Raw genomic sequence first — 275,595 nt, forward strand, 5'->3', positions numbered from 1 at the left:
AATTATCAGTAAGAAAAAAATAACAAACAATAATTTAAAACTTTTAGGGAGTTAAAGCAGCCATAGACTAAAAACAGATGAACAGCCGCATCAGTGGTCTAAGGACCTTGAGTTCCCAGATGCCACATTCTGGCACAATTTGTTTGTTTGTTTGTTTTGTATAACACCCTGATTAGGTAGAAATCCCCATAATCCACAAATGAAGTATTGAAATAAATGTTTGTCAATACAGGGAAGAGAGCCGGGGGTCTTAAGTGCATAGCAAATTTGTGCCAGGGGACAGCTAAGAGGTTGTTGCTAGAAAAGCTGTCTTGTTTTGCAGGAGAAGCGTCTTACTGTGGCAACTGCTCCAAAGTGGGAGGGGCACAGAAGACCAGCCCCCAGCAGGACATCTGTGCAGCCGTTGTGGGACTCCTGAGAGTCTCTGTGCCGGCGAGACATGTCAGCCCCTCAGATCCTGGTCACTGTCTGCGATGACGGGGCATCGGTAGGTTTCCTGGGCCCCTGGGGCTTCTGGTCCTCAGGAACTGAAAGCGGGTAGCTGGGGAAGGAGCTGCGGTGGGCTTGCCTCATAACTGTGGGGTGAGGACGGCCGCTTGCTCTGCCAAGACACTAAATCAGAGGTTGCCTGTTGCCAAAGGCCCCAAACTATAGAATGGTTGAGTTGGAAGGGACACCAAGGGTCATCTAGTCCAACCCCCTGCAATGCAGACGTCTCAGCTAAAGCATCCATGTGAGATGGCCCTCCACCTTCTGCTGAAAAACCTTGTTATGGAAATTATGGGGGAGGGGCACATCTTTAAAGTTGTTAAATGTTACAAATATTATGCCTGAATATATCCTTTCGACTTGACAGCTCAGGGAAGATACCTAGCTTTAACAATCATATGAAGTCAACTCCTTTGCCAGTTTCCTCCATTTCAACACTATTCTGCCCTTGGAAAAAGGCTCTTTTCCCTGCTGCCACCTCCCCAAGCGTGAAGACGTGTACACACCTCCTACCCCAGGAAGTGCCCAGAGGTGACAATCGCTGAGCTGATTGTTGGCCAAGGAAAGCCTAACCCCATCAGCGGACTTGCCGAGGGGTCCAGACATGCAAAGGAAGTTCTATTGGACTTTGGGTGGTGGGACTTCAGAGGTCTTTGCCTACGTTAATCTTATACCTGAGTCTTGTCCTGCCATGTCTGCTAATACTAATCTTGTACCAAAGACTTGTCTGGACATGTTTGCCAAGGTTAACCCCTCCCCTTTTGTGACATGTCAGTGATGTAGCAATGATGCGGCACGAACTGTATTCTGGGATATGGTGGGAAAGTTTTAAAAGTCCTTGTCACTCCATCCTCAGGGTTCAAATTTGCTTTTGAACCTATTGCGCAATAAACTTTGGTCTACAGCTATTTGCTCCGGTTGGTGGCTGGACTCCTTCCTTCATTCCGCAGGGACCCGCGGGCTTTGCCCGACCATCTGGGGGACTGAGCAGCCTCACACCTAGATTTTTCTGTAACAGCCTCCAAGGAAGGAGAGTCCGCCACCTTCCAAAGGAGTCCATTCCGCTGTCAAACAGCTCTTGCCATCTTCCTAATGTTTAACCTGAATCTCCTTTCATGCCATTGGAATTGGTCGGTTCGAGTCCTGCCCTCGGGAGCAGGAGAAAACAAGCCGGCTCCATCTTCCGTGGGACAAATTCTCATGGAAACTCCAGGAGGGGAGAGGGCTGCTCTTTGGCAGGTGACCCTTTGGGGTGGCCACTGTAGGAGAATGGAAGGGCCAAGGTCCTGCTGAGAGGGTGCTGGGCTGCCCCTCTGCCTGGGGTCCCAGCCTGGAGACAGGGAAAGCACCTGGCAGACAGGCAGGATGGTGCTCAGGACCACGACTGAGCACCCCCTGGCCTTCAGCCTGCCTCTTTCCAGCTCAGCCCCTCTCATAAGCTCCTTAGCCACTGGCGGCAATCACTTTCTCGTGTTAATAGGATCATGGCGGATCAGGGAGTCTGCCTCCACGCAGGGAGCGGGCGCAGGGCACCCACGTCTGGGGCAGCACCTCTGGGCAGGGGAGCTCTCTTTGGGGTGGGGAGGTGGCAACTCAGCATCTGTGCCCCATTCCCTCCTCTCTTTCCCCATTGCAGCCCCAGCCGGACCGAGACGCGGCAGACAACGGGGGTGGCAGTGGCCCGGGGGTCTCCAGCCCAGTGGCGGTGAGTGACGGGGGCTGGTGACTGATGGGGCCAGAAAGGGGTCAGGTGCTTCTGGGGAGAAGACAGGGGACTCTGCGTGGGGCTGGTGGAGATCCTGCAAGAGGGGGGACTACTGGATTAAGACAGCGGCTCACAACACAAATCCATAAAGGCAACACAGTCAAAACATACAGAAAACTTAAGAAATGAGCCTCAGTGGGGAGACTGAGAGAGGGTCTTCCTCCTTCCAGCTGGAGCCCCTGGAGAAGGAGTGGCTGCAGGCAGCGGCCGGGGGCCACGTGGCCACCCTCAGCCACCTGCTCCAGCAGGACCCCACCCTCACCTCCAAGAAGGTAAGATCGCCCAGCGGCTGGGCCCCTCGCAGTCAGTGCCCAACTTGGCCAGCCCAGGCTGGTTCCAAGGGAGGGAGAGGCGAGAGAGCAAGACTTGAAGCCAGCTGGTTCTCCCTGCCTGGGAGAGTCCAGAGGCCTGCAAGGAAGGGGCGGTCTGGCCCGGGCACCCAGCGTCCCCTCCCTCTGCCAAGGAGGGCCTGCTGCTAGATTGGGGGGGGGGGAGGGGGTGCCAGAGGCGGATTTAGGGCAGTGCAACTGGTTCCCCTGCTCAGTGGTGGAGCTTCATGCTCTGGCACTGGGGGGCAGAGAGCAGGCAGGGGCGGGGCTGGTGCGCATCCTGGGGGCATGGCGCGCCACCTGTAAGGGCATGGCACGCATCCTGGGGGCGTGGTGTGCCACCCATAGGGGTCAGGCACCCAGCACGGGTGGGGGGGCAGCAGCGATGGCTCCCCGCTGGGATGGTGCTGCCGGGGGCGGTGCGCTCCCCCCGCACGCCTCTTCCTCCGCCAGTGCCCCTGCTCTGGGTGCTGAGCCCGGGGGGCACTGCAGGGCGTTGCAACTCTGCCGTAATGAATTGAGCAGAACGGAAGAGACAGGGGTCGGGGTCCATGGGTTTTGGCCTTGCACAGGGCACTGCTGAAACTGGAGAGAGACCCCAGTCCGCCTCTAGGATCACCCTGCATCTGAAGGGGCTCCCTCGTGCTTGCCGCCCTCCCGGCGCTGACTTGAGCCCCTCTTTTCTCTCCCTCCCGTGACGCTCCGGCTGCTGCTTCCAGGATTTCACCTCGGTGAGTGTGAATGCTGTCCTTGATCTTGTACTCTGGGGCTGAGACCCACACGGGGTGTCTGGTTGTCTGTCTTGCCCAATACCAGGCGGTTCTTTTAAAATGAGATTCAGACAAACACAAGTGAGTGAGAAGATTAAAGATTTTCTTCTAAACAGCAGGCATTACATACATTGCCAAGCAAGCACCTCAATCTGCCACTGGGAAGACCTCAAGAAGTGGCGAAGGGACTCCCCCAGGTAGACTCAGTTTGCAGGGCCCTGCGATCAATCAGTCCATGCAGGAGCTTCTAATAACTATACCCAAACCATCCGATTTATAGATAGCTAGCCTGTTAGCTTGTGTGGCTTGCCTGACTGCCTACATGCTACTAGCTATGTACAGATTATTCATTAGCCACCTCTCTCAATGCCTTACTTTCTTCAAACAATGTCTAACATCAGAAGCAGGTACCCAGCAATATCACTTCCTTCCCTTCTTACAGATTAGGGTGCTGAAAGGCTGTTCTTCAGCCATCCAAGAGCTGAACAAGAGAGAGAGAAGGGAAGCAAACAGAGGCAGGAAGGGAACCACGTTAGAGCGCTATCTCCTCCAAATACAATTATCTTCCGGGTAGATTGCCCTGTGAGAAGAGGATGCTGGACCAGGTGGGCCACTGGTCTGATCCTGCAGCCTCTTCTCATGTTCTTCTTTGGGAGCCCAAGACTTCTTGGGGGGCTGAGCCCACACAAACAGAGCTTTGGAAAGAAGCAGCCGCGGTCCTGGATCAAACAAACCCCTGTGTTGCAAAGAGAAGGTCAGCAATGTTATGGTTTGAAGGAATTCTATAAAATATAGTTTATTGCATATGTACATGGTCATCGTGTGGCCTAGACATTGCTGCCGGTCCTGGATCCGCCAGCCAGCCTTCCCTCACCTGGAGAGTGCAGAATTGGCCCCCCAGTTGCCCCCCAGCCACCATGTCTCACCTGGTCAGGAAGGCGGCTGAGGCCGTGGGCCTTCTGCTCTGCAAAGGGTTCAGCACCAGATTGGCTGCTAGAAAGACCCATGGGGGGGTGAGCCTGGCAGACGGGGCCCCATTCAGGCAGGTGCTCCCACCTGGAATGGGGTCTCCATTGCAGACTGGGGGGGGGGGGTGCTTTGTGCTTTAATTCTAAGCCGTGTGGCTCCCAGCAGGGTCATGTTGGGCCTCCACATCTTCCTCCTCTTGGGGTCCTTTGTGGGAGGGGGGGACCCAAGTCCCCTTGCAATGTTTCTGCCCCCCACCCTCCCAGCCATCCGGGGGGGGGATCCCTACTGCAGCCCCGGGTGCGTGAGTGCCGGCTGTGGGTGTGACACTCTGCACATGTTCAGAGGGCTTCAGGATGCACCACGTGGCTCTAACGCTCCCTTCTCTCTCTTTCCCTCCCCCATTGCCAAATCTGCCGCCTGGCCCTTCTCCTCCCGCTCTGCTCAGGGGGTAAGTCTAGACCCAAGTGGGTCAGGTCGCCTTGGCGTAGCTCTGGGGGGTCCCTCCTGCCTCAGGCTGTCTGTCCTCCTGATGGGCACTGTCTCTGAGACCCAGTGCCCTGCCTGGCACACTGCCGCTCTTTCTGTTTGGGGTGCTCTCTGCTTGTGACCCCCCCACCCCACAGCCTCCCACCGTCTGTGTTTGGGGGGGGAGATTCTCCCTGGGAACTGGGGTCTCTCCTGGGTGGGGATTTTAATGACTCTGCTTCTCTTCTACGGTTGCTGCTGCTGCTGCTGCTGCCTGACCTGACACAGTTCGTAAGTATTTGGTCCCAACTACTAATTTCCTCCCCTTACCCCTAAATGCCCCCTTCTCCTCCCCAGAATCCTTCATCTCACTTTGCGGAGTTAAACTATGGAACTCCCTCCCACAGGATTAAGTGTAGGCCGCCCACCGATATGGCACAAAGTGACATGCATTCATCATTTTATTTGCATGCCACCTTTCCATAGTTAGAACCGTGCTCAAGACGGCTTACGGGGGGGGGGGGGACGGGGGACAGAAATACAAACATGGCAGAAGTAGTCATGAACAAAAAATAAAAAGTGCACAACCAAATTAAACAATCTTCACATAAATCGTAACATCTAAAATAAAGATACAAAACAGCAACTGTCCCCCAGGAGAAAAACCCCAAGCCCAGCCCAGCCCAGCTTTTGCAGTTGGAGTCAGTCCAGACCCCTGAAAAGGCCTGCAAGGCAGGGAGCTGCTCTTCCGGGTCTCCCAGCCAAAATTCACAGAGGACCAGAGGGTTTTCAATGGCTCCTAGTGAGGAGGGCTCTGCAGGAGAGGGCACTGCTTGTGGGGTCCCCTGACGGGCCCCTGTGTTGCGTTCCGAAGGCAAAGGAAGAATTGGACCCTGTTTAATAAAATACACACGAGGCTTGGCCAGCAAGACTCTGGGAGGAAGTGCCAATAGCCACTCCTTCGTCCAAACCATTTTATTAACTCTTAAAAGAACTCTTACACAGCGTTTGCAAGAACCAATCAGATTTCCTCTGAGCATTTCAAAAAATTACCACATGGGACAAAGTCAGATCAGAGAAATCCTTTTAACTACAAAGAACTAAATTGAGCGTGCATACATAAAACAGGAATCAAGGAGGAATGCGTTTAGCAAACCCCGGAGGTCATAAACAGGCAGTAAACAGGAAAGGAAGGACGGCAAGGATCTCCTTGTGAACTCTCTTCCTGGCCCTTAAGATCTACCTAAAGATTAACAAAATCTACATCAAAATTACCTCCTATCTTTATGACCCAAGATGCCTGGGGAAGCAACCGGTCTGTGTTTTAGAATGCTTATACGTGCCTGTCAGGCGTAGAGAAAATGGGCAGCAGAGAAAATGGGCAGAGATGGTGAGGCTTGTGGGATTTGATCAGAAATTATTGTCAATGACTCAAGTCCAGTCAAGCAATGCTTTCATCGCGGACACAGTGGCTTGCTTCATTTTTCATAATTCCTCATAGCAATCCCACCTGATCCCCACACCCCTGGTTGACTCCTGTGAGAAGAGGGTCCCTGGGCCTGATCCGGAGGCTTTTCTGATGCGTGTGAAGCAAGCCTCCGCCTTTCCTGCTCCTGGGAGGTTCAGGGGTGGGCAGAAGGGGGCTCCCTCTTTCTTGCTGGGTGGGGGGAGGAAGAGAGGAAGGCTCCCCCCCCCGGTGACCCCCCTGCGCTCTCCCCCCAGACAGCCCTCCACTGGGCAGCAAAGCACGGCAAGGAGGAGCTGGTGACCCTCCTCCTGGGGGCCGGGGCCGACGTCAACATGCGAGCGGTGAGTCCCTTGCAGGACTGGGAGAAGGGGGCTTGCCCCCCCCCCGAATCCTGGGGAGAGAGGAGGTGTTGGGGGTGACCCTAAATGACCCCTTTTTTCTCCTCCCATGCTGACCCCTCTGCATGAAGCATGTGAGTAGACCCTGTGAGTAGATAAGGGCACCACCGCAGGTGTGTTTTTTTTGTGGGGGGGGGGACGTCCTGCACCATCCAGGGCAGGAATTGCAGCTTCAGAGTGGAGCTGCTTCCCTTAACATGGGGGCCCAAGTGGGAGCAGGGTGGGGGGCACCACAGTTGCACAACCCCAGCCAAATGGGCAGGGTATAATATTATTATTATTATTTATTTTATTTATCTATCTATCTATCCATCCTTCCTTCTCCTCCACCCCCAATCCCCCCCTCCTGCCCCTTTTCTCCTGGAACACGCACAGGGGGTGAGTATTCAAATGCGCTGGACCTGTGGGTGCATCGCTTTGGGGGTGGGCAAGGCCCCCGAGAGCAGAGCCTGCTGGAGGGTTGCTGGGGACCCCAGGGGTGGGAGGGTTTGGGTGGCGGGTGGGGCGCCCCCCACTCCCCATAAAGTAGCAGATCTCCATGCTGTGTGCAGGCATCTTGGTGCCAGAGGGCGAGGGGGCACTGGGCAAAGCGCGTTTTGGTGGGGGGGTGGGGGGGTCTGGTAGTTTCAGAGTCAGATGCTTCAGGGCCTGTTCTTCCTCCTTCCGCCCCCCAACCAGGGCTACACCCCCCTGCACATTGCCGCCCTACATGGCCACCGGCGGCTGATGGAGTTGCTCATCTGGACCCACGGTGAGGAAGACATGCCCCCCCCCATCATCCATGCCCCTCGCTCCCTGCCAAAGGGGTCAGCCCTCCTTAGGGGCGGCTTCTTCCTCCCCGATGGCACCTCAGCTCCCTGTCGCCCCACAGGTGCCAACCAGGACGTCCGGGATTACAGCGGCCGCCTGGCCAAGCACTACCTCTGCGTGGAGACCCCGGAGGGAGCCCCCACCCCACCCCGTAAGAACAGCACCCCCCTCTTGCCTTTGCATGCGCCTCCACAGGGAGGGCGGCCTGGGAGGGCAGGTTCAGGACGGGGCCAAAGGAAGTCCTTCGCCGTGGAGCGCCAGGTTAGACTGTGGAACTCCCTGCCACAGGAAGCAGGGATGGCTTTGAAAGAGGATGGGGCAAATTCACAGAGGAGGAGAAGGCAGTGATGCTCCTGCTTCCCAGCTGCTGGAAACTACAGGAGGGGAGAGTGTGGCTCTTCGAATCCTGATTGTTGCCTTCCCGTTGGGAGCATCTGACAGCCAGACTCTGTGAATATTCTTAATAATAATAATAATAATAATAATTTTTTATTTATACCCCACCCTTCCTGGTTCAAAAACCAGGCTCAGGGCGGCTAACAACAAATTTAAAACACTTAATTATAAAAGCAGCATAAAATACAGTATAAAAAAATGAATAACAATAAAATTCAAAAATCAATTAGATAATCCACAGGGCTAGCTGGCTGAATTGGTCCTATTTGGGCCAGCGAGGAGACCAGGGGCGAATTAGCTGTGGGGTCTCAAAAAAGGGGAGGGGGAGGGAAGAGAAGGGAAATAAAAGATCAGGCTGAATTCAAATTAAAGGCCAGGCGGAATAGCTCTGTCTTACAGGCCCTGCGGAAGGAGGTTAAATCTTGCAGGGCCCTGGTCTCATGGGACAGAGCATTCCACCAGGTCGGAGCCATCACTGAGAAGGCCCTGGCCCTGGGGGAGGATAATCTGACTTCCTTAGGGCCCGGGACCTCTAAACTAGGATTATTCATGGACCTTAAGGTCCTCCGTGGGGCAGACCAGGAGAGGCAGTCCCATAGATATGTGGGGAGGGGTCGCTTTCTGCTCCCTGTTTGCATGTGGAAAAGGGGAGAGGGGAAGGGACCCTAAAGGGGACTGGCTTGCAGCCCCCTTCCCAGAGCTTCTAAGTTGTCTGGCAGAAGGGCCTATGGGGAGAGGGGAGGGACGTGGGGTTGGACTAGATGACCCTTGGTGGTCCCTTCCAACCCTGCCATCTGTGTGAGCGTGCCCCCCCTGGGGGTCTGCTGGTGTCTCCCCAGAGCTGAGCCCGATCCGGGGGGAGCGCAGCAGGAACCGGAAGCTGGCCTGCCTCCTCCTGCCCAGGACCATCCACCCAGCACAGCGGAGATGGGGCTCAGCCAACGACCTGGCGGAAGAGGAGGAGGAAGAGGAGCCCCAGGAGACCCCCCAGCAGCTGGCGCCCCCAGGCAGCTACCGGGCCGTGCGCAAGTTCTCTCGCTAGGCAGACAGAGGCCCCTGGACTCCACCAGCCTCTCTCTCAGGGAGAGGCAGTGGTGGCGCAGTGGTTAGAGCATCGGACCCGGACCTGGGAGAGACCAGGGTTCCAGTCATTCCACAAGTGACATTGGGGGCCAGTCGCTGCCTCTCGGCCCAGCCTACCTCACAGGGCTGTTGTGAGGGGGAAATGGGGGGGGATGATGCCAGGCCCCTTGAGCTCCGTGCAGAAAATGTTGGGCTATAAATGGAGCAAATGTTTTGAATAACTTTTTATATACATTGCAGCCAACAGGTGAAGAATCAGAAGCACTTATTCTCTCTTTCTTTCTTTCTTTCTTTCTTTCTTTCTTCTTCTTTTTCTTCTTCTTCTTCTTCCTTTGTATTTGTTTTTATTTAATCGGTTTTTTTACCTTTTGTATTCCAAAAAGATATTTTATAGTTGGTATTCATCTTTGTATATCTCCTTTCAAGCTTTAATAAAATATATTGGGGGGAAAGAGAAAAGGGTGGAGTATGAATGCAACAGATAAATAAATGAAACCAGCCCCCGCCCCCCTCCTGAGCCGGGGAAGCCTTAGACTTTGCCCCCCCCCCCCAGCTCTCTTCCTGTGTCTTCTTCCAGGCCTCTCCAGTCCATGAGGGACTCCAGGCCTTGATGCAACATATCCAGGATTTGGTTTCCTCAAATGAACATCAGCGGAGACTAGTGTCTTTAGGATATACTTACAGATGGTTTTACTTACACATATATACAGCCTGAGCTTAGGACAGAGGGGTCACAGCATCAACATCCTTCTAGGAGATCTTGCTTCATAATAATAATAATAATAATAATAATAATAATAATAATAATAATAATAGTTAATAGTAATAGTAATAATTTACTATTTGTACCCCGCCCCTCTGGCTGGGTCTCCCCAGCCACTCTGGGCGGCTTCCAACAAAGATTAAAAATACATTAAAATGTCACATTAAAAACTTCAATAAATCTGAAGGGCAGCCTTCAGGTGTCTTCTAAATTTCAGATAGTTGTTTATCTCTTTGACATCTGATGGGAGGGCCTTCCACAGGGCGGGCGCCACCACCAAGAAGGCCCTCTGCCTGGTTCCCTGTAGCTTTGCTTCTCGCAGTGAGGGAACCGCCAGAAGGCCCTCGGCGCTGGACCTCAGCGTCCGGGCAGAACGATGGGGGTGGAGACGCTCCTTCAGGTATACTGGACTGAGGCCGTTTAGGGCTTTCAAGGTCAGCACCAGCACTTTGAATTGTTCTTGGAAACGTACTGGGAGCCAATGTAGGTCTTTCAGGACCAGTGTTATATGGTCTTGGTGGCCACTCCCAGTCACCAGTCTGGCTGCTGCATTCTGGATTAGTTGCAGTTTCTGGGTCACCTTCAAAGGTAGCCCCACGTAGAGCGCATTGCGGTAGTCCAAGCAGGAGATAACCAGAGCATGCACCACTCTGGCCAGACAGTCTGTGGACAGGGAGGGTCTCATCCTGCATAGTGTCAGCTTTGGATCCAGCACAGAGCAAGCAGGTCTCTAGGTCTCCAGCTCAGCTCTTGCACAACTCTCAGGGTCTTGTTCTCCTACCTGGCAGCTAGGTGAGGGGGGTGGAGGAAAGGCCCACCTATTATCCTGGAGGCTCCCATCCCTTAGTTGTGGCTCATAGAATCATAGAATAGAATCATAGAGTTGGAAGAGACCACAAGGGCCATCGAGTCCAACCCCCTGCCAAGCAGGAAACGCCATCAGAGCACTCCTGACATATGGTTGTCAAGCCTCTGCTTAAAGACCTCCAAAGAAGGAGACTCCACCACACTCCTTGGCAGCAAATTCCACTGTCGAACAGCTCTTACTGTCAGGAAGTTCTTCCTAATGTTTAGGTGGAATCTTCTTTCTTGTTGTTTGGATCCATTGCTCCGTGTCCGCTTCTCTGGAGCAGCAGAAAACAACCTTTCTCCCTCCTCTATGTGACATCCTTTTCTATATTTGAACATGGCTATCATATCACCCCTTAACCTCCTCTTCTCCAGGCTAAACATGCCCAGCTCTCTTAGCCGTTCCTCATAAGGCATCGTTTCCAGGCCTTTGACCATTTTGGTTGCCCTCCTCTGGACACGTTCCAGTTTGTCAGTGTCCTTCTTGAACTGTGGTGCCTAGAACTGGACACAGTACTCCAGGTGAGGTCTGACCAGAGCAGAATACAGTGGCACTATTACTTCCCTTGATCTAGATGCTATACTCCTATTGATGCAGCCCAGAATTGCATTGGCTTTTTTAGCTGCCGCGTCACACTGTTGGCTCATGTCAAGTTTGTGGTCAACCAAGACTCCTAGATCCTTTTCACATGTACTGCTCACAGTTGGCTCCTGCAACCTGGCTCATTCTTTTGGGATGCGGATGTCTTATCAAAATAACAATAGAATCCCCCATTAGATTCTAACCCTCCCTGCGTCCAGGACCCCAAGGGCTGGAAGGAACTCGGGGCATCATGCAGACCGACCTGCCCAAACCTCCTTCGAAGCTACCTCTCATTGGCCTGGAAGTGAATCGCCCCCATGACCACCATGTGACGCAGTTGGGGCCCCACTGCAGCTGTTCCACCAACGAGGGAGTAGCACTCTGCGCATGCTCTTTAGCCAAGACTTAGAAGGGGAACCGCAGTCCAAACAAGGTTCTCTGTCCACCTCTCCAGGCCTGGAGCACCCAGAGGTTTCCTAGCACCTAAATTTTTGTACATCTTAGATAGTCTTGAGGGGCTGAGGTACCATCCATGCTGCATCTTTGACATATTTTCCTTGATGTTATAAGACGCCATACATTTCATATTTGTTCTCCAAAGATTTTCCCATTTGGTCATCATTATTGGGCAGCCAATATCTTGTGCCTGTCTAATCATTTCCTAGCGCTTCGTTGTGGGGAAGGAGAGCAGCCCCCACCCCAGTCCTGCTCTGCTGTAACCAGGCATGAGCTCAGGGAGGGGGCTGCGATGGGGGTCCCCAAACCCCTCCAGGACTTGTGCCAAAGGCAGCCGCTCCGGCGAGTGAGAATCCGGCTTCTGGCACAAGGCTCTGCTCCTCCAACTGCGGCAGCCTGGCGCTGCCCCTTTAAAGTAAGCTGTGCCCGCTGTCTGCTAATGCCGCTAGTCAGCTGCCCTTCACCCCTCTGCCCCTATAAATCCCCCAAGCGCAGCCTCTCCCGCCCCAGAGCCACTCTTGCCACAGCATGGCCTCAGCACCCTCCCAAGAGACGCCTGGGGGCAATGGGGATGCAGAGGGCTTTTGGTGTCCCCTAGGGGCCCCGCCTGCCCCCCTGCCCCCCCTGCTGCCCCCCCTGCCCTGCGCCTACCCTGCTCTCCCTTGCTACAGCCTGCTGCAGCCACCGCCCCTGGGGCTCTTCACCCAGCCGGTAAGTGACTCCAGGCACTCGGAGTGGCGTGGGGGGGGCGTTCTGTGTTGCATTGGGGTGAGCGAGGGGCTGGGCCCAGGTGAGCCCCTGGGGGCTTGAAGGATGGGTGGGACTGGCTGGGCCAAACAGACTCTTCTCTCCCTCTCTCAGTCGCATGGGAGAAGGTGTAACTTTGGGTGCTGAAAAGCTTCCAGGACCCACTCAGATCCTCTGCGCTTTGCTGCTTCCAGCAGCCCTCAAGCTAGTGACACCCTTGATGGAATCCTAAAAGAACTCACTTGCCTTTCTCCTCCTTCTTTAACAGCGCCAGCAACCAAACAGCAGGGAGTCCCACAGATTAACTGCCCACCAGACTTCTTTTGTTCTTTCCGAATGTGTCACTCTGGCGTTTTTTGCTTCCATGCGCCCATTCTGTTAAATCTCATGGCTGTTTCCCTGTGTCCATTCTGGGCTCCTTTCTTTTTTTATATATACATTTTTATTGATTTTTTAACATATCAGTTCCAACAGCCATACAACATATCTTCTCATCTTAAACAATGTTTTAGACTTCCATCAACACCTCTGATGATTTTCCGTTCTTTATCACTTATTCTGCATTTCTGAATTTCTATATTACATTTAATTGCCCTTAGCTAATAATTATTTTCATAGTCCTGGAGTCCTTCCTTTTGGCCCTTCTAAAATAGATGCAAGGCTCATGAAGGTTTTCAGGCATCGATGGCCTCAGAATAGAACGCCTAAGTTTGGGGAAGGGCTGCAGCTCAGCTGGTGGAGCATCTGCCTTGCAGGCAAAGGGTCCAGAGTTCAAATCCCAACGGCATCTCCTAGCAGGGCTGGGAGGCACCTCTGCCTGAAAAACTAAACAGCTGCTGCCAGCCAGTGCCAAGAATACTGGGAAAGCTGGACCAATGTATCAGTGTAAAGCAGCATGGGCGTTGCCGGGGGGGCAGGGAGGGACAGCTGACCCCCCCCCCAAATCAATAAAAACTCATAGCTAACTGAGGTTCTGCAACCACTAACAAACATCCTGGCTACACCCATGTAAGCCAGCATCCTATGTCTCTGTGTTCCTACCTGGCAAATCTCTGTGTTCAGTTTCTCCATCAGTTCTGAGGTGGGAGCTCATTGGAGCTGCTTACCTGTGGCTGGGGGATGCCAAGCATGTGAGGAGAAGGAACTTCTGGGGAGAATATTGGGCAGGGGAGAAAGTAGCAGGCAGGCAGAGCAGGCAGGGGGGGTGAGCAATAGGGCCAGCCGTTGGGGGGCAGGTTGTCAAACAAAGGCCAGGCAGCCAGTGGCACCAGATCCCAGGTGAGTTGGGGGCAAGGGTGAGCAGTGGCGTAGCGTGGGTTGTCAGCACCCGGGGCAAGGCAAGTAATTTGCACCCCCTAACCCGTGGATTTGTGCCCCCTAACCCGTGGATTTGTGCCCCCTAACCCGTGGATTTGTGCCCCCTAACCCCCAGATGTTGCGCCCAGTGCGGCCGGGCCCCCCTGCACCCCCCACGCTACGCCACTGAGGGTGAGGTCAGACTGGCTTGCAGGAGATGTCCTCACGAGTTCCCTTCATAGAATCATAGAATGGTAGAGTGGGAAGGGACCCCCGAGGGTCATCTAATTCCAACCCCCTGAAATGCAGGAATCACAACTGAAGCATCCATGACAGATGGCCATCTGATCTCTGCTTAGAAACCGCCAAAGAAAGAGTCCACCACATGGGAAGGCAAACTAAGGCCCGTGGGCTGGATCCGGCCCAATCACCTTCTCAATCCGGCCTGCAGACGGTCCGGGAATCAGCATGTTTTTACATGAGTAGAACGTGTGATTTTATTTAAAATGCATCTCTGGGTTATTTGTGGGGCATAGGAATTCGTTCATTTCCCCCAAAAAAATATGGTCCGGCCCCCTGACCCCTGGTCTACCACCTTCCAAGGGAGACCGCTCTTCTGTCAAATGGCTCTTTCATGTCATTTGAATCTGTTGTTCAGATATTTGGAGATGTCTCTGTGTCTCCAGCTTCCAGCCGCCTTCTTCCTAGCAGCCAGGCGACGGGGGGGGGGGGGGGGGAGGCCCAATGGCCATTTGCCTGAAGGCACAGCGCAGCTTCTTTGCTTGTACTAATTGCAATACTTAACTGGTCAGCCAGATCCACTACCTAGGCAAAGGCATCACTTGGGGAAGCTTGCTCTCATACCCTTTAATACACACACACACACACACACACACACACACACACACACAGGGTCCAGAGAGCTGGACGAGAGTCAGGGCATCATCCAGACTGACCCTCCCAAACTTGTGCCATCACCCCTTCCAGAGACCAAGAAGTCTGTCCCAAACCTCCTTCCCATCCCAGTCTCCTCCAGAGATCTTCCTCATGAGTTCTTAGGGATGGGGAGGGAGGCCTTCTGCAGGCAGCACAGGTGTCCCATTCCTGAGTCCTGCCTCTGCCTGGGATTCATGTTCTCTGTCCTAATTCTCTTTGCGCCAAGTTCCCCCCATTTGAGGGGCTATAGGAGGAGGGAAGCCACCCTCGTGGCAACAAGAAACAAAGGCAGCCAAGCGTTCACAGCCTGGCGCAGTGGGCAGGCTGGCATCGAAGCAGCTCAAACCCGCTCCTCGCAGCCCTGGGCTGCATGACAGACGCTCCTCTCTGGTCTGGAGATGTTTAAAAATATCTGCAGAGAGGGAGTCTTTGTGGTGACTTCTCAACCAGGCAGGGAAGGGGCCTTCTCTGGGAGGCAGGAGAAACGTTGGGATGGAACTAAAAATAGCAGCAGAAAACAAGAGCAGGCAGCAGAGCCGAAGAAGCAAAGCCCCTCGGGGGCACGGTGCCCGCCTCTCGACCTCAGCAAAGGTGGCAGCGCCATCCGCAACGCTCTGCCCGCCCCACTCAAGCAGGAGGGGGCCCAGAGTGTGATTAACTGGAACTAACTCTGTCCTGGCAGAGCCAGGGTTGGTGCAGTGGTCAAAGCTGATGAAAGGACCCTGAGGTCCTTGAGGGCAGCTGCAGCCCCAGTGGCAAGGCGGGACCCAAGAGCACCCCACATCCTTTAGGGGGAGAGGGATGCCCTCCAGGACAGATGGACCCCCACTCAGGAGGGCAGAGAAAGCCTCCATTCATTTCCATCATGCCTTTTCTCTAAAACGTCCCAAATGCCACAACCTTTCTCTGCCTGGCTTTGCTTTCAGGGTGGAGCAGGTTTCCATTGCATGGGCCACATTTCAAGCACACTTCAATTTCTGCTCTCTGACCCTTCTGTCGTTGACTCAGCCGGCATCCAGGCATGCTTCTTTCCTCCAGCAGGGCAAGTGTCCCGTTTTCAGTGGGGCATCCCGGATCACAGAAGCCAATCCTGGCATCGCCTTGGATCCCGGGATGTCCTGTTTAAGACAGGCACCTGGCGCGAGTCAGCAGGGTTGTGCTGGAAAGCGCCAGAGAGCCTTCCGGGATCGCTTGGGGAATCATCAAAGGGTGGGACCAAAGCGCCTCCGGGAGGCTGCAGTGGCGGCGGCAGGAGGCAGCGGCGACGGGGGCAGAGGAGGCAGCAGGTGAAGGGGGCAGGGAGCAGGCAGGCAAGGGAGGGGCTGGGTGGGCAGTGGTCTTGGGCGTGAGCAGGCGAGTGGCAGGGGTGGCAGGATGGTGCAGGGTAGGGGTGCGGGTGTGCCCCAATTTGCCCTCCCGAAATGTGGGGGAGTATGCAGGGAGCCGGAGCAGATCAGAGGAGCCAACATTTCCCTGTTAATGGAGAAATCGGAGGGCTCCCTTGGACAAAAAACAAGGACACCAGCCAGGAATACCAGAGCAAAACAGCAGCCAGGAGGCTTGGCCTTTATTGAAGACCCTCGAGACAGGACTCCCACCTGCCACAAGGTGGAATAAGATGGAAGCCCCGAACAAAAGAGAACCCAAACTTTTATTAGCTGCTAATCCCCATGTTGTGGGACACGGGTGGTGCTGTGGGTTAAACCACAGAGCCCAGGACTTGCCGATCAGAAGGTCGGCGGTTCGAATCCCCACGATGGGGTGAGCTCCCGTTGCTCGGTCCCTGCTCCTGGCAACCTAGCAGTTCGAAAGCACCTCAAAGTGCAAGTAGATAAATAGGTGCCACTCTGGCGGGAAGGTAAACAGCATTTCCGTGCACTGCTCTGGTTCTCCAGAAGCCACTTAGTCATGCTGGCCAAATGACCCGGAAGCTGCACGCCTGCTCCCTCGGCCAGTAAAGCGAGATGAGCGCCGCAACCCCAGAGTCTTTTGCGACTGGACCTAATGGTCAGGGGTCCCTTAACCTTTTTAATCCCCTTGTTACCCCCCCCCAGACTACATCACGGTTACATCATAAAAGGGGAGGTCTGGTGGCAGTAATCTGAGCATCCTGGACCCTGCCCCATGGTTCCCCTTGCCCTCCACCAAACACCCATCAAGTGGAACAAAAGAGATATTTACATTTCCCTGTTTCCCAGCCAAGTTAATCCCACCCTTTTGTCTCCATCTGGGTTTGTTATTTCTGGAATGGCTACCTGTCTGGCCCTCAGGTATCAGGATGCCAGGGATTATCACTCAGGCAGAGGGGCTGCTGAGGAGCTGAGCTCACATGTGTATATGAATTTCTGAAGTTTTCCCTGTGAGTCAGTACATAGATACATTGATCAGCGAATTCTTACATTTGGTATCGTGCAGCAGAGGCCCTTTGAATAGATAGGAAGAAACTGTGATGGGGTGTTTTGTGGGGACAAATTACAAAAGTCACAAAAGCGATGGTGCTGGTTTTGGTAGTGGGCTGCATGTGCATGATATCTGCTGGAGGGGCAACCCCCCCCCCAACCTATACATAAATTCCTGCAACACCCGGAGTTGTTTGGGGGTCCTGCTGCTGACAGCTGCTCTTGCCTTTGTGTGCTCCAGGTCTCTGCCGCCCCCTGTGAGCTCCCTGGCGGACCCCCCCTGCTGTGGCCGGCGCCCTTGCTCTACTCGCCCCTCCTGCGGCCAGGCACCCCCGAGGACCCGTCGCGGGGCAAGGCAGCCGCCTCCCGGGAGAGCACGGCGGCCCTCAAGGCCTGGCTGGGCCAGCACCCCAAGAACCCCTACCCCAGCAAGGGAGAGAAGGTGCTGCTGGCCATCGTCAGCCGGATGAGCCTGACGCAGGTCTCCACCTGGTTCGCCAATGCCCGCCGGCGGCTCAAGAAGGAGAACCGGGCTTGCTGGGTGCCCCGGGCCCCGAAGGCCGAGGGAGAGGCGGAGGAGGAAGAGGAGGACAGCGAGGGAGAGGCCGGTGCAGAAAGAGCAGCCCCCAGCACCCCTCCGCCGAGGACAAAGCTCACCCAGAGTGGCTCTCTGGCAGAAACAGCGGCCCCTTGGCTGAAGGCCGGGCGGTGGCAAGGCTTGCCTGCGTCTCCTCTGCCAGCCACTGCTGAGGTGCAGGAGCTGCCCGCCAAGCCCAAGATCTGGCGTGTGGCTGAACTGGCCACCAGCGCCCAGCCCGGCAGGGGGGCTCTTTGAGGAGCTGCAGAGCATCGAAATGGGGTGAGAGGAGACCCCTTTGTCCATCCGTGGAAAGGCTTGTCTGGCTGGTGGGGAAGCAGAAGAGAAGAGCTGCTGTTGTTAGTTCTTGTTCTTCACCTGTCCTTCAGCCTCAGGTCCCAGAGTGGCTTACAATATTTAAAACATCATGCAAATACAGTTGAAAGTAGCTGGGATAGTCGACTCTCCTTTATTTTTCAGGCAGAGTTTGCGTGGTCACATGCCAGGGATTTTTAGCTGTGAGTCCTGCATTGCACGGGATTGGACTGGATGACCCCTGGGATGCCTTCCAAGTTGAAAGAAAAAAAATTAAGGTCTTATATATATATAATAAATGTTCATAAATGTACCAAGCAAGCACGTACATAGATATGGGGACCACATTTCTGGAGCAGCCCAGGAAGACCGCCCTGAAACCATTTTGACTCCCAAACTGACCCAATGTTTTCTCTGCAAGGAGGGAGGGGGTCAGGGAGCCTTCCCATTGTCTCAGGAATTGGGTAATCACCATCTCAAAGGAATGGGCAGACTGCCAGGAAAGGCAATCAGATAAGGCATTATCAAATAACCTGGCAGACAGGAAAAACAACAACACTCAAATTTCTGTTGTAGACCACCTTTTCTGTGATGTAGGTATGATGTATGGAGGGGTGGTCTTGAGCTCTAGGGAAGGCAATTTAAAATGTCTATATAAGGATGGGCACACCTTGGTTCTGGGTCCTCCTCCTTCTGCGTGTGAGGGGAGCACCCTGTTGCAACAGCTTTAATAAAGATCAGGTTTACTAGCTGCTTTGCTTCTCAATATTCTCTGGTTGGCCTCTGTTATTTTCTCCTACCGATGGAGAACCTACAAAGGACTCTACATGGGCTCTTGTGTCCCCCATAAGGGAATAAGGGCAGATTTTGTTTACAACGAAGTCTACAATCCTAGAATTATAGAAATAGAGGGGATCCCAAGGGTCAACTAGTCCAACCCCTGCAATGCAGGAATGAAACCTTGACAGATGACTGGCCAAACTCTACTTATAAACCTGCAACGAAGGAGAACCCACCACCTTCCAAGAGAGTCCATTTCACTGCTGAACAACTTGTACCGTCAGAAAGTTATTCCTCATGTTCAGTTGCAATCTCTTTTGTTGCAATTTGGATTCCATTAGTTTGGGACCAAGGCTGCTCCATCTTCCATGGGACAGACCTTGAGATATTTGAAGGTGCCTCTCAGATCTCCTCTCAGTCTCCTCTTCTACAGGCTAAACGCACCCAGCTCCCTCAACCTTTCCTCATCAGGCTCGGTTTCCGGCAAGGGGGTGGGGTTAGATTCTGGAAGGGGTGCAGATTTAGAGGAACGAGTTGCACACTTTTTCGTCCTGAGGTGTGACGATGGAGGGGATCTGTTTTGACAGTTTGTGTCGGTGCTAAAAAGTGCCCTACAGAGAGCAGCTTGTGGGGATAAACCAAGAGGGACAAGTGAAAATTTGCAAACATCCGTGGGGGAAAAGAAAACCAGCTCTGCATGACCTCTGCTGGATGAAAAGGTCGTGGCAGCTCCAGGTTCCTCTAAGCCACGGGTAGGCAAACTAAGGCCCGGGGGCTGGATCCGGCCCAATCGTCTTCTAAATCCGGCCCACGGACAGTCCAGGAATCAGCGTGCTTTTACATGAGTAGAATGTGCCCTTTTATTTAAAATGCATCTCTGGGTTATTTGTGGGGCATAGGAATTCGTTCATTTTTTTTCTTCTCCAAAATATAGTCTGGCCCCCCACATGGTCTGAGGGACAGTGGACCGGCCCCCTGCTGAAAAAGTTTGCTGGCCCCTGAAAACCTGCTCTCCAACAGGATATCAGCTCCCTAAATCACCCTCCATTACCCTGGCAATCCCCATTTAACTCTGGGAAGAAGCGCTTCCTTTTTTATGTCCCAAAACTTTTCTCCATGCAAGGCACCACTGTAGAAACGTGTATCTCTCACTTGCCTTTTAAAGCCCCAAACACCGTCCCTCATAGGAGAGTCTCTCCACCCCCTTGATAATTTTGGCAGACTTTCCCCAAACTTTTCCCAGCCCTTTCGAGATGAGCAAACGGAACTGCACACTTTTATTCCCCATGCAGTTGCGCCATAGATTTGCAGAATGGCATTACAATACTGGCAAGTTTCGTTTTATTTCATTTATTTCTGAACCAATGGAGGACACAGACAACAGGAGGTGCTGTTCTGCCAGTTTTCACCAGGCACCAGGACTTGCAAACCAAAATAAGCAGCTTTTCCTTTAACCCTTTGGTGAGTGTAACGAAAGGAGCAGACCAGGACTTGGCACTGAGCACTCAGGGGGAGGAGGATGTGATGAAGGCCAGGGGTCTGACTCCCCTGGGTGGGACACCCTTTCCCCTTTTGCCCCTTGAGCCCGCAGGCTGCTAAACATGCTCTGCAGAACTTGCAGGGAAAGTCTCTGGCTTTTGAAATGACCTCCTGCCCTGTTTGTAAGAGGTCACCAGTCTCCCTGGACCCACTGGGTGGGCGGGATGCTCTCCCCGTGGGAAAATTGCCCGTGTGCAAGGGTTGGACTAGTGGACCTTTTAGGTGCCTTCCAACCATACAAGTCTAGGATTCTTCGTCAAGGGGCTGGCAGGTTGCCACAGTAGGACATGCGATGAGCCGACGTGGTGCAGTGGTTCGAGTACCGGACGAGAATCCGGTAGAGATCAGAGTTCAAATCCCCACTCCAGCCCTGAAGCCCACAGGGTGACCTTGGGGGCCAGTCGCACTTCCTCTCAGCCTGGCCTGCCTCGCAGGGTGGTTGTGGGGATTAAGTGACAATGGGGGGGGGGAACCATATATGCCCCCTTGGAGGAAAAACGTGGCCCCTAAAGGCAAGAAATAAAATAAAAGAAATATATAAGATTCAGGGTCCAGCAGAAGACAGTTGGCTCAGTGGGGTGGGGGCCGCATCCTGTCCCCCTGCCATTCCCAGTTCCACCAGAGACACGTGGCAAAGGGGGTCCCCCCCCCCCCCACGGTCCCCACCAATGAGGCAGCCTCTAAACAGGGCAGAATCTGTTTTCCAAAAGAGCAGCAGAGACAAAGGCACCGCCCCCCTCCCCCCACAGCTCAGCATCCTCAAAGCGTGCTCAGGAAGCTGAAAGGGCGAGGCAGGGAGGCAATGGGCTTCTTGCGCCTGCTGTTGACAGGAACGCTGCCCTGGCACATGGAGGTTCTGCTTAGCCGTGTGGCCAACAGCGACTGAAAGGCCCCTCCCTCCTCTTCCTCCTCCACAGAACTGCCTGCTCCTTCCTGAAGGGGGCCGGCAATAAATTTGAACAACCTGCCAGCTATAAATCATCGGGCTGCCTCAATGTGGTTGTACTTGAGAACTCCTAATTTTGTCAGAATGAATCAGATTTGAAGATCTTATGATTTGTGGACCGAGATCTCTGACAAACAAACATCTATGTGTGAAATTACGGCATTCTTGCCTTTGCAAATATCTTTGGAGACAAATAAATTTCTCGGACAGCCAGGTTGCTACATAGTTCTCATGAACGCTTGGCCAATCCTTCGCCATCCTAAGAGTCCATCGTCCATGTCTGAAGAAGCACATCATCGCCTTTCCAGCTCTGAAACACGGGGGGGCTCTCTTCCGAGGCTGGCACTGCCCTTGGTTCGGTTGGCGACCGGACCGCAACCAGGCCGTTGCAGGGAGAGGAGGGCGATGCTGCTGAAATCTGCTTCCAGGAAGGGCGGTTGGAATGGCACACGATTCGGGGAGGGCAGGGAGGGCGAATTGTCTCTTGGGTGCTGGCGGGAGGCTCCGGGAGGCCTGGCGTTGGCCCCTGCCCTCCGGATCTCCCCCTCTCCCCCACTGCCCGACTCAAGAAGGCAAGTCGAAGATCTCGTGGCAGAAGCACTGGCAGAGGCTGTAGAAGACGCAGAGGATGAGGGTGGAGGGCACGAGGCTCACCAGGACGATGCCCAGGTTGAGACGCTCCACCAGCAGGAGGTAGATGCCAAAGGGCAGAGAGCTGAAGTAGACCAGGCAGAGGACGCCCACCAGGAAGCGCGGGAAGGCCCGCCACGTGGCGCAGGGCTGGCACTTGCCCAGGGGGCCGTAGCAGGGCAGCGAGGCCAGGCTGGGCGGGCGGTAGAGGCGCATGACGTCCAGGACCCCCACCCCCTCGGGGGCCGCCATGTCCTCGGGCACCTCCAGGAGGGTGATGACCAGGCAGTCCGAGGAGGAGCTGTGCCCGCCCTCTGCAAACGGCTCCAGGATGCTGGGACACAGCAGCACCTCCGGGGAGGGGGCCGACCCCCCGGCCCTGGCGCCCCCTCCTTGCTTCCGGGCCCTCTCGCGGCAGCTGAGCAAAGCCAGGACCTGCCCGTCATCCTGCAGGCGCCCCACGTCCCTGTCCGGAGGCAGGGGCATTTCCTGGCGGCAGAAGGGGCAGCTGAGGGTCCCAGGCGGCTCGCCCACCTCCACCATCTTGCGCAGGCAGCGGGCGCAGACGCGGTGGCGGCAGCTCAGCAGTTTGGGGCGGCGGCTGCGGCCGTCAAATCGCTCGTAGCAGATCTTGCACTCCATCTCGTGGGCTGCGAAGACCAGCGGCTGGGGGGCCCCCGCTTTGGCCTTGCCAGGGGACATGGCGGCCTTGGAGGAGGGGAGCCTGGCTGTGGGGGGGGGGGCAGAGAGAGCACAACACAAGAAGGTTAGCAGAGCCCCGGTGGGCCAAGCCAATGCCCTGCCTCGTCCAGCAACCTGCTCTCACCCTAAGAATCCGGATGAGATTCCCTGCCTTTTCCCCTGGTGAGACGCAGGTAGACTGTCTCTGGGCTTGGAGGTTCCATAAAAGCATAAGATGAGCCTGTTGGTTGCTGTGCATGCAGGTGGTCCTGGCACCCCCAGGCCAGTGTGGGGGTGCCCTCTGCCTAAAACGCTGGAACGCTGCTGCCAGCCTGTGTCTACAATACTACACTAGACTGCACAGTATAAAGCAGCAGCTGCCTGCATCCCGGTAAGACTTGGCAGGTCTCAGATGGTTACCATTAACCCTTAGGTCTAGGAATTTTGCAGCATTATTATATCAAAACATTGCTTTTTTAAAAAATGGAGGAAATGGCAGCATAAGATATTCTTTAAAAAAACAAAAATAATAATTACAGTGTCAGACTAAGATCAGGGTTCAAATCTCCCATTCGGAAATGAAGCTCACTGGGTGACCTTGGGGGCCAGTCGCTGCCTCAGCCTAACCTACCCCAGAGGGTTGTTGGGGGGATTAGACTAGGAGGCGGTGGGGGGGAAGCTGTGCGTCACTTTGACCTCCTTGGAGTAAAAGGTGGGGTGTCAATACACTACAATAAATAAATAAGAAGGAAAATGTCCCTTTTCTCCCCTTGAAGAAACTCTGGGAAGGTATGCATATTCTGAAGTGGAAATATATTATTCATTTCCCCGGTTTGTCTCTACTGCTGGGCCTTCCCATCGCTAGTTTGGCTGGGTCACATCCAGGCTCTGGCCTGGGCACCAGGGCGCTGTCTCAGGAGGCCATAAGAAGAGCCTGCAGGATCAGGCCAAAGCGGGGGCCCATCTAGTCCCCAACCCTCTTCTCACTGGGGCCAACTAGATGGATTCCAATGCAAGAGCCACATTCTCCCCTCCTGTGGCTTCCAGCAACTGGTATTCTGGCCTCCACTGGGGAGACAAGGCAGAGCCATCCTGGCGAGGCGCCATCGAGAGCCCTCTCGTCTTCCTCCTCCTTCTCCCTGAATCCGCCTAACCCCCTTGGAAAGGTTGCTGAGCCCCACGGCCTCCTCCGGCTGGGCGTCCAGCAATGGCCTGAGCGCCCCCCGTCCCCCGTCTTGGCTGGGCTGCTGAGCGGGACGCATCTGGCCTCTGGGCACACGCGCGCAATTGCGCGCAGGCTGGCTGAGAAGCAGAGCGCCTCACCTGCTGCCAAGAGGAGCGGGGGGGGCACCTGTGGCCCTCCAGACGTGCCTGGGCTCCAGCTCCCATCCTCAGCCCCAGCCAGCGCGCTCAGGGCGGGTCACAGAGGACAGAGAACCCACACACACACACACAAACCACCATCCATGCAACCCTGTGAGAAGCTTGCGGCCCTTCCTGCCGGGGTTGGGGAGGGGGGATTCTCTCCTGCCTTGCCCAGCTGCTGGCTTCGGGAACCCCCCTCGCCCAGATCTCGCCCCCCCGCCCCGGTACCGCTGCTGGGAGAGCCTGGCCGGGCCCCAGGCAGCACCGGGTGGAGTCCTTCCTCGCCCCCCTCCTCCCCCGGAGCTCAAGGGAACCCATCCCTCTTCCTACCTGGTGCGCGGAGGGGCGAGCGGGGGTCGTCCCGCCCGGGGGTGTTCCGCCGGCCTCCCAGAGAGGCGCTGCCTGCTCCGGCTCCGGCTCCTGCTGCAGCCCCGGGCAGACGCTCGCGCGGGCCGCCGGCAGCCACCGCCTGGCCGTTGCCATGGCAACAGAGCCGGGATGCAGGAGGAGGAGGAGGAGATGGAGAGGATGTTGATGGCTGGTCAGGCTCAGGCGCCCTCCCCGCTTCCCCCACCCCGGATGTACGGCCTGATTCCACCCCCAGCTCCGCGGATATGCGGGGATCAAGGCACCCCCCTCAGCAGCACAGCTGGGGGCCCCCCGACCCAGCGCACCCCATCCTTTCCCCCAGAGGCCCCCAAGTTGCTTGGGGAGGGGAGACGCGATGCAGAAGATGCGGCCGCGGCCTTGCGCATCCTTCGCAGCGCGCTGCCCCGCTTCGCCGTGGTGATAATGATCAGGGCGCCATGGTGGCGATGCCCGCAGTTGCGCTCCTTCGGGCACAGAGCTCCTGGGTGGCCTGCCTGCCTGCCCTACCTGGTTGGTTGGTGCAGGAAATATGGCAGGTCGGGGGAGTGAGCCACGGGCGCCCTCCTGTGCGCCTCAGAGGAAAGGTGGGAGGCCCACTGAAAGGGGTTGGTTGGTTGGTAGGAGAGGACGCCTGAAGACGCCAGAGAAAATATCCCCCCCCCCAAAAAAAAAACTCCAGCACCTTCTCATTATTATCCAAGGTAGCACCCGCACTAATCTCTTGGCTTTGCCTATTAAAGGGAGCATCTAAGGTTGTCAGGGACACGGGTGGTGCTGTGGGTTAAACCACAGAGCCTAGAACTTGCCGATCAGAAGGTTGGCAGTTCGAATCCCTGCGACGGGGTGAGCTCCCATTGCTCAGTCCCTGCTCCTGCCAACCTAGCAGTTTGAAAGCACGTCAAAATGCAAGTAGATAAATAGGTACCGCTCCGCCGGGAAGGTAAACGGCATTTCCGTGCGCTGCTCTGGTTCGCCAGAAGCGGCTTAGTCACGCTGGCCACATGACCCGGAAGCTGTACGCCGGCTTCCTCGGCCAGTAAAGCGAGATGAGCGCCGCAACCCCAGAGTCGGCCACAACTGGACCTAATGGTCAGGGGTCCCTTTACCTTTACCTTAAGGTTGCAAGCCACATGCTACTTACCTGGGATTAGGCTCCATTGAATTCAACAGGACTTGCTTCCTATCAGACCTCTTTCTGAGTGCACCATCAAGCTATTGAAGCCATTGGTTCAATAAACACATCCATTGGTTTCTAGGTACAATAAGGTGCCACAATCTATTTGTCTGTACCTACACGGACACACAGAGTAAAGCAAAATAGAGATATGTGCATGATTTGGTCTTGAGAGTCAGTGGGAAGTAGCAGTCAGGATGTTGGGTCAGGAAAACCAGAGTTGAAGTCCTCACTTGCGCCCTGAAGCTCCCTGGGTGACCTTGGCCGTTTCAGCACCACCCCTCTAGGCCCCACCAGTCTCACGGTAGAGCCGGCCCACTGATTAGGCAGGGCAAAGCACCGGTCTCAGGCGGCAGAAGAGCAAGAGGCAGCACCCCAGCTCTTGCTGAATGCAGGGGGGCATTCCACCAGTGGCGGAAGGGGGTGCAAGGGGCAGCACATTTGTTTCACCTCCAGTAGCCAACAGGACGGGGGCCCCCTCCTCGCAGGGTTGTCGTGAGGAAAGGAAACTGAAGTGAGGAAGCATGCAAGGAGCCCTGGGTTCCTTGGAAGGGAAGCAGAATATAAATGGAGGAGAATAAAAGAACCAAACCAGCAAACCAAGAACTTCTCCGCTACAGACTTGTGGGAGCAAATCTGTCCAGAAGTGCCCAAGAGATATAAAATTAAGGAAGGAAGGGTTCAGGGGGTTTTGCTCAAATGAAATTGGGAAGATGGCAGACTCAGGCTAGACAAGAGGGAATCATAGAATCCTAGAGTTGGAAGAGACCACAAGGGCCATCGAGTCCAACCCCCTGCCAAGCAGGAAACACCATCAGAGCACTCCTGACATATGGTTGTCAAGCCTCTGCTTAAAGACCTCCAAAGAAGGAGACTCCACCACACTCCTTGGCAGCAAATTCCACTGTCAAACAGCTCTTACTGTCAGGAAGTTCTTCCTAATGTTCAGGTGGAATCTTCTTTCTTGTAGTTTGGATCCATTGCTCCGTGTCTGCTTCTCTGGAGCAGCAGAAAACAACCTTTCTCCCTCCTCTATGTGACATCCTTTTCTATATTTGAACATGGCTATCATATCACCCCTTAACCTCCTCTTCTCCAGGCTAAACATGCCCAGCTCCCTTAGCCGTTCCTCATAAGGCATCGTTTCCAGGCCTTTGACCATTTTGGTTGCCCTCCTCTGGACACGTTCCAGTTTGTCAGTGTCCTTCTTGAACTGTGGTGCCCAGAACTGGACACAGTACTCCAGGTGAGGTCTGACCAGAGCAGAATACAGTGGCACTATTACTTCCCTTGATCTAGATGCTATACTCCTATTGATGCAGCCCAGAATTGCATTGGCTTTTTTAGCTGCCGCGTCACACTGTTGGCTCATGTCAAGTTTGTGGTCAACCAAGACTCCTAGATCCTTTTCACATGTACTGCTCTCAAGCCAGGTGTCCCCCATCTTGTATTTGTGCCTCTCATTTTTTTTGCCCAAGTGCAATACTTTATATTTCTCCCTGTTAAAATTCATCTTGTTTGTTTTGGCCCAGTTCTCTAATCTGTCCTTCACATACTCAAGGAATTCGCCAGAGAGACTTAGCAAAGATGACGAGGTGCTTCTGGGTCTCCAGAGGAGGATGGCACAATGGTCAGCCGACGATCATTAGCTTTCTCAGTGAAAATGGGCCAGAGGCAGGTCTTGAGGTCACCTACTTGCCCACTGACCAGGGAGCAAGGGAGCAACCCTGTGAAGGCAGACACTGGCTACCTCTCCATCCTCCATCTGCAGCAAACCCATTGATGTTTCATGGAGGGCTGCGAGGACCCTTCACAAAACAATTCTGCACTTGCGTCATTTCCCGCTTGCGTCATTTCTTATTTTCCATAATTTATTCCAGTTTCTGGCATTTGGTATACTTTGGTTAGTCACGGAGGAAGGATGCTGCACTGCTCACTCCACCCCCCCCCCCCCAGTATTATTCACACACGTCTCTGGCTTCTGAAGCTCCCGCAGGTTTCACCACCCATCTGACATGTTTCTGCAGGCATACTAAGGACTAGAAACCTGCTTTAAAAATAAAATGGAAGCAGAGATGCACATGAACTTACATTTCTGCAGCCGGTGGAATTAGGCCACACATATGCACAATCATGGTTGCACTCGGTTTACACCTTAAAATTATTTCTGAAATATAGGTGATATAAGAAAACAACTTTTCCCCCCCTATGTGGCCTGCAACCTCCACACCAAACAAGACTGGATGGCAGCCCTTGCTTTTTATTTGCTCAATTTATACTGAATTACACTTCAGGCACACTCTGTGCTCCTCCCCATAGTGAAACCGACTCCCTCAGAAGCCGGTGGATTCTCCTTCCTTGGAGGTTTCTCAGCAGAGATTGTGGGGGGCCACCTGATGGCGATTCTTCAGCTGTGATGCCTGCATTGCAAGGGGTTGGGCTAGATGACCCTTGGGTGGCCTCAATCAATCCTAGGGGGAGGGGCAAGGGTGGCCCAGGGAATGCGGAAGCTGGGCTCAGGCGCATCAGACACGGCCTTTGGCCAGTCTCTCCCCCTCTAGGTTCTCATGAAGTCAGAATAAGCTCAGACCATTGTGATGTCTTTGGAGAAAGGATGCGATAAGCAATTCAGTGAGACTCCACACAAAGGCACAGCTGGGCAGACCAAGGTTGCGCTAGAAGTGGTCTGGAATGCTCTGTTTGAAATCAGACCAGCGCAAGTAAATAGGTACCGCTGCGGCGGGAAGCTAAACGGCGTTTCTGGTTTCCGTCACGGTGTCCCGTTGCGCCAGAAGCTGTTTAGTCCTGCTGGCCACATGACCCGGAAAGCTGTCTGTGGACAAACACCGGCTCCCTCGGCCTGAAAGTGAGACGAGCGCCGCAACCCCGTAGTCGCCTTGGACTGGACTTAACCGTTCTGCCTTGGTCAGGCCCCCGTCCTCAGAATTTTGTGCCCACTTAGGCTCATAGAATGGTTAAGAGCTGGAAGGGACCCACTTCAGGAAGGATATTGACAAGCTGGAATGTGCGCAGAGGAGGGCAAGCAAGATGGTAAAGGGGTCTGGAAAGTATGCTTGATAAGGAACAGATGAGGGAGGTGGGCATGTTTAGCCTGGAAGACACTGAGAGGCATGAGGTTCACCTTCAAGTATGTTAGGGCTGCCACACAGAGGAAGCACCACTGCCATAAACTCAACAGGAAATTACTTCCCGCATCTTCAGAAGAACTCGTGGCTCCTTTTCACAACCTCTCCAGCATCCCACATATGGAGCAAGCTTCTTCTCTTCTGCCCCGGAGGGGAGGACATGAACCCATGGCTTCAACTTACAAGAAAGGAGATGTTTAGTCGGAAACATCGGGAAGAACTTTCCAACAGTAAGAGCTGCTGGAGAGTGGAACGGACTCCTTCGGAAGGTGGACTCTCCTTCCTTGGAGGTTTCAAAGCTGAAATTGGATGGCATGCGTATTTGTGGTATGACAAAGCGGAAGTACATAAAGGATTTTATAACCATATAGTTAGATCACTTTTAAAAGTTTGGGAAAGATATAAAGATCTATCGGAACAGAAGACCCCGGGGTGGTGGTGACCAATGGAAGCAACATCAATAAGGAAAGTAAGCAGGAAAGAAAAATGGCCTACATATAGAGATATTTTAATAGAAACAGAAGGGAAATTAAAATTGGAAGAGCTTGAGGATATTCAAGAATATTTAAATGATTGTCTGCAGTATTATCTATTAAATTAGATATTTAAAGAAGATAGTAAGAAAGGGTTTAGCTATACTTTATCCAGAATTCATAGAGAAATTATAGATAACACAAAAACACCGAAGAAGATGCATAGTCTACTGCTACGAGTGGGAAACCAAAGATGAAGAGGTTAACTGTGTAATGATTAAATGGGCTCAAGATTTAGAACATAACTTACAAATGGAAGATTGGGGGAAATTGAAGTTAAAATTCACTGATTGTATAGCTCTTAAAGAGAATTACATGAAAATGATGTATAGATGGTATATTACTCCTCTAAAAATGGCAAACATGTATAGAACAAGCTCCAATAAGTGTTGGAAGTGTAAAGAGAAAGAAGGCGCGTTTTATCACATGTGGTGGACTTGTAATCAAAAGCTATTGGGAAATGATTTACAATGAAATGAAAAAAAGTTTAAGATAACTTTTGTTAAAAGACCAGAAGCTTTCTTGATAGGCATTACAGGTCAAGACTTACCAAAAGAGTGGAAGAAACCATTCACTTACGCTACAACAGTGGCTAGGATATTACTAGCCCAAAAATGGAAAGACGACAAGATATGAAAGAAGAATGGCAAGTAAAACTGATGGATTATGCTGAAATGGCGAAGCTTACTAGAAAACAATAGACAAAGACAATAGAGATTTTAAAAAAGACTGGGAACCATTTATGATGTACCTACCGAAACACTGTAAAGAAGTAGACTCACTAGCAGGGTTTGACTAAGCACTCACAATTAAGAAAACAAGCATAAAAGTTAAGAGGCAATAATTGGGAAAATAATAAAGCATAAGATGTAATTTGGGAAATACAGTATAAAAATGATGTGAATGCAACGATATTTAGCTAAAAGATTACAAATTAAGGTAGAACAAAATAAGCTGAAGAAACAAATATTTAGAGAACCAGAAGAGGAAGTTGAGGGAAGACAGTGGTTGGGGGGAAACTGGGATTTGCATATGGTTTTTTGTAAGGATGATGATTGTGTTGAATATAAAAATGTAAAGTTTAATAAAAACTATTAAGAAAAATAAAAATAAAGCAGAAGTTGGATGGCCATCTGTCTTGATGCTTGAGTTGAGATTCCTGCCTTGCAGGGGGTTGGGCTAGATGACCCTCAGAGACCCAACTCCACGATTCTATGATACTAGGACTACACCAAAGTGACAGGGGTGGGAGGGGAGGCTTTAAAACCCCCCTGCCCTGAAGGACTTCTGGGGCAGCCAGGATGCTATTTCCAGCCCATTTGGGGGGGGGGGGGAGAGGCAGGGTTCTTTCATATCCAGGGAGCAGCTGGCTGAAAAGAAGAGTTTGCCGCCTTGCAAAAGCACGCCAGGAGCCAGGGCGTGCCTCAGAGGGAAGCACCCGACTGCTTAAGACTGTCACAAAGCCCAGAGCTTGACATTTGCTCTCAAAATCATTGCAGGCCTGGATTGTGTTTGCAGTCAACAAGTCTTCCGTCTAGCCATGGCCAAGCAGGGCTCGAGTGGCTGCCCACTAACAGGTTTCAATGGTTCAAGCAAAAAACAAAACAAAACCTTCCCAAAGGTATTGCTGTGGTGCAGAAGCTGAGCAGAGGAGGAGACATGAACAACCTTTGCATGTGAAAGAGATCCTGGTCTCTGGACCGAAAGAGATGTTGTGTATTCAGCCACTTGGGATGCTAGTGTCAGTTACACCAACATCCACACACCCTTGTCTTTTCTGGAGCATCAAGGCAACTCCTGCACGTCAGCTGAGCAGGAAGAGCAGGAAGAACAAGAGGTACACCCCCCCTCTTTTACGCACACAAACACACAACTTGTCCTCTCATCTAGCAGGCACAAGAGACACCTTTACCGCTTCCAAGCTTCCCGTGGTTTCAACTCTACAGGATCAGCACCTTGTGAGCTACCTTTCCCGAACTCAACCTAACATAGGAAAAGCAGCCAAGGCCTGGGGGGGCACCGTAATGCTGGTTTTAATGTTCCTAAGAACTGGGAAACAAAATCAAAAATAGACTTTTCCTTTGCTCTTTTGATAAAAGTAATAAAACGGTTAGCACTGTTAAATTAAAATCCTTTAAAAAACACAAAACCCCTCTGCTGGTCTCCAAGGAAGCCCGGAGCCTCGGATAAAAACTGCGACGACTACAAAAATGGCAGCCAAGACCTCTGTACACACACAAAGCGGGGCGGCCTTGCCCCACAGGTTACAGTAAACAGCTTCGGTGAAAACACGCAACTGGTACAGCTGGGGAAGGAGAGAGGGGAGGAGGAGGCGGCATGGCCTTTCGGCGCGCGGAGTCGCCACACGGACATGTATTTACAGTATAGACACACGGCTGGAGCAGCGCAAAGGACACCGCAGGGCACGGCGCCGCCAGCTTCCCTCTGTTCGTGCTCCTTTCCCCTCGCGGAAGACTGCCCACGTCCGGCTGCAGCACTGGGCCACCCCTTGGCCTCCAACAGCCAGACCCTCACCCCGCTGTCCGTCCCACCTGCCCCGTGGGATCCGTGGGGGAGCTACGACGTGGGCGGCAGGCACCTCCTCGCCCAGGACACCTCAAGGAGGCCAGGAGCCGGTCCTGCCGCTGCGTGGAGCATACGGGGGCGGGGGAACGCCCCCCAGGGAGGGAGGAGGAAGGGCCTGCGGGGCTGGAGAGGAAGGCAGACGTTGCGGAGGAGCTGATCCCCGCCTCCAGCACTGTGGGGCCAGCCCCCTCGCCCTCCCTTGGGAGCAGAGTCCTCTCCCACCGCCGCTGCCCGTCAGCCCAGCCATGAGTGCGCTAGTTCGGGGTGGTCTCCCGGCTGGTGCTCTGGTCCTGAACTGTCTCTCGCTCCTTCTCTGAAGCTGAAGAGGAAGACGAGGAGGAGGAGGAGGAGGCAGACGAAGCCAGGGTCCGCCCCGAGTGCTTATAGGCCGTGACGAGCTCCTGCAGTCGCTCTGCGTTGGGCTCCCACTTGGCGAAGCCGGAGTTGTTTTGCAGGAAGAGGACAGCGGTGTTGTGCACAGCTTTGTAGTACATCTCCTCCCTGGAAGAGAAGACAGGCGGTCAGAGCTGCCCCTTGGGGGAGACGAGGGCCGGGTCATAATGCAGCAACTGAACAGGGACACAGAGCTGGACTCCAGTTCCCATCAGCCCCGGCCAACAGCCAAGGATGGTGGGAGATGCAGCTTGGCCTCACAGATTCGCTCCTCCGCGTTCTGCATGGAGAACATCCAGTTCAGTCCCTGAAACCTGCTGTCAAAGGGATCTCAGGTGACAAGGCTGGAAGAGAGATGGCCAGACCAGACAGGGGGCGCCTCCTTCTGTCGGTGGCCAACTGGCGGGGGCAGCCACCACCTTCACCTCAGGGAAGAGAAGAGCTGCGGGGTGAAGCACCCCTGAACAGAGCCCACATTTGCTATAATAGCCTGCAGCTTGGAAGGGCGCTCAAAATCCCCCGCTCTCCGCTTTCTGTGGGTTAACAAGTTCCTGATCCACAAGCTGACTTTGCCTGGTATTCTATGACTTCTAAGCCCTGTTTAGGGAAGTTTCTAATGTAGGGTGTTTTATTGTGCTTTTAATTCTGTTGAGAGCCGCCCAGAGTGGCTGGGGAAACCCAGCGAGATAGGCAGGATATAAGTAAAATAACAACATCAACTATTAGCAAAGAGGCACTTTGTCAAAAGCTTCCTCAAAGTGCAAGTACACTGTGCCAACTGGATCGCCTCTGTTTACAGACCTGTTGACAGTTTTGAACGATTCCAATAGGTTAGTGAGAGCAGACTTGCCCATGGAGAAGCCATGCTCATTCTTCTTCAGCAAGGCTTGTTCTTCTGTATGCTTGGCAATTCTACCTTTAACGTTTTCCACCAGATTCTCCAGAACAGATGTAAAGCTAACCTAATTTACCAGATTCCCCCTCTTTGCAACCCCTTTAAAAAAGGTGTGGCATTGGTAACTCATTAGTCCTCGGCCACAGAGGCCAATCTTAGGGGACAAGTTACATAGTTGTTAGAAGAGCAGCGATTTCACACTTGAGTTAAGAACTCTCTGCCACCATCCATATCCTGACTCACGACTCCCTTGCTGTGAAGGTTAGGCTCAGGCGCAGGAGTCGGGCCTGCAGATTCGGCAGGGAAGACAGGTGTAAAGAACGCTTCTCTGCAATCTACTTCTGCCCCCTTCAGTGGCCTTTCTTCCAAAGGTCTAAACTGCCTCCTTGACGAGCCTCCTGCTACTAAGGTATTTAAAGGTTTGTTTTGTTGCTGGTCTTCTACGTTTTTAGCAATGCGCTCCTGGAATTCTTTTCAGATCCTCTACTGCCGGCTTGCATTTCTTCTGCTAAAGAGATTGCATTCCTTTTTGTTCTCTGATCGCTCACCGCATCCGGGTGACGGGGGCAGGGGAGAAAGAAGGGGCAGGCTTGGGATTCTCAGCTTACTTTTTGCAGACATGCTGGGAGCCGCTGCGATACTCGTGGTCAAAGGCGGGCAGGATGAGCTGGTGGCGCTTGAACCGGCTCTGCTCCATGCGCGTGAGGGCTGGCGTGGGAGGATCCCGCCACTCTGGGATGAAGACGATGAAGGACAGGGGCTCATTGGAGGCCTCCAGCAGCTTCTAAGGCAGCGGAGAAGAACAAGCACCCTCAGCCTCGTGGGCAAGGGGCGAGTGGCGCTCCAGATGTGTGGGGCAGGGCAGGGGGAGAAAGGAAGACCCCACCCGACAGTGAAGCAAGAAGGATGGACCAGGGAGGCGATGTGACCTTGTAGCAAAGCAACACCCCCAAGGGGGGAGCATACCTCAAAGTGGGACACCATGGCATCCATCAGCTCCTCACAGAACGGAGGGTTTGCCTCAAACGAGCCACTGATGGGGAAGAAATCCAGGCAGGGACTGAAGGAGAAAGATGCAGCAGAGCCCGTGAGGGAAGGGGAGGCAGAAAGAACTTGGGGGAAGGTATACCCAACCCCCGAACCCACAACCAAAGCCACGGGCGACCTCAGTCTAACACAGCAGGCAGGGGCCCGTCTGTCCTTCCTCCTCCTCCTCCTCCTCTCCCCCTTAGGGCACCCCAAGCCTCTTTGGGCTCCCGCCAGCAGCCTTCTGGCACTCACCCCCTCGAGCCAAAGTAGCCGTCTGTGTCCAGAAAGGCCGAGCAATACTGCTTGAAGTAGCAGTTCAAGGGGGAGGCAAAGCACTCAAAGCTCACGCCAAAGAGCTTGTGCAGGGCTTCGAAGATGTGCACCGGGAGCGCCCCCTGCAGGCCGGTCCCCTCGTAGAGCCCGGTGCCAAACATCATCTGGGGGGAGAGCAAAGGAGTGTTCATTACTGGATACCCTTAAAGTGAAACCCCGAGCCACCTGCTCCGAGCCCCTAAGCCCCGCAAGAGCCCAGGGCCCAGTGGTCTCGCCAGGGTCACAGGCATCTGCCCAGGGAAGCTCCTCAGCCGACTGAGGGGACACCTGGCCCACCAGCCTGGAGAGACAGCCCCCCACCTGCCCCCATCAGCCCAAGCTCAGCAGGGCAGGGCATACCTGGTATCTGCGGAGGAGGCACCACACTCTCGGCAGGAAGCGCTCAAAGGCCGAGTCGTCAATGCAGCTGTACCGATAAAGCAGCCACTGAGGAAGAGCAGAGGGGGAGAAGGTGATGCCGGGATGCAAGGGGTGTGGGTGAGTGGCCTGACCCTGGCCCTGCCCCCCCCCCCATCTCACTCTCCTCTCCCTGCTGCCACCTACCAGCTTGCTGAAGTAGCTGCGGCTGACTTTCACCATCTCTCCCTTGTAGCGGACGCACACCACGTTGTTCTCCACGTGGATCTCCACGTTTGGCAGCGGGGGGGAAGGGGCGGCCAGCCTCACCGGGTAGCAGTAGACGAGCCGGTCCTGCACCTCTGGAGTCTCTGCCTCGGCTGTAGGTTGAGGGGAGGAGTTAGTGCCACCCAGGCCACGCCCACGCCGGCTGGCGGAAGCAGGGCAAGGGGCAGCTCCCATCCCAGTCCAAGAGCCCCTGACCCAGTTCCCCCCAACACAAAAAGCGGCCGGGAGTCTGCAGCCTCAGCCAGGGTAAGCGGCTGATTGATCTAGGACCGATTTGCTGTTATTGTTTATACCACCAAGGAGCGCAAGGGGGCACACATGGCTCTCCCGGTGAGTTTCAGGGCCAAATACAGAATTTGAATCCAACGCTCTTGACGACAACAGCACCCGGGCTCACGTTTCCTCTTGCTTGCGCCTACCAGAGATGTTGTGCTCCTTGAGGATGGCCAGGTGCTTCTCACGAATGCGCTTGACGTACTCCAGAGAGATGTGGTAGATCTTACTGCAAATACCCTCCACCGAGTCCTTGGCTGCTGCCGACACGTGGGGCCCGCACTGCTTGCGCAGGTGCTCCAGGCGGTCCTGGGGGGGGGGAGGCCTGTTACACATGCTGGAGTGCCCCCAGGTGCAGACAGGGGGACACACATACCCAGAGGGGGCTCTGCCCCTGCAAAAGGCAACTGACCATGTAGTCTTCCTTTGAGGCGGAGTGGTCCCGTCGCAGCCAGCTGAAGGTGTCCTCCACGTTCCACTTCACCACCTTCCTGCTGTCTGGGGAGGCGCTCCTGCGGCACACAGAGAGCAACATGGCTGAACCCCGTGGCCAACAGAGCACCTAACTCTTCTCTCTGCCTTTAAAACTGAACAAGGACTCAGCAACAGCTTTAAACTCTCTCTCAGTGCTCCGCCTTTTGGCTACTTCCCTTTTCCTTGCGACCTTCCTCCACCGCACAGTTGCTGGTGAGTGGCCTGACTCTCCTTCCTTTTAATCACGCTACTTGCTTTCCTTCACACACACACACAGCCTCGCCCATTTTGCACTGATTTTTGCAAGCCCGCCAGACCCCTGCCCCCCCGCCCCCTCTTGCCCTCTTGAGCTTCATACTCCCCGAGCGACAACAAGGACAGAAATGCCAAAGTTCCCACCTGGACTCAATGAGCCTCTTTGCAGCCTCAGCGTATTTGAAGAGCAGCCGCTTGGCTTCCTCCCGGAACTTGATGCGGGACAATCTGCAGGACAGGTAAGAAGGTGGAATCACAGAATTGGAGAGCTGGAAGGGACCCCAAGGGTCATCTAGCCCAACCCCTGCAACGCAGGAACAACAGCTAAAGAATCCCAGGCACGGGGCCACCCAGCCTCTCCATGAAGACCTCCGAGGAAGGAGAGTCCATCGGAGTCCAACCCCAGAGAGCCACTGCTGCGAAGACAGGGGCAGGGAACCCCTGAGCACAAATGCCCCAAGTAGAGCCAACTGGATCAGGCCAACGGCCCACCGGGCCTAGATGCAGGAGCTGAGCAAAACAGCAACTCTCCCCTCCTTCGATTTTCAGCAACTGGCCTTTGCGTAACAAAGAATTTGGAGGAGACTCCCAGGGACCCTCCTCCTCCCGCCCACCTTAGGAGCACCACCTGCCAGCAGTACCTGATGGGAATGTCATTCATGATTTCTCTGAACATGGAAGGAGACACGACCGGTTCACAGTTGCTCGGCAGCAAAGGATCCGTCCCTCTGTCCACCACCTTCCGCTCCAGCATCCAGCGGTTGAAGGATTCCCGCGGAGGTTCGATCCCTGGGGAGGGGAGGGAGGCAGGCAGGCTGTGGGCTCTGGGAAGAAGCGCCCAGCACGAGGCAGGCGTCCAGGGGAAAGGGGGCGGGAAGCTTGCAGGCAGAACTCACCCTCTCGCTGCTGGCAGAGCTCCCGGTAATGCTGGCGCAGCTTCAGCATCAGCTGGGACCGGAGGAGCTCCACTTCCGGGTGGGGACTCAGCACCTCCGAGGGCGCCCTCTGCTTGATCACGGCGTTGGTCTGGATGTCCAAGTCCCAGTACACTCTGCGGGGGGAGAACAGCAGGCTGTGAACTGCCCGCTCGCTGTGGGGGGGCTCAGAAGCACCCACGTCCCTTGCCCAGAGCCCACCTACACGCCAGTCCCCTCCGGGGGCAGAGCAGGCGGACGCGACTCACTCGGTGGGTCGCAAAAGGGCCGCCTGCTTGTCTTCAGGAGAGACACCAAACATCTTCAGCAGAGCCGCCCCAGGGGCGTTGGAGGAGTTGGGTGTTGGCTGAGTAGGGGCGTTTGCCGGGACATCCACCTGAAAGTGAGAAACACCAGGTCACCTTGGGAGAGGGCGCAGCGCCAAGGCCAGGCTGGCCAGGGCAACACCCATCTCTCCTCTTATTGCGAGGGACGGAACTGAATCAAAATTGCTACCAGAGCTCTCTTGGCTCCTCCCACAAGGAATAAGATAAGGGCAGGACAAGAAGGGAGCAGAAAGGCACCCGGTCAATTTGGATACCAATAAATATTAAGAAGAGGAGGTGCTCACGCCAGGGATGCCCAGTTGCCCCTGACGACTTCAACCCACAGGGAGACGTGTCTGCAGACAGCTGCTTCCTGCCAAGAAGTTGAACAGCCAGCCAGCCAGCCCCAGTTTCCGGGGAACATGCCACACCCATTTGGCCTGGTTCCCTCTGCTCTGAAAGGCTCTGCAAGTTTCTGCAAGGAAGTTTCTCCAGAAGTTTCTGCAAGAAACAGAAGCAGCCCTGCGGCCTGGCACAAAACTGGCAGGAACCGGTTTAGGAGGAGCCATGAAAAGCAGCTCCAGATAAGATGCAGGGAGGGCTCTGCGTGTACAGCAAAAAGCCTTGGGTTGAGTAAGTGTTTCCATGGACTTGGAAGCTTGCATTGGGGGGGGGAGGTCCTGGGGTGTCAGGAGGGGGCTGCCGGGAGTATCAACAGCCAGGATGATGCCCTTTTCCTTTACGGGCTGTGTGTTAATGGAGGCCCTTGTGGACTCTGCCCGGTGATGCATTTCTGAAGAGAAGTCTGGCCAAGTGGGAATCTGCTTTAAGCCTCTGCACTGACTCCCCAAAGGCAAACTCCTCCCACACCTGGGGAGCCTTCAGTGCCCACCAGGCCTACCTTGGGCTTCTTCACGCTGTTGCCGCTGGGCTGAACCTCCTCAGAGAGTCTCCGCTTTCGCATCTTGTTTTCAGAAGTGGCTGCGGCGGCAGCAGCAGCAGTGGCAGCAGTAGCTGCAGCCGCCGCATCGCCAACTGCCCCTTCTGCAGGCATCGGGGTGGCGTTCAGGCCCAGAGGGTCAGACTAGAAAGCCCAGAAAGAGAATAGTTAGGCCACCAGGAGCCCTCCACACCCCCCCCCATGCAGGCAGCTCTCCTTTCTCGAAAGCCTCCAGGCGGCCAGGCCTCCCGCTGGCTGCGGACTCCCCTCTCCGCCCGCTTGCTCGCTCAACAGCCAACTCACAATGACATCGTGCTGCCCCAAAAGCGGCATCTCCCAGAGCGACTGGTTGGTGAAGCGGTTGAAGTAGTAGGGGCGGCTCTCCCGCTTGCTCCAGCACTTCTCCCAGCCGGCCTGCACCAGCTCATCTGAGGGACAGCAGAAGAGCTGTTATCACTATTTGTTAGATATTCATTTATACCCCGAGACTCAAGGCTGCTTACAGATAAAAAAACAAGAATCGCTAAAAACCAAAAAAGCAATAAATGAAAAACAATTAAACATTAACAGAACTATATACGCGCATGAAATCTGTTTAAAACGTACAAATAATTGCGATAAAAACAGCATGGCACCAGGCCTTTCATTAAAAAGCAGGCAGTCCCCCAAAGCCTTTTGGAACAAGGAGGTCTTCACCTCCCTGCAGAGAAGGACAGCAAAGAGTCTAGCTTCTCCAGGGAGGGAGTCCCAGAATCTTGGATCAGTCGCCACGGAGAAGGCCCCCTTCCGTGTCCCCACCCAGGGGGAACTGAGAGAAGTGGCCTCTCCTGAAGATCCTGGGTCCCAGGCAGGTTCATATGGGAGAATAAAGTCTTTCAGCTGGCCTGGACCAAAGCCATGCAGGGCTTGATAGGTCATAATGAGCACTTTGAATTGTGCCTGGAAACAGGCCCGTGGTTCTGTCTAGCAAGGGAGTCGTCTGCTCCCTATAACCAGCCCTGGCCAGCAATCTGGTTGCAGCTCTTTGAGCCAGTTGGACATTTCTGAGCCCTTTTCAAAGGCAGCCCCACATGGAGCGCGTTATAGCAATCCAAAAGGGACGCCACAAAGGCGTGTCTCGCGGTGGCCGAATCAGGCACCTCAAGGAACAAGGGCAGCCGGCAGCCTGGCTTCAACTGTGCACATGCGCTCCTGGCTGCAGCACAGACCCGAGGGCTCAATCCTGGAGCACACCCAAGCGGCAAACTTGTGTCCTCGCAATGGGGAGTGCTACCCCATCCAGCACAGGCTGCATCCCTAGAGCCATGGGTCAGAAAGGCTTGGCTGGGGGAGCGGGGGGTGGGCGTCCACATGCAGCTTCCTTCCTGCTTTCTGCCCCCCTCCCCAACCCTGTGCCACGCAGGGCTCTCCTAACAGCCAACAAGAACCTGGCAAATCAGAGGCCACTGTAAACAGATGGAAACATGGGCAGGATTTTGATTTCACTTGTAGTGTAACAATCATCATGGAAAATACAGATTGATATAAGAAAGTTTGGAGAAGATGAAGCGTTATATGATCAGAATGGGACTCCAGGGAAGGGGTGGGTGGAAGTCCCAAGATTTGAAGGAATCTCTTTATATGGATATGCAATTAGTATTTTTTATAATGTTTTATTGTAAAAAGTGAATGAAAATTAATTCAAAAACACAACAAGTACCTGGCAAATCCTGGACCTGCCGGGCAGGTTTGGGGGAGCTGGGCTGGTTCTGGTGGGAGGTGCTGGGAGAGTGGCTCATCAGAGCAGCTTCTTCCCCAGAGCTGCCGTGGTTCTCATGGGCCATTTCTCACCATTTGCACTGGAGGAGACAGAAGGAAACGCTGTCACAAAATGCCCTGTTCGCACAGCCGCTAGTTCAGACCAGAAGAGCTCTTGCATGCACAGCCCTCTTGGGCCTGCCTGGCAAAACAGGCAGACACACCTGAGTTTTGGGGGTCCAAAGGCAAACCTCACATGCACCCCAAAGAGAGGGAACACCAAAAAACCCACAAGAGCATTTATTTGCCCAGACCCTGCAGACTAAGCTAGCTAAACTCTGGTCCTTTGGATGACACTGGACTCCAGCTCCCATCAGCCCCAGCCAAGATGGCTGTTAGCGCATCTGGAGGGCAGCAGGGTCATTCATGACCAATAGGACAACTAGTACAAAGGGGAGGGGACACCCTAGTTATAGCTTCTGGGCCGCAAACCCCCCTGCCTGTAGGCTGGCTATTTGTGCACAAGCCAGGATGAGCAACCAAGAGGGTGCCTGTTGGGCACAGAGCCCCACGCAATGATGTGGTGGAGATCAAGAGAGGTGCCAGCCAGCCCTCCCCAGGCCATCTCCCTTGGGGATGCGCTTCCTGCCCATTCACTCTGCTGCCGAATTCTGCTGGAGCAGGAGCTGCAGAGCCCTGCGTGCCACGCCAACCCTGACTCCTTTCCCTATTGTTAAGGCATCGCCAAGATAGCATCTTCTCCACAGAATCCTTTCTATGGAGTCCTGGGCTGGGGCCAACCCAATGTGGAGGCACAGGGGAAAAGTTCTCTTGGAAGCCTTGAGAGCTTTTGATCGTTTTATGCCACGCTCCAGGAACACCAGCCAGACTGTGCGCACACTGCAAGGCGTGAGTGTGCACTGCAGCGCACGAGGGCAGGCGGGTGGGCTGTCTGCATCTGCCTTGCCTGTATGACACTAGGCTCAGTCTGAGAGGGAGCAGGAGTCCTTCAGGGGTGCATCCCAGGGAGCCCGCTTTTGCTGTCCAAACAGCAAAAGAAAATGACTCAGCATGGCTACCAGCTGGGCTCCCCTTTGAACTTGCCTGCTCTTGAAGCCTGGTTGTAGCAGAACAGAGTAGGAAGAAGAGAAGAAGAGTTTGGATTTGATATCCCGCCTTTCACTCCCTTTAAGGAGTCTCAAAGCGGCTAACATTCTCCTTTCCCTTCCTCCCCCACAACAAACACTCTGTGAGGTGAGTGGGGCTGAGAGACTTCAGAGAAGTGTGACCAGCGCAAGGTCACCCAGCAGCTGCAGGTGGAGGAGCGGAGACGCGAACCCGGTTCCCCAGATTATGAGACTACCGCTCTTAACCACTACACCACACTGGCTCTCAGGAGTTCCACTACAGATCTCCAGGCGACCTCAATAGCTCTGCTTGGTTGCGCAAGACACCTGCTCAGGCAGTTAGGTGATGATTCAACTTAAGACACAGGCAAGCCCGCGTTGGGCGGGGAGAGGGGGTGGGCAGCTTCATCAGGCTATCTGCACCATTGGTGACCTTATGCTCTCTTGTTTGCCCCCTCCCATCAACTCACTCCAAGTTTAACAGTCAGAACAGAGCATTGTGCATGAGGGGCTGAATCAGGGTGGCGAACCTGCTGTAGACTCCAACCCCCAGCAGCCTCAGGCAGCAAGGCCAACGGTCAGGAGTGACAGGAGCTGTGGCCAGAGGACACCCTTGGGCTGCCTAAGCACATAATAAGGTTTCGTCTGATCACATATCTAACGCCAACCATATTCCGCCAGCCAGGACTCTTTGTGCCCAAGTCTGTTATACCCCTGGGCCCCAGGATACAGAGGGAATTATGCCAATGAACACCCAGAACCCCCTGCTCCTTTAGCCCCCAAAGGGATTAGCATAACTGTATTTAAGAACTTGCCCGGAAGACATAGGTGAAAAGAAACTGTATGTGGGCAAAGGAGTGTGGCAATTGAAGAGGGGCAAGGCCGGCACTCAGCCCTCCTTTGTGCCCAGCAAAGGAACCACGGGGGCTGCTAATGGATGAAAGCCTCCCTCTGCCGCCTGCACAGAAACACAGCAGGGAAATGCAGGTCTCAGTCCCTCCTCTGCTACGTCCCAGCAAGCCAGAATGTCTTTATTTAGAAAGCTCGTAACTTTTGAAGGCTTATTCACAAGGCTGAACTGCCACTAGGGCACAGCTACCTGGTATTGTACATGGCCCATAGTATGGTAAGAGTCTGAAATGTTTTGAAAATCCAGGCCGTGCCCCCAAGGAGCTTACAGCTTAGAAGCGGCAACGGCAGAGAAACATTCCTGCTTTCTGCTCTGTTGAGAAGCCATTTGGAGTGTGGAAATGGGGACTGGGAGCAGCAGCTTGGAGCCCGACCAGTCCACGGAATTATTTGGGATACGGAAGGATTCCTCCCAGAATCTGAGAAAACTGCTGTTTGGAAGGGGTACTGGGGCCTTGAACACAGAACTCCCGGCACCTTTCCCAAACCGGAGCACCCAGGATTCCTTGGGAGAAGCAGCAAAGGCACCTTGACTTGTGTGTCGGACGACTCTGTGCACCGGGGGAAATCTGTAAGAGGCTTTAGTTGGGGGCAGCAAATGCCTTTGAACTCTACGGGGAGATCCCCAAAGTGGGGAGAGTGCCGCTTGCGGTGCTCAGCCGCCCCTTGTGGGGCATCCAAGCCTCCATTCCTTGCGACACCAGCGGAGGGCACGGATCTGCCGGCAAGAAGGAAAAACAGAACACCGGAGGAGCTTCTGGAGGGTGCAGCGCACAGCAGCGCCCCGCTTTAATGGGAGGGCGGCCGCCTGGGAGACGCAGGAAGGTCCGTGGGCTGCGGAGGAGCAGCAGCAGGAGGAGGAGGAGGAGGAGGAGGAGATACCCACAGGGGGCGGCTCCGCCAGGAACCCGAAGCTGCGTCGGCGACGAGGGCGAGGGCGAGGGCGACGATCCTGGGCTGCTGCTGCTGCCGGAGGAGGAGGCGGCTAGTCGCGGCCGGTGCGGGGCGCCGGGGCCAGGTCTCCTTGGGGCCGAGGGCCGGCGGCGGGGCTCTGCGGGGCTGCAAGGCAACGAGGCGGCGGTGAGCGAGGGAGGGAGGGAGGGAGGGGCGGGCGGGGAGAAGCCATTGGCTGGGCGGCCCCGGAGGGTGGATCGGGGGCTGGGCCGCCCCGCGCAGCCCGGCCAGCGGCGCAGCAGCCAGAGAGAGGCAGGCGGGCAGGACGGAGAGGAGGCCGAGCCGGCGGGAGGAAGGCGGCGGCGGCTCCGTCGAGGCGGCTCCCGGGCGCTCCCTTCCCGGCCCGGGCGGGCGAGAGGAGCCTCCGCCAGGGGGCGCTGCCGCTCCTCGCCCCGGAGAAGAAGGGAGGGAGGGGGCCGCACACCGACACAGGCGCGCTCCCGCCCCTCTCGGCCGCGCGCGCGTCTCCTTCCAAGATGGCGGCGGCGTCGCCCTGGGCGGCCCCTCCTCCCTCGCCCCCCGCGCGCGCGCGCGCCCCGCCCCCCGCCTTCCCGCGCGCCCCCGCCTCCCGGGGCCGCGCCGCGCCGCCCTCACCTGGGGCCGGGGCGCCGGGCTGCCGGGGGCCTCTCCGCTCTCCGCCGCCCTCCCGCCGCCGCCTCGCCCGGGCAGCCGCCGCCGCCATCTTGTCTTCGGGACCCGCGGCCAGCGGCGCGCAGGCGCCGGACACACCCCGACGGGAGCACTGCGCAGGCGCCGCTCGGGGGGCGCGGCGCGGCGGCGCAGGCGCACTGCCAGGCCGGCGGGGGGGGGGAGAGAGAGAGACGCGCCACCCTAGACGCGCTCCGGGTCGCCGGGGGCAGCGAGTTCGAATCCCGGCCGGGGTGGCGCAGCTCAGAAAATAATTTGATTCTAGAATGAGGTTGGAAATCCCTCTCCCCCGCGAAGAGTGCGCCCGTGGAGCTGCGGTGCTGACAGGGCCGCAGCACTGCCGGTTGCATCAGCTGCTGATGCAAGTCTGGGTCAAGTTCAAGGTGTTGCAACTAGAAGCTGAAGCTCGGAGCGGGTTACCTGCGAGGGGCCCTTGAGCACCTCCTTCTGCAGAAGGGGCTCCTTAATTCCCCTTACGCCTGGGCAAGAACTCGACCTATCAGTGATGATGATGATGATATATTTATACCCCGCCCATCTGGCTGGGTTTTCCCAGCTACTCTGGGTGGCTGCCAACAGAATATTAAAAACAGAATAAAACTTCAAACATAAAAAACCTCCTGATACAGGGTTGCCTTCAGATGCCTTCTAAAAGTCAGATAGTTGTTTATTTCCTTGACATCTGGTGGGAGAAGGTGCCACCACCAAGAAGGCCCTCTGCCTGGTTCCCTGTAGCTTTGCTTCTCGTAGGGAGGGAACCGCCAGAAGGCCCTCAGTGCTGGACCTCAGTGTCCGGGCAGAACAATGGGGGTGGAGACGCTCCTTCAGGTATACTGGACCAAGGCCGTTTAGGGCTTTCAAGGTCAGCACCAACACTTTGAATTGTGCTCGGAAACGTCCTGGGAGCCAATGTAGGTCTTTCAGGACCAGTGTTATATGGTCTCTGCGGCCGCCCCCAGTCACCAGTCTAGCTGCCACATTCTGGATTAGTTGTAGTTTCTGGATCACCTTCAAAGGTAGCCCCACATAGAGCGCATTGCAGTAGTCCAAGCGGGAGATAACCAGAGCATGCACCACTCTGGCAAGACAGTGCGCAGGCAGGGAGGGTCTCATCCTGCGTACCAGATGGAGCTGGGAGACAGCTGCCCTGGACACAGATGTCTCTTGGGGTTCCCTTCCAACTGCATGATTGGATCTGGCAGATAGGCATTTTAATTACCCACTTGGACTCGGTTCCCCAGGTGTAAAATGGGAATAATGGTGACCTACAAGAGCCCTCAAAGGAGGCTCTATTCTTTCTTATTTTGTTCCTGGCTGCAAAAAAAGAAAAAAAAAGAAAAGAGGGATAAGATAAGCCCTGGTTTCCCACCCCATTGCCTCCTCCGCAGTGAATCATAGGAAAGGTGTCTCGCTCCTGCAAGGACCTGCGCTGCCATTTGGGTGCCAAGTAGAAAGGCGGGCATCGGATGCTGAGCCCGGGAGCATTTGAGAGCGCATTGCAGTAGTCCAAGCGGGAGATAACCAGAGCATGCACCACTCTGGCAAGACAGTGCGCAGGCAGGGAGGGTCTCATCCTGCATACCAGATGGAGCTGATAAACAGCTGCCCTGGACACAGAATTGACCTGCGCCTCCATGGACAGCTGTGAGTCCAAAATGACTCCCAGGCTGCGCACCTGGTCCAGTAGCTGAAGCTCAGAGCAGTTTACCCCTGAGGGGGCCTGACCCACCGACGGTCCCTTGAGTGCCTCCTTCTGCAGAAGGGGCTCCTTAATTCCCCTTACGCCTGGACAAGAACTCAACCTTTCATTAATAATAGTAATAGTAATTTATTGTAATTTACCCCTAAACAGCAGAAGCAACTCCACTTTGGAACTCCCTGCCTCATGACACCAGACACTCAACCGCACTCCCTTTGAGGTCTGCGAAAAGCATTTTTGTTTAGACATGCCTGCCCAAATATTTACAAAGCTAATGCTAGTTTTAATCTGTTTTAGTCCAGTGTTATTTTAACTTTTAGTAAGCCTTACATTAATGTTGTTAGTTTTTCAGGGATCATTTTATGGGTTTTTTTAATTATAAACTGCATTGAGGGGGGCTTTTTACAATCAAAGAGGTGTATACATTTTATGAAATAATAAATAGATGAAGATGACTGTGCTTTTTCCTGCATCCAAATGGCAGTTTCATTTCATTGGGGACCCCTGTTGATTTTAAAGAAGGACACCTTATTTTTATATGCTGCATGCCCTTCAGTGTTCAGATGGGGCCATAAACATTTGTTGTGCAAAAGGAAATGGAGGGCAATAGGGCATTTTTACGGAACCCTTTAAAGAAGCTGGTTCTGATACCCAGGAGTGTGAACTGTTTTTCCTCCTCTTCCCTCAGAGGCAGGGCAGTCCCTTAGAAAAAACGGATTTGGAACTTGCTAACTGGAGCAAAAGTCTGGGTGGTTTTTACATGTTGCAACCCTGGTCGTCCTCGAGGAAAGAACAGCTGCAGGCGGACTGCAAGTTGGCAGAAAAAGCGGAGCTTCCACAGTCTGTTTATATTCGGGCCGGTAAACAGTCCAGGAGTCACTGAGCTCTTGGTTTCCGTTCATTGACGAAAAGAAATCAAGATACGAGATGTGGGTGTGGGTATCACGCAAAGCCTTCCCAATACCCCGTCCGTTGGCACGATAGCTTAAGGCAGGGGTCAGCAAACTACTTCCACAGGGGGCCGGTCCACAGTCCCCCAGACCTTGTGGGGGGCCGGACTATATTTTTTTGGGGGGGGGGAATGAATTCCTATGCCCCACAAATAACCCAGAGGTGCATTTTAAATAAAAGGACGCATTCTACTAATGTAAAAACAGACTGATTCCCGGACCATCCGTGGGCCGTATTGAGAACGCAATTGAGCCGCATCCGGCCCCCGGGCCTTAGGTTGCCAACCCATGGCTTAAGGTTACCAGATTTTTTTCAATGAATGCAGGGACACTTTTCAACTTCCTACTAAATAGATTTTGCCAGGGGGCTGATTTGTAAATCCAGGGACTGTCCCCGGGAAACAGGGACATCTGGTAACCTTATGATTGTTTGAAGAAGAAGAAGAAGAAGAAGAAGAAGAGTTTGGATTTGATATCCCGCCTTTCACTCCCTTTAAGGAGTCTCAAAGCGGCTAACATTCTCCTTTCCCTTCCTCCCCCACAACAAACACTCTGTGAGGTGAGTGGGGCTGAGAGACTTCAGAGAAGTGTGACCAGCGCAAGGTCACCCAGCAGCTGCAGGTGGAGGAGCGGAGACGCGAACCCGGTTCCCCAGATTATGAGACTACCGCTCTTAACCACTACACCACATTGGCTCTCAGTGGCTCGCCAGTACTAATAAAGTTACTTTAGGAAGAGGGAGAAAATATTGACCCTTCTCAGCCTGCTGCTGCTTCTCTTCAGGGACGCTGGAAGCTGCTTTCGCCTGAGTCAAACCCATTGGCCCATCCAGCTCAGGATTGTCTACATGGAGTGGCAGTGGCTCTCCAGGAATTCTTGCCCAGCCCTGTCTGGAGATGCCACGGACCGGGACCTTCAGCTGGCAGTGGATGCTTTGCCCCTGAGCTGCGAGGGACCTTCTTTTAAGGGGGCATTTTGAAAGCATCCAACTTTGGGGCTGCATTCCCCCTGTGTGCGCTGCTCTGCAATCTGCTAAAGCTGTTTCCAAAAGAGCTGCAACATTGGATGTGACTTAAAAATCTCTCCCTGTTACTATTATTTTTATTCCTTGTGGGTTTTGAAATTTGCTTGGGGCAGCCATGAAGCAGAGAATCTGCTTAGCCCTCTGCCTAAAATCTATATCCCCAAATTGTTATGGTAATAATACAATCATGCCTCGGGTTACAGACACTTCAGGTTGCGTTTTTTCAGGTTACGGATGCTCCCAAACCCAGAAGTACCGGAACGGGTTACTTCCGGGTTTTGGAGGTCACGCATGCGCAGAAGCGCCAAATTGCAACCTGCACGTGCGCAGACGTGCCACTGCAGGTTGTGGATGTGCATCCCGCACGGATCATGTTCGCAACCCAAGCATCAATAAGAATAATGGGAGTCCAGTATCTCTTCCACTACCCTCATGGGGTGGAAATAAGCTGGTGGGGATTTTGATGGGGAAAATGGCTTCTATTAATTCCCCGCTCTTTTGCTCTTGGCTCAGCCTCATCCGCAGCGGTTCCTCCCTCCCTGTTGCTACATCCAAATGAAGAAATTGAAGCCCACGGGGACCCACCTGCATCAAATCTGGCTCTTGTGGTCAGAGCAAGGCTCTGCCTCTTACAGCCTGGTGAAAATGGGCTGTTCCCCACTGGCCCTCCCAGAGTGAGTCATTTTGTCCACAGCTATTTTGGTTTGCAAAGCCTTTCATCTCTCTGCCCTGCTGTGGTCCCTGCACCCTCAGCCGGTTTGCCTTGGGCTCTCCTTTGCCTCCTGCATCTTTTCCAGCTGGAGGCCGTCTTGCAGAAAAAGGGCAGCCCTCAAGAAAACGCTCCAGGCTTGGCCAGTACTTTCCAGGGTGGGGGCCTCTGGCACGCTCAGCCTTGTCCAAACCGTAGACCTGGGCTAAATCTGCCACTGGCTGAGCAAAAGCCCTGAGGCGGAAAGGCCACTGGAAAGTTGGAGGGGACAAAAAGGAGTTTTGCTTCGGTGAAAACACAGCGCTGGGGATTTTTACTGTCTGCAATAAGCCGTTGGCGGTGATGGTGTATTTTTGCTTGTAATGAATTAGTAGCAGTGCTTTCCAAGGTGCGCAGTTGTGGCGCTAGTTGGTGGAGGGATTACCGGGGGGGGGGGGGGGACGCTAAGTGGCAAGAAAAACTCAAGCTCATCAGTTTTCTTGAATTAATTAAAATGCTTTCACTGCATTTTGAATTAAGGTGCAATTACTTGTTACTGTTTTGAATGTTATTGTCTTCCCTGGTGGGTCGTGCAAACCACTATTCTGACTAATGGTTTTAATAGGGTAGGGGGCACTAGGGATGAGTTTAACCAAGGGGGTGAGGCCAGATAAAGTTTGGGAATCCTTGAATGAGTTGAGCAGACAGTTCGGATGCACAGAAGCAAGCACACAGGCCTTGCTCAAAGCAAAGAACACCTGAGCAGCACCTGCAAGCTCTGCTGGCTGAGGCTGGTCGGAGCCCGAAACTGCTGGGGGAGGCCACTTTTCACTTTGACATTTTTTAATGTCCCATTTCAGCTTTGTACTAAAAGGAAGCAAACATTTGTCAGCCCCGACATCTCGTTTATCTGCACTATTCTTAGCACGTTGGCTGACCCATATAATTGCTGGAGAATCATCTGGCTACCATTTCAAAAAGCTTCTCACCTGTGATAGTGCTGTCGTCAAATGTTTTGGAGGTGTGTCCACCCCACCCACCCACCCCCGATATTTACTCTGATCTCACAAGCCCCATCCAAGGCAGGGCCTCCCCCAGACATTTTGGCACTTGAGGTTAACCACAAAATGGCACATTCCCACTCCCACCAGGGAAGATGATCCGAGTTGGGAACAAGGTGTGGAATCAAATCAATCCTGTGGGTCTTCCCTAGAGGTAGGAGGAGACCAGCAGTGCAGCAATAGGGGGGGGGGAGACTGCCAAGGATGCAGCCTAGAATAGCATTAGCCTTTTTTTGCTAATGCTTAGTGAGTTATTTCAGAAGAGCCTGTTGGATGAGACCAGTCTGTTACCTATTATTCTTTTATAAAAGTATATACCCTCAATCACAAAACATATCAAAGTGGTTTACAACATTAAAGATGTAAAAACCATACAATAAAAGTATTAAAAACAATTTTAAGAAGAAAAGCGGTTAAAAGCATCAATAAACCAATTGTGGGAGATGTGCTCTTAGTCACCTACACGGGCCTGGAGAAATAGGAGTTTTCGTTTCTTTTTTTGAAGATAATCTTTATTGATTTTATGATTACATACTATACATATACACATTACTTTATATTTACTCCTAAGAGTTGACTTCCCTCCTTCTTTCTTCTGGCTTTTTTATGTCGTCTTGCATAGTTTTTCGCATTGTCTTTATCGATTTTGTATATTGTTGTTCTTCTTTCAACTTTATCCGTACAGTGTCTATATACAAATAAATCTTTCTGTATATACACGTCTTGTTTGTCTATATTCATTTACAGATACAATTAGTTACATTGATTGTATTTTACATTTTAATTCATATTGTCCTTAATAGGAGTTTTCAGAAAGCATTTAAAAGTTGGCACAGAAGGTGACGGCTGAATCTCACAGGGGCCAGCAGAAGCCCACATGGGAAGCGCACAAGCAGTGGGATTCAGAAACATCGCTGCCTCTGACTGTGGAGATGGGCATCCTCTCCTACTCCATTGTTTTGTCCAACCCTCTTTTAAAGTCATCCAAGTTAGCAGGCATCCCTGCCTCCCATTTCTCTTCAAAACTTAGTGAAAGGAGCTGGAGAAGAAGAGTTTGCGTTTGATATCCCGCCTTTCACTCCCTTTAAGGAGTCTCAAAGCGGCTCACATTCTCCTTTCCCTTCCTCCCCCACAACAGACACCCTGTGAGGTGAGTGGAGCTGAGAGACTTCAGAGAAGTGTGACTGGCCCAAGGTCACCCAGCAGCTGCAGGTGGAGGAGCAGAGACGCGAACCCGGTTCCCCAGATTACGAGACTGCCGCTCTTAACCACTACACCACACTGGCTCTCCACACTGGAGAAGTAAAGTGGCAGAGAGGGGAACCTTATAAACCGCCAAACCCATTTCTCTCCCTTCAGAACAAGACACTGTTCAAGAGCAGAGGAGGCCCAGGAAGCTGCCTTGCGCTGCGTTGGAGCAGTGGTCCAGCCATTTCAGCATTGCCTGCTCCTCTCCCAGGTTTCAGGCAAAGGAGCCCCTTCTAGCCCCCACTGGAAATGCCATTGGGGACTGAACCGGGGACCACCTGCCTGCAAACCCCACACACTCTGCGGCTGAAGCCTTGCATAACAGCCCTTGCAAGAACAAATTCCAGGGTTGCTTAAAGTACTAGCAGAGATTAGCTGATTAGTTGCGGATGGAGCCGTTGCCGTTCAGAGGCACAGAAAGGAAGAAGGGGCAATTGCCCGGCCAGGCCCGGCTGCTTTTCTGCTGCAACGGAGCCACAGTCCCAAAAATGCTAAGAAAGGGATTCCCAGCATTAAACCTTCTTCACGTTCTCTCCCCCCCCCCCCCGGCTCATTGGAAGGGTCACTGAGGGATGGGGCAGGGGACAAAGGCAGAGCCATAGTGCCATGAGGGCAGGATGAAACTGGGACCAGGAATGGTGATTCCTGCATTGCAGGGGTTGGGCCAGATAATAATTATTAATATGTATTATTATTTGTACCCCGTCCATCTAGCTGGGTTTCCCCAGCCACTCTGGGCGGCTTCCAACAAAGATTTAAAATACATCAAAATGTCACACATTAAAAACTTCCCTGAACAGGGCTGCCCTCAGATGTTTTCTAAATGTCAGGTTGTTGTTTATCTCTTTGACATCTGGTGGGAGGGAGTTCCACAGGGCAGGTGCTACTGCCAAGAAGGCCCTCTGCCTGGTTCCCTGTAGCTTTGCTTCTCGCAGGAATGGAACTGCCAGAAGGCCCTCGGCGCTGGACCTTTGTGTTCCGGCTGAACAATGGGGGTGGAGACGCTCCTTCAGGTCTACTGGGCCGAGGCCATTTAGGGCTTTCAAGGTCAGCACCAACAATCTGAATTGTGCCCAGAAACATACTGGGAGCCAATGTAGGTCTTTCAAGACCGGTGTTATGTGGTCTCGGCGGCCGCCCCTAGTCACCAGTCTAGCTGCCGCATTCTGGATTAGTTGTAGTTTCTGGGTCACCTTCAAAGGTAGCCCCACATAGAGCTCATTGCAGTAGTCCAAGTGGGAGATAACCAGAGCATGCACCACTCTGGCAAGACAGTCTGCAGGCAGGGAGGGTCTCAGCCTGCGTACCAGATGGAGCTGGGAGACAGCTGCCCTGGACACAGATGTCTCTTGGGGTTCCCTTCCAACTGCATGATTGGATCTGGCAGATAGGCATTTTAATTACCCACTTGGACTCGGTTCCCCAGGTGTAAAATGGGAATAATGGTGACCTACAAGAGCCCTCAAAGGAGGCTCTATTCTTTCTTATTTTGTTCCTGGCTGCAAAAAAAAAAAAAAAGAAAAGAGGGATAAGATAAGCCCTGGTTTCCCAGCCCATTGCCTCCTCCGCAGTGAATCATAGGAAAGGTGTCTCGCTCCTGCAAGGACCTGCGCTGCCATTTGGGTGCCAAGTAGAAAGGCGGGCATCGGATGCTGAGCCCGGGAGCATTTCAGAGGCACCGGATTTCAGCACAGAAAACTCCGAAGTGGTATCTCTGGAATGCAGAGCCGCACAGTGACGCCTTTCGCCCCAACCTCCAGTCTGGGAGGGATGATGGGGTTGTCTCTTAAGCTTAGCAGCAAAATGAGGAAGAAGCAGAACAGGGAGAGATGCTCTTTCCAGTGCCTGGGGAGCTGGCCTGCTTTCTTGCTCTCCTTCGTTTCCCGCTTGGTGCCCTTCATGTTTCCCAGCTCAGTTTGCCCCCATGACATCCCCCCCCCCTTTCAGGTGGACTATCATGCAGTGGCATGCAGGGAACTTTTTCGTACGGGATCAGTTAGGGCCAGAGGCGCCAGCTTGCGAGGGCAATGGGGGCGGCGATGTCATGCCTGTGATGTTGCACGCGTGAGCATCACTCCTCCCTCCCTAAGCCAGCCAGAAACTTCCCGGGCATTGGGAAGGAGGAGCCAGGCTTTAATACTTTAATACAGTGGTACCTCAGGTTAAGTACTTAATTCGTTCCAGAGGTCCGTACTTAACCTGAAACTGTTCTTAACCTGAAGCACCACTTTAGCTAATGGGGCCTCCTGCTGCCGCTGCGCCGCCAGAGCACGATTTCTGTTCTCATCCTGAAGCAAAGTTCTTAACCTGAAGCACTATTTCTGGGTTAGCGGAGTCTGTAACCTGAAGCGTATGTAACCTGAAGCGTATGTAACCCGAGGTACCACTGCACTCTAATTTACTGGGAACATTTAGGGGGCTGGCCTAGTCCCCCAGTCCACTGACCACACGCCACTGCCATAATGGAACCAGCAAAGTCTCTGTTCAAACTCTCCTGCTCCCTTTGCTTCGGCTAACTTCACAAGACCAATACCAGCCCAAACATATCATGGGCACTGGCAGCACGGAAGAGAAACTTATTTTTAAAAGCGAAACATACCAGTTTTGCACCTAGGAAAAGAGAGAGCCTTGGCCTCCATGAATTTGTCTGTCAATGGCAACTCCTTGGTTGTTTGCACCTTTATCTCCATGGAACTTAATACGGTGTACGTGGTTCCTCCTCTCCGCATTTAATCCCCACAACAACCTTGTGAGGTAGGCGAGGCTGAGGGGCAATGACAGGCCCCAGTGAGCTTCGTGGCCAAGTGGGAATTTGAACTCTAGTCTCTGCTGACCTGAGCCCTAGCCTAACACTCTAACCACGACGCCAAGTTGGTTTCTAGAAGTAGATGGGCCACTGGCCTGATCCCGCCTTATGTGCTGACTTGCCGCTGGAAGGCAGAGAACCCTTTGCGGCTTCTTCCATGCCGGGAGACGTGCTTGCAGTCGCATCAGAAGCCTGGGAGGCGACAGGAAGGAAGGCAGGCTCCTTGAGGAAGCTGCTTTGATAAGTGGTTTCAATGGCAGGAGGGAAGCAACCTGCTGTGGGCTCCCCTCCCCTTCAATGTGGCCTTTATCAAAGCGCAGGAGGGCCAAGCCCAGCTAGCGGCAGGGTGGGGGGGGCACTGCTGAGGTCCCACTCCTCCCCCAGGAGCAAAACCTGTGGGACCCAGCTTGGAAGCAGGAAAAGGGGTGGATGGGCAGGAAGCACAGGGACTCAACCCATGAGGACCCCGGCCCTCCACTGTCCTCTCTCATGCCCATCCCATGCTGTAGTCCGGCTACTCCTAAGTAACACCCTCCCCCACCTCGTGTCTGGAACTCCCCACGGCTCCAGGGACCCTTCAAGGCCTTCCTCTGTGGGTCGGCCAGGTCACCTGGGGAGCTGAGCGCCCTGGGAAGACGGGGCCAGGAGAGGAGTCTGCTGCTTTCTCTGAACCCAGAGAAGGCTATGGACCCCGTCAGGATGGCTGAGTCACACTGATGTCCCGATGTCCGAGCAGTTAGGCCACTCCAGCCCACAAAAGGAAAAACAGCCAGGCCAGCCTTGCAACCCGATTAAGAAGGTGCCATTGAGCAGGAGGGAGGGAGGGAAAAAATGAAGGCAGGAATTTAGTGTCCAAATGGTGCAAGCTGAACTGGAGAAGCTCAATGGTTGACCCCACAGGAGGCTCTGGATTAAACCTCAAGCACCTCCAGATTGGGAGGGCAAGGGAAAGACCCCTGCCTCAATTCCTCTGTGGGTGGGGGCCTGATTCTCTGCCATGTGACTTCCTGAACTCTAAATGGGTGCCTCTTTGGGCTCTGCTTCTCCGGGCATCAAAAGTGAGACCCGGATTAGGTCCTGGAAGAAACCTGGGTTCAAATCCACCCTCGGCCATGAAGCTCACTGGCCAGCCACTGCCTCTCAGCCTAACCTACCTCACAGGGCTGTTGTGAGGACTGAATGAGGAGGGGAAGAAGAATCATGTAGACTGCCTTGAAGAAAAAGTTGGGATAGGAATGCAAAAAGTTACTCATTTTTCACACAGCAAATCTGGTTTATTTATTTCCTGATGGAGCCTCGGGGTGGGGCAGAGCAAGGGCCGGTTCCCTGCTCCGGGGGCGACGTTGGCTCAGGCTGACCCAGCCTACAGGGTTGTTGTGAAGATAACCCAGTCAGAGAAACCCCCAAGGCGCTTTGGGCAGGGAAGGGGCAAGAAGGTGATTGCTCAGCTCCAGCTCAAGCTGGCAGGAGGGCCAGGGGGTGGAAAGGAGACCCTTCTGGGACTGAGAGCTGCTGCCGGCCAGAGCTGACAACGCTGGCCTCCCAGCTCATTCGGGGCGCCATGGGAGCTACCTGGAAGCAGGCGCCGTCCGGAGAGCCTCCAGGCCAGCTCCTCGGGGCGCGGCGAGGATGCGCGCAGCGAGGCTCCTGTTCTGCACACCCCGGGGCGCCAACCCCGGAGCAACTGCGCCCCGTTCCCTCGCCTGCCTGCCTGCCTGCCTCCCTGCCCCGAGTGGCCTCGCCTCTCCCGCCCGGGCTGTCCCCTCCTCCGCTGGGGCGGGCGAGGAAGCGCCAGGAGGGAGTATAAAGGCGCCGGGCGGGCGCGCAGGCGGGCAAGACGGGACGCGGGGCGAGGAGAGGCCGGAGCAGACGCCGCCGAGGGACCAGCGCAGCCGGCAAGTGCGCGGCGCCGCGCGGGGAGGAGGTGCCGCTCTCCCGGTTTGCAGAGAAGGGCTGGAGAGGGGGATCGCTTCCCCCGCTTGCAGGACCCTCCTTCGCCAGCCTCCCGGGGAACCCCTCGTTGGGTGGGGGGCAGGCGAGGACCCCCAGCCCCACCTGGCCCTGCAAGCAAGCTCCCCTCTCCGTTTTCCGCCGGGATTCCGGTTGCGGGGGGTGGAAGCATCGGCTGGGAAGCGACCATCTCCCCTCTCTCCGTTGCGCGCGCGCGCGCGCGGTGATGCGCCGGGAGGCTGCTGGCTTGGCCAGGGCTTCGGGGGGACGGAGGGGAGTTAGCGGGCTTCGTCCGCAAGTCACGAGATATCTGCAGCGGGAGGGGGCGGGGGAGAAAGGAGCGTTGGGTCCCCGCCGCCGCCTTCACACGGTCGCGGGCAACACGCGTGTGAGGGGGAGAGCCTTCCCTTCCCCGCGAGGAAGAGACAAAGCGCGGCGTCTCCCGCCAAGCTGCTGAAAAGGGGAAGCGCGGAGCCGGGGCTCGTGATGCGCGTCTGGCGAGGAGCCTCCGGGCGTCTGCAGCGGGCACGACCGGCCCAGACCTGCCCGCGATGGGGGGAAGGAGGCGGCGGCGGCGCGTTTGCAGAGGCCCCTTCCCACCAGGGGGCATGGAGAGGGGGGGGCGTCGAGGGGTGCGGGAGCATGGCATCCCACCCACAGCGCCCCGGGGACGGGGGCAGTTGCGAGGGGCTGGGTAGGGGGCAAGGGCCAGGCTCGTCTGCGCCCCCGGGTCCGGGTCTGGCTTGGAGAAGGGGGGTGCTCCGGCTCAGGGACCAGGCAGCCCGAGGTGGGGTGGGGGAAGCTCAGGGGGCTGCTGGAGAGAGCTGCCCCTCATCCCCGGGACTGCCCGGTGGAGCTCCTCTTTCTTGGGGGGCTGTATCACCCCCTAACCCCCAGTCCCGCTCCCGCGCAGTGGGCAGCGAGCGGCCGGCGGGGCTGCGCCCAAGTGGAGGAGAAGCGAGCCCGAAGGGAGCCGCTGGAAAACTCTGGCCCCAGCCTGACCTCAAACTCCTGATCTTCCAGCAGCTCGCCAGACCCCCCCCCCCCCCGCCACACACACAAAGGACAAGCATAAGAAAGAGTCCGCAGGCTGGACTCCCCCCTCCCTCGCAGAGCCCTCTGGGCCAGCGGCCAGATCTCCACAGTCCCGTTGTCCAGACGTTCGCGTCCCTGGTGCGTATTGCCCGTCCTGTGGAACTTAGTGGATAACTGCCTCTGAACATGGAGGCTCTGCTGAGCGCTCAGGGATAGCAGCTGCTGGAGGAGGAGCCTCCCTTTTCCTTAGAAGAGAAAGCTGCGCTTGGTGGGGTCCCGCCTAGAAGCTCCCGCTGAGGTCAAGAGAGGATCCTTCTTCCTTCCCAGCAAGGACCCCTCTGATCCTCCCCCCATGAACTGGGTCCGGCCTCCTGTCAGTCTTTAAAAAGCTTAGAATTTTAGAACTGTGACATTGGAGGGGACCCCAAAGGTCGTGTAGTCCAACCCTCTGCAATGCAGGAGTGTGACCATCTGAAACCACGCAAGCCGTGCTCTGAAGAAAATGCCCACCAGCTCTGACCCAAAGGCCTGTCTTCTCCAGCCCTCTCAGCGTGGCCCATCGGACGGGCACTTTGGGCAAAAGGAGCTTTGGGTCTTTCTTCACTTCTGGAGTGACTGGTGTCCCTCCAGCACTTCCCGAAAAATTGTTGCAAAAACAAGGCTTCTCCTAGAGGAAGAGTGGGAGACAAAACCCCTAGAATGGTAGAGTCAGAAGGGACCCCCCAGGGTCATCCAGTCCAACCCCCTGCAATGCAGGAATCTCAGCTGAAGCCGCCAGGACAGACGGCTATCTGACCTCTTCAAGGAAGGAGATACATTCAATAAATACTGTCCTTTTCTGTGTATAAGACTAGGTTTTTTTTACTCTAAAATAATGTTAAAAAATGGGGGTCGTCTTATACGTAGGGGTCATCTTCCCCCATTTTCATAAATTTGGGTCCCCCAAAATAGGGGTCGTGTTATACATGGAAAAATACGGTAAACGATTTCAAAAAATAAATCCTGTAAAAGTGTAATGTGCAATAATAATAATAAATTTTATTTATACCCTGCCCTCCCCGGCCAGAGCCGGGCTCAGGGCAGCTAACAGCAGTAAAAATTACAGTTAAAAACATAATGGGGGGGGGGGAGACCCAATTTAAAATACAGGTTAAAATGCAATTTAAAGTGCAGCCTCATTTTAAAAGTAGCCCATAGATCACATAAAGACATAGAAACATTCAAATTACCATGCCCCATGAAGAACATCATCCACACACTAGCCTTTAAGAACATGAGAAAAAAAGTTATTTTTTAAATCAGGCACCTAAAAGAAGATAAGGTTGGGAGGAGAAACACTTCAGTGGGGAGGTCATTTGACTGGCACAGAGCCCCCGCCAAAAAGGCTCTTTCCCACAGGCCCCACCCGCAGTTTAGCATGGAGACCCCCCCCCCCAAGAGTCCCAGCTGAGGATCACAGTGCCTGGGCAGGTGGGTGCGGGAGGCGGCGTTCTCTGGGGAATTGGGGCCCCAGGTCATTCAGGGACTTTCACTTCCAGCTGAGCACCTTGAATTGGGCCCAGGAAGTTCTCAGTCTTAGCCCAGTCTTAGCCTGGCACAGAGCCAGTTGCATCAAGATCCCCCCTGCCCCCCCCCCCCCCAGCGCTGAGGAGCTGAGGTTTCTGTTGCTCTGCCTGTAATGTGGAGGAGGGTTTCCTCAGAGGACTGTGCGCAGTGATGGCCAAGTGCCCATCAAATCACTGGCCCTCAGCACTGTGGGAGGGACTGGTGCCACTTCTGTGTCCCGCGCAGCCCCTGGCACACATCGCTTGCCAGGGAGGGGGGCGGGGAAGGAGAGGGAGCTGCTGCCCACGGACCTGCAGCTGGATCAGGCCAAAGAGGGCCCATCTAGTCCAGCCCCCTGTCCTCACAGTACCCAATGCGAAACCCACAAGTGGGATTTGAGCACAAGGGAATGGATACTGATGTTTTAGACCTTGAAGGTCACAACAGTAGTTTTGCTTGGCAGGCATCAAAGACAAAATGTAGCCCCAGAATCTACAATTTATTTGTTGTATGAAATGGTTAAAGCACATAGAGCTTTCTTGAATCGTGTTGTAAGAAAATCGGTTTTATCCAGTCCTGTGGGAGGGAGTTCCACAGTTTAACGATATGCTCCTGCATGAGCTATGTTCTAGGGCCAACGACTTGCTCTCCTCCGCCACCTCTTGCAGGGCAAGTGCCACCATGGTCCTGTGCAACTCTCTTCTCCTCTTCCTCCTCCTGCTGCCCTTCTTGGGCACAGCGGCTGCCGCTGCCACTCCAGGCTTCAAGATCAGGATGACAGCCAAGGGCTTGGACCTGGGTAAGGAGGCGGGGGGCAAGGGGAGGGGATCCTGCAAAGCGGTTCTCTTTGGGGTACCTGCCTGGTCCTCAGCACTGCTCCTGCCAAGGACCCCTCTGGCCTTTGGGTCCTGCCCTGTTCTGCCTGCCAAAGGGGACTTGGTGGGTCTCTTTGCCGGCACCTCCTGCTCCCAAGGGATGTGGGTGGCTGCTTGACCCCCCTCCTGGGTTTGTGAGGGGAGCAGCTGGCGGTGACACCCCTCTGGGGGCTTTTGCAGTGAAGCAGGAGGGGCTCCGCTTTGTGGAACAGGAGCTGGAGAACATCACCATCGCTGATTTCCACGGCAAGGAGGGCCAGTTCCACTACAACATCAGCAAGTGAGTTTATTTGGGGGGGGGCTGCCCCACAGGGGCTTTGCTTCCTAGCTTAGAAGATGCTGTGCTTGGCCAGGGACCAATCACCCACCCTGAGTTGATGGCCGCCTCCTGTGGAAGGGAGTTCCATAGTTTAGTTGCAGGCTGTAACTCTGCAATTCAGTACTAGGCTGCATCTCTTGCTCTCCCCACAGGGTGAGAGTGACCCATCTCCACCTGTCCGCCTCCGACCTGCGCTTTGAGCCCAAGCAACACCTGGCCTTCAACATCAACAACGGGTCCATCAGCCTGCGCTTCCGCCGCCAGCTGCTCTACTGGTTCTTGTGAGTCACTCGCATTCTACTCTCACACCAGCCCAGGCTCTGGCACCAGCCCAAACAGGGAGCCTTGGAGGAGGCCGGCTTGGGGAGGGGGGTAACTAAGCCTCGGTCAAGGATACCTGAAGTTCTGCCCGGACACTGAGGTCCAGCGCCGAGGGCCTTCTGGCGGTTCCCTCCCTGCGAGAAGCGAGGTTACAAGGAACCAGGCAGAGGGCCTTCTCGGTGGTGGCACCCGCCCTGTGGAACGCCCTCCCACCAAATGTCAAAGAGAAGAACAACTACCAGACTTTTAGAAGACATCTAAAGGCAGCCCTCTTTAAGGAAGCTTTTAATGTTTAACAGACTACTGTATTTTAATACTTTGTTGGAGGCCGCCCAGAGTGCGCGGGGTATAAATAATAAATTATTACTTAAGCCCCCAGGGAGCCAGCTCCTTCCCACCACAGGCAGAGGGTCCTTGCAAGGGAGCTGTGAGCCCTGAAGTGGCAAGACCTCTTGTTAACTGGGATTCATGCATTGAAAGCGTTGGACTAGCTGGCCTTGCAGCTCTACAGTTTGATGAGTCTGCCTGGATAGCATGTATCATGCATGGGAATGGGGCAAATATGAATCCCTGTGACCCACATGTGTGGGGTAAATCACAAAAGAATTGAGTGGGGGCCTGGAATCAAAGTGTGGGGCTAAGATCAGTTGCAGAGTTTAAACTCACAAAGTCAAGCACCTCAGTGAAGCGAGAGGAATATAAGCTGCTTGCATATCTCGTTTAGTCTGTTTGCAAAGCACCCCTCTCTTTCTACCCCTTTGCAATGAACAGACCACACACTGTTAAGTAACTTTAAAATGCTTTACTTACAAAATGTTCCAAAAGTCGGATTAATGCATTTATCCAAGCAGCGGCAAAGAGAGCACAGGCAGAATACTGTTGGGTAGAAAATGCAGAAAGATCGCTTCAAACGCATGGGCTCTAAGCTTGGAGTTTGCTTAGGCACATCTTCCTTGATCAGTTATATGGCACAGAGAGAGAGGGAACAGGAAGAGAAGGCTTAACTTCCTCCCTCTTCAGAGAAGAGGAGGCGTGACCTAGCTGAGTCTAGGAAAAGGACTCTGTAGTCTTAACCCCTTCATGCACTAACTAGTATTTATGCTAGTATTTATATAGAAGGATTTATGCTAGTATTTATATAGAAGGATCTGGTAACTTCTGTTTCAGTGTATCTGAAGAAGTGTGCATGCACACGAAAGCTTATACCAAGAACTAACTTAGTTGGTCTTTAAGGTGCTACAGGAAGGAATTTTTTTAGTATTTATGCATTATTATATTTGACTGCAATCTCCCACCGAAACCTCTGTCTAATGCAGGCATCCTCAACCTTCGGCCCTCCAGATGTTTTGGACTACAGTTCCCATCATCCCTGACGACTGGTCCTCTTAGCTAGGGATCATGGGAGTTGGAGGCCAAAACATCAGAAGGGCCGCAGGTTGGGGGTGCCTGGTCTAATGGGCCAATTGTGCCCTCCCAGCCTGGTCCTCAGCACTCTCTCTGCTGAGACCCTGGCCTGATCCTGGCATTGAAAGCTGGGCCTGGGCTTCCAAGTGCCCTGTGGTGGGTTCCCTTTGTGGCTGAATTGTGGGGCTGCTGGCCTCATCATATCATCATTCAGTTCTTTATGCCCCAGCCACTCTGGGCGGCTTCCAGCAAAATACTACAACTTGGGGGTTGGCCTCCTGTGGGACGCCTGGAGAGTCAGCCTTCCCACCCCCATGCCTACTTTTAACCCTTTCCACCCCAGCTATGACATCGGCTCCATTAACACTTCGGCAGAGGGGGTCCACATCCACACTTTGCTGGAGCTCTCCAAGGACAACAGCGGCCGCCTCAAGATCTCCAACTTCAGCTGCAACGCCTCCATCGGCCGCATGCATGCCGGATTCAGTGGCACGCTCAGGTACGCCTGCCTCCAGTTGGCCCCTGGCGCTTTGGGGGAGCGAGTCCCCAGGGGCGCCTCTGAGCAGGGCTGAGAGAGGTGGCAAGCTGCTTCAGGGACCAGGCTGGCAACTAAGTTGGCATCACAGCGGCATGGTTGGAAGGGGCGGGGGCGGCGGGGAGCCCGTAGCAGCAATAGAGGAGCCCATGGTGGCTGAGGATGCTTTGGGGGCAGGGCAGTGGCTGGAAGGTCCAGCAAGGAGTTAGGGTGGCTCATTCCCACTGGGCAGAATAGATAAGAAGAGCCGGCTGGATCAGGCCCATGGCTCGTCTAATCCAGCATCCTGTTCTCACAGTGGCCAAGCAGATGCCTCAATGGGAAACCAGTAAGCAGGATCTGACCACAAGAGCAACTCTCCCCCTTCCTGTGGTTTCCAGGGGGAGGCAGAGCACAGCCGTCCTGGCTAGCAGCCGTCGATAGCTCTTCATTATCTTCTTTTAAGGCTTCTAGGGTGGTGGCCACCTACTGTGGGAGGGAGTTCCACAGTTTAACTATGTGCTGCGTGAAGAAGGACTTTCTCTCATCTGTCCTGAGTCTTCCGACATTCAGCATTCTTGAAGGTCCAGAAAGCCTTGTGTTAGGAGATCCTGTGACAGGGAGGGGCATTCTGGGACTTCCCCTTAGAAAGGATCAAGGGGCTCCACCAAGGTGGATTTGATTTAAATCAAATCAATTTAAATCACTAGTCAGTAAGACTCAATTTATTATAATAATTATAATTATAATTAATCTTATTTATTTATTTACAGAAAGACTCATTCTTGTTTGTATAATCTTAATATTTACAACCAGATGAAGGTTTCATTTTTGGAATAATACATTTTCAGAGTAGTTTTTACAGTTATATCAAAAATTACTGATTTGGTTATACTATTAGAAATACAAAGACAGGTAATTATGAAATTATTGTTTATATTTGGACAACTTTTCTGCTGTACTTTATCGGAAGGAGAAAAACAATCATTTCCTTAATAACAATTTAAACTATTTAACACAAAAACATTATAGCGTACGTATCCATGTTTGTTAACTGATGTGGTTAAACAATTAAAAACAAACAAACAACTTAGACTGAGTTTTAGCACACATGAAAAACTTAAATCCTTATTTCCTGATGAATAGCCTTTGGACTATAATGTAACTTCAATAGAAAACTATCTTTAGAAAGATTTTTCCTCCAAAAGCATTTTATTATAAATATTTCCGATTTAAATAGAATTTTTTTTAAAAAAGAAAACCATTGATTTTTATCCCTTCTGGGCTCCACTCTCATGCTTTTGCGTTCTCTCCAGAAAGGTGTATGAATTCCTTGGCACTTTCCTCACCACGGGGATGCGCTACCTTCTCAACCAGCAGGTAAGAACCACCAAGCCAGAGGTAGGTGGGGCAGGGGACCTTTGGCAGCCCCTCTGGCCGACAGGGGGCAGGAAGAGGTCCCAAAGAGGAGAGTGGGAGAGACCCTCCCTTCCCTCTGCGTTGCACTGGGGGCTGTTGCTTCCTGCGCCCCGCAGACTCCCCCATTCCCTTTCTCGCTTTCAGATCTGCCCGGTGCTGAACCACGCGGGGCTCGTGCTGATCAACTCTCTGCTGGACACGGTCCCAGGTGAGGAAGGCAAGGCAAGGCGACCCACACTCTGCCCCCGCTCCCTGCCTGAGCTCGAGGGTCAATAGTGGGGGGACGTAGGAGAAGGCCAATGCTGGCTGTCTTGGCTTCCTCTTTAGCCACGCGCAACCTCTCCAGCCGGGAGAAGCTGCGCACGCCTTTGTTTATAGCCGCAGGGCTGGGACAGGGGAAGCCCGAGCTTGCCCCGACACCAGCCACCAGAACAGGCTGCTATCTGCAGGCTTGCGGATAGCTGCTTGAAGCCCGGGGAGCGCAGCGGGGTTCAGGCTGCAGGCTGCTATCCAGAAGCCTTCGGAGCGCTCTGAAGGCTTGCGGATAGCTGCCTGAAGCCTGGAGAGCGAGAGGGGTCGGTGCACACCAACCCCTCTCGCTCTCCAGGCTTCAGCGAAAGCCTGCATTCACTCCATAGGACGCACATTTTTGGAGGGGAAAAAGTGCGTCCTATAGAGCGAAAAATACGGTATATGTCAGTTTCGCGAATTCCACATAGTCCATCAGTTTCTCTTGCCACAGTTCTTTAGTCGGGATTTCTTCATTCTTCCATCCCTGTGCTATTAAGACTCTTGACGCCATTGTCGCATACATGAAAATGTTTTTCAGTTTCCTTGGCAGGTCTTTTCCTACAATCCCTAACAGAAAGGCTTCAGGTTTTTTTTACAAATGTTAATTGGAACATTTTCGAGTCCAGCAGCCTGTTCTTACAGGGGCCGACCAGAGGCCTGTGGGAGACCTGCAAGCAGGATTCAAACACAATTCCCAGCAACTGGGGTTCAGAGGCATCTTCACTCTGACCATGGAGGTGGAACATGGCCATGTGGCTCAGGCAGGCAGGCAAGGGACGCTGTGGCCATCAGCTGCGCTCTCTCACTCTCTCTCCCCCTGCCCTGCAGTGCGGAACCCGGTGGACGACCACATTGGGATAGACTACTCCCTGCTGAAGAATCCCGTTGTCACGTCTGACACCATGGACCTGGATTTTGAGGTGCCTCCTGCAGCAGAGCCCAGGGCTGGGGAACACCGGGACTTGGGTGGGGGTCCCGGGCAGGGAAGAGGACTGAAAACGTGGGGTGGAGCAGCTGAACAGGTTGTGCCCAACCTCTGCCCGAGGGGGACAGGAGGAGCCTTTGTTCTCCACCCCCATTGTTCCAGTGCTGAGGGCCTTCTGGCAGTTCCCTCCCAGCAAGAAGTGAGGTTACAGGGAACCAGGCAGAGGGCCTTCTCGGTAGTGGCACCCGCCCTGTGGAACACCCTTCCACCAGATGTCAAGGAAATAAGCAGCTATCTTATCTTTAAAAGACATCTGAAGGCAGCCCTGTTTAGGGAAGTTTTTTATATTTAATGCTGTATTGTTTTTAACACTCGATTGGCTGGAGAAACTTGGCCAGATGGCATAAATATATTATTATTATTATTATTATTATTATTATTATTATTATTATTGATGGTAGGCAGAGCCCAAGGAACTGGGGACTGACATGCGCTCTGGCTGCACTCCCGGAAGAAGCCTTTGCCAATATTTAAATCCTAGAGGTTTGGTACGGGGAGGTCTCCAGTTTGCGTCAGAAGGAGCAGCAAGATGCGGGCAAGGGGTTGAATATCTGGGGAGTCAAAACCCACCCTGTGGTCCCAGGCAGGCGTGCTTGGGGCATGGGCGAGCTGCAAGCAGGTGGCTCCTGGCAGTTGGGTCTGACCAGGGTTGTCCCTCCCCCCCCCCAGGGCAAATTCTTCTACTTGGGGGACGAGAACAAGACCCTCCCCAATCTGGCCGTGGAGCCTGTCGTGCTGGAGACGGAGCGCATGGTGTACCTGGCTGTCTCTGAGTACTTCTTCGATTCCGCCCTCTTCTCCTACTTCCAGGCTGGCGTTCTGAGCATGGAGATTGCTGACGAAAAGGTTGGTTGGGCAGAGAAGCCATGGGGCCGGGGTGGTGATGGTGGAGAGATGGTCAAAAGCTGCGCCAAGCGGGCAGAGGCCGGGGAGCCCACAGCTGCTGCTCTGACCTGCTGGTACGCGTCACTCTTGTTCCAGGTGCCAAAGGATTTGGAGGTTCTGCTGAGAGCCACGTTTTTCGGGAGCATCGTCATGATGGTGAGTGGTGGCGGCAGGGAAGGAGCTTCCCCTGGGCCAGCTCCTTCCTTCCTTCATCCAGACTCCATGCTTCTCGCCCACCAGAGTGGCAGCAGAGCTCTGGGAGAGAAGCTGAGTTGTGGGCAAAGGGGCACAGCAGAGGTTTCCATCTCTTTCTGTGTGTGATCTGATAGTCTCCCTCAGCTCCGCCCCAGGAAATTGTTGCTGTTGTTTAGTCATTTACTCGTGTCCGACTCTTCGTGACCCCCTGGACCAAAGCACGCCAGGCACTCCTGTCTTCCACTGCCTCTCGCAGTTTGGTCAAACTCATGCTGGTAGCTTCAAGAACACTATCCCACCATCTCGTCCTCTGTTGTCCCCTTCTCCTTGTGCCCTCCATCTTTCCCAACATCAGGGTCTTTTCCAGGGAGTCTTCTCTTCTCAGGAGGCGGCCAAAGTCTTGGAGCCTCAGCTTCAGGATCTGTCCTTCCAATGAGCACTCAGGGCTGATTTCCTTCAGAAGGGAGAAGTTTGATCTTCTTGCAGTCCATGGGACTCTCAAGAGTCTCCTCCAGCACCAGAATTCAAAAGCATCCATTTTTTGGCGATCAGCCTTCTTGATGGTCCAGCTCTCACTTCCATACATCACTGCTGGGAAAACCATAGCTTTAACTATACAGACACTTCTTCATGCAGTGCACAGCTAAACTGTGGAACTCCCTCCCACTGGAAGCAGTGATGGCCACGGACCTAGATGGCTCCTGAATCCCAGGAGGGGCAGAGGGCTCTTGCGTTCGAATCCTGCTTTCAGATTTCCCATAGGCAACAGTCCAGCTCTGGTGAGAGGAAGATGCTGCGCTAGATTTGGCCTGATCCTGCAGGCTCTCCTCATCGGAGTCCCTCCTTCTTTCCTCCAGAACCCCTCCGTGGTGGATGCTCCTCTGATGCTGAGGCTGCGGGTCTCCTTGCCGCCCAGCTGCGCCATCAAGGCCTCGGGGATGTCCATTTCCGTCACAGCCACCCTCAACATCTTCTTGGCGCCCGTGGATCAGCCCCTGGTCCAGCTTTCCAGCATGACCATGGTGAGTGGTGCAGGCGAGGCCAGAGGTTGGGGAAACCGGCCCCCGCCAGGGACACAGCTCCTGGGGGGGGGGCACAAAAACCAGACTGTGGGGTGTAGGGCAGAGATGTTTGGGGCAACGGGCCACCACCGTCGCAGCAAGATAAAACCCAGGAGACGTTTCCTCTCCTTCTTGCACCACAGAACAAGGGGGTGCAATTCTTCTGGGGAAACCCAGTCAGATGGGTGGGGTATAAATAAATAAATTATAATTATAATTATTATGCCCTTCCTCCTTGCCTCACTCTTTGAGGACTTGGGTGGCATAAAATGCTGTAATTTCTAATGCAGCTATTACAGTAAATTGATTTTTCCAGGGGTGGTTGTCTGCTGATACAGCCCTTTGCCAAGGGCACAAGGGAGCCTCAGGGCATCTCTGAGTGAGGCCAGATCTTCTTCTCCCCAGATTCCCTCCTGCTCACGTGGGTGTTTCCCCCCAGCTCAAAGGAGCTGCTGACTCTCCTGTGACCCCTTGTCCTCCTGCAGCGGCAATTCTTGCATTTCTGTGTGTTAGACTAGATGGCCCCTGGGGTTCCTTCCCACTTGGCAATTCTACGATTCCTCCTCCTCCTCCATCTCCTTGTGGCGTGGTTCACCTGAGTCACCTGCAGCTGTTTCTACAGCTAGCTTCTTGCCTGCAGAAGAGCGTAACTCTGGAGCCCCAAAGGCTGGGAGGAAGGACTGGGAGCAGTGCTGTTGGGGAGGGTCTGTTGTCATAGGATTAGGGCCCTGAAGCTCCCAGTTCATGGTCAAAGAGCTCTTCTAGGAGGCCGCGACAGTTCTTGGCCTCCAACTGCTGCTTCCTGTCTCTGTTGGAAAGCCAAAGGGTGGCAGTCGCCCCCTTCCCAGGCAGGATGTCGGGCTCCTTTGAAACTGACCTGCCCCTCGTCTCCTTTCCAGGAAGCTCGGCTGAGCGCAAAGGTGATTCTGCGCAAGAAAGCTTTGCAGGTGCTGATGGACCTGAGAAGGTACTGGAAGAGTCGCAGGATGGGGAGAAGGGCCAGCCATGGCCCAGTACGGACGGCTGTCACTCACTTCTTCCTCTCTCTTTGCCTTGTTCAGGTTCCGGATCTACTCCAACCAGTCAGCGCTGGAATCCCTGGCCGTAAGTGCTGGGGAGGGACCTGGGAGAGGCAAGGCAGGGCTGCAGCTCAGAATGGGGGTCGCCTCCCATGCCTTGCTGAGTGCCCAGGAGTGCAGGGGCTCCGTTTCCTGTGTCTCCCCCCAAAAGCACCTGGAAAGAGCTCCCTGCTCCTGCCATCCTGAAGAGCCAGAGGGGAAACTGAGGCTGCTGGCTCTCCTCCACTGGGGCTGTTTAAGCAGAGGCTGGGTGACCACCTGTCAGGAACCTGGCGATTTCTGCATTGTAGGGGTTGGGCTAGAGGACCTTTGGGGTCCCTTCTGACCCCACGATTCTTCTATGGCTCACTCTTTCCCTCCCTCCCCAGCTGATCCCTCTGCAAGGGCCTCTGAAGACTCTGCTGCAGCTGACCATCATGCCCATCATCAACGGTAAGAGGCCTGGAGGCGTCGCACGCCTCTGCGCCTGGCAAAAGGAGAGACGTCCTTGTGTAGAGGCCCTGGACCTACTTCTGACTCAGCCTGGCCACCGCAGCCAAGAACGAGAGCTTCCCTCTCTGGGGCAGCGGGGGGGGGGAGCGGGGGGGGCACACAATGCTCAGCATCAGTGTGGTCACTCTGTGCCCCCCCCACCAATTGCAGCTGGGTGGCAAGTCCCCCTGTCACTTTTGGCCACAGGGGCCTCTGGGAGCCCAGAGACATCTCAAAGGCCAGTCCTTCAGCGCAAAGCCAGTAACGGTTCCTTGGCTGCCTGGGTTCAACTGGTATTTCAGAAGCATTGCTGCCCCCAGAGAAGAGCCATTGCACACTGGAGAAATCTGAGGGCTCCCTTAGACAAAAAACAAGGACACCAGCCAGGAATACCAGAACAAAACAGCAGCCAGTCAGCTTGGTCTTGATTGAAGACTGTCGCGACAGGACTCCCACCTGCCACAAGGTGGAACGAGATGGAAGCCCCCAACAAAAGAGCCCCCAAACTTTTATTAGCTGCTAATCTCCATGTTGTGGGACGCAGGTGGTGCTGTGGGTTAAACCACAGAGCCTAGGACTTGCTGATCAGAAGGTCTGCGGTTGGAATCCCCGCAACGGGGTGAGCTCTTGTTGCTCAGTCCCTGCTCCTGCCAACCTAGCAGTTCAAAAGCACATCAAAGTGCAAGTAGATAAATAGGTACCGCTCCAGCGGGAAGGTAAACGGCGTTTTCGTGTGCTGCTCTGGTTCGCCAGAAGCGGCTTCGTCATGCTGGCCACATGACCCGGAAGCTGTACACCGGCTCCCTCGGCCAATAAAGCGAGATGAGCGCCGCAACCCCAGAGTCGGCCACGACTGGACCTAATGGTCAGGGGTCCCTTTACCTTTTTAATCCCCATGTTACACCCCCCAAACTACATCATTCATACATCATGGTTACATCATAAAAGGGGAGGTCTGGTGGCAGTAATCTGAGCATCCTGGACCCTGCCCCATGGTTCTCCTTGTCCTCCACCAAACACCCATCAAGTGTAACAAAAGAGATCTTTACATTTCCCTGTTTCCCAGACAAGTCAATCCCACCCTTTGGTCTTGATCTGGGTTTGTTATTTCTGGCATGGCTACCTGTCTGGCACTCAGGTATCAGGATGCCAGGGATTATCACTCAGGCAGAGGGGCTGCTGAGTAGCTGAGCTCACATGTCTAGATGAATTTCTGAAGTTTTGCCGGTGAGTCAGTACACAGATACAAGCAGAGGCCCTTTGAGTAGATAGGAAGAAACTGTGTTTTGTGGGGACAAATCACAAAAGCGATGGTGCTGGTTTTGGTAGTGGGCTGCATGTGCATATCTGCTGGAGGGGCAATGCCCCCCCCAACCTATACATAAATTCCTGCAGCAGCGGCTAGTGGCCCCCAAGAGCCCTCTCCTCCATAACTCTTGCCTCAACTCTTCCTTTTCTTTTCCTTTCCTTTCCTTGCAGAGAGAACCAAGAAGGGGGTGCAGATCCCACTCCCCGAAGGCATGGATTTCATGAAGGAAGTGGTCACCTACCACAAGGTAGGCAGAAGGATCTGAGCCCTCCCCTCTTGGGGCTTCCGGAAGCATTCACTGTTTCCAACCACAGAGGCCGAGCCAGCTGCCTCACAGTCCTCGACAGCCTTTATCCGCCATGCACTTTAGAGCCCCCTTTTGCAAAAAGAGCAAGAGTCCAGCTTCTCTGGCAGGATGCGGCCGTGCTGCTGCTGTCACCGCCTCCGCCTCCCCTTTCCAGGAGCTCCAGCGTCTTCCCTCCCCTGGGAAGTGGCAGCAGCCGAAGCTCCAATCCTGCCCCAACTTTGCCCACCTCTCTCTCCTTCCTTTGCAGGGCTACCTGACCATTGGCGCAGACCTCCACTTCTCCAAAGGCCTGAGAGAGGTGGTAGAGAAGTACAGGACCCCGCAGGGCCCACCGCCGACCTCCGTGGCTGCCTGAGGGGCTCCACCAGCAGCCCCTCCTCTGGCCTCCCCCCCTCTGAAGGGCAGAGCGCCTGCCTGCCCTGGTTTGCCCTCCGCCAGCTCACGGCAGGACCAAGCAGGCAGCATCACCAGCAAGGCAGGACAAGGCGGCGGCAGCAGCTGCTGCCGCTTTGGGAACCTGAACCAATAAAACAGGTCAAAACCACTCATCTTTGGACACCTGCCTGCTGTCTTCTGTGGGGACGGGGCTGCTCCATTCCCGGTGTGCCAGTCTGAGGAGGTGCTTTGCCCGCTCTGTGGCTCAGCCCAGGACTGCTGAGGACCTTGTGCCAAGGGGCAGCGTCTGGCAGGAAGGCGCCAGGCCTCGAGGGGGGCTTTGCCACAGAGCAGGCACTCTGGCCCAAACAGCGTGGCAACATCCTGGGGGGCTGAATTTCCCTCTTTGGAAAGGCAAAGCCACGGAGATGGATAGCCCTTATTATTTCCATATGTGGGTTGATATGCAGGGGAGAAAAATCAGTCCAGAGTGGAAGGGCAAGCAGTGCCCCACTCCATGCCCACAGGCCTGTAACAACTGCTACCCACTTGGCACCTGCGCAGCCCAGCGCATCACCTGCATCCACACCTTCGTGGTACAAGTTACGACGACCCTGGAAGGTAGGCCAGGATCATTATCTCCATACTACAGATGGGGGCAGTGAGCCTGAGCGAATGTGGCTCCCCAAGGCCAGCCGAGGAGGAGTTTGGAATGAGTTTCAGAGCAGCAGCAGATCCAGCCCTCTCTCTTTGCAGCTGCACTTAGATTAAAACATTTAGTAACAGACCCCAATCATTTACGGCATTTTCTCCAAAGGCTCCCACCTTTCCAATCTGAAAAGCCACTTTCACCTTCCTAGGGGTGTTCGAGGTGCGTATCAATTGTAGATCTAAGGCAAGGTAATCTTGTGTGTTTGCAGGAGGAGCGTGTCCCAGCCCCTTCATCAGTCACGTGACACCCCCCCCAATAATAAAAAGCCTCTATGGAAGTGGAAGGACTTCTCCTGGGATGGGAAGCGGGAAGAGAGATTTTCTTCCATAAACTTCCTTACACGAACAGGTCTTAGAATCCAAATCCTTCTCTACTTAGGCAGATGGGTTCCTTTCTCAGAGCTGCAGAGTCCCTCTGTGCCCAGACCTTATATACCAGCCTGGCACCCCCCCCCCCAATATTCTGGGCTGCCATCTCCATCAGACCCAGCCAGGGGGGTCTGGGACACCGGGGGTTGTAGCCCAGAAGATTGGCCAGGGGAAGGCTGCTGCTTCTAAGGGCAGAATCCTGGCTTGGTTACTTGGGGCTGCGGCAGTCCAGTCTCCGTGGGCTTTATTGCTGTCAAGGGAGCCACAGGAACCTGCTTCGTGCCAAGTCAGTCAATGGGCCATCGAGCTCAGTCACTGACCCAGGCCGGCAGCAGGAGCCGCCCCCAAGGCCTCCCTAGCAAACCCAGGGCAGACACTTTAGATCTCTTCTGCCACAGGGCCTCTCCCGGCCCCACCCAGGGCAGACTCTCCTCGCTCCACAGGAGGAAGTGGGCCTGGACTGAGCCGTGATTTAATGGGGAATAAATAAGCATTTCTGAGGCGCTTGGGAATTCTGCATTGTTATGGCTTGCTTGCAGAAACAGGTGATTTCTGCAAACGTAATGTCACTCGCTTACCAATGGATTCGTTACAAGAAAGGAGATTCTGCCTAAACATCAGGAGGAACTTTCTGGCGGCAGGAGCTGTTCAACAGTGGACCAGACTCTCTGGGAAGGAGGTGGTCTCTCCTTCACTGGGGGACTAACTGTCGGGGCTTCTTTAGCAGAGTTCCCCATGTTGCAGGGGGGCTGGATCAGATGACCCTTAGGAGTCCCCTCCTAACTCTACAGTTCAATGATTCTATGGCACAACTAGTAGGTTAAATATAGCAGTGGCCGCCCCAACAATTTAGAGATTCACTTCCTTCTTTATGCTGTTACTATGGCCTTAGACATCTAGCGGAAGACTTTTGATGTGTGACTAAAAAATGAAGCTGTTTCGTTTCTGAGCTTCAACGTTTGGTGAACGACCCAAAAGTGTGTTGAGAGGACAAAGCCAGAAGGCAGGCAGATTCACCACATTGGATTCAGGATGCCAGGCATTTTCCAGGGCTTGTGGACAGGTGAGATTGGGAGACACAGGTAGCTGGTGCGAATGCTCCGCCCCCCCACCAGGTAAAAGACACACCTGCAGCCACCTCTGCCGAGATGCATGCTTGAGCATGTCAGCCCCACCCAAGGCAGCTCTTGGAAGGCAAAGTTCGGGAGCCAGAGCTCAGGGAAAATGGGCCCAACCTGCCCCCGCTACAAAAGCCATCCCATAATGAGCCTCGGCTGAGTCATCACCTAAGGCCATTTAACAACAGCATCGCCACAGAGGCCTGTAGGAAACCCACAAGCAGGATCCGGCCGCAAGAGAAATCTCCCTTCCTTTGGTTTCGAGCAAGCGCTATTCGGAAGCATTGCTGGCTGAAGCTGTGGGGAAGGGGCTTGGCTGTCATTGCTGGCAGCCATCAATCACTCCCCCCCCCCTCCCAGGATCTGCCATTTGGGGCAGGGAAGAAAAGGGCGGGCAGAGTCATCTAGCCCCCATCCTTCCTCCCAAAACGCAGAGGATAGCAAGAGGGGGAGGAAAGAGGGAGAGAAACCGCAGAGCCAGGTGAGCACCCCCCCCCCAGGTGCCTCCAGAGACAGACACAGAACTCCAGTCCCCTTAGAAAAATAAGTTTTAATCGTGGGCCCTGGCCCAGAGACGTGGGTACAGCCCAGGAGTGGCTTTTCTTTCACCAGTGATTCAGATCCCTTCGTCAAGACTGACCGAGAACTAAGGCTGAGAGAGGTGGTCCCGTTAGGGGTGCAAGGGGGGAGAGGGAGGCAGGTCTCACCCTGCTCCCCAAAGGCAGTGCAAAAACCCCACAGGCAGTGCTGGGGAGGGAGGGGAGGGCTGCCCCAGGAGGAGAGGAGGAAGAGGGGGCCCGGCGGACCCCAGCCCAACCCCCAGGGCAGCCTGGAAGCCCAGGAAAGCGGCCGGCAGGGCGGAGAGTCGGGAGAGTCCTTGTGCCTCCCCAGCGCCTGGCAACGGGGGGCAAGCGGCCCTGCGGGAGGTCCCAGCTGCCACCTTGGCACAGGGGGTGCGGGCGCACGGAGGACGCAGTTCCCCTCGGAGGCGGAAGAGGGCGCCACGAGGCGAGGGCTAGAAGGGCTGCCCCGTGATGAAGCGCTGGAACATGTTGAAGGCAGGTCTTGGGCGGTCCGAAGGCACCATGTGACCTGCTCCCTGTGGGTCAGAGATGGGAGAACATGGCAGGGTTATAATAATAAATAATAATAATAAAGAAGGAAGTGAATCTCTAAAATCTCTAAATTTTTATTTATACCCCACCTCCCCAGCCAAGACCTGGCTCAGGGCAGCTAACACCCAATATAAAAACAACTGATTGAAATTCAGCTTTAAAAAACAAGATTAACATTAAAATATTAAAATGCAGCCTCGTTTCAGTGGAAACTCAATCAAAAACTTTTGGGGATGAAAACGTCAAGTCTTCACCAAGGCTAACTATCCAGACTGGTCCTACATGAGCCAGAAAAAAGCCAGGGAAGTCCCCAAATAAGGAGTTCCATCACAAAAGGAGAAAGGAAAAAGGAAAGAGGGGGTTGGGGTGGCCGAAGGGTTTCCAGGGGGCAGAAAGGATGCCCTGGCCAGGAGTCCAGCCACAGACACACCTGGACCACTTACCTTGATGGTGAGGAAGGAGATGTTGGTGTACTCCTTCACGAAGCCGCCAATCTGGTCCTGCCCGTTCTCATCCGTGTAGATCCACGGCCGCCGGGCCACTTGCACCTGCCAAGCAGAGACCCTGTTCTTAGAACCAGAAGGGACCCCCAGAGACCATCTAGTCCAACCCCCTGCAAGGCAGGAATCACACCTCAGGAATCCCTGGCGGATGGCCACCCAACCTCTGCTTTAATAATAAAAAATAATTTTTTATTTATACCCTGCCCTTCCCGGTTCAGAAAACCGGGCTCAGGGTGGCTAACAACAAAGTTAAAACACTTAATTGATGCCACAAAAAAACAGCATAAAATGCCATATAAAACGTGAACAACAATAAATTCATAATTAAAAATCAATTTATGGGGAAAATCCATCCAATAAACATTAGATGATCACTAGGGCTAGCTGGCTAAATTAGTCCTATTTGGGCCAGCGAGGAGACCAGGGGAGAATTAGCTGTGGGATCCCAGAGCAGGCAATCTTCACAAAAAGGGGAGGGGGAGGGAAGGAAGGGGAATAAAAGATCAGGCTAAGTTCAAATGGAAAGCCAGGCGGAATAGCTCTGTCTTACAGGCCCTGCGGAAGGAAGTGAAATCCTGCAGGGCCCTGGTCTCCTGGGACAGAGCATTCCACCAGGTCGGAGCCATCACTGAGAAGGCCCTGGCCCTGGTGGAGGATAATCTGACTTCCTTAGGGCCCGGGACCTCTAAACTATGGTTATTCATGGACCTTAAAATCCTCCAAGGAAGGAGAGTCCTCAGACCACCATCAGATGGAGTCCGCTCTTACTGTCTTAGGCGAAAAGCTGGCTGGGGGTTCAGAGTGGTTCTTGCCAGCTTCTTCGTGGTGCTGAGGTTAAATTAAAACCAGCTGGCTTCCTCAAAACATGCAAGGAGGAGCTCAGCATTTCGCGGCTCACTTCTCCCATGTGGGAAAGCAGAACCGAAAGAGAAAACGTGGAACAGAAAGCAAGTGCAAAGCCTCTCGCCCCTCCATTCCTGGAAACAGACTGGGCTAGAGCAACATTTGAATGTTTGGGTTAACAGGAGGAAAGAGGAACGAAGTATTCCCCCAAAAATATGGGAGCCGGCAGCCCCCAGCTTTCCAAGTTCTTCCATTCCTGGTTTCCCAATTAGGGTCTGTAAGAACTTGAGGAGAGCCTGCCGGATCAGACCGCTGGGGCCCCACCCAGTCCAGCACCCTGTCCTCGCTGTGGGACATGGGTGCCAACTATAGGGGGCCCTGGCACCCACAGCGCAAGGTGGGAGTCACGTTGGAGGTCTTGCGAGGCTCGGAGACAACGTCCCAGGCCCTGTCAGGCACCGTGAAGCCGTGGCGTCACATTAAGGCGCAAGTGCCATTGGGTACCCAAACCTGGGGCCCAAGTTGGTGCCCCTGCTGTGGGAAACCAGCAAAAGCAGGATCTGAGCACAAGGGCCCCTCTTCCCTCCTGTGGTTTCCAGCGTCTGCCTGGAGGCGGTCGGAGGATGGATGGCAGCTAATGGATTGAGGCTGAATCCTGACAAGACAGAAGTACTGTTTTTGGAGGACAGGGGACAGGCAGCTGTGGGGGACTCCCTGGTCCTGAATGGGGCAACTGTGCCCCTGAAGGACCAGGTGAACAGCCTGGGAGTCATTTTGGACTCACAGCTGTCCATGGAGGTGCAGGTCAATTCTGTGTCCAGGGCAGCTTACCAGCTCCATCTGGGACACAGAATGAGACCCTACCTGCCCGCAGACTGTCTCGCCAGAGTGGTGCATGCTCTGGTTATCTCCCACTTGGACTATTGCAATGCGCTCTACGTGGGGCTACCTTTGAGGGTGACCCAGAAATTGCAATTAATCCAGAACGCAGCAGCTAGATGGGTGACTGGGAGCAGCCGTCGAGACCACAACACGGGTCCTGAGAGATCTGCATTGGCTCCCAGGATGTTTCTGAGCAGAATTCAAAGTGTTGGTGCTGACCTTGAAAGTCCTAAACGGCCTCGGTCCTGTATACCTGAAGGAGCGTCTCCACCCCCATCGTTCTGCCTGGACGCTGAGGTCCAGCTCCAAGGGCCTTCTGGTGGTTCCCTCCCTGCGAGAAGCCAAGTTACAGGGAACCAGGCAGAGGGCCTTCTCGGTGGTGGCGCCTGCCCTGTGGAATGCCCTCCCTTCAGACGTCAAGGAAATAAGCAGCTATCTTATCTTTAAAAGACATCTGAAGGCAGCCCTGTTTAGGGAAGTTTTTAATATTTAAAGCTGTATTGATTTTAACACTCGATTGGGAGCCGCCCAGAGTGGCTGGGAAAACTCAGCCAGATGGGCGGAGTATAAATAATATTCTTCTTCTTATTATTATTAAGATATCTAATCCTTGTTTAAAGCCGTCCAAGTTGGTGTCCTGTGGCGGTGAGTTCCACAGTGTGACAAGGCACTGTGGGAAGGACATCGTGGCACACACCTGACTCAGCCTCAGTCCGACCCAGTCTCCAGGGACCAGTGGCCAGACGTCACCCCCCCACACCCTCCAGAAAGATGGGGAGTTCACACCAAGGGAACTCCAGCCCTACAAACTGGCTCCCCTCCTGTCCAAAGGCTCTGGATGCCTAGTTTTCAGCAGAACCTGCAGGTGGAGGGGAGAAGGCGCCCCAGGACCTCCTGATCTTCTTCTGTCCTTCAGCAGCCCTGGAGGGAAGGGGTCCCGCTGAAAGGCCCAGGGGCCCGTGGGTGGCACCCTTCTCCAAGCAGCCCCCCACGGCTCCTGGCTCAACCCACCTTCTGGCGCAAGGAGTCCACGAACCACTCATCCCCCAGGAAGTTGCAGGCCATGTCCACGTCGCCGTTGTAGATCAGGATGCGGTATTTCTGCGGGCAGGAGGGCCAGTCTGGAGTTAGTGGAGCCCCCTGGTGCTCTCTGGGGCAGCCCACCCATGTCTCCCCCGCCCCCCAGGTCCTGAGGAGGGGTCCCAAGGGCCTAGTAGTCCAACCCCCTGCAATGGAGAAACCCCACAGGGGGCTCCCTCCCTCCACCTCCACCGACTCACCATGGTGCCAAGCAGTTTCAGGTACTGGTCGTTCATCGTCATGTAGATGCGCTTGTAACCCCGGCTGACGGGGAAGCTGGAAGGGGGGGGCAAGGAGCGTTAGGAGGGGTGGGGTGAAGCTGCGCAGTCCCAGGCCAGGTCAAGGCCTCCTCCCCTCCAGAGGCCACCTTTGTGCCGTCCCCCACACCTGTCCTCTCTCACCTGCACATCTGCCATTCCGGGGCATTGTCCTTAACGTGCAAGGCCTTGCGCACCTGGGGGTCGTTCATGTAGGTGGTGGGGGATGAGGTGTTGATGCAGGGGGGGTCCAGGCGAGCCTTGTTACTTGCGACCGGCAAGGTGAGCAGGAACTGGGGGGGGGGGGGGGGAGTGAACACATTTCATTGTAAGTATGCTGAAGGTGCCAGCAGCTGCTCTGGTTGCTAGAAGCAGCCCTTTGTTCAGGGGTCAGCAAACTTTTTCAGCAGGGGGCCAGTCCACTGTCCCTCAGACCTTGTGGGGGGCCGGACTATATTTTTTTGGGGGGGGGGATGAACGAATTTCTATGCCCCACAAATAACCCAGAGACGCATTTTAAATAAAAGGACGTGTTCCACTCATGTAAAAACACACTGATTCCCGGACCGTCTGTGGGCCGAATTGAGAAGGCGATTGGGCGGATCCGGGCCCCGGGCCTTAGTTCGCCTACCCATGCCTTTGGCCCTCCCCACCAAGACGACATAAGTATTTCCATGCTCAGGTCTGCTAGGCCACTAGAGGAAGCGACGGCTGAGGGAGGGGGGCGATTTCATGGTGGTAACGGATATAGGTGTCCTCTCACAAGCCCCCCCCCCCAATTCTCTCTCTTCCGGGTCTGCCCAACTGGAAAGCATTGGGCTGGGCCTGTTGCCCCCTCTGCCTCTAAACTCCAGGGGGATAGCCTGACGCCAAGCGGAACTGGAGACAAAATCGTGCCCCCCCCCCCAACCTCTAGAGAGTTGCTCTCACCTCCCTCCAAGAGGAACGAAGCGGCTGCCGAATGAAGTTGTTGCCCAGGTCGTAGCTGACCAGCATCCCATCATTGTACCTGGAAGCCAAAGAAGGGTCCCGCTTAGTCTCACCTCACTGGAGAGCCAGAAGGGTTCCCCAAGGGTCATCTAGCCCAACCCCCTCCCACGCAGGGACCACAGCTGAAGAATCCTGGAGCTTCAGCTCTTGCCTGATGTTCTGGCACCCCCTGCCACTCTCACCCACCCAGGGCAGGCAGCGGGCGCTGGAGTTGGGCGTGGCTTATAAGGCAGTCTCTGCATCTCACTGGGGACCGAACCTGCCAGCAGCCAAGCCTACCTGTAGCTTCCCGGCACTCCGCCAGCACACGGGGCATACAGGTTGTAGATGTTGAGGCCAGACTCGTCCACTATACGGATCACCTCCGCCATCTGCAACGAGACACAGGGAAATGCAGGGATCCAGCCAGGAGGAAATGGAGAGAGAGAAAGAGAGGGCCCAGCCCCACTCCTCTGCCCAGGCAGTGCCCCACAAGTGGGTTCGGGGGCAGGGGGAGACGCCCTGGCCAGCTGCCCTCCACTCACCCCAAGAGTGCAGTTCAGGTTCTTGTTGTCATGGAAGTTGCACTTCCCCCCAGAGCAGCATGAGGCCTGCAAGTCCGACCAGAGCCTGCAGGAAGAGGGAGGACCAGAACCATTGTCACACCAAAGCCCTGGGCTTTGCCACGCCCCCCCCCAGCCAAAGCAGACCCCCGTTTCTCCCCTTCCACTCCCTCCCCACTGCCCATCTTCTCCATCAAAGAACTTAATTCTATCAATTTTTCACAATGCAGAAACATAAACTGTTGTCCTTCTGGCCTGACATATTTGCACCGTGCATTCATAGAATCATGGAGTTGGAAGAGACCACAAGGGCCATCGAGTCCAACCCCCTGCCAAGCAGGAAACACCATCAGAGCACTCCTGACATATGGTTGTCAAGCCTCTGCTTAAAGACCTCCAAAGGAGGAGACTCCACCACACTCCTTGGCAGCAAATTCCACTGTCGAACAGCTCTTACTGTCAGGAAGTTCTTCCTAATGTTGAGGTGGAATCTTCTTTCTTGTAGTTTGGATCCATTGCTCCGTGTCCGCTTCTCTGGAGCAGCAGAAAACAACCTTTCTCCCTCCTCTATGTGACATCCTTTTATATATTTATTCGCCACGACTAAAATGTTCCAAGTGTGCTCTTATCTCTGCATTTAGGAACTTAATTGCTGAGCTAGCCTCTCTGAAGATCTGTTTGTGCAGCAGGCAATGGGAAATCGCTTCCACGTTCCCCGATGTAAGAAACACGAGGGAAGTTCCTTTTGCAACCTTTGCGTGGCAAACAAGTCTTTCTGATAAGGCCCAATTGAACAGTAATTCAGACTGCCATCTTCTGCACCTAAGGACGCAGCCCCCCCCCCCCCAAGCCAGCAGATTCTCACCTGCTCCCCAAGAGGCCGTGGTAGTAGGCGAAGTAAACCAGTGAGTTGTCATTGGTCTCGTAGGAGGAGAGCCCGTTGCCCACTGCGATTCCCTGGAAAACACAGGCACAGCCCCATCAGCGAGGAAGACCCCTTGGCACCCGAGCGAGAAGGGGCTGCCCTCACAAAATGGGGCATGTTTCTCTTACATTTGGAAAGCTGAGCTCTCCTTTGGTCTGCTGCCGTGGAAAACATGTTGATGTATATTCAACAACAGAGAGCTTATAGTGTTAAAACCACAGAATCATAGCGCTGGAAGGGAGCCGAGGGTCATCTAGTCCAACCCCCTGGAAAATGCCCCCCCCCAACTCTGTTTATGACCCTCCAGAGCAGGAGAGTCCACTGTCTTCCCAGGGAGTCCGTTCCACTGCCCAACAACTCTTCCCATCATTGAGTTCTTCAGAAAGCAGGAGAAAACAAGCTTGCTCCCTGGGCTGTTGTGAAAGGAGCCACAAGGTCTTAGGAAGACGCGAGTGAAGTAATTTCCCGCTGAGTTTCTGGCCCTGACGCTTCTTCCTCTGAGCCTGGGATCTCCCTTCTTGCTTGCCCAACCAGGCTGTTGCTTAGTTACCTGATGGCAACTCTGCCTTCTTTGTGACTTAATTTCCACAGGCGTGTCAAGGTGAGAAAATGCCTCTGCAATTTACAGGCCTGCCGCCTCCACTTTTTGTGGCTTCCCCAGCGGCTGCTGAGGCTCTGACCCAGCAAAAGCTGCCTTAAACATCACAACCGTTGCCATGAACTGAACCGCCCAGAGATTCCACTGGGTACCCTCAAATCCCAGCGGTCTGAGAGTCAAACCTTTGTGCGCTTCTCTCCGTCCTCGTCCCCAAAGCTAAAGCAGCTACTAGAATCAAAATCACGTGACTGTAGGGTTGGAAGGGACCCCCCAAGGTCATCCAGCCCAACCCCGCTGCAATGCAGGGATCTCAACTCAAGCATCCCTGACAGATGGCCCTCCAAGCTCTGCTTAAAAACCTCCGAGGAAGGCGAGGCGCCACATTCTGAGGGAGTCTGTTCTTGTTCCTCTGGAAGGAGTTGCCGGCTGAGACTGGTTCCTCTGGAGCTTCTGGGACAGATGAAGCAGGCGGCCTTTGAGGAGCCTCTGCACGCGGCTGCCACCCACGACTCTTTTGAGCGCGGGCTCAGCGCCAGGATCTTGAAATCCTCCAGAGCAGGTGAGTGGCAGCCGCCTCCTTTGTCAAGCAGAGGTTGCAGAGGCCCCGATCCCCAGCCCAGCCCTTGGTCCTCCTCCTCCTCCTCCTCCCTCTAGGACCCCGCAGACACACACCTTCAAGTTGAGGCTGGGGTCCTGCATGACCCACTGCGCCAGCGTGGGGATGTAGATCCCGCCGTAGCTCTCCCCGGTGAGGAAGAGGTCCTTGCTGCTGTATTCCGGGTAGAGGCGCAAAAACTCCTTCAAGGCCAGGTAGTTCACGCGAGCCACCTGCCGGGGGGAGGGGCAAAGTGAGCGCATGGCAGGTAAGGGAACAGAAGCCCCCAGGGCCCCCCTCCCAGTCCACCATACACACCTCGGTGTCGTTGGTCCGGTAGTCTTGGCTATCGGAGTAGGAGTAGCCCACCCCAACGGGGGACTCCAAGTACAGGATGTGGGCCAGCTGAAAGAGACGGTGACAGCAAGTCACTTTTCACCCACCAGGGGGTGACATACACCTGGTGCCCTCAAGCGCTTGGTTTCATTCATTTCTCTGCACCTTTTTCCTCCAGGGAGCTCAAGGCAGTGTCCAGGATTCTCCCCCTCCTCATTTTTTTCCCACAACCACCCTGTGAGGCAGCACTGACTGGTCACAGCCAATGGAACCCTGGTCTGCCGGATCCTGTCCCGGCACTCCAGCCACCACGCCAGACTGGCTCTCTAGCTGTCCAGAGACAGGCAACGGGATCCTTTGCTGCCACTGCCCTTTCAGAAAGAGCCAGGAATTCTATTTTGATTCCCAGCAAGCATTTCTTAGGGACCCCCTTGACGGACGGGGGAGGAAGGAGGCCTCACCTTGTTCCAGGCATAGTTGTTGTATCCTAGAGTGGCTCCATCAGGCTGAATCTGCCAAGGGAGGGAGAAGGGGCTGTTATTGCGACACAAGGCAAGGGGATTCCCTCTCCGGTGACCCAAATCGCAGCAGATCCTTATTGCAAGGCTCTGTGTGGAGCAGGCCTGGGCAAATCAGGAGGCAGCCGGCCTCACAGTGAGAAAGTTCACACATTCAGGTTTTGAATCTGAGTCACCTCGTGGTGCATCATCCCAATTAACTTCCAATTCAGATTATTTATTTTGCAAAGGGAGCTGACAGGCCATTATTTGCGATGAGTGAGACTGGAAAACAATTGCACTTCCGGGCTCTCAAGAGATTATCCTCCTCGTCACAAGCCGAGCGCAGGCGGGTGGCTGATCTCATAAATGCTGATTGAGTTCTCATCACCCACGACTGGCGTGCACCTTCCCACCCTGAAAGCGCCACAGCTTGTGGAACAAGGAACCGCTAGGCCACTTGTGGCATCAACCTCAAAGTTGCAGCCATGGCCACAAACCTGGACAGCTTTACAAGAAGGTTAGACAAATTCTTAAGAGGTGAATAAGCCTAGCAATAGCTACTAGTCAGGATAGCTATACGGAATCTCCCCTGTGCGTTTCAAAGGAGCTTGCCTGAAACCCTCCAGGGATCCTTGGATCGGGACCGTTTAAACACATTATTACCCCACTCTGTGGAATTCGATCCGCTATGTTAACCTTTACAATCACTAAAACATTCAGGAACCAAACTGCTTTTTCGGTGCGGCCCAAGCAAGAACAGTCACCATTCAGAGAAAGAGGTCGGAATAGGCCAATATTTGGGTGGACTGTCTCTGGATCAAGCGACTTTTCTGTTTTCGGTTCTCAAAGTTCTTAACCCGGCTCAAGACTGTCCTCTGAACTAGCCGGATGTTTAACTGAGAATCACAAGTCAGTCTGCCATTTGAAAAACGAGACTTTAGAGTCCCAACTAGACATTCCATTGGGACGATGGCAACCTTGGTTTAAGGAGCCATTTGGGGCCAGCTTATATATATATATCTGAATTTCTAACTCCGGTCAGGAGCAACAGGCCTCTGCAAACCAGGCGCTGGAGGCTGTGTTGCACTGTGGCCCTGCTTGCGGACTTCTCGGGGGGCCCGGTTGGCCCCTGGGAAAACAGGATGCTGGGCTCTGGGGTCCCTTTGCCCTGATCCCGCTGAACTCTTCTAAATTATTGCTATTGAGAAAGATGTTAATCGACCAAGTAAATTTTATGTGAAAATAGTTTTGGAAAACTGCTACAATGATTTATACGGAAACTCAGCCAGGGGGACTCGAGGAAGGCACCCAACAATGTTAACAAAAGTGGAATTATTACAGTTAGGATGTTTTCTTTCTATTTGCTTGTTATAAATATGGATAGCTAATAAATTTTTTTTGAAATAAATTATTGCCATCAACTGTATCAAATCCATATGCTGCTGCTCTCCCCCCCCCCCCCCAGGAACTCAAGGCAGCAATCACACCTCCCAAACCAATTGCAACAGAAATGCAGAGTTCCATGCCTGGCTCTCTCCCACCTTGGCATAGCAAATGCCCAGAGCTTCCCCATTTGCTCCAGGGGAAAGGGATCTCCTGGCCCACCAGATCCCGCCCCCCCCCATCAGTCCCAGATACTGACCGTGAAGGGCCCATGCTCTGTCAGGAGGCCGGCGATGGAGCTGCAGCCGGGCCCGCCGTTCAGCCAGAGCACAAGGGGCTTGTCTGCGGCGCCCTTGCCCTGCGCCTCCACGAACCTGCAAGGGAGGCGGAAGGAGGTGAGCAGCCCCAGGCACAGCTGCCAACCTCCCCTTTTTTTGCGGGAAATCCCCTTAGTCCAGCGCCGTTTCCCGCTGCTATCCTGGATTGTTAGATACAGTGGGACCTCGGGTTCAGTACTTAATTCGTTCCCGAGGTCCGTTCTTAACCTGAAACTGTTCTTAACCTGAAGCACCACTTTAGCTAATGGGGCCTCCTGCTGCTGCTGTGCCCCCGGAGCACAATTTCTGTTCTCATCCTGAGGCAAAGTTCTTAACCTGAAGCACTAATTTCTGGGCTAGCAGAGTCTGTAACCTGAAACGTCTGTAACCTGAGGTACCACTGTATCCTGTAGACTGTCCCCGGGACAGGTGAGGCTGCTGATCCCTTATTTTGGAGGCTGCTGATCCCTTATTTTGGAAGCTGCGGATCCCTTATTTTGGAGGCTGCGGATCCCTTATTTTGGAGGCTGCAGATCCCTTATTTTTGAGGCTGCGGATCCCCTATTTTTGCGGCTGCAGATCCCTTATTTTGGAGGCTGCGGATCCCCTATTTTTGCGGCTGCAGATCCCTTATTTTTGCGGCTGCGGATCCCTTATTTTTGCGGCTGCGGATCCCTTATTTTGGAGGCTGCGGATCCCCTATTTTTGCGGCTGCAGATCCCTTCCTTTCGAAGCTGCGGATCCCTTCTTTTCCAGTCTGAAAGTTGTGTGCTCTGGGCGAGCGCCCTCCCTCCCCCCCCCCACCTACCAGTAGTGCAGGTGCTTGTCGCTCTCGGCGTCCAGGTAGCCCGAGTAGTGCTTGAAGGCGGGCTGCTTGGCCAGCCCCGGCAGGTAGGTGACCTCGTGCCCGGCGGGCGCCGCTTGGGCAGCGCCGCAGAACAGCAGCAGCAGCAGCAGCAGCAGCGGCGGCGGAGAGGCAGCGGCGCGGAGAGGCGGCATCTGCAAGGAGAGAGAGAGATCAGAGCGCGCCCGGGACCCCTCGAGGGCATCCAGCCGGACCCGCCCGCCCGCTTCCCTCCCTGGCTTGCCTTGGCTCGACTGGGGCCGCGCGCGCGTGACCGGCGCTCATATGGCCCGGGCGGGTCAGCTGACGGCACGGAAGAGAGGGGCGGGGCCCCAGGGACGGGCGGCCAATCGGAGCCGCGCAGCGCCCCCGCCCCCCCCCCGTCGAGGGGCCGTATTTACCGTACGCGACGCGCCCTCGCTACCGTAATCTCCTGCGCGGAGCGGCGCGCGACAGAAACAGGAAGAAGAAGAAGAAGAAGGTTTATTATTTACAAAATTATTATTATTATTAGCTACATCGCCGACCCCCTGACAGAGCAAGGGCCCTTCACGGTCAGCATTATTATTATTAGTTTAATTATTATTCGTTACATTATAATTTTTTTAAAAAGTATTATTAAAATAATTCAGCATTAATACACACATATTGGCAATATACAAACATACATTTCATACAATCCTTAAAAATGTTCAAACATACCTGCACTCAATCCCACAGATAATTATAATTATATTATAATTTTTTTAATTACTTATTTTTTATTATTATTATCAGTGCTTTTTTCTGGGGGGACACAGGGGGACACATACCCCTAAACATTTTATAAATCTTTGTACTTTTGTCCATTTACTGTACTTACCGGTACTTTTTTATTTACAACATAGTCCACAACAACTCATACAGACAAACAAACAAACAAACAAACAAACAAGCCCACCCACCCACCACCATTGACAATTTCATTCTCAAAATTAAACTCCTATCCCCTTACTCAAAGAAAGCATAACCTAAAAATACAAGACTTCCTTTATCCTCTCAATGGCCTCCTTGTTTACTTCTTGTGTACTGTTTCTTTTATTTCTGATTACTAGAATTTTTCCTAATTATGACTTTAAAAACCTCAGTCTCCTGTATTCCCTTTCCCCCGATTTGAACTATAAAATGATGATTTTCTAGACTCAAACTGAGAGCATCCCTAAACATTTATATATATATTTTTAGAAAAAAGCACTATTATTATTATTATTATTTATTCAACTTATACGCCACCCTATACCTGGAGGTCTCAGGGTGATCACAACATATAAAATCAAACCGAAAGCAGTAACCCCGTGTTGGCCAAACTTGGGTGCACATGCCCATCATCTGAATGGCAATGCCCATCAACTTGGGGTGGGGCTCAAATATTTTATTGGGGGCCCTGAAGGGACCTCAGCCCCTCGGAGTTGGCTGCTATGGTCGATGGAATCCGACTCGGCCGAAGGCAGCTTCCTGCATGTTCCTAATATGCTGGGATGGCAGGGTGAGCAACACAGGGGGGGCTGTTGCCCTCCTTGGGGGGCATCTGGGTGGCTCCTGTGAGATGCAGGTTAAGGGACCTGCTATTGGGCCACTTGTCAGATGCAGCAGACCCCTTATGGGTAGCTTGCTTCCTTTTTAGTAATATATATGGAACAACTGATTGGTTCAAACTTGGGAGAGGAGGACGACAAGGCTGTATATTGTCTCCCTGCTTATTTAACTCATATGCAGAATTCATCATGCGAAAGGCTGGGCGGGATGAATCCCAAGCTGGAATTAAGTTTGCCGGAAGAAATATCAACAACCTCAGATATGCAGATGACACAACCTTGATGGCAGAAAGTGAGGAGGAATTAATGAACCTTTTAATGAGGGTGAAAGAGGAGAGCGCAAAATATGGTCTGAAGCTCAACATCAAAAAAACGAAGATCATGGCCACTGGTCCCATCACCTCCTGGCAAATAGAAGGGGAAGAAATGGAGGCAGTGAGAGATTTTACTTTCTTGGGCTCCATGATCACTGCAGATGGTGACAGCAGTCACAAAGTTAAAAGACGCCTGCTCCTTGGGAGAAAAGCAATGACAAACCTAGAACAGCATCTTAAAAAGCAGAGACATCACCTTGCCAACAAAGGTCCGTATAGTTAAAGCTATGGTTTTCCCAGTACTGATGTATGGAAGTGAGAGCTGGACCATCAAGAAGGCTGATCGCCGAAGAATTGATGCTTTTGAATTATGGTGCTGGAGGAGCATGGACCAGAGCACGCCAGGCCCTCCTGTCTTCCACTGCCTCCTGCAGTTTGGTCAAACTCATGCTGGTAGCTTCAAGAACACTGTCCAACCATCTCGTCCTCTGTCGTCCCCTTCTCCTTCTGCCCTCCATCTTTCCCAACATCAGGGTCTTTTCCAGGGAGTCTTCTCTTCTCATGAGGTAGCCAGAGTCTTGGAGCCTCAGCTTCAGGATCTGTCCTTCCAGTGAGCACTCAGGGCTGATTTCCTTCAGAATGGATAGGTTTGATCTTCTTGCAGTCCATGGGACTCTCCAGAGTCTCCTCCAGCACCAGAATTCAAAAGCATCAATTATTCAGTGATCAGCCTTCTTTATGGTCCAGCTCTCACTTCCATACATCACTACTGGGAAAACCATAGCTTTAACTATACGGGCCTTTGTTGGCAAGGTGATGTCTCTGCCAGGGATCTACAGGTATTTTAATATTTTGTTGGAAGCCGCCCAGCGTGGCTGGGGAAGCCCAGCCAGATGGGCGGGGTATAAATCAATTATTATTATTATTATTATTATTATTATTATTATTATTATTATCTACTGGTGGGACAAGCCTGAACAGAATGGCTGAGGATTCAAGAAAATGGCCAGACCTTCCTTGGGGAGCAGGCCAGCCATCTCAACTGACCTCAGCTGTCTGAGAGCAGGTGGAAAGAAGGTAGGTTTTTAGGGAAGGAAGTTTGTGGCTTAAACCCCAAGTGTGACGTCAGTTTCCCCGTTGGGTCACAAGCAGCTGATCCCTGTTGTGCAAGCGTCACCCTCCAGATGCAAATGTCGCCACTTCAGGGAGCATCTTCTCCACCCACACAAGAAGCACCTGCTGTTCTTTGAAGAGTCACTTCCTCCTCTGGGCACAGAACTCAAGTCACAAGGTCCCCCCGGGAGGGGACACGGGATTGTGATGGGGAGACTGGCCAGGCCAGTTGTGGTGGCCAAAGGCTTGCTGGGCAAATGGCCCGTTGCCTCAGGCCATCTGCCGGAAGGATACTCATCCTTGCAGAAGCTCATCACCATCGTGACAACGCCTGTCAGTTTATCAGGTTCCACAGCTCTTTGCCCCCCAACTCTGAATCATCCATGGCTGATTCTGGGGAGAGTGGCTCATGGACTGCTCACCAGGCGCCTGGTGTGCCAGAGGACTGACGTAAGAACTGGAGGGCATCAGAAGAGACTGCTGGATCAGGCCAGGGGCCCAGCCAGTCCAGCACCCTCTTCTCACAGGCGCCGGCCAGAGGTCTATTATCGGAAGGCCGCAAGCAGGATCCGAGCACCAGAGCAAAAGGAAAAGAAGTCTTTCAGCTATTGTAAAGGAAGTACGCCAGAATCTGGCCAGACACTGTTTCTGGTGGCTGAATCCCAGAAATGTAGGGGGAAGTCCTTTCGTGGGGCAACTCTTCCTCAAGGGTCATCTAGTCCAACCCCCTGCAATGCCAGAACCACAGGGAAAGCATCCCTGGCAGATGGCCACCCAACCCCTGCTTAAAAATCGGGGACCACACCTCTTGTTAAACTTGTGGTCTCCAAAGAACCCCCCCCCCAAAAAAATTCTTTCCTACTACTTGAAACAGGTGCCCCCCCAGCCTGTATTTATGCGTCAGAGGATTCCTGAGCGCAGAAGCTGAGCTTTGATTGTCCCTCTCGAAATTCACTTTCTTCATTTTAGTCTTCCTTCCCTCCCTCCTCTGAGCTCTTCAGGCAGCACGATAAGCTGGGCTTGGCGAGGGACTCCGAGGGAGGAGGATCCCTTGCAAGCCAGACTCTTGTGAAACCACTCAAACTCAGGACACAAGGGGGAAACATGCCAGGAGGAAGGCACCCTTGGCAAATCCACAGCGTGATCAGCTCCTGTCCGGAAACCTATGTCCCCACTGTGGAAGGACGTGTGGATCCAGAATTGGCCTCCACAATCACTTACAGACTCATTGTTAAGACCGTGTTCATGGAAGACAATCTTACTTGGCTACGAGGGATCGCCAAAGAATAATGTGTGTTCCTGCTATGCCTCTCCTCTCTCCTGCAACAGCTGCTGCTGTTATACGATACAATAATCTTTATTGTCATTGTCCCATACAGAACAACGAAATTGAAAAATCTACACTAGACATTCAAAAACCAACAAGCCTGCTATCCCAGCTATCCCAACCTGGTTAGCCCCCTAAAAACTCTGATACCCCATTTTTAAATACAATATACTCCCATAGAGACTACCTTACACTGTGTTTAAAACCAAAATCGCATTTGAATAGAAACTGTTTCTCAGGCGGCTACTCCTTGTCTTTATAACCCTGGACCTTCTTCCAGAAGGCAGAAGCTGAAAGAGATCATTTCCGGGGTGCGCACTGTCCTGCGCTATCTCTGCAGATTTCTTACGGCACCTGGAAGCATAGATTTGATCCAAGGTGGGAAGAGGGCACCCAGTTATTCTCTCTGCAGTCTTTACAACCCTGGACAGCATTGTTTTTCCCCTGACCGTGCAGCTCCCAAACCACACACACAGACCATAAGTTAATACACTCTCAACAGTACAATGGTAAAATGCCATCAACAGGTCCTTTGTTTAGTTCATTTATGAGCAACTTCCTGGGATGCACCTCTGGGCGATGTGGCAATTGCTGCGTCACCGGCTGGCTGCCCGGCCTGCCCCAAGGCAACCTCATCGCGCCTGGCAAGTTCATGGGCAGTGCAAAGTACTTCATGGAGAGCTGGAAGGGAGCCAAAGGCTCATCAAGTCCAACCTTGGGCAGCGCAGGAATCACAGCTCACCGCGCTGGCAGCTTTCTTCACACACAATAATTTTTCTCAGCCTCTCTTGCTTGTGTGTCCTCACAACCAAATGGTGCATTAGGAAGAAGCCCCCGGTTGGATCAGTCCAAAAGTCCTGCCTGTGCTTCCATGAAGCCCACAAACGGCCATAAAGGCAACAAGCTCTCCCCGTAGTAGCTTCCAAGCAAGTGGATCCGCTGATAGACTGCCCCTGAACATGGAAGTTCTGTATAGCTGCCAGGGCTAGCTGCTGTTACATCCGCAGAGTCTACTGGATCAGGCCAATGAGGGCCCATCTAGACCAACATCCTGTTCTCACAGGGACCAAGCAGATGGCCAAAGGGAAACCCACAAGCAGGATCTGAGCAAAAGAGCCTTCTCTCCTTCTGCTGTTTCCTGCAGTTGGTATTCAAAAGCCTTGCTGCCTCTGGCCAGGAGCCATGGAGAGTCTCTCCTTCAGGAATTTGGCCAATCCTCTTTTAAGGTTGGTGGCCGTCACTGGCACCTCCAAGAGGGAGTTCTGTATTTATAGGAGAAGCTGCTCCTGAAACTTCAGCTGGTGTAGAATTTGGCAGCCAGTCTGAGCATAAAGCACCAATCTTGGTCCGACTTCACTGGCCACCAGTTAGTTTCCGGGCCCAATTCAAAGTGCTGCTCTTGACCTATAAAGCCTTAAACAGCTCAGGATATGATCCTTCCCAGACCCTGAGATCATCCTCCGAGGCCCTTCTTTGTGTGTCTCCTTCATGAGAAGTCCAGGGGGCGGAAACATGAGAAAGGGCCTTTTCTGCTGTGGCTCCCTGCTTGTGCAATGCTCTCCCCAGGGAGTCCCGCCTGGCGCCTTCGTTACATCTCTTTAGGTGCCAGGCAGAAACATTCCTCTTTTCTCAGGCCTTAGGCTGGTTAAACCACCCATGGCTTTTAAAGGAGGGAGTAGGCGGTTGTTTCTGTTTGTTGTTATATTACACATTCTGTGTTTTTATACTGTCAGCTGCCCTGTGATCCTCGGATGAAGGGCGGTATACAAATCTAACAAATTTATTAAATAAATAAAATCTGCTCCATGTTGATCCTCCTCTACCATCATTAATTTGTCTGTCCCCCCCACCACCCCATCTAAGCTAGTGTCCATTACCTCCTTTAATTTATTAATTTGATTTAACCTTCCTTCGGGCTTGTAAGACAGAGCTATTCTACCTGGCCTTTAATTTGAATTCAGCCTGATCTTTTATTTCCCTTCTCTTCCCTCCCCCTCCCCTTTTTTGAGACCCCACAGCTAATTCTCCCCTGGCCTCCTAGCTGGCCCAAGTAGGACTAATTCAGCCAGCTAGCCCTGGGGATTATCTAACGCTTATTAGATGGATTTCCACTAAATTGATTTCTGAACTTTGAATTTTATTGTTATTCATGCTTTTATACTGTATTTTATGCTGCTTTTACAATTAGGTGTTTTAAATCTGTTGTTAGCTGCCCTGAGCCCGGTTTTTGAACCGGGAAGGGCAGGGTATAAATAATTTTATTATTATTATTATTACCACACCTCATGGCATTGTCGTCCATCAAATAATTATACGCTGGCTGAAGCAAGCTGGCATTGCCCACACCCAAAAGCAGCACCTGGTGCCCTCTGTTGTGCCACCCTGGTGCCCAGGGCTTCCATTCTGTAGCAGGCCAGGCTGCCCTTTCCCTGCAACTCACAGGGCATTAGGACCCGGCCGGCTCCTACCAGCCCACACGTTCCCTATTTGGAGACCTCAAGTGTGCTGGCGACAGCAGCTGCCCTGACTCGGAGCCCCCTTAAAATAGCCTCAGTCCTGCCCGCGAGAAGCCCAGGGATGAGTGCTGCCGGCCACCCGCCCACCCGCTTCCACCGAATCCACGGGGCCAATGTTTGCGTTGACCCTTCGGGCACCCAGGCCACCCGCGTGGAGAGCTTTGCCAACGGCGTCTGCTTCAGCCGGGAGCCCCTGGCGCCCGGGCAGATCTTCCTGGTGGAGATTGAGGAGAAGGAGCTGGGCTGGTGTGGCCACCTGCGGGTGGGGCTGACCGCCCATGACCCTCGCAGCCTGGAGACGGTGCCCGAGTACTCCCTGCCAGACCTGGTCAACCTGGGCGACAGCTGGGTCTTCGCCATCACCCGCAACCACAACCGGGTCGCCCCGGACGCTGCCGGGGAAGAGGCCTCCGCCCGGGTGAGGGGCTTCCTCTCTGACCCCTACTTGCTCATCGAGAAGGTCAGGATCCCTCGGGACAAGCTGGTGGGTCGCAGCAGGCCAGGCCGCTACAGCCACCTCCTGGACGACCTGTACAGGACCAATGTGCTCCCTGCCACCGCCCGGAGGAGCAGGATCGGGGTGCTGTTCGCCCCGCAGCCGGACGGGACAGCCGACATGCACATTGTCATCAACGGCGAGGACATGGGTCCCAGCGCCAGGGGTCTCCCGGGCTCCCGGCCCCTTTACGCCGTGGTCGACATCTTTGCTTCCACCAAGAGCGTCCGCCTCATCCAGGTGGAATACGGATGTAGGTATCCCCAGCTCCCAAACTGGCATTGCCCCGGACCATGGGGCAAAGGGCCGTAGCTCAAAGGTGGAGCAGCCTCATGGCAGCTGTGGGGCTGGGAGAGACGACTCCTGCCTGGAACCCTGGAGGGGCATTGCTGCCAGTCAGTGTAGGCCGTACTAAGCTAGATAGACCAATGGGCAGACTGCACGAGGCAGCTTCCTAGGCAGATCAGAGCCGGTGGAGGCCATTGTCACAAGAAGGGAGACTTTCTGGAGGTTCGGTTCCTGATGGCCTCAAGGCAACAGCTGGGTGGGCTACTTGGGTGAAGGGGAGAGGGAGAGAGAAGGAGGCCAAGCCCAGAAGCAGGCAGCCGGCTGCTGGGTCGTCTTAGGAAGGGCAGGAGGCAGTGGACAGGGAAAATGAGCCTTGCCCCAAAGGGGTCTGCAGCTGATATGAGGTAAGAAGGCAGGAGGAGAGGGAGGTTTAGCACTGTCTATACAAATAAGGCACTTTGAAGAGCCTAGAATTGTGGACTTGGGAGGGGTCCCAAGGGGTCTCAAGGGGTCATCTGGTCCCACCCCCTGCCATGCAGGAATCACAGCAGGTTGGTCCAGCATAGTGGCAGGAATGAGATGGAGCAATAACTCTGGATGTTCCGGGTGCGATTCTTGTCACTGGGAGACCGAAGCCCCTGCTCCCTCAGTCTGCACTAGGGGAATGATACTGATTCAATTACCAAAGCTAGTCTAAGTACAGTGGTACCTCGGGTTACAGACGCTTCAGGTTACAGACTCCGCTAACCCAGAAATAGTTCCTCGGGTTAAGAACTTTGCTTCAGGATGAGAACAAAAATCGTGCGGAGGCAGCGGGCAGCCCCATTAGCTAAAGTGGTACCTCAGGTTAAGAACAGTGTCAGGTTAAGAACGGACCTCTAGAACGATTTAAGTTCTTAACCAGAGGTACCACTGTATTCTGAGAAGACAACAAAGCGCCTTGAACACTCTGAAACACGCAGTCTGAATGTCAAGCCCAATCGCCTGGGAGCAGAGAGACCAGGAGGCAGCGGAGCCAGAGAGGCAGGGATCCAGGAGGGAGCCTGACAAAGAGGATCACAGAATCCTAGGGATGCGAGGGACCCCAAATTGTCTTCTAGCCCCAGGAAGCACAGATCAAGAGTGCCAACAACTCTTGCTGCCAGAAAGATCTTCATAGGGATTAGTCAGGCTCTCCTTTCTCGTAATCTGAATCCGGGGCTAAGGGAGATCCAGGAGGTGTTTCTGGCTGCATTATCTGTTGGCAAACAGAGCAGGGGTATAATTAGCAAGCATCCCTCGCTGGCCGCTCTCTTCAGTCCCATGTGCGCAAGGGATCTATTTTTAGGGAGGGTTTGTTTTCTCTGCCGCACTGGCAAAGCCCTTGCCCCTTTGCCAGCCTGCCTTCGTGGCCAGTGGTTCTCCCGCCCGGGCAAGGAGGAAGGTGGTGGGCCGGGTGCGAGGTTCTGGGAGGCCATGGAATGCAGCCACCCCACGGGGCTTGCTGTGGCTTAGCTGCAGGTGGCAGTCAGTAGTTAACCTACGGAACTCCCTTCCACAGGAGGCAGCCATGGCCATCAACTTAATAATAATAATAATAATAATAATAATAATAATAATAATTTATTTATATCCCGCCCTCCCCAGCCAAAGCCAGGCTCAGAGCAGCTAACAGCAATAAAAGTAACACAGCATTCTAAAATCCATTCATTCTAAAATAAATTCAAAATCAAATTAATGGCAACCATTGGGCTAGAGTTCTGTGAGGATTACCAAAGGACTGTGCCCTGGCCAAAGGCCTGGTGGAACAGCTTCGTCTTGCAGGCCTTGCGGAAAGATGTCAAATCCCGCAGGGCCCTAGTCTCTTGTGACAGAGCGTTCCACCAGATCGGGGCCACAGCCGGAAAAGCCCTGGCTCTAGTTGAGGCCAGCCTAACCTCCCTGTGGCCCGGGACCTCCAAGATGTTTTGGTTTTCAAGGAGGATTGGCCCAATTCACAGAAGAAAATAAAGCTACTGAGGGCTACCAGCCACTCTGGCTCTGCTCTGCCTCCACAATGTTCATGTGCCTGAATCCTGTTTTAGTGTTTCTCTGCTCAGCAACTGTGAGAACTGGATGCTGGGCCAGGCGGGCCATGGGTCTGATCCAGCACCCTCTTCCTATGAAGGCTTGCTATAACAGAACCTCCAGGCCCAGGGACAGTCTATCTCTGAACACTAGACTATGGGGAACAACCATTGGAGAACGCTTTGGCACTCGGGTCCTGCTTGTGGGCTTGGATCCTGCTGGCCTCTGTGAGGCTGGGATGCTGGACTAGATGGGTCCCTGGCCTGATCCGGGAGCTCTTCTGGTGCTAACAGACCATAATAACATCTTAAAAAGAGAGCGAGCCCTGCAGAGAGAGAGGCTGCGGAGGGCCAGGCACGAGGGCTCATTGTGCTGCAGAGAAAGCCTAGCTCCACTTCCTCCAGGTTTTGGCCATTCCATGCCCAATGCCAAATCGCGGAGGTCCTTGCCTGGCTTTGCCAGCTGTGCCCCATGAAGCTGCAAAGAAAGATGAGCCGGGATGTGTGGAAATCCTCTTGCCATGCAAGACCTTCCTTGGCCAGAAAGGACCTTTTCCTTCTCTAGCTGACATTCGCACAGAAAGGATGCAAAAGGCGCTTTCTGCGTCGTGTGTGGGAACAGTGGGAGGCTCCACAGATTTGCTGGAACCAAGGAATAAAGAATCACAGAATCAGAATCAGAAGGGATCCCTCAGGGTCATCCAGACCAACCTCCAGCCATGCAGGAACCACACCTAACAAGCCCCACCCAACCTCTGCTTAAAAACCTCCAGTGAAGGACACCAACTTCCGAGTAACTTGGAGCGTTTCCTTTCTGCCTTTTAGGGTAGTCTTTAAAAGATATCTGGAGGTTACATTTCTTCTTGAAATGGGGAGGGGCATCCGTTTTGCAGTCAAAAAACTGAGTATGCCTTTCCGAACATCTCTTTCTCAAGTTAAATATCTGATGCCTCATACCAACAATGTTCTGCTGCAGCGCAGCTCCCTTTTTTTATTATTATTAAATTTTATTAAATGTTACCAAAAAAATGAAAAGAAAAAAAGAAATAGAAACAATACATAACCATACATTAAAACATTCATCTACACAATTTTCCAGAATGCAGACTAGAAAAGAAGAAAGACAAAAGATAGAAGAAAGAAACAAGAAAAAGAATGAAGGGGGGGGAGAAATACTTTTCATAATCAATTATTCCAAATTCATACTTCAAACATTACAATATATAAATCCTAGTTAAAATATTATAAAGGACTTCCACCGCATTCTTTGGCAAGGAGTTTCACCAAAACACGCTGAGAGCTGGGTCTAGTTCCGCAAAGGCCTCTTTTTTTGTCTCTGGGATGTCGTGCTGTGAAAGAACCTCCTTCGAGAGGTGTGCCAATTTCCTCTTTGGCCTGCATGCAAATTCCTCCCCCCTCTGCTTCCTGGTAAACCTGGGAAAGGCATGCAAGAAGCATTAAGCCCAAGGCAGGGTTGATGCCCCACCTCAGTTCAGCCCCCCCCCCCCACTTCTGGATGAGACCCGTCCAAACAAGAAGGCTTCTGTGGCTGCAGAGACCGATATGGGAGAGACATGTTTTGTTGCAGCTGGGGCAAAGGAAGGCGTCCGGTTGTGCTGCTACTGATGCGCCAGGGCGTATTTTCCTTTCTGCGCTTCTCCCAGCGGTCATTCCTCCTCTGCTTCCTGCTATGAATGTCTGCCTCCAGGCACTGCGGTCATCTGCAAAGGATTCCCACACACTGGGGTTGATGTTGCCAGCCTTCGTGTCACAATTGATACAGCAGACTCTTCTCGTGTCCTTATGGTAATCAAACCACAGAGTCTTGCATTGCTAGAGGACTCCCCTCGCACTTTGAAAGCAGTCCAAGTGTATTAGCAGAGTGACAGGCCGCTTGGTGGTTTTTAGTCTTCAGGATCCTTTAGGGCGTTGAAAGGGAGGCAGCGGCGTTGGCAAAACAAGCCCGGTTGTTGTGTTAGGAACATGGAAGTTATGTCTGGAAGCACCAGGAGGTGAAGAGAGATGGTGCCTCTGACAGGGAGCCAAAGGGAGGTTTTCACCCAAGGTGTGAGCGCAGCTTGTCTTTGGCATGTACATACTGGCAAAGTGGGTGAGGAATGAAGGGGGAAGTTGGTTCCCCATGCCAAAGTGGCGTGGTGCCACCCCAAGGGCTGGCCCTCCATGGGCTTATGAGTATCAAGCCTTCATCTTAACAAAAACATTCACAAGCCCAGGGCCGTCTTAACCATAAGCGCAAGGGGTGCGGGGCACCCGGGCACCAGGCTTTCAGGGGTGCCAGGCCAAGAGCCCAAGGCCCGAGAATTGGAGGCCGGGAAAGAGCCTGCCTGTTGGTCGGAGCGCCGCGGCAGGCTCTTCTGCTATGGGCAGCTCTGTGCTGCGAGTTTGGGGGCAAGCGAGTCAGCGAGGTGCTGAGGCAGTCAGTTGGCTCCCCCCTCCTGCATGCCTGGCATTGGCGTGGGGCCGTGGAGAGGCCTGCCCAGCACATGCTGATTACACCACAAGGCGCCGGGCGCCATAAGATGAATGGGTCCCAATCCTCATGCTGAGGTTGTCTCACAGCCAAGTCCCCTTCTTTCTCTTCTTTTCCTCCCAGTCCCCTCCCTGCAGACCCTCTGCCGGCTGGCCATCCAGAAGCACATTGCCCACCGACTAGACATCGATGGGCTCGACCTCCCTCCATCGCTGAAGAACTTCTGCAAATATGAGTGAAGTGACCAAGGCATCTTCTTCGCCTGCACGAGTCGCCCACCCAAGAGACTTGATGGAGGGTCTGCAAGAACGAGCCGAGAGCAGTGAAGCCACGCTTCGTCCTTGCTCTGTCCCCAGAATGCCTGCCTTATGGGCCTCACTTCCCACGTAGCCACTGGGGAGCCACGTATATGGCGAGAGACTCACTGAAGGGGCAAGACCACCAGCAGCAGCCCTCTAAACAACAGCAGGACCCTGAAATAGCAGGAACAGTCCAAGGGAGGATTTGATTTTCAGACTGCAAGATGTAGTGGTGAGTTGGAAGTACCGGCCAACTGCCCTGTTTCTAGGTGTACTGGGAACTACAGAATATGCTCTGAGAGACAGCCTACATGCGAAGAGATTTTTTTTAAAAAGATCACTAGGGGAATCTGCTTACTCGGAACATGCCAAGAATGTTTCTGCAGGAAAAATTCAGCCTTGAGCGAGTGTGGTAAGCGAGGAAGTGCCCTATTTTTCTCGCTGATCCAGCTCTGAGAACAAAGGCACGCTTTCCCTCTGAGAAGGTGACTTGACTTCTACACACGTGTAAAGCTGAGGCGAGGGAGCAGCTCTACGCAAGCGTGTGAAGTTTATAGGGCCACGGGCTCCACTTTTGTGGGTTCCCCACCGGCCCGCTGTTGTTCTGACCCAACATCACAGTGGTGCGTTTATGGAAGAAATGAACTATGTAGACCTTCCTGTGACGTGAACTCCGAAGCCCAGAGGGTGTTGCTGCTATGGGGAAAGGGGGGCACACGAGGCTTCATGGAAGTCATGCCAGTTCAATAAAAGCTGCATTAGAACAGCAACAACCCTGGGAGTGTCCCTTTCCTGCAGCCTCAGCTCCCTTTCCTTCCTGGTTACGCAGCAGAGGGCTCCCAAGCGAGGGAGGCTCGGTTTTATTGCCGATACTGCAGTACATAAACGGCATTGGAACGATCAAGGGGGTGGAGAACGGCTGCAGGGTTTGGGACTTTTGCAGTGGTTCTCAACCTGTGGGTCCCCAGATGTTGTTGGACTACAACTCCCATCATCCCTGAGCTCTGGCCTTGCTAGCTAGGGGTGATGGGAGTTGTAGTTCAACAACATCTGGGGACCCACAGGTTGAGAAAGGGTGGCTTAGAGAAAACGCAGGAAGAGGCATCGTGCATGAAGAAAAGGAGAAAAAGGTTTCTCCCCATCTCTGCTAACACTAGAATCTGTGGGCATCCCATGAAGGCTCAGGGAAGGAAAAATAAGCAATTTCTTCACACAGCACATAACCTATGGAACTCGCTCCCACAGGAGGCAGCGTTGCTTCTGACTGCCAGCTGCTGGAAACCGCAAGAGGGGAGAGTCGCTCTTGTGCTCGGATCCTGCTTCTGGGATTCCCATAATGGGCATCTGGTTGGCTGGACTCGATGGGCCCTTGGCCTGATCCAGCAGCTCTCCTTATGGGGGGGGGCAAATGTTGGGGGCCGGAAGAGGCTTAGCAACCTGCCGGCTTCACCAGGCTTCCCTCCTCCTCCTCTGCCATTGAGCCAAGTGGCCCCAACTCCTTGGAGCAGCAGCCGAGGGGCAAGGCTGCCCAGGGGCTCTGTGTGAGGTAAGGGCCAAGCCCTGTGACGCTGGTTCTAGAATGGGGAGAGTCCAGGACAGGCACAGCACTGAGGCAGCCACAGGCCAGCTCTCAGCGGACACCATGTCCTATTATGGGATGGGGAAACCTTCCGCAGGCTTCTTTCCACCTCCAAGTCCAGGTAACGACTCCCCTTTCATCCCCCGAGGAGTTTTGTGCAGGCAATGCCCTCCTCTGTGCGGCCCCACACATTTTCCTCCCCCCCCCCAGCCGAATTGGTGTGTGGAGGGAGCTCTTCATGTCACCCCAGAGATGGGTGGCTGTCTTCTTAGACTCACAGAAGTGGAGTTGGGACCCCCAACGGTCATCTGGACCCCCCCCCCAGCAATGCAGGAATCACAGCCCAATAATCTCTGGCAGATGGCCAGGGATGAAAACCTCCAATGGACAAGAGTCCACCACCTTCCGAGGTGGTCCACTCTGCTGCCAAACACCTCTTTGACAAGGCCAGAGAAGAGGCCCCAGCGCTACAGGGATGAGGCCCGAGGGAGAGGCAGGCCTGGGGGGGGGGGGGCAGCTGATATGGGACACATAGAACCATCTCCTAAGCTCTCTGGTTTCTTCTGGGGCGGAGTGGGAAGCAGGGAACCCATGGAATGAAAATTACAGCTGCAGCTCAACTCTCGCTCCAGTTTATCTTCCTCTTGGGAAATAAGATTACTCAGCACCAGGAGGCAAGTGAGTGTGTGGGCAATGGAAACTGGTATCGAGGGCATGGAAGGAATTTAGCACCCTCAATTCACCCCGCCTTCAATCTAGCCTGAGAACCAGAGCCCCCAAGTTGTCCTCCTCACACACCCTCCCCGCCAATCCACCTCTGCCCCAGACACTCCAGTTGGTGCCCCCCCAACACACACGCCTTTATTTTGGACAGGAGAATTGGGCAGCAGAGAGGTCGAAATGGCACCGAGTGGCCCGTCGAGCCTCTACCCTGGGATGCCAAGGGAGACACCGGCTTCAGGGGGCCTCTCCTCTGCCATCGGGCTCCTGAGGAGGAAGCTGCAAGCCAAGCAGGGGGCTCCACATCAGCTCAGCGGCCCCCAGCTGCTCCAGGATCCGGACACCAAGCCGCCTTGCGGAGGAGCCTGCTGGTCACCGGGCACACCTGGGCAAGGGACGCCAGAAAGGTGGGAGCCACACCGAGGCCTCTGCTGCAGGAAGCTGTGCCCTCAGGGACCGGACCGAGAATATGCCGCTGAGCAGACGGGCGACCGGTGGCTCTTCCTCTCCTCTGTGCCGCCGCCCCTTCCTCTCAGCCAGCCCCCCAAGGACTTTGCCAGCTCCGGCGGAGACTTTGCGCTGGCCAGGTGGGGATTCTTGCCCAGCGGGGTCTTCCTGATGTCAGCCAAGTTTGGCAAGGACAGAGAGGCCCAGCCCCCGCTGCACCTGCCCCCCAACATCTGCATCCTGACCCTGGCCATGATGATCGCTGGCATTCCCACGGTCCCCGTGCCGGGCGTGCGGGAGGAAGACATGGTCCACGCTGCCCAGTGCTTTGTGGCGGAGAACCTGGAGCCTGGCAACACGCAAGGGGAGGCAGCACAGAGGAGGAGGAGGAGGTGGGCTGCCATGCAGCGCCTGGGGCCTTCCTGCAAGAGGGGGGACAAGCAGAGGAAGAGGGCCACCCACAGGAGCCTCCTGCCCCTGTTCCTGGCGCAGCTGGAGAAGTGAGAGCAGGGGGGAGGAAACGCTCAATTCTGCTTTGAAAAGCCAACATAAAGGATTTGTGAAAAACAAGGCTCTTTGCTTATGTCCATGCTTCTGCTTCTGTAAGCAGGTTGTTGGCCAGATCCTCTGATCCAAACAGCTGTCTGGATTGGACCCCAGGCAGCCCTTCATTCCCATTCCCACACCAGCACAGGGGTTACCCAGCCAGGCTCCTTGGGACCAAGTGGAAGGGATAACCCAGCTCTCCACATAACAGCCCAAATGGAAGCTGCTTCCTGGAGCTCTTGCCCCTCTCCCCTCGTGTCTTTCATGTCACCAGTGTTTCCAGTCTGACACAACGCCCACAGAGCGCTTCCACTGAGCCCGGTACCAGCCGCCTGGCAGAGCCACAGCAGAGAAGCCCTGCCCTGTTTCTTAATGAGATTTTGAATGGTATTTAAAGGCTGATGTTGAGAAACGACAAACAGGAAAGACTTGTTTATTGACGACATTTACGAAAGAGAAGTCCTGCTCTCGCTGGGTGCAGGGGGCCCTGTTTCAATAATCAGGGGAGGGAGGGAGGAAAAAAGGACTTGGGGGACACACCTGGTCCCCTTTGACATGGAGAACCAGACATGCTGGTGGGGTTAAAACCAACTGACTTAGGGGAATAGTAATGCAGAGAGACGAGGGGGTGGACTTCACGGGACTGTAGGTCATGTCAGGCGCCTCTGAGTTGCCGGCAAAATCTCAGACAAGAGCAAAGGTTTGCAGTTGTGTGCACAGTCTTGGGCTGCTCATCAAAGCTCCCCCCACAAAGGAGGAGCCCCACAGGCACTCGGAGCCCAAGGGTCTGCTCCCAGTAGCGCCCCTGAGCTCAATTACAACTTCACCTGCACGTAAGGCCCAATCCAGCTGTCGGCCAGCTCGCGGAGGGTGCTGTACCTGCGATCAAACTCCTCGTGACTGCACTGGCTCAGAAGCCGGCTGATCTCCGCAGTGAGAAACGACACAGCCAGGTACTTGTCCAACAACTTGTCCCACGAGCAACTCAGGACCTCCAGCAGCCCGTCGGTGCTGCTCTGTCCCTCTTGGGATGTGCTGTTTCCCTTGCGCCACCGCGCTGGGATCCTGCCAGGCTCGAAATCCTTCCCTTCGGAGTTCAGCACAGCCAGGACGTGCCGGCAGGGCAGCTGGAAGGTCTGGCTGAAGTGGCAGGTGCAGCTGTTGAGGCCCTTGTGGCGCACGGCCTGGGCGTCTTCCAGGATCTGTATGCTGGCAACCTCTCCGTTGTTTCCCATCAACTGCGCAGAGCTCTGGACAACCGCAAACTCGTTCAAGCACAGCCTGGCCGCCGGCTCTGTGCAGATGTCGCTCAAGGACTGCTTGATCCGCTCCTCAGCCTCTCTGGAAGTCACCTCTGCCTCCTCCTCGCGAGCCGACTCTTCAGCTGCAACCCCTGCCGCTGGCTTCAGGGGAGTCGGCACGGCGGTCGGCGCAGAATCTCTTGGAAGCAGAAACCTCTGAGAGTTTGCAGCAGAGGAGCGAAGAACCAGCAGGTTCTGGATGGAGGAGCCGTTCTCCCCGAGCAAAGGGCCTGGGCCTGGCACAGACTCCACGGAGCTCTTCTGGACAACCTTCTGGTAAGTCTTTGCTATTTTGGTGATGCAGGTCTCCAGGGATGGACCTATGCAGAAGATCTGGCTTAAGGTGTGTGTGAGCATCTCCAGATCTTTGAAATACTGGCTGCACTGGCCCCAGGTCCGCCAGCGGTGAAAGGCCCAGATCTTCTCGTTGAGCAGCCACTCTTTGTGGAGCTGGGGCAAGCGGTTTGGTTTCACAAAGCCACACAGGATGGTGTACAGCTTCCTCAAGTTGCTCTCGCTGGGGGCACACATGGCGTTCCTCAAGGCGCTCAGAACCAGCCTTTCCGTGTGGGCTTCCAGGGAGACCTGCTGGATCTTGTGCTGCAAGTGTTTGCATATGTGGAAGACAGACAGCTGGATGTCCACAGAGGGGAACGCTTCCGACAGCGCCGGCAGCCACCGGAAGCGCGGGTCAACCAGGAAGGTCTTGATCTGCTTCCATTCGGGGTTGAAGGCCTTGAAGGTGCGGTACATTTGAGCCAGGCCTTCCGCCGACTCCCTGGTGGGGACTGCGAAGTGGATCACCTTGGTCACCTCCCCTTCCAGCTGCATGAAAGGCTGGTCCACCATGAAGGTGTAGAGGGCCTTGCCCCACGGGTTGTGGGTTCGATGAATGAGCACAACCTCAGGGTGCTGTAAGAAGACGTCCCTCATTTGGCTGGTCTGAAAGCTGATGGACTCCAGCTGGGAGCTTTTGTACACCTGGTAAGCCACCAGCAAGCCGCAGTCGAAGCTCAAGAGCTCCTTCACAGTTTCCAGGGCCATCGTGCACTCTCTTCCTGAACGTCTGCCTTGGAGAGCTTTTCCCAGGGATTCCTGCCAGGGAAAGAGTTCAAGTTTCTGCTGCTCTTACACCGGGGTCAAGAGTGGCCAAGTTTGTCTCAGACTGAAGGGCCTAGAGTGAAAGAAAAGGGTGAAGCCAAGTCAGTTCTCCCGATTGGTGGTTCTGTTTCGGTGTGTAAAGGGATCTTCTTATGAGATCTAGAAGGTGACAAATTCAACATTTTTAACCCACCGAAGAGAGTGAAGGTGCTGTACCAGTAGCAATGGAAAAGGCACATTGTGTGGGATTTTTTTAAATGGAGTCCATTGTGTTTCCCATTTTTTTTTTAAAAAATGTATTTTTAGAGTCAAGCTTCACATCTGTATTTTTCAGTGTGTTCTACAAACTTGGCTTACAAAGAGTTTTGGTTTACACAAAGCAGCTGCATCTGGTTAACAAAGAACCACACAGAGCCAGGAGAAGGCCCAGTTAGGTCAACTTGTTCTCCCAATGACATCAGAGGCACTGAGGTGCAACGGGAAGGTGGAGAAAATGTCACCAGGGCCTCATCTATTTCTTCTGCTGAAATACAAAGCTGCTTAGGCAGTCCCTTCAGTTAGGCTATTTATCTGTTTATTTGCAAGGCTAAGTGTTTTTTTATTTTACATATATGAAAGTTTGGGAGCTATACAGAAGAGAGCGTACCCTCCTGCACAGAAACTGAACAAAACAGTGGCATCACACGACTGTATTCTATGAAGCAGCACCAAACAGGATTTGACTGCCTGGGCGCATCTCTACCAAGAGCCGCCACACATCCTCCTGCGCCACAAACGGCAGCCAAGTGCCTTCTGCCACGACACGAGGGCAATGTGCACAAGGGGCTTCGCTGCAGCCCAGTGGGAAGAGCGGGTGCGCAGGAGGCCCCGGCTTTGACCCCAGGGAGGGCTGGGTGGGGATAAAGGCCCCCAGAAGGCCAGCTTCCTAGGCTCCGACTTAGAACCTTATCTTTACTACTCTCTGAATTGATCTGTGGCTTCATCTTGCCCAGGACAAGCCAAAGCAACTTCGGATGTACGGCCCACCAACCAGGCCAGTGCTGCTGCCACAGAGGCATTAAAAGCAAGGGGGGGACCGGGGGGGGGGTGTTTTTAAGCTGCTGCCCTTTCCTCTTGGAGTTGATTTCTCAAGGTGGGCATCCACAGCAGCGAGCAGAGGAGGAATGGCATCAGGGAGGAGCGCCGAGAGGAGGAGGAGAAGCAGAGGAAGAAGAAGAAGAAGAAAAAGAAGCAGAAGAAGAAGGAAGAAGCAGAAGAAGAAGGAAGAAGCAGAAGAAGAAAGAAGAAGCAGAGAAGAAGCAGGAGGAGGAGGAGGAGGAGGAGGAGGAGGAAGAGAAGGAGAAGCAGAATACAGTGGTACCTCGGGTTAAGAACTTAATTCATTCTGGAGGTCCGTTCTTGACCTGAAACTGTTCTTAACCTGAAGCACCACTTTAGCTAATGAGGCCTCCTGCTGCCGCCGCGCGATTTCTGTTCTCATCCTGAAGCAAAGTTCTTAACCCGAGGTAATATTTCTGGGCTAGCGGAGTCTGTAACCTGAAGTGTCTGTAACTCGAGGTACCACTGTAAGAAGAAGGAAAATGCAGAAGAAGCAACAGAAGGAGGAGAAGAAGAAGAAGAAGAAGAAGAAGAAGAAAGCAGAGGAAGCAGAAAAGAAGCAGAAAAGAAGCAAAATGCAGAAGAAGAGGAAGATGCAGAAGCAGCAGCAGAGGAGAAGAAGGAGAAACAGAAGCAGCCTCTCCCGGGCGCCTCTGCCCCTCTCCTTCCCCGGCTGCAACGGAGCCTGTCTCTCCCCGGCCGGCCTCCCCCCCCCCCCGAGGACTAGCGCCTTGGCTTGAGACCCCCCTCCCTCCCTCCCTCCCTCCCCCCCTCCCGCGCCCCCTCACCGTCCCCGGGCGCCGCCATCTTGCCTCCTCCGCCTCCTCCTCCTCCGTCGCCAGGCCCCGCCCCTCGCCCCCCCCCGGGCAGGACGGAAGCGCGCCATTGCGCCGTCGCCAAGGAAACGCGTGACGTTCAGGGGCTCCCTCGGCGCTCACGTGACCCGCCCGCCATTCCCGCGGCGGCCCGGCAGAGGGCGCTGTGGCGGCGCTCATTGAGTTCTTGGTCATAGGCCAACTCGGCCCTCCGGCTGTTTGGGGACTACAACTCCCATCATCCCTAGCTAAGAGGACAAGTGCTCAGGGATGATGGGAGTTGTAGTCCCAAAACAGCTGGAGGGCCAAGTTGGCCTGATTCATGGTTTTCTTTATGCAATGGGCCTCGTGCCCTCCGGCTGGAGATCTCAGGGCGGGCGAGGCACGAAATGCAGGGGGGAAGCAAGGGTGAGAGCAAGCCCCCCAACACGTGTCAAAGGGATCAGGTGGGATCTTGATCCCCATCCCAGTGGAATGGCCTCTGGGCAAGGAAGGCTCCAGGCTAGGCTGCCCCGGGAGCTGAGACACCTGCATTGCACAGGGTTGGACTAGATGACCCTGGGACCCGCCCGACTCCACCGGGCAAGGATTCTGCAAGTCCTCCTTCAAGCAGTGCGTAGTTAACCAGTGGAACTCTCTGCTGCAGGAGGCCAAGTTGTCCCTCACCTTGGGACGCCTTAAAAAGAGGGTCTGGCAGGAGGAGGAGACAGCTGGATGCCTCTGAATACCAGTTGCTGGAACCCCCGGGAGGGGAGAGTCGCTTGTGGGCATCCGTCTCTGCCTTCAATCAGCTTGACACCAAGACGCAAGGAGTTACACAGGGAGTAGATGATATATCCTAAGGAACTCAAAAAGCCATAAATCCGTGAGATCTTTTCAGGCAAAATAATGTTAATGCTTTTTGGATCTCTACATCCAGCCTGGTTTTATCAGTTCTTTCATGACCATTCACAGTCTATCACTTCTGTGCGTTATTCAATCGACAAATAGGGCATCCTCTTGGTTTCCTATTCAGTCTTAATTAAAATAATTCTAGGAATGAGTAGCTGACTCTAAGTCTACAACAGTTTGGAGCTGATTTCTGTCCCCAATCTGAGCATCCTTGGGTCTTTCTGGTGGGCTTAGTCTCCCCCCAATTGCTCTAGAAGACAGACACTTCTTCAGAACTTTTGTGGTTTGCTCTTCAACCCTTTCTTGTGGAAAGAAAGGGAAACTAGCCACCAGATTGTAGTCTGGATGCTTTTACATCACTGCTTCACCGCCTTAGAGGACAGAGGTCAGCCAACCACCACTCTCCGGAAACACCTCCAAGTGAGATATTGAGAAATCTCTTCCCGCATTCCAAGCACCAATATGGTTTCTCCCCTTTCTGAAATCTTTCATGGGAAGTGAGACTTTCCTTTGTTACAGAAATTACGGGGGGGGGGGGGCACATCTTTAAAGTTGTTAAATGTTACAAATATTATGCATAAATGTATCCTTTCGACTTGATAGCTCAGGGAAGTTACCTAGCTTTAACAATCATATAAAGTCAACTCCTTTGCCAGTTTCCTCCATTTCAACACTATTTTGGCTTTGGAAAAACAACTTTTCCCTGCCACCTCCCCAAGCGTGAAGACATGTAGACATACCTCCTACCCCAGGAAGTGCCCAGAGATGACAATCGCTGAGCTGATTGTTGGCCAAGGAAAGCCTAATCCCATCACCGGACTTGCCGAGGGGTCCAGACGTGCAAAGAAGTTCTATTGGACTTTGGGTGGTGGAACTTCAGAGGTGTTTGCCTATGTTAATCTTATAAAAGGTAAAGGTAAAGGGACCCCTGATCATTAGGTCCAGTCGTGGCCGACTCTGGGGTTGCGGCGCTCATCTCGCTTTACTGGCCGAGGGAGCCGGCGTACAGCTTCTGGGTCATGTGGCCAGCATGACTAAGCCGCTTCTGGCGAACCAGAGCAGCGCACAGAAACGCCGTTTACCTTCCCGCTGGAGCGGTACCTATTTATCCACTTGCACTTTGACGTGCTTTCGAACTGCTAGGTTGGCAGGAGCAGGGACTGAGCAACAGGAGCTCACCCCATCGCAGGGATTCGAACCGCCGACCTTCTGATCGGCAAGTCCTAGGCTCTGTGGTTTAACCCACAGTGCCACCCGCATCCCTCTGCTAATCTTATACCCTAATGCTAATCTTGTACCAAGGACTTGTCTGGACATGTTTGCCAAGGTTAAACTAGTGTAACCCTTGTCTATCCCACCCCTTTTGTGACATGTCAGTGATGTAAGGAGGATTTACAGATAGATAAATTGAGGATCATTACAATTTCATAACATGCAGATAAAAACATATGTTGAGAAACCAGAGATAGGATCTGAGGGAAGTCGCAGGGAGGGATTGGGAGGGTGGTTATATGTTCAGGGGGGGGAGGGAGGGAAATGGGGGGGAAAATGTGGATGGTGTATTTTTGTTAAAATTATTGTGTTGAAATTCTTAATAAAAATATTTATTTTTTAAAAGAAGTCCTTGTCACCCCCTCCTCGGGGCTCAAAATTCCTCTTTGAACCTGTTGCGCAATAAACTTTGGTCTAGAGCTATTTGCTCCAGTTGGTGGCTGGAATCCTTCCTTTATTCTGCAGGGACCCGACCAGCTGGGGGACGGAGCAGCCTCACACCTAGATTTTTCTGTAACACCTTCTGCGAGACGTCTGCCCTGACTACATGTCTTCAAGGATGATGCCATCTGGATGGAAGAGAATGGAAAGGAGAGTCAGTCCGGGCGCTGCCCTCCCCGGCCAGGTGGGAGCAGGTCCTGCGGGACTCCCAGCAAGAAAACCTGGGAGGCACGGATCTTCAAGCAAGAGTTCTCTGTCTCCAAGGTGTGGGGCTTACCTTTTTTGGGTCTCCACCGGAAGCAGGCCAGGTCTGGCTGAATTACTGTCATCTGCAAAGAAAAATCCAGGTCAGATGATACTACGGAATCCACCCTGAATGGGTGCAAGAGAGCACAGAAGCAGCCCCAAGGCAGGAAGGACGGGCCTCCCTCTGCCTTGGGCCCAATCCCTTGTCCCAGAGGACCTCCCCAGGCAGCAGCAGCAGCAGCAGGAAAGGGGGCAGGAAAAGCCTCTGGCCTCATCCTGGCCCCCAGGGACACACAGCGCATCATCTGCGATAAAGGTCGCTGGGGGATGCGCTCTTGCGGGGATGGAAGCAACCAGAGAAATGAAGGCGAGGTACTTACTCTGAGTTGGGGGAATCTCCGCGCCACGGCCAGAAGCAGAGAAATGCTGCTGGCCACTAGTGTTTGAGCCTCCCTGGTTTCGTCAAGGGCGTATCCTTGGAGGTCCTGCGGGAGGAAAGAGTTGGGGCCAGTTGGGGCCAAAGCAGTAGGGCAGGCTCAAGGGCCCGAGCCCCGAGCAAGTTGGGGGGACACTTACACTGAGCAGCTGGAGGGGGGTGCCAGGACTGGGGGCTTCCATCAGGAGACTCCCCAGCAGGAGCTGGAAGTGCTGCTTCAGTTCCTGCGGGAAAAGAGAGAAAAGAAGTTGAGTGCTGGGTTAGATTCTGCATGTGTGTGAAGAAGAAGAAGAAGAAGAAGAAGAAGAAGAAGAAGAAGAAGAAGAAGAAGAAGAAGAAGAAGGGAAGTCCAGACCAAGGACATACCTCTCTGTCCTCCTCCTTTTGTGGGCCCCCAAAAACAGCCTCCAGGGTCCTGTGAAGGATGGCGCTGAGCATGTCTCCACTAAACTTTGGCCTCATGAAGGGAAGGGGTTAGACACTGCCCCCTCCCAGTCTCCCTTGCCCCCTTCTCCCTCCTGCTCTTCCCCACCTGGAGCTCCCCCTGGAGTTCTGCCCCCCACCCACCCCCTACAAACCCCACCCATCCCAAGGACCCCACTCACCTCAGCTGGATGTGGGCCTCCAAGTCCAGAGCCAGGCTCAGGGGGGCGATCCCTGAAGCGCTCCAGGTGGCCAAAGATGTCCTGGAAGAGAACAGAGGAGGAAAGTCAGCTCTTTCTGGGTGTCGCAGGAACCCCCACCCCCAATCATTCAGTTTCTACGAACTCCACACACACACACACGCACGACATACGTGACGCTTCTGTTATAAATTCATAGAAAATCAACCATACATCGGATTTGCACTGTTCCACTTTTATTTTACTCCATGAAGGAAGGACTACAAAATGGGGAAGGTTTGATACAGGGCAACCATAATCCCTTCACCATCCCAGCACATCCACAGGAGCCCTGCCCAGTTGCTATGCCAACCCTGATGGTCCTAGACAGAAGACCATCAAGGTCACAAAGAACTTGCATATAGGAGTGGATTCAGCACAGACTGGAACAAAGGACAATGATCAGCTCTTCCCTCTGGGGGCAGGAAACTGCAAACTCCCCTCTGTCACCTGGAAAGTACTCATGGGGAGGGGGAAAGGGGGAACCAGCCAGGTGACAGGACACTCAGGTTACCACCACAACTCCTCCCTCAACCCCTCCTTTTTGTGATGTGTCAATGATGTAGTCATGATGTAGTTCTAGGGGTGTAGTTTGGGGGATTAGCAGCTAATAAAAGTTTGGGTTCTCTTTTGTTTGGGGCTTCCATCTTGTTCCACCTGGTGGCAGGTGGGAGTCCTGTCGTGACAGTCTTCAATAAAGACCAAGCCTCCTGGCTGCTGTTTTGCTCTGGTATTCCTGGCTGGTGTCCTTGTTTTTTGTCCAAGGGAGCCCTCCGATTTCTCCGTTAGCACCCTATCCCTAAGCCGACAGAGTCCTCCTCTCCGGGGATGCACAACCCCTTCCCCAAAGCCCCCCTCCCCTTGGGGGTCCCTCACACCACTTCCCACTCACCAGAATGGCTTGGGCCGTCTCCTGCTTGGAGCACTTCAGGGTTCGGAAACCGCTGAGCTCAGCTGCCTGGCACTCTTGCATCACCCCCAGGAGGTACCGCTGTCCGTCCTCCAGCAGCTTAAATACAAAAATCAGGCTGTCAGTCCTTGATGGGTGGGGTGAGGTGGGGGCTTCTCTGCATCTGAGAGGGGAGAGTTTGGGGCAAAATAGCCCAGGCAATGAGAAGGGGGGGCAGGTCTGAGGGGTCCACTCCCTGCTCTTGTTTTCTCCAGTACAGTACTCACCCCTGGGGCAGGGATGTGGAACCTCAGCAGAACTGCAAAGAGAAGGGCATAGGAAGAAGTGAGTTCGTCCCTGAGACCCTGGCAAGGCTATTCCAAGAGTTTTCTCCTGGTTCCAGGTCCTACTAAATGGGACTTGGGGGCCAATCCCAGCCTCCTTCCCCCAGAACGTGGCTCCCCAGGGAAGGTGCCCCTCCAGCTGACAACTGCCCCCCAGCCCAGCCCCCCAGCCCCTTGCTTCCTCCATCAGACTCTACAAAATGGGTTGGCCGCTGGGGGGGGGGGGAGGTTTCCAGCCGCTGGCCCAGATGGACCTTGGGTCGGATCCAGCCGTCTGGCTCTTTGCATATTGATGTTGACATTTCCATTCCACCTCCAGGAACAGACATGGGAGTGCTATGTGTCACATATCTGTTTACATTCCAGCACAGCTTGCTGGAAACTTCCGTTGTGTATTGCTTTTGCTGTTCTCTCTGAGATGACATGTTTCTGTCCTGATTTATGATTAATAAATCTGTAGTTGTAGTATACTTCCACAAGCCTCACGCCTATTCTGTGTGCGCAGTTTGATCTGCTGATAGTGTGCCCTGGCTGAGTAAGCCCGGGTCACTGATTTAGGTCAGAGCAGAGGTGATGGTCTTTGCCACGGGCTGCTGGAAGGAGATGGCCCTCTGCATGCCAGCACTTTTGTCTAGCTGCCCCCCATGCCCATTCCTGCCCTCCTCTGTCTCCCAAAGGAGGGCCACTTGCTCACCTGGCACCATGGGCTGCTCTGGGCCTTGTTGGGGGGCAGCCCTGTTGCAGCGTCTGAAGAGGTGCCTTAAGCACCTGAACCTAGAAGAGATGAGCAGAGAGAGCGACTCAGAAGCCGGCAGCCCCAATTGCCTGATTTTAATCTTCCAAAGCAACTACTTTATTCCGAACTTGAAAATGGGAAGCATAATGGTCAACAAAAGAGGCCAATCTAAAAAGATGTAGTGTAAACACCAACGGCTGGGAAACACTGGCCTGTGAGAGCTCCAGTTGGAGCCTTTTCCAAAGGTGCCGTGGGCTTTGAAGACACTCGAACTCAGGACGCAAGGGAGAAATGTGCTAAGAGGAAGGTACGCTTGGCAAACCCTCACTGGGATCAACTCTCGCCCGGAAACCTATGTCCCCAGTGTGGAAGACAATCCTCCTCGGCTGCGAGGGATCACAAAAGAAGAAGAGGAAGAAGAAGAAGAAGAAGAAGAAGAAGAAGAAGAAGAAGAAGAAGAAATAGTCGTTTGTGTCTTGTTCAAGTTTGCCTAGTATCTGGTTGTAGCACTTGCCTACTCTTGCAGCGGGGAAACCTTCAAAGATTCCTATAAAAGCAATCCAACCTCGGATCGACACCATTCCAACGCTGTTCTGCTCCGAAGGAAGAGGGCTCCCAGAGGAGGCACTTGGGATCATAGCTGTCAACGTTTTCCATTTTTTAAGGGAAATTCCCTTATTCCGAATAGGATTCCTCGCAAGAAAAGGGGAAAGTTGACAGCTATGCTTGGGATATGGCATGGGGCAGCCCTGATCCCTGAAGCAGGAGACCACGTCCACAGCAAGGCTTCCACCTGGGTGAGAATCCCTGCCATCCTGGTCTCTGAGGGCCAGACAGGTCGCCATCTCAAGGACAAGAGTGGACCCAACCTCCATGGACTGGGGACTTGGCCAGGACAAGAGCAGGGACTCAGCTGGGCTGGGAAACAGGAACATGTCTCTATTTCCCTTTGATTTAGTCAATGGGTGTAAGGTGGAGGTCAAGGCAGGGACAGGGGCACACCTGAGACTCAGGTTTCTGCCGGAAAAACCCTCCTAGTTTGTGACACAGATGTGATGCACGTAGGACGTTGTGGGTAAAAGGGGCTTCTTTCTGCTTCTTCCTTGTTGCAGTTGGAAGTCCTGTTGCAACAGTTCATTGAATAAAGACCAGAGAGCCAAGACTCTGCGGGGGACCCCAGGACTCACCCCCCCAGGAGTCGAAGAGAAAGGAAGGAATGCTACTTACAGCCTGCCCATTTCCTTTTCACCTATGATCTTTTTCTTTTACTATTTATTCTTTCTTTGCTCTTTTTTCTTTTTTCTGATATCTTTCATTTCACTGCTTTATTGTGAATAGCATTTTATAGAAGTATAAATAACTGTAAATATGAAAAGAGACAAAATATTCTCTAATTTTTTCCCCTTGGTTAGGTGTCTTTTCTTTTTCTTTTGTATTTTCTTTTGTTGTGAATATGTATGTTTTCTAATTTGCAATTAATAAAAATATTATTGTAAAATAATAATAATAAATCAAATAAAAATAAAATAAATCAAATGAATCAAATAAAAGTCATAAATCAAATCAAAATCAAAATAACAAACCGGAAAAATAACAAACCAAACTCCTCTCCTAATTGCCACCAACTGCCGCCAACTCCTGTCTCTCTCCTCGCCTCACTGCTGACCCACAATGCCACCTGCAAGCGGTGGGCTTTTAGGGAAGCAAGAAAGGTCACAAAGGAGGGCGGGTCCTGGTCACCATGGCAACCCACCTGGCCCCTCCCAAGAGGGGGGGCTCCTCTCTCAGATCTCAGCTGGGCTGCATCTTCCTTTCGCCTCCTTCTTCCCCAAGGGAGACCACCCCCACATCCTTCCAGGCAGGCTAGGGGTCTCCATAGCGCAGGACTGGACCATCGGCTTGCCACGCAGGTCTCCAAGATGGCGGTGCGTGCAGATGCTGCAGCTGAGAGCTCCCTGGAGGGGAGTCAGGGTTTGTTAGGACAAATTATTTATTTTAAAATGGGGTATCAGAGTTTTTAGGGGGCTAACCAGGTTGGGATAGATGGGATGGCAGGCTTGTTGGTTTTTGAATGTCTGATGTAGATTTTTCAATTTCGTTGTTCTGTATGGGACAATGACAATAAAGATTATCGTATCGTAAGTGTGTGTGTGTCTCAGCAAACTCCAAAGAGTCTTCTGGTGCTCATGATCCTGAGCCAAACAGCCCTTCCTTTCAAGCAGCTCAGAGAAGGAGCTTCCTCACAGCCGTAGAGCAACAAAGCCGCTTCTGTGCGTGTCATTCTTCAGAGTCACGCCATGGACCCCCAGCACGAAGCTGCGATTTGCGGAGCACAATTTGGGCACCTCTGGCACGCACCAACTGGCAGTGGCTGTCCAGGATTTCAGACGGGTGTGGGGTGTGTGTGTTTGTCTCCCAGCTCTCTGTCTAGATACTGTGGGTTCCTTTGGGAGGGGTATAAATTAGAGAAGTAACACTGAACCAGCCTGGGCTCTGCCAACCATTTATAGCCCTTCGCCATTAAGGCGGAAATGTCCTGGAAGGTGTGCAGGGGAGGGCGACCAAGGTGGTCAAGGGTCTGGAAACCAAGCCTGATGAGGAACGGTTGAGGCAGTTGGGTGTGCTTAGGCTAGAGATGACTGAGGGGAGATGTGGTAGCCACCTTCAAAGGTCTCGAGGGCTGTCACGTGGAAGAGGGAGCACAATCGATTGGTATGAGGGGCAATCTCTAAAAGTCCAGGCGATGTTCAGAACTGAACTCCGAAGAAGGGCTGAACTGCTGCTGAGCAGAGAGGAAGGCTCTCAGCACAAGGTGTGAGGACAGTCTCCTCTATCACTTGCCTATTCTTCAGGCGTTCCTTTACGCCACTTGAGAAGAAGGGGTTATGTATTTCCCCACACCTCTGCTCGACATTGGGTGCCCCAACCACCTTCCCCTAGCAAACACAAGTGGAAACCCAAGGTGGGTGGGAGAAATATAGCTCTTAAAGGTGCAATTCAGAGCAGAGAAGCTGCGAGTGGGGAAAAGTATTGTGTACAACTACGCATTCTCATCCCCATCCCCCAAAACCTTTTCTATCATTCTGGCAAATCAAATGCCGCTGGGTTTGCACACAGTGAAGGGACCCCTGACCATTAGGTCCAGTCATGGCTAACTCTGGGGTTGCGACGCTCATCTTGGTTTATTGGCCAAGGGAGCCGGCGTACAGTTTCCAGGTCATGTGGCCAGCATGACTAAGCTGCTTCTGGCGAATCAGAGCAGCGCACGGAAACGCCGTTTACCTTCCCGCCGGAGCGGTACCTATTTATCTACTTGCACTTTGACATGCTTTCGAACTGCTAGGTTGGCAGGAGCAGGGACCAAGCAACGGGAGCTCACCCCATTGCAGGGATTTGCACCGCCGACCTTCTGATTGGCAAGTCCTAGGTTCTGTGGTTTAACCCACAGCGCAGTAGTTTAGGCCTTTAACTGGACTGTGAGTCTTAAATGAAAAGCCTTTGCTCTGTTGCACCAGCTTTCTGAACTAATTAGCTTCCCAAAAGGCATAGAGAGAAACAGTGCGCTTCACAAACCCACTTTGGGAGTTCTGCTCGGAGTATTGGCTTCAAAGATATCCTGGCCACGGTCTTTTGTTTTGCTTTTTAACAGCAAACAGAGAGGAGAGAATTGAAACACAAGGCAAACTGAAAAGTACGTTCAGGTACCAAAGGAGGACGGTCAGACTTTTATTTCCAACAATAAATTTGGTCTAAGTACATAGCAGCAAAACTAGTCCCTGCTGGGAGAGGCTTCAGGACACCAAAGAAAGCAACAACTCAGCATCACTTTTCCCTGCCGCTGAAGCCAGGCGGGGGGGCCCAGCCTCCACCCCAGAAGCATTACAGTAAAAATACAGCTAGAACCAAGACAGCAATTCTTTGCATGCATCAGGCCCAGAGAGTCACGTCACGTTGAAGCAGCCAAACACGACTATCCCTGGAAGGTGGGCTCTCCTTCCTCGGAGGTCTTCAGCAGAGGTTGGACGGCCATCTGCCCTGGAGCTGAGATTCCTGCATAGCAGGAGGTAGGAGGTGATGGCCCTCGGGATTCCTTCCAACTCTTAAAATGGCCTGCGTTAAAGAAGAAGAAAAAACAAGGGAGACGGCAACGAGGAAACAAGACGCAACAGTCAAGAGCAACTGACAAAGGTTTGGCAAGGAAGATGCCCTGGAGAAGGCCATCCGTGTAAAGGAGACCTTCTCTGATTGTCAAGCCTGCAGCCGTGGGCTGCAAAACCTGGAGAATGCGTGTGTGCGTCAGTCAGTCAACGGGGACCTTTGCAGCATACAGGTCAGGAGGAATGGTTGTGCCCACCACCTGCATGCCAAGTCCTCATAAAGAGCAGCCACCAAAGGAGGACCAGAGTAGAGTCTGCTTTCTTGTTGCAAAACTGAACAGCAATCCTGAGTTTCTTTAGCTGGGGAAAACCACAGTGGGCCTGGAACACAGTCAAGGTCGCCTCCAGTTGCTCACGACTCCACGCTGGCGTGGATTTCAAGCCAGGGAAGTCTGGACGTCTTCAACGGCTGGGCCGGGCATTCCTGAAGTCACCTCAACTTCTTCCATCTCTTCCTTTTTCACCCAGAGAAAGGGGAGGTCTCCTACGTTCAGGACATTGAGGGGCTTCTTCTCCGGCCCCTCCCCGCCCTGCAGCTCGCAACACTTAGTCCAGATGTTGACAATCATCTTGAGGGTGGAGGTGCGCTCCTCCAGCTCCTCCCCCTCGCTCTGCAGCAAGAGGTTCCCAAGTTCCTTGCTGAGAGACTGGATCTTGTCCCCCCGCTCCCCTGAGGCCGCCCCCACTGGCCCCAGCGGGCCTGCGGAGGGCTCTGTAAACTCGAGAAGGCTCTCCCCCAAGACGGAAAGGTGCTGGTATTCCTTCTGCCAGCGCTTGCCCACCATGGCTTCCCCCACCACCTCCCCGTTGGCCAGCAGCATGGACAAGATGTGGCGGCAGGGCAGCTGGTAGCGGCAGTGGAAGTAGCAGCTGCAGCTCTTGCCGTCCCTGCTGACCTGGTGCGTGTCCTCCAGCAGCTGCACTGTGGTCTTGTACCTGGCGCAGCTCAGGAGCTGGACGGACTTCTGCACCACGTCCCACTCGTTCAGACACAGCTGGTAGGCAACGTCCGTGCAGCTGTCCCGCAGGGCCGACAGCATGGTGGCAACAGGCTTGGCTGGGCTGTATTTGGTGAACTGCTTCGGAGGCTCCTCTGCTGCGTTCCCGGGCAATGGCTGCTGCTGCTGCTGCAAGGCGGTACTGGAGCTGCGTCTCACGGCGGGCCGGGCCAGGACTTTCAGCTCCTGCATGAGGCCGCTGCGGCTGTCCTCCGCCAGGCCCTGGGTCAGGTTCTCCAGGCCTTTGGTGTTGAAGCTGTCGGCGTACTCCACGAAGCGAAGGATGCTGGTCTCCAGCGACGGCTGGGTGCCGAAAAGCTGGGACAGCTTTTGAGCGACGAGGTCCAAGCTGTCGATGTAGGTGCTGCAGGAATGGAGGCCCTTTTTGGCGTGCATGTACCAGAGCATCTCGCAGGAGAACCAGTTAGTCCGCAGGTACTTGTACAAGTCCTGGTCCACCACGTGCCTCACCTGCTGGGACAACGCGTCCAGGTTCGAGGTGGAGGTGGAGAAGACAGCGTCCTTCAGGGCCAGCTTGAAGTTGTACTTGAAGGAGAAAGACGCGTGGGACTCCTTCAGCTTCTTCTCCAGGAGCCGCACGGTGTGGTAGACAGAGAGGAGGACCTGTGCCGAAGGGAAGAGCTCCTGCAAACTGGCCCGGTGGAGGAAGGACATGTCCATGAAGACCACCTTGACCTTCTGCCACTCAGGGTTGAACTCCTTGAACACGGAGAACATCTTCCGCGTGTTCTCCTGCGTGTCCTCCTTCAAGATGGCAAGGTGGACCAACTTCCCCACCCTCTCCTTGCTCTCCACGAGGAACGCATACAGGACGTGGCCCCTCTTGCTCTGGACCCGGTGTAGCAGAAGGCTCTCGGGGAACTTGACAAAGAGGCTCCTCATCTTGCTGGTCTGGAAGTTCAGCCTCTCCAGGTCCTGGTCGCTGCCAACGCTGATGGAGGCCAAGGAGCCCATGTCCACCCGCAGAAAGTTTTTCATCACTTCGGCGACTTGGAGGAAAGCAGAGTTGGAGGAGCCATCTTCCCCTGCCTGAGGAGGAACCTCGGCTTCCTTGCGAGGGGAAGGTGGGAGCAGCGGAGGCTCGTCAGAGTCCACTTCGACCTCCACGCTCACGTCGCTGTCCCTTTCACAGGCTTCTACCTCCGCTGGCTCCTCCCTGCGCAGCTTAGCTGGGGGGCTGCCGGGAGCTTTGCGGGGGCCAGGCAGCTTCGTCGCCATCCTGGTCCCAGGTGGGGCATTGGAGCTGACCAAGGAAGCCTTGGACTCTGTGTGGACGTGGTTGCCATTCAGCTCGCTGATCACCAGTCGGTCTATTTCCTCGTTGTATTGCAGGACGAAATACGCTGGGCACAAGCTGGCCTGCTGCTTCCTCTTCTTGCTGGAGTCTCTCGACCGGGAGCAGCCAAACTTCACCTGCATAAACCTGGCGAATGGAAGAGGAAAGGGGACATCAAGGGGGCGAAGCATTGCCCTGGCAGCCTAACTAATGGGATTAATCAGGAGAATCAGTGATATAATGCCACAGTTCCCTGAGACTATCATTCTAGGATTATTGTAGGTGATTAGCGGTAGAATAAACCTACTGGACCATCAGCCCAACCCCTCATAACCGCAGCAGAAGTCCCTCCAAAAGGTATCTTAGATGCGGCAATTCTAAAAACGGCACCCCCCCCTTTCCCGCCTGAAGCGCAGGCCTCCTTACGTGACGTCCTCGCGGATGTTGGTCCCGTTCTTGCGGTTGTGGAAGCGGATGGAGACGCAGCTCCTCAAGCCGTACTGGAGCCGGTTCTCCTCCTTGTAGGTGCTGAAGCACTCCCGGAAGTCCGCATAGTTCTTGAAGCAGGAGCCCAGCTCCATGGCTGCCCCGGGCAAAGGGTCAGGATGCTACCCAGAGGCCCGGAGGAGCATCCCTGCTCTCAGGATAACTGGGGTGTGGGGGGGTGGGGAGAAGGGAGCCCCCCCCCTCCCGAGGCCCCCTTCCCAACCCACCCAAAGGGAAGAATGGTTTCCGATGAGGAGGGGTTAACCCCTTCCTGCCTGGAAGCTCCCAAAGCCCGCCCAGTCCCACCCAAAGGGAATAAGGATTTCTCTCTTTTTCGTGTGGGGAGAGGGGAAATAATGGGGTTTTTTTGGGGGGGGGCTTAACCCCTTCCTGCCTGGCCTCCCTCTGCCGTGAGCGTGCGGCCCATTAACCCTTCCCGCGCCAGAGCCCCTCTCCCCTCCTCCCCTCTCCCGCCCGGGCGGCCCCCCGCTCCGCCCCGCTCTCTCTCCCCCTCCGGCTCCTTCCCTCCAGGCCGCCCTGCCGAAGGAGACCCGCTCGGCCCGCCGGCATCCCACAGGGGACGGAGCCCGCCCCTCGCCTGAGACCCACCAATCAGGGGCCGCGCCGCAGGATGGGCAGCCGCTCGGCCAACGGGGAGGCCACGAGACCAGGGAGGCGAGCGGATTGGCCAATCGCGAGGCAGGACCCGCCTCCGCCTCCGGAGAGGGAGCTTCCGCTTTCCGGACGCCGCGTCAGGAAGCGAGTGGGCGGGGCGACCGCCTGCCCCCCCCCCGCAGCCAATGGGAGAGAGCGAGGGCGAGAGCGCTTCCGGGTTCGGCCGCGCGGACTTCCGGCGGCCTCCTGTCAGGTGACGGTTCAAGATGGCGTCGCCTGCGGACCCCGGCCGGCCTGAGGCTCCCGAGCGGAAGGCGAAGGGCGAGGCGGGCGGGGAGGAGGCCTGGCAGGAGGGCGACCTGCGCAGCGTCCTGGTCACCAGCGTCCTCAGCCTGGAGCAGCTGGACTTGGACCTCTTTCGGTCAGCGGGGGCGGAGGAGGGCGGCCGGGGAGGGAGCCACACAGGCCGGGCCCTTCGTCTTGGGGGCTGTGGACCTAGAATCTCGGAATTGTAGGGGTGGAAGGGACCCGCAAAGGTCATCTAGCCCAACCCCCTGTTATGCAGGAATCTCAGCTGAAGCATCTCTGGCGGGGGGCCACCCAACGTCTGTTTCAAAACCAATAATAATAATAATAATAATCAAATCAAATCAAATCAAATTTTATTAAACGGTCACAGACCAGATTAACTCGTACAGCTAGTCAGCGAAGCATAACACCGGAAAAAACAAAGGACAATTTCGATACATAACTGCAATTTAAAATTAGACAGCATAAATAAAATTAAGTATTTGCCTTCGCCTGCATATTGACATTGGAAAGCTCTTGTTTCCTGCGCCTAATAGCGGCTACACAAAATTTGGCCACATTGATCGTAATTTCAGGAACCTTATCTTCTACCAAGGCTCTCATACGTTGGAGTTCTGGTTCATTTTTAAACTTTTGTAGAACTGGGGCAATAAAGGTCAAACGTAGATCCTCGTAGTAACTACAGTGCAGCAATACATGCAGACTTGTTTCCACTTCCGATGAGCCACACGGGCAAACACGTGACTCATATGGTTTGCCCTCATATCTGCCTAGCAGCAGGGCAGAGGGCAGAACGTTAAATCTGGCCAGGGTAAAGGAGTGTCTGTACTTAGGTATTTGTAAATCAGCCAAATAATTTGCGGGTGAGAACCCTCTCCCAAAGTCTCTAATTATGGCATGTTTATCCATTTTGCCCATATGACATTGCAGCTCTATGTCCCTAATGCGTTGGAGCACTTGACTTCTGGCTCTCTCATATCCTGCCGCTATCAAGATCTGCGGGGAGAATCCCAAGCTTCTTATCTTTTCAAACAGGGAAGCTTTCCAGGTGGAATGAAAGGTGTCTAAGAGTGTTAAAGGAGCCAAACCGGCCGGGGAAAAAATAAGTTTTAACCAGTAGTGTATCTTTAGAATCCACAGCCGCGCATTAACGGGTGGTTGTCCAACTTCTAAGCGGACAGCTATATTAGATACACAGGGGGGGATCCCCAATAAACACCGATAGAATTTTGTTTGAAATGCCTCCATAGGCGCAAAATTTTTAAAACTGCAAACCTGGGATCCATAAGTGAGTTGTGGGAGTATTTTTGCAGCAAAAACCTGGGAGGCCGCCGGAACGTATTTACCCCCTTTCCCGTGAAAAAATCTTGTAAGGGCTTTATTAGCCCTTCCTGCGTTGGCAATGGCGTTTTTCATCTGTTGGTGCCACGAGACCCTTTCCTGAAAAGTTATTCCCAGGTATTTGAAAGTTACTACCTGGTCAATAGGTTGACCATTAATTCTCCATTTGTGTTTCCTTCTTTTTTTTGAAAACACCATAATTTTAGATTTGCTGTAATTTACTGATAGTTGTTCCGCTTGACAATAGTCAGCAAGTGATCTCAAAAGCTTCCTCAGGCCAACGCAGGAAAAGGAGAGTAGGACTGCGTCGTCCGCATACAGAAGCACCGGGATGGGAATACCTGCCAGTTTGGGAGGGTGGGCATTTTCTTTCGCCATATTTACTGCTAGAGAGTTGATATAGAAATTAAATAGCGTTGGCGCGAGGACACATCCTTGTTTAACCCCATAGTGCGTTTGAATTTCTTTAGTTAGATGGCCTGACCGATCGCATCTTACCCTCACCCTGGTGTTTTCGTATAGACCACGGATAAGGCGTAATAAGCGTTTATCTATGTTTGTAGCGCCAAGCTTTTCCCAGAGTCTATCCCTTGGTATTAGATCAAACGCCGATTTAAAATCCACGAATGCTGCATATAAAGACCCCCCTTTTCTAGAGTATTTGTCTGCCAGGTGTTGAAGGGTAAGGGCCTGGTCTATAGTTGAACGCTTTGCTCTAAAACCAGCTTGAGCTTCTGATAGAATATGCTCTCTTTCCATCCACTCCACTAATTTATCACATAAATGAGCAGCATACAGTTTGCTAATAATACTTAATAGACTGATTGGTCTATAGTTAGCTGGCTCAGTTCTGTTTCCTTTCTTAAATATTGGAATGATGATGGCTAAACCCCAGTCCTCGGGGATAATAGCCGCTTGATTTATACTAGTGAACAAGGCGGCTAGCACAGGGGCCCACCATTCGACATTTGCCTTAAGAATTTCTGGTGGGATATTGTCAGCACCCGGGGCTTTCCCTGATTTAAGAGCTTGAATAAGGCCAGTAATTTCTTCTGTGGTTACAGGGGGCCATTCCTTACCAAATTCACTTGAAGCAGGAAGCAGAGCTGGGGCCAGTTGATTTGATGAATATAATGAGAGGAAATAGGCCTCCCATGCTCCAGCGGGTATAGAGTATTCGATTTCAATCGGGGAGTCTCTCCAGCTTTTTGCAATTATTTTCCAAAACATGGCAGAATCTTTCCTTTGGGAGGCCTCCACTAGGCACTGCCATTCCTCCCTTTGTGCCTGGAGCTTTTTCTTGCTAATCAAAGCTTTATAACTGCGTTTTGACTCAAACCAGTCTAATGGAAGCGAAGGTAAGTTCGCTGTTCTATAGTTCCTGTACTTATCCAGCAGGAGGCGTTTCATAGCCATGCATTCTTGGTCAAACCAAGGTTTGGATTTATTAAAGTGTAGAGATTGCCGTGGCGTTTTTTTGTTGGTCAGATAAGGTTGTAGCGACGAAATCAGTTCCCGGAACATGTCTAATCTAGCCTCAGGAGTTGGGGAATTAACGAGGTTCTCCTTTCTAGCAAGAAAAATATCTGAGTGAAGTCTTTCCGATATTTCATCACTCAATTTGCTGGACCATTTAATACGTGAGTATCTTAGCTCCATGTTTTCGAAGCATGGGGCTACAAGTTTATCAGAGCAAAATAAATCTTTTCTTACATCCAGTATTAAACAGAGCGGTAGATGGTCGCTGTCAACGTCTGTTTCAAAACCAATAATAATAATAATAATAATAATAATACATTATTTATACCCCGCCCATCTGGCTGGGTTTCCCCAGCCACTCTGGGCGGCTTCCAACAGGAGATTAAAAAGACATTAAAACATCACTCATTAAAAGCTTCCCTAAACAGGGCTGCCTTCAGATGTCTTCTGAAAGTCTGGTAGTTGTTGTTCTCTTTGACATATGGTGGGAGGGTGTTCCACAGGGCAGGAGCCACCACCAAGAAGGCCCTCTGCCTGGTTCCCTGTAACTTGGCTTCTCGCAGTGAGGGAACCGCCAGAAGGCCCTCGGAGCTGGACCTCAGTGTCCGGGCAGAACGATGGAGGTGGAGACGCTCCTTCAGGTATACCGGACCAAGGCCCAACCCCCTGCAATGCAGGAATCTCAGCTGAAACATCCCTGACAGGGGGCCGTCCAACGTCTGTTTCAAAACCTATAATAATAATAATTATTATTTATACCCTGCCCATCAGGCTGGTTTTCCCCAGCCACGCTGGGCGGCTCCCAACCGAATATTAAAAACACAATACAGCATTAAACATAAACAACTTCCCTAAACAGAGCTCTCCAAGGAAGGAGAGTACACAACCTTCCCAAGGGAGATCCTGCCACTGCCAAGCTGTTCTTACTGTCGGAAAGTTTTTCCTGAGGTTTATTCAGAATCTTCTTTCATGCAATTTGAATCAATCGGTTCCTCCCCTGCAGAAAACAAGTTTGCTCCATCTTTCATGGGACAGCCCTTCAGATAGTTGAAGATGGCTATCATATTGAGATCTCAAGGTTTCTTCCCATCTTCCAGCATCAAATGGCACTGAAGCTCTTATGTTTTTGGTTGTTTGATTTTAAAAAAGGCCTCACTTTCAATTTTTGTCTGCAATGAGGATCATAAGACAGCTGCTTATCAGTGCTTCTGTCTGGGGGGGTCTCTGTGAGAACGGGACAGTGAGCTAGATGGGCCTTCTTTTACTTGATCCAGCAGCCAGGCTGTACTTTTATTTCCACAGCATAGGCAACAAAGGCAACAGTGTAATCAAAGTCTTGCTGATGGATTCATATCTGTTTTGCAAACAAATGAAACAAAAATGGCCACCTCACACAAAGCAGCAAAGCCCAAGTATGTCTCTTTGACGGGTGGCAACTTAAGTGGATGGCTTTGCCCTTTGAAAGACAGGCCCTTGGTCTGGAATAACACAAGAAACAAAATGGGCTCTCTTGCTTCCCCGTCTTTTCTGAAAACAAGCCAAGCTTCGTGCTGGGAATTGCTTTTGGGAGAAATTCAAATGTCCTGGACCCTGACCCCAGATAGTTGTGAGAGTGGGCTGCAAGGTTCTGATTTGCAATGCAGAGAACAAGAACTATGCGGGCCTGACTTGACTCCACACTATCCACCCTGGCCCCACAGGCCACCCTATAGTATGCTAAAAGAAACAAAAAACAGGAATCAGGGAAGACAGAAAGGTGCCATCTTTTGGGGAATAACCTCACTTTGTTGTCTTTCTCCTAGTGGGAGGCACTACTGGGTGCCAGTCACACAGCGACTCTTCGGTGGGCAGATAGTGGGCCAGGCCTTGGTGGCAGCTGCAAAGGCTGTGAGTGAGGATGTACAAGTCCATTCGTTGCATTGCTACTTCGTGAGAGCAGGTAATAACAGGTTCTGGGAAAGGAGGGGGTGGGAAGGGTGGAGTTCTTGAGCAGCGCCTTATAAGCAGACCCTGGTAAGCTGCAGAACTGGCAGTAGAAGGTGATGACTCACACAACCACACCCAAAGTGTTGCCAGTGGCCAGGTAAAGATCCAAAGGAAGCTCACAGGCAAGGTGTGATGGACGGAGATGGCCATTTGTGGCTACTGGACCTCCACATCTAATCACCCAAGGGAGGCTGTTTCCGGTCACACAGATTCCACTGCTGGAGTAGATGGACCACTGGCATGATCCAGCAGGCTCGTCTTACGTTCTTACTCTCTCTCTCCTTTCAGTATCCCCCCAAAACCAGTAAATACAATTACTCATTGTAGCTGTGATTCCCATAAATTCCTCAGTGCGGCATCTAAGTACTACCTACTTTTTTTTGCCTTCAGCCTGCTGCTTTTAGTGGATGATGGTTTGTGTGTTGTTGGCCACTGGGGGACGCTCCTGCCTCTCCTTCCAGGCCCAGACAGGCCACATCTTAGCAGCCAGAGTGTCCCAGGAAGCTGCAACAGCAGCTGTAAGGGTGGTGGCATCAGACCCAGTTCATCACCACTTTTGGTCTGACTGGGACTGAAAACAACAGAGGGAGGAAATTCTGCACCTTGTCCCTGCCCACTTCAGAAGCTGCTGCTGCTCCCACCAGCCCAGCCGTGCCCACCCCCGTTTGACTGTCATGCTCCTACTGTTATTCCGGGGCACAGCCCAGAAGCTGCCTGAGCACTGCTCTTGATCTCTGGCATGGGGGGGAAAGGAGATAGAGAAGAAACCAAGAGAGCGAGTGCTTGCTTGCACAGCAGCCATAATGCTCCCATCGCTCTCCCTTTCTGGGGCGGCAAGTGAGCTGACCAAAGGCCCTTCCTGCTTCCAGGGGACCCCACGGTGCCGGTTCTGTACCAGGTGGAGCGCACTCGCACAGGGAAGAGCTTCTCGGTGCGGTCGGTCAAGGCCATCCAGCATGGGAAGCCCATCCTCATTTGCCAGGCCTCCTTCCAGCAGGACCAGCCCAGCCCCGTCAAGCACCAGTTCCACATGCCGGACGTGCCCCTTCCAGAGGAACTGCTGACCCAGGAAGAGCTCATCCAGAAGTACCTGCAGTGAGTGGCGCGGGGTCCCCACCTCTCTTCCAGAAGGCCATCCGCTTGGCCATATACATAAAGAAGCTTCCTGAGGCAGAAGTTACCAGCCTTGCCCTTGGCTCCTGCCTGGCCCAGGGAGCCTCCATGGCTGAAACTGACCCACCCAGCTGTGATGTGGGGAAAGTGTGTCCTCCAGGAGGGCAATGGGTTTTCCTGGAGCAGCTGCACTGAGCTCAACTCTGCGTTTGCTCGCAGTTCGGAACTCTCCTCTGGCTCTGTGCAGCTCCAGCAAACTTGGGTTGGCCAGGCTAGTCTGTGGAACCCCTTCCCACAAGAGGGAATGGTGGCCACCAACTTGGGTGGCCTTGAAAGAGGATCAGGAAGTGAGGGCTCTCAATGGCGACTAGCCAGGATGGAAACTGCAGGAGGGGAGAGGGCTCTGCCTTTAGCCCACGACAGCTTCTACCCAGTGCCATTTTTCTGGTGCCAGAGTTCACCGTGAACACCTCCCTTGTTGTCTTGTAAGAAGGCTCCAGTGAGTTCTGGTGGAAAAAAGCCCTGCTTCTACCAGTGTTTGTTGGTATGCCTGGCTGAGCAAGTGAGAATGAGGCCCAACATTTCAGGAGCCAGACCCTCCCCGTCCCCATTTTCCTCCAGACCCTCCCAGTGGTGTTGGGGCTGCAGCTCCATCCCTGGACATTTCCCAGGCTGCCTGGGACCCGTGGGCAAAGGCTTCCTGCTCGCCTGCAATGGTGCCCCCCTTCTGCCCCCAGCCAGCTCACTGCTCGTGTCTGCTCTTTTTTCAAAGGGACCCAAACCTTCTGGACAGATACAGGCAAGGACTCAACAAGATGCTGGCCCAAGAAGTTCCCATTGAGATTAAGCCAGTGAACCCCCCAGACTTCTTCCACCGGAGACCGCAGGAGCCCAAGCAGCTCTTGTGGGTGAGAGCCAGGGGCCACATAGGTAAGCTCTTAAGCGCCTGCCCACCCCCAATAGCATCCCAGGGATTGGTCTGAGGCCCAGAAAAGTCCTCTAAATCAGGTATCCGTGTGAATCCGCATCCTTTCACTTGAATCAGTATTCAATTTATTTCTTTTATAGAACCTTAAAAAGGAAAAAAAAAACACCCAAACACACATTTTGGGGTAAGGGAGGAGAATTATGGGGTGGGGAGGGATGTGTGGAACACGCAGGCTCCTGCCCTGGAACTCTAGAGCTTTGTCTCTGAAGAGATCGCTGCACAACGCTGAGGCCTAGGAACTTGCTTTGGGAGATCGTTTGGGTCTTTCATGTTTACCTAGTGCTGCGCCACTCGTACAGGGGCACCCAGCACCCCTATGACCCCCTCAGCAGGCTCTCTGCCACCCACCCCCTGCGCCTTGCTCTCTCCTCCAGCCAGCGATGTCTGTTTTGCAGGCGAATGTGACATGAAACTGCATTGCTGTGTGGCCGCCTACATCTCGGACTACGCCTTCCTGCGGACGGCCCTCTTCCCCCACCAGCACCACAGGGTCAGCTTCATGGTCTCCCTGGACCACTCCATGTGGTTCCACGCCCCCTTCAGGGCCGACCACTGGATGCTGTATGAGTGCGAGAGCCCCTGGGCAGGTAGGTGCCAGGCAGGGAGCGTTGGGGGGGGGGGGCTGTGCGGGGAAGAGACGCCCGAGGGCTGTTCTGCATCACAGCAGACAGTCCTCAGCCACCCCCCTCCTCCTCCTCTCTCTGACACGCAGGGGGGTCCCGGGGCCTGGTGCACGGGCGCCTGTGGCGCAGGGACGGCGTCTTGGCTGCCAGCTGCGCCCAGGAAGGCGTCATCCGCGTGAAGGAGCAGCCCTCCGGCAGCAAGCTGTAGCGAGGAAGAGAGCGGTCCTGCTCGGAGGCACGGCCCCCGTGGACTTGGGCAGGCCCTGCAGGCCTCATGCTGGAACGGCAGCAGATGGAAGCCAGCTGGTCTGGGCGGCTTTTGCACAGAGACCCACAAACAGAAGCACTGACAAGCATCCTTTTTATTGGGTGAAGGGAGTTACAAGACTGGCCCTTGGCTTTCCCTGTCGCTAATAAAGGGGCAGCAGCCCCTCCCTCCAAGGCTCTGGTCTTCTGAGGCTGCAAGGGGAGGGAGGGAGGGACCTGGTTTCCACCCAATTTCCCTTTGACGCCCTGCCCCATTGCAAGAGGCAGAAGCAGGCAGCCCCTCTTTCCTGGAAACCACTCTAAAAACTTCCCTTTTTCAGCCTGGGGGCTGGAACCTCAGCTCCCCTCTCCCCAGTAGGCTGGAACCCCAACTAGCAGCAACAGCACCACCCACCTCTGGAGACCCCCAGGCTTCCACTTGGGGGGAGGAGCTGTGCCCCTCTGCCTACCGTAACAGCTATTAGTGTCAGACAAACCCGGCAGGCGGATGCTGCTATCCCTTTCCTCCTAGAGGCATTCAAGCATTACAAAGAAGTCCCTTTCAGAAGCCAGGGAGGCATCTAATTCCTCTACGGAGCCCCAAATAAACAGCCCCAGCGGCTGTTCCTCGCAGGGGCACAGTGGTCCTCGGGAGGGACGAGTTCACTGTGCCCTAAAACAACGGTCTGGTTTCTGCCTGGGCTGCTCCCCTCCCAGGATCCAAAGTGAAGCCAGCCGGCCTCCTCAGGGCAGGGGCTGTTTGATGAGCAGTTCCTTCAGGGTGGGCGGGTGCATCTCTGCTCCGCCGGCCTCCTGCAGTCGCTGTAGCCGGGCCTCTGCCTGGCGCTTGTCCCTGCTCAGCACCCAGGAGAGGCGGATGTGGGCCTGCAGGAAGGGGGCCAGCAGCGGGTGACTGTCCTGCGCCTCCAGGAGACACAGGGCCCGTTCGCAGGCCGCGTGTGCCTCACTGGCCTGGCCCAGCTCCTGGTGGCAGACGGCCAGCCCGGCCAGTGTCAGCAGGAAGTGGCCCGAGCGGCAGGCGCCCAGCCTCTCCTGCAGCTGGTGGGCGTTGGCCCAGGTGGCCAGGGCCTCCGGGTACCTCCCAGAGCACGTCAGGCTCTGCGCCGCCTGCAGGTCGCGCAGGAAGAAGAACTCCAGGTAGTCGGCCGAGCGCCGGATCTCCGGCAGCGAGTGCAGGTGGGACAGGAACTGCTCGAAGGCGCGGCTGCGCTTGGCGATGGTCTCGGCCGTGAAGTTGCGCCGCAGCCGCTTCCGGGGGAAGGAGACGCCCGCCATGTCGCCGCAGAAGCGCCGGCGCAGGTGTCGGTTCAGCCGCTCGAAGTCAGAGTAGCGGCGGGAGATGCAGGCGGGCGCTTTGTCGAACTGCCCTGCGCGGATCAGGTAGACGGTGTAGAGCTGTGGGGTGGGACAGGGAGGGGGCAGCGGTGAGAGGGGCTGCCCAGAAAGGGACAGAATCCAGTAACCCCCACCCCGCCCCGCAGCAAGACAAACAGGGAGGCATGCCCCTCTCCCTGGCTTCCCGCTGCGTGAGCCTACCTCCCCCCTTCCGCGGACAGATCCCCAAGCAGCAAGGAAAGGGCTGGGAAAGCCAGGCAGGTGAAACAGTAGCAGCCATGGGGAAGTTACCTGAGGCTCTTCTGCCCAAACCGTGGCAGCACAAGGAAAAAGAGAAAATAATCAGGGTCAGGCACCCTACAAGACACCCCCCACCCTCCCAATAAGGCATGGCGGGTACGAGAAGAGGCAACTCCAGTCTTCCTTTGAATAATAATAATAATAATAATAATAATAATAATATTTATACCCTGCCTACCTGGCTGAGTTTTCCCAGACACTCTGGGTGGCTCCCAACAGAATATTAAAAACACAATAAAACATCAAACATTAAAAACCTCCCTAAACAAGGCTGCCTTCAGATGTCTTCTAAAAGTCAGATACAGTCATAACTCAGGATTAATACGCTTCAGCTTAAATATTTTTGGTGTGCGCTCCGCGGCGACCTGGAAGTTACAGAGCGCGTTACTTCTGGGTTTCGCTGCTCGCCCACGCACAGATGCTCAAAATGACGTCATGCACGGAAGTGGCGAAACGTGACCCATGCATCTTACGCTCACTTCAGGATGCGAACGGGGCTCCGGAATGGATCCCATTCGCATCCAGAGGTACCACTGTAGTTGTTTATTTCCTTGACATCTGGTGGGAGGGCGTCCCACAGGGCGGGTACCATCACCGAGAAGGCAGAGGAGGGTGGGGCAGGCAAAGTCTGACCGCCCCCTTTTTTCTCCAGGTCGTAGAGTTGGAACTTCCTCAGGGACAGGGGGGACCCCAAGGAACACCTGTCCATGGGCGTTTGGCTGACTTAAGGCCAGGAGAGGCAGCTTCTCTCTACAATATCCCTCCCTCTAGATGCTGGGTCCTTCTTCTGTCTTGTTTTTGCTGCCCCTCCAATCCCAGGTACTTTACAGGCTGGGGGGGGGGGTTCCTTCCTTTGCCCCCACCCCATCTCACTCACCACGTACTTGGAGTTCCGCTCGCTGACCACGTTGGCGCTGGTGACCTCGAACAGGAGGCGCTGGGGCACGAAGCTGCCCCGCGATTTCCTCCAGAGCTCCTGCAGCTGCCGGGTGAGCAGGTTGCTGCCCCTGCGCTCTGTCGGGGGGCTGTGCTCTGCAGCAAGGGTGGGGGGCAGAAAAGGAAGAAAGCAGATGTCAAGCTTGGGGGGGGGGTCCCTGCTTCCTGGTCGGCAAGAGCTCAAGCTGAAGATTTGGTGACTCCTGTTTCTGGCATGGAGAAGAGCTGGGACCAAACACAGAAGAAGAACCTGCAGGATCAGGCCGTCGTCTTCTCCCAGTGGCCAACCAGATGCCCATTATAGGAAACCCACAGGCAGGATCTGAGCACAAGAGCCACACTCTCCACTCATGGGATTCAGAAGCAATTCTTTCTCCTCCCTGAATTTGTCTAATCCACTTTTAAAGCCACCCGAGTTCTAGTGTTCTGAGAGAGGAAGGCAAAGACTTCTCTATCCGATTTCCCTGTGGAAGCATCACTTCCACAAACTTCCGTCATGTGACCTCTTGCTCGCCTTCTCTCTAAAAAGCCCCTTCATAGGGGAGTCCCTCCATCCCCTGGATCCTCTTGGCTGCCCTTCTCTGAACCTTTTCCAACTCTACAACATCCTTTTGGGGGCAAGGCGACCAGACCCTGCCAGTGGGCTAGTTGCTTCTAAAGGTGCTGAGCCACGGCTGGCATCACGGGACGGGCGCTGCCCCCTTCCCCCTCAACACACTTGTGAGGAATGATAATAATGGAGAGGGCCCCTTGGCTCCTTCCCGTTTTGGGTGCAGGCAGTTCCCTTAACTGCAAGCCCCTGCCCAATGTGTTCTCCTATGCACCTACCCACTGACTATGTGCCCGCAAACCACCCTCCCTGCCGCCGGCTCCAGGGCCCTACCAGCGTCCTCCGTGTCTTCGCCCAGCAGGTCTGGCTCTGGGGGCTGCCCTTGCCCAGCCACGCCAATGTCCTCGTCGTCCTCTTCCTCTCCTTCCTCCTCCTCATCATTGCTGGTGAAGCTCAGCGTCCCGCTGAGCCGCGTGGAGAGGCCCTCCGTGTCGTCCTCCAGCTCGGAGCTTTCCGGGAACTCTTCGGCTTCCGAGCTGCAGCCTGCCAGGCCATCCCGCTCGCCCTCGCCGGTCAGGGCATGCCGCAGGCGGTGCAGGATGCGGGAGGCCATGGAGATGTCGGGGGGGGGGAGCCCTGCAGGGAAGAAGAGGCAGTTAGGTCACTCTCAGCAGGCCTCCCACCTACACCATGGGGCAGGGGTTTCCCAGGTGGAGCCTAGTTTCTCTGCTTCCCTCTTTAGCACTTCCTTATATATACTATTGGCTTCTCAACACACACAGAAAAGTGAAAATGTAACAAAAAGAAAACAGAGATTTAAACCCATAAAGCGTCACACCCCAGAAGGACAAAGTACAAAGACCCAGCACAGCTTCAAAGGGGGGGTAGTAAAAGTATTGACTCGTACAAAGATTCCCTTCGCAAATAATAAAGATTCATGAAAATAAAAGTATTCTCTGCCTGCGACTTCCATCATTATTGGGTATGAAGGTTCTACATAGTCCTAAATGAGCCAGACATATGTATGTACTGATGGCACTGGGCTGCCACATGCTGCAATATCTCTGTAAGAAGTAAGACCATGCCATACATTTTACAAATGGTGATCCAAACTCTGCCTTTTAGATACTCAAGAAGGGCAGTTTGCCAAACTCTTGAATACCAGCAAGTCAAACTATTAAGATTAAAGGTCTTCCCAGCCTGCTGTTAAGAGATGCGAAGTAAGTCCTTTTTGAATCCTGTTCTGTTTCCACATGCAGGCTCCAAAGCGCCAGGTGGAAAGATGGGAGTAATAGTTTGTTTAGTTATCCAAGAAAACTTGGCAAACACCTCTTTCCAAAATTCAGCCACGTTTGAGCAGCCCCACCACATGTGCTTCTAGGTACCAACTACACGGCTGCCCCTCCAACACGGTGAAGATGTACCTAGATGCACAAAGAGTGAAATTGTGGAGTAAGGCAGCAGCCGTGGACGAACTTCAGAGACAGGGCTCCAGGTTGGACTGACAAAGACCTGTATGGAGTCTTGGCCCACAGGCCATTCTGTGGCACTTCTTTTGTGACCCACCTCCGTCCTCTTGCTCTCTGGGCCTGGAGGCTGCTGTGGTGGCCAGCAGCTAAGGAAGGAACCCTAACAGATTCCTCAAGCTGCCCCCACAAAGCGTAAGAGGCACCCCTTATGCAGAAAAAGACAGCGCAAAATCTCATAATAAACATATTGAGTATAAACACTTGCTAAGGGAAGACTGAAGCTGCTTTTGTCTTGGGACAAAATTTAGTTCAATTGATTCAACAAAACTAATGAACTTGATCCAGGGAGATCAGCTTTTCAAAGTCTGACAGAGATTAAGAATCTTAGATTCCACACTGAGTAACGACTTCACTGTTCAGTAAATTCTTAATGTGGTGGGTGGCCTTGATGACGGGATCGCAGGTTCCCAGTGTTTGGTTTCAAGTCTCTTAGCAGGCAGGCATCTTAAATCGCCACCTCCAGTGCCTGCTGTCTCGCCTCTTGGCACCCTTAGGTAACCCCCCAGCCCCCCAGCGGGCAGTATTGTCCACTTTGGGAGCCGGAGACCTATAGGAAACGGCTGAGTGAGTCATCTGGAGGTTTGCTGGGCTGCGGTGTCACTTGTCAGCCTGTGACAAGCAGGGTCCACTTGTTTCTGCTGTTAAGCCAGGGAGGTGATAGAAGTTCAGAACAAGAAGTTTCTGGAGCTGTTTGGGGATGGATTTGGGTGGGGAAACCCACTGATGTGGGTGCACTGATCTGGATGGAGTTGTGCAACCTGTCTTACATGGGAGTTGCATATGGGGGGGGGGTTAAATGGTTTGGGGATGGTCCTGGATTTGGTACTCTCAAGGCAGGAATCAGTGGCCAGGGATGCTTTTTAGAAGCTTCTGGAGAAAACAGGACTCTCTGTGATACCTGCTCTGTCTGCCTCCAGGCTGGGTGACTCTAAGACAGGGCTAGACAGACTTCCGGCATGTGGGATCTGCTCCGTGGTTTTGCTGGAACTCCACAATCCACCAAGCAGAGCCAGCTGCAAAAAGGTCTCTCGGGGAATGGATCCCGTTAGCTACTGTTCTCCATAAACCATGCACTGGAATTATCTGTGCAGAGAATTGCTTATCTTGTACCTGATCAGGGATTTGCAAAATTCTCAAGACAAGGCAGCCAATTGGCACCCATATTATATGGGAAAGAAACATGGGGTGAAAAGTGAATAGCCCTCATATAGTTTTTACTTGCTATGCTTATATTATTAGAAGTCAGTTAATCCCTCAAAGGTCCACAAGCAGATCCTGATTTACCTTGTGCCCACTCCGGACACTACAATGCCCCCTCTGCCTTGGAAGACAGTTTGGAAACACCAACATCACAGATTCATCAGATCTCAGAATTGCAGAGCTGGAAGGGACCCCCAAGGGTCATCTAGTCCAGTGTGGGAATATGGCAGCGAGAGTGCTTGTTGGGGCCTCGCGCCACATCAATTCTCTACAGTTACATGGGCTGCCTCCTTCGTTTTGGGACCCAATTTAAAGCTCAAATTTTGGCTTCTAAAGCCCTAAACTCTCTTAGGACGAGGCTCCTGTGGCCCTGCAGATGTTCTTTGGGCTCCCGCTCCCATCAAGCCCAGCCAACATCTGGAGGGCTGCAGCTTGCCCTGTCCCACCCTGTGCCCCCTACAAGACTGCCTGGGCTTTTGCATTCGGCCAAGGAGGCCTGCCTGTAGGATAAAGAAAGCTGCCAGGTGTGAGGGTCAGGGTCTGGGGTGTGTGTGTGTGTGGCAGCAGCTGCCCCGCACTTAATGGTGCTCTTGCGCAACCCTCCCCGCCGGCCTTGTTTTGGAAGTTTTTGACAAGACTATGCAAACCATTTTCATTTCAGTCTGCTCTGCATTAACTGCTGCTTTATTAATAATGGCTGTTCATTGTGCTCCATTTTAAGGGGGTGTGACATGGTCTTAACTGGACAATAGCTTAATTTTTAATATTTTGTGACCCTTGTGTTTCTCATGGTGCCTTGTGCACTATTTTGGAGGGGCAACTGTGCCCTAAAAAGTGGTTTCGAAAGCCCATAATAATTAGAGCCAATGCAGTGTGCCAGTTAGAGTGTTAGACTAGGACTTGGAAGAGCCCTGGGCTCAAAGCCCAATACAGCCATGAAGCTCACCTTGGGGGCCAGTCGCTGCCTCCCAGCCGGACCTGCCTCACCGGGTTGTTGCAGGGATTCAACAGGGAAGAGGGGAGGACCGTGCACCCCCCCCCCCGAGCTCCTTGGAGATATAACTGCAACGCAACAAAATGAAACAAGATGATGAATCTTTGGTTTGTGGGGCTTTTCTTTATATATATATATATATATATATATATATATATATATATATATATATATCTACACACACACACATATATATATATGTATAATCTCATTATAGTTTCTGTTTGACAATTTAAAATACTCATTTTTAGGATATCCATGACTTCTTCTCTTTCCATGTACAGGTAGGTAGCCGTGTTGGTCTGCCGTAGTCGAAACAAAATAAAAAAAATTCTTCCAGTAGCACCTTAGAGACCAACTAAGTTTGTTATTGGTGTGAGCTTTCGTGTGCATGCAAAGTGTATCTGAAGAAGTGTGCATGCACACGAAAGCTCATACCAATAACAAACTTAGTTGGTCTCTAAGGAGCTACTGGAAGGAATTTTTTTATTTTGTTTCTCTTTCCATGGTTCATTTTACATATCATAAATCCCTGCGTTTTTACAAAAACTAAAGCATTCAGTATGATTGCATCCATCAAAACTTATTTACACTGTTTAATTTCTCTTAAGGCTGCTAACACAGTTGCGGGTTTTTTCTGCCCTTTGTTTTGAAAGCCAGAGAGGGGTCTCTCTGCAGAGGGTACTGGATATAGAAGGAAGGGAGAGAAGAGGCAGCAGCTGGATGCCAGAGCTAGCCTGAGGCATCCTACCTGGCACAGGAGAATGCCCGCCCCATGCACACCCAGCGAGGAAGAGCAAAACAAGGCTGGCACTCAGCACCCTCCCATCCCCAGAGGTTTCGTGGTTCTTGTCCCAAGGGAGCAGCGGGAAGCTGAGCACCCACAGGGGCAACCTGGGGCCTCGACGTGATGCCAAGGTGCCTCAGCCCCAGGGCACCCACAGGTGAGGCAGGGCACGCCCGGCTCTTCCAGCTCATCATCATCATTTTATCTGCATGCTGCCTTTCCATGGTTAAAACAACGCTCAAGGCGGCTGACAAGATTTACATAATTGCCAACGTAACAAATGTCATAAACAGTAAATAAAACACATGAAAGCCCAGCCCATCTTGCTCTGGGGCGGCAGGTGCCAGGGCGGGCCTTGCCCTCCCCCCCCCCCCAGGTACAAGGGAGCAGGAGGGTGGGTGGGGGGCGCAAGCTACCCCCCGCCCCACTTTCTTTGGCAGGTATTGCCAAAGGCGCAGGGGCGCAGCCCTGCCCTGGAAACCCTCCACCCCAGAAAGCGCGTAGGATCAGTCGGCAGGGGGCACTCTGCACATGCTCCGGGGCCCCTTTCGCGCAGCCCCACCCATCGCAGGCCCGGGCCGCGGCCCCGTCCGGGAAAAAGGTCCGGGGGCTCGGCGGGCGAGGACCCCGGAGGGCGCGCGCGGCGAAGAAGATTGCGCGCAAAGGGATGCGCGCTCTGCACATGCCCGGAGGAAGCGCGCTTGCAGCTCGCCCTGCCGAGGATTCAGCCCGGCTGGGGGGGGGCAGGCTGGGGGACCCCCGCCCGGTCCCCCCAGGCTCTTGGCGAGCGGGCAGTTCCCCGGGCGCCGCTCACCTGGAGGCAAAGGCGGCTGGGGGCGCCGGCGTCTCCGTCCTCCTCCTCCTCCTCCTGCGATGGCCGCTCGGGCTGCGGCGGCTCCTCCTCCTCCTCCTCCTCCAGCCGCCGCCTCCCGGCTCTCCGTGGCCGGCCTCTCCCTCGGCTCCCCCCGCGCGCCGGGAAGGAAGCGCCGCCCCCGCCGCCCGCGCCCGGGAGCCGGAGAGGCGTGCGCCCCGGCGGGCTCCCTTTCCCGATGCGCCCCTTGGAGACGGCGCGGCGACGGGGCGAAGAAATCACAGACGCGCCCTGAGATTTGGGGAGGGCGCAGCGCAAAGGCAACAAAGGAATTCCGTGGCACGGAGCCGCAGGGCTGGAAGCGCGGGCGACGATTCCCCGGGTGCCCCCAGCACCCACCAAAATCCCCACCAAGGGGCCGGGCACCCACAAGAATTCAGTTCCAGGGCCGTGCGCGCCGCCTGGCACCCAAGACCCCGGGGCCAAGCGGGGCTCGAGATGCGTTTGCTCACCTTCCGTGACTTACCTGCCTTTTCTCCCCAAGATCAGTCTCTCTCTCGTGACGCCTGGAAAATAGAAGCAGAAGCTTCCTTATGGCAGGAGGGCAGGAAGCTGGGGAGCCGGACCGTCGTCCACAAAAACCTACGCAGCAATAAATGGGTTTTTCGAAGTGCCCTAAACCTTGCATTGTTTTTCTCTAAATTTATTTATCTTATTGCATTTATATGTCATCTCCAAGGAGCTCCAGGAGGGTCTCCCCCTCCTCGATGAATCCTCACCTACCCTGTGAAGTAGGTTAGGCTGAAAGGGAGGGACTGGCCCAAGGTCACCCCTGATGAGCTATTATTATTATTATTATTAATATTATTATTATTATTATTTAGTATTTATACCCTGTTCATCCGGCTGGGTTTCCCCAGCCACTCTGGGCGGCTTCCAGCAAAATAATTAAATACAATTATTCATCAAATATTAAAAGCTTCATGGAGGCTTTTAATATTTGGAGGCTCAAACCCTGGTCTCCCAGGTCTTAGTCTGACGCTCTAACCACTACACCACGCTGCCTCACCACACTTCAACAGGTAACCTGCCAGACAGGAGATAAACAAGGCGCTCAGATTTCTGTTGTAGACCGCCTTTTCTGTGATGTAGGTATGATGTATCTGGGGGTGGTCTTGGACTCCAGGGCGGGCAATTTAAAATGTCTATATAAGGCCTTGCGTGCCATTGTTCTGGTTTCCTCCTCTTTTCCTGCGTGTGAGGGGAGCACCCTGTTGCAACAGATCAATAAAGATCAGGCTTATGAGCTGCTTTACTTCTCAATATTCTCTGTTCTTTTCTCCTACTGATGGAGAACCTGCAAAGGACTCTATAAGGGCTCTTGTGTCCCCCAGAAGGGAATAAGGGCAGGTTTCCATTTATTACAGCATCTGGAATAACATAGATGAAGAGTTGGCTGCTGTGAGACCAGAGGGCTGGCCAGAAGGGGGTTTGGCCTGATCCAGTAGGCTCTTACACTCGTCAGTGACAATGATCTGACTCGCCTCGTACAGCTTCCTTTGTGAATGCTGAGGTTCACTGTTGGTTAAACAACCTTGTCCCTGGGTGGCCTCCTCCTGCCTCCACCCTCCCTGTCAGGTGTCACTCAGCTGGTTCCTCCTTCCCTCCTTAACTTCTGCCTCCTTTTTGGGTGCACTTAGGACGGCTGTGGAAAGGCCAGAAACGCCTAGAGAGAATATTTGGCCAATAGGGGTTCAGTGGACACATGCAAATCAGCGCATGTTAAGAGGTTTTCGGGTGCCCTTCAAGAAACATCTGCCTGAAGATGAGCCTCTGGAGGGGGCGCAGACTTAGAGGACCCCCACAAAGGCCACCTTGCCAAGGGCTCCTCAAACCTGGAGTTGGCCCTGTGGAAAATGGTCTCCATTTTTAAAAAGTTTTTTTTAATTAACAATTTCAACATATCAAAATATCAAAACATATTATATTCATTATTTTCTCCCCTTTTTCTTTCCCACCTCCCTATCAAGTCCCCCGCCAGACTTCCCTTAGCTCCTTTCTCTGATTTCTCATCACATATTGTTCCCTGCATACTGTAAAAATGTATAAATCCTTATATTATCTATCTAATATATTAACAATCAATAAATTTGTGCATGTTTATTCAAAACCTGCCAAGGAGTCCAATTCATTTTGTTGTCCTTTTAGGTAATTTGCAAAAAGCTCCCTTTCTTCCTTAAAGCCACAGTTGTCCTTGTCCCGCAGTTTGTATGTCAGTTTAGCCAGTTCTGCATAGTTCATCAATTTCTCTTGCCACTGTTCTTTTGTTGAGATTTCCTTGTTCTTCCATCCTAGTGCTATCAAGACTCCATTTCCCATAAAGACCTGCCCTCTGCCCCAAATCTTTCTGTGCTGAATAAGGGGATGGAGTGGCTTCTCTCTGCAGTAAGTTTGCCATGTTGGGACTTTTTCGTTTAGGGAAAGGGTGAGCCAGAGACCGCATGATAGAAGTTTTATATTCCTGCTGTGGACAGAGAGAAGTTTTCCTCCCTCTCTCCTAACACGGGAACTGAGGGGCGCCCAATGAATGTCGGGAGATTCAGGACAGGGAAAAGCAATGACTTCTTCGTGCAGCACAGAGCTAAACTGGGGGATTTGCTTCCACAAGGAAGTCATCAGGGTGTAATAAACAAAAATCTGCCCTTATTCCCTTCTGGGGGACACAAGAGCCCTTATAGAGTCCTTTGCAGGTTCTCCATCGGTCGGAGAAAAGAACAGAGGCCAACCAGAGAATACTGAGAAGCAAAGCAGCTAGTAAGCCTGATCTTTATTGAACTGTTGCAACAGGGTGCTCCCCTCACACGCAGGAGAAGGAGGAGGACCCAGAACCCAGGTGTGTCCGCCCTTATATAGACATTTTAAATTGCCCACCCTGGAGTCCAAGACCACCCCCAGAAACATCATACCTACATCACAGAAAGGGCGTCTACAACAGAAATCTGAGTGCATTGTTTACCTCCTGTCTGGCAGGTTACCTGTTAATGCTCACTTGATTGGATACCCTGGGGAGCCTGGCCAGTCTTTTGTAATGATGAATACTTAGTTCCTGAGTCAGGTCACAGGCTCACCCTCTTCATACACAGACATACCCTTAAGACAGGATTTGTGAAGGAAAAGACAATGGGGAGGCTTTTCCATTTTCCTTTGACCTTGCAGAGAAAACATTTGGTCAGTTTGGGAGTCAAGATGGTTTCAGGGCGGTTTTCCTGTGCTGCTTCAGACATGTGGTTTATATATTTATGTACGTGTTTGCTTGATACATTTACGAACATTTGTTAAGACCTTATTTATTTATTTATTTCAAGGGCCACCAACTTGGATGGCTTTGAAAGAGGATCAGGCAAATTCGTGGAGGGGGAGAGGGCTCCGGAGGGCTCCTGGCCAGGGTGGCTCTGCTGTGCCTCCGCAGTTGGTGAGCTGGAAACGGGAGGAAGGGAGAGGGATTTTGTGCTCGATTCCTGTTTGCAGGTTTCCCAGAACTGGCATCCAGTTGGCCACCGTGAGAAGAGGATGCAGCCAGGAGCTTCTAACATTCTTACATAAATCTGTAAAACTCCTCATACTGGAGAGACATCATAGAATCGTAGCGTTGGAAGGGACCCCCAAAGGTCATCTAGGCCAACCCCCTGCAATGCAGGAATCTCAGCTGAAGCATCCCTGACAGATGCCCATCCAACCTCTGCTTAAAAACCTCCAAGGAAGGAAGGAGGGGTGTTTCCAGCTCCCCTCACCCGCTGCCCTTAGAAGCCTTGCAAATTGCTGCAGGAGAGGGGCTGTGAGTGACAGCATGGCAGGGGCTGTCTCCAGACCAAGGGGAAACTGTCAAGCTCCCTTGCTATTTTTGTTACCGGATGCTGAATGTTGTTTATGCAATCTTCTTACATTTATAGTTCTGTCGTATTGTTTCCCACCATGTTATTATACTTGCTATTGAGTTGTTTTGATATGTCATTAGGAAATTCTTTTTGCACTGTTTGGTGTTGAAAGGCATTTCGGTTTTCTTTGCTGCATGCTTCTTTGAGCATTATTTTTTTGCGAGTGGAAAAGTAGCAAAGGAATGAAATAAGCATTACCGCATTTTTCCGTGTATAACACGCCCCCGCGTATAAGATGCCCCCTATTTTTTGGGACTCAAACTTAAGAAAACGCACTGCACTCTCCATCTATAAGACGACCCCTTATTTTAAACTTCCAAAGTTTAGGAAAAAATATAGTCTTATGCACGGAAAAATACGGTCTATGCTTGACTGCACTTTGACAAGAACATCTCGCCCGCGTTTGGGAAGAACTCTGAGCTGTGTGCAAGTTCCAGTTATGGAAACATAATGTTCCCTGCACAGTCTGACCTGATTTCCCTGGTGCACAAGACAAGAGCCCTTCTGAGAGGCCAAGGACCCACCTTCTTCATCAAACTCGCTTGACTGCCTGATTTCCTTTGGCGTTTGTGGCTGGGCCAGCCTGGCTTGTTCAAAACACACCTGCAGCCAAGGAGGTCAGGGGGTGTGGCCCAAATTCCAGGCAAGAGGAAGATTCCTTCCTTCCTGTGGAAAAGAAGCGGTGGGGAGAAGATTGGGGCGTGAGCAATGCACAGTAAGAGAGCTGGGGGTTAACTCCCTGTGGAAGATTCCTGTCCTCCTGCGGAGAACTCCTTTAAAAGAAGAAGAACTGCACCACCCCATAGGTCATTTACGATATGATACGATAATCTTTATTGTCATTTGTCCCATACAGAACAACGAAATTGAAAAATCTACACAAGACATTCAAAACCCAACCAGCCTGCTATTTCAGCTATCCCAACCTGGTTAGCCCCCTAAAAACTCTGTAAAGGGACCCCTGACCATTAGGTCCAGTCATGGCTAACTCTGGGGTTGCGACGCTCATCTTGGTTTATTGGCCAAGGGAGCTGGCGTACAGTTTCCAGGTCATGTGTCCAGCATGACTAAGCTGCTTCTGGCGAACCAGGGCAGCACATGGAAACGGCGTTTACCTTCCCGCCGGAGCGGTACCTATTTATCTACTTGCACTTTAATGTGCTTTCGAACTGCTAGGTGGGCAGGAGCTGGGACCGAGCAACGGGAGCTCACCACATCGAGGTGAATTGAACCGCCGACCTTCTGATCGGCAAGTCCTAGGCTCTGTGGTTTAACCCACTGCGCCACCCGCGTCCCTTCCTGTTTTCCTTAGCGAGCACAAATTTTGGGACATTCATTTGCCCATTAGTTTCACACTGAGCAGGGCTGATGTAATTCCAGTGAACATGACCCGATTGTATACATCTGTGAAGGGAAATGAAATCGTCATAATATTGCAAGGGTTAAAAAGGTAAAGGGACCCCTGACCATTAGGTCCAGTCGTGGCCGACTCTGGGGTTGCGGCGCTCATCTCACTTTATTGGCCGAGGGAGCCGGCGTACAGCTTCCGGGTCATGTGGCCAGCATGACTAAGCCACTTCTGGTGAACCAGAGCAGCGCACGGAAATGCCGTTTACCTTCCCGCTGGAGCGGTACCTATTTATCTACTTGAACTTTGATGTGCTTTCGAACTGCTAGGTTGGCAGGAGCAGGGACCGAGCAAAGGGAGCTTGCCCCGTCGCGGGGATTCAAACTGCTGACCTTCTGATTGGCAAGTCCTAGGCTCTGTGGTTTAACCCACAGCGCCACCCGTGTCCCTTAAAAAACAAACAAACACAAAACAACTCTGATACCCCATTTTTAAGTACAATATACTCCCATAGAGACTCCTTACACTGCGTATTTCTTTTCCAGGAGGAGCCATTGGAGAGCACTTTTTGGGTTACTATTATTTGTTATTATTTATTAGATTTGCATACCGCCCTTCATGGGCATAGCCAAGGGGGGCAGGGGGGCAGCTGCCCCCCCAATCAAGTAAAACAATATAAATGCTTCACTAACTGACTGATCACATTGGTTCTGCCCCCCCCAACTAAAGTCCTGCCCCCCTGAACAAAAATCCTGGCTACGCCCATTCCGCCCTTTATCCAAAGATCCCAGGGCGGTTCACAACAGAAAAAAATATTTAAAAATGAGAACACAAAATACATAATAAAACAAAAAAACAAAACAATGAGCCCCCCCCCACAAACACATTTTAAAGGCCATGACATGTTAGTCAGCCAGATACAGTGCTGCCCCGCAAGACGAATGCCTCGTAAGACGAAAAACTTGCTAGACGAAAGAGTTTTCCGTTTTTTGAGTTGTTCCGCAAGATGAATTTCCCTATGGGCTTGCTTTGCAAGACGAAACGTCTTGTGAGTTCTTGCGAGTTTGTTTCCTTTTTCTTAAAGCCGCTAAGCCGCTAAGAGCCGCTAAGCCGCTAATAGCCGTGCTTTGCAAGACGAAAAAACCGCAAGACGAAGAGACTCGCGGAACGGATTAATTTCGTCTTGCGAGGCACCACTGTACCTAGTTGATGGAGAAGTCGAGCCGAGTGTCATCTGCATATTGCTGGCAACCCTGAATAACCCTGAATTGATGCTTTAGTGAAATAAATGGGTGTTACTTTCCCCCAACCTAGCAGTTCGAAAGCACCTCAAAGTGCAAGTAGATAAATAGGTACCGCTCCGGCGGGAAGGTAAACGGCGTTTCCGTGCGCTGCTCTGGTTCGCCAGAAGCGGCTTAGTCATGCTGGCCACATGACCTGGAAGCTGTACGCCGGCTCCCTCGGCCAGTAAAGCAAGATGAGCGCCGCAACCCCAGAGTCGGCCACGACTGGACCTAATGGTCAGGGGTCCCTTTACCTTTATTTGCCCCCTAGCTGTGTGTGTTCTTCCTTGGCCTTGAGGCTTTGGCAGTTGGGTCTCCCTGTAGGTTGTGGAGGTAAAGGTGGTGGTGGGAAAACCAGATTGCTGAAGCAAGACTGTCCTTGTGAACCCAAGGAATGCCTTCTCTGGGGCAAGGGGCTGCATCCCTGTCCTTGCCAGAGGGCCCTTCGTATCAGCCTGAGTCTGTCGGATGCTCAAACCAAGCATTCGTGTGCAGCTGTCCCTGTCCGGAGGGAGTCATCAACCAAGGAGCTGCTTCTAGGGACTGGGCTGCAGTCCTGAGCACCCTGACAATTCTGGCATTGTAGGGGAGGATATTAACAGACAGGATTATAAATTGTTTTTATATGCAACAACAGCAGCAAGAAGATTATTGGCACAAAAATGGAACCAAGAAGACTTCCGTCAAGAACCTCTGAAGATTTTCCGTTCTTTATCACTTGTTCTGCATTTCTTAATTTCTCCATTACTTTTAATTGTCCTTAACTAATAATTCTTTTCAAAGTCTTTCTCGCAATATTTCACAAAGTCCTCCTTACAGAACTTCTTGCACTCCTTCTAGCGTAATCTGTTTATCACAATTGCTTTTCAAATAGTTCAAATATTTACTCCAGTCCTCTAAGAATCTCTGATCCCGCGGGTTTCAAATCCTTCCTGTTAATTTATCTAATTCTGCATAGCCCATTAATTTCATTTGCCATTCTTCTTTTGTCGGCGATTCTTCTTGCTTCCATTTTTTTAGCACCCTGACTATTCTGGGAGCGCCACCTTCCTTCTGCACAAAGCTCCTTTCCGTTTTGCTTTTGCTTTTAGTCATGTTACTTCTGCGAAATTCTGCAGGAAATTGCTCTTATGCAGTAGAGGACGCTGGAAAATGAAATAGTGACTTGGTTCTGGGAACCTAATAGTAAGAAGACGAGGTTTTAGATTGGATAGCAAGTGTGGCGCCTGCTCTGCCTGTGACTTTGGGCCTTTGGGGCCAGAAGTAGTTCTGCGCCTGCTTTTGTCTCTGATGCAGCTTTGCTGAGATGTCACTGGCCTCCAGGGAGGCTGAGGCCAGCGGGTTGGATCCTGTTTCACTGTGGACACAGACCTCTTTGCATGGGTTTGCAGGATGAGGCCTGGGTTAGCCCTGACGTGGATGCGCCCAAGCTTTCATGTTTAGCCAGCTTCCATTGGAGTTCTTTTATATCTGGCCTCTGTTTCTTCTGTTTGCATGGGTGTGTTTTTAAGCGTTTTATTTCCTGTTCGTGGCACTGGTTTTTAGTGCTGAGCCCGTGTTGTAAGTCACTTTGAGACCTGCAAACTGAGTGAGAGTATCCTTGGAATGCAGTTACAACCCCCAGAAGAGCCCTGCGGGGCCCAGCACAGACTCCTCTTTTTAAAAAAAAAATCTAATTATTCAACAAAAGGTTTCCACCTCTTCTCTAATTTTCAGAGTTAAGTTTGCCAATTCCAGCCTCTTCTTTCAAATGGTGACCAACCAGACGCCTCCAGGAAGCCCACAAAGGAGGCCTTTTTCCTGTTTCTCTGCAGCGACTGGCATGTAGAGATACACTGCGGCTGGGCATGGAGGTTCCATCAACCCCCATTCCTTGGGGAATCCGAGGCTGGGGATTTGCAAGCGTGGCGCCTGCTTCTGGGAGCGCCTTCACCTTCATAAGCAGATGTTGCAGAGGCACCTGGAATCCACAGAAAACTCATCCCTGTGGCCAGGATGCTTCTTCGAACCCACCAGCTGCCAAGTGGTGACGGCTGCAGGCTCAGTTCCATGGGTGCAAAAGGGAGACCATTGCAAGCCCCTACAGGGCGGACATCTCTTTTTTAAAAAATATTTTTATTAAACAATTTCAACATAACAAATTATCAAACCATATTATCACATACGTTATTTCCCCCCTTTTCCCCTCAGCTCCTCTCTCTGATTTCTCTGCACACATTATTCTCTGCATGTTATAAAGTTATACATATCCTTACCTTATCTATCATGTAATCAACCAATAAATTTGTGAATGTTTATTCAAAACCTGCCAAGGAGTCCATTTCATTTTGTTGTGTTTTTTTAGATAATTTGTAAAAAGTTCCCATTCTTCCTTAAAGTCACAGTTGTCCTTGTCCCGCAGTTTGTATGTCAATTTAGCCAACTCTGCATAGCTCATCAATTTTTCTTGCCACTGTTCTTTCGTTGGGATTTCCCCATTCTTCCATCCTTGTGCTATCAAGACTTGGGTTGCGGACACGATCCGTGCAGGATGCACATTCGCAACCCGCAGCGTTCGCAACCCACAGCTGCGCGTCTGCGCCCGCGCGGATTGCGATTCAGCACTTCCGCGTATGTGCAAAGCACAATTTAGCACAACCACCGAAACCCGGAAGTAACCCGTTCCGGTACTTCCGGGTTTCAGCATCCGTAACCTGAAAAAACGCAACCTGAAGCATCTATAACCCGAGGTATGACTGTATAGGTTAAGCTAAGGAAGAAGAGTTCGCCTCCTCCCAGCCCCCAATGCCACTGTGTCTGGGAGGACCCAAGAGTTATTTGATAGTGGAACAGACTCCCTCAGTAGCTGGTGGGCTCTCCTGAGTCGAATCACAGAACTGTAGAGCTGGAAGGGACCCGAGGGTCATCTAGTCCAACCCCCTGTGATTCAGGAACCAAGCCTTCACTTGAGGCTTTTAAGCAGAGGTGGATGGCCATCCATCAGGGATTCTTTAGCAGTGACCCCTGCATTGCAGAGGGTTGGGCTGGATGATCCTTGGAGTGTAGTGTTCCCAAAGCAAGGAAGGATTGGACTCTGATTAATACAATACACACGAGGCTTCACCAGCAAGACGGGAGGAGTGCGTATAATAATTCCTCTCCACCCCTCGGCCAAGGTCGTTTTATTCACGAAAGAACTTTTTACACAGTGTTCATAAGAACCAATCAGATTTCCTCTAAGCATTTCAAAAACCCCACGTGGAATAAAGTCAGATCAGAGAAATTCTTTTAACTAGAAAGAAACTAAGGAAACCCTGGAGGTCATAAACAGGAGTAAACAGGAGAGGCAGGATGGCAGTATTTACCATCTCTTTGTGAACTCTCTTCCTGGCCCTTAAGATCTATGTAAAGATTAACAAACTACATCAAAGAAGCTACCTACTATCTTTATGTACTGCGGATGCCCGGTGAAGCAACTGGCCTGTGTTTAGAATGCTTATACGTGCCTGTCAGGTGTAGAGAAAGCAAATGGCAGAAATGGAGAGGCTTGTGGGATTTGATCAGAAACTATTGTCAATGAATCAAACCCAGTCAACGCAATGCTTTCATCGCGGACACCATGGCTTGCTTCATATTTCATAATTCCTCATAGCAATCCCACCTGACCCCCCACACTCTGGATATTTGCACCCCTACATTGGAGCCTCTTCCAACTCTACGATTCTATGCCCTTCCGGAGAGGCTTTCGGTTGTCCCAGGTGCCCTCGAGGTGGAGGAGAGGATGGCAAACTTTCCTCCTGTGAATTTTCTTAAGCAAACTTTCCGGAGGAGCCACATGGGGAAGCTGCCAGCGCTTTGACACTTGAGCCCCCTGCAGTGTGTGTGTGTGAGGGGCTGTTCTGGGGCACATGGCAGGAGCTGGGGGGGGGGGGAGGTGGCATTTCCAGAACACAAGCCCTGCCAGTCCTGAAAACTTTTTAAACGCCTTTCCAAGAAGCCAACAAGCGAATCCCCTCTGGTGCCAGAACCCTGCAACTCTGCCAGGTTCCTTTGTTGTGCCTTCAATCTGGTGAGGGTTCAAGGTGTATTTGTGGGGGGGGGGGGAGAGACTAGACCCCCCCCACTGCCACTTCTCTGCCTTATTTAGGAAGCTGCTCTGCTGGCCTCCTCAGCAGCTTTCCTTAGGAATGTCTATTAATAGGGGAAGCGGACGGGGGCAGCCAGCTGCTCCCTTCCATCAGGAGAGGACCGTTCCACAACATGGGTCTCTGGCGACGTCAGAGAAGTTTATAACATGATGCACAGCCTGGAGAAATGGGGCGGAGGAAACCTTTTCTCCTTCTCTCCCATGAAGCTGAATGTTGGGCAGATGAAAGGAAGGGCTTCTTCAGGCAGCACGGAAATTAAACTCTGGAACTCCTTCCTGCAGGACCCAGGGATGACTCACGCGGGAGGAGAAGGCTCTGGAGAGCTCCTAGCCAGGATGGCTCTGCTCTGCCTCTACAGTTGGACACAGAAATGATCCTGAATCCCTACTGCTGGGAGCCACAGGACAGGGCAGCTGCTCTCTTGCTGAGATCCTGCTAGCTGGTTTCCGATAATAGCCACCCTTCACAGGATGCTGGACTAGGGGGGCCTCTGGCTCTTCTGATGTGTCTTGTGGTCAGTGACTTTCCATGGACTGAGGCTGGGAAGTTTGGGAAGGAGAGAGAAAGGGTCCCGCAGATTCCATGCTCTCTGGCCTTCTTCCTATTTCACACACGACTTCCCTCAGAGCCACGGAGGAAACGGGATCCCTTTGTAAATAAGTGACAGCAGGGGGGCCTCCACTGCTTGGGTGCCCAGCAGCTTAGCAAAAGAAACAGTGTGCTCCCAGCCCTTAGTCTAGGCCTTATTACCTGAGCCCTGTTCCACAGCGTTTGATAGTTTCATTTACATACATTCATTCGAAATAAGATGGGGTATGTACTCTTTTTCATTGCTGTTTGTATTATAGTTTATAATTTTTGTAAAGTGATATGTGCATGCAGGTCATCGTCTGTAAAATTTTATTTTCAGTTTATGAAGCAATTCTACATCCTCCCACCACGCTGACGAAGAATTTTACGAAACAGTAGTCAATATCCGGAATAACTGTTCAGTGTTGGACATTATATTTGCTGAATACACAAAGCTTCACAACTTGTCTTTCATCGTACAAAGTCTGGTACTTCGCTTCATTTAAAGATTTCCAGAGACTTTGAGACTAAAGATTTCATTCTGGACTTGTTATGGTTTGAAGGAATTCTATAAAAGATTGTCTGTTGTGTATGTACATGGTCACCGTGTTGCCTAGACATTGCTGACTTAGCCTAGGCAGACCTGGGAGGGGAGCCCCACCCCCAGAACAGGCCATTCCTCCACTTGGATGGGCCAGGAGGATACTCAGGAGAGCAGGTTGTGTTTCAGGACTTCCCAGCCCTCCCTCCATCCTCAATATATGGGATGCTTGTGTCTGGAGACGGAGGAGAACACCCACGGCTTTGTCCCTGCTATTTTTAACCCCCTGCTGGCCTGGGGCAGGTGTGCTCAGCGGACGGGCATGTACAGTCTGTGGGCAGCCTGCCTCCAGCTCCTTATCCTTCTCTCGGGGAGGTGTTGGGTTTCTCCCCCCAGGGCACCCGGACCCTCCCCGCCTCCTCCTCTTCCTCCTCCAGCCTCCCCTGCTGCTGAGGATGGACGCAGCCAGGAGTGGCTTGGCTAAATTTGGCTAAAATGCCCCGCCGGCCAATGAGCAGACAGGGAGGGAGGCGATTGGCTCTCCGGAGACCCGCCTCCCGGCAGCGTCCAATGGCGAGGGCCTGGGCAGGGCCCCGCCCAGCGGGCAGAGTACAAATGGCCCTGCCAGAAGCTGCGGAGAAGCTTTCTTCCGTCGTCCGCTGGGGAGTGGAGTGGAGCGGACGCGCCGGGTCTCTTTCTCTCTGTGGGTTGCTGTGGGGTCTTTCCTGCCAACATGGTAAGCATGGTAAGACATGGGCACGTGTGCCCATTTTTGACGGCGGCGCCCAGGACGGTGGGAGACACATCTCCTCCCGGGATGCCGGACCGGGCCGCGGATCGTGCGCAGGTGGTGAGATGGACTGGTTGTTCGCGCGTCCGATGGGACAGGCCGGCGCCGGGGCCCAGGACCAGCACAGACCGTGGCGGGAGACGTGGCCAGGACACAAGCACGGCTCCCGGCGGAGCTGCCCTGTGTGGGGCCGAAGGGCAGGAGTGGCCCTTTGGCTGAGGCTGCAGGGGAGACTGGAGGGGGGGCTGGGAGGGGCAAGGAAAAAGGCCGGGGGTGGGGATGGGGTCTTCTTTATTACTGCCCCCGTGGAGAGGGAGGGTGAAGAGGTCAACCGTGGCTCGGGGTGTTGGGGGGCGGTTTTTGCTGGAAGAGAGATGGGGGCAAATGGGGAATCTGCTTGGATCTGGGCGGGTGGTGGGCTGCCCTTGGGGGCACTGCACCCCTCGCAAAGCCTGGCCAAGGACACGAAGTTTGGAGCCGGATGGCCGTGGAGAAAGCCAAGCCGCCGGTCATGAGAACCGGCCGGGAATCCTGCCTGCCCGCCGGCCGCTGAGCTGCAAGACCCGGCTCGAAGGAGTAACCCAATCCGCCATCCGACAGGTGCTGGAGCAGCTGGCTGTCGGCCTGCTTGGCACCCTAGAAGGAGGCAGCCGGCGGGCGCTGCTAAGAATAGCATCCGGCGGTCAAGGAGCACCATCCTCTCCTCTGGCCAGCCGCTGCGGGCGCCGGGAGGCCCCTCTCTCAGGACCCAGGAATCCTGGCAAAGTCCAAAGGAGCCTGGGGCTGCTGCGCAAGTTGGGGCCAAAGCTTGCTGCCTCTGCCAGGGGGCCCTGGGACCTTGGCACTGCAAACGGCCTTCCATGGGGACCCACGCAGGGGCTGCTCAGGGAGCAACTGCCTTTGTGGATATGGGCCGCCCAGCCTCTCGAGAGCAAGGGATGCTCTTACGGAATCGGAAGGGACCCCGCCGGGTCATCTACTCCAACCCCGCTGCAATGCAGGAGCCACAACGGGAATCCCAGCGCTCCTTCTGTCTCCTGTTGCAAGCTCCTGGCACTAGCAACCCCAGCCGCGGTGGGTTGGGTGCCATGAATCCCCTTCGGCTGTGCCGCCAGCAGGATGCCAGGCAGAGCAAGCCAAGGCCAAAGTTGGGTTGGCGCTCCAGTGGCTGGCAGTCACCTTTCTGGTGATGCCAAGAGAAGGGGCTCTTTGTGGGCTGGGGGAAGAAAGTATCGGGAGAGAAGCAAACACCTGAGGAGGAGTTGGCAGCAGCGGCAATGGCAGAGTGGACTGCAGGTAGCAGGAGTGGGCAGGGTATCCCTGGGCATGGCCCCGGCTGGGCCGGACTCTGCTCCCTTGGTGACTTCTTCCCCTTGCCTTGCAGACAGACCAGCAGGCGGAAGCCCGGTCCTTCCTCACTGAGGAAATGATCGCGGGTGAGTTGAGGGGCATCCCGGGTGGCGCGGGCACAGCGGGCACCCTGACTCGGCCGAGGGGCAAAGTGGCTGCGTTGGATGTGGGCCAACTAGGGAGGAAGGCGGGGTAACCACAAAACGTCATAAACTAGTACTTTATTTGCTGGCACCCTGAGAGACAGTGTGGTATAGTGGTTAGTGTGTTGGACGAGGACCTGGAAGAGACCTGGTACAACTCCCTACGCAGCCATGAAGCTCCCCGGGTGTGGCCTCGGGTCACTGCCTCCCGGCTTGACCTATCTCACAGGGTTGTTGTGGAGATAAAAGTGGGAGGCGAAGCCATTTATACCCTCTTGAGCTCTTTGGAGAAAGAAAGGAAAAGGTTGGATATAAACGTAAGACTAGTAAGAATTAATATCCATGCCCAGCCATTCCACAAGTGGCTTTGGAGGCTCAGAGGATTAACAGATCCCATGATGGGTGGGGGGGGGGAGGCACCCCCTCTTCAAGCACCCAAAATATTGCCAAGCCCCTCCAAAATGGACCCCTAAATTGCAACCAAGCAACCATCTTCCTCTCATTTGAATGGCTCCTGAATCTCCAGCTGCACACACAGAAGGGGAACGCCTGGAATGGGGAGGTCCAGGGCGGAGAGGCGGTTGCTGCTGCCCCTAAGTGTGGGCCTGCTGCCCCCTGCAGTTCTGACCTTGTGCTTAGCAGTTTGCCCCACCCTAGACATCCCCTGGCCAAGGACTCCCTGCCACCTCTGCCTGTGGGTTGTGTGAGGTTTGAAGCATTACCACTTGGGGAGGGGTTGCCCTTCTCCGTTCCATTCTCTGCCTGAACAGAGCAGGGATTGTGTGCATGCATGGGGGGGGGGTTGTTGTTTTGGGGCCCCCCACCAAAGGAGCTGATCCCACCTGCAGAAGCTCCATGAGATTTTCCATAGAATGACACCTTCAGGCTAAAAGGCAGAGGGGTCTGCATTGTGGGCAGATGGTTTTTCTATTATTCTTTTCAGCCCGTTGGCAATCCCATTCCCTCCTCTCATCCTTTGGCCCTTTAGAAAGAATGAAAATGTTAGAATTGTAGTCAGAAGAGACCCCTAGTGGTCATCCAGCCCAACCCCTGCCACTCAGGGCTTGCGGGATCTGGGAAACCTCCAAGCTGACTTGGATGTTGGCCCAAACTTTGCTCTGGTTCCTGCCAGGCTCACTCCCTAACCCCCCGCTCTCTCTCCCCCCTGCAGAGTTCAAGGCCGCCTTTGACATGTTTGACGCGGACGGGGGCGGCGACATCAGCACCAAGGAGTTGGGCACCGTCATGAGGATGCTGGGGCAGACGCCCACCAAAGAGGAGCTGGACGCCATCATAGAGGAGGTGGATGAGGATGGTGAGGAGGGGGCTGCATCTGAGGGGGGGGTGAAGGGAGGCTGAGGGGGGGCCGGAGGGGGCAACCCTCACCCTTCTCCCGGGGACCCTCCCTGCAGGCAGCGGAACCATCGACTTCGAGGAGTTCTTGGTCATGATGGTGCGCCAGATGAAAGAGGATGCCAAGGGGAAAAGTGAGGAGGAGCTGGCAGAGTGCTTCCGCATCTTTGACAGGTGAGGCCGAGATGGGGGGGCAGCAGAAGCCCCTCCTGCCTGGAGAAGGGCTTTTTTAAAGGCTGAACAGCTGGGGCAATGTTCAGATCACACACAGAGATACTTATGCTCTGCCAAGACCCCCATTCAAAGCTCCTTATGGCAGCTGCACTGGCACTGAGTCATAGAACTACAGAACTGGAAGGGGTCCCCCAAAGGTCCTCTAGTCCAACCCCCTACAGCGCAGGAATCACAGCTAAGGCATCCTTGGCAGGTGACCACCCGACCTCTGCGCAAAAGCCTCCAGCGAAGGAGAGTCCGCTCCACCGTCAAATGACCCTTATTGTCAAAACAAATGCGGTGTGGTATAGTGGTTAGAGTGTCGGATGAGGACCTGGGAGACCAGGTCCTCATCCGCTGGGAAGCTCCCCGGGTGTCGCTGCCTCTCAGCCTGACCTACCTCACAGGGTTGTTGTGGGGATGGAGAGCAGGAGAACAACGTAGACCACCTGGACCTCCTTGGAGGAGAAAGGTGGACTACAGATGAAGTCAGTATATAAGTTCTGTCTGTGGGACTCTGGGTCTGTTGATGTGGATTTGACCAGGAGAGTTCCCCGGGTCAGGATTGCAAACCAGGAAGGGGTGGGCACCCGCTGTGGTTCCCTCCTGCATTTGGACAAAGTAGAATATTGCCTTCTCCATCACCAACCATCCAAGCTGGGGCACCACAGAACTGAGATTTCCCCACCTGCAGCTCTTCCCAAAGCTGGCTTTCGCACCCAGAGCCCAAGCAGAGAGTGAGCTGCAGTTGCCGCAGAAGCTGCCTCTTCTCCTGTTACCTGGAGGCTAATTCTGTCCGGTCTCCTTTTTCACCTCCCGGCAAACACTGGCAGCTTTTGAGGAAGGAGGAGCTTGGCTAGGCGAATGCCGGGCACAATGGATAGGGGCTCCTCCTGCCCCCGCAGAGGCAGAGGACTTGGCTGAGCTAAGTGTGAAAGGTGCAGAAGGGGGTCCGGGAACCTCAGGGGACCCAGTGATCCTGGCTGCCCAGACACCATCTCCCTTCACTGCTTGGTCCCTGCCCAGCTGGTGCCAGGCTTGGAGGGGAAGAGTTGGGAGTCACCAACCCTGGGGTGCTTGTGTGGAGTCAGAAGGCCACATGCAGTCTCATCCTGGCACGCCAGTGGGGAGCCTTCCCTCCCCACCAGTCTGCCACAGGCCAACCCATCCAAAACCCACACATTGGCTCCATCCAGAGAAGTGGGGTAGGGGGCACCTGCCCGGTTCCACCCCACAAGCCGGTTGTGCAGCCAACAAACCAATGGAATCCAGACAAGACAGAAGCTCTGTGGGTGATGGGCTCGCCAATCTGGGCGCTGGTGGGCATCTTGTTCTAGACAGGGTGGCACTGCCCTCAAAGGAGCAGGCGCGTAGCTTGGGGGGTGCTCCTTGAATCGCCTTTGGCCTCGGTGATCTTTGCTCTGCTACTTCAGGGTCAGCTCTTGCAATGCTCTTTGCAGGAGACTTCCTGGCAGGGAGAATATCAACTCTGAGAACAATTCCACCCATCGCTGCTTGTCTCCTGGGCCCGTTTTAGGGCGTCAAGGCTGAAGGAACACCTCTTCCCACACCAAGCTGGCTGCCTTTTAAGATCTGCAGGAGGTGCTCTGCTAGGGACGGTTTCTTTCTTTTTTAAAAAATATTTTTTATTAATTTTAACATACAAATTATAATACATACCATAAAACTTCACCACTTATACAATCTTTTTTTGGACTTCCATCAGCACCTCTGATGATCCACCGTTTTGACCGCTTCTTATGCATTTTTTAAATTCATATTGCCTTTAATTATCTTAACTAACCATCCTCCCCTTTATCCATTTGTGCAATAGTTCCAATAATTCTCCTCACAAAACTTCTTGCAAACCTACAAACGTAGTCTGATCATCACAATTACTTTTCAAATAGTCTGTAAATTTACACCAGTCTTCTGTGAATTTCTGGTCCCGCAGATTTCAAATCCTTCCTGTTAGTTTATCTAGTTCTGCATAGTCCGTTAATTTCATCCTCCATTCCTCTTCTTCTTCTTCTTCTTCTTCTTCTTCTTCTTCTAGAGGGCTCTTTCTTGCCTTTCAACGTACTTCTCTGGTCTCCCCAACTTTAAGCATTGGAGGGCAGAGAAGCCATAACCCCCCCTTAGGAGAAGACCACAGAAACCACGTCCCCACAGAGTTGGAAGGGACCCACCGGGTCACCTGCCCCCGTTCCAGCCCCTCGATAGCCTTCTTAAACTGGGGTGCCCAGACCTGGCTCTGATCAGACTGCAGAGATGGGTTTAGATCAGGAGGAGCTCAGGGCTGCCTCCAACACTTCTCCTCCCCCCTCCCCAAAACAGGAATGGCGATGGCTTCCTGGACGCAGAGGAGCTGGTCGAGATCTTCCAGTTATCCGGAGAGCCTGTCACTGGAGAAGAGATCGAGGAGCTCATGAAGGATGGCGACAAAAACAACGATGGCCGGATCGACTTTGATGGTGAGTGGGTCAGCCAGCCTTTCTTTGGAGCTGGAGAGGGTGGGGTGTCCGGCCAGCTCTGTGATCCTTCCGCCAGCCCCACAGGCTCCCTGTCCTACTGGGCAGGGCCCTCAAGGCACACACAGCCCCCCCTCAAGCAGAATACGAATCTTATATACAAACAAGTAAATCCCTGCTGGTGAGGCTCGCTGACCTCCCGGAAAAGCAAAAATTGGACCTTTCTCTGTTAGGCAAAGATCATAAGACGACCCGGATGATCGCCAGATTCTGTGTACAGATCTGTAGGCGCAGATCCCCCCCCCCCAACCCAAACTAGTTTGTTAAGAAAATCCCCAAACTCGGTTCCATGGGTGACTCTGGGTCATCTCTCTGTGGTAGCTTATCTTAAAAGTTTTCAGTGTCTATATGCTTATCACATTTATAAATTTTAAATTTATTGTTGTACATTGTTTTAAATGTTTGCTTTCCTTCTGGGATTCTACCCCCAAGTGTGTTTTATAAGCTGGTCTCAGGCCGTAATAAATCATCTATCTATCTAAACAAGTAAATCAATTCCCAGCTTCGATGGATATACAGTGGTACCTCGGGTTACAGACGCTTCAGGTTACAGACTCCGCTAGCCCAGAAATATTACCTCGGGTTAAGAACTTTGCTTCAGGAGAACAGAAATCGTGTGGCGGCAGCGGGAGGCCCCATTAGCTAAGTGGTGCCTCAGGTTAAGAACAGTTTCAGGTTAAGTATGGACCTCCAGAATGAATTAAGTACTTAACCCGAGGTACCACTGTAATAATAATACCACTGTATTCTTCCCTCTTCCTTCCTGGGCTCTTGGCAACCTGGCCAGAGCCCTTCATCTGGGGGTGGGGTGGGGTTAGAGTCACAGCCAGCCCCGATCTTGGTGAGGTTGCTGCCCCCTTGAGATCCTGCTGCTCAGGACTGTGGTGTGTGGAGTCCGCGCTCCTTGGCCCCCTCCTGCCTCCGGACTGACCCGTCTTCCGTCTCCCCCCGCAGAGTTCCTGAAGATGATGGAGGGTGTGCAGTAAAGCGACTCAATACATTCCTGCAAAGCTGAGGGCCGCTGCCAGCCGCCAAGCCGGCCCCCTCTTGCCTCTGCTCCAGCCGCCAAGCCTCGCCTCGCCTTTTGAGCTGCCCCCACCCCTCCAGTCCTGTTCCGGCCTGCTGCTCCAACACAGCTCAGAGACTCGTTTCGGCTCCGCTTTGGGGGTGCCCACCGCCCCCCCAAGCCTGTGACGCTCTGTTTATAGCACTCAACACATCAATAAAGAGCAATGGACTGGAGCTGAGCATCGTCTGCAGTGGGGACCTGATCCAGACTCAGGGCGGGGGGAGGTTGATGGGAGCAGATGGCGGGGGCCTCCGGGTGTGGGTGGACCACGAATCCCACCCCCACCACCCCACATTGTGGGGGTTGGGCTAGATGGCCCTTGGGGTCCCTTTCAAACTCTGCAATCCTGTTTCCCTGAGCCCTGACCTTTGGGCCAGGCTGGCTCCTGGCAATGGGGGGAGCTGTAGTCCAGCAACCTGGAGGGGGCCACAGAACCCTCTCCCCTCTGGCCCCAATAAGCCCCCTGGAGTGGCTTGTAAATCAGGCAACCAGAAATGGGAGGGGTGGAGTCTTCTGGTGGGGCATACAGAGATCTTTTCCTGGGGCAGCTGCACACCGTGGGGGCCACATCTGCAAGAGAGTCAGTCCGTTTGTATTGAAGACAAATTGAGGTTCACTTCTCAATATCTGCTTGCAGATTTTAAACTGCGTCACTCCACTCCACTATAAATCTCAGGCAAACACCCAAAGTTCTTTGGCCCCAAAGACTCCAGCAGGCAGAGGTCTCAGCTGAAGGCTCGAAAAAGGCCAGAAAGGCCAGTTTGCTTCAGAAAAGCAACTGGAGCGACATTCAGGACCAACAACAGGACAGACCTGCATTGGAGGTTTCTTAGATAGCGGTTGTTGTGGCCACCAGCCAGGGATTCATAACAGGAGGCTGGGCTAGAGCAAGCACCCCCAAACTCGGCCCTCCTGCTGTTTTGGGACTACAACTCCCACCATCCCTAGCTAACAGGACCAGTGGTCAGGGATGATGGAAGTTGCAGTCCCAAAACATCTGGAGGGCCGAGTTTGGGGATGCATGGGCTAGAGCAGCCTTTCTCCACCTGTCGGTCCCCGGATGTTGTTGAACTACAACTCCCATCACCCCTAGGTAGCAAGGCCAGAGCTCAGGGATGATGGGAGTTGTAGTCCAACAACACCTGGGGACCCACAGGTTGAGAACCACTGGGTTAGAGCAGTGTTTCCCAACCTTGGGCCTCCAGCTGTTTTCGAACTACAATTCCCATCATCCCTGACCACTGGTCTTGCTATCTGAGGATTATGGGAGTTGTAGTCCAAAAACACCTGGAGGCCCAAGGTTGGGAAATGCCGGGTTAGAGGATGATCCTTGGGGGTTCCTCCCAAGCCGACAATGTGATGATGTCTTCTCCCATAACCAGCTCCTGGAATTCAAAGCTGCAAGAGGCAGCGAATGGCAGCCTCCTCAAGGGAACCGCCGTATTTTTCTGTGTATAAGACTCCTATTTTGGGGGAGTCAAATTTAAGAAAATGGGGGAGATGGCTCCATGTATAAGACGACCCCCACTCTTTAGCATAATTTTTAATGAAAAAAACCCTGGTCTTATACATGGAAAAGTACGGTAATCTAACCAGGGCGGGCGGGAAGAGTAGGAGATCCAGCAGGGCTTTTCTTAGGCAGTCTCAAGAACCCCTGCTATTTATTATTATTATTATTATTATTATTATTATTATTATTACTATTACTATTTATTAAATTTGTTAGTCGCTTTATCTTGGCCAAGGCCACTCTCCTGGCTGCCTACAAAACTTCCTCCCCAAGCCAGCAACCCACACTCGGGCTCCCAGGTGTAGAATGAAGTGTGGCCCCCCCCGGCCCAGTGGTCAGCCCCCTCTTGCGGCATCCATAGGGAGAGGTGCTCTGAGCTGACCCCCCCCACCTCTGGGTTTCAATATAGGGGGCCCAGGTGAGCAGCAGAAGCAGAGCAGGAACCAGGCGCCCGTTTAGAAAAAAACCCCCAAAAAGGAAACAGGTTTATTTATACATTAATCCACAGGACAAAATGCCAAATAAATTTAAAAACAAGTCTATAATACAGTGGCATTCACAGAGAAAGCGGTGCAAAGACGGACACAACACCAGGGGGGAGACGGAAGACAGGAGTGGGGCGGGGGGGGGGGCATCAGGTATCCTGGTTCTTCATATGCTTTGCATACGATTCGTGAAGGTATTTCTTGTAGGCTGCGGGGGGGGAGAGACACGGAAACGAAGGTCAGGGGAAGGAGGCGGGGGCTTCTGAATGGCTTTTGCATCCTGTGCAACGGCACCCCCCCAAAAAACCCCAAGACACTCCCCCTTCCCTCCCAAGGCCATGTCAAACGGGACTGCAATAGCAGTCGGGAGCTGGCGGAAGAGACAACCACACACCCCGATTTCCGTGGGGTGGGGGCAAAGGATCCGGCGCTGTGGCTTTGATTCTTCCTCCATAGCCACCCCCCAGGCTCACTTCTGTTGAGGACTCAAGTGGGGGGCTTCCTTGGGCCTCCAAACAGCCCCCGACACTCCCTTCTCCGCCCCAGTCTCAAGTGTCTCTGGCCCATTCTCTGCCTCCAAGTTCCAGAGGACTTTCCCCTGGCCCTCTGTACATGCTGCAAGGCACAGATCTTCGCAGCATCCTCTGGGGCTCAAAATGATGTGGGGAGGAGAGAAAAGGAGATCCAGAAAGACACCCCCCCCCCATCGCTATGCCTCCCTCCCTTGATGCATAATCTGAATTTTGAGACACCCACCTGCCTGGTCCTTCCAGAGCTCTGCAGCTTCCGTGTTCAGCGGACTCTCGACGTTTGGCTCTGCGGGGAGAGATTTGCCGTCAGGGCGGGGGCTGCGGTTGGCAAAGGCCCAAGACTACCGGGGGGGGGGGGGGAGAAATCCTTCAACTGCACCCCCTATGCTCCAGAAACAGGCCAGGGAACTCTTCCCAGCTCAGAAACCCCCACCAGATCCCACGGCCAAAGTTGCAGCCAGGAAGATCTTCTGAGCACAGCCCCAGGGGTGGGGGACAAAGGAGGGAAGGGACCCTCAAGGGTCATCCAGCCCAACCCAACCGTGGCTAAATCAGTTTGGGGTTTTCAGCGCCGCTGTTGAAGGAAAAACGAATGAGGCGCAGAGAACGGCTTTCATGCAAGAAAGATCATGCAAGCCCACCTTGAATTCTCAGGACAAGACCGGGTAGGAGTTCTTCAGGTAGAGCTGTGTGCTGGTTGTTTCACTGGGGCTGGAGGGTCCTGGCCGGACCCCAGGCCAGGTCTGGAGTTGGAGGGCAGGAGCAGCCCCCCAGCCCAAGGCCCCCAGCGCTTCTGACTCACCTCCCAGCAGACTCTGGATGGAGAGCAGGATGGTGCGGACGTCGTAGAGAGCCGACCACTTGTCCTTGAGGATGTCCAGGCAGATGTTCCCCTGCAGGTCCACGTTGGGGTGGTAGCAGGGGGTGAGGAATTTGATGGTGGGCGCGTTGTAAGGGTACCCGCTGGGGAACTCCAAGGACAGCTTGTACCTCAGGTCCTCATACACCTTTTGGAGGAAGGGGGCGGCAGAGGTTGGGTGAAGAGCAGAGAGGCATAAATCAGACACTGCATTCCATCTAATTATAAATATTTGCATTTATATTTCACCTTTTCTAAAGGCCCTCAAGGGAATGTACATAGTTCTTCCCTTCCTCATTTATTTTATTTTTTTTAAATATTTTTATTAAGTACAAATTAGAAAACATACATATTCACAACAAAAGAAAATACAAAAACCACAAAAAACATCTAACCAAGGTGAAAAAATGAGAGAATATTTTGTCTCTTTTCATATTTACAGTTATTTATACCTCTATAAAATGCTATTCACAATAAAGCAGTGAAATGAAAGATATCAGAAAAAAGAAAAAAAGAACAAAGAAATAAAGTAAAAGAAAAAGATCATAGGTGAAAATTTTAAAAAGTAGATAAGTACTCACAATACATAGCCGTTTCCCATCTATATTTATATTCAGTTGTATAATTTCATCTTGTCCTTATCTACCTTAAATAATAATTCCCTTCCTCACTGAATCCCCACAACAGCCCTGTGAGGGAGGCTAGGCTGAGAGGCAGGTGACTAGTCCTCAGTGTGAGCTTCATGGCCGAGTGGTATATCCCGCCCCAAGTCTGGCACACTAACCATTGCAACACGCTGCCTCCTGCCTCAAGGCAAGATTCCCAACTCCACTTGCTTCCACCCTTTCCCGTCACTGTCTGTGGGCTTCTAACTGTTCACTGTGAGAACAGAACGCTGCAGGAGATTCGGGACCCCTTTGACCTCAGGCAGCAGCCACTCCCTCTTGCCTTAAGCACGTGAAATCTGGCAGCAGTTTTCCTATATGCCTCATTTCCTAGGCAATCTCCAAACTGCTCTGCCCTCAGCGGCAGGACCCGGAAGGCTTCTGCAAGAGACGACAGTGGCCTGAACTTCAGTCTCTGCCTTCTAACCGCAGGATGCGGGCTAAATACACGGCCATAACAGAATGCACTTTGCACGTGCACAGAGGTCATGTTGCATTAATAACAACAATAATAGTAGTAGTGAAAATTGTATTTCTACCCACCCCTCCCCAGGCTTAGGGCAGCTAGCACCAATAAAGTCACAGTAAAAACATAATAGGGGGTAAAAAAGGGGGGGGGACCCAATTTAAAATACAGGTTAAAATGCAATTTAAAATGCAGCCTCATTTTAAAAGAAGCCCATAGATCAAGACCATAAGGGGAGGGAAACATAAGGGTCAGACCGTGTCCAATCCAAAGGCCAGGCGGAACAGCTCTGTCTTGCAGTCCCTGCGGAAAGATGTCAAGTCCCACAGGGCCTTAGTCTCTTGGGACAGAGCGTTCCACCAAGTCGGGGGCAGTGCTGAAAAGGCCCTGGCCCTAGTTGAGACCAGTCTAACCACCTTGCGACTTGGGACCTCCAAGGTGTTGTCATTTGTGGACCTTTAGGTCCTCCGTGGGGCAGACCAGGAGAGGTGGTCCCATAGGTACTTGGGTTCTAGGCTGCAGAGGGCTTTAAAGGTCCAAACCAGCACCTTCAGCCTGACCCTGTACTCCACCGGGAGCCAGTGCAGCTGGTAAAGCGCTGGATGAAAGTGATCCCGCAGCAAGGACCCCGTAAGGAGCCTCGCCGCGGCATTCTGCACCTGCTGGAATTTCTGGGTCAGCTTCAAGGGCAGCCCCACGTAGAGCGAGTTACAGTAATCAAGTCTGGAGGTGACCGTCGCATGGATCACTGTGGCCAGGTCAGTGCGGGAAAGGCAAGGGACCAACTGCTTAATACGGTGGAGATGGAAAAATGCCACCTTTGCTGTGGCTGCAACTTCTCTCACCAGCACCTTAAACCTGACCCTGGACTCCACTGGAGTAGACTGGGAACATTGCATGTTCCCAGGTCTGCGCAGCACTCCAGACACTGCCAAGCACCCGGGACCCTCAGATGGACATTGTTGTTCCCAGGACAAACGGATGATAGCAGCATGGCTCATTTGGGGTCCCTGCCTTACCCCCTGCCCCAGTTCTCACCCCACAGGGTGGCTGCACCTTGCGCATGGAAGGTTCTGGGTTCGATGCTGCGCATGGGGGAGACCCCCCTCCCCAGACCCTGGAGAACTGCTGCTGCTGCTTCCGCCTGTGAAGATGAGGCTGACCTCCGAGGCCCAAGGCTTCCTCCCCGCCGACCCAACTCACTGTCCCAGTTGCTCCATTAATGGTCCCGATCCACTTGAAGAGGTTGTCTGACTCTGGGAAGGCCGAGATCCCTTTATCCCCAGACATCTGCGTGGAGAAACAGGCAAGAGTGGCTGCTGAAGGGGGAACTGGGAGACGCTTTGCGGTTTGCTGGAAGCACTGGGCTGCCTCACCCAGGAGGGTGAAGGAAAACTGCCCTGGCCGGCTGACCCACATTCCTCCCCCGGGGCAACAGGGTGCCCCCCTCAGGCAGCGCACAGCCTCACAAGCTGCCCCTCCATTAGTAATGTTTAGGGAAGTTTTGAATGTTTGGAGTTTTATTCCATTTTCAGTGTCCTGTTGGGAGCCGCCCAGAGCGGCTGAGGAAAGCCAGCCAGATGGGTGGGGTATAAATAATAAAAAGTATTATTATTATTACTGCCCACAACACCCTCAGCAACTTGGGGCCAGTTTACCTAGGAGCTTGCCTTGCCTCCTATCTGCCCACTCAACCGCTTCGGACTGCGAATCGGGCCCTGTCACAGGCGCCCCATGATGCCCATTTTGCATTTGTAAGAATTCAGTTTTTCAGGGCAGCATCTGCACTTTGGAACTCCCTGCCACTTGAGATGAGACAGCTGTCTTCACTGAACACTTTATGGTGCCTGAGTGAGATATTTTAAATTTATCACCCACCTGGTTTTACTGCATCCATGTGTATTTTGTTTGGTTTGTCCTTGAGCAAGATAAAGTGACTAACAATTTCAACAGATAATAATGACAACATAGTTCTTGTTTAGACAAGTGGATGTGTTTCAATTTTCCCCAGCACATTGTTCTTGTAACCTTTTGTGTTTTAACTTATTTCTGTACTATTTTTTTGTGGGATTTTTTGTTCTTTTGACTTTTTCCTATACTGCGCTGAGGTTTTTAATTTTTATTAATTTTTTTATTCAGTTCTCATTTTCGTTCATTACATACATCTCAAATTCTTAACCTGTGCTGAGGTTTTCAGCTACAATCAAGTGAGGGTATAAATTGAATGAAGCAAGCAAAGAAATAGATGGAAGGCGACGCCCCGGCCCAGGGGCGCTGGCTCGGTTCTGGGCTGCTCAAGACATTCAAGATGGATCTTCCTCCTTCCCTGGCAGAGCCAAGGCACCCCATCCCCCCCTTACTCGGCCGGGACCCTTAAAGGGCATCCATCCTGGGCAGAAGGCAGGAAGCTCCCAGCCCCCTCTGGGCTCCCCATGCAGAAGCAGAGCAGCAGTTCAAGGGCTGCTGAAAGGGCGACTCACCATCAAAGTCATCAGCTCCTGCTGCAGCCTGTGGGGCGGAGACGGGGAAAGAGGGTTAGATCGGCAGCAGCAGGGCGGGGTCCGGAAAGAGAAGGTCCGCAGGGGGCACTCTGCCCGCGCCCCGGAGCCCCCTTGCCCCCGCAAACAGGAAGAAGCACGGCGGCACTCTGCAGGCGCTCAGGAGCCCGGCAACCTCCCCCCTCCCCCCCTCCCGGAAGGGCCGCCTAGGCACTCTGCAGGCGCTCAGAAGCCCCCTTCCCCCCGCAAACAGGAAGGGTCTCCCAGGCAATCTGCACACGCCCAGGAGCCCGAGGGCCAACCTCCTTCCCCCCTACAGGAAGAAGCACGGAGGCACTCTGCCCGCGCCCCGGAGCCCCCTTGCCCCCGCACGCAGGAAGAAGCACGGCGGAACTCTGCAGGCGCTCAGGAGCCCGGCAACCTCCCCCCTACAGGAAGGGCCGGCTAGGCACTCTGCCCGCGCCCCGGAGCCCCCTTGCCCCTTCCCCCTACCTGCTCCGGACGGAGCCCCGGGCGGCGGCGCTGCCGGGCTCGGCGGCCTTCGTGGCGTGGCGGGCGGCGGCGGGGTCGGCGTTCTGCGAGGCCATGGCGGGCTGCGCGGGTCGGGCGGCGCCTCTTCCTCTTCCTCGCCGGCAGCAGCCGCCCCAGTTTGAATGTTGCAAAGCTCCGCCGCAGCGGCCAATCAGCGCCGCGCTGGCCTTCGATCCGCCCAATGGGAGCGCCTGGAAACGGGCGGCGGGCGCGGCGGGAGGAGGCCGCTCATTGGCTGCCCGGGTCCGATTCGGAAAGAAGGAAGCCGGGGGCGGGGCTCTTAAAGGGGCCGCGACCAGGAATTGAAAGAGCCCCGCCCGCCCAGGACTCTCGGGAACTGTAGTTCGCACTGAACTACATTTCCCCAGATGTGTGTGCGTGGAAGTGATGTGTTTAAAATGCAGGGCGTACAATTTGCCCTTAGTCAAGACTTGCACTGGCCTACCTCGCAGTTAGAAGTGGATATGGAACAACTGATTGGTTCAAACTTGGGAGAGGAGGACGACAAGGCTGTATATTGTCTCCCTGCTTATTTAACTTATATGCAGAATTCATCATGCGAAAGGCTGGGCTGGATGAATCCCAAGCCGGAATTAAGATTGCCAAAAGAAATATCAACAACCTCAGATATGCAGACAACACAATCTTGATGGCAGAAAGTGAGGAGGAATTAAAGAACCTTTTAATGAGGGTGAAAGAGGAGAGAGCAAAATATGGTTTGAAGCTCAACATCAAAAAAATGAAGATCATGGCCACTGGTCCCATCACCTCCTGGCAAATAGAAGGGGAAGAAATGGAGGCAGTGAGAGATTTTACTTTCTTGGGCTCCATGATCACTGCAGATGGTGACAGCAGTCAAGAAATTAAAAGATGCCTGCTTCTTGGGAGAAAAGCAATGACAAACCTAGACAGCATCTTAAAAAGCAGAGACGTCGCCTTGCCAACAAAGGTCCATATAGTTAAAGCTATGGTTTTCCCAGTAGTGATGTATGGAAGTGAGAGCTGGACCATAAAGGCGGCTGATCGCCAAAGAATTGATGCTTTTGAATTCTAGTGCTGGAGGAGACTCTTGAGAGTCCCATGGACTGCAAGAAGACCCAACCTCTCCATTCTGAAGAAAATCAGCCCTGAGTGCTCACTGGAAGAACAGATCCTGAAGCTGAGGCTCCAAGACTTTGGCCACCTCATGAGAAGAGAAGACTCCCTGGAAAAGACCCTGATGTTGGGAAAGATGGAGGGCACAAGGAGAAGGGGACGACAGAGGACGAGATGGTGGGACAGTGTTCTTGAAGCTACCAGCATGAGTTTGACCAAACTGCGGGAGGCAGTGGAAGACAGGAGGGCCTGGTGTGCTCTGGTCCAGGGGGTCACGAAGAGGCGGACACGACTAAACAACAACAACAACCTCGCACGGGTGTACTGTACTGGTGTTTTTTTTTTAATCCTGTGCACAATTCTGGTTGCTTCACCTCCCAAAAGGATCTGAGAGAGCTGGGAAAGGATCAGGAAATGGCAACTGAAACGATCAAGGGGATGCAGCAACTCCTTGACGAGGAAACATTGCAGCATTTGGGACTTTTTGGTTTAGAGAGGAAAGGGATGAGGTGCTCTGGTGAGATGCTGGGGTGCAGAGTGGACAGGCCTGTGTCACATTCCTCCCAAGGCAACTTGGCTGCTGCCTTAACCCCTTGCCTTCTCTTCTTCTCTCTGCTGTTTCCCCTCCAGCCAGTTCCACTCACCTTTCTACACTCCTCCCTTTTCTTTTCCTCCTCCCCTTTCCCCCAATATTTTCCTCTTTCCTGCTTCCTTGTTCCCTGAAACCCAAACCCTACTTTCCACACCTTCAAGCACTGCTTCTCCTTCCCGCCTTCAGTTTTTATGGCTTCTTTTTCTTTCTTCCGTGTGTCCTTGGACTCCAGGTCCCATCATAGAATCATAGAGTTGGAAGAGACCACAAGGGCCATCGAGTCCAACCCCCTGCCAAGCAGGAAACACCATCAGAGCACTCCTGACATATGGTTGTCAAGCCTCTGCTTAAAGACCTCCAAAGAAGGAGACTCCACCACACTCCTTGGCAGCAAATTCCACTGTCGAACAGCTCTTACTGTCAGGCAGTTCTTCCTAATGTTTAGGTGGAATCTTCTTTCTTGTAGTTTGGATCCATTGCTCCGTGTCCGCTTCTCTGGAGCAGCAGAAAACAACCTTTCTCCCTCCTCTATGTGACATCCTTTTATATATTTGAACATGGCTATCATATCACCCCTTAACCTCCTCTTCTCCAGGCTAAACATGCCCAGCTCCCTTAGCTGTTCCTCATAAGGCATCGTTTCCAGGCCTTTGACCATTTTGGTTGCCCTCCTCTGGACACGGTCCAGTTTGTCAGTGTCCTTCTTGAACTGTGGTGCCCAGAACTGGACACAGTACTCCAGGTGAGGTCTGACCAGAGCAGAATACAGTGGCACTATTACTTCCCTTGATTACTATTACTTCCCATCAGCCGCAGTCAGCAGGCTCAGTGCTTAGGGCTGATGGGAGTTTAGTCCAGCAGGCCACAGGTTCCCCAATTGTGCTTTACACAGTAAGCCTTGAGAATAGGGTGTGTTACAGGAGCACATTAAGACCCCTTTTCTGCATTTGTAAGGACTCGAGTCTTCCAGTGTGGCAGCCACTTCACTTTGGAACTCCCTGCCTATTGACACCAGGCAGGAGCCTTCACAATATTCAGCACCTGCTAAAAACATTTTTGTTTAGACTTGCCTGTCCAGATGCTTACATAGTTAATGCCAATTTTAATCTGTTTTCAGTCTAGTGCTATTTTAACTTTTTGGAAAGCCTTAAATTATTGTTAATTTTAATGCCTTATAATTATTGCAAACTGCTTTGAGGTTTTTACAAGTGCTGTATAAAATCTAAGACATAATAAATAGTAATAAGTATTATTACTCATCAGATTCCTCCTGCTTCCTTCCTGTGTCCACCCACAAGGGAATTTGCAAAGCTCGTGCTCAGCGGGAGAGAGAGGAGAAGGGAGCAGCTTCTGCTGCTTTCCCCCTCCTGAGAGCTGTTGGAAAAACCCCACATTTTCAAAAAAGAGGCTTATTGCATGGAGCTCCACCCCATGGAGGGGACGCGGGTGGTGCTGTGGGTTAAACCACAGAGCCTAGGACTTGCTGATCAGAAGGTCGGCGGTTCGAATCCCCGCGACGGGGTGAGCGCCCGTTGCTCGGTCCCTGCTCCTGCCAACCTAGCAGTTCGAAAGCACGTCAAAGTGCAAGTAGATAAATAGGTACCACTCCGGCGGGAAGGTAAACGGCGTTTCCGTGCACTGCTCTGGTTTGCCAGAAGCGGCTTTGTCTGCGGACAAACGCCAGCTCCCTCAGCTAGTAAAGCGAGATGAGCACCGCAACCCCCGAGTAGGCCACGATTGGACCTAATGGTCAGGGGTCCCTTTACCTTTACCACCCCATGGACTTGTGGATCCACCAATTTGAAGCACATTTGGTTCAGGGACAGGCCTATCCCCTGCGCCCTCCCAGCCTTTCAAGAGAGACACAGCGGGGTCAGGCGGACGTGTTTATTTCCAAACTATTCCTAAAATTAAAGTACAGAAACGGGAAGCAGGTGAGCCCCTGGGAAGGATCCTGTGTTGCATCACTGCCCAAGGGTGACCAGGCTGGGCCCGGCGGCTTCTCTTGCCTGCCCTCAGGAAGCCCAGCGGGCAGCGCAAGCCCATCACTGCCCGGTGGCTCAAGGAGGAAGCGGGTGAGGACAGGATGAGGCCCTATGTGTCCTGAGTCCCCTCCGGTGGCAGCGGTAGTTCCCCTTCGCTGCGAAGGGTCTCCATGAACCTCCGCATCTTGGCAGTCATCCATGGCGGAGGAGTGAAGGGCTTCAGTTCGTCCATCTTCAGATCCATGGAAGAACTGGAGGAGAGAGGAAGATCCCGTGAAGAGGGGGCACCTCTTAGGGCACAACGGGACAGGAAAGCCAGCTTAGGACTCGGGCCTGCCTGCCTACCTGCCCCCCAAACAGTCGTCCCCCCAGCACCAGGTATGTGGGACCGTGTGGGTCCTCCGAGACTTGGGGGGCTGGCTCCATGCACGCCCATGCGCCCTGTGCAGGACACAAAGCTCAGCTGTGCACAGGGGCAGAATCCGCACCCCAAGCAGGGCCTGCTCTGTAACTCACCGGTAATCATCGCTCATAGCCAGATCCTGGATGTCCTCTTCCAGGAGGAGATAGGCCTTGGGAAGGAGAGAGAGAGAGAGAGACCGAGGAGTTGCTAGCTATGGCAAGGCTGCAGTTTGCAGCCTGTAAAGGAGAAGCCAGCCCAGCCCAGCCGGACAGGCCCACCACACAGCTCTCGGGGGCTTGCAAAGTAAGCTTCTTTTCTGCTGCTCCAGAGGGGAGGATCCGAACCGGTGGATTCAAATGACAAGAAGGGAGATTTGGAAGAACTGTCTGAGGCCAAGAGCAGTTCAACAGTGGAAAGGACTCCCCCAGAAGGTGGTGAGCTCTCCTTCATCGGAGGTTTTAGAAGCAGAGGTTGGGTGGTCCTCTGTCAGGGATGCTCTAGCTGTGGTTGCTGCAGGGCTTTTTCGGCTGTGGCCCCAACTTGGTGGAACACTCTGTCACAAGAGACCAGGGCCCTGTGGGACCTGACATCTTTCCGCAGGGCCTGCAAGACAGAGCTGTTCCGCCAAGCCTTTGGCCAAGGCACAGTCTGACCCCCTCCTTCTGTAATCCTCACAGAACTCTAGCCCAATGGTTGTCATTAATTCGATTTTGAATTGATTTTAAAATGAATTGATTTTAGAATGTTGTGTTACTTTTATTGTTGTTATCCGCTCTGAGCCCGGCTTCGGCTGGGAAGAGTGGGATATAAATAAAATTTTATTATTGCAGCAGGGGGTTGGGCTGGATGACCCCTTGGGTTCCCTTCTGACTCTAGGAATTCTATGAAAACTGCATAAAGGAAGCAGCAGAGGCCCTAGACAGCAGAAGGTCTCATAAACGCCGTTAAATTTGTCGTGCCGTTCAGAGTGCATTCAGTTCTGTTTTCCTCAGGCTTTGGGACGCTCACCATTTTGCCCCCCGTGGCTCTCATGTGCTGCTGTTCGGCCAGCCAGTGCTTGTCTTGAGGATCAGCTGCATACTGGGAGAGAGACAGAAGTCAAGAGGATGTGGGTGACACATACTGCAATAAAGCAATGCAGGCTGGGCTGTGAGAGACCTCCTGAATGAATAGAGTGTCCCGTTCTGGGTATCACAATTTAAGGAGGATATTGACAACTGTGGTTCCTGGACTGCAGGGGGTTGGGCTAGATGACCCTCGGGGTCCCTTCCAACTCTACGATTCTGTGATTCTATGAAAAACGGAGAGATGTTGTGCCACCACCCTCGGGGTCTACTGTGCAAACGTCTCTTCACATTCTAAGACTTTTCTGCTGCTCAGGGGTGGAAAAGGAGGTCTGAGTGTGTGTGGGGGGGGGGAAAGGAAACACTAGGGTCAATGGTCCTACAGGTACCCACAGGTACACACACAGGGAAGAGCAGTGAGCTCTACCGCAACCACTCAAAGCTCTGTGCACAAAACACAAATACAGTCATACCTCGGGTTAAATGTCCTTCAGGTCGAGCGTTTTCAAGTTACGCTCTGCAACGACCCAGAAGCAATGAAGTACATTACTTCCGGGTTTTGCCACTTGCGCATGCGCAGACTCTCAAAATGACGTCACGCGCATGCGTTGCGAAACGCAACCCGCGCACGCACAGACACATCTTACGTTCTACTCAGGATGCGAACGGGGCTCCGGAACGGATCCCATTCACATCCAGAGGTACCACTGTACTCAGGAGCCAGAGGACAGTAACAGGCAGGGAAAGAAAACCACGCCTGCTTTCCTAGGTGAGGCCTGTCAAGACCTGACGGGTGTGTGTTCTGAGAATGCCACCAGCTCACTTCCCCTGTGGTCCGAGGGCAGAGGATGTGGAGGGGCAGAGTCAAGGGGGGTCGAATGACTGACCTTGAAGAGGTGGGGGTGCTTGATGTAGAGCCTGCCTCTGGTTCCTCCCATCCCCAGGGCTCTGAATCAGGAACAAAAAGGGAGGGGGTTTAGAATTCTGCACCTGGTAAATTGCACCCCATCCTTGCCACCCAGACATATGCCTAAAGCAGGCATGTCCAAAGTCCGTTTCAGGGGCCTAATTGGGTTTAACCCGGCGCCTGTGGCAGTTTATTTCCTGGGGTAAAATCCTAAAAAAGCTCCACAACTTTGGTTGGCCCTCACGCATGTTCACTTCATCAAATCTGGACCTCTTTGAAAAAAGTTTGGACACCCCTGGCCTAAAGCCACCTGGTTAAGAGCGGTGGATTTGTAATCTGGTGAACCAGGTTCGATTCCCCGCTCCTCCACATGCAGCTGCTGGGTGACCTTGGGCCAGTCACACTTCTCTGAAGTCTCTCAGCCCCACTCACCTCACAGAGTGTTTGTTGTGGGGGAGGAAGGGAAAGGAGATTGTGAGCCGCTTTGAGACTCCTTAGGGTAGTGATAAAGCGGGATATCAAATCCAAAATCCAATCCAAACCACCTCAAAGAAGCACTGGCCAGTCTGTGGTTATCAGCTCAGTGCTCTGCTTGTCCCCAAGGGGTGTGCACGCAAAAATCCACCTGGTTTCCCCCCCAGCCCTGTGCCCCCCTGCCTGGCAAAGGCTTACTTGTTGGCCCTTGATCCAAGGACGAAGGTAGTGGTGTCTGTGATCCGTGAGGGATTCCACTGCAAAGCAGGAGCAGGAGGAGGAAAAGGAGAGAAGTTAGTTTGCTCATGCCTCCCTCCACTACATCCCCGCTTCAGGTTTTGCTGCTGACTCGGTCTTACTCTGGGGAAGTCTTAGTGGTAATGTGCACTCAGCAGCCCTCCCTTGCCGTTTGCCACTGTGTCCCCCCGTCCCTGACAGCTGGTGTTCAGTAATAATAATAATAATAATAAATTTTTATTTATACCCCGCCCTTCCTGGTTCAGAAAACCGGGCTCAGGGCAGCTAACAACAAATTTAAAACACTTAATTGATGCAACAAAAAACAGCATAAAATACAGTATAAAATAACAATAAATTCAGAATTCCAAAATCAATTTAGGGGGGAAATCCATCCAATAAACATTAGGTGATCACCAGGGCTAGCTGGCTAAGTTAGTCCTGTTTGGGCCAGCGAGGAGACCAGGGGATCCCAGAGCGGGTAATCTTCATAAAAAGGGGAGGGGGAGGGAAGGAAGGGGAATAAAAGATCAGGCTAAGTTCAACTTGAAAGCCAGGTGGAATACCTCTGTGTTACAATAAACATTAGGTGATCACCAGGGCTAGCTGGCTAAGTTAGTCCTGTTTGGGCCAGCGAGGAGCTGTGGGATCCCAGAGCGGGTAATCTTCATAAAAAGGGGAGGGGGAGGGAAGGAAGGGGAATAAAAGATCAGGCTAAGTTCAACTTGAAAGCCAGGTGGAATACCTCTGTGTTACAGGCTCTGCGGAAGCAAGTTAAATCCAGTAGAACTGGACCTGGCAGAAGAGCTCTCTGCCTGCAGGAAGGTCCCCCCATCTCCCCCCGCCCCGGGAGACTCTGCATAGCAAGGGGGTGGGGGCTGCAGGGCACAGCCTACCTTGGGACCATCCCTCTGCACTGGCTCGCAGGACTTGGTTTTCCACCTGAAAGGAGAGATGGCATCGGAGCTGAGAATCATGTGACAAAAGGTGAATCTGAAAGGGCCGGGCGCTCTGCTTTGAGGGGACTCAGCCCTACCCAAAGCCCAACGGGATCAATTGAACAAAGCCTTAACGGGATGCCGGCTACAAACCTCGTTTCACTGAACTATTCAGTTTCCTCAAAAGGAAATAAGAGAAATCATAAGCCTTAAATGACCAAATTCAAAGAAAGGGGGTAAAACTCCCAAAAATTCTGAAGTATTATAATCCTAGCTCGACCTAAGTGAAGCAAAGCACAGTAATAAAGGATTGAGGACTCAAAGGTACAGTTTCTAAAACTGAGTTTACAAAAAAGGTTTGAAAACCTAAATGGCAAGTTTAAGACTTTGTTCAATTCTAGATTTTTCTAATTTTTCCCTTAAACTTTTTGATTTTTGTCATTTAGTTTAATTCTATAAGATACTATTTCTAGTCGATTACGTCTTGTTTCAGGGATTTTCACGGTATTTCATTTGTTTTGTGTAATTTCTCGGATCCGTGACTGTCTTTTTTCTACTGGTTCCTATGATAGGCTTGGCTGCTTTGCTCTCTCTGCTGCTGAACTGACTCCTGCCTTTGTCTCAGCAGGGGCTCTCCCAAGCACTGTGGGAGGGGGAAATGGAGGTTGCAGCATAGACCCCCCTCAGCCCAGCTGTATGCCACACTTACGTGCTCCCGACTGGAGCCGCTCGGTCGTTTGCCTGGCTCTGTCCTGGAGGCCGCCCTTTCCTCTGAAAAAGGACATCTTTTATTACAGTGTCTCCTGGCCAACAGTTGCTCCTCCTGGTGGTGCAAGCCTTGCCCCCACTGGGAGCAGACCTCCCCCCAGCCCACAACCACAGAAGCAGCACAGCACAGGGAGGGGCCTGAATAATAATAATAATAATAATAATGTTATTTATATCCCGCCCATCTGGCTGGGTTTCCCCAGCCACTCTGGGATGCTCCCAACAGAATTAATGGTAATAATAATTAAAGTGATAAAACGCCAGACATTAAAAGCTTCCCTAAACAGATGTCTTTTAAAAGCCGAAACAAAATTAAAAAATTCCTTCCAGTAGCACCTTAGAGACCAACTCAGTTTGTTATTGGTATGAGCTTTCGTGTGCATGCACACTTCTTCAGATACACTTCGCATGCGCACGAAAGCTCATACCAATAACAAACTTAGTTGGTCTCTAAGGTGCTACTGGAAGGTTTTTTTTAATTTTGTTTCGACTATGGCGGACCTGTAACTTTTAAAAGTCAGATAGCTGCTTATTTCCTTGACATCTGATGGGAGGACCTTCCACAGGGCAGGCGCCACCACCGAGAATGCCCTCTGGCTGGTGACGTACCCTGGTGACCCTTGCCCCTGGCCTATCTTGAAGGGTCAGGAGTTGAGCTCCAGAGTGACACCCCCCCCCCCCGCCGCTGCTGCTTCTCTAACAGCTCCCAGGGTCTCCTACCTTTCTGGGGATGGGGCTTCCCTGCTGGCTCATCTCCTCTTCCATCGGCTTGGCACGCTGGTCAGGGAGAAGAGAGGCTCAGTTGGAAATGGGAGAAGCATTTGTCTCTCCCCGCTCTGACGCTCCTTGGCCAGCAGGACCCTTTGGGGCAGTTCTGCTCCGAGCCAGCGCTCCCAAAGTCCTCCCCAGGAGGAGGCACAGGGCTGATAGCCGATGGCTGCTCAGAGGCACCTGAAGGTCCCACGCCCGGGTACGAGAGAGAAAGCACCAGCCCCGTCCCTTGCAGAAGAGAGAAAAGGGTTTCTACCTTCATCGCTGGCACTTCGTGGGGCAGCCTGGCAGCAGACTTTTTGCTGTCGCAGAAGAGGAGCTTGGCCTGGAGGGAGAGGAAAGGGTCAGGAGTGCAGCAGGGATGGTCGAGGCACCCAGTCTGTGCTCAGCACCCTGTGCTGGAACCCTTAAGATCCTAGGAATTATATGCCAACTGCCAATTGTAGCCGCTTCAAGGCTTCTGAGGATGGCCACTGGGAAGCAGCAGGTGGTTTGGTGGGGCAATGCGACACTTGGTCATAATATAGATATGGAAGCATGGGAACAATTGTGGAATATGGATATAAAATTTACAGCATGTTATATTCTAAGAGAAAATTATATGAAAAACATATATATCTCTGGTATCTAACACCGAGTAAATTGGCAAAAATGTATAAATCTAAACCAAATAAATGTTGGAAATGTAAAGAGAAAGAAGGTCGTTTTTATCATATGTGGTGGTCTTGTAGTAAGGTTAAAGCTTACTGGGAAAGGATATGTAATGAATTGGAAAGGATGTTTCAAATAATGATTGTAAAACCCCCCCAGAAGCTTGTCTTTTGGGAATTACAGGGCCAGAACTACTGAAACTGTATAGAAACTTATTCATGTATGCTACTACAGCGGCAAGAATGTTACTCGCCCCAAAATGGAAAGGAGCAGAAGTCCCAGCAAAGGAAGAATGGATAAAAAAAACTTATGGAATATGCAGAAATGACAAAACTTAACGGAAAAATAAGAAATCAAGATAACAAGTTTTTTATAAAAGAATGGAAATGGTTTATTGAATATTTACAGATAAATGGTAAATAGATAAGAACATTGGCAGGATTGTTGTAATAACCTGCAGTTTTATAATAGCATATATTTAAAGTAGATGAATAAATGAGTAAATTACGGTAAGTTAATTTGGATATGTAGAAGATATTAAAAATAAATTTAAGGAATTGCAACAAGAGGGGGAAGGAAATGAAGTTCTGAAATGTGAAAATGATTGTAAATTTAGTGCAATGCATAAACCTGAAAAGAATGAATAAATAAAAAGACTGGGGGGGGGGATGCAACACACCCCACATGGTCCTCTGCCAGCAGAGCACAAGGACACCAGGACCCTAGTTTTAACAACAGCAGCATGCGGGGAATCAGGAACCTCAAAATGCTGTGGAATTCCTACTCCACAGAGGTGTGTCTGGCACAAAAGAAGGTACCCTGCTGGATAAGGTAAGAGAGGTCCCCTCTAGCGCTGCATCCTGTTCTCTCAGGGCTAAGCACTTCTGGGAAACCCTCAAGCAGGGTCTGAGCACAAGGGCAGGACTCTCCCCTCCTGGGCCTTCCAGGAAGTGCTATTCGGAAGCATCACTGCCTGCGGACGCATCGCCGTCACGGCCAGAAGTCATCAGCAGCGACGACATGTCTCACTCCCCCTGTAGCATCCTGCTAGGCAGAGGTGGCTTCATCCTGGGAGGTCCTGAGACCTGCTGGTGTTGCTTTCTGCCCCCAGAAGAGGCCCTTCCCCCGGGGCAATCATTCCTGAAACAAGGAAGACCCTCAGGCACCCACCTGTTCCAGGCAACTCCGGCACGTCTCTTGGATGAGCTGCTCCGTGTCCACGTCCTCCCCGACATTCTCCCGCACGTTCCCTGCGGCCTTCTGGAAGAACTTGGGAACGACAGGGATGGCGCAGACCAAATTAGCTGCCCCTCAAAGTGCCACCCATCCCTTCCCAAGCTTCACCCGACTTGGCATACTGCGAGGTGGTTGAAACCTGGGCCAGCAGCTCCCTCTCACTGCTGCCCACAGAAGCCCCAATGGGTTGAATGGGGGGAAAGGTCTGCCCTCCCCAGGCACCCTGAGGCTGAATGTGGGCAGGTCCCCTGCACAGCCTCACAAGGCTGGCAGGTCCATCACGGGCCTTTCTGATGTTCTTACCTTCATGTATTTGCTGAAGACAGCCTGGATCTCTTCGTTGATGCTGGGCTGCAGGACGGCTCGGAGAAGGTCCATGGAAACCACGGGGTCTGTAAAACTGGACCGAGAGATGGCTGGATGCAGCCAGCAAACACATGCACACCCCTGGGCTCTGCAGCAGAACGTAAGCAGCGTCTGCTGGATCAGGCCCATGGCCCATCTAGTCCAGCATCCTGTGTTCACAGTGGCCAACCAGACACCCATTAGAGGGGTCCCTCATGCAGGATCTGAGCAAAAGAGCAACATGCCCCTCCTGTGGTTTCCTGCAACTGGTATTCAGAAGTGTTGCTGGCTAGTAGCCAATGATAGCCTCTCCTCTGTTAATCACTCCCAAGCACGTGGTTTATTTTGTTCTTTTTATTATGTATTTTGTGTTTTCACCTTGCATTTATATGCAGTGAACCTCCCTGAGATGTATGGATGAAGGGTGACATACAAATCTAAATAATAATAATTAATAATAGTAATAATTTGAAGCCGTCTGGTTTGGCAGCCATCTCTACCCTCCTGCAGGAGTGAATTCTGCAGTTCAATACTGCGTCATGTGAAGAAGGACTTTGCTTTACCTGTCCCAAACCTTCCCACCTGCAGCTTCATTGTTCATCTGACCTGCAGGAAGTGCAGCACCTTGGGCAAGGCAAAGGAGGGGAGGGCAGGATAATGACCTTTCCTTCTTTTGCATAGCACACGTGCAGTTTTTGTGTCATGTGGACAGGTTCCTAATTTGCTTATTCATTTTTGTTGGCGTGCCCAGAGCCTGGAGGATTGCCTTCGGTTGCTTGCAGTGGTATTTGCGTGTGTGTGAGTGAGAGAAAAGGATTTTTTGGTCCAATCAGCCCCATCGCTTCCTATGCTGTGGGGTGTGTGTGAGGTCTTTCTCTTGTTCTCCCTTCTGCCTCCAGGTGATGAGCATCCTCAGCCCAGGGGGAGCTGGTAGCAAAGGGCAGGTACTGGGGGAGAAACCGGCTTGGTAGGGGCTCCTCCTGCCGCTGTTGCGTGTGGGGTGTGTGCAGGGCCAGATTTAGGTTTGATGAGGCCCTCAGCTCCTGAAGGCAATGGGGCCCTTGATATGTCCAGCTGTCCTTTGTCAACAACAAACTGTCAATGTTTTCTGTGTTGAATATATGCTATATGGTCATTTACGGACCTAACAGGTATCTAAAGCCATTTGCACATAACAAAATACAGTGGTACCTTGGGATGCGAACGGGATCTGTTCCGGAGCCCCGTTCGCATACTGAATGGAACGTAAGATGCGACGGTGCGTCTGCGTGTGTCACGTTTTGCCACTTCTGTGCATGTGCGTAACGTCATTTTGATGGTCTGCGCATGCGGCGAAACCCAGAAGTAACACATTCCATTACTTCCGGGGTGCCTCGGAGCACATTCAACCCGAGGTATGACTATGTGATATTTTAGGGAGCAGGCTAGCAGGCGGGGCCCATTACTTACACCAGGCATAGGCAAACTCGGCCCTCCAGCTGTTTTGGGACTGCGACTCCCATCATCCCTGACCGCTGGTCCTGTTAGCTAGGGATGATGGGAGCTGTAGTCCCAAAACATCTGGAGGGCCGAGGTTGCCTATGCCTGATTTACATCATAGGAGCCAACAAAACAGGTAGGTAGGTTTTATTTCATTTGTTTTTTATCTTATATTTTGGAAACGTACATTTTTCCCCTTTAATTTTTTTTGGGGGGGGGCCTCCCCAGAAAGTGGGGTCCTAAGGTAAAGCTTGTTTAGCCTCTACGTAAATCCGGCATTGTGTGGGGGTGTGTGGGGGGGGGGTGTTTCTCCCCTCGACCCCCCCTTCCCCCCCCCCGCTCACCTGGTCATCACCTGCGACCTCCGTCCCCTCCGCTGCACCAGCCGGTGCTTGATCATGATGTTCCAGGGGCTCTGGGGGACGAGAGGCGCCTCAGTCGGGGGTCTCTCCCTCTCCCCCCCCCGGGAATGGGGTCCCCCTCCCCTCCCCCCCCCCGGCCTCCCCCCCCCGGCCTCCCCTTCCCCTCACCGCGGCGCCCGACCCCCCGGGCCCGGCCGCCGCCTCCTCCTCCGCCTCCTCCTGCCCCGCCGCCTCCTCGTCCTCCTCGTCCTCCTCGTCGCCCCGCTCGGGCTCCGGCGCCGGCTGCTGCTCGGCCTCCCGGGCGGCCCCCATCCTCCAGGGAGAAGCAAGCGGGAAGAGGGAGAGGCGCCCGGAACTGCGTCATCGCCGGGCGCCGGAACCCGGAAGCGGGGCGGCGTCGCCTTGGCAACGGCGTCCAGGCCCCAACGGGGCGCTCCTGAGCATGGGCAGAGCGCCTCCCCGCCTAGAGCCACCCCCTCACCTCCAGGGGAATACCTTTATTTGCTTCTCTGGGATTGGAACCCGGAAGGGACCCCCAGGGGCCATCTAGTCCCACCCCCTGCCTTGCTTAGGGAAGCTTTTAACATGTGAGGAATTGTTTTAATATTTGATGAGTTATTGTATTTTAATATTTTGCTGGAAGCCGCCCAGAGTGGCTGGGGAAACCCAGCCAGATGGGCGGGATATAAATAAATAATAATACAGTGCTACCTCGGGTTACTGGTTTTCCAAGCAGTGATGTGTGGAAGTGAGAGTTGGACCATAAAGAAGGCTGATCGCTGAAGAATGGATGCTTTTGAATTTTTGACAAAGGCCCGTATAGTTAAAGCTCTGGTTTTCCCAGTAGTGATGTATGGAAGTGAGAGCTGGACCATAAAGAAGGCTGATCGCTGAAGAATGGATGCTTTTGAATTCTGGTGCTGGAGGAGACTCTGGAGAGTCCCATGGACTGCAAGAAGATCAAACCTCTCCATTCTGAAGGAAATCAGCCCTGAGTGCTCACTGGAAGGACAGATCCTGAAGCTGAGGCTCCAAGACTTGGGCCACCTCATGAGAAGAGAAGACTCCCTGGAAAAGACCCTGAGGTTGGGAAAGATGGAGGGCGCAAGGAGAAGGGGACGAAGGAGGACGAGATGGCGGGACAGTGTTCTCGAAGCTACGAACATGAGTCTGACCAAACTGCGGGAGGCAGTGGAAGACAGGAGGGCCTGGCGTGCTCTGGTCCATGGGGTCACGAAGAGGCAGACATGACTAAACAACTAAACAACAACCAGTTGCAGAGGGAGCAGCGCTAGAAGGGGACCCCTCCCTGCCTGCCTGGCTGTGGGGTTTCCCTTGAGGGCATCCGGGGGGGGGGGGGTCCAATCTATGGGAACAGGAGGCTGGGCTAGCTAGGCCTTGCGTCTGCTACTCTTAGCTATCTGTCTGTCTGTCTGTCTATCTATCTATCTATCTATCTATCCTCTTCCAGAGAAGCCAAGGTCTGTGATGCAGCAAGAAAGATGCCCCAGCATGTGACCCAGGGACAAAGCAAGTTCCCTCTCTGCAGTTTGTGACGTGGCGAGAACTCTGCCCATGCAGCTTTGATGAGCTTTATCTTTCCCTGTCTCACACGCTGGGGCAAGGTGCTCTGCCTGCGCTGCCAGGGACCCCAAGGACGTAGGCCGGGGTCAATCGCCATTACCACCATCGTCGTCATCATCGTCTTCGTCGTCTTCGTCATCATCATCGTCGTCGTCACGGTCGTCCAGTTCCTCAAGTGGGGGTGGCCTTGCAAGCTTTGCTGGCGTTTCCCCACTGGGGAGTCTGCCCAGTTCAACACCAGCCCCTGCCCCTTCTCCGTTTCCTGGCTGCCCCCCAGATGGTTGGACAGTGTTCTCGAAGAAACCAACATGAGGGAGGCAGTGGAAAACAGGAGTGCCTGGTGTGCTCTGGTCCATGGGGTCACGAAGAGTCGGACATGACTAAACGACTGAACAACCACAACCTCGGGTTACAGACACTTCAGGTTACAGACTGTTAATGGAGAAATCTGAGGGTTCCCTTGGACAAAAAAAACAAGGACCCCAGCCCGGAATACCAGAGCAAAACAGCAGCCAGTAGGCTTGGTCTTTCTTGAAGACTGTTGCCACAGGACTCCCACCTGCCACCAGGTGGAACAAGATGGAAGCCCCGAACAAAAGAAGACCCCAACTTTTATCAGCTACTAATCCCCCATGCTACACCTCTAAGACTACATCATGACCACATCATTGACACATCACAAAGAGGAGGGGTTGAGGGAGGAGTTGTGGTGGTAACCTGAGTGTCTTGTCACCTGTCCGGTTCCTCCTTTCCCCCTCCCCATGATTACATTCCTGAGGACAAAGAGGAGTTCACAGTTTCCTGCCCCTAGAGGGAAGGGCTGTCCAATGTCCTGTGTTTCAGTCCGTACTGAATCCACTTCCATATGCAGGTTCTTTGTGAGTGGAATGATCTTCTGTTTAGGACCATCAAGGTTGGCATGCCAACTGGGTAGGGCTCCCTGCAGACCTGTTGGCTGCCTTGTGTCAAGTCTTCCCCCTTTGATAGTCCTTCCTTCATGGTGTAAAATAAAAGTGGAACGGTACAGATCCGATGTACGGCTGATTTTCTATTAATTTATAACAGAAGTGTCGCGTATGTCGTGTATGAGTGTGTGTGTGTGTCATGTTTGTACAAACTGAATGATTGGGGGGGGGGTGTTCCTGCAACAAGACGCTTCAGGTTACAGACTCCGCTAACCGAGAAATGTTACCTCGGGTAAAGAACTTTGCTTCAGGATCAGAACAGAAATCGTGCTCCGGTGGTGCGGCAGCAGTGGGAGGCCCCATTAGCTAAAGCGGTGCTTCAGGTGAAGAACAGTTTCAGGTTAAGAACGGATCTCCGGAACGAATTAAGTACTTAACCCGAGGTACCACTGTAATTATTATTATTATTATTGCAGGAATCTCAGCTGAAGCATCCCTGGCAGAGGGCACAGCAAGATGGCCGTCACTTCTCAGAGAATATTAGATGTGGACTGTCTGGTCGTGCTTCTGCAGCAGTGAGCAGAGGAGGAGCACGGAGAGAAGGAATGCCATGGTGACATCTGCAGCAGCCCAACAGGACGCCATCCTCTGCCCTGGCTGCAGCAAAACATGTCTCTCCCGTATCAGTTTCCACGGCCACAGCAGGCGCCACAACCGCCCAAGGGTTTGACCTTACCCCGGAAGGTGCCCTCCTCCGTTGGCTCCTGAGATGGACGGATGCCAGCAAGAACTGTCAGGAGCACAGCATCATTCTGCTTTCCATGGAGTCCTAGTTGTGGAGGCAGAAGGGACCCCCAGAGGTCATCCAGTCCAACTCAGTGGTATCCTGCAATGCAGGAATCTGAGCTAAAGCATGGCCAGGACAGACAGTTTCCCCTAAGGTTTATTTATTTTTTTTAAATCATATTTATTAAAGTTTCCAAAACACAAAAAATAAAAATACAAAAAAGAAAAAAAAATACACTTAAAACCTTACTTTCATTAACATCTTTCTAGGACTCCCCCATCCCCCTCCCAATTGTATTCCCCTTTCATTAATTTGGTTCTACAAGCTCTTACTCCCAATTTAAAACTTAATTTGTTTAACCCACTATTCAATTTAATTATATGGTCATTCCGCCATCCCTCATCATTAACAGAAAAAAATTTTTCCCCAAGGTCCACCCCAATTTCCTTCCATGAATTCCCTTTTTTAATGAACACGTCCAAACAAAGTAAAAGATATAAAAAGATTCAAAAAATAGTTGCACACCCTTTGGATTCCAAATCTCCCCCCCCCCTTCCCCGGTTTCGTTTCCCCATATCCATCAGTCTGTCTATTGTCAGCCTGGAGATCTCAGATCCATGGCCGGTTTTTTCCCCAGTTCCACCTTGCCGGGTTTTTTTCTCTTTTTTTTAATAATGTTTAACTTCAGACGTCCAGTCTTAAAGAGGCCCCTGACGGGCCTTTAGTTTCCTTGGTCTTTATGGCTCCTCCCTTGTTCTTTCCAAGTTGTCATCAGTCCTTTGTTCTTTTTTCTCACTTTCTCAGGTTTCTTTTCCTGTTCTGCTGCTAAAACATTCTAATTCAGAAATTTGGTACCTCTACAGAAGTTGTTGTTAGTTCAGGAACAAAAACTTACGTCCAGTCCCTTCCTTTCTTCAATAGATAATTCTATTGTCTCCTTTAATATAGACACCTCTGTAGACAAAATACTGTTTCGTTTTTGCAGCTTTCCCAGAAGATAACAAGTCCTGTACGGTTCCAAGAGTATTTTTCCACTTACGACCGTTCTTGTAATGTCCCGAAACCCCTCTAGGGGGATTATAGTAACTTTGTTTCCTCTAATCCAAAAGTCAGATTGTTATTCCTTATTTTCGACAGTTTATATCCAAATTGTAACAAAACTAACCAGCAAAGTCCTCATAGCAAAGTCCTCTTTATATTCTCCAACTTTGACAGCTACTTTGACAGCTGTCAAAGTCTCCGTCTCTCTTCACCAGGCTCTCTCACGGGTCACCCCGGTTCCCGGGGGGGGGGATTTGCACTTTCATTCTCACCCTCCACTTTTCTCCTCCAGCACAGTTCTTATAATTTCCCATCGTGGAATTAATAATTTTTATCAATAAACAGGAGCAAGCTCCTTTCTCGACCTTGGTTGCCAAATCCTTGTTTTAAAATGTTTACAATGGGGGGGGACTGACTTCCTTTTTGGATCTCCCCCGCTCGTGCCGAATCCGAAAAAAATTTCTTTTTTCCTCCTTTTAAGTCCGATTTCCAAATTACTCACGGGTTGTTGTTTATAGTCCGAATTTTCAATAGAAGAAGTCAGCGCTCTCCGTCGAATGGCATGCGGCTTCACTCGGCAGGGAAAACAGAGGACTCACAGCACCACGCCGCTCCCCGGCACCCGTTCCGTAGCCTTTAAAAAGGCTCCTTCACGAGTCGGGAGGGCGCTAACGGTGCCCGCCGAGTCAACCATGTCCACGGGCTCCGTGCCTGTGGTTTTTGAGGGTCCCCGCGTCGCCGGCGCGGTAGGACCCAACCCCTGCCGAGCAGGCTCCCTCCGGAGCTCGGAGGGAGTCCGCCATTCGGCGATGGCGCCAACCCGGAAGTCCCAGTTTCCCCTAAGGTTTAGTCAGAATCTCCTTTCTTGTGACTCGAAGAGTAGGAGAAAACAAGCTTGCTCCATTGACATATACTCGGAGTCGAGTGTGGATTTCATGCTCTTTATTCAGCTCATAATGGTGAGGAGGAATGGAAGTTCCCCCAGAATGTCTGCTTTATATACATTATTTACACAATGGGCCCCATGGGATTGGCTAATTCAGGGATTCTCCTGTAGGCCAATCAGGTTGCGGATTCACTTCCACCTGGAGCTGGATTGGGTGGCTCCTGTGGACCAATCAGACTGCTGCATTCTGAATCCTATTGTTCTAGGACCAATCAGACCGCTGCATTTTGGATCCTATTCAACTCAGTACATAACATCCATCTTCTATGGGATGGCCCTTCATATATTTGAATTTGGCTGTCGTCACCCATCAGTCTCCTCTTTTCCAGGCTAAACATGCCCAACTCCCTCAACCGCTCCTCCCAAGGCCTGGTTTCCAAACCCTTGACCATCTCAGTCACCCTCCTCTGCCCACCTTCTAGCCTGTCCACATCCTTCTTAAACTGCAGTGTCCAGAACTGGACCCTTTCAGATGTCCCTATGGGCTGGAGGTGGACAAATGTTGTCTCCATCTTCAAAAAGGAGGGGGGAGGAGACCCCATCAGCCTTCTGGGTAGGAGGGCAGCTGCCCTGCCCCCCCCCCATGATTTGGCCCATCTATTACAGAACCACCCTTCCTGCATAGGGTATATGATCGTTACTCAGAGTAGGCCCACTGAAATTAATGGGCCAAAGTTAGCCATGACCATTAAATTAAGTAAGTGTGCTCTTAGTAACAAGCAGTTATGTGATAGGAATTTTGAGGTCTTAGGTATATGTTAAATGTTCATAAGTGTACCAGCCAAGCACGTACATAGATCAGCACAGGAAGACCGACCTGAAACCATTTTGATTCCCAAACTGAGCAAATGTTTTCTCTGCAAGGTCCAAGGAAAATGGAAAAGCCTCCCCATTGTTTTTTCCTTCACAAATCCTAAGATCTGAATAGGGTGTGAGGCTGTGACCTGGCTCAGGAACTAAGTATTTATCATTACAAAAGACTGGCCAAGCTTCCCAGGCAATCCAATCAAGTGACCGTTAAACATGTAACCTGGCAGACAGGAGGTAAACAAAGCACTCATATTTCTGCTGTAGACCGCCCTTTCTGTGATGTAGGTATGATGTATGGAGGGGTGGTCTTGAGCTCCAGGACAGGGAATTTAAAATATCTATATAAGGCCTTGTGCGCCATTGTTCTGGGTTTCCTCCTCCCTCCTTCGGGTGGTGAGTGAGGACCCTGTTGCAACAGTTCAATAAAGATCTGGCTTACTAGCTGCTTTGCTTCTCAATATTCTCTGGTTGGCCTCTGTTATTTTCTCCTACCGATAGAGAACCTACAAAAGGACTCTATATGGGCTCTTGGGTACCCCGCAAGGGAAAAGGAGCAGTTTTTTCTTATAACAGTTAACAACAACCCATTGTCTTTCAGCATAAAGAATGGACATTAATAAGACATCTGTGAATACTCACATCAAATTTGCTTTAAAAACCCCCACAAGTTTCAACGAAGCGTTTCTGTTATGAAATGGCAGAAACAGACATAACTGGGCCGGAAGCTCTTTCTGCCCTGCATATTGTACAATTTGCTTACGTGACATTGTTCTGCATTTCGGCAGCCGGTGCCTTTTGTCCTTGGGGGAAGAATGTGACATGGATTTGATTTGACATGTGGCGCCCAAACGTTGCAAGCCTTGTGAGGGATAAACCAGGGCAGGAAGCAGCAGGCTCACGTCAGAAACCGCCTCCAGCACCTCCTCACCCTCCAGTTCTCCAGACATGTCTTTGCACCCTTAGAATCCTAGAACTGTAGGGGCGGAAGGGACCCAAGGGTCATCTAGTCCAACCCCTGCAATGCAGGAACCCTTGTTTCATGCAAGGACGAAGCCTGGGCTTTGATGTGCTCTGTGTCTAGGTTTTGCATGTGCTGAAAGGTTTGGGTGTTGGTGATTTCTTTGTTTGCGTCATTTATATAGTGCCTGTTCAACAAAGTCGTCCGGCACAACTCATTATTTGGGGTAAGGTTCAAGAAAGGAGACTGTGGGGTCTTTAGGATACAGGTGAAACTTGAAAAAATTAGAATATCGTGGAAAAGTTCCTTTATTTCAGTAATTCAACTTAAAAGGTGAAACTAATATATGAGATCGACTCATGACATGCAAAGCGAGATGTGCTTCTACTTCTCAGAGGTCCAATCTTGCTCGATTTGCAATCCTTGTTTTGCTGATTTCCTTGAATATTCTCATTTTCTGAGATTGTTAATTTGGGGTTTTCATCAGATGTACGCCATGATCATCGCAATGATAACAAATCAAGGCTTGACATATCTCGCTTTGCATGTCACGAGTCTATCTCATATATTAGTTTCACCTTTGAAGTTGAATTAGTGAAAGAAAGGAACATTTCCACGATATTCTAATTTTTCGAGTTTCACCTGTATATGGTTTTACTTGCACAGATCTACAACCTGAGCATAGGATGGAGGGGCTCACAGCATCGACTCCCTAGGAGATCTTGCTTCTCTGCTGGTCACCGCTTTGGATCCTGCACAGAGCAAGCAGGTCTCTGGGTCCCCATCTCCCAGCTTTCCTTCCAGCCCAGCTCTCTCACACCACCCTGGCCATTGTTCTCCTACCTAACAGGGAGGTGAGGGGGTGGAGGCAAGGCCCACCCATTTGCCCTCTGGCACACAGCAACTTCTTTGGCTGTGCTAATTGAGGTACTAAGCTAGTCGGCCCCAGCCATTACCTAGACAAAGGGACTGGTTGGGCAATCTTGTCCATTCAACCCCCACAGATACAGGATCCCAAGCATCGGAAGGGACCTGGGGCAGACTGACCCCTCCCCAAACCCACAACAATGTTTAGGGGTGATTGCGGGCACACGCACTAAACCCTGTCTCTGCTGCCTACCCTTTTCCCCAAAGAAGGAGACAAGAGACCAGAGTATGGGTTCAAATTGGCCACAACTTTATGGAGCTTCAGAAGTGGGAAACTTGGCACAGACCTTGGCAGGTAACCCTCTCAGCCCACCTGGCTGAGGATGTGCAGGCAGATGAGATCCAGTGAGAGGGGACTGCAAAGCGCAAACTTACACAGCATGCCCTTCCACCGACCTCGTCCCGGGAGTTTGACCTACATGCTGCCGCTCTAGGGCCAGGGACTCCTGGTTTTTGCCCTTTAACGGGCCCTGCAAATGCCGCCGCATGGGAGGGAGCATGAATGCATCCCCCCGACTTGATGTCAGACTAAAGGGTACCTTGCCAAGGCCTAAAACCGCCACCGGAGACCCTAAGGGGCCTCGCCCCCAAGTCCCACGACCAAGGACCAATCACCCATTCTCTGCCATCAAACCCTGTTGTCTACCCAGTCCCTAAGGACTTGTCGCAAGTTGTGCAGCCATAGGTCATTACCAAGTGGGGTCAGGTGCGCTCCATCCGCCCGGAATAGGCCGGCCTTATCTGCCCTGATGGTGGGATGTGCAATAGAAAACCCACCAATTAGCCGCATGGTATTGCACATGGCCCTGTTGATTTCCCCCACAGCATAATTGATGCGAGAGGGATTGGAAACCCCTCTCCAATGCAGACGGGGCAGGAGATTGGACCAGCCGATGGTCACTGTCGGGTACAAGGCATGCAGGCTTTCCATAACTGCCTTTGCAGCAAGGGTCAGGGCAATGCCTTTCTCTTCCGCTAGATCATTCTCACCCAAATGTAAAATCAAGACCCTCGGAGGGCCATGCGCCGCGGCGGCACTACGCAACATGGGCATCACGCTCGCCCAACGCATGCCCTGTTGGGCCATCCAATAAATGCGTACCTTGGGGTTAAGGTTAAGGTTACGGCCCCCAGAGGCTTGGACTGTTACCGGAAAAATCCGAGGGCTCCCTTGGACAAAAAGTAAAGACACCAACCAGAGTAAATTGGAGCAAATCAGCAGCCTGTAGGCTTGGCCTTTATTGAACTGTTGCAACAGGGTGTTCCCCTCACTTCCAGGAGAGAGGAAAAGACACAGAAAATGGTGTGCAAGACCTTATAAAAACTTTTGAAATTCCCATCCTCTAGGTCAAGCCCACCCCCAGAAACATCATGCATACATTACAGAAAGGAGGGGTTGAGGGAGGAGTTGTGGTGGTAACCTGAGTGTCCTGTCACCTGGCTGGTTCCTCCTTTCCCCCTGCCCATGAGTCACTTCCAGGAGACAAAGGGGAGTTGGCAGTTTCCTGCCCCCAGAGGGAAGATCTGATCATTGTCCTTTGTTTCAGTCCATGCTGAATCCACTCCCATATGCAAGTTCTTTGTGATCTTGATGGTCTTCTGTCTAGGACCATCAGGGTTGGCATAGCAACTGGGCAGGGCTCCTGTGGATGTGCTGGGATGGTGAAGGGATTATGGCTGACCAGAACCAAGCCACCCCCCTTTGATAGTCCTTGTCATATGGAGTAAAATAAAAATGGAACAGTGCAAATCCGATGTATGGTTGATTTTTCTATGAATTTATAACAGAAGTGTGGCATATGTAGTGTGTGAGTGTGAGTGTGTGAAGTTTGTACAAACTGAATGATTGGGGTGGGGGGTTCCTGCTACACTGGAAAATAGGGACACACACAGACAAAGCAAAGGCTCCTGTTTCCAAAAAGGACCGGGGGGGGGGGCAGGGCTGATCTCTCCATCACTTTTATTTTTTTTATAAGATATTTATTAGGTTTTTTGAAATATTACAGTAAAAATGAAAAAGAAAAGAGAAAAATACAAAATAAAAACAATTAAAAACACACATATTTCCAGTTACTTATTTTCCTTTAGCTTGTTTCCCGGACCTCCTCGTACCTCCCTTTTTTGTATTCCACTTCAATTTATTGGTTCAGCAAATCCTTACCATTAGATTTTAGCCCATTTATAACCCTTTTTTTCATATTCTCTTAAAGCATTACAGCTAGAAACCACTTAGTTACTATCCAACATCATTCTATCACTCATTAATTTTACAATATTTCTGTAAGTAGTCTTTAAATTTCTTCCAATCTTCTTCCACCGACTCTTCTCCCTGGTCTCGGATTCTGCCAGTCATTTCTGCCAATTCCATATAGTCCATCACCTTCATCTCACTTTTAATTGCTCTCTGAGATGTGGAAGGGAGGAAAAAGGAAAATGGGGACAATCTGGGATCAAATCAGAAACACGGATTCTGTAACTCTGGGACTGTCCCTGGGAAACTGGTCCACTTGGAGGGCATAGCGTTTGTGAGGGTGTTTTGCCTCCCGTAGGCAGGTGACATGCCATTCAAGTCTGGGCGTGGGGAAAGATGTCTCTTGCATCAAGCACACATGAATGAAAACACTTTGCATACGATCATAAATCGCTGGCAGAAATATTCAGGTCTCGATATTTTCACCTGTGAAATCTTGGAGAGCTGGGATAAGAGCAACGCAAGAGCTTTTCTTGCACAGTCCCATTGTTGGGTTTGCTGACCTCATCTGTCACCTAGAAGCCCCGGCAGCCCTGAGCAAGGCGTGATGGCATTTCCTATGCTGGATGTTAAAAACAAAAACAAAACAACACCACACTGTTCCTCCTGCTTGCCGCTTTGTTTTTTTCTCTGCCTGACTATCTGCGTAGGGAACTGGGCTTGATGTTGCCGCCATTGTTGCGCTGGATGTGAAGAAGGTGCAGCACTTGAAAAGCTACAGCAATTATTGTAATGGGACTTTGGCACTGCTCCTAGCCCAGATATTTCACAGCCAGTTAACTGCTCTCTAGGTGGCCTGAAAGGCAGGAGAGGGAGCCTGAGCATGGTGAGATAACAGCCAGGTAGGAAGGGAACCGATGGGGAACCTGCTCTGTTGCGCTTCCCTATCACAGGGTGCTGAAAGAGGCCTTTGAGTCAGTGGCCTTGCCTTGTGCCAAAATGGGCTGTCTGGCCAGATCAAGCACTTGATCCCACAAGGAACCAATTATCCCTAGAGAAATGGGTGTGAACATTCCAAATCACCCTAAATGAGATTGGGAAACAACCTGACAAATTGGCGACATCCAATAATGTATTTGTTTGTTGATTGGGTTTATGTAGACTGCCTTTACACACACACACCAGACGGCAGGTCCTGAACCAACAAATTCAAATTACCAAAAAGGAGATTCCAGGAAAACTTTCCAATTGTAGTAGCAATTTGACAGTGGAACAGATTCCCCCGGAAGGTGTTGTTGTAAACAAAAACCTGCCCTTTCCCCCTTCTGGGGTATCCAAGAGCCAATATAGAGTCCTTACATAGGTTCCCTATTGGTAGGAGAAAATAACAGAGGCCAACCAGAGAATATTGAGAAGCAAAGCAGCTAGTAAGCCTGATCTTTATTGATCTGTTGCAACAGGGTGCCCCCTTCACACGCAGGAGAGGAAGAGGACCCCAAACCAAGGTGTGCCTGCCCTTATATAGACATTTTAAATTCCCCTTCCATGCATCATACATACATCACAGAAGGGGTGTAACATAAGACCACCCCCAGATACATCATACCCACATCACAGAAAGGGCGGTCTACAGCAGAAATCTGAGTGCATTGTTTATCTCGTCTGACAGGTTACCTTTTAATGCTCACGATTGGATACCCTGGGGAGCCTGGCCAGTCTTTTGTAATGATAAATACTTAGTTCCTGAGCCAGGTCACAGCTCACACCCTATTCATATCTTAAATGTGCCCTTAATACAGGATTTGTGAAGGAAAAGACAATGGGGAGGTTTCCCACTTTGACCTTGCAGAGAAATCATTTGCTCAGTTTGAGAACCAAAATGGTTTCAGATCGGTCTTCCTGTGCTGATCTATGTACGTTCTTGGCTGGTACACTTATGAACATTTAACATATATCTAAGACCTCAAAATTCCTATCACAGTGGTGAACTCTCCTTCCTTGGAGTTTTTAAAGCTGAGGTTGGATGGCCACCTGGCAGGGCTTCTTCAGCTGTGATTCCTGCATTGCAGGGGGTTGGACTAGATGACCCTTAGGGTTCCCTCCCAACTCTAGGATTCTATCATTCTTTAGCTGTGTTTCTTGTATTGCTGGGGGTCGAAGTAGGGGACCTCGAAGACCCTTCCAGTTCTGCGATTCTGCACTTGGCTAGGGAGAAACTAGACCAACTTTGTGCTTCTATGATCCACTGCTTTCTGTGCTCTTCTCTCGCCCGAGAGCTGGTGTGGATGACTCAGTGTGCAACACAAGAGCGGAAAAATCCATAGCACGTTACCAGCAGATGGAACTCACCGGCACAGGATGTGGCTAAATCCAGGAATGTACCGGATGAAAACAATGCGCAGGGTATTTCCAGAGATGACATTTCCAGTGCTACCTGTTATAGCTGTCAATGCTGTCTTGGTGGAAGGAGCTGGACAGGCCTGGAAATGGGGAGTTTCCTGGGGTGAGAATACACCATGGAAGACTTCATGCAAGAATCCCACCTGGTGCTGCTAGATATGGAGTCTGTGAAGGGGAAAACATGTAGGAATTCTCTTTTGGGGCTCCTCCAGACACATGAGGAACACGATCTCTAGAGGTCCCAAAGCAATGCAGAGCTCGCTTCCTCTGGAATATCGCTGGATCAGCTGCTGGTTCCCAGGAGGAACTGGATCCAGTGGTTCCTGCATCACAGTGGGTTGGACTACCAGGTGGTTCTTGGGGCTCTTCCAACTCTTCCAAGCCTATGATTCTGTGGATTCTAGTTGTGAAGCCCCTGGGAACTGCCTGATCTGGGCTCTTCCTGTGGGCACCCAACAAATCCTTGTCTCTCAGGACTGCCTTGAAACAAATCTCCTCACATCATGCAAAAATATATAAAATATAGATGCTGTAAACTTAGAATCATAGTATTTTAGATTAGGAAGGGACCTGGGGGGTGCTGTAGTCAAGCATTCTGCTCAGCGGAGGAATTCGGCAGCTGCATCACCCCTGGCAGGGAGACCAAACTAGCCATGTAAATGAACTGGGTTAAAGCTCCAGTGGAACTTCAGGCCAGTCTCCGCGTGGCTTTCTTCTCCCTAGAATATTATCCCTTCTAACTACAGTCTGTTAAAGCTCTGGTTTTCCCAGTAGTGATGTATGGAAGTGAGAGCTGGACCATAAAGAAGGCTGATCGCCGAAGAATGGATGCTTTTGAATTCTGGTGCTGGAGGAGACTCTTGAGAGTCCCATGGACTGCAAGAAGATCAAACCTCTCCATTCTGAAGGAAATCAGCCCTGAGTGCTCACTGGAAGGACAGATCCTGAAGCTGAGGCTCCAAGACTTTGGCCACCTCCTGAGAAGAGAAGACTCCCTGATGATGGGAAAGATGGAGGGCACACGGAGAAGGGGACGACAGAGGACGAGATGGTGGGACAGTGTTCTCGAAGCTACCAGCATGAGTTTGACCAAACTGTGGGAGGCAGTGAAAGACAGGAGTGCCTGGCATGCTCTGGTCCAGGGGGTCACAAAGAGTCGGACACGACTAAACGACTAAACAACAACAACAGCAACAAAACTACAGTCTTCCTCTACCTGCCTTGATTTACACATGAAGAGGAAGTCCCAGCATTTCCTCTATGGATCCCACAGTTTATGCTTCCAGAAGACACCTTCTGTTTCTTGCCCTAGTCCTTCTTTCACCTGCCACAAATCCACCCCCAACCATTGCTCAAAATTTAATCCTGCCCGCAATTCTTTTTAACATATAATATTCCAAGATGCCCCAATAGGGAGTTTATTCTTCCAAGTCCATTTCATCCCTTGAACTCTTCTTTGCCATATCCACATAGGTTTTAAAAATCCTTCTCACGTTGTTATTCTTTCTTCTTTCATTCTACGTGCACAACATGCTGCCTGCTGGTCTACATACACCCCTAGATTAATCCTCTTCTTTAAAACGTCCACTCCTGTTGTTTTTTACATGAGAAGGTAAAGGTAAAGGGACCCCTGACCATTAGGTCCAGTCATGGCTGACTCTGGGGTTGCGGCTCTCATCTCGCTTTACTGGCCGAGGGAACCGGCGTACAGCTTCCGGGTCATGTGGCCAGCAGGACTAAGCCGCTTCTGGTGAGCCAGAAACAGAAACGCCGTTTACCTTCCTGCAGGAGCAGTACCTATTTATCTACTTGCACTTGGACGTGCTATCGAACTGCTAGGTTGGCAGGAGCAGGGACCGAGCAACGGGAGCTCAACCCGTCACGGGGATTCGAACCACCGACCTTCTGGTCGGCAAGCCCTAGGCTCTGTGGTTTAACCCACAGCGCCACCCACGTCCCTTTTTTACATGATAGAAGTTTTATTAAAGATTTCTTGGTTTACAAAAGTATGTGCAATGTCTCTTTTTTCAGGTTACATTTTCTACAGGTCAATTTCATTTGTTGAGACATTAGTGTTACATTAGGAAGAAAAGGGGGAAGAGATGGAGGGGGAGATGTTTCTATTTTACTTAATGTATGTGTGGGTTTTGTGTGAGCATCGCTTGTGTGCGTTCTCTTTACTACTTGCTTGTGTTCCTTTGGTGGTGAGAGAAGTTGGGGTTGGCCGTGGGTGTGGTTGCCTGTTTGTGATTAGCTGTGGTGAACTTTTTTTTCGTGTGTGAGTGGGTGTTTTTAAATCAGGCTAGCCAGATTGATTCATAATTAATTAATTAATTAATTAATTAATTTTATAATGAATGCTTTTAGAGTGTTGTTTGTGCTGTACTTTTGTACTGTTTTATTGTTGTTAGCCGCCCTGAGCCCGGCTTCGGCTGGAGAGGCTTTTATAAATAAATTTTATAAATTTATTTAATAAATAAATAAATAAATAAATAAATAAATAAATAAATTTTATAAATAAAAATTATTATTATTATTATTATTATTATTATTATTATTATTATTATATGCTGTTGGCGGATTCTTGTTGTTGTCTTGTTGGGCTGTGTATGTGATAAAGGGGAGCCATACCGGGGTGAAGGCATCTTCTTTTATTTGTCCCCGTGTCAGTTTCAGATTATTGGTTAGTTTTTCTCCATTGGTCCATGCTTACTCCAAACAGGTCTCTCCAGTGTCTACTTCTGAAGTTTCTGGCTGCTTAGAGTAGGTGGGTGAGGAGTTCTTTGTGATGTGAGTGGGCATTATTGTCTTGGAATGTGTTTAGTAGGGCCAGTTCTGAGGTGATTTCTAATACTTGCTTAGTTTGCATATTTCTCGTATGGCTGTTGTCCAAAATAGTTGGATTTTGGGGCATTCCCACCACATGTGGAAGTTTGTGCCTGTGGAGGTTCACCCTCTCTGGCATTTTGGTGAGGTTCCTGGGCGTATTAGCGCTAATTTCCTTGGTGTTAGGTACCATGTGTGAGTGAGTTTCAAGGTGAGTTCTTTTCTTTTCGTTGATATGGATTTAAAGGAGGGGTTTAGATCACATTCTAGTCCACTGAGTGGGTTAATCTCATAGCCTATGTTGTCTTCCCATTGTTTTTTGATTACGTCTAGGGGGTTTGTGGGATTTTGGAGTAGTATTTTGTATACTGCGGATACCATCCCTTTGCTGTGTCCCTTTGCTGTTAGGAGGAAGTTTTCGAAGGGACGCATCATGTAGTTAAGTAATGGAATTTGCCGTCAGTTTGGATGGTTTGCAAAGAGGGAAAGACAAATTTATTGGCTATTCTTCTGCATCCTGGCTGCTGGGAAGGACAAGAGGGAAGAGTTTATCCCACAGGGCCTTTCTGACACCTGGGGGCTTGTGGCGGGTCCTGGCTGTGGATTGGCAGACTTAGGCAGACTCAGACAAGCTCGGAAGGCTCTTGTTCATGGGACTCAGGGTGAGGGATCGCCCAGGTTCTCAGCTTTGAGCTCAGCCACTTCATCCTTCTCTTCTGATTCTGTGCTCGAAGCAGGGCCCTGACACTTTATACTTCCAATAACCATAACAATAGACTGGATCAGATGACATTGTATTATTTCATTTCATTTGAACTTTTTCAGGCCATCTTACAGCCAAGGCTTTTCAAAGTGGCTATGAAGAAAGAAAGAATAAAACAAATTAAGGTCAGGCACAATATTTTTTAAAATGTAGGCAGCAATAAAAGATTACTTAGAGAGATTATCAAAATTATCCGATACTTCTATACTTATTGTACTTTTGACTTTCCTCACTCATCTTACTTTCTTCTTTACTGTTCTAGTCTATATCAATACTGAGCAGATCTGGTTTTCCTTTGTTAATTTTATATCTCCCAACCCTGCTAGATTCTCTTAATCTTTTGATTAATCTTTCTGCTTAACAATATCCTGTTTTAATTCGTTGGAAGCTGCCAATAGTGGCTGGGACAACCTCGTCAGATGGCATCCTAATAATAATAATAATAATAATAATAATAGGAAAACAGAACATCTTCAATATAAATGGGGAACTTATATTTTGTATCCTTGGTTCATTGTTTACTTCTATAGCATCACGGTAGGTCCAACCTTACTGCAATAGCAAACATCTTCAGATACCCATTTAAGAGTACTCTTACCTACTACAATGTCTACTATATACAGACCCAAGAAATCTAACCAGGGCGGAGAAGGTGACATGGCTGCTGTTACTGGTGACTCTGTGACTTATAACACGGCTCTCTGTGTTTTGGCAGCTAGGAAGAAAGAACAGGGTGGGCTAGCGTCAGTTGCAAAGGGAACTCCGAGATCTAATTTGCACATTTTATTTGAGAATTACTTTTTATTCTGTGTAATAAGAAATTTGGGTGGATTTGACCATGGCTTTACTGCATATGTAGCAACGGGGGTGTGTGTCTCTTCTTTTCTGTTCTTTTCTTTTCTTTTCCTTCTTTGGATGTTGCCACGGCCTTTGGCTAGCACAATAAAATCCAATAAACCTGAAAGAGTATTCTCCTGGAGAAAGAGAACATCCTTTTTTTGCTCCTCGTTTAAAACTACCTGTCTTGATAGCTGTCCATTTACTAAAGATCTTATATGTAGCCGGGTTAAAATAATTGGTCTCAGACAGCAAGCCTTTTGAAGCTTTCTTTGTAAGTGGCCACCCTATCCTGTCAAAAGACTTCTCACCACCAACTGAAGGCAGGAAGGCTCCAATTCCTTCATACTGTGCCAAATATGTCATACTGAGTACTTTTCAGCTATCCAGCTTGTGTTGGTAATCTCTTAGAAACCTGGCTTTGCCTTACGAATTTATCCACAAGGAATTCCAACCTCTCTGCAAATAGAAATGTTGCAACCTTGCAATCAAGGTCAAAAGATTGATAGATGCGATTGTGTTACAGGTAAAACGCAGGTTCCCTGTAGTTGGCACGGTGGCATATTAGGAAATGGAATTTGGCTGTCAACGAGATGTTCTCATAAGTCACCATGCAAAGTATTTCCGGCTCCACCCAGAGAGGGTATATAAACTAGGACAGTTCAGTCCTGGTCCAAAGGAGCTGGCTCTCAGCGCCACCATGAAGTCGGGTGGCCTCTTGCTCCTTGTGGGGTCCTTGGTCCTCTGGACTGCCCTGCTGGCTGCACCGCACACAGGTAAGGAGAGGCAGTTGTTGGGATGCAAAGCCAGGGGCCTCAGCGGCTGGGACCATCCAGGCAAGGAACACATGTGGGGTTTTATTCCCTGGTGGAGGAAATCAGGAAATGGTTTTGCAATGAGGAAGAGTAGACATGCAGTTCTGGGACTTGCATGTCAAAGGCAGGTTTCAAATTTGGAATTGGGCAGTGGGTGGGTGGGAATTTTGGGATTGGAAGGAAGAGTAGCCGGAGGGAACTGCAGGGCTCAGAATGAGCTGCTCAGCTTCTGCAGCAGGAAAGTGAATCCACAGGATTGCATAGTTCACATTTCCCGAAACCATTCTGTGAACTGAAATGCCCCTGTCCTCCAAAAGTCACACACCTCTGAATTCGGTGATGCAGTACCCCAACCCAACAATTCATAGAATCATAGGGGTGTCGAGTTGGAAGGCGCTCAGAAGATTGTCTAGTCCAGTCCTCTGAACATGAATGTACAAAGGGGAAATTGTTAGGGGAAATTGCTTGCAGAAAAATCTGTATCTTACGAGAAATGTGCTTGAAATACGGACATTCAGTTTTGTGCAGAATTTCTGAAACAAAATTTGCAGACCGATGCAGAAATGTGTGTGTGTGTGAGAGGGAGCCAAAGTCAAGACTGAAAAATGAGAAGCTGAATTGGGCGGACGCTGAGCATCCCCTCCCTGTGGCTCTGAGGGCAGAACTGGCTTCACGGAGAAAAATGGGAGCCTGGTTGTTGCATGGAGGCTGAGGAGAGAGGAGCAAAGGGGATCCGGGGCTGAGGTGGGGCGGAACTGGCACATTCTCCAGGGGCCACAAGCTGCAAAGAACTACAGAGCAAATGGACTTGGGCTAGATGGCCACCCGGGATGCAAGCCAGAGATTTTGTGCCCAGGTGCATGATATGGGGGGGGGGAGTGGAACCCTCTAGTACAGCAGTTCTCAACCTGTGTGTCCCCAGATGTTGTTGGACTACAACTCCCATCATCCCTGAGCTCTGGCCTTGCTAGCTAGGGGTGATGGGAGTTGTAGTCCAGCAACATCTGGGGACCCACAGGTCAAGAAAGGCTGCTCTAGTACAAATCAATACAAGCAGGTGAACGTGTGAGATGCAATAAGAGGAACAGTGGAGGGAGTTGGAGAATAAAAGACTGAGAGGTGATATGAGACCCGTTTTCAAATATCTGAAGGAGATTCCGACTAAACATTTGACAGTGGAAGAGACTTCTTTGGGAGGTTGTCGACTCTCCTTCCATTGGAGGTTTCCAAAGAGAGGTTGGGTGGCCTTCTGTCAGGGATTCTTTAGCTGAAATTCTGCACCACAAGGGGCTGGACTAGATGATCCTTGGGGTCCCTTCCAGCTCTAGGATTCTATTATTTTTTAGCTAGGATTCCTGCATTGCTGGGAGTAGAAGTAGGGGACCTTGAGGACCCATCCAACTCTACGATTCTGCACTTGGCTAGGGAGAGACCTTGATGCCCCTGTCTGGCTCTCTCTCGCCCTGTTGCTTCCCATCAGTGAGCAGAACCTGGCAGAGTTTTACCCAGTGGGAGAGATTCTGTTACTCTCTGTGGCTAGACAGGAGGAGGAATGGAGTGGCTGGAGCCCATCCAAGCTAAACAGAGATGGCTGGGGAGCTACCGTATTTTTTGCTCTATAAGACTCACTTTTTCCCTCCTAAAAAGTAAGGGGAAATGTGTGTGCGTCTTATGGAGCGAATGCAGGCTGCGCAGCTATCCCAGAAGCCAGAACAGCAAGAGGGACTGCGCAGCGCTCCCTCTTGCTGTTCTGGCTTCTGGGATTCAGAATATTTTTTTTTCTTGTTTTCCTCCTCCAAAAACTAGGTGCGTCTTATGGTCTGGTGCGTCTTATGGAGTGAAAAACACGGCAATTGCTGCCACAGCTCCTGGGATTGCTTCATGCCCAACGATGCCTGGGGCCAAGATACAGAGAAGGAAGAAGCTTCATGCTTACCTGCCTGGACCTTGGTTTCTGGTGCAACATGAGCCACTCTGGGGCAAAGGTTTTCTGCAGCGTGGTCAAGGGGCTCTGGCCGCACCAAACCCCTCTGCAGCCTCCCTTCCTCACTGAGCACCAGCCCCATCCCACATGGAGCAACAGCTCCAAAGCTGTACACCTCCCTCGCCTCACACACATTGTTGTCACAAACGGGAGCCACACCTGTGGCAGAAGGGTGGAGGGTGTTGCCTCCCTCACCTCGCCCAAACTGCTGCACGTCCTGCAGATCAGATCAGAGGTGAAGCTGAAGGTTGGAAGATTCGGGACAGATGGAAGGAAGTCCTCCTTCACACGGCTCAGACTGTGGAACTCCCTCCCACAGGAAGCAGTGGTGGGCACCAAGCTAGGTGGCTTTAGAAGAGGACTGGACAAATTCAGGGAGGAGGAGAGGGCTATGGAAGATGGATCTGCTCTGCCTTCGCAGTTGGAGATAGCAATGCTTCTCCAGTGGCTGGAAACTGCAGGAGGAAGAAGCTGCTCTGATGCTTGGATCCTGCTTGTGGGTTGGCCACTGTGAGAAGAGGATGCTGGTGAGATGGGCCACTGGCCTGATCCAGCAGGCTCTTCTTAGGTTCCTTTGTTTTAGGACTGGTCTCTGAACTCAGCAGTGGGCTGCATGAAGGTCCACAAAGTGACCCTGAATCCTGGCAAGACGGAGGTGCTGGGGGGGGGTGCAGTTAGTCAGCTGCCTCCTTCGGATGGGGTTGTATTCCCCTAGAAGAACAGGCTCCATGTTTCATCAAATCCATCTCTAGAGGCGCAGGTGACCTCAGTGGCCAGGAGTGCCTTTCCCCAGCTTTGGCCATTTCTGGACCAGGAGAACCTGACCACTATGGTCTGTGTGCTGGTAATCTCCAGGTTGGATTATTGAAGGAGTGTCTTCAACCCCATCATCCAACCCAGACACTGAGGTCCATCTCCAAGGGCCTTCTGGTGGTTCCCTCACTGTGGGAAGTGAAGTTGCAGGGAACCAGAGGGCCTTCTTGGTGGTGGCAACCTCCCTGTGGAACACCCTCCCATCAGATAAACAACTACATGAAATAAACAACTACATGACTTTCTGAAGACAGCCCTGTATTGGGAAATTTGTAATGTTTGATGTCTCACTGTGTTTCTGGTATGCTGGAAGCTGCCAAGAGTGGCTGAGGCAACCCAGTCAGATGGGTGGGGTATGTAATAAATAATAATAATAATAATAATAATAATAATAATAATAATAATTTGGTCAATGTGGGGCTGCCCCTGAAATTGGTGCACAAACTCCAGCTACTGCAAAATGGGGCATCTTGGCTGCTCATGTTTTACCCATCTCTACTTGGCTCTTCTGAGTCAAGAGGCCTTTGTCTGTGAAAGATGTATTTGCACCTGGGCAACAACTCAGCCCCTTCCAAGAACGAGGGCACCTTGCATTTCCCATGCCCAAACTTCCCTGACACATGCGCACATTATGGGGATGTCAGGTGTTATGGACTGAGTTGAATAGGATCCAAAATGCAGCAGTCTGATTGGTCCACAGGAGCCACCCAAACCAGCTCCAGGTGGAAGTGAATCCGCAACCTGATTGGCCCACAGGAGAATCCCAGAATTAGCCAATCATGTGGGGCCCATTGTGTAAATAATGTATATAAAGCAGACATTCTGGGGGAACTTCCATTCCTCCTCACCACTATGAGCTGAATGAAGAGCATGAAATCCACTCTCGACTCCGAGTATATTTCATCAGGGGACTGGGAACAGCCGCTGTGGGAGCTGAGAGGAGGTTAACTAACTGCATGCCCTTCATATTTTCTGTCTTCAGAGACACCAGGAAGGGCATCTCCTGCCCCTCGCTGCGCCCAGACGGAAGCCACACCTGAGTGCAAAGAAGCCTCCGGGAAGAATGCCAAGGTGGGAAAGGATGCGGAGCTGGCCCAGAATAGCCCTGTGGCTGAGGAGCTGCAAGGCGCTGCCCTGATGAAACCCGTCTCTGATGAAAAGTCAGCGAGTGGAGAAGTCACTGGGAAGCCACCGTCCGAAGCGGGACATGTTGCCAATGATGGGCCGGCTGCCTCTGGGGGGCAGCCAGGAAACGGAGAAGGGGCAGGGGCTGGTGTTGAACTGGGCAGACTCCCCAGTGGGGAAACGCCAGCAAAGCTTGCAAGGCCACCCCCCCTCGAGGAACTGGACGACCGTGACGATGATGACGATGACGATGAAGACGATGACGACGATGACGATGAAGACGATGACGACGATGAAGACGATGACGACGATGACGACGATGACGATGATGACGATGATGACGACGATGATGATGACGACGACGATGACGATGACGATGATGACGACGATGGTGGTGATGGCGATTGACCCCGGCCTACATCCTTGGGGTCCCTGGCCAGCCTGAAGGAAGCAGCGCAGGCAGAGCGCCTTGCCCCAGCGTGTGAGACAGGGAAAGATAAAGCTCATCAAAGCTGCATGGGCAGAGTTCTCGCCACGTCACAAACTGCAGAGAGGGAACGTGCTTTGTCCCTGGGTCACATGCTGGGGCATCTTTCTTGCTGCATCACAGACCTTGGCTTCTCTGGAAGAGGATAGATCAGGGATCTGCAACCTTTAAGACAAAAAGAGCCACTTGGACCCATTTCTGAAGAAAAAAAAAACTGGGAGCCACAAAACTCGTCATTCTAAAAATAACTTTTTTGTCACTTTTTTTTATTATTTCTTTGTTTGACCCCTCAGAATTACTCCTCCTCATAGAAATAAACATTAAATTAACAGGTTACCTTTTTTTGTGTGTGTGTTCTTCACTCCCCTTCAAAACAGTGACCAGCGTACATGCCCCCTTTCAATGCAGTGACCAGCGTACATGCCCCTTACAATGTAGCGGGCGGGCGGGAAGGTGATGTCGGGACGGTGCGTGACTAACGCACGCACCGCCCCATGCGACGTCACAGCCAGTACAGCGCCCGCCACAGTGGGGAGTGTCAGGGCGCACAATGCGCCTCCTCCCCTCGCTAGTATCCGCCCCGGAGCCGCGGCAAAGGTGTAAAAGAGCCACATGCGGCTCCGGAGCCGCGGGTTGCAGACCCCTGGGATAGATAGAGAGATAGATAGATACATAGATAGATAGATAGATAGATAGATAGATAGATAGACAGATAGCTAAGAGGAGCAGACGCAAGGCCTAGCTAGCCCAGCCTCTTGTTCCCATAGATTGGACCCCCCTGATGCCCTCATGGGAAACCCTGCAGCCGGCCAGCCTGGCAGGGGTCTCCTTCTAGTGCTGCTCCCTCTGCAACTGGTTGTTGTTTAGTCGTTTAGTCATGTCTGACTCTTTGTGACCCCCTGGACCAGAGCAGGCCAGGCACTCCTGTCTTCCACTGCCTCCCGCAGTTTGTTCAAACTCATGCTGGTAGCTTCGAGAACACTGTCCAACCATCTTGTCCTCTGTCGTCCCTTTCTTTTTTTTTTTTTTATATATAAATTTTTATTAGTTTTACAAAATTTTTAAGACAATACAAACATATAAAAAGACATACAAACACGTATAGTTTCATGACCTTTTTTTCATAAACCTTCTTTCTCGGACTCCCCCATACCTCCCCTTTCTGCATCCCAATGCCCAAAATTTTCCAGCAACTTCTAAATAGTTCTGTCAAACATATGTCTTCTTAATCTTCCCTTCAGTCTAATCTTATATCGCTGTAACCCTTTCTTTCTCAAAACCTCGACATTCTAACATTCATCAAGTTTATAATAGTCCTTAAGATAGATTTTAAATTTCTTCCATTCTTCTTCCGCCGTCTCCTTCCCCTGGTCGCGGATTCTGCCAGTCATCTCAGCCAGTGTCATATAGTCCATCACTTTCATCTGCCATTCTTCCAGAGTGGGTAAGTCTTGTGTCTTCCAATACTTTGCGATGAGTATTCTTGCTGCTGTCGTAGCATACATAAAAAAGATTCGATCTTTCTTTGACACCAATTGGCCGACAATGCCCAAGAGAAAGGCTTCTGGTTTCTTCGGGAAAGTACATTTAAGTGCCTTTTTCATTTCATTATATATCATTTCCCAGAAAGCCTTAATCTTCTGTCGTCCCTTTCTCCTTGTGCCCTCCATCTTTCCCAACATCAGGGTCTTTTCCAGGGACTCTTCTCTTCTCATGAGGTGGCCAAAGTACTGGAGCTCTGATCCTGGCCTGTAGGCAGTAGAGATTCTTCAGTTTCTCTGCTCAACAGAAAAGGCCCACAGCCTCATCCCTTGGGAAACTCTCTGCTCACATTCATCTCAGCAGGGATTGTGCTGGAGAACTTCAGCCGTGGTGCCTGTGTTGCAAGGGGGTGGATTAGTGGACCTTTGGGGTCCCCTCCAACTCTACAATTCTACAATCCTGGGGGGGAAGTGTTCCCGTGTTTGCTCTGAACCTTGCTTCATCCTGGAGGTCCCACAGAGCTGCCTCTTGAAATCCAAAGGGACACCCTCCCACCCGCTGGGGGTGCAGGACTCAGGGGCTCCCCATGTGGGTTTTATGAACCAGCAAGCCTTGCTGGCCTGTTGTGCAGCACATGGCCACCAGAGGGCAGCACTGGCAGGCCTTTTGCAAAACTCAGAAGCAAACATTCCAGCTGTTCTTAGAACGACACCTGTTTGCATGGCAAATACCAGCTCCCTTGCTTTGGTGCTGCAAAGGTTGACCTAATCCACCTTCCCGAAGGCCTCGACTGTCTTCCTGTTCAGATGATGATGAGCTGGACGAAGAGGATTTGGGCCCTTCAAAGTTCCTGCCAGATGAGTTTTGAGATTCAGTAAAACTACACATACCTTTACAAAACACCTGTTTGGCATAATATAATCATGGAAGTGTACAGCTGGAAGGGGCCTCCAGGGGCCCTTAGTCCAACCCCCTGCAAGGCAAGAAATACCGCCCAAGAAACCCCGACTGCTGGTCATCCAACCTCTGCTTAAAAACCGCCAATGAAGCATAGAAGCAAAGCTCCGGGGGGGTTGGAAGGGCCCCCACAATTAATTATGTTTATATTCGCTTGCTTTGATATAAGCTAATTGATGGTGCCCTTATCTAGGGGCTTGAGATACTGGGCCCAGAGCCCAGAGAGGGAAAGTCTCTGCAAGATACTTTCCCTCTCTCTATAATTTTCTGTTTAATACTCATTTAAATGAGTTTAAATACTCATTTAAACATCCTTGAAATATCAATAACTTTCCTTCGCCTCTTTCCATGGTTCATTTTGCGTATCCTAAATCCCTGCATATTTTACAAAAACTAAAGCATTCAGTATTCCCTTATTACATCCACCAAGACTTATTTACACTGTTGAATTTATCTTAATGCTGCCGCCATTTTCAAGTGCACACAATTTCCACCCATGTATTCAATAAACGTTTTCCAATCTTCTCTAAACGTATGTTTTTCATGTTCTCTTATTCTACAGTATATGTTAAGTCTGCAAGCTGCGTGCTGTTGGGTATTTGTCATGTGCAAAGGTGGTGGACGAATGTTGCTCTGTTCTGTGAAGAATGTTTGCAAGTTTGCACGGGCGCAGATAAGCCGTCTCCTTGCTGCGGAGGCCGTCCCAGGTCTGTAAAGAACTGGCAGGCTGGCTTGCTAGAAGTCTATACCTTTCTTCAATAAAGCGTTAGAAGAGATCACTCTGATGTCTTCAGCATCCTTCTTTTGGAATCCTGTATGCCATGGCTCCCATGACCCCAATTCTGGCTCTGTGGGGCGTGTTATAGGAATTCTAAGGTCTTATATATATATATAATAAATGTTCATAAATGTACAAGGCAAACACATACACAAGTATACAGACCACGTGTCTGATATAGTACAGGAGAACAATCCTGAAGCCATTTTGACTCTCCCAAATTGACCTCAAATATTTCTCTGCAAGGAGGAAGGAAATGGGGAAAGCTTTCCAATTGTCTTTGGACTGTAGGGGCTTACACCTCCCTTTTCAAATACAGTCTGGCAAGTGTCTGTTAAGCTGAGCACACTCAATATGCATAAGAGATTCAGGAACCAAGTATTTACCATCTCCAAGGAATGGCCAGGCTACCCAGAAAAGGCAATTGATAAGGCATTATCAGGTCTCCTGGCAGACAGGAGAGAAGCAACACACTCAAATTTCTGCTGGGGACCACCTCTTTCTGTGATGTATGTATGATGTTTCTGGGGGTGGTCTTGAGCTACAGGGTAGGCAATTTCAAAAGTCTATATAAGGGCTTATGCACCAATGTTCTGGGTTCCTCTGCTTCCTCCCTGCATGGGGGGGAATGGGGAACCCTGTTGCAACAGTTTAACAGAGGCCAACCAGAGAATATTGAGAAGCAAAGCAGCTAGTAAGCCTGATCTTTATTGATCTGTTGCAACAGGATCCTCACTCACACAAAGGAAAGGAGGAGGACCCAGAACCAAGGTGTGTCCGCCCTTATATAGACATTTTAAATTGCCCGCCCTGGAGTCCAAGACCACCCCCAGACACATCATACCTACATCACAGAAAGGATGGTCTACAGCAGAAATCTGAGTGTGTTATCTCCTGTCGTTGTTTACCTCCTTTCTGGCAGGTTACCTGTTAATGGTCACTTGAATGGATACCCTGGGGAGCCTGGCCAGTCTTTTGTAATGACAAATACTTAGTTCCTGAGCCAGGTCATAAACTCACCCTATTCATACACAGACATACCCTTAAGACAGGATTTGTGAAGGAAAAGACAATGGGGAAGCTTTTCCATTTTCCTTGACCTTGCAGAGAAAACATTTGGTCACTTTGGGAATCAAAAATGGTTTCAGGTCGGTCTTCCTGTGCTGATCTATGTACGTGCTTGGTTGGTACATTTATGAACATTTAATATATATCTAAGACCTTAAAATTCTTATCACAGGTGCTTGGGAGATGCGGCTGCAGCTTGGGCAGGTCTGCAAGTGGCCAGCCCTCCCTGGCTTGGGGAGCCCAGCGGCAGGGCTCCATTGCTGCTGCCACTCCCCCCGCCGCAAACTGCAACGGCTGTGGTGGATGCCACAGCGGCTCCTGCTCTTCCCACACCAGCCTTGGCCATGCCACAGCCCAGATGGCAGGAGGTTCGCCTGGTCTGCCGCCAGGCTAGGCTAGGCACCTGGCTCTAGGCATTCCCTTGCAGGCATATCCAAAGTCCAATCCCACCCACTGGTCCATTTAATCTGGTCCCTGTGGCAATTTATTTCCTGGGGTAAAGGTAAAGGGACCCCTGACCATTAGGTCCAGTCGTGACCGACTCTGGGGTTGCGGCGCTCATCTTGCTTTACTGGCTGAGGGAGCTAGCATACAGCTTCCGGGTCATGTGGCCAGCATGACTAAGCCGCTTCTGGTGAACCAGAGCAGCGCACGGAAACACCGCTTACCTTCCCGCCGGAGCAGTACCTATTTATCTACTTGCACTTTGACGTGCTTTCGAACTGCTAGGTGGGCAGGAGCAGGGACCGAGCAACGGGAGCCCACCCCATCACGGGGATTTGATCGGCAAGTCCTAGGCTCTGTGGTTTAACCCACAAATCCTAAACTTGAATCCTAAAAAAAGCTCAACAACAACTCTGGGGTAAAATAATAAAAAAGCCCAAGTTCAATCCTAAAAAAAGTCAACAACTTTGGTTGACCCTTTGGTTGGCCCTTACAGCCCTTCACTTCATCAAATCTGGCCCTCTTTGAAAAAAGTTTGGACCCCACTGTCAGGGGTGCCTCAGGGCTCCATCCTCTCCCCCAGTTCCCTGCAGATTTATTTTTGATGCATCAGGAGTTGTTCTGCCTTCTCACCTCTTCTGCTGTTCTGTCTTTTTTCTGCATGATTGCGATGATGTCAGCTGAAAATCTCATGCAAAGCACTCACTTGTAATAGCCATGCATAATGGCTGTTATATAACATTTCTATTGTCTGCATCCTGATAACATACATTGATAATGCAATACGGGAGCAAAGAGGGCACCTGTCACTCTGAGCTGTGGATCATCATTAAGGATTGTGTAAGCGGCAATCCTTATAATTGGGGATCTTTTGAAAGCCACTCTCTGTCAGACTACGGAACCATTGTCTGAGATGTTGCAACCTTTGAATAGAGCTGTCGTAACTCCGTTCGATGGCCGTGGACTGCCTTGCAAGGTTGCTGCAAGTTACTCGTTCTCAACCCACCCTCCCAGCAGAACCTGCAGGGTGAAGATGAGAACACTGGACTGCACTGCAAGGTTGTCGTAAGCGACTCCCTGTCTCAGCTTCCTTCTGCAGCAAAGCTGAATGCTCCCTTTGCCTCTCCCCATTGCAAGATGGAGGCAGGAATAGTGGACCATTTGTTTATTTAGCCTCCCCTCCCCAAAGTCAGAAAAAAACCTGGAGAGCAAATTTATGCTGCTGTTCTCATGCCCTGCCCCACATTTCCCCCAGTGATTGCCTGGGCTTATAACGGGGGAGGCCACCTCTTAGTTATCCTGGTCCCAGGCTACAGAGAGCTCTGTGGCGCAGGACCCACCTGGAATTCAGCCCTGCAGCTTATTGGCAGCCAGCGGGATTCTTTCAGCAGTGGAGTCACAGGATTCCTCCGTGAGCAATTGAGTTGGCGTGTGTGTGCGTACACACACACACACACACACACACACACAGACACAAACAGACACAGGCACACACATACTGTATATATATATAATTGTTATTAGTTTTCTGTTTTACAATTTTAAATACCTGTTTAAACATCCTAACAATATCAGTGACTTCCCTTCTTCTCTTTCCATGGTTCATTTTGCATACCATAAATCCCTGCATATTTTACATAAGCCAAACCGTTCAGTATTCCATTATTCCATCCATCAAAACTTGTTTACACTGCTGAATTTATCTCAATGCTGCCAACATTTTCAAGTGTACACAATTTCCTCCCATATATTCAACAAACATTTTCCAATCTTCTTTAAACTTATGTTCTTCTTGTTCTCTTATTCTATATGTTAAATTTGCAAGCTGGGCATATTCCATCAGTTGTCATTCTTCTTCTTTAGTTGGGACCTCTCTCGTTTTCCATTTTTGGGCTTGAGTTGGCACATTTTGTCCCAGCGGCAGCTTCCAGGTCAGCCTTGTGGGGCAGCCCTAAACACAGCCCTTTGCAGTTGTCCAGCCTCTCATCTCCTAGCACATAGATGACAGTGGCAAGGCAAGCCAGATCTCAAATGGGGTCAGAAAGGCAAGGGTCTGGAAAAGGTGGTTCTGGGAGAGCAGGGTGGGGCAGGCTTTGAGGGGTGGTCTAGCGGTGTCCCTATCCGGACAGGGATGGCTTAATTTCTGTGGTCTATGCTCCGGCAGCCTCTAGGTTACAGGGACCAGCAATCTTTTTCAGCCATGGGCCAGTCCACTGTCCCTCAGACCTTGTGGGGGGCCAGACTATATTTTGGAAAAAAAATACGAATGTATTCCTATGCCCCACAAATGACCCAGAGACGCATTTTCAATAAAAGGACACATTCTACTCATGCTGATTCCCAGACCATCCGCGGGCTGGATTGAGAAGGCGATTGGGCCAGATCCGGCCCCCGGGCCTTAGTTTGTCTACCCATGGATTACGGCAACGTGTTATATGCAGGGCTGCCTCTGAAGACGCTTCAGAAGCTTCAGTTGGTGCAGAATTTGGAAGCCAGGCTGCTCCCTGGCGCAAGGTGTCTTGAGCATCTCACACAGAGCCTGGCTCAGCTCCCCTGGCTGCCAGTGAGTTTCCTTTTTTTTTTTTTTTGGAAAATAATATTTATTACTTTTCCAACAATTTAAACACTGCAAATAAATAAATAAATAAATAAATAAATAAATAAAACAATACAATACAATAAAAACACTACATAACACTAACACATTAAACTAACAAAACAAAAACAGTTTAAAACACATCAAACAATTTCAATATCTTATCTTTCATTCACTTATTTCAGTGACCTCCTCACACCTCCCTTTTTGTATTCCACTTCTATTAATTGTTTCAGCAATTCCTTTCCATCTTCCTCTGTTTTCTATCCTATAATTATCTTAACACATTCTAACCTTATTTTTCCCTTTAATACTCTATTAATCTATTTATACTTAATTCCTTATAACATTTCTACTAAAGCCATATAACTTCATTCCAACATTTTTCTAACATTCATTAATTTTACAGTATTTCTGTAAATAGTCTTTAAACTTTTTCCAGTCTTCTTCCACCGACTCTTCTCCCTGATCTCGGATTCTGCCAGTCATTTCCGCCAATTCCATATAGTCCATCAACTTCATCTGCCATTCTTCCTGGGTGGGTAAATCTTGTGTCTTTCAATACTTCGCAATGAATATTCTTGCTGCTGTTGTTGCATACATAAAAAAAGCTCTATCCTTCTTTGACACCAATTGGCTAACCATGCCCAGGAGAAAGGCCTCTGGTTTCTTCAGTAAGGTATATTTAAATACCTTTTTCATTTCGTTATAAATCATCTCCCAGAATGTCTTAATCCTTGGGCATGTCCACCAAAGGTGAAAGAATGTACCTTCAGTCTCATTACATTTCCAACATTTATTGTCGGGCAAATGGTAAATTTTTGCAAGCTTGACTGGTGTCATGTACCACCTATAAATCATTTTCATTAAATTTTCTTTTAGGGCATTACATGCCGTGAATTTCATACCTGTGGTCCATAACTGTTCCCAGTCAGGAGTTTCCAGGCCCAATTCAAAGTGCTGGTTTGGACCTCAAGGACTTCATCTCCCCGTGTGAACTGACCCGGTCCCTGTGCTCATGACCTGAGGCCCTTCTTCGTGTGCCTCCTCCATGAGACGTCTGGAGGGTAGCAGAACAAGAAAGGGCTTTTTCTGTGGTGGCTCCCTGCTTGTGCAATGCTCTCCCCAGGAAGTCCTGCCTGGTGCCTTCATCACATCTCTTTAAAGGGTAAAGGGGACCCCTGACCATTAGGTCCAGTCATGACCGACTCTGGGGTTGTGGTGCTCATCTTGCTTTACTGGCCGGCGTACAGCTTCCGGGTCATGTGGCCAGCATGACTAAGCCACTTCTGGCGAACCAGAGCAGTGCACGGAAACACCGTTTACCTTCCTGCCAGAGCGGTACCTATTTATCTACTTGCACTTTGACGTGCTTTTGAACTGCTAAGTGGGCAGGAGCAGGGACTGAGCAATGGAAGCTCACCCCGTCGTGGGGATTTGACCTTCTGATCGGCAAGTCCTAGGCTCTGTGGTTTAACCCACAGCGCCACCCGCATCCCTACATCTCTTTGTTGTTTAGTCGTTTAGTCGTGTCCGACTCTTCGTGACCCCCTGGACCAGAGCACGCCAGGCACTCCTGTCTTCCACTGCCTCCCACAGTTTGGTCAAACTCATGTTTGTAGCTTCAAGAACACCATCCAGCCACCTCGTCCTCTGTCGTCCCCTTCTCCTTGCGCCCTCCATCTTTCCCAACATCAGGGTCTTTTCCAGGGAGTCTTCTCTTCTCATGAGGTGGCCAAAGTCTTGGAGCCTCAGCTTCAGGATCTGTCCTTCCAGTGACCACTCAGAGCTGATTTCCTTAAGAGTGGATGCGTTTGATCTTCTTGCAGTCCACGGGACTCTCAAGAGTCTCCTCCAGCACCAGAATTCAAAAGCATCAATTCTTCGGCGATCAGCCTTCTTGATGGTCCAGCTCTCACTTCCATACATCACTACTGGGAAAACCAGAGCTTTAACTATACGGACCTTTGTTGGCAAGTTGATGTCTCTGCTTTTTAAGATGCTGTCTAGGTTTGTCATTGCTTTTCTCCCAAGGGTTTTAAAAATATATATTACTAAAAAAGAAGCAAGCTACCCGTAAGGGGTCTGCTTCATCAGACAAGTGGCCCAATAGCAGGTCCCATAGCCTGCATCTCACAGGAGCCACCCAGATCCCCCCCCCCCCGGAGGTGATGGGACCAGTGGCCATGATCTTCGTTTTTTTGATGTTGAGCTTCAGACCATATTTTGTGCTTTCCTCTTTCACCCTCATTAAAAGGTTCTTTAATTCCTCCTCACTTTCTGCCATCAAGGTTGTATCATATCTGAGGTTGTTGATATTTCTTCTGGCAATCTTAATTCTGGCTTGGGATTCATCCAGCCCAGCCTTTCACATGATGAATTCTGCATATAAGTTAAATAAACATCTCTTTAGGTGCCAGGAAAAAAAAACATTCCTCTTCTCTCAGGCCTTTGGCGGATTAAACAGTCAATGGCCTTTTAAACTGGGGGCAGGGTATTGTTTTTGTTTGTTACTATTTTATGCCTTTTGTGTTTTTATATTGTAAACTGCCCTTTGATCCTCGAATAGGAGGAGGAGGAAGAGGAGTTTTGGTTCTCATTTTCCCCACCTTCAGTTCTCTACATTTCCTACAGCACTCTGAGAAATAAATCCTCATAACTAGCATTTCAGTGCAAATTTCTCCTCATATACAAATGTGCATGCTGTTTAGCCTAATGTGCATCCCCCCAACTTAATGTATTTTTGCATGTTGTAGGGGTTGTTGTTTGTTACTAAATTATGTTTTCTTGTGATTTTATATTGTAAATCGCCTTGTGATCCTCGAATGAAGGGCAGTAAAGAAAATTTAATAATAACGATGACAACAATAATGACAACGATGACAACAAAACAGCAACAATGCTTTTCAAGGCACACTTTATCCTAGCATTTGCATATTTGTATACATGACTTGGCTGGAAAACTGCATTGCAAAATTCGTAGAAGTGAGTATTTCAAAGGATGGCTGTGTCTCAGCTCTTGCAAAGTGTGGCTTTGGTGGGTTTCGGGTTAAAAGAAACCGAGAAGGAAATGAAAACCAGAGTGTGGTCAGAGCTGACTATGGGCTGTGGGCGGTGCTTTCTTGAAAGTTTCAGGGAAGCACGGATGAGTCGCCCAGGGGTGGGGGGGGTGGGCTTCCTCTGCCTCAGCCTCTGTGTCTTCTTCATTTGGGAGGCCAAGGAAGGAACAAGGAAATCAGCTGGCCTGGGCTTGCCAGGGTTAGCCAACAGGGAAGCCTGGCTCTGCAAAAAGCTTTGGGAACTGGTGAGGAGCTCAGTTGACAAAGGAAGAAAGGGAAGGGAGGAAGGAGACCAAGGATGAGCACAGATGAGTAGCCTGCAGCTGTCGGGATCATGTCAGGGAAGCGAAAGGGTCAGAGAGGGCATGGAGCAGGGGTCGGCAAGGCTTATTGAAATATACTCGGAGCCGAGAGTGGATTTCCTGCTCTTTATTCAGCTCATAGTGGTGAGGAGGAATGGAAATTCCCCCAGAATGTCTGCTTTATATACATTGTTTACACAATGGGCCCCACGTGATTGGCTAATTCCGGGGTTCACCTGTAGGCCAATCAGGTTGCAGATTCCCTTCCACCTGGAGCTGGGTTGGGTGGCTCCTGTGGACCAATCAGACTGCTGCATTCTGAATCCTATTGTTCTAGGACCAATCAGACTGCTGCATTTTGGATCCTATTCAACTCAGTACATCACACCTACCTTGCCTGGGCCGCTTCACTGCTGCGGAGCCCCCTTCATGGGCCGGATCGCGGTCCTATGTGAGAGCACCCGCCTGTGATTTCTGGCATCTGTGTCTGCACAGATGCAATTTCCGGCACCGCGAAAGCGAGTCCCTGCGCTGTGTTGCAGCAGTTTAGCGCAGCACCCGGGGACTTGCCAGTGGGCAGCTCAGTTCGGAGGTGGCTCATGGACTGGTTAAATGATGCCCGTGGACCAGTTGTGGCCCATGGGCCTCAGGTTCCTGACCCCTGGCATGGGGGCTGGCAAGGCAGAGGATGAGGAGGGGGTGGTGGTGGAATGGTCCCAGGTGGGGCAGCTCAGCTCCTCAAGGTAGAAGTGGATGCAGAAGTTTTGCATAAGAAGCCTGACCGCTTGGTCTCCTTTACTATTATTAATCCTGATATCTCCTGTAGTTCATCCTATTATTGCTTGGTCATATTTTTGACTATCATGTTGGTTTTATTCTTGTTTAACTTGAAGCCAGCTACTTCCCCAAATTCTAATATTCTTTCAGTTATCTGTAGTAATCTGTGATATTTTACTGTATTTTTTGTTTCTATGGAAGCCGCCCAGAGTGGCTGGGGAAACCCAGCCAGATGGGTGGGGTACAAATAATAAATTATTATTATTATTATTATTATAGTATGCTTTCTTTGGGGTTTTCAACAGTCGGAATCAGGTCATCCGCAAATGCTTTGATCTTATATTCCTGTCAGGGAACTGCCATCGGAAGGAAGGGAAGTGAAAGGGCTCACACAGGTTGGGAGAGACTCAGCAGCTGAAGAGGGAACCAGTAGGGGGAGAGGAGCTGAGCTGAGGGAAAGTGAGCTGGAGGGATGGCTCAGAGACACTTCCAGCGAAAGCAGTGGGGAGGTTTCAGGACCTCCTGTAGGGACACCCACTCCTCGCCGGAAACTGTCACGCAGAGAGTCCAGAAGACGTGTTTCCGTTAAGGAGCTTTTATGTTGGAAGCGATTCCGAAAGCAACCACTGTCGGAATCTGCCAGCGACTGACGGAGCCATGTTTAAGGGGCTCCGTTACAGACAGAGGTTTGCAAACTTGACCAAACTCTGAGGGACTTGGATTTTACACACAAGCAGCTCATCGTCCCATCACAGCATTCCGACAGTCTCCGTGAGCAGCTTGTGCAGGAGAAGGCATCATGAGCAACCCAGCCGGAACCGGAGAAGCAGGAGCTGGAGCGGGTCCAAGCCTGGAAGAAAGGTACCAGGTGTTGGAGGTCCAGCTAGCGCTGCAGACGGCGAGGCTTGAGGAGAGGAGGGCTCAGGATGCAGACAAAAAGGGGAAAAACACCCAGCTCGCCAGAAAGGTACCAGGATTGGTGCAGAAGTTTGGGGGGGAGCCCAAAGACTATCATGGCTTTCGGACAGAGATGCAATATGCCCTCAATCTGCAGTTTGATGAATTCCCTGACGAGGAATCACGAGTGGCTTTCGTGATTGGGCATCTTGAAAAGGGGGCGAGAGACTGGGTTAGACCCCTGATGGCAGCGAATAGTGACGTCCTAAAGGACACGATGAAGTTCTTTCGCGCCATGGATCTGATGTTTTCCAGCGATATTGAACAGGGAGTGGTGCGCAGACAGTTAATGGCTTGCAAACAGGGGAGCCGATCTGTCCGTGAGTACTGGACTGAGTTCACCATGTTGATCCATAAATTGGGGTGGGATCTATCGGCGGAACCCATTCAAATGCTCTTTGAAGAAGGGCTTTCTTCGGCTGTGAAAGACGAACTTTCCCGGGCGCCCAGGGCGGAGTCTATGGACCAGCTGACCAAATCAGCGCTGACCATAGGAGCGCGCCAGGAGGCGAGAGCATTGGAGAGGCGGGAAGGGAAGGGGGAACGTTGGAAGGAGTTCCGCATTCCAGACATTCCAGAGCCAACTTTCCCGCCGGCAGAGCCGATGGAAATCGGAACAGCGCGCGCGCGCGCAGTTTCAAAGCCCAGTGAGGGGGGAAAGAAGGAGGGAAAAGGCGCCCGGAAATGCTATCTCTGCCAACAGCCAGGTCACTTTGCCAGAGTCTGCCCCCGGAGGAAGGAATGGCAAGGGATGGTAGGAGCTGTGGAGGGAAGAGAGGAAGAAATACCGGAGCAAGTAAAAGCCAACGCCTGGCTGCCACCGTCGGGGCACAGCAGCCAGGCCAAAGAGCAGTGAAAGTGCCCACGCCAGAACCTCCTAAACCCGCCCTAGTGATAGAAGTGGCGCTAGAGCTGCCAAACGGACACCCTCTAAAGATAAAGGCGCTGTTGGACTCAGGCAGCTCCTGCAATTTCATGAGCAAAGAGTTTGCAGCTGAACACCAGATACAGACGATCCCTTTAAGCAACCCCCTGCAGGTGACCACGATCGATGGCAGGGAGCTGTTGGGAGGAGAAGTCAGCTTGCAGACCGTCCCAATGATAATGAAGGTGGCAAGGCACACCGAACTGATAGCGTTTAATGTGGCCACCTTGGGAGGAGCTCCCATTATATTGGGGATGAGCTGGCTAGCGTTACATGATCCGCTGGTGGGCTGGCATCAGAGAGTGGTTTCTTTTGGTTCAGCACATTGTTTAGAACACTGCAAGGAGGGAAAGGGTTTGGCAGGGGCCCAAGCCACCCTAGCAGGGACTGAAGTAACGGAGAACGTGAAGGTACCACGACAATACGCAGATCTCCGCGACGTCTTCAGCGAAAGGGAAGCTGACCAACTACCTCCGCATAGACCCTTTGACTGTCAAATCAATTTACTCCCTGGGGCACAGCTCCCTGTAGGCAAGCTGTACGCCATGTCAGACAGAGAGATGCAGGAGCTAAGAGAGTTCATTGACAAGAACCTGAAGAGAGGGTTCATCAGAGAGTCCAGGGCGGTGGGGGGCAGCCCAGTGTTTTTTGTGGATAAAAAAAACACGAACAAGCCGAGGCTCGTGTGTGACTTCAGGGCCTTAAATGCAGTGTCAGAACCAGTGGCTTTCCCTATGCCCAGGATTGACGACATTTTGACAAGGGTGCGGAAGGGAAAGATTTTCACAAAGCTGGACCTAAGGGGGGCGTACAACCTGATACGAATAAGGAAGGGGGATGAATGGAAAACCACCATGTTCACCCCTTTAGGGGCATTTGAATATTTAGTTATGCCCTTCGGCCTACAAGCAGGCTCCGCATGCTTTCAATCGTTTATGAACCACGTCCTGGGGCCTTTGCTTTACAAGAATTGTGTGGCCTTCTTAGACGACGTGTTGGTGTATTCTGAGAATGAGGAGCAGCATGTGAGAGACGTCAGAGAAGTGTTGAGCAGGCTGCAAGCCAACCAGCTGTGGGTGAAACTGGAGAAGTGTCAGTTTCATACCAAGGAGGTGGAATTCCTGGGGTATCGCCTGTCAGACAAGGGATTGGCCATGGATCCCGGCAAGGTCCAGGCGGTGCTGGAATGGAAAACACCCAAAACAAGGAAGGATGTGCAGAGGTTCCTAGGATTTGGGAACTTCTATCGTAAGTTCATCCGAAACTTTGCCCACCTGACGGCGCCCATTACGGACTGTCTCAGCAGTAAGAAGAAGTTCGTTTGGACTGAGGAGGCGGAGCGAGCATTTGAGGAACTAAAAAGGGCCTTCGCCTCGGAACAACAACTCCTGCATGTGGATTTACAAAAACCGATGAGAGTGGAAACTGACGCATCAGACAGAGCGATTGGGGCGGTGCTTCTGCAGCCGGGGAAGGAGGAGTCAGAGTGGAGACCGTGTGCCTTTTTTTCGCGAAAGCTGAACAAATCCGAGAGGAACTACACGGTGTATGACCGAGAACTACTAGCCATTCATGAGGCGTTCCGGAGATGGAGGCACCTGCTAATTGGCGCACAACATAAGGTGCAAGTGTGCACTGACCACAAGAACCTAGAGTATTGGAGGACGGCACGAGTGCTCAACCAACGGCAAGTGAGATGGGCCCAGGAGTTCTCCAAATTTAACTTTGAGATTTGTTACGTGCCAGGCCCAGAGAACATTAGGGCGGACGCTCTCTCACGCAAACCTGAATATTTGGAGGGGGAGGGAGCACCCGAAGAGAGACATGTCATTCCAGAGGACCGCTGGGTGTGTGGGGCGGCATTGGTGGGACAAAGAGAACTGGTAGAGGAAACAGAGAATGATGAATACGCCCAGAATAAGCTCAGAGGTCTTAGGGGTGAGGGAGAGGAACCAGGGGGTTTCGAGGAAAGAAATGGAGCTTTGTATTACAAAGGGGCACTGTATATCCCTGAAGGAGACTTAAGGGGGAGGGTACTCAAGCAGTTGCATGACAGCCCCACGGCGGGGCATTTTGGACAACACAAAACCATGTGGTTGGTCACCAGGGAATTTTGGTGGCCTAAGGTGAGGGAAGATGTACGGGAGTATGTAAGAGGGTGTGAGCAATGCCAGCGAGCCAAAGGGGAGAGGCGGGCACCGGCGGGACTATTAGAACCCTTACCAACCCCAGAACGACCTTGGGAGGCAGTGTCGATAGATTTTATGACTGATCTGCCGAAGTCCAAGGGGAAAACAGCCATCATGGTGGTGGTAGACCTACTAACAAAGATGTGCCACTTTGTAGCCTGCTCGCATGCAGTCACGGCGGAAGAGACAGCGAAGTTATTTGTAGAACACATTTTTAGGTTGCACGGGGTGCCATTGAGGGTGGTCTCAGACCGAGGAAAACAATTTACTTCCAGGTTCTGGAGGAAGCTCATGAGCTTACTGCAGGTGGAGGTCAACTTTTCGACTGCCCGGCACCCTGAAACCAACGGGCAGGCGGAAAGAGCAAACGGTGTCCTCCAGCAATACCTGAGGTGTTATGTCAATGACAGAGAGAATGACTGGGTAGAAAAGTTGGCGCTGGCGGAATTTGCCTACAACAATGCCGAGAATGTGTCCACAGGGATGAGCCCCTTCTTGGCTAATTATGGGTGTCATCCCAGGGCTTTCCCAGGGGGAGAAGGGGAGAGGTGGAGCGTCCCGGCAGCCGAGCATTTTGTAGAAGAAATGGAAGCAATCCATCGTCAGCTCCAAATCAACTTAGAAAGGGCGAAGGAAGAATACAAGAGGCAGGCAGACAAGAACCGAAGGGAAGGTGAAACCATAAGGGTGGGAGATAGGGTGTGGCTGTCAACCCAAGGGTTGCCGTTCAAAGGAGGTTGTAAGAAATTAAGACCCAGGAGATTGGGTCCCTTTGAGGTCATTCAACAGGTCAACCCAGTGGCTTTCAGGCTCCGGTTACCCAACCACATGAAACTGCACCCAGTATTTCACAGGTCGTTACTGTCACCGTATGAGGGGGGACGAGAAGGGATGGCCACTCGGGGACCGGTCATAGAAGAAAGGGAATGCAGCAGCCATGTGGCAGAAATCCTCGACGCCAGGTGGAAGGGGGATCAGGTGGAGTATTTGGTAGCGTGGGAAGGAGAACCGGAGTCAGAAAACACTTGGGTAATGGCAGAAGATATCAATGACGAGGTATTGATAGAAACGTTCCATCAAAGGTTCCCAAGGAAACCTCAGCCTGTGGAGAGGTTCCGGAGGGAATACTTTGGGACCACCGATGAGGAGGAGGAGTTGAAAGGATTCTCGGACTCGGAAGGGGAAGGGGAGATGGACTCTGAGGAGGAGGAGTACTTCGAGACCAGGAACCGCAACAGGTGGAGAGAAGTGTTCGAGACATCGGAAGATGAAGGAAGTTCATTCCGGGGTTTTGCCTCCTCACCGCCCGTAGAGGAGGGTGCGAGAGGGGATGAAGGGGGCCCTGGAGGGGAGGTGGATGTCAGGGAACTGCCATCGGAAGGAAGGGAAGTGAAAGGGCTCACACAGGTTGGGAGAGACTCAGCAGCTGAAGAGGGAACCAGTAGGGGGAGAGGAGCTGAGCTGAGGGAAAGTGAGCTGGAGGGATGGCTCAGAGACACTTCCAGCGAAAGCAGTGGGGAGGTTTCAGGACCTCCTGTAGGGACACCCACTCCTCGCCGGAAACTGTCACGCAGAGAGTCCAGAAGACGTGTTTCCGTTAAGGAGCTTTTATGTTGGAAGCGATTCCGAAAGCAACCACTGTCGGAATCTGCCAGCGACTGACGGAGCCATGTTTAAGGGGCTCCGTTACAGACAGAGGTTTGCAAACTTGACCAAACTCTGAGGGACTTGGATTTTACACACAAGCAGCTCATCGTCCCATCACAATTCCCTTTTCCCTAATGAGATACCAAGTATTTAGGAATTTGGCTGACCAATAATAATAGTAATCTATTCAAAGATAATTACTGTACATAAAAACTTGTTGGCAGAATGGCAGGTGGTTAAAATGAACGTGTTGCCGAAACTGATGTATCTATTCCAAATGATACCGACAGTTGGAGGAATGGGAAGTCTTAGATTATGGCAAAAAGAGATATCCAAATTCATATTGCAGTATAAAAATAATTATTCATAAAGGAAACAGTTTATAAGTAAATAAGGAAGCCAGATACAGGATAAAGGAAGTATTTTATTTCGTTGTTTGTATTGTTGTATGTTATGCTCACTATATGTTATGTTCACGTTTAATGAGGGTGGGTTGTGTACTGGGGGTGGGGTGGGGGGTTTATGTTACGTTGTAAATAAAATTCCAATAAAAATTATTTAAATTAAGAAGCATGACTGCAATTCATGCTAATAAGGAATGGGTCCTGTGGATCAAACCTAACAGTGGAAAAACGAAATTACTGGTTAAGAATATGAGAATCCAAGAAAGAGAGGAACTAGAAAGCTAGGAGAATGAATGGGGACACATTTCTGCTGTCTTTCTTTCCAGGTGGTTGGAAAACTGTACTCTGGGCATTCATCAGCCCTCAAGACATTTGTCAGCGGTGACTTAAGAAGAAGGGATGCAGGGAATCCTTATCAATTTTTCAGATGACACCGAACTTGGAGGGACCTCAGGAGACAGGAAAAATATTCAAAATGATTTTCGTTGAATTGAAAACGAAGAAAAGAAACCCTCGCAAAATGAAATTCAACAGAGACAAATGCAAATTTCCACACGTAGGCATAAATAGATAAACAATTTGTAGGAGGAAGATTCCTGAATCGTCAGAAGTAAATGCGGAAAGTATCTCAGGATTGTCATCAACCATAAACTGAGCATGAGTCAGCTGGGTGATGCAGCTCCAAGAAAGGCTAACATGATTTTATGCTGCAGAACCAGATTTTCCAAGTCATAAAAATAATAGTTCCACTTTATTCTAAACCAGGCAGATGTCATTTGCAGTTCCAGGCACTGCACTTGACGCTGGATACAGACAAATTGGAATGGGCAGAGAAGGATAGCAAGTTCATTTATTTGTTTATTACTGCTCCTCCTCCTTTTATTATTATTTATTCCCTGCCCATCTGGCGGAGTTTCTCCAGTTACTCTGGGCAGCTTCCAGAATATTATATATATATATATATATATATATATATATATATGTGTCAAACATTAAAAACGTCTCGATATTATTATTAAAATTTGTACAGTGGTACCTCAGGTTACATTTGCTTCAGGTTACATATGCTTCAGGTTACAGACTCCGCTAACCCAGAAATAATACCTCGGGTTAAGAACTTTGCTGCAGGATGAGAACAGAAATCGTGCTCCGGTGGCGCAGCGGCAGTGGGAGGCCCCATTAGCTAAAGTGGTGCTTCAGGTTAAGAACAGTTTCAGGTTAAGAACGGACCTCCGGAACGAATTAAGTACTTAACCCGAGGTACCACTGTATACCGCTCTTCATCCGGAGGACTCAGGGTGGTTCACAGCATAAAAATACAAGATAAGAACACAAAATGCATAGTAAAAACAAGAACAAGAACAAACCAAACCAGTAAACCTCCCCCTTTCAGCAGAAGTGTACAAAAGTGTGAATAAGAACTAATTCACACAAAACATATGGACACCATTAGAGGCAACGAACTGGCACAGCAAAACACAAGAAGAGAAAAGGCAAATCTAAACCCCTAAAACTAAGAGGAAGAATTGAGCAAACCAAACCTGGGCAAAGAGGAAAGTCTTCACCTGTTATCAATTAACCTTCCAACACCGGCCAGCTGTTGGATTCAGGGTGCTCAGAACCAAGAGACAGCTGCTCACCATTTGCCGTCAGGCTCAGAAGAGAACAGGCAGTGAATGTCGATCTTCCAAGGAAGGCGGAAGATGAACAACTTTGGCTGTAGGAGCTGAGTTCTGCCTTAAGTGCAGCCTCAGCGCCATCTTCCAGGGCTGCCCCACATAGAACGCATTGCAGTAATCCAACTGGTGGCTGGGAGGTTAGTAGACCATGGATCCTTGCTTGCTGGATCATCACTTTGTCATGGTGAGTGGGCTTGCACGTTCCTATGACCCTTGTGAGCGAAGCCGTCGGGAATCTCGTACTCCCAGCAGGGTCACCCAAGGCGGTAAGGTCAAAGGGAAGGAGCTAGACAAAGAATTTGAAATATACTCGGAGTCGAGAGTGGATTTCATGCTCTTTATTCAGCTCATAGTGGTGAGGAGGGAATGAAAGTCCCCTCAAAGTATCAGCTTTATATACATTATTTACACAATGGGCCCCACGTGATTGGCTAATTCCGGGATTCTCCTGTAGGCCAATCAGGCTGCTGATTCCCTTCCACCTGGAGCTGGATTGGGTGGCTCCTGCGGACCAATCAGACTGCTGCATTCTGGATCCTATTGTTCTAGGACCAATCAGACTGCTGCGTTCTGAATCCTATTGTTCTAGGACCAATCAGACTGCTGCATTTTGGATCCTATTCAACTCAGTACATAACAAAATTGTTGGTGCTTCTCAGTGAGAGACGGCCCTCTCCTGGCACCGGTCCAGAACGCATAGCACAGCATAGCACAGCATTCACTCCTCGGGACGTTCAATCAAGCAGCAGAGCTTAGCAGAAGCTGAGACTGAGGATAGGTAGCATATGGGTTGAGTGATTTATTTACAGGATCGAAATAAAGAACAGAGCAGTCATGGCATGTCTATTCTCCTCCCAGAGAGAACAACAACAGAGCAGAACCAAGAACAAAGAAGAGGGAAGTGGCGCACAGCTCCTTCCCTTCCCACGCTTCCAAAGAATGGAATGTCACACACACTCTGCAGCACGGGAGAGAATGAAACCAGAATGATCCATGAAGTCCTCAACGGCAGAACAGGCGGATGATGACAAGCAGTATGTCACAACGGCTGTGAAGGCGGACGGAGGCTGCAGCAGAGGTCGTCGTGATCCTCATGCCATCGGAATAGAGCCTAACTGTGCGTTGGTCAGCGTGCACTGATATACACACATAAAACAAATTCACACACAGGCATCTTCCAAAAACCCACCCCAAACCCCAAAAGTGCCATGGTGATTGGCAAATGGTAACAGGGGCAGGATCGTGAAATCTGGAAGCCCCTAGTCATGAACTGGCACATGGGTGGTGGATACAGATTCAGTCATTCTGACTCAAGGAACGAGGCAGTTGAGCAGCTCGGCAGCTGTGTCCATGACTGAGCAGCCCCTTTTAGGATCCACTCTGCTCACCCTGAAAAGGGGGAGGGGCTGGAAACAGTGCCCTAAATATAGTCTGCCTCCCTTTTGCCCAGTGGGGTCACCACCTAGCGGTCGTAAAAGACAATTGAACTTTGGAACATGGAATATACGGACTTTGTCGGATAACACAGACAGCCAACGTCCTGAATGCAGAATGCATTGCAAGAGAGCTGCGACGTTTTAACATCGATATTGCAGTGCTTCAAGACTCTCAAAGAGCAGGCGAGGGACAACTGAAGGAAGAAAACGAGGCTACACATTCTTCTGGAAAGATCTATCTGAACAAGAACGCTGAATACATGGGGTAGGCTTCGCTATCAAAAACGATCTTGTGACACTCCTGTCAGAAGTCCCTACAGGCGTTAATGAGCAACTCTCAACCTTCAAATAAAGTTCACCAAAAACCAACAGGCTACTATTATAAGCGCTTATTCACCAACACTGGATGCTGATGAAGACATTAAAGAAAAATTTTACTCTCAGCTGGATATTGTCCTATTAGAGACGCCTAAGGAAGATAAAATTATCCTCCTGGGTGATTTTAATGCAAGAGTTGGGCGAGATTTCGATCTGTGGCCTGGGACTATTGGGAAAGAAGGAGTTGGCAACAGCAACCAGAACGGAATCTTACTTTTGATGATATGTGCAGCGCACAACCTTGTTATTACCAACACACTCCTTTGACAAAAATAAAATAAAATAATTAAAACATCTTGTTGGGCACCCTCAGTCAAACCACTGGCACCTCTTAAACCATGTAATTGTCCAAGCTGCAGATCAACATGATGTGCTCCTTACCAGAGCTATGACGAGCACTGACGACTGCTGGACAGATCACGACTAATACGCTCCACGATGACTATCAAGATTGTACCTCAACGCAGGCTTCAAGGAAGGAAACCAAGGCGCAAAATGAACACTCAAGCCCTTCAAGATCCCATCAAGCCGGACTGCTTCCAGACAACTCTTAAGGACCATCTGCTTTCAGAATTCTCTGATAGCATGGAGGAACACAGGACCAAGCTAAAAACATTCATTATTGCAGCCTGTGAACAAACTATTGGATACCAAACCAAGAAACACCAGGACTGGTTTGACGAGAATGACAGTGAGATTGAATGCATGATTGACGAGAAAAGGAAGGCCTTTCAGATCTGGCAAAGAGATAGAAACTGTGCCACTAAGGAAAAAACCTATGTCAACACTAAGGCTGAGATTCAAAGAAGAACCAGAGAACTAAAGAACACCTGGTGGATTAAAAAAGCTCAAGAGATCAAGCACTTAGCCGACACTCATGGACCAATAAATCATGGCATATGCCCCCTACGCTCAGCAGACGGTACCACACTTCTGAAAGATAAAGAAGCTATTGCATTGTGCTGGAAAGAACATGACCAACATCTCCTTAACCGCAACTCCCCCATAGCTGCTGAGGTCCTCTCTCAAATTCCACAAAAGCAAGTTAGAGATGAGCTTGCAGTATCTCCAAATCTGGGGGAGCTGTGAATAGCTATTAACCAAATGAAAAACAACAAAGCCAGCAGACCTGATGGGATACCTGCCGAAAACTTCAAAGTGGGTAGAATTGAACTTACACAACAACTTCACAAGCTCATCGAAAAAGTCTGGGAGAGAGGAGATCCCAGCAGACTTTAGGGATGCCAAAATTATGAATCTCTTTTAAAAAGGTGACACAACTGATTGCGGAAACTATTGAGGCATCTTTCTATTAGCTGCGGCCAGCAAAATTCTTGCAAGGATCTTAGCAAACTGTCTCTTAACAATATCTGAGGTGACCCTTCCTGAATCCCAGAATGGTTTTTGGCCTTCTAGGGGGACAGTGGACATGATTTTCACCGCTCAACAGCTTCAGGAAAAATGCAGAGAGCAAAACCAACCCCTGTATATGGCACTTATCAACCTGACAAAGGCTTTCAACACTGTAAATCATAATGCCCTGTGGACTGTCCTTCTGAAAATTGGCTGCCCAGATAAATTTGAGAACATCATTTGGTTCCTCCATGATAATATGATGGCAACAATCACAGATAACAATGGCTCTCAAAGTGAACCATTCACAGTGGGATCAGGTGTTAAATGGTTGAGTTATTGCCCCAACTCTATTCATTATTTTCATTGCCATGAAAATGGCAATGAACACTTTGTTGAAGGGAAACTCCCTACCGGAGTAGAAATCATATATCAAACAGATGGAAAGCTCTTCAATATGAGCAGGCTGAAAGCAAAGAGTAAGGTTACTGTAACTTCTGTCATAGAGCTTCAGTATGCTGATGACAACGTAGTGTGCATTGAGGATGACCTCCAAACCATGCTCAGAGGATGACCTCCAAACCATCCTAAATATCTTCGCAGAAGCTTACGAAAAGCTTGGCCTATCACTCAAGATCCAAAAAACCAAAGTGCTGCACCAACAAGTACAAAATATCCCCTCTGCAGCACCACAAATCCAACTCAATGGTGTAACCTTGGAAAATGTCGATCGCTTCTCCTACCTGCGCAGTTGTCTTTCCACAAGGGCCAACATTGATGCCGAAATCCAGCATCGCCTGAGCTCTGCGAGTGAGGCTTTCTCCCAACTGAAGTGCAGAGTATTTGAGGACCAGGACATTTGCAGGGAAACCTGCAAACAAAATGCTTGTTTACACAGCTATTGTACTACCAGCCTCACCATATGCTTGTGAAACATGGACCACTTATAAATACCATCTCCAACTCATCGAAAGATTCCATCAACATGTATCTGAAAATTTTTACACATCACTTGGGAAGACAGGCGAACTAATACCAGTGTACTGGAAGAAGAAAAGATCACCAGTGTTGATGCAATGATTCTTCATTGTGCGGATGCCTGATGATCGTCTTCCAAAGCAACTACTCTATCCTGAACTTAAAAATGGAAAGCGTAATGCTGGTGGTCAACAAAATAGGTTTAAAGACTGTCTCAAGGCAATTTTTTAAAAATGTAGTATAAACACCAACAATTGGGAAACACTGGCCTGCGAGCGCTTCAGTTGGAGAACAGCTTTTACCAAAGGTGTCCTGGGCTTTGAAGACACTCAAACTCAGGACGCAAGGGAGAAACGCAAGGAGGGCACACTTGGCAAACCATCACAATGATCAACTCCCACCCAGAAACCTACGTCCCCACTGTGGAAGGACATGTGGATCCAGAATTGGCCTCCACAGTCACTTACGGACTCATTGTTAAAACGGTGTTTATGGAAGACAATCTTACTCGGCTACAAGGGATCGCCAAAGAAGAAGAAGACCATGGATCACGTATGATATTTTATCATGTTTTTAATATTCTGTTGGGAGCCGCCCAGAGTGTCTGGGGAAACCCAGCTAGATGGGCAGGGTATAAATAATAAACAAATTGTTGTTGTTGTTGTTGTTATGGCATGGCCAGGCCAGCAAAAATGCACGCAAACATGTCTACTGTGCAGCTGGAGCAGGAAGTACCACAGCTTTCTTGAGGAAAAGGGGGATTAGACTGTAATAGATCAAGTCAGTTATTAAAGGATTATAGAATTGTGCAGATGGTTCAGGCCTTGTAGGCCACCTAGGGCAGGCTCTGGCTCAACGGAGGATATTTACTTACACAATGTATACACCACCCTTCAAAGTAATTACACGGCAGTTTTCATCACAATAGCTGAAAAGAGCAACTCAACCTGACTCCTTCATCTGCCCCAGATGCAACAATACACGTTAGTCTCTACAGCCCCAAAGGCCCAGTTCTCCATTGTCCTCCAAGACAGATGGATGCCAAAGACAACATCTAAAAACACAACAGAAATAAATCAAACAGGGTATAATCCTAATAAACGGGATCCAAGTTTGCTAAATTGGAGAGAAGTACAACTAGGACCAAACTGTGGGAGGCAGTGGAAGACAGGAGTGCCTGGCGTGCTCTGGTCCAGGAGATCCGAAAAAGACCAAGACCCCAGGTAGATGGTCCTCAAATGTCTCCCTCCAGGAAGGGTGGGAGGGACGAGAGACAGCCCACCCCCAGGAAATGAGTTGACCTGCTCTTGCTATTAAGACGTCTCTCTGAAGATGCTCAGGTGTACTACCTGAAAGGTAACAATGCAGAAATGCAACCTGGCTTCTAGCACTGCACTGACCAGTCCTGCAACATTATCAAGAAACGTATAATTCTGGAGATAGATGAGTTTGCACTCCAAGCGTGGGTGACTCAGCATGCATCACAAGAAGATATCCGCAGCACATGTTACCAGCCAGTGCACCTCGGTGGTGCAGGATGCGGCTGAATCCAGGAATGCAGGAATGCAGAACAAGGGCATGAGACTCTTAACCTCAGGGCTTGACGGTTCAAGCTCCAGGCTGGGGAAAAGATTCCTAAATTTCAGGGGTTTGGACTCGCTGATCCTGGTGGACTTTCCCCCAGGAGGCAGGAATGACCACCAACTCTGTTCTGTCTTCTCAGTTGGGGTCAGCAAGGCTTCTGGATCCCAGTTGCTGGAAACCACGGAAGGGGAAAGTTGCTCCTGGGCTCGGATTCTGCTTGTTGGTTTCCCTTTGGGGCTTTTGTCTGACCACTGTGAGAACAGGATCCTGGGCTAGATGGGCCCTTGGCCTGATCTGACGCTCTTGTGTTCTGGGATTGGTGACTCAAGGGAGATAACTGAAACAAAATGAAAAATTTCCTTCCAGTAGCACCTTAGAGACCAACTAAGTTTGTTATTGGTATGAGCTTTCGTGTGCATGCACGCTTCTTCAGATATGAAAGCTCATACCAATAACAAACTTAGTTGGTCTCTAAGGTGCTACTGGAAGGAAAATTTTTATTTTGTTTTGACTACAGCGGACCAACATGGCTACCTACCTGTAAACAGATAACTGAAGGCAGCCTCCATGTTTGCTGCCAAGGGGAAAGCAGGCAGAAACCCTCTTTTTCATGGAATCATAGCATTGCCGAGATGGAAGGGGCTCCAAAGGATTCCCCTACAAATCAGGAATCCCACCGGTGGCCTGGAAGCAGAAGGAGCCTGATTTCTGGAGGCCCCAGAGCAGAAGAGAGCTGCCTTCCTCCAGAATTTGGCAGGATCAGCTGTTGATATTCAGGCGGATCCGTGGGACGCAGCTATGATGCCCTGGGGCGCTGGCTGATTTCTGCTCTTCCCGTTGGCACCTTGCCCTTCTCGTGCTCCCGCTGGCTGCGTAGGTGGCGCAGGCAGTCCCAAGCAGCTTATTAGAGAATGGAATTGGTCTGTCTAACGGGAGGCCCCTGCAAGTCACCTTGCAAACTGGTTACGTCACTCGCCAAACTGCTCCGCCCAAGCAATTGCTTATATACCGGTATGGCTAAATCCCCGGCACTTAGAGCTGTCTCTCAGCACCACCATGAAGCCAGGTGGCCTCTTGCTCCTTCTGGGGTCCTCGGTCCTCTGGACTGCCCTGCTGGCTGCACCGCACACAGGTGAGTAGAGGCAGCTGCTGTCCTGGCGGGTGCTGGGATGCAAAGCCAAGGCGCCTGCCAGGTGAGGGGAGGAGCGGTTTTATTTTCCTGGGGAAAATCAAGGAATGGTTTTGCAATGACGAAAAGGACTAGACGTGCAATTCTGGTCCTTGCATGGAAAAGGCTGACTTGCCACTACTCCCCCCGCTCTTTGAGATGGAGCCAGGTGCCTTTACTTTGGCAGGCACAAATCCAACAGGGAATGCTCTCCTAGCATGCAGAGGGGGGGACAGCTTCACCTGCAGAACTCCTGCATGCCATCTACGTAGCTGCTCTTTTCCTGAAAAAGGGGGGCAGTGGTGAGGGAGCAATGGAGACATTCATTTTTCACATTTCTCTTTTTCACAAGCTGAAATGCGGCCGTCCCTCAAAACACAACCAAATCTTCTGCCAAGGAATGTGTGCCTGTATTGGTGAAAAAAGAGGGAAGTTGCTTGTGGAGATTGGGACCCGAGGCATACCTGGGGGGCTGGCAAAACCGGCCCCTGTTGGGGGCACTGGCCTGAGGGACCCCAACAATAATCACCCCAGAAATCTGTCTTCACTTATCTGTGTAAGGCTGTGAGTTCAGATGAGAGCTGGGAGCTGAGCAGTATGAGAAAAGGCAAGGCAGGAGAAAGGTAGACTGCCCTGAGACTTGTGGGTATAAGGTGGTATACACAGTATAATAATAATAATAATAATAATAATAATAATAATAATAATAGACGGCTGGAGACTATGGAGTGTGTGCTGTGTATGGCGAGATCTAATGTGGGAGAAGTTTTCCATCCTCTTGCACGACAGCAAAAACGTGTGCAATTCTCTTGCCCTTTTTCCTCGCCTCGCCCTCACTCCAGACACGTCAAGTGCTTGGGATGCGTAAAAGGTAGTAATTTCTAATGCAGCTATTGTTGTAAAGTGGTTCCCCCCCCCCCGGGGGGAAGGATGCTGATACGGCTCCTTGCCCAGAGCACAGGGGGCCCTTGATACGCCTCTCGTTAGGACTCTGCACAATTGCACACAAAAGGTTTACATTGGGAGAAAAGCATTTTTAAAAAGGGGGACAATTTTTTTAATGCAGATCTTTATGCGACTGACGTTCACTCGGAGTAGACCCATTTAAATTAGCATCCACGACTCACTTAGGTTCATTTCAATGGGTCTACTCTGAATAAAAGTTAGTTGAACACAAGCTTGAAACACAAAATTTGCAAATTGACGCAGGGGTGTGTGTTGAGCCCGCTTTTATATACACTCTATGCAGCTGACTGTGCCCCCAATTACCCCAGTAATAAGATCATTAAGTTCGCAGATGATACAACGGTGGTTGGTTTAATCACGGCTGGAGAGGGGGAGGCAGCCTATAGGAAGGAAGTTGAGCAGTTGGGGGAGTGGTGCAGGAAAAACAACTTACTCCTTAACTTAAAGAAAACAAAAGAGATCATTGTGGACTTTAGGAAATGTAAATTGAATATTCAGGCACTTATTATTGAGGGGAAGTGCGTGGAACAGGTCTCGGTGTTTCGATTTCTGGGAATGGAGTTGAGAGACGACCTGGGGGGGAAACAGCAAAGACCTGATGAAGAGCACAGCAGAGGTTATATTTTCTGAGAATCCTCCGGAAAAACAATCTCTCAAAGGACCTGTTGATGGCATTTTACGATTGTACTGTTGAGAGTGTATTAACTTATGGTCTGTGCGTGTGGTTTGGGAGCTGCACGGTCAGGGGAAAAACAATGCTGTCCAGGGTTGTAAAGACTGCAGAGAGAATAACTGGGTGCACTCTTCCCACCTTGGATCAAATCAATGCTTCCAGGTGCCATAAGAAAGCGGCAGAGATAGCGCAGGATAGTGCGCACCCCGGAAATGATCTCTTTCAGCTTCTGCCTTCTGGAAGAAGGTCCAGGGTTATCAAGACTAGGACTAGCCGTCTGAGAAACAGCTTCTATCCAAATGCGATTTTGGCTTTAAACGTAGTATAAGGAGTCTCTATAGTATATTGTATTTAGAAATGGGGTATCAGAGTTTTTAGGGGGTTAACCAGGCTGGGATAGCAGGCTTGTTGGTTTCTGAATGTCTGATGTAGATTTTTTCAGTTTCGTTGTTCTGTATGAGACAATGACAATAAAGATTATCGTATCGTAAGAAGTGGGTGGGTGGGACAAAATCGAGATCGGAAAGATGGGACCTGAGGACGGAAGTACCTTCAGGAACAGAACTTTAGCACAGGATCCAACCACCGCCAGGCAGAGGCTTGGCTCAGTATATTACTAGGATGAGCATCACCCTAGAGATCAAAACTGGGCTGCTGTTTCAAAGCAGGATTTCGTCTCACAGCACATAACTCAGCTATGGAGTTGACTCCCAGATGGTGCTGTTACGACCACAAATTTGGAGCACTTTCAAAGAGAATTCAGCCTATTCATGGGACAGGGAGGCCTTGCAAAGAGGAGAAGGGGGAAGCCTCCTTAGGGTGCTAGCAGCACCCCACGCCTGACTGATGTGTAACCTGTAAGTGGGTCTGACTATTCTCAGTTCTCTTATTCTAGAAAAAATCAAGTGCTGGAACTCACAATGGACGCCTCCCCTGTTCTCTTATAATGGTAATGGTGCCCACCTGAGAGGTACTGGAACTGAGTTCCGGCTGAAAAAAAAGCCTGGCTATTCCACCTGGCAGACGGGGGTAGCGCTGTGGGTTAAACCACTGAGTTAAACCCACAGGCTCCCTCGGCCAATAAAGCGAGATGAGCGCCGCAACCCCAGAGTCGGCCACGACTGGACCTAATGATCAGGGGTCCCTTTACCTTTACTTATTCTACCCGGCAGGCAGGGCTGGCTCAAGACCTTTTGTCCTGCAAACCCCCCCCCCGAGGCTGTTTTGCACCATCTGAGCGCAGGGTCCCTTTGCCAAGTGGCAGCTCTTGGCTTTTGCCTAGAATAGCACAGGTTTTGGGTTGCACCGAACAGCTTGTACAGGCCCTGGGGGAGCCTGAGGAGCTCCTTGTCTGTGGTTCTCCTTGCAGGCAGTGCCTGCTCCAGGAGGTGGACTAGATGATGATGATGATGATAATAATAATAATAATAATAATAATAATAATAATAATAATAATAATAATAATTTATTTATACCCTGCCCATCTGGCTGGGTTTCCCCAGCCACTCTGGGTGGCTTCCAACAAAATATTAAAATACAGTAATGCATCAAACATTAAAAGCTTCCCTGAACAGGGCTGCCTTTAGACGTCTTCTAAAAGTCTGGTAGTTGTTTATCTCTTTGACATCTGATGGGAGGGTGTTCCACAGGGTGGGTGCCACCACCGAGAAGGCCCTCTGCCTAGTTCCTTGTAACCTCACTTCTCGCAGGGAGGGAACCGCCGGAAGGCCCTTGGAGATGGACCCCGGTGTCCAGGCTGAACGATGAGGGTGGAGTCCCCCTCAACTCTCCAGTTCTCGGATTCCATGGCCCTGCTGGGCACTTGTGTGCCAGTCATTGCAGGATGGCATGCTGCCAGCAGGCCTTCTGTTGCCAAGGGCGGCTCAGGTGCCGCCTCCTCTTCCTCCCAGGCTTGATTCAACTCTGATGGCTATCAGGTTCAGGTGCTAGTTGCTCAATTAATTAGCATAATTGCAAATTGGAAATGACACGGAGTCTTGTTCACAGGCACTTCCTCTGCTCCACACAGCAGCCCACGTGAGCCTGGGAGAGGAGGTCAGGAAGTTGGGATGGGTGAGGGCAGGAAGCATTTTTTGTGAACAGGACCATATGTTTATATCCTGCCTTTTCTGGATAGGGACCCCAGGCGGGAGGAAAACAATAATTAAAAAAACCGTTAAACAATGATAGAGTTAAAACTGTGTGTACACACACACACACACACACACACACACACACACACACACTTTAAAACATGCACATAATTACAATGAAACAGCCTGACACCAGCCATTTTCCAAAAAGCAGTCAGTTCTCAAAAGTCTGTTGGAATGAGAGGGTCTTTTTCACCTGCCGGTGGAAGGATGCTGAGGAGAGAGGCAGCCTGGCTTCTCCAGGGAGGGGGTCCCCAAATCTGGGAGCAGTCGGTTGCACTGTGGGTTAAACCACTGAGCCTAGGACTTGCTGATCAGAAGGTTGGCGGTTTGAATCCCCACGACGGGGTGAGCTCCTGTTGCTCGGTCCCTGCTCCTGCCAACCTAGCAATTCGAAAGCACATCAAAAGTACAAGTAGATAAATAGGTACCGCTCCGGCGGGAAGGTAAACGGCGTTTACGTGCGCTGCTCTGGTTCGCCAGAAGCGGCTTAGTCATGCTGGCCACATGACCCGGAAGCTGTACGCCGGCTCCCTCGGCCAATAAAGCGAGATGAGCGCCGCAACCCCAGAGTCGGCCACGACTGGACCTAATGGTCAGGGGTCTCTTTACCTTTACCTTTACTACTGAGAAGGTTGCCTCCTGCACCCACACCAAGGGGGCCTGGGAGGGTGGTGGGACTGAGAGAAGGGCCCCTCCTGAAGATCTTAGATCCCAGGCAGGTTCACAGGGGAGAGTAAGGTCTTTCAGATGGCTTGGACTTAAGCCAGGCAGGGCTTTGTGTGCATTTAGGTTCACACATGTGGCAATTAAAAAAATAAAAGTGCAGAATTAATGATGATGATGATGATACTACTACTACTACTATCCCGTGGAGTACAGGGTCAGGTTGAAGGTGATGGTTTTGACCTTTAAAGCCCTATGCAGCCCTGGACCCACGTACCTACGGGACCGCCTCTCCAGGTATGCCCCATGGAGGACCTTAAGGTCCACAAATAACAAACATTAGGAGGTCCCAAGCCGCAAGATGGTTAGATTGGTCTCAACTAGGGCCAGGGCCTTTTCAGCACTGGCCCCGACGTGGTGGAACGTTCTGTCACAAGAGACCAGGGCCCTGTGGGACTTGACATCTTTCCGCAGGGACTGCAAGACAGAGCTGTTCCGCCTGGCCTTTGGTTTGGACTCAGTCTGACCCTTATGTTTCCCTCCCCTTATGGTCTTGATCTATGGGCTACTTTTAAAATGAGGCTGCATTTCAAATTGCATTTTAACCTGTATTTTAAATTGCCCCCCCCAGTATGTTTTTTACTGTAATTTTACTGATGTTAGCCACCCTGGCCCAGACTCTGGCCAGGGAGGGCGGGGTATAAATAAAATTTATTACTACTACTACTACTACTACTTTATATGCCACTCATCTGACTGGGTTTCTCCAGCCACTCTGGGCAGCTTCCAACAAATTATAAAACCATAATAAAACATCGAACATTAAAAACTTCCTTCTAGAGAAGGGCCTGGGTTCTGGGGGAAATGACTTTGGAAATCCCTCCACCATAGAACCCAAAGGGCTTTGACTATATGCAATTTTGGCTTTAGGAATGATTCCCAGAATGTCACCCCTGCCTAAATTGCAGGAGTTTGGTACAAGGAAGGAAATTCAGACTCCCTCGGAATCTCCTTCCTGGGAGATTTTTAAGTTGAGGTTGGGTGGCCACCTGGCAGGGATGCTTTTGCTGAGTTCCCCATATTTCAGGGGGCTGGACTAGATGACCCTTGGGCTCCCTTCCAGCGCTACAACTCTGTGTTCTACCTATATCCCACCTGAGCATTAACACCCCAACAGATCTTGCTTCTCCCTGGATCCCAGCCTTGGATCCCAGCCAGAATCAAACTTGAGTTAGATGCCAACCACAGCAACTGGGTCCCAGATTCTCATCCCACTGCCTCACCCACAACTCACGCCTGTTCTTCTTTGTCTACCTGCCAGGTGAGGAAGAGGGATGCCCCACACCTTTGCCCTCTGGCACAAAGCGAACGCTGATCCTTAAATGGAAAGCTTCGCCTATTATCTTAACAACCGCCCAGTTTAGCGACGGAGTCTTCCATCAGCTGATACCCTTAGTGGGTACAGGGCCACCCAGAATCGGAAGGGACTCAGGCATCCTCCAGACTCACCTGCCAAACTCACACCGATATGAAGGAAAGAGACTGGGGGGAGAACCCTGGCTCACACCAGGGGCCTCCTGGAACAGAATACGTAGGCAGAGGCATGTTGCAACCAGGACGGGCTAATTTTTTGCCGTCTCATAATGTTAAGCAACCCACGACCTTTTCGGCTAACTGGGTCATTGTGACACGACAAACCCATCATTACTTCCAGTTCTTGGAACGCCTGGGATAATTGCCCCAGCTGCTTGGTCTCCAGAAGCGGATTCTCACTCTGCCTGTTGAAACTCCCTTTCTGGACTTGGCAGCCCCGTAAAATCAGAAAGAGCTCTGGCCGGCAGCCTCTGCAATTTGGTGGCTTCTGTGGTTGGGCTGCCTGGCACTGCCTGGACAGGAAGATGGAGCACCTGAGCTGCTATGGATCATGCCTGGTTATTCTCCCACTCCCCCAGTTTATTTCCATGAATTAATAGGTGGCTCATTCTTCCTCTCCCCTCTTTTGAATTTTTATTATAAATGCATAGATGTAAGACTGACATTGGGGACGCGGGTGGCGCTGTGGGTTAAACCACTGAGCCTAGAACTTGCCGATCAGAAGGTCGGCGGTTTGAATCCCCACGACGGGGTGAGCTCCCGTTGCTCGGTCCCCGCTCCTGCCAACAAAAGCATGTCATAGTGCAAGTAGATAAATAGGTACCACTCCGGCGGGAAGGTAAACGGCGTTTCCGTGCGCTGCTCTGGTTCGCCAGAAGCCCCTTAGTCATGCTGGCCACATGACCTGGAAGCTGTATGCCGGCGCCCTCAGCCAGTAAAGCGAGATGAGCGCCGCAACCCCAGAGTCGGCCATGACTGGGCCTAATGGTCAGGGGTCCTTTTACCTTTAAGACTGCCATTAACAATTCCCTGGTGTTGCTAAATTTCCATATCAGCCAAAGGACCAACATTTCAGCAAACACCCGTTGACTTGTTGGGTACAATCAAGCTCCAGGCAATTGTTATGCTGCTGCTTCTTCTTCTTTGGCAATCCCTCGTAGCCGAGTCAGATTGTCTTCCATAAATACGGTTTTAATGAGTCTGTAAGCGACTGTGGAGGCCAATTCTGGATCCACACGTCCTTCCACAGTGGAGACATAGGTTTCCGGGTGGGAATTGATCAAGGTGTGGATTGCCCAAGTGTGCCTTCCTCTTAGCACGTTTCCAAATGAAAAAATTGTTATGAACATTTCCCCTTGTTGAGGGACTTGTTTGTTGCATTGCTGTATCTGGCCTTTTCCACCCAGGAGCTCGGATGTGGCGCACGTGGTTTTCTCCCCCTCCTCATGGAATCTCCACCACAACCCTGAGAGGGAGATTTGGCCAAGAGGAGGCAGTACCTGGCCCAAGGTCACACCTGATGGACTTCTGGCTGGTCTCCCCCCCACCAGCGTCCCATTCCGACTCTCTCTGCACTCTGCCACCACTGGCTGGCAATGGGATGTTGCTGCATTGGACCGGGGGGGGGGGGGAGACGCAGCTCTTGGGCCCTTGGCAGCCACTGAGGCAAAACCCACACCCAATGCCCACACAATGGGAGGTTTCCAATTCTAGCAGCATTTTATACATTATGGATTATTATTCAGCAGGCCTTTTTCTAACTGAATAATTTGATTTACAAAATCATTCTTTCTCCCCAACTTAAATAATTCATTAAGTTGGTGATGCTGTAACCAAATCATCGTCTTTTTCTGTTACTTCTTCCTACTTCCTTAATCTAATCTCACCACCAACCTCTGTTTAGTATTATTATTATTCCATTCTTTATAATCACACTTTCATCCAGGGGCGTCAAATAACTTACAGAAAAATCATTCAGTCGAAAATCTAACCAACCTCTGTTAACAGATCTCTCTCTCTGTTTCCCATTCTTCTCTCATGTTTCTTTTTCTCACTGGTATGGCTTCGATATGTGAAAGCCATAATGGTGTTTTCCTTTCCGGCAAGTTTTTAGAGTTTCCCCACACTTGGTATAATTTTTTCCCTGATTTTTGAAACCTTTATATACTTCGCATTTTCCGTAACATAAGTAGATGTTTTTTTAGCTCTTTGTATTTTATCTGTCTTGTTTTAATTAGTGTAAGCTGCCTTGAGCCCTGCTCTGGGGAAAAAGTGGAATATCAATGAATAATAATAATAATAATAATAATAATAATAATAATCGCCACCTCAGAAGGTCATGGAGGTTTTTATGCAGAGCTTGGGTGGTCATCTGTCAGGGATTTGTTAGCTGCAATTCCTGTTTTGCAGAGGGGTTAGACTAGATGGCCCTTGGGGGTCCCTACAGTTCTCTGATTCTTCGATTCCATGACTGTCTGTGCCTTGTATCCTCCTTTCTAGGTCCAGAGACCTCTGCAGCAGCAGCAGCAGCATCTCTTTCCCGTGGTGGTGATGCAGCGATGCGGCGCCAGGGGGGAGCCCCTTCTCAGGGGAAAAAAGCCTCCGGTCATCAGCTTCTCTGTCTGCTGATCAAGGATGCAGAGGTGTCTCTCAGCAACTGCTTGCCCAAGAAGCGGCCAGAGAGCCAGGAGGGCACCTCTGTGGGCAAGGGAAAGGTATCCTCTCCAGAAGCACCCATCTCCAAGGAAGGCGGCACCCTTCTCCCAAAGGAGCCAGGACCTCCCATTCTCTGTAAGAAGAAGAGACCCCAGGCTGAGAACAGAACAGAAGCCGTCTTTCCTTCCACTGGAAAGACCCCAGTAGGACAGGAGGGGGTCTTTGGAGTCACCTCTGGTGAGAAACCAGCCTCCAGTGCCAAGCCAGCATCTAATATTCAGCATGGCAAACCCACATCTTCTGGCCAGCCGGTGGCGATAGGAAAGCCAGCTCCGGGTGGTAGGAACAAGACCCACTGCAGACCCCTCCCCAAGGAAAAGCCAGTAACGGACAAGAAGCCAGCTCCTCCTGTTGGGTCCATGGCCCATGTCAAGCCCACATCTGGAGAGCATCCTTCTGGGCAGGTGAACCACGCCAAGCCCACATCTGGAGAGCATCCTTCTGGGCAGGTGAACCACGCCAAGCCCACATCTGGAGAGCATCCTTCTGGGCAGGCGAACCACGCCAAGCCCACATCTGGAGAGCATCCTTCTGGGCATGTGGACCACGCTAAACCCACATCTGGAGAGCATCCATCTGGGCAGGTGGCCCATGTCAAGCCCACATCTGGAGAGCATCCATCTGGGCAGGTGGCCCATGTCAAGCCCACATCTGGAGAGCATCCTTCTGGGCATGTGGACCATGCCAAGCCCACATCTGGAGAGCATCCTTCTGGGCAGGTGGACCACGCCAAGCCCACATCTGGAGAGCATCCTTCTGGGCATGTGGACCATGCCAAGCCCACATCTGGAGAGCATCCTTCTGGGCATGTGGACCATGCTAAACCCACATCTGGAGAGCATCCTTCTGGGCATGTGGACCATGCTAAACCCACATCTGCAGAGCATCCTTCTGGGCATGTGGACCATGCTAAACCCACATCTGCAGAGCATCCTTCTGGGCATGTGGACCATGCTAAACCCACATCTGGAGAGCATCCTTCTGGGCATGTGGACCATGCCAAGCCCACATCTGGAGAGCATCCTTCTGGGCATGTGGACCATGCCAAGCCCACATCTGGAGAGCATCCTTCTGGGCATGTGGACCACGCCAAGCCCACATCTGGAGAGCATCCATCTGGGCAGGTGGCCCATGTCAAGCCCACATCTGGAGAGCATCCTTCTGGGCATGTGGACCACGCCAAGCCCACATCTGGAGAGCATCCTTCTGGGCATGTGGACCATGCTAAACCCACATCTGCAGAGCATCCTTCTGGGCATGTGGACCATGCTAAACCCACATCTGCAGAGCATCCTTCTGGGCATGTGGACCATGCTAAACCCACATCTGGAGAGCATCCTTCTGGGCATGTGGACCATGCCAAGCCCACATCTGGAGAGCATCCTTCTGGGCATGTGGACCATGCCAAGCCCACATCTGGAGAGCATCCTTCTGGGCATGTGGACCACGCCAAACCCACATCTGGTGACAAACCAGCATCCCATGAAAAGCCAGGGTCCAGTGTGAAACCTGCACCTGAGAGTAAGCCCAAGCCTGAGGACAAACCAGAGAAAGTTGATGACAAGGATGACAACGATGACGAAGATGACATTTTTGAAGATGAAGGGAATGAGGGCGGCAATTCCGATGCCAGCGATGTGGACAATGGCGGCGATGGAGATGCCTTTGACAAGGAACTGGATTATGGGTTAGACAGGCCTGCCGACAATGCGTACGCCTACCACGACTCGTGGAGCGACGAGGATGCTGAGGACCCAGACATTGGCTTGGAGGAGGAGGAGGCGAGTTGGCCTCATGAGTTTGGGTGGGGCTTCAATAATGGGAAGCCTGTCTTTGATGCCTGGGGAGACAAGCCCATGAAACAAATTGGAAAACAAAAACAAACAACTCCTCACAGGGCTTGATTTGTAACACAGAACACAACTCCTTCATAACGTGATCATGGGACATCCAGAAAGTTTAATGTTCCTGCATCAGGACAGGAATCCTTCCCAAAATATAATTATAAACGAGGCTCTTACAAACTCTCTGAGAGGTGTGAGATTGCTTTTGCCGGGTAATCTCATTTAGGTGAGGTCTAATTTGAGACAAGCAAACTCTCGTCTCCTCATCAACACAAAGAAGCCTTGCTCTTTTCTGATCTTTGTCAGAGTTGAAAATCTCTTTCCACAACAATATGTCATGGAGAACAGTTGAAGAATAGCCAATGGTCTTGGTCTCATTTTGAAAAGGTATCTATGCATATCCCACAAATAAAAAGAATAATTTTGATACTATACTACCCTGTGATGTTGAAATGCTTCTTTGATTGTCCTTGAATCTCTCTGCCACTCTTCCCATCCTCTCCTGCCACACCCTTTGAGAACCAGGCTCTAGGTCAAGTTGCCCCTTGTCTCCTTCCCACTAAACCTCTTCCTGTTCAAAGAGGGTCCTTAAAGGACCTGCCTGAGGGATGTGAGATCCATGACCAGAAAGAGCCTTTAAGAAAGCTCAGCTGCAGCTTTGTTTTCTGCCCAACAGCAGGGGATCTAGTTCCAGCACCAGGGATTCCAAGACAGGATCTTCTGGGAAGCTGAATTTGCTAGGAATAGCTCCCTTGTGGAGCCCCAAGGCTCAGCTGTCATTCTGTTTGGACCTTCTGCCTGGTTCCCCCCTCTTGTGACATTTGAGAGGAACTTGGAGAGAGTGCAGGCTGCATTTACTTGCCGAGCAAACCCCAAAGTGCTGGGGCACTGACTTGGGACCATAGAATCATAGTATTGTACAGTCGCAAGGAACCAATGCAGGAATCTCAACTGAAGCATCCATGACCGATGGCCATCCAACCTCTGCTTAGAAACTTCCACCCAGTAACAAGGGAGACAGTTCCACTGTCAAATGGCCCTTACTGTCAGAAAGTTTATAATAATAATAATAATAATAATAATAATAATAATAATAATAATAATTTATACCCCACCTATCTGGCTGGGTTTCCCCAGCCACACTGGGCGGCTTCCAACAAAATATTAAAATACAGTAATGCATCAAACATTAAAAGTTTCCCTAAACAGGGCTGCCCTCAGATGTCTTCTAAAAGTCTGGTAGTTGTTTATCTCTTTGACATCTGATGGGAGGGTGTTCCACAGGGTGGGTGCCACTACAAATAAGGCCCTCTGCCTGGCTCCCTGTAACTTCACTTCTCGCAGGGAGGGAACTGCCAGAAGGCCCTCAATGCTGGACCTCAGTGTCCAGGCTGCACGATGGGGGTGGAGACGCTCCTTCAGAGATACTGGGCTGCGGCCATTTAGGGCTTTCAAGGTCAGCACCAACACTTTGAATTGTGCTCAGAAACATACTGGGAGCCAATGTAGGTCTTTCAAGACTGGTGTTATGTGGTCTCGGCGGCCGCTCCCAGTCCCCGGTCTAGCTGCCGCATTCTGGATTAATTGTAGTTTCCGGGTCACCTTCAAAGGTAGCCCCGCATAGAGCACATTGCAGTAGTCATGTTTAATCACAGTCTCCTTTTTTGTGATTTTAACACATTGGTTTGGGTTCTGCCCTCGGGAGCAGCAGAAAGAAAGCCTGCTCCATTTTCCATGCGACAGCCTTTCAGGTATATGAAGATGGCTATTCTATCTCCTTTCAGCCTCTTCTTTTCCAGGCTAAACATGCCCAGCTGCTTCTGGGGCTGCAGTGATATAGAAATTTAATTGATGATAATGATAAGACTGGAGGGTAAGGCCCACTGCCAGCAATGCTGGGCGTTGTGTTGCAGTTGTTTTATGATAAGGAAGCTCAGTTTAACAAGCCAAGCGTTCAGCCAGAGGTTTCACCTCACTGGCCCCCTGTAACAGCAGAGGAGGTAGAGAATTTGATCGCACAGCTGAAGAACAACAAGGCCCCTGGCATAGATTATATTCCCACAGAAATTTTGAAGAACAACATTGGTTGGTGGGCCCCCCTGCTGGCAACAATATTCTCCCACATTGATTCAACAGGCCTATTTCCCGAAGGGTGGGCCAAGGCGATAATCATCCCAATTTATAAAAAGGGCCCCACATCAGACCCGGCGAGTAAAAGACCTATTAGTCTTTTACCTGTACTTAGCAAATTATATGCAAAACACCTCTATATCAAATTAACCAGTTGGATGGACACTGAGGCTATCTTGGCGGAGGAGCAAGCTGGATTTAGGCAAGGCAGATCTTCCATAGATCACTGTTTTGTCTTAGCACATCTTATCGATAAACTGTAAACTGCGGAAATCCTTATATGGTCTCAAGCAGAGTGCCAGGTGTTGGAACACAAAACTCACTGAGACATTGCTTTCTCTAGGTTTTCACCAGGGCAAAGCTGATCCATGTGTGTTTGTCAAGGAGGAGGGGCAAAACAAACTGTATTGTTTATGTTTTGTTGTTGATCTTCTGATGTTTTGGAAGAATCAGGCTTTGTACCAAAGCACCCTAGCTCAGCTGAAGGAGCACTTTGACATGAAGGATCTTGGTGAGGTATCCAACTATCTTTGTCTGCAGGTAGAGAGGGACCAAGCAGGTAATTTTCTGGTACACCAAACACAGAAAATTGCTGATGTATTAACCAGGTTGAATTTGGTTGATGCAAACCCAGCAGACACACCGATGGTGACAGGTTACCAGGTAGATAGTACTGCTGAAGCGTTTTCTGACACAACGCTGTACAGATGCATTCTAGGCAAGTTGAATTTCATTGCCAGATGCTCAAGACCTGACATAGCTGTAAGCTGTAACCTGCTTAGCAGACATGCCAACAATCCTACTGTTCAGGATTGGAAAGCTCTGAAGCGCATAGCCCGCTATTTGAAAGGGACTTTGCACTACAGGCTGAAGTTCACCAGTCAGAAGACTGGAGGTCTTGAAATCTTTGCAGATGCAAGTTTTGGAAGTGACACCACGGATGGTACAAGCACTTCTGGAGTATGCTACATGTACAATCACTGTCTGTTTGACTGGTTGTGCAAAAAGCAGACGACAGTGAGCCTAAGTTCCTGTGAAGCAGAACTCAATGCTCTGTCATTTTCACCCATGGATTGTGAATGGTTGATGCAACTGTTTAAGGACATCAGAGTTTCTGTGAAATGTCCTATACAAGTATATCAAGACAATAGATCCTGTTTGGCTTTGCTGAACTCAGAGAGTTGCAAACAAAGAACCAAGTACTTGCAGATTAAGCTACATCGTGCAAGAGAGTGTATTCAGAAAGGACTCATTCAGGTGTCCTACATGCCAGGAAATGAAATTCCTGCTGATCTGTTGTCTAAGGTTGTTAACAGAGAACAACTTAAGGTTTATGTACAGAGGTTGCAATTGGGTTAAACCACAGGTACTACAGGTTACACGGAAAGGGGGAGGATGTTAGGATATTTCCGTTCCACCTTAAAAGGGAGCAGGCTTTGTGAGTCACAGAGTCTGCGTATTTCCTGTTCACAGGAAGTTTATGTTGTGTCTATGCTTTCGTTTCTCTCTCTGTGTCTGAGACACTGAAGCTGGCAGTCATGTTTTCTTTGTTCTGACCAATGCTGAATAAACTTGTAAATAATGCTCTCCTGCGTGCATCTTTCGCTGTGCATTATCTGCCGATAGAGCGTGCATCAGCTCTGGAATGTGGCAAGCTATTTCTGGAAGCTCGTGTCGTTAATTGAATGATACTGCGTGTCTACGGGAGATCGATGGACGTCCGGAGGCGGCTTGGGGGCCATGATGGACTTTGTCTCCCTGGCAGTATCCCGACAAGATCTTCCATAGATCACTGTTTTGTCTTAGCACATCTTATCGATAAATACGCCAAGAAAACCCCTGGGGTCTTATATGCAGCCTTCATTGATTTGAAGGCCACTTTTGATTCAATTTCACAAGTAAGACTCTGGGCCAAACTGAATACATCCAGTATAGATAAAAGATTATTATTTTTGATTAATGGCCTATGAAATATACTCGGAGTCAAGAGTGGATTTCATGCTCTTTATTCTGCTCATAGTGGTGAGGAGGAATGAAAGTTTCCCCAAAATATCTGCTTTATATACATTATTTACACAATGGGCCCCACGTGATTGGCTAATTCTGGGATTCACCTATAAGCCAATCAGGTTGCTGATTCCCTTCCACCTGGAGCTGGATTGGGTGACTCCTGTGGACCAATCATACCTCTTCATTGTTCTAGGACCAATCAGACTGCTGCATTTTGGATCCTTTTCAACTCAGTACATAACAGCCTATATGAAGATACTGTGTGCTGTGTTGCAGTTGAGCAGAGAAGCAGGTGGAAAAAGCTCTTGGGCACCTCATCCCACTTGGTCCCAGATGGAGCCTCCTGCTCCCTTCTTTTCCGACTCCTGCTGGACATAGTTAATGGGGCAAGTGCTCCTCCCTGTATCTGAAGGCATCTCCCAGAGAAGGAGCTGTAGACAGAGAGGGAGGCGGAATTCCCGGCTCCTGTCGTGGGGGGCAGAGGAGATGGGACAGCAGCTTAAGGAAGCCCTCGCCACCCCCTGCTTCCAGATTCCTCCCCAGTGGCCTGCCCAACCCCAACAGAGATTCCTCCATCCCTCTGGAGGCCTCTTCTGGACCATCATTCTGACTCAGCCAACCCTTTGGAGCATTGTGCAGCAGGTAACCACCAGGGGGCAGCACTGTAAAGCTACTCTTCTGAAAGACCTTCATTGGCTCCCAGTACATTTTCAAGCACAATTCAACGTGTTGGTGCTGACCTTGAAAGCCCCAAATGGCCCCAGTCCTGTATACCTAAAGGAGCATCTCCACCCCCATCGTTCTGCCTGGACACTGAGGTCCAGCACCGAGGGCCTTCTGGCGGTTCCCTCATTGCGAGAAGTCAAGTTACAGGGAACCAGGCTGAGGGCCTTCTCAGTAGTGGCACCTGCCCTGTGGAACACCCTCCCACCAGATGTCAAAGAGAAAAGCAACTACCAGACTTTTAGAAGACATCTGAAGGCAGCCCTGTTTAGGGAGGTTTTTAATGTGTGATGTTTTATTCTGTTTTTAATCTTTTGGGAGCCGCCCTGAGTGGCTGGGGAAACCCAGCCAGATGGAAAGGTATAAATAATATTAGATGATGATGATGATGATGATGATGATGATGACTTGCTTTCTTTTTTCCCCTTTTACCAATGACCAAAGTAGCCTTTTCTGACGCTGTCTGTAGTGGCCATTTCAAAAACAGCCTGCTTGCATTCTTCTAAACCCATCAGTTGCTGCTACCGTATTTTTCTGTGTATAAGACTAGGTTCCCCCCCTAAAAATAATGTCAAAAATTAGGGGGCGTCTTATACTCTGGGCCATCTCCCCCCATTAAATCTGAGTCCTCCAAAATAGGGGGTGTCTTATACATGGGGGCATCTTATAGACGGAAAAATACAGTAAGTGTCGTAAATCTATACCTGGGGGAGCAGGACCCCATACTTCAAACACCTCTCACCTTTCCTGGCAGATACCAGACCCTTTGCTTTGGTGCTGCAGGATCTGATGAATCTGTCAATCGTCTGTCTGTTCAGTTGATGATGTATTGGCCAAAGCAGGCCTTTGCTTCTCACGGCTCCTGCTGACTGAGTTTTGCCATTCATCAAAATCGGATTTACATTAAGAGCAAAACTGAAACCACACCTGCGTGGCATCCCTGGGTCTGACACACCAGCAGCCACACCGTGGTCATTCCAGCAGCCGTGGGTCCCTCTCCTCCATATTTGCCCCTCCTCCATGAAAAGACCCCCAGAGAAGCACGGCCGGCTCTTCCACTACATATAAGGAGTTCAATCCCTGCAGCCATGGAAAAGTGGGAGAATCTGATTGGTTTTATTTAAGATAGGTACACATCACCCAAGGCAGCTCTCTCTCTCTCTCTCTCTCTCTCTCTCTCTCTCTCTCTCTCTCTCCCCACCCACCCCATTACAATACCAGCAATATAAAAGCACCATATTTATTTCATAATTTATTTTTTATAAAGCTTGAGTGTAGAAACCCCCCCTTCAAAAATACAATTCTCCAATCCCCCCAAAGACAATGTTACAATGATATGATAAAATCACACTGTTAAGCGAAACAATTCTGAACAAAGATTCCAATAAGGTTAAGCAAGAGAAGGAGGGACAAGGAGAGCAACTGGGGCAGAGGCCCCCCCCCCCAGGAACCTCTTGAGGTGTGTGAGGGTCTCCAGACTGAGGGATGGAGCCACCCAGGGAGCACCCAGAATGAAGCGCCTACCCCCTTCCCCAGCCCCCCTTGATCTGCCCCAAAACATGAAATCCCTGGACTCAGATAGGACCACAGTTGATCTGTGAGTGTATGAAGCCCCTCTGCCATTTAAGTCTTGGAGAAGGACTACTTGCAGAAAGTCCCAGGAACACCCCCAGGATGTTTTAAAAGCAGCAATTGTTTAGCTGCGACTCCTGCATTGCTGGGGGTTGGACTAGATGAACCTGGGGGTCCCTTCCGACTCTGCAATTCTGTGATCCCGCAAGAGCCGGCTGCTCCCAGTATTCCATGTGAAGCAGCTTCTCCTTCCCAGCAAGCTACTCCCCGGGGCTGCAGGGAGACAGCTGAGCTTCCGAGAATAAATAAATGAAAATACTGTTTGTTGCTTGCCTTGGCTGTTTTTATTAAATAACTTAAAGGTGCTTTATTGAGGCTTATTGCTTTCATATCCCTATGTAAACTGCTTTGCAAAGTTCACCTGGTGAATGGTATATAAATATCTTTTTAAAAAATAAAAATGAATGTCAGGAAATGGGAAAGGACAGCTCTCTGCCAGAGGCCCTGGAAGGAAGCTGAGAGACCAGGGGCCCCTTGCCCCCAGCTTAGGGTGCTGTCTATGCCCCTCCCCTTCAGCTCTGCCTCCCCCCCTTGCCCTCCCATGCATGGGGTGGGGGATTTCCACTGGAGAGGCAGCTGGGGAGGGTTGGGGTGAACCCCCCCTCTCTCCATGGACTGGGACCTTGGCAAAAATCCCCCCTCCCCATGCAGAGAGAGAGAGAAGGAATGAAGGAAGGAAGGAAGGAAGGAAGGAAGGAAGGGAAGGGAGAGACCACATTTAACTTCAGTCTCCTCCCATCCCTGGTATGTGGCTCCCAAGAGATTACCCCTGGTGGAATGTGGCCCTCAAAAGGTTCCTCAAAAGGAGGCTGGAGGGGACGCTGTCACTCTGTTCCTCTCTGCCTTCCTGTGTCCTCTTTGCTACCTCAGCATCCCCTACAAAGGTCGTGATTCAAGCCTTGCTTGCCTGCCAACACAACCTGACCCCTCTTCTCCACCCCTCACCTTTGTGGCTTTTTGTAGGGGTGCAGATATCCAGAGTGTGGGGGTCAGGTGGGATTGCTATGAGGAATTATGAAAAATGAAGCAAGCCATGGTGTCCGCGATGAAAGCATTGCGTTGACTGGGTTTGATTCATTGACAATCGTTTCTGATCGAATCCCAGAAGCCTCTCCATCTCTGCCATTTGCTTTCTCTACGCCTGACAGGCACGTATAAGCTTTCTAAATACACAGGCCAGTTGCTTCACCAGGCATCCTGGGCCATAAAGATAGTAGATGGCTTTGATGTACCTTTCCTTGGTTTTGTTAATCTTAGGGCCAGGAAATAGTATCACATGGAGGTGATAAACATGCCTAATTTTTCCTTGCCATCCTTCCTCTCCTGTTTATCGCTTGTTTATGACCTCCAGGGTTGCTGAATGCATTCCTTGTTTCCTATTTTATTTACTCTGGACTACTATGCATGCTCAAATTAGCTTTTTGTAATTTTAACTTTTACCTTTGTCCCCACGTGGGTTTTTTTGAAATGCTTAGAGGAAATCTGATTGGTTCTTACGAACACTGTGTAAAAAGTTCTTTCGTGAATAAAATGACCTGGGCCGAGGGGTGGAGAGGAATTATTATTTATTGGCACCTCCTCCCAGAGTCTTGCTTGTCAAGCCTCATGTGTATTCTATTAATCAGAGTCTAATCCTTCCTTGCTTTGGGAACACTACAGCTTTTTGGACCATGAAAGGGAAGCCCTGCATGGGCTGCTATACCTTCTCCTCGAACGCTGGCCACAGCAGTTGCTCTTCATTCACATTTGCAAAAGCGCTCCAGAAAGACCCCAACAAGGTGGAAGGTGCGCATAGGAAGGTGGCCAAGAGGGTCAAGGGAGGGGAAGCAAAGTCTTGTGAGAAATGGTTGAGGGAGTTGGGGATGCTTAGCCTGGAGAAGAGAAGACGGCGAGGTGAGATGAGAGCCATCTTCCAATATCTGCAGGGCTGTCCCATGGAAGAGGGACCAGGTTTGTTTCCTTTTTCTCTGGAGGAGGAGGAGGAGGAGGAGTTTGGATTTGATATCCCGCCTTTCACTCCCTTTAAGGAGTCTCAAAGCGGCTAACATTCTCCTTTCCCTTCCTCCCCCACAACAAACACTCTGTGAGGTGAGTGGGGCTGAGAGACTTCAGAGAAGTGTGACTAGCCAAGGTCACCCAGCAGCTGCATGTGGAGGAGCGGAGACGCGAACCCGGTTCCCCAGATTACGAGACTACCGCTCCACTACACCACACTGGTAGGACCTGAACCGATGGATCCAAGTTACAGGAAAGGAGAGTCTGTCTAAACATCAGGAAGAACTTTCTGGTGGCAAGAGCTGCTGGAGAGTGGAATGGACTCCCTTGGAAGGTGGTGGACTCCTTCACTGGAGGTTTTCAAGCAGAGGTTGGGAGGCCATCTCTCAGGGATGCTTGAGCTGTGATTCCTACATTTCATGGCGTTGGGCTAGATGACTCCTGGGTTCCTTCCAACTCTACCGTTCTATGATTCTATATGCCCTCCAGTTGAGTGTGCTTTTGTGGAAGAACAGGCTAGTGGTGGCAGGTGGGGAGAAGCACCCAGGAAGCACTCAGGTGAGGTGGCAGCAAGGAAGCCAGACCTCTCTTTCCTCTTCCTCCTCTTCCTCCTCTTCCTCCTCCTCCTCTGAGAGTTCATACCAGAGTTTCTGCAAGCGCCATTGGCTGCCTGGTTTCATCTGCCACATGCCAGCATGGACATTCATACGAAGAAGGGTGCAAGCTCTTGGAGAATGCAGACAGTCCTTTGCGCCCCACCGGGAGCAATGCCACGCCCCCTTGGGCGAAGCACACGTCAACCACCAGGAAGTTTCTCGCAGCAGCGGAGACATTTGTCATCACTTCACGGAAACATTGATTCATTCATACACCCGGATTGTCTGTGCAATGCGTGCGGAGGGGCCGTCTGTTCTGGCATGAGGCCATTGCAGGCTGGCCAGGTTGAGGGCCTTGGGCCAGGCAGTGGGTGAGCGAGGAAGACTTAGGAAGGCCCTGGAAAAAGAGGAAAGCATTGTCAGAACACTGTGCCATCGGCGGGGACTCCTTCCCGCCTAAGGCGGCTTCTACACTTTTGTGCCTTTGAGAAATGGCTTCTCGGCAGTCAACTGGAAGTGGATCATTCCCTTCCAGTCACTGCCAAGAGCTTTCTGTAACATACTCATTCTGTAACATACTGAGAATCAGTCCTGCATCCGTACGTTTACTCAAAGCTTCCTGCTTGTAGTTTCTGCTTTTTTATTTATTTTTTTATCGGTTTTATAAACTTTGTGCCAAATCAATTTATCCACATTTCTTAGCAATTCGACTTCCCATCCTTGCATTCTTGATGTTTATTCCTGAAATGCAAAACTTACACATTTCTTCATTTAGTTCATTCTTGCTAGCCTTCCATTGCTTACGCTGCAAGACCCTGCTTGCAATTTCATTTGCTATCATCCTTTTTTAAAAGAGGCCGAAAAGAATTTCCATTCTTCCGTACACTTGTCTTCATTTTGTTCTCGTATTTCCGCTGGCCATTTCCCCTCTTTTAACCTAGTCAAGCCTAGTCACCCTGGCTAGTAGCCATCGATAGCCCCCTTCCCTGCTGGGTCTCCAGCCTGCTCACCTGCTGGCTTGCACCTGGCCAGGCACTCCTTGCGCTTCTTGAATTTGTTCTCGTTGCCGAGGCAGCCGCTGTAGATGAACCTCTTGCAGTTTTGGTCACGCTCGTCGTAATACCAGCTCCGGAACTTGCCATGGCAGGGACCGTAATCCGGAGGCAGCTTGCAAATATCTGGGATGGCAAAGGGAGAGGAAGGAAGAGTGAGAGAGAAACAGACTTTAACTACATTCTCTGCGAAGATTCAGAAGGAGGACAGGGGTGGAGCAACTCCCCTGTGAAGAAAGGTCGAAACATCTGGGGCTATAATTCCTTGTGGGAGTTATAGCGACAGGACTATCCAGATTGTATAGAAATTTATTCGGCCTCGGTCCTGTATACCTGAAGGAGCGTCTCCACTCCCATAATTCAGCCCAGACACTGAGGTCCAGCTCCGAGGGCCTTCTGGCGGTTCCCTCGCTGCAAGAAGCCAAATTACAGGGAACCAGGCAGAGGGCCTTCTCGGTAGTGGTGCCCACCCTGTGGAACGCCCTCCCTTCAGATGTGAAGGAAATAAGTAGCTATCCTATCTTTAAAAGATATCTGAAGGCAGCCCTGTTCAGGGAAGTTTTTAACATTTAACGCTGTATTGTTTTTAATACTTGATTGGGAGCCGCCCAGAGTGGCTGGGGAAACTCATGACAGAATGTGGGGAGAAAACAGGTAGGTTTCTCCATCTCTCAGAATCCTAGAACCTGATGGGGTCATCCAGTCAAACTGGTGGAAGATTCAGGGCAGATTGAGGGAACTGAGTCTGTTTAGACTGGGAAACGAGGGTCATCTAGTCCAACTCCCTGCAATGCAGGAATCTTTTGCCCAATGTGGGGCTTGAACCCACAGCCCTGAGAATTAGTCTCACACTCCATGGAAAGCAGACCTTCTAGTGCTTGCTCCAGCTGCAGAAGCACCACTCTGCTCTCACAGCTGCCCAGCATTATTGAGAGCCCATGAGTAGCAGCTAAATCATCCCTGACAGAGGCCACTTCTCTGAAGGGTACCAGTAGCCCCCCACCTCCCCCAGCAACCTCTGGGTCTCACCTTTGACGGGCTCAGAGCAGCGCAATGCGCACCCATAAGAGCAGCACTTCTGATCCCCCGGGCAGTTTCCGTCATGAAGGCAGCTGGCCAAGCACTCCAGGGTGATGTTTCGAGGACTGGGGAGGCAGGAGCCAGGCTTTTCTGCAACACAGAGAGCAAAACAAGGGTTGTCGTTGGGCATGATGTGGGGGGGGGGGACCTTAGGCCACTGTTCTGCAACCCCTGATCATGAGTCTTCAACTTCAAGGAGCATTCCCAAAAGGGGCAGAATGGTGGGTGCAAGGAGGTGGGAAGGAGGTGGGGAGGTTTCATCAACGATAGAGAAAAGCCCTCCTAATATCTCTCAAGGATCCTGGTTGCTGGACACAGCTGTTCTTACAGAGGCCAGCCACGTGCCCCAATGGAGAAGCTTGCATGAAGGACATCAGAGCAAGACTGACTCTCTCCATCAACAGGGGAGGTCATGCATGGACCTTGTGGCTAGTAGCTTCATCCTCCCCATGAATTTGCTCAGTCCTTAAAGCCCTCCAAGTTGGTGGCTGTCAATTCCTTTTGCAGGAACAAATTCTATATTTCAGCTATTTGCTGTGTGCAAAAAACCCCTTCCCTTTGTCTGCCCTGAATCTCTCACCACTGACTCCATGAAGTTCTGGAGAAGAAGAAGAAGACAATCTCTGTCCACTTTCTCACACCCTGCAGAGTGTGTTTCACGCACACCTAGTGTGTTCCCTCGCCTCTTTTCCATCCCCCTCCATAAGGAAGGGCTTCTAGGAGGATGCTGAGTGATGGGTCCCCGTCAGGCCTGCCCCTCGACTCTGGGATGCTGGGATGAGTGGGGCAACCCTTTGAGCCACATCTATGCCTGACCACATCTACATGGCAGGTGAAGAAGTTCAGGACACCTGCTCCCCCCACCCAGGTCCCAAGCGCCCCCTGTGCTTCGAGATGCCTGGGTGGGTGGGTGTCTGTCAGTCAAGAGGGTCGGGGTCTTTTCCCACAGCTGGGCCCACCCCCCTCTCACCCCCACTCACCAGTCCCTCCACAGTGGCGCTGGCATTCTTCGATGGTGTAAAAGCGGTTGCGGTACCACGAGCAGCCTCTGTAGGTGAAGGGCTCGCAGGCCTTGGAGGTGGAGTTGTAGAAGAAGCGTGGTTTGGGGTCGCCACACCGGTCAGAGTCCTTTGGAAATGTGCTGCACACGTCTGAAACTGTATTATTGATCTCTCTTAAGTCAACAGAATTTGTACAGTGCTTGACCGCAGCACAGCCTCCAAGCAGCTTACAAGGAAGACAAGAAATCTAGCTAGGGGAAAGAAAACCCTGGTCCAGCCTCCAATGGCATCTCTGGGTAGGGCTAGGAATCATTCCCTTGCCTGAAAACATGGAAAGCCACTGCCAATCAGTGGAGACAATCTTGAGCAATATGGACCAGTGGCTGACTCCTCTGTTTCTGCTTCCTCTGTTGCTAAGAGACACTCAAAGTCCATTGCTCTTCCCTGCCATATCTCCAGGGAGAGACCTTCAGGAATCCAATGATGGAGGAACTGGAGGTGACTGGCAACAGCGGCAGAGCATATGCCCACGCTGCCCAGGGCGGGCGAGTTCCCGAGGGGTTTGTGGTAGGTGTGTGGTACGGAGGGTGCCCTCCCAGGCGAGGGATAGCCACTCGGAGTCCGGAGCAGCGCTCACACCCTGCAGCCAGCAGCGGAGCAAGGTGCCCATAGAGGACAGTCAGTACCACCCACCCACGACCCCCAAGCCTCCCCCAAGCAGTCAAAACAAAGGGGGAAGCGGGGAATGCCACCAGCAAAACGGCGTAGCTCTGCCCCTTACCCTGGAGGGGTTGGGGTAGGTTTGGGAGTCATGGGTGGATGGCGTGCTGAATGTCATCCCCTCAGTGAGGGCACCTGGGGCAGTCCATCCCCACCGCCCCCCCTTCCTACACCCCTGACTGGATCTCTCAGGAGAGAAGAACAGAGAGACCCAGAGAGGGAGGAGGACTCTGAAGGGAAGAGTGAGGAGTTGGGACTAGGTCTGGGACAGGGCAGGAAAGCAGGAGAAGGCTTTAAGGTGGGGCATTGCATGATCAGGCTGTCTGACTAATGAGAGAGAGGGAGAGAGAGAGAGAGAGAGAGAGAGAGAGAAGCTCATTTTTTTTGGCCCCAGAGGCATGGAAAAATGGGAGGGGGCCACAGGTGAGAACAATAGGAAACTTGACATGTCTGTGCCAACCTGGAGGGCAGCCTCATGGCACCATTAGACAAGCAAGGATTTTCCACACACTCCACAGCCCACAGGAATGCAGGAGAACCAGTTGTAAGAATGCAAAAGTAGACACCTCCCGCCACCCAGAGCTGATTCAGGTGGCGGATACACAACGCTATTCCAGAATGTGTTGCCCCAGTATGGAAGTCTCCCTGCCCGCCGGAAGTTTTTCTAGGCATCATCATCACCCTTCTGAAAGGGCAGGCTCCAGGCATCTGTGAGTCATTTGTCTTTTGCTCCAAGGAGGCTGACATCATCTGTTACATCTGAACCTTGGGAGACGCATAGGATTTCAACACCTAACCACCCCCTAACCCAAGCCCCACTCCCTTTAGAGTATCAAAGGCCGTGTGATTCATTGCTTGGCTTCCTGAACCTTCCCTTTCCCCCACAAGACCCAACTTGCAGACACTCAGGCACAGGCTGCTTTGGAAGTCAGAGGGGGCTGGAGTCGGCTTCTCTCTTCCAGGACGCTGACACCCTTCAGAGCTTGCCAGGAGGTCCCACCATCATCTCCAGCACCTCCACCTTCCTCTGCCCAGAGATGGGCTGTATCTGGCATGGGAAAACCTCAGGTTGCTTTGTTTTTGCTAGAGCCTCAAGGTCCACTGACGGAAGCCAGAAGCACGGCAACAGCTGGGTGGCACCCTTAGGGAAGAACTTTCTAGCGGTAAGAGCTGTGGAGGGTTTCAAAGCAGAGGTTGGTTGGATGGCCGTCTGTTATAGATGCTTTAAATGTAATTTCTCCAATGCAGGGAGATGGACTAACGGACCCTGGAGGGCCCAGTCCAACAGTTCTATGATTCTTGTTAAATGCAGAGTCCAAGAATCTGCCTACAGCCCTCCTACACAAAACCCCACTTCTGGATGAGCCCCCAAACCTCTCTTGGGGCTCACCTCTGCTTGCCCCACTGTTCCCCTAGGAAAACCTGTGGTTTAGCACTGAATCGGGATGAATGGCAATGGGGTTTCTCATGGGTTGCCATTTGTTTGGATTCAGTGCTAAAGAGCTGAGCTTTCTAGGCACGACTTTCGGAAGTGTGGACAAGCCCTTCCTTTCAGCAGCTTAGAGGGTGAAGGTGGCGAAAGAGCCTTTGTTGTCCCCACCCTTATTTAAAGAGGGAAAGGACATCATAAACTTTTGCCATTGCCTGTCTAGTCAGCCATATATCTGCCTCATCTCTCTCCTGAGCCAGATTCTCCTCCACTCTGACCAGAATTTGGGGTTGGGCTTTGTCATTTGAGGACTACAGTCAAATTTCCCCTTTGAAGCTCCCGAATTTGAACCCTACCCTGCCCAAATCCCATCACACAGTTTCTTATGGTCAATGCACAGAAGTGAATTTCTACGGTGTAAATGAAGAGCCTTGTTGCTTGTTTGGACCAAGGGAGGCAGCTCACTGACCAGCTGCTGCCCATCACTGACCAACCTGAAACATTCAGGCAGGTAGATCTTCAAATTCAGGGCTTGTCCACCCAACCTGCAGAGTCCCAGCAAAACTTCTGGGCCTGTGCGTCTCAACTGGGTGTGTGGGAGGTTCTCTGAGCATGTGAGGGTGCTGTGGATCGCGAGAGTCACCTTCATGTCCAGGCTTCTTGGGGGTGTTGGGCAAAGGGCTGTGACTGGGGAGGCAGGTGGAATCCCTCAAATTCAGGCTAGGCTTAGCCCTGGCAGGTGGGCTCCACCCACCCTGGCATGCTATCACCAGTTAAGGCCATGCCCCTCATACAAGGAGCCCCAAGGGACACCTGGCCCAACCCCCTGCGATGTAGGAATCACAGCTCACCAAGCATGCTCCCCAACTCCCAAACCTCCCCAATTCTTCACCCCTCCAAGTAATACCCAAACTCACATGGGGCGGGCACCGACGGCAGCTGAGCCCAGAGGATGAGGACGGGACCCATCACAGAGAAGAAGGAGAACCTGGTGGACGTCATGGTGCTCCTGCTGGGAGGCAGCTCTGAATGGTGCTCAGGGCTATGATCAGCAGCCAGATATAGTCTTCCCTCCCCCCTCCCTCCCCCCTCCCCTGGGTTGGGCTGGGACTGAAGCTGGGTGGATCACAGCCAGTCACTGCTGCTGGCTCCTGGTCCAGATGGTTTTTTTCCAGTGACACTTACGGTAATTTCCAGGAACCAGTAAGCAAAATTTTGTTTGTTTGTGTGCTTCTATTTCGTAGGAAGCTGACGTGGGGCTCCGACATGGAGCAAGTTCCAGATGGATATTTTCTCTCTCTTCAAAATAAACATTGCAAGTCAAAGCATGCTTTCAAAGACGTGTGCTTCTAAAAAAAGTATAATTTCTCTCTGAAGTGGAACGATGGAATCCTGCCTGCTTGAAAAAGGCTTGAGCAGGAGCCCCCCCCTTGGATTCTCTGGAGGTTGGGTGGGGTGGGGCAGCTACTGTCCTGCCAGCAAGGTGTCCTCCTTGCCTTCTCTCCCTGACCCCCACCCCAAACACTCCCCATGGCCACTGTCTGTCTGGGGGAAGATCAGCCCCCAGCAGGGCACAAGGAGCAGGCTCCATCCTTCCTCGCTCACTTCTTCAGGCAGCACAGAGTTAAAGTATGGAACTCACTGCTACAGGGAACAGGGACCATCCCCAGACGGCTTTGAAAGACAAATTCATGGAAAAGATTACAGGTTCCTGGGTCACACACAGCCTCTCTTTCTTTTAGCTCATCAGCGCTCATAGAATCTTAGAGTTGTGGAGTTGGAGGAGACCCCAGGGGACATCTAGTCCACCCCCCAAAGGGCAGGAATCGCAGCTAAAGCATCCCTGGCAGATGGCCATCCAACCTGTCCTTGGAAACCTTCCGAGAAGGAGAGTTCGCCAGGGAGCCGTGTTCCACTCCTCTTGCCACGAACTGTTTGGAAAATCACCTCTGGTGTCAAATGTTTCCTTCACCTGACAGAATCCCAACCACCTTTCCGCTTGCAGCAAACTTCCTCTTGCGCCAGAGTTGCTACCAGCCAGCTCTTTCCCCTGGGGGCCTCACAGGCCAAGAGTGGGTCATCCACAAGCGCTTGGGAGCTATTTCTCAGCAGCAACAACAGCATTTGGACCCAGGGTCCTGGGGCTGTAACCATGACGCAAGTTGTGTGGCATTCGCTGGAGTCAACGGGAAGGTCAGCCTTCAGGGCTGGGGGATGCACCCAGCACGGCTCTTCTGAACAGCACCCTTTGTCCCAGAGAGCAGGGACCCGCACTGAAGACACCACTTGTTTGCTAAAAGCACTTGAGTAACTTCAAGATCCCTGGAATAGCTCAGCCGGTAGAGCGTGAGGCTCTTAATCTCAGGGTTGTGGGTTTGAACCCCACGTTGGGCAAAAGATTCCTGCATTGGAAGAGGTTGGACTAGATGATCCTTGTGGTCCCTTCCAACAGTACATGATTCCATGACCCATCAGGGAGACACCAGTTTACCCAGTGAGGTTTTTTCTACCCACCCAACTATTTTGTCTGTTTCCAGAGGCTAGGCATCTGGCTTTTGACCGCAACCATTCCTGCCATAGTAACTATTGTCGTCTTTAGGGCGGCACAGGACTCTCCAGCTTTCCCTTCACAAAGGTCCTTGTGTAATCTGGAGAAATGTCTGCCTGGCTCTGAAATGAATAAATTAAGGTCTTACATATATAATAAAGGTTCATAAATGTACCAAGCAAACACGTACATAGATGTATAGGCCACATGTCTGAGGCTGCACAGGAGAGCAGCCATGGAGCCATTTTGACTCCCAGGCTGACCAGGTGTTTTCTCTGCAAGGTCAAATGGAGGAGCCTCCCCATTGTCTTTTCCTTCATAAGGGTATTCTTAAGGGTATGTCTGTGTATGAATAGGTGAGCCTGTGACTTGGCTCAGGAACAAAGTATTTATCATTACAAAAGACTGGCCAGGCTCCCCAGGGTATCCAATCAAGTAAGCATTAAGAGGTAACCTGCCAGACAGGAGGTAAACAACACACTCAGATTTCTGTTGTAGACCGACCTTTTTGTGATGTAGGTATGATGTGTCTGCGGGTGGTCTTTGACTCCAAGGTGGGCAATTTAAAATGTCTATATAAGGATGGGCACACCTTGGTTCTGGGTCCTCCTCCTTCTGCGTGTGAGGGGAGGACCCTGTTGCAACAGTTCAATAAAGATCAGGCTTACGAGCTGCTTTGCTTCTCAATATTCTCTGGTTGGCCTCTGTTTTTCCTCCGACCGATGGAGAACCTACAAAGGACTCTATAAGGGCTCTTGTGTCCCCCCAGAAAGGAATAAGGGCAGATTTTTCGTTTATTACAGCTATGTGGCTTTCCCCGAGCTGAGCGTTGGAGATGTGGCAAGGACAATGCCTCTCTTAAGCATATGTTTGTACAGCGCCCCATGCCTTGACCCCCAACCTTGCCCCCCCTCTACAGACCAGAAGTGGGCTTATCTGGGAGAGAAGCTGCAAAGGGGAGGTGTTTCAAAGGCCCCTCTAGATTCCTCCATTGCTCCTCCATCCCTTGTGGGACACAAGCCCTACAACCTCCACCCGTTGAAGGAGGACGCAGCCACCGTGGCCTGGCCTGGGCAAAGTCCCAGGGTCCAGCAACAGAGGCCTGTGGGGACTGCCTTCCCTGCTGCCTTCTTTCCTCACGGCCCAGAGCTCCTGCCTAGCGGCATAACGGAGGTGAAAGAGGGTCATAGAATAACAGAAGTGTAGAGTTGGAAGGGACCCTGGGGGTCATCAAGTCCAACCCCCCTTGCAATGCCGGAATATGCAACTGGCGACCCCCTCCCCCTTGAGCTCAGGACCAACAGCATCTGAATCCCTCCGCTGCTGACTTTGGGGAAGAAGCCTCCGCCTGCTTGCTCTGAGGTGGCTCTGGGGAAATCCCCCTTCCAGCTCCTCCACCGTCTGACGGAATCCCTTTCCTCCTAAGGAGCACCTTTGGGGCCAAGAAGGACTAGTGGGGTGTCTGTGGCTTCTGTGTCATCATCACTCTTGACAAAGGCCCTGATTCACTGAGCAAAGCCCCGCAGAGCGGAGGGCGGAGCCCTTGGCCCCTCGGGGCTCTGGAGGAGTGAGTTTCCCTTCTGCCCCGCTTTGCAGTGATCTGGGCTGTGGTTTAGAGGAGGCCCCTTGAACCCTGCAGGGCCCACTTTTCCAGAACTGGGTTTGGCAGCGCAAGGTCTCTCAGCTCTCTGGGAGAGCTATCATTTCTCAACTCATTTCTATGCTCTTTGGAGAGATTTCCTTTCTTACGTACCAAATTCAGATATGCAAAACTCCCAGCAAATCACGAAACTGGGTTTCCATTATGCGTTTTGCTGCTTTTATTTTTCTGCAATTTGTGCCTTCTATTTACTTTTAAAAGAAAATAACCTTCACAGATTTGGGGTTGATGATTATCCACAAAACTCAAGGCGAGGCGAGGCAAAGGTTGGCAGCGGGAGCAGAGGCAGGAGATGGGGGGTTTGGTTGCTGGCAGTGCCCCCCAGCTTAGCAGGAATTTCTTGGGTCCCTCTACAACTAACCATCAATTAACACCTTGAACTCTGTAGGGGAAGATGGAAGAAGGGTCAGTCTGTAAGCAGGATTGGGCCAGGGAGCCCTGACACCCCACGGTTCCCCTTTTCTTCTTGCCCCCTGTTTTCATTTAAAGTAAACAACTTCTTTTCCCAGGGAGGAAATTTCAGTTTGAAATGTTAGTTTTGCTTTCTAGAGAGCACTTTCATCAAAAAGAGATGAAAATTAACCCACTAATTCCTAACACATAGAACTCCCTTGTCCGTTTAAATCTTTCTTATCACAAACCATAAACCAAGCTTTTTGTTCCAAATCCAGCCCTTTAAACATCAACTTTCCTTCTTTTCTCCTTAAAACCAGAAAGCAGCTGACTATCCAAATGTGGATTTTTGCTGACAGGTGCAGAAACCCTTTTGGATTGTAAACTATTCTTCCCACAGACTAGAGGCTAGCTGTCATCAAATGCCACTTGCTATTTCATTTGGCAGACAGCCGACGAAAGAGGACCAGCCTGCCATCTTCCCTTGCCATCTTCAGGAGGCTGCAAGTCTCGTGGTCCCTGCTGAGTGGCACAGGGAGCCTGTGGGGCTAGAGGGGCTTGAGGGGCTGGCAGAAGGGGCACAGAGCTGTCCTGACATCCCCCCTCCAGCTCCCAAGAAGGTCAGGCGGGGCTGAGCCGCTCACCATCAAAGTCAATCAAACCATCAAGGTCTAGGTCACCATCCGCCATGAGCTCTGCAATCTCTTCTTCAGTGATAGTCCCAGAGAATGCTTGGATGAATGTGACCTGCTCCTCAGCATCCAGGACACCATCAAGATTCCTGCCATTGTTTGGGGGGAGGAAAGTGATGAGCTGGGAACCCCTGAGATCTTCCAGACCTAAAGCTTTCACTGCAGCCTGATCAGAGCTAGGTCACCCACTGGGAGCAGCTGTGCAGACGTGGTTTCCGTGACTAGGCGCTGGCTCCCCCTGCATGGGGAGTGACTGTGGCTTCCCTGATCTCCGAAGCCCCCCCCCCTTGCCTACACCTGCTCCTCCTAGGATTGCGCCTTCCCAGAATTGGGAATGGTTTTTAAAAAGGTCTCTTTGGCTCTGTCTGAACAAGCAGACTCTGCATGGGGAACAAGGAGAAATGCTCTTGGGTTCTCTGAAGAGGAACTACTAGGGTCACCATATTTGTTGATTTCTTTTCTCTCTCTTTTGCCCGAAGTTGTTGAGTTTTTTTATTTTTTTTGGACCAAATGGTGTTTTTTGGGAAGAGCTCCAAAGAAAGAAAAGAGTTCTAAAGCGTTTTTGACATTTTTGGCACAACACGCCCCCCCCCCCCGCCATTGCCATACGTCCAGGTTTTCCCAGACATTTTGCCGATTGCTGAACATGACCCCTGGATGCCATTTTCCAGGGCTGAATCCCAGATATGTCTCTGAGTGGGACATGGGCTCTGAGTGGGAGTGCTGGCACTGAGAAGAGATGAAGGTCAAATGGGCGGGGGGGTGTGTCTTTGCTTTAGGGTGCCTATCAAGGCTTTTGGCAGAGAATGTGTGTGTGTGTGTGAGAGAGAGAGAGAGAGAGGGAGAGAGAGAGAGAGATTTAAACTTTCTTTCAGCTGTTCAGATGGCTAATAATAATAATAATAATAATACCTTTATTGTCAATGTACAACCTGTGTACAATGAAATTAACCAAGCCTCCCCCCCCAACACTCAATCTCATTGCACTGTGTGTGCTTGTCGCACAACACACCAATCCCAAAAGTCAGTTGCACTATACAGTGGTGCCTCGCAAGACGAAATTAATCCGTTCTGCGAGTCTCTTCGTCTTGCGGTCTTTTCGTCTTGCGAAGCACGGCTATTAGCGGCTTAGCGGCTTTAAGAAAAAGGAAACAAACTCGCAAGAACTCGCAAGATGTTTCGTCTTGCGAAGCAAGCCCATAGGGAAATTCGTCTTGTGGAACGACTCAAAAAACGGAAAACTCTTTCGTCTTGCGCGTTTTTCGTCTTGCGAGGCATTCGTCTTGCGAGGCACCACTGTATTACTTTCCATTCAGCAGCCTAACAGCCCACGGATAGAAACTGTTTTTTAGCCTGTTGGTACGACTGATTCTACTTCTATATCTCCTGCCCAAGGGTAGAAGATTAAAGAGGTGATAGCCAGGGTGTGAATCATCCCTGAGAATTTCCCTTGCTCTCCTAAGGCCACAATCCCTTGCGATGTCATCTGTTGGGCTCAGGGGACAGCCCATGATATCATGTGCTGTGTTCACCACCCTCTGTAGAGACTTTTTGTCTGTGGCTGTCAAGCCAACGTACCACACTGTGATACAATATGAAAGGACTGGTAAAAGGAGTTCATCAATTGTTGTTTAACATTGTTCTTTTGCAAGAGCCTGAGGAAAAGGAGTCTCTACCACCTGCGTTATATTGTTTTTCCAAGTGAGGTCTTCACTAAGGTAAACTCCCAGGAATTTAAAGGAAGAGACTCTCCCCACACAGCCCCCCTTGATATACAACGGGACTAGTTCCCCTCTCTTCCTCTGAAAGTCCAACACCATCTCCAAATTAATTCCACTCCGGATGGGAAGGGGTGCTGCCGCCCCCCCCCCCTTCTAGCTTCACCTGTCATATAGGCGAAATACTGTCTCCAAGTCCTCAGGTAGCTCCACTCCCAGACTGAAGGAGTAATCCTCAACCTGGAGTTTTTCCGGCTGCAAGGACTCTATAGGCAAGACATCAGACCAAGAGTTAGGGTTTTCCTCTCTAGCTTCGTAACTAGTCTTGGCCTCCCGCTCCTTCTCCCCTGCAGATTGTGGGGATTGTTCCCTTTGGGTGTGCATTTTTGGATGTTTCATTGATTGTTTGTGGGTAATTTTGCTATGTTGCTGCCATGTAGTTTTTTCCATGTTGTAAGCTGCCTTGAGCATAGTTTGAACTGTGGAAAGGTGTCATAGAAATAAAATTATGTATGCATGCCTGTGAGAGGGAAGCTGGGATTCCTAGGATGTTGAACATAAGGAAAGCCTGCTGGATCAAGCTCATAGCTGTCAACGTTTCCCTTTTTTAAGGGAAATTCCCTTACTCTGAATAGGATTCCTCGCAAGAAAAGGGAAAAGCTGACAGCTATGTGCCTAAGCCTCCTCCCCACTGGGTCCTTCCCAAGCAATCTGAGACTCCATCAACGCATCTGTTTCTGCTTCGCCCTCTTTATAACGCTTCTGGTCAGGGAAGGGGATCGGGTCACAGTAGGAGGGAGAGACCCCTGGATGCTTCAGCAGCCTGCCTCATCTCTGCCTCTAGGCTCCCCACCTGTCAACCCTCCACTTCTGCCTCTAATTTTGGACTTCTCTCTGCCGTAAACTCTCCCCGCTCACTAAGACCTGTTGCTTCTTCAGCTTCTGTCACCTCCTCTAACTTGGCTTCTTGCAGGGAACCCCCAGAAGGCCCTCGGGAACTGCCAGAAGGCCCTCGGAGCTGGACCTCAGTGTCTGGGCAGAACGATGGGGGTGGAGACGCTCCTTCAGGTATACTGGACCGAGGCCGCTTAGGGCTTTCAAGGTCAGCACCAACGCTTTGAACTGTGCTCGGAAACGTACTGGGAGCCAATGAGGGTCTTTCAGGACCAGTGTTATGTGGTCTTGGTGGCCGCTCCCAGTCACCAGTCCAGCTGCCGCATTCCGGATTAGTTGCAGTTTCCGGGTCACCTTCAAAGGCAGTCCCACATAGAGCGCATTGCAGTAGTCCAAGCGGGAGATAACCAGAGCATGCACCACTCTGGCCAGACAGTCTGCGGGCAGGGAGGGTCTCAGCCTGCATATCGGATGGAGCTAGTAAACAGCTGCCCTGGACACAGAATTGACCTGCACCTCCATGGACAGCTGTGTGCTCTGGTCCAGGGGGTCAGGAAGAGGCGGACACGACTAAACGACTAAACAACAACAACAAATTACTTCCCTTGATCTGGACACTCTACTTCTGTTGATGTAGCCTAGAATAGCATTGGCTTTTTTTGCTGCTGCTTCACACTGTGGACTCATGCTAAGCTTGTGGTCCACCAAGACCACTGCATCCTTTTCACATGTACTGCTTGCAAGCCAGGTATCCCCCATCTTATATTCGTGCACCTGTTTCTTCTTGCCTAAGTGCAGAACCTGGCATTGGTCCCTGTTGAGATTCATTTGGGCCCAGTTCTCTAATCTGATTGAATCATCTTGCAGCAGGGAGAAAGGGAATGCTATTCTAAGCTGCACCAACAGACATCTAGTGTCCTGATAACCGGAAGTCATTACAAAAGAGTGGCCAGGCTCCCCAGAGTATCCAATCAAGTGACCATTAACAGGTAACCTGCCAGACAGGAGGTAAACAACGCACTCAGATTTCTGTTGTAGACCGACCTTTCTGTGATGTAGGTATGATGTATCTGGGGGTGGTCTTTGACTCCAAGGTGGGCAATTTAAAATGTCTATATAAGGATGGGCACACCTTGGTTCTGGGTCCTCCTCCTCCTGCGTGTGAGGGGAGGACCCTGTTGCAACAGTTCAATAAAGATCAGGCTTACGAGCTGCTTTGCTTCTCAATATTCTCTGGTTGGCCTCTGTTTTTCCTCCGACCGATGGAGAACCTACAAAGGACTCTATAAGGGCTCTTGTGTCCCCCCAGAAAGGAATAAGGGCAGATTTTTCGTTTATTACAGCTATGTGGCTTTCCCCGAGCTGAGCGTTGGAGATGTGGCAAGGACAATGCCTCTCTTAAGCATATGTTTGTACAGCGCCCCATGCCTTGACCCCCAACCTTGCCCCCCTTCTACAGACCAGAAGTGGGCTTATCTGGGAGAGAAGCTGCAAGGGGGAGGTGTTTCAAAGGCCCCCCTAGATTCCTCCATTGCTCCTCCATCCCTTGTGGGACACAAGCCCTACAACCTCCGCCCGTTGAAGGAGGACGCAGCCACCGTGGCCTGGCCTGGACAAAGTCCCAGGGTCCAGCAACAGAGGCCTGTGGGGGCTGCCTTCCCTGCTGCCTTAGAATCATAGAATCATAGAGTTGGAAGAGACCACAAGGGCCATCGAGTCCAACCCCCTGCCAAGCAGGAAACACCATCAGAGCACTCCTGACATATGGTTGTCAAGTCTCTGCTTAAAGACCTCCAAAGTAGGAGACTCCACCACACTCCTTGGCAGCAAATTCCACTGTCGAACAGCTCTTACTGTCAGGAAGTTCTTCCTAATGTTTAGGTGGAATCTCCTTTCTTGTAGTTTGGATCCATTGCTCCGTGTCCGCTTCTCTGGAGCAGCAGAAAACAACCTTTCTCCCTCCTCTATGTGACATCCTTTTATATATTTGAACATGGCTATCATATCACCCCTTAACCTCCTCTTCTCCAGGCTAAACATGCCCAGCTCCCTTAGCCGTTCCTCATAAGGCATCGTTTCCAGGCCTTTGGCCATTTTGGTTGCCCTCCTCTGGACACGTTCCAGTTTGTCAATGTCCTTCTTGAACTGTGGTGCCCAGAACTGGACACAGTACTCCAGGTGAGGTCTGACCAGAGCAGAATACAGTGGCACTATTACTTCCCTTGATCTAGATGCTATACTCCTATTGATGCAGCCCAGAATTGCATTGGCTTTTTTAGCTGCTGCGTCACACTGTTGGCTCATGTCCAGTTTGTGGTCAACCAAGACTCCTAGATCCTTTTCACATGTACTGCTCTCAAGCCAGGTGTCCCCCATCTTGTATTTGTGCCTCTCATTTTTTTTGCCCAAGTGCAATACTTTACATTTCTCCCTGTTAAAATTCATCTTGTTTGTTTTGGCCCAGTTCTCTAATCTGTCAAGGTCGTTTTGAAGTGTGATCCTGTCCTCTGGGGTGTTAGCCACCCCTCCCAGTTTGGTGTCATCTGCAAATTTGATCAGGATGCCCTTGAGTCCATCATCCAAGTCGTTGAGAAAGATGTTGAATAAGACCGGGTCCAAGACAGAACCCTGTGGCACCCCACTAGTCACTCTTCTCCAGGATGAAGAGGAACCATTGATGAGCACCCTTTGGGTTCGGTCAGTCAGCCAGTTACAAATCCACTGAGTGGTAGCATTGTCAAGACCGCATTTTACCAGCTTCTTTACAAGAATATCATGGCGTACCTTGTCAAATGCCTTGCTGAAATCAAGGTAGGCTACATCCACTGCGTTCCCTTCATCTACCAGGCTTGTAATTCTGTCAAAAAACGAGATCAGGTTAGTCTGACATGACTTATTTTTCAGAAATCCATGCTGACTATTGGTGATCACAGCATTCCTTTCTAGGTGCTCACAGACTGTTTGCTTAATGATCTGCTCCAGAATCTTCCCTGGTATTGATGTCAGACTGACTGGGCGGTAATTATTTGGGTCCTCTCTTTTCCCCTTTTTGAAAATAGGGACAACATTTGCCCTCCTCCAGTCTGCCGATACTTCGCCTGTTCTCCAGGAATTCTCAAAGATGACTGCCAGTGCTTCTGAGATCACATCTGCCAGTTCTTTTAATACTCTTGGATGCAGTTCATCTGGCCCTGGAGACTTGAATACATCTAAACTAGCCAAGTATTCTTGTACTATCTCCTTAGTTATTCTGGGCTGTGTTTCCTTTGCTGAATCATTTGCTCCAAATTCTTCAGGTCGGGCATTGTTTTCTTTATCGGAGAAGACTGAGGCAAAGAAGGCATTGAGGAGTTCAGCCCTTTCTGTGTCCCCTGTTTGCATTTCACCATCTTCTCCTCTGAGTGACCCCACTGTTTCTTTGTTCTTCCTTTTGCTATGAACATACCCATAAAAGCCTTTTTTGTTGCTTTTAACCTCTCTAGCAAGCCTGAGTTCATTCTGTGCTTTAGCTTTTCTGACTTTGTGTCTACACGTGCTGGCTTTTAGTATTCCTTTTAGTATTACTGTCCATGGGATCTCACCCAGCACTTCCCTAAGTTTTAGGAAGTCGGCTTTCTTAAAGTCAAGAAATTGAGTCCTAGTATGCTTGGCTGCTCCTTTCCGCTGTATAGTAAACTTCAGAAGAGCATGATCACTCGCGCCTAATGATCCTTCCACTTCTACCCCACTAACCAGGTCATCAACATTGGTTAGGACCAGATCTAAAATGGTTGTTCCTCTTGTTGCTTCTCCCACTTTCTGGACAATGAAGTTGTTTGCAAGGCCAGTGAGGAATCTGTTTGACCTTATGCTCTTGGCTGAGTTTGACATCCAACAAATATCCAGGTAATTGAAGTCCCCCATTACTACTATCTCCCTTCCTTTTGCATGCTTGGCCATCTGTTGCAGGAAGACATCATCTATGTCCTCTGTTTGGCTTGGGGATCTATAGTAAACTCCCACAATGAGGTCACTGTTATTCTTCTCTCCCTTAATTTTGACCCAAATGCTCTCACTTTGGCTTTGAGGTTCTAAATCTTGGATCTCTTCACAGGTATACACATCCCTGACATATAACGCCACTCCTCCTCCTTTCTTGTCTGGTCTGTTTCTCTGAAATAGATTGTATCCCTCCATTATTACATTCCAATCGTGGGACTTACCCCACCAGGTTTCAGTGATGCCTATTATGTCATATTTAGTTTGCTGTACCAAGAGCTCAAGCTCATCTTGTTTATTTCCCATGCTTTGCGCATTAGTGTACAGACATTGAAGTCCATTAATCATTCCCCCGTGTCTCTTATTTAAGGATTTTTTCCTCCCACCACTAGGTCTGCGTGCTGTTTGCTCCATTTGGTCTATGACATTTGGATGATCATCTTCATCAATTGATAGACTCCTACCTTCAGGAGCACTGTCTCCCTCCCCCACATTAGTCAGTTTAAAGCCCTCCTGATGAGGTTTCTGAGATTCTTGGCAAAAACATTTCTCCCAACCGTTGTGAGGTGCAGCCCATCGCTTGCCAGAAGTCCATCTTCAAGAAACTGCAGTCCGTGATCTAAGAATCCAAACCGTTCCTGTTTACACCATTTGCGAAGCCAGCTGTTCACTTCCACTATTTTTCCCTCTCTCCCTGGGCCACGTCGTTCAACTGGGAGGACAGATGAGATGACAATTTGTGCATTTAATTGCTTCAATTTCCTGCCCAGAGCCTCGTAGTCTCTTTTGATCTTCTGGAGGCTATTGCTTGCAGTGTCATTGGTTCCCACATGAACCAAGAGGAAGGGGTATTTGTCAGTGGGTTTTATGATTCCTTGCAGTCATTCAGTTACATCTTGGATCTTAGCCCCGGGGAGACAGCACACTTCCCGAGACATCTTGTCAGGCCCACAGATCACTGCTTCTGTTCCCCTCAGTAGGGAATCCCCTATCACCACTACATGCCTCCTCTTAGGTTTGGTCGGGGTTCTTCCGTGAGCTGTCCGTTCCAAGGTCGCCTGCACATTCCCTGAGGACTGACTTTGCTGCTCGTCTTCATATATCTGATCGACTGTAATGAGGGAGAGATCCTCAAATGGAGTCTGCTCTTCGTCTTCCATGCTAGGGGAGAGGACCTCAAAGCGATTGTGTATTTCCTCACGGCCCAGAGCTCCTGCCTAGCGGCATAACGGAGGTGAAAGAGGGTCATAGAATAACAGAAGTGTAGAGTTGGAAGGGACCCTGGGGGTCATCAAGTCCAACCCCCCTTGCAATGCCGGAATATGCAACTGGCGACCCCCTCTCTCTTGAGCTCAGGACCAACAGCATCTGAATCCCTCCGCTGTTGACTGTTGGGAAAAAGCACCAAGGCAAAAGCCAGCTCCAGATGGCTGGAATGCAAAACAGTGCAGATGTACTGTTGGAGAAAAGGTGGAGCCTATTCTCTGTACTGAGCACCGGATGTTAGCTCAGTGTGTCATATGACCTGTGCTGGAAGTACAGGGGAGGAGTGTTGTGACTCTTCTGATGGAGACTGAAGGGTGCAGTCACATTTCTATGTACTGTTGAGTGACAGGAATAAAACATGTAGAAAGGACTCTCCCCACCTCCTTTGGTTCATAGCAAATGGTATTGAGAAGCAGGGCTGCCTCCATTAGAACAGGCGGAGAACAGCCATTGCAGCTGCCTACTGTTGATAGCCTTCTTTTCCTCCCTGATTTTATCATGTTCAAGCTGTCTTGGTTGGTGGCCACCTCTGCCTCTTGCTGGAGTGAGTTCCATAGTTTAACAGGGTTCAAGTTGCCAGGGAGCAGGGCTGGGAGGCAAAACTGCGCTCAGGGGCCAACTGAGAGTGAGGAGGCGACAAGTCTCGGGCTCCCCGTTCAGTGCGCAGGGAGCCTGCTGGGCTTTGAGGGGCTGGTGGTGGGAGGGACACAGAGCTGCCTTCGCGTGCCCCCCTCCAGCTCCCAAGAAGGCGAGGCAGGGCTGAGCCACTCACCGTCAAAGTCCAAATGGCCAAAGTCGTTTTCGTCAGCACTTGGAGAATTAAGTACTCGTAAGAGGTCTGAAGCACACCAAGGCTGAATCCAGAAGCGCACGTAGGCATCATCATTCCTGTTTCGGAGTGGGGAGAGATTAAATCCTCGTAAGATCTCTAAAATATGCTCAGGCACATCCAGGTAGACATAGTCGAAATAAAAAAATTCCTTCCTGTAGCACCTTAAAGGGTCTGTCTTGCAGCAAGTTCTCTCTGGGTATCAGTCTGGCTCTGTTGATCTGTTGTCTAACTTCATCTGCTGGGTATTTTAGTTCTGAGAAGGTTTCAGAAATTTCAGAAATAGACTGGAAAGAGAAGCTGCTGAATTACAACTCATTACCAAACTTAAAACAATGGAGAAACCTGGTCTGAACAGAGACATCGGATTCTTATCTCATTATACATGACTAAGCCATTTCTCACCTTCTCACCCCTTGCCTTTTCCTGTAAGACCTATTACAGTCGTTAAGAGTCGTCAACAGGCTCATCTCAGCTATCTGCCAATCTCCGATTCCCACCACCCTTCTAAGTAATACCCCTCCCCACCTTCTCAATATATAGAAGGATCTGGTAACTTCTGTTTCAGTGTATCTGAAGAAGTGTGCATGCACACGAAAGCTTATACCAAGAACTAACTTAGTTGGTCTTTAAGGTGCTACAGGAAGGAATTTTTTTATTTCGACTATGGCAGACCAACACGGCTACCCATCTGTAACTGGAACCATGGAAGGCACCACATTGAGCCGCATGAAATGGAAGTCCATCAGCCTCACCAAGAAACTTGCACAGGTACAGACTGATATCTTCTTTCTTACTAAATGCAAGAACCTGGACATTATACCCAAGGGTCTTAGAATTAAGAACCCTCTACAATCCACGTATCCCACTGAATATGCAAGAAAACTATGCAACACTTTCTCTAAGAAGCTGCTCAAACATCTGATCAGCGTTCTCTACTCTAAACAGAAGCTAATAAAGGAGGAACTCCTTGTATTAGACAACTCTATCAGGAACCACCAAGCTTGGCAAGAGTTCCAAAAGGAAAAACAAAATATTTACCACTCTCAACTGGAGCTACTGAAGAAACAGAAAAACAAGAAACTCTCTAACCTTTCCAACCTACAGGCTACTAATCAAAACAAGATCAACAATATTGTCAATCTCTCACAGCAAGCACTCAGCCCAGCCGAGGAATCAGTCCTTTCACGTGGACTGTCATTCTGCCCTGCCAAATCCCCACACATGATCCAGTTCTACGGGGACTTGGAAGCATTTTTCCGCCGTTTACGCCTGAAGGAGTATTTTCAACACACACAACAACAAGACAAATCAGAACAAACAACAACTTCACAACACAACACCTCTCAACCCACTGGAGAACAACAACCACCCTCCCAACAGAACACTGACCACCAACTACCACTGAAAAAGTGTTACACAAAAAGGGACTCCACATGGACCCCTCCTGATGGACGCAATACCACACTGGACTTGTACATTGACTGCTTCCGCCACAGAATCCAAACAGATGTAACCAGAAAACACCATCGCTTACAACAAAATCTAAACCATGCTGAAAGGAGAGCCATAGATAATCTCAGAAACAACCCAAACATTATAATTAAAGAAGCAGACAAAGGGGGAGCTGTCGTCATCATGAACAAAACTGACTACATTCAGGAGGCTCACAGACAACTTTCCAATACCGCCTTTTACACAAAATTGGACTCAGACCCCACACAAGAATACAAGAAAGAACTGAACAAGATTGTTAAGGAGCTACCCCCACACATCCAAGAACAGATCCTCACCAACACACCAACAGAACCTCGACCAGGAACTTTCTATCTTCTACCTAAAATACACAAACCAGGAAATCCAGGACGCCCCATCATTTCAGGTATTGGCACTATTACAGTGGGTGTCTCCGGTTATATGGACTCTGTTCTGAAACCATATGCCATCAGTGCTCCCAGCTATGTACGTGACACCACAGATTTTCTGAGGAAAATACAATCTTTAAATAATCTTCCCAACAATACTATACTAGCTACTATGGACGTGGAATCTCTGTATACCAACATCCCACACAACGATGGTTTACAAGCTATAAGGAACACCATTTCAGATAAAACCACAGCGGACCTTGCCACCAAACTCTGCCAATTTGTCCTTACCCACAACAACTTCAAATTCGGTGATGACCTGTTCCTTCACATCAGCGGCACAGCAATGGGCACCCGCATGGCCCCACAGTATGCCAACATCTTCATGGCAGATTTAGAACAACGTTTCCTAAACTCCTACCCACTCAAACCTCTCTTGTACCTACGATACATTGACGATATTTTTATCATCTGGACACATGGTCAACAGACCCTGGACACCTTTCACCAGAAATTCAATGATTTTCACCCCACAATCAACCTTACAATGAATCAATCTATGCAAGAAATACATTTTTTGGACACTACTATAAAAATACAGGATGGACGCATAGACACCACCTTATACCGTAAACGAACTGACCGACAAACATATCTACATGCCTCTAGCTACCATCCCAAACATACCAAACAGTCCATTGTATATAGCCAGGCACTACGTTACAGCCGCATCTGTTCCAATTCTACAGACAGAGACTCTCACCTAAGAGATCTACAGCAAACCTTCTCAGAACTAAAATACCCAGCAGATGAAGTTAGACAACAGATCAACAGAGCCAGACTGATACCCAGAGAGAACTTGCTGCAAGACAGACCCAAAAAAGAAAATAACAGAACACCACTAGTCATCACATACAGCTCCCAAGTTAAAACAGTTCAACGCATCATCAGAGATCTACAACCTCTCCTGGACAATGACAGTTCTCTTTCTCAAGCTCTGGGAGGAAGACCTTTCATTGCCTACAGACAGCCACCCAATCTTAAACAACTCCTAACCCACAATAATACTACAACCAGACTTAACACGGACACTGGCACCAGAGCCTGCAATAAACCCAGATGCCAACTTTGCTGCCACATACACCCGGACAACACCATTACTGGCCCCAACAACATCACACATACCATCTCGGGACTATTTAATTGCTCATCGTCTAACATTGTGTATGCCATCAAATGCCAACAGTGTCCTTCAGCTCTCTATATTGGACAAACAGGCCAAACCTTACGCCAAAGAATAAACGGACATAAATCTGACATCAAGAATCACAAAACAGAGAAACCAGTAGGAGAACACTTCAATCTCCCAGGACATTCTATACAAGATCTCAAAGTAGCTGTTTTACTACAAAGGAATTTCAGAAATAGACTGGAAAGAGAAGCTGCTGAATTACAACTCATTACCAAACTTAAAACAATGGAGAAACCTGGTCTGAACAGAGACATCGGATTCTTATCTCATTATACATGACTAAGCCATTTCTCACCTTCTCACCCCTTGCCTTTTCCTGTAAGACCTATTACAGTCGTTAAGAGTCGTCAACAGGCTCATCTCAGCTATCTGCCAATCTCCGATTCCCACCACCCTTCTAAGTAATACCCCTCCCCACCTTCTCAATATATAGAAGGATCTGGTAACTTCTGTTTCAGTGTATCTGAAGAAGTGTGCATGCACACGAAAGCTTATACCAAGAACTAACTTAGTTGGTCTTTAAGGTGCTACAGGAAGGAATTTTTTTATTTCGACTATGGCAGACCAACACGGCTACCCATCTGTAACTGGAACCAGGTAGACATAATGAGCCCTGTTTCGGAGTGGGGGGAGGAAAGTGTTGAGGTGGGCAGCACTCAGCTCCTCCCAACTTAAACACATCACTGTCGCCTGATCAAAGCCAGGTCACCCCACTGGGAGCAGCTGTGGTTTTTTCCAAGAAAAATTAGGTGCCCGTAGGCACCATGTCCACCCCAGCTGCTTGCCCACCTTCCCACCCTCTCCGTCCCTCCCACCCCTCCCACTTTGCCACTGCCCCCACCGCTGCCGCTTCCCACGGCTGCAGGCACAGCCTCTTGAGAGTTGCATGGACTGCAAGAAGATCAAACCTCTCCATTCTGAAGGAAATCTGCCCTGAGTGCTCACTGGAAGGAGAGATCCTGAAGCTGAGGCTCCAAGACTTCATGAGAAGAGAAGATTCCATGGAAAAGACCCTGATGTTGGGAAAGATGGAGGGCACAAGGAGAAGGGGACGACAGAGGACGAGATGGTGGGACAGTGTTCTCGAAGCTACTAGCATGAGTTGGACCAAACTGCGGGAGGCAGCGGAAGACAGGAGGGCCTGGCGTGCTCTGGTCCAGGGGGTCACGAAGAGCTGGACACGACTAAACGATAAACAACAGCAACAAAGTGCCTTCCTGGAAGTTGCCCGGTGACAGGCAGCCAAAGCGGTGCCTTCAGCGCGGCAGCGAAGGAAGCGGCAAAGGGGCGGGGATGCGGGGGGAGGGAGCGGGGGTCAGGCAAGAGAGGTGGCGATACGGCGCACCTGCCTGCACCGTCTCAGAGAAAGCACTGGCTGTGGGGACGTGGTTTCTGTGACAAGGCGCTGGCTTCCCCAACAAGGCGCGCTGTGCGTTTTCTGATCTCCACATTCAAGCTTGGGGATTTTCAACCCTCCCCCTTGCACTGTTCCTCCTGGGCCAGTTCCTCCCCATAATTGCCTGTTTGCTTATTGGAAGTGTTCCTGGTCTGCTCCTCAGGCAACAGCCTGAAAGGTAAAGAATAAAACGCAAGCATGGAGACAAACGCAGCTCCAAAGGAAACCTCCAGCAGCAGCAACAACAGAAAGCCAGGTGGAAGAGGGGATGGAGCGGAACCAGGTAAGTGCAGGAGAGGCGGCTTGCGGGGCAACAACAGATCATCCTCGGTTTGGGGCTCTGGGTAGGAGGGCCGCCTCTGAGATGGGCTGATGTGTGGGGAGCGGATGGGAGGGGGAATCTCGGCTCTAAGGAAGGGGTCAGCAACCTGTGGTCCACGGGGGTCGTTTAACCGGCCCCCGAGCCACCCCCGAACTGAGCTGCTTGTTCGGCGAGTCCCCGCGCACTGCAATAAACCAGCGCAGCACGGTGTGGGGACTCGCTGCTGCGGTGCCGAAAATCGCGCCTATGCGTGCGCAGACACAGGAAATCATGCATGCGCGCGCTCACACTCGCTGACAATCTGGCCCACAGAGAGATCTCCGCTGGAGTGAACCAGCCCAGGCGAGGCAAACCTTGCCGACCCCTTCTCTAAGGTGCCCCAGCCTGGATGCTTGGGGGAAGCCAAAGTTCTGCTTTGTATCATTGCAGGAAGGGACTGCAAAAGACGACCCCCGCTTTCTGGTTTGTGAACTCTCTAGGTCTAACGCACGCTCCTCGAGAGCGCCAGACAGAGCCCAGCTGTCCTAAGAAGCTTGCAAAGAGGGTCCTATCAAGGCTATCGGCATAGAACGTGGGTCGGCAAGCTAAGGCCGAGGGGCTGGATCTGGCCCAATTGCCTTCTGGATCCAGCCCGCGGACGGTCCGGGAATCGCTGTGGTGATCGGCGTGGGGATTCTGATCATTCAGGCTTTGTCATTTTCCCCCATCCACACTGCCACGGCGACGGCTCCTCCCTCCCTCCTCCTGGCTTCTCCCTGACCTGCCTAGAGGAGGAAGGGGGCTGGGCTTTGTTGAGCCGCGGATGGCTGAGTGCCATTTTACGCAGCCCTTCTCCGGAGCCAGCCCCTTTGCGCCACTCATCGTCCCTCCACCGCCACTGCCGCCAGCCCCTGCCGCTCGCAAGGCACAGGTAAGCAGCCACCAGGCTCGTTCGATGCTGTGGAGAAGGGAGGGGAGAGTCGGTGGGGTGGTGGTGGTTTTTTTCAAAAGATAGTTCAGCCCCACAAGATAAAAATTGTTGGAAGTGTAAGGAGAAGGAGGGGAATTTCCTCCATATGTGGTGGACATGTCCTAGCCTCACCTGTCCTTTACAGAGCCAGCTTCCTCCACCTTCGCCTCCTCATTGGCTTGTCGAATCTGCCGTCGTATCCCCTGCTGCAAGCGTCCTGCAAAGCCGTTGGCTCCATTGCCTGCAAGGAGGAATCCAGTCCAGGGTGAGGGTCGCGCTCTCCAGCCCCCTGCCCACGCCTCCCTTCCTCCTCCACCGGGGCGTAGCCACAAATCAAGTAAATAAATAAAAATACTCAGCAAACTGACCAAACAAGTTGCAGGTAGCTCGGTTCTGCCCCCCTAACAAAAGTCCTGCCCCCCTGAAATCCTGGCCATGCCCATATGCTCCACCACCTGCCCCCCCAGTGATGCAGTTCCTCCTCACTCCTCTATGATGGCATCCCGCTCCTCTTTGATGGGCACCTAGCCCAGCACCCTCATGATGGTGTCCAACTGCTTGGTGCTGATGTCTTCACTACCATCAGCATCAAATCATAATCATTTATTACTTATACCCTGCCTATCTGGCTGGGCTTCCCCAGCCACTCTGGGTGCCTTCCAACAGGAGATTAAAAATACATTAAAACACCAGTCATTAAAAGCTTCCTTCAGAGGTCCTTCCACCACCAACTGCAGCACCCTCCACCTTCCTCTGCTCAGAGATGGGTTGAGATTTGCAGGGGCTAGTTTGGTTTTTGCCGGAGCCCTGAGGTCCACCAGCTGGAGCCAGCTGCACAGCAGCAGCTCAGGGCAGGGGTGTCTACTTAGAATCCCGTCCGTGAAGAAGGCAGGGCATAAATACCCTGACTCCCCGACTCCATGCCTTCCTGAGTCTTTGCCCCTCCAAGCAATCCCCAAACTTACATAGTATGGATGGCAGCAGAGCCCAGAGGATGAGCGAGGGACCCATTGCGAAGAAGAAGGAGAACCTGATGGACTTCATGCTGGGAGGCAGCTCTGAATGGTGCTCAGGGCTCAGATCGGCAGCCATATATCCTCCCCCCTCCTCCCTCCCCCTCCTCTCCTGGGTTGGGCTGGGACAGAAGCCAAGCGGATTTGAGTGTGTGGGTGCAGCTGGCTCCTGGTCCAGATAATTTCCCCGTGATAATCAATCAAAAATAACACAAGAGGCACCTGCTGGATCTAGCCAATGGTCCAGCATCCTCTTCTCAAAGTGGCCAACCAGGATATGGGCAGAAGAGCAATACCCTCCCCTGCTGTGCTTTCCAGCCCCTGGTTTCTGAAACATTGCTGCCTCTAACTGTGGAGACAAAGCATAAATGTTGTGCCTGGTAGCCATTGGTCCAGCAACAGGAACCAGTAAGCAGCCCTTATAGAATCACAGAACCATGGAATGGTAGAGTTGGACGTGGTCCAAGGGTCATCTAATCCATGCAAGAACCTCAGTTTAGGCATCCATGACAGATGACCATTTGGCCTCCACTTAAAAATTGCCAACAAAGGAGAGTCCACCACAGAGGGAGTCTGTTCCACTGTCAAACAGCCCTTACTGTCAGAAAGTTCTTCTGGAGAAAGTTTTATCCTGGAGCAGGAGAAAACAAGCTTCCTCCATCTTCCATGTGAACAGCCTTTAAGATATTTGAAGATGGCCATCATATTTCCTCTCCGTCTCCTCTTTTTCAAACTAAACATACCCAGCTCCTTCAACCGTTCCTCATCAGGCTTGGTTTCCAGACCAGTGATTGTCTTGGTTGGCCTCCTCTGTACCCATTCCAGCTTGTCAACATCCTTCTTAAATTGTGGTGCCCAGAATTAGGCACAGTATTCCAGGTGTGGTCTGACCAAGGCAGAAGAGAGCGGGACTATGACTTCTTCCCATGATCTGGACTCTAGACTTCTGTTGGTGCAGCCTAGAATAGCATTAGCCTTTTCTCCTGCTGCATCACACTGTGGACTCATGTTCAGCTTGTAGTCCACCGAGACCCCTGGATCCTTTTCACATGTACTGCTAGTAAGTCAGGGGTCCCCCATCCTATCTTTGTGCATCTGGTTCTTCCTGCCTAAGTGCAGAACCTGACATTTCTGCCTGTTGAAAAGCATTCTGTTAGCTTGCACCCAGTTCTCCAATCTGTTAAGGCAATATTGAATTCTGATTCTGTCTTCTGCAGCATTAGCTACCCCTCTCAGTTTGGTGTCATCTGCAAATTGGATGAGCATCTCCTCAATTCCTTCATCCAAGTCATTTATAAAGACGTTTAAACAACAACGGGCCCAGGACAGAACCCTGCAGCTTCTCACTTTTTCCAGGATGACGAGAAACCATTAATGAGTACTCTTTGGGTTCGGACACTTAAAAAATAAAATGTATTATGTACCTTGATGGGCCACCCTGGACTGGATGGATAGATTTAAGACTTCAGGACTTTACAAAGAAGCCCAATCCACGTTTTAGTTCTTGAATGGCCTTTCTGAACAAACTTCAATGTACTCAGGGAAAAGCTTTCTCCAGTTTCAAAGCAAGACAAACGGCTGGATTGTTGAATTGGTTTGTTTTTACTCATTTCTAGGCAATCTGCTGTTTTCGTTTTTATTTTAAAAAAGATCTGTTTGAAGTCGATGGATTTTTATTTTTTATAGCACCAGTTTGGTCTTGGTGTATGAATATTGGAATGCTTGTATCTTACCTTTTAGCAAGAACAGATGTAAAACTCTTCTGATTGATTTCTGAAATTCGTAAGAATGCATTATAGATGGATTGTTATTTGGGTTTAGAATGACTGTTAGGCTGACGTCTGACCATGTAGCCAGAAGGCATTTCAGTTGCAGTGAGTTGTTTATCCCTGTGGCATAATTGTGGTGTTGTGATTGCAGAGTTTAAAACATGGCGCCATAAATCCATCCTTTTTCAAATTTGGTGATGGTATCTTTTGCTTGCTCTTCTTATATAGGTGCCTGAAGGAGTTGTAAATTCTCTTTGTGGCCAGCATGACTAAGACGCTTCTGGCGAACCAGAGCAGCGCACGGAAACGCCGTTTACCTTCCCGCTGGAGAAGTAACTTTTTATCTACTTGCACTATGACGTGCTTTCGAACTGCAAGGTGGGCAGGGAAGGCGGACTTCCTGTTTTGAACCTCCCCGTTACGATACCAAATTAAACTTTTAGAAATCCAATTCTTCCATTTCAGCTCTACTCACGGGTAATTACTTTAAAGTCAAATTGTCCACAGGAAAAGGTCAGCGCTCTCCGGCAACAGCTATGTGGCTTCGCTCCATGGAAGAAGCAGACGATTTGATGCACCGTGCCGCTCACCCCACGTCGCTCCGGAGCCCCAAAAACCGGGGTTCGCCGCGAGTGGGGGAGGCGCAAAAGGTGCCCGCCGAATCCCACGTTCACTGGCTTCTCCCGCCTGTGATTTTAACGGGTCTCCGCCTTCGCCGTGGTGGCCAGACCCAGATTCCCACGGAACAGATTCCTCCCGATCAGAGGAATTCTGCCATTACCGGAGGCGCCTCCCCCGGAAGTCTCTAATTCGTGAGAGTTTAAATACTAATAAGAAAGTTAGGAAAAGAGAAGTTTTGGGAAGACCCACCCAGTGCCCGTCTTCCCCTGGGGTGACACCGTTGGCGTGGCTCCCAGTTGGGCCTCTGCCCGCCTCCCTTGTGCCCATCGCCAGATGCGACAGTTAGATGTTGTGACGAGCAGAGATCTTGATAGCCAAGTGGAATTTGCCTTGCAGTTTCAGATGCGGATGTTGCTGTTTTATCTGATGAATCTGATGAATACCTTTCAACTAAGTTGGCAGCACTCTGGGTGCTTTGTTGCCAGAATCAGGCCATCATTGTCTAACTGAATTAGTGCATCGTTCCAACTTTTCTAGCTGAAGGCATTGGTGCGTGTGAGATGCAAGTCAAGGCCCGAATGCGGAGAGGGGGAAATGTCATGCGGGTGTCATGTTGTGGCAGAGGGTGGGGTGTGGCACGTCGGACATTCATTTTTTTTTTTATAAGATATTTATTAAGATTTTTTAAAATATTACAATAAAAGTGAAAAAAATAACAAAAATACAAAATAAAAATGGTTAAAAACACACAGATTTCCCATTACTTATTTTCCTTTAGCTTGTTTCCCGGACCTCCTCATACCTCCCTTTTTTGTATTCCACTTCAATCTGTTGGTTCAGCAAATCCTTACCCTCTTTAATTATCCTAATCCTTGCTCTTAAAAATAATAGCATTAGATTTTTACCTATTTATAACCCTTTTTTCATATTCCCTTAAAGCATTACAGCTGGAACCCACTTAATTTCTATCCAACATCATTCTAACATTCATTAATTTTACAATATTTCTGTAGATAATCTTTGAATTTCTTCCACTCTTCTTCCACCGACTCTTCTCCCTGGTCTCGGATTCTGCCAGTCATTTCTGCCAGTTCCATATAGTCCATCACCTTCATCTGCCATTCTTCCAAGGTGGGTAAATCTTGTATCTTCCAATACTTTGCAATGAGTATTCTTGCTGCTGTTGTGGCGTACATAAAAAAAGTTCTATCCTTCTTTGACACCAATTGGCCGACAATGCCCAGGAGAAAGGCCTCTGGTTTCTTCAAGAAGGTATATTTAAATACCTTTTTCAGTTCATTATATATCATTTCCCAGAAAGCCTTAATCCTTGGGCACGTCCACCAAAGGTGAAAAAATGTACCTTCAGTTTCTTTACATTTCCAACATTTATTATCGGGCAAATGATAGATTTTTGCAAGCTTGACTGGGGTCATGTACCACCTGTATATCATTTTCATAATATTCTCTCTTAGGGCATTACATGCCGTAAACTTCATACCTGTGGTCCATAACTGTTCCCAGTCAGCCATCATTATGTTATGTCCAACGTCTTGTGCCCATTTAATCATAACAGATTTCACCGTTTCATCCTGAGTATTCCATTTCAACAGCAAGTTATACATTCTTAACAAATTCTTAGTTTTGGGTTCTAACAATTCTGTTTCTAGTTTTGATTTTTCCACCTGGAAGCCAATTTTCTTATCCAAATTGTATGCCTCCATTATCTGATAATAGTGAAGCCAATCTCGCACTTTGTTTTTTAATTTCTCGAAACTCTGCAATTTCAGTTTGTCTCCTTCTTGTTCCATAATTTCCCAATATTTCAGCCATTTGGCCTCCATATTGAGCCTTTTCAGAGCTTTCGCTTCCATCGGTGACAACCACCTTGGGGTTTTGTTTTCCAATAAATCCTTATATCTTATCCAAACATTAAACAATGCTTTCCTGACAATATGATTTTTAAATGCTTTATGTGCTTTGACCTTATCATACCATAAATATGCATGCCATCCAAATACATTATTAAAACCTTCTAAATCCAAAATGTCTGTATTTTCAAGAAGTAGCCATTCTTTCAACCAGCAAAAGGCTGCTGATTCATAATAAAGTTTAAAGTCTGGCAGGGCGAACCCACCCCTTTCCTTTGCATCAGTTAATATCTTAAATTTTATTCTGGGCTTCTTGCCCTGCCAGACAAATCTAGAAATATCTCTCTGCCACTCCTTGAAACAGTCCATCTTGTCCACAATTTGCAATGTTTGAAACAAAAACAACATTCTAGGCAATACATTCATTTTTATCACAGCAATACGACCCAACAGTGAAACCTTCAAATTTGACCAAATTTCTAAGTCTTTTTTCACTTCCGTCCAACATTTTTCATAATTATCTTTAAATAAGTTCCCATTTTTGGCTGTCATATTAATCCCCAGGTATTTCACTTTCTTAACCACAGTCAAGCCTGTCTCATTCTGAAACCTCTCTCTTTCAATCGGTGTTAAATTTTTCTCTAAAACCTTAGTTTTTAACTTGTTCAATTTAAATCCTGCCACTTGACCAAATTCTTGAATTAGTTCTAAAACCCTTTTAGTACTAGGTTCTGGCTCCTGTAACCTCAATACTAAGTCATCTGCAAATGCTCTCAGTTTGTACTGTTTGGCTCCGACCTGTATACCTTTAACCAACCGGTCCCTTCTAATCATATTCAGCAGAACCTCCAGGACCAATATAAAAAGCAGGGGGGAGATTGGGCACCCCTGTCGTGTCCCTTTTTCTATCTTAAATTCTTCCGTCACCACATTATTTACAATTAATTTAGCCTTTTGTTCAGAATATATTGCACCTATACCATTTTCAAAACCTTGGCCTACCCCCATCCCCTGTAGGTTCTTCTTCATAAAGCTCCAAGAGATGTTGTCAAAAGCTTTCTCCGCGTCCACAAATATCAGAACTGCTTTAGTGTTTATATTCACTTCTAATTTTTCCAAAATATCAACTATATTCCTCAAATTATCAGACAAGTGTCTTCCCGGGAGAAAGCCCGCTTGATCTTTATGAATCTCTTCCATCAATACTTTTTTCAATCTCTTGGCCAAAATGTCTGCAAAAATTTTGTAATCCACATTAAGTAACGATATAGGGCGGTAGTTCTTAAGCTGGGTCTTTTCAGTCTCTGTTTTCGGTATAAGTGTAATGTACGCCTCTTTCCACGACTCTGGTGCCCTTTTCCCTTCCAATATTTCATTGCAGACTTCCTTCAAAGGTTGTACTAACCACTCTTTCAAAGATCTATAGTATCTAGAAGTGAGCCCATGCGGTCCTGGAGATTTGCCCAATTGCATATTTTGAATGGCACCTTCTACTTCCTGTTCAGATATTTTATAGTTCAACATTAATTTGCTTTCTTGAGAGATTTTTTGTAATCCATTTGTCTTCAAAAATCGGTCTATATCCATTTCTTTCTGTGGCCCTTGTGTGTATAATTGTTTAAAGTACCTCTGGAAACAGTTTCTAATCTCAATTGGGTTGTGTATATTCTTTCCTTCCACTTCTAGGTTTGTAATAGTATTTAATTTTTGTCTTTTTTTCATTTGCCAGGCCAACAATTTCCCACATTTGTTAGCTGATTCAAATGTTTTTGTCTCATTTGTTTAATTTTCCATTCTATTTCCTGATTCATCATTTCCATATATTGTACTTGATATAATTTTATCTCTCTCAAAATCTCCTGCGACTTTGGTTTTGCTCTCAATTTCTTCTCACTTTCTTTTATTTTCTCCAAAATTTTATCTTTCTTCTCATTTTGACTTCTCTTCTTTATTGCATTCTGTTGTATCAGAAACCCTCTCATAACAGCTTTGCTTGCGTCCCAGATTACTCTTTTTTCTACAGTAGTGTTCATATTTATTGCAAAATAATCTCTCAAAGTTTTTTGGGGCTTTTTGTAGACTTCTTCATCTCTGAATAAGGTGTCATTCATCCTCCATCTGAAGGAGCCAGTTGTTATTTGTTTCATCTCCATCCTTACAGCGTTATGGTTGGAGCAAGTTTTTGGGCAGATTTCCACTTTCTTTATCTTTGGTGCCATTCCTCTAGTTACCCATATTTGGCCAATTCTAGTCCATGTCATCTTGGCTTCAGAAAAGAAGGTTCCCTCTCTTCCCAGGGGGTTCTTTACTCTCCAAATGTCCACTAAGTCCATATTGTCTGTCATCTCAAAAAATGTTTTCGGTAGTCTACCATCCTTAGTAACTACCTGTCTTTGTGCCTTGTCCATATTTGTAGATACTACTCCATTCATATCCCCCATCAGAATCAGATTGTAATCCAGATAGTCCAATAAAATCTCATGCAACTTTTTAAAGAATTCAGATTTCCCCTCATTCGGTGCATATATTCCTACAATCAAAAATTTCTCTCCTTGAACTTGAATTTCAATTGCCAAAAATCTGCCTTGTTTGTCTTTAAAAAATAATTTCGGTAATAATCTCTCCTTTGCGTATATCACAACTCCTCTTTTTTTAACTTTATCAGATGAGATAAACTCCTGTCCCAATCTTTTATTAATCAGTAGTTTCCTGTGTAGCCTTGTTATATGTGTTTCTTGTAAACAAATCAAGTCCAATTGTTCCTTTTTTAATAGATGAAAAACACTTTTTCTCTTTCGAGGAGAGTTCAAACCATTACAATTCCAACTTAACAGTTGCAGAGCCATGATGGGGTTACTTCGCTTTGCCTCCAACTGCGCCAAGTGTCTGTTCTTGTTCTGTCGATGGTGTCTCTTTCTCTGGGCCGTGCAATCCAAAGGATAAGTTTGATATGTCTAGTATTCCTTTTTCCAGTGCTTTTGGCTCTTCTCCGGATTCCGCTTCTTTCTGTAGATCTTCTTCGTGATCTTTCAAAAACCCATCTTTATCGTTGACTGATCTTATTTTTATCTTTCTTCCTTTGTATTTAAAGGATAGGCCTTGAGGAAATTCCCACCTAAAGAGAATTCTATTTCTTCTCAACAGGGCAACTAGGTATCCGTAGTTAAAGCTTAAGTCCAAAAGATGTTTTGGAATGTCCTTAAATATCTCCACACTTGAGTCGTCAATTTCCAAAGTCTTTCGATAGTGCAGATTCAGAATTTTGTCTCTCTCCTCTTTTGTTCGAAGAGTAATCAAGCAGTCCCTCACCTTGTTCCTCCTTTGTCCTCTTCCAAGTCTAAATGCACTCACTATCTTAAATTCTTCCTTCCCCAAGTCCCGTTGCCAAAAATCTGTGAATTCCTGTGTAAGAAATTCAGCCAAATTGTCTTTCTCACGTTCTGGTACAGCCCTGATTCTTAAATTTCTTTGTTTCTCTTTCAATTCAATCATAGACAGTGTCAAACCGTGGTCTTCCAATTGCTTGTATACCGGTGGTAACGTCTCTTGAGTAGCAGTTGCTATATCTTTTGCTTCTTCAGCTATCTTTCGGGTCAAAGCAGATTCCTGTAATAATTTTTCAATAGATTCTGTATTGGTATTCACCTTCTGTCCCAAATTATTTATGCTTGTTGTATTCAGGTCAATTTTAACTGATGCTTCAGCTACTTGTTTATTTGTCTCAGCTACCTGCTTAGCCAAATTTTCCAAAGATTCATTAATTTTTCCAAGTGCATGTGCCAGAACGTCTTCGGATGACATAACTTTTGGTTTGACCTGTGAAGGAGCAGCCCCTGATGTTCCAGATGCTCCAGATGTTGAAGCCCTTCGCTGCTGCGCAATGTCTGTCCGATAGTGTCTGCCAGACCTAGTAGTTTTTTCCTGCGCCAGCTCTAACTTTCCTCTCCCATCTGCCATAAGACTCTCATGAGAATTCAAGGCCAATCCCACGGTTGAAAGTTTGTTTTGGAATGGAATTTTCCTCTTGTTATTGTAGCAATGTCAAACCTCCTCTAGGGGGACACAGTAACAGCCAGAG

General features: G+C 51.3%; 18 protein-coding genes, 1 long non-coding RNA gene and 1 pseudogene across 30 annotated transcripts in view; 9 read left to right on the forward strand and 11 right to left on the reverse strand.

Annotated features, from left to right (window-relative positions):
- Nucleotides 1-9,401, forward strand: part of LOC308480183 (ankyrin repeat domain-containing protein SOWAHC-like) — a 10,602-nt gene extending 1,201 nt beyond the window's left edge. Inside the window, exons 2-9 of one of the 2 annotated variants that reach the window (XM_081011614.1) lie at nt 323-487; nt 2,126-2,194; nt 2,425-2,526; nt 3,303-3,320; nt 6,510-6,596; nt 7,332-7,404; nt 7,525-7,614; nt 8,699-9,401. In XM_081011614.1, coding sequence (XP_080867740.1) covers nt 440-487; nt 2,126-2,194; nt 2,425-2,526; nt 3,303-3,320; nt 6,510-6,596; nt 7,332-7,404; nt 7,525-7,614; nt 8,699-8,901 — 690 coding nt within the window. In that variant the 5' untranslated portion in view covers nt 323-439 and the 3' untranslated portion in view covers nt 8,902-9,401. Of the gene's footprint in view, nt 1-322; nt 488-2,125; nt 2,195-2,424; nt 2,527-3,302; nt 3,321-6,509; nt 6,597-7,331; nt 7,405-7,524; nt 7,615-8,686 lie in introns of both variants that reach the window. The other variant, XM_081011613.1, reaches the window with a different exon arrangement.
- A 10,576-nt stretch (nt 9,402-19,977) lies between these two features.
- LOC308480171 (E3 ubiquitin-protein ligase RNF182 pseudogene) lies at nt 19,978-26,300 on the reverse strand (annotated as a pseudogene). Of its 2 annotated transcripts, none has more exons than XR_013991655.1 (2): nt 25,315-26,300; nt 19,978-22,486 (listed from the first exon to the last, which is right to left on the reverse strand). The product of XR_013991655.1 is annotated as an E3 ubiquitin-protein ligase RNF182 pseudogene (transcript). The 2 variants fall into 2 exon arrangements; XR_013991425.1 differs by lacking the exon at nt 25,315-26,300 and adding an exon at nt 24,135-24,433.
- A 4,735-nt stretch (nt 26,301-31,035) lies between these two features.
- Nucleotides 31,036-42,880, reverse strand: PCIF1 (phosphorylated CTD interacting factor 1). 2 transcript variants are annotated; one of them, XM_081011167.1, is made up of 16 exons: nt 42,728-42,880; nt 39,768-39,906; nt 38,372-38,496; nt 38,030-38,212; nt 37,072-37,199; nt 36,785-36,939; nt 36,530-36,677; nt 36,033-36,116; nt 35,572-35,671; nt 35,306-35,468; nt 34,806-34,978; nt 34,602-34,688; nt 34,182-34,366; nt 33,867-33,960; nt 33,509-33,684; nt 31,036-32,113 (listed from the first exon to the last, which is right to left on the reverse strand). In XM_081011167.1, the coding sequence occupies exons 2-16, from the start codon at nt 39,889-39,891 to the stop codon at nt 31,867-31,869; spliced, it is 2,172 nt and encodes a 723-aa protein (XP_080867293.1). In that variant the 5' UTR covers nt 39,892-39,906; nt 42,728-42,880; the 3' UTR covers nt 31,036-31,866. The 2 variants fall into 2 exon arrangements, with proteins under 2 accessions (XP_080867293.1, XP_080867294.1); XM_081011168.1 differs by lacking the exon at nt 42,728-42,880 and adding an exon at nt 42,370-42,613.
- Nucleotides 42,881-54,533: 11,653 nt separating this feature from the next.
- Nucleotides 54,534-69,440, forward strand: PLTP (phospholipid transfer protein). Its single transcript, XM_081011231.1, has 16 exons — nt 54,534-54,814; nt 58,118-58,248; nt 58,505-58,604; nt 58,796-58,924; nt 60,712-60,867; nt 62,199-62,262; nt 62,446-62,509; nt 63,421-63,512; nt 64,247-64,423; nt 64,559-64,618; nt 65,515-65,679; nt 66,618-66,685; nt 66,780-66,822; nt 67,166-67,229; nt 68,748-68,824; nt 69,132-69,440. The coding sequence occupies exons 1-16, from the start codon at nt 54,549-54,551 to the stop codon at nt 69,237-69,239; spliced, it is 1,764 nt and encodes a 587-aa protein (XP_080867357.1). The 5' UTR covers nt 54,534-54,548; the 3' UTR covers nt 69,240-69,440.
- Nucleotides 69,441-71,987: 2,547 nt separating this feature from the next.
- CTSA (cathepsin A) lies at nt 71,988-83,322 on the reverse strand (the record flags this gene model as incomplete). The annotated part of the gene is made up of 14 exons (XM_081011338.1): nt 71,988-72,556; nt 73,016-73,120; nt 75,812-75,901; nt 76,081-76,156; nt 76,282-76,430; nt 77,068-77,146; nt 77,407-77,498; nt 77,652-77,736; nt 78,535-78,626; nt 79,865-80,020; nt 80,106-80,192; nt 80,585-80,635; nt 82,266-82,380; nt 83,132-83,322. The coding sequence occupies 14 exons, from the start codon at nt 83,320-83,322 to the stop codon at nt 72,473-72,475; spliced, it is 1,452 nt and encodes a 483-aa protein (XP_080867464.1). The 3' UTR covers nt 71,988-72,472.
- Nucleotides 83,323-90,037: 6,715 nt separating this feature from the next.
- Nucleotides 90,038-96,403, forward strand: NEURL2 (neuralized E3 ubiquitin protein ligase 2). The gene is made up of 2 exons (XM_081011580.1): nt 90,038-90,760; nt 95,455-96,403. Exons 1-2 carry the CDS (start codon nt 90,073-90,075, stop codon nt 95,568-95,570), a joined length of 804 nt encoding a protein of 267 aa, XP_080867706.1. The 5' UTR covers nt 90,038-90,072; the 3' UTR covers nt 95,571-96,403.
- A 790-nt stretch (nt 96,404-97,193) lies between these two features.
- Nucleotides 97,194-98,946, forward strand: SPATA25 (spermatogenesis associated 25). The gene is made up of 2 exons (XM_081011538.1): nt 97,194-97,330; nt 98,084-98,946. Exons 1-2 carry the CDS (start codon nt 97,210-97,212, stop codon nt 98,878-98,880), a joined length of 918 nt encoding a protein of 305 aa, XP_080867664.1. The 5' UTR covers nt 97,194-97,209; the 3' UTR covers nt 98,881-98,946.
- Nucleotides 98,947-99,339: 393 nt separating this feature from the next.
- Nucleotides 99,340-102,166, reverse strand: ZSWIM1 (zinc finger SWIM-type containing 1). The gene has a single exon (XM_081011322.1). It carries the CDS (start codon nt 101,265-101,267, stop codon nt 99,738-99,740), a length of 1,530 nt encoding a protein of 509 aa, XP_080867448.1. The 5' UTR covers nt 101,268-102,166; the 3' UTR covers nt 99,340-99,737.
- A 3,550-nt stretch (nt 102,167-105,716) lies between these two features.
- LOC308480162 (uncharacterized protein) lies at nt 105,717-108,467 on the reverse strand. Of its 4 annotated transcripts, XM_081011574.1 has the most exons (7): nt 108,362-108,467; nt 108,078-108,194; nt 107,129-107,209; nt 106,664-106,747; nt 106,468-106,572; nt 106,119-106,170; nt 105,717-105,969 (listed from the first exon to the last, which is right to left on the reverse strand). In XM_081011574.1, exons 2-7 carry the CDS (start codon nt 108,156-108,158, stop codon nt 105,944-105,946), a joined length of 429 nt encoding a protein of 142 aa, XP_080867700.1. In that variant the 5' UTR covers nt 108,159-108,194; nt 108,362-108,467; the 3' UTR covers nt 105,717-105,943. The 4 variants fall into 4 exon arrangements, with proteins under 4 accessions (XP_080867700.1, XP_080867698.1, XP_080867699.1 ...); XM_081011572.1 differs by having other exon boundaries at nt 106,119-106,572; XM_081011573.1 differs by lacking the exon at nt 105,717-105,969 and having other exon boundaries at nt 105,979-106,170.
- A 4,379-nt stretch (nt 108,468-112,846) lies between these two features.
- ZSWIM3 (zinc finger SWIM-type containing 3) lies at nt 112,847-116,682 on the reverse strand. The gene is made up of 2 exons (XM_081011152.1): nt 116,033-116,682; nt 112,847-115,753 (listed from the first exon to the last, which is right to left on the reverse strand). Exons 1-2 carry the CDS (start codon nt 116,185-116,187, stop codon nt 113,689-113,691), a joined length of 2,220 nt encoding a protein of 739 aa, XP_080867278.1. The 5' UTR covers nt 116,188-116,682; the 3' UTR covers nt 112,847-113,688.
- A 270-nt stretch (nt 116,683-116,952) lies between these two features.
- Nucleotides 116,953-124,988, forward strand: ACOT8 (acyl-CoA thioesterase 8). The gene is made up of 6 exons (XM_081011509.1): nt 116,953-117,128; nt 121,639-121,775; nt 122,692-122,917; nt 123,708-123,865; nt 124,319-124,510; nt 124,636-124,988. The coding sequence occupies exons 1-6, from the start codon at nt 116,974-116,976 to the stop codon at nt 124,752-124,754; spliced, it is 987 nt and encodes a 328-aa protein (XP_080867635.1). The 5' UTR covers nt 116,953-116,973; the 3' UTR covers nt 124,755-124,988.
- Nucleotides 124,894-133,355, reverse strand: SNX21 (sorting nexin family member 21). 2 transcript variants are annotated; one of them, XM_081011478.1, is made up of 5 exons: nt 133,259-133,355; nt 131,610-131,725; nt 128,268-128,570; nt 127,326-127,480; nt 124,894-126,208 (listed from the first exon to the last, which is right to left on the reverse strand). In XM_081011478.1, the coding sequence occupies exons 3-5, from the start codon at nt 128,545-128,547 to the stop codon at nt 125,537-125,539; spliced, it is 1,107 nt and encodes a 368-aa protein (XP_080867604.1). In that variant the 5' UTR covers nt 128,548-128,570; nt 131,610-131,725; nt 133,259-133,355; the 3' UTR covers nt 124,894-125,536. The 2 variants fall into 2 exon arrangements, with proteins under 2 accessions (XP_080867604.1, XP_080867605.1); XM_081011479.1 differs by lacking the exon at nt 131,610-131,725 and having other exon boundaries at nt 133,259-133,346.
- Nucleotides 133,356-145,642: 12,287 nt separating this feature from the next.
- On the forward strand, nt 145,643-152,681 carry TNNC2 (troponin C2, fast skeletal type). Of its 2 annotated transcripts, none has more exons than XM_081011664.1 (6): nt 145,643-145,795; nt 147,234-147,285; nt 148,514-148,657; nt 148,755-148,869; nt 151,246-151,382; nt 152,394-152,681. In XM_081011664.1, exons 1-6 carry the CDS (start codon nt 145,793-145,795, stop codon nt 152,423-152,425), a joined length of 483 nt encoding a protein of 160 aa, XP_080867790.1. In that variant the 5' UTR covers nt 145,643-145,792; the 3' UTR covers nt 152,426-152,681. The 2 variants fall into 2 exon arrangements, with proteins under 2 accessions (XP_080867790.1, XP_080867789.1); XM_081011663.1 differs by having other exon boundaries at nt 145,673-145,804.
- A 1,791-nt stretch (nt 152,682-154,472) lies between these two features.
- On the reverse strand, nt 154,473-160,129 carry UBE2C (ubiquitin conjugating enzyme E2 C). The gene is made up of 6 exons (XM_081011698.1): nt 160,014-160,129; nt 159,504-159,531; nt 158,227-158,313; nt 155,836-156,040; nt 155,260-155,319; nt 154,473-154,711 (listed from the first exon to the last, which is right to left on the reverse strand). Exons 1-6 carry the CDS (start codon nt 160,106-160,108, stop codon nt 154,653-154,655), a joined length of 534 nt encoding a protein of 177 aa, XP_080867824.1. The 5' UTR covers nt 160,109-160,129; the 3' UTR covers nt 154,473-154,652.
- Nucleotides 160,130-163,612: 3,483 nt separating this feature from the next.
- DNTTIP1 (deoxynucleotidyltransferase terminal interacting protein 1) lies at nt 163,613-173,686 on the reverse strand. The gene is made up of 13 exons (XM_081011499.1): nt 173,528-173,686; nt 173,342-173,412; nt 171,477-171,573; nt 171,108-171,206; nt 169,543-169,611; nt 169,236-169,292; nt 168,457-168,518; nt 167,706-167,751; nt 166,771-166,829; nt 166,079-166,139; nt 165,136-165,207; nt 164,241-164,296; nt 163,613-163,975 (listed from the first exon to the last, which is right to left on the reverse strand). The coding sequence occupies exons 1-13, from the start codon at nt 173,669-173,671 to the stop codon at nt 163,834-163,836; spliced, it is 1,035 nt and encodes a 344-aa protein (XP_080867625.1). The 5' UTR covers nt 173,672-173,686; the 3' UTR covers nt 163,613-163,833.
- Nucleotides 173,687-174,177: 491 nt separating this feature from the next.
- Nucleotides 174,178-179,977, forward strand: LOC308480319. The gene is made up of 3 exons (XR_013988034.1): nt 174,178-174,984; nt 175,016-176,789; nt 178,521-179,977. It is a non-coding gene; the product is annotated as an uncharacterized lncRNA (long non-coding RNA).
- Nucleotides 179,978-190,472: 10,495 nt separating this feature from the next.
- Nucleotides 190,473-195,545, forward strand: LOC308480168 (uncharacterized protein). Of its 2 annotated transcripts, none has more exons than XM_081011586.1 (2): nt 190,473-191,110; nt 194,929-195,545. In XM_081011586.1, exons 1-2 carry the CDS (start codon nt 190,906-190,908, stop codon nt 195,477-195,479), a joined length of 756 nt encoding a protein of 251 aa, XP_080867712.1. In that variant the 5' UTR covers nt 190,473-190,905; the 3' UTR covers nt 195,480-195,545. The 2 variants fall into 2 exon arrangements, with proteins under 2 accessions (XP_080867712.1, XP_080867711.1); XM_081011585.1 differs by lacking the exon at nt 190,473-191,110 and adding an exon at nt 193,145-193,461.
- A 26,058-nt stretch (nt 195,546-221,603) lies between these two features.
- On the forward strand, nt 221,604-232,544 carry LOC308479993 (uncharacterized protein). Of its 2 annotated transcripts, none has more exons than XM_081011165.1 (2): nt 221,604-221,683; nt 230,051-232,544. In XM_081011165.1, exons 1-2 carry the CDS (start codon nt 221,608-221,610, stop codon nt 232,168-232,170), a joined length of 2,196 nt encoding a protein of 731 aa, XP_080867291.1. In that variant the 5' UTR covers nt 221,604-221,607; the 3' UTR covers nt 232,171-232,544. The 2 variants fall into 2 exon arrangements, with proteins under 2 accessions (XP_080867291.1, XP_080867292.1); XM_081011166.1 differs by lacking the exon at nt 221,604-221,683 and adding an exon at nt 227,932-228,150.
- Nucleotides 232,545-238,212: 5,668 nt separating this feature from the next.
- On the reverse strand, nt 238,213-247,547 carry LOC308480203 (BPTI/Kunitz domain-containing protein-like). The gene is made up of 6 exons (XM_081011650.1): nt 247,396-247,547; nt 244,309-244,485; nt 243,278-243,418; nt 242,207-242,374; nt 240,815-241,593; nt 238,213-240,572 (listed from the first exon to the last, which is right to left on the reverse strand). The coding sequence occupies exons 1-5, from the start codon at nt 247,478-247,480 to the stop codon at nt 241,583-241,585; spliced, it is 582 nt and encodes a 193-aa protein (XP_080867776.1). The 5' UTR covers nt 247,481-247,547; the 3' UTR covers nt 238,213-240,572; nt 240,815-241,582.
- Nucleotides 247,548-251,390: 3,843 nt separating this feature from the next.
- On the reverse strand, nt 251,391-268,100 carry LOC308480223 (uncharacterized protein). Its single transcript, XM_081011680.1, has 3 exons — nt 267,209-268,100; nt 266,376-266,484; nt 251,391-251,860 (listed from the first exon to the last, which is right to left on the reverse strand). Exons 1-3 carry the CDS (start codon nt 267,333-267,335, stop codon nt 251,701-251,703), a joined length of 396 nt encoding a protein of 131 aa, XP_080867806.1. The 5' UTR covers nt 267,336-268,100; the 3' UTR covers nt 251,391-251,700.
- Nucleotides 268,101-275,595: the final 7,495 nt, after the last annotated feature.

This window comes from Podarcis pityusensis (assembly GCF_964106645.2).
Source record: "Podarcis pityusensis genome assembly, chromosome: 6".
NCBI classification, from domain to species: domain Eukaryota; kingdom Metazoa; phylum Chordata; class Lepidosauria; order Squamata; family Lacertidae; genus Podarcis; species Podarcis pityusensis.

Coding starts and splice junctions, on each gene's coding strand:
- PCIF1 (XM_081011167.1), bottom strand. CDS start 39,891: ATGGCCCATGAGAACCACGGCAGCTCTGGGGAAGAAGCTGCTCTGATG. Junction 37,200..38,029: donor ACAGCGTGAAGAAGCCCAAG/GTAGGCCTGGTG, acceptor TCTCACTTTCAG/GTGGATGTCCCGGCAAACGC. Junction 36,678..36,784: donor GCTCTGCCAGCAGCGAGAGG/GTGAGTTCTGCC, acceptor TCCCCTCCCCAG/GGATCGAACCTCCGCGGGAA.
- PLTP (XM_081011231.1), top strand. CDS start 54,549: ATGCGCGCAGCGAGGCTCCTGTTCTGCACACCCCGGGGCGCCAACCCC. Junction 58,925..60,711: donor CAGCTGCTCTACTGGTTCTT/GTGAGTCACTCG, acceptor TTTCCACCCCAG/CTATGACATCGGCTCCATTA. Junction 63,513..64,246: donor CCATGGACCTGGATTTTGAG/GTGCCTCCTGCA, acceptor CCCCCCCCCCAG/GGCAAATTCTTCTACTTGGG.
- NEURL2 (XM_081011580.1), top strand. CDS start 90,073: ATGAGTGCTGCCGGCCACCCGCCCACCCGCTTCCACCGAATCCACGGG. Junction 90,761..95,454: donor CATCCAGGTGGAATACGGAT/GTAGGTATCCCC, acceptor TTTTCCTCCCAG/TCCCCTCCCTGCAGACCCTC.
- SPATA25 (XM_081011538.1), top strand. CDS start 97,210: ATGGGGAGAGTCCAGGACAGGCACAGCACTGAGGCAGCCACAGGCCAG. Junction 97,331..98,083: donor CTTTCCACCTCCAAGTCCAG/GTAACGACTCCC, acceptor TATTTTGGACAG/GAGAATTGGGCAGCAGAGAG.
- ZSWIM1 (XM_081011322.1), bottom strand. CDS start 101,267: ATGGCCCTGGAAACTGTGAAGGAGCTCTTGAGCTTCGACTGCGGCTTG.
- LOC308480162 (XM_081011571.1), bottom strand. CDS start 108,158: ATGCAAGAGTGCCAGGCAGCTGAGCTCAGCGGTTTCCGAACCCTGAAG. Junction 107,210..108,077: donor AGACGGCCCAAGCCATTCTG/GTGAGTGGGAAG, acceptor GTTCTCTTCCAG/GACATCTTTGGCCACCTGGA. Junction 106,748..107,128: donor GAGGCCCACATCCAGCTGAG/GTGAGTGGGGTC, acceptor CTTTTCCCGCAG/GAACTGAAGCAGCACTTCCA.
- ZSWIM3 (XM_081011152.1), bottom strand. CDS start 116,187: ATGGAGCTGGGCTCCTGCTTCAAGAACTATGCGGACTTCCGGGAGTGC. Junction 115,754..116,032: donor AACATCCGCGAGGACGTCAC/GTAAGGAGGCCT, acceptor TCCATTCGCCAG/GTTTATGCAGGTGAAGTTTG.
- ACOT8 (XM_081011509.1), top strand. CDS start 116,974: ATGGCGTCGCCTGCGGACCCCGGCCGGCCTGAGGCTCCCGAGCGGAAG. Junction 117,129..121,638: donor CTGGACTTGGACCTCTTTCG/GTCAGCGGGGGC, acceptor TCTTTCTCCTAG/TGGGAGGCACTACTGGGTGC. Junction 123,866..124,318: donor GAGAGCCAGGGGCCACATAG/GTAAGCTCTTAA, acceptor TCTGTTTTGCAG/GCGAATGTGACATGAAACTG.
- SNX21 (XM_081011478.1), bottom strand. CDS start 128,547: ATGGCCTCCCGCATCCTGCACCGCCTGCGGCATGCCCTGACCGGCGAG. Junction 127,481..128,267: donor CGAAGACACGGAGGACGCTG/GTAGGGCCCTGG, acceptor CCCTTGCTGCAG/AGCACAGCCCCCCGACAGAG. Junction 126,209..127,325: donor AGCGGAACTCCAAGTACGTG/GTGAGTGAGATG, acceptor CCCACCCCACAG/CTCTACACCGTCTACCTGAT.
- TNNC2 (XM_081011663.1), top strand. Junction 148,658..148,754: donor AGAGGAGGTGGATGAGGATG/GTGAGGAGGGGG, acceptor CCCTCCCTGCAG/GCAGCGGAACCATCGACTTC. Junction 148,870..151,245: donor TGCTTCCGCATCTTTGACAG/GTGAGGCCGAGA, acceptor TCCCCAAAACAG/GAATGGCGATGGCTTCCTGG.
- UBE2C (XM_081011698.1), bottom strand. CDS start 160,108: ATGGCCTCGCAGAACGCCGACCCCGCCGCCGCCCGCCACGCCACGAAG. Junction 158,314..159,503: donor AGGAGCTGATGACTTTGATG/GTGAGTCGCCCT, acceptor TTCTCCACGCAG/ATGTCTGGGGATAAAGGGAT. Junction 156,041..158,226: donor TTAATGGAGCAACTGGGACA/GTGAGTTGGGTC, acceptor TTCCTCCAAAAG/GTGTATGAGGACCTGAGGTA.
- DNTTIP1 (XM_081011499.1), bottom strand. CDS start 173,671: ATGGGGGCCGCCCGGGAGGCCGAGCAGCAGCCGGCGCCGGAGCCCGAG. Junction 167,752..168,456: donor GCGGCTCCAGTCGGGAGCAC/GTAAGTGTGGCA, acceptor CTCTCCTTTCAG/GTGGAAAACCAAGTCCTGCG. Junction 165,208..166,078: donor AGCACCCCCACCTCTTCAAG/GTCAGTCATTCG, acceptor TCTCTCTCCCAG/TATGCAGCTGATCCTCAAGA.
- LOC308480168 (XM_081011585.1), top strand. CDS start 193,221: ATGGAGCAACAGCTCCAAAGCTGTACACCTCCCTCGCCTCACACACAT. Junction 193,462..194,928: donor CCCTCCCACAGGAAGCAGTG/GTGGGCACCAAG, acceptor TTCTGTCTTCAG/AGACACCAGGAAGGGCATCT.
- LOC308479993 (XM_081011165.1), top strand. CDS start 221,608: ATGAAGCCAGGTGGCCTCTTGCTCCTTCTGGGGTCCTCGGTCCTCTGG. Junction 221,684..230,050: donor GCTGGCTGCACCGCACACAG/GTGAGTAGAGGC, acceptor CCTCCTTTCTAG/GTCCAGAGACCTCTGCAGCA.
- LOC308480203 (XM_081011650.1), bottom strand. CDS start 247,480: ATGACGTCCACCAGGTTCTCCTTCTTCTCTGTGATGGGTCCCGTCCTC. Junction 244,486..247,395: donor GCCGTCGGTGCCCGCCCCAT/GTGAGTTTGGGT, acceptor TCAATAATACAG/TTTCAGACGTGTGCAGCACA. Junction 242,375..243,277: donor CTGCTCTGAGCCCGTCAAAG/GTGAGACCCAGA, acceptor TTGCCATCCCAG/ATATTTGCAAGCTGCCTCCG.
- LOC308480223 (XM_081011680.1), bottom strand. CDS start 267,335: ATGGCTGCCGATCTGAGCCCTGAGCACCATTCAGAGCTGCCTCCCAGC. Junction 266,485..267,208: donor TCTGCTGCCATCCATACTAT/GTAAGTTTGGGG, acceptor TCCTCCTTGCAG/GCAATGGAGCCAACGGCTTT. Junction 251,861..266,375: donor GCTGGCTCTGTAAAGGACAG/GTGAGGCTAGGA, acceptor AAACAATGGCAG/GAATCTTGATGGTGTCCTGG.